The sequence below is a fragment of the Phyllobates terribilis genome, unplaced genomic scaffold, assembly GCF_046119375.1.
Source record: "Phyllobates terribilis strain yellow unplaced genomic scaffold, ASM4611937v1 Scaffold_4__5_contigs__length_816908805, whole genome shotgun sequence".
Classification (NCBI taxonomy): domain Eukaryota; kingdom Metazoa; phylum Chordata; class Amphibia; order Anura; family Dendrobatidae; genus Phyllobates; species Phyllobates terribilis.
The window spans coordinates 674661227-674917572 of NW_027362764.1; the positions used below are offsets into that span (position 1 = coordinate 674661227).

Here is a 256346-nt window from a genome sequence, read left to right on the forward strand (position 1 = left end):
AGTTGATAAGAAAACAAAGTCCATGGATGAAATGTAGCTTTAATATCTGTGCAGTGTCACCTGGACTTACGTTGGATCGTCTTTGGAATCTTCCGTGTGTCCGCACTGGTCTCGTGTCACTTTTGGAACAGATGTGACGTCTTTGGTCAGTAAAGCAAGGGTTAACTTGACACTTTCCTGCTTTATATAGCACCATAAACAGTACTCAGTCCTTTATATACAGGACACATATGCCAGGTATTACCTGTTCACCAGCTTTCATTGAAGCGTTGCAGGTGATAAGAAACCACTGGAACGTGATGAAACTTGAACACAACACAGTACATATAGGATCATTGTCCTCTGCCGTCCTGGTGATCAGTGGTGTGAATTGTATTGTATGTAATGGACACAGTCTATTATAACACTCAGCATTCACACCTGTTACCTTCTGAGACGTCCGGATATCAGTTGCTTCTTCTTGTAACTTTTGAGAATCTCTTTGATTTATAAAAATTAAAAGTCTTTATTAAGATAGAATTCATAATTGCGATGTCTTGATTGAAGTCTTCATTCCCTAATCTGATACCAAATCTGGCAGTTTTTTCTAACCTATAATATCACAGCGTACCATAGCAATCAGTAATATCCATCTAATTATTATCAAAATATTAAAATAAATTATGTTTGGAATAATAAACAATAATAGATAATAATTCATTATCAATCAAGTTCTCCATATGATAGAACATTTTTATGTCATAGGTGTAATTACCTTTTCCAACCCATAGGTGTCAGTGTATTTTGAAAAAACAAGTTTTTATATCTTTATTAAACCAATAATATCAAAGAATGTATACTCCTGAACCAAAATGATTAAATATATGAATGTATGAATGAATGAATGAATGAATAAATGAATGAATGAATTGTTGTGTTTACTCAGAAAATGTAAACATTTTTTTCCTTAGCAATATATATTTAATGAAGCAATACTCTTGTATTAGACATTACTTTATTAAATATTAATGTGTTTTCTCAATTGAGATATTGAACTCAAATAAAATCAAATGAGAATTAAAAAATGAAAAAATAGAAAAATAAGAAGTATAAAGTAAGAATAAAATTTTAAAAATGAAAAATAAAATTAAGAGTCTAAATAAGTATAAAAATAAAAATAAGGCCTTTAAATTTTAATGACAAATGCAGAGTAATTATATTCTCCATAAAAAATACCCTTATATCTCCATTATCTGGATGATTTCATATTTGTCATAAACTTGTACCACCAAAAAATATTAAATTATGCAACTTTGCATGTAATACCCTTCTTAATTATACCATAGTACCTTATTATTATTTCTTCTTTATTAAAATGTGTGGAAAATAAGTATTGATCAAAAGTGATTATGTAATCAGGATCAAAAACACATTTTCCCCCTTAATACCAAAAATATTATTTTATAAAATTTATGTATATATCAGAACCAAATTAAAAATAATTATTCTTCTAGAAATATTGTGCATAAATTTCATATCGATGAGTAGCATAGATTTGACTAAAGAGAGGTGTGTACCTATTTAGGTAACCATTAAAGTAATATTATAGTTATTCAAGAATATTATCATGTGGAAAATTATTCTAAATATAAATTTGCTTTGTAAACCATTTTGATGTGTGGTTGCCCTTATCCACTATTAGTTAAATCAAGAAATAATAATTTTTAAAGAAATATAGAAATATATATGTAGATAATACCTAATTATGTATTATAATTTCCTCAGAATTAAATATATTTTTGTACCTTCACATAAAGAAACAATTTTTTTTTTCAAACATACAAACATACGAGGCCTCTGTCACATCAATCACACTTAGCAGCTGCTGATTTACTCATCTGTCACCTTCACTCTGACATTCACAGATCTGTTCAACTCAAACATTCCACATATGAAGTTTTATATATATATATATTTATATATATATTTAACCCAAAATTGTTGTATCCCAATTTATTAATGCGCATTGCCATATCAATTGAATATCTTTATATTTCTTTGAATATTCCCCAAGTACATATTATATAATATGAGAGTAAGTCACTGGAATTTCAGACACTTGAAAAAACTCTTGTCTTAGATTCTTTTTTCACTGGCTGCCCGGTCTTAAGTTACATCAGTTGAAAATAGAATGAATGGGATCCTATACTATTAGCTCAAAGTTCAAAGGCCGCAGCTGTCACACGTCATGTGTGAATAAAGAAATAAATCCATTTTAGAGTTCTTTGATCAAATCCTGCATTGGAATGAAAACTCTAAGGAAATATAAGAAAATAAAATTAAATATCAAATTCATACAGAAACAGAATTATTTAAATATCTTATACATATATTGGTTGGTTCTAATGTAATTCAAAATATTGCTACTTAAATTTATATATATGAAGTTCTAATTTATTAATTAATATATATATATATATATTTTATAAACGTATATATAAATACAATTATGCGCAATCTCTACTTAGACAAGTGTATATATATATATATATATATATATATATGAACTATTAGAAACTATGTAACTACAATTTTACTGTATAAGATTATAAATAAATATTGAGACATTGTATTACATTTTGATACAACATTATAATTACAGTTTTTCCTTAGCCACTCCCTAAATCAATCTTCTGTCTCTCTCAAATATCTCCAGGAACGCCCTATTTAGGAAAGACATTTTTCTATCCTACAAAACCTCAGAGAACTGCCTGTTCTTCTGTCCACATTCCATGACGTCACTGTGAGTTGGTCGTCTCACCTGTCTCTGTCCATCAGTTTCAGCCATTTTCCTTTTTAGAGAATCACAGTTCTGACTGAGAATTAACTCATTCTGTGGAGAGATGGATCTTTGCACTGGCTAATATGGCTTATAACATATATGCAATCTTCGGCGTATTTGATAGAGTTCACTATGGGGATGACTCAGTCTAGGAGAGTTTGATATTGGCTTTTGGTAAGATTTTACCTTTCCTGGTTTTATAAATTTAGCTTGATTTATTTTCTTTTCACGATTCTCATGTTTTCTAACAAAATCCAGCATCTGCGCACATTCAAATAATGAATTTTTTTGTGATGCCATAACTTGGGAAACTGAATTTAGGAATTTGAATTTTTGTACAAACGTTGTTATCATATGTTGTACTTTTCCATTTTTGATGAGAGCTTTGTACAACCGCTCAAATATGGACATGAATGTATATGTACATTCCTTCCTACCAATCCTTAGTTTCTGCAGATCTTCTATGTTGGGAAAATCCTTTGTGACATAATAAACCAAATATCTTAATCTGTCCGAATCATTTTCCCATCCATTAGGAGAGTCATTTTCACAGGGCATTAAATGTAAACGTCTGGACAATGTCACAGGAATCCATATTTTAAATAATTGATTCCTCTCCTCATTGGATAAATCAAACTTATCAGAGAAGCTCTCAAATGTCTCTGAATTTCTACAGGCATGGATTTTGACATCATATTTTGGCATGATTTTGTATAATTTCAGCAAGTTTTTCCTCATTTTAATTTGGAGTTGAGCCTGGGTAATTCCAGAATTCTCTGATATTTTTAGTGGCTCTTGTACGTCCGTTCCTCCTACGTCACTCACGTCTCCTCCCACATCACCTAGTATGTCGGTTTCTCGTATGTCAGTCATGTCTCCTCCCATGTCAGGTTTCTGTATGTCCGTCTCTTGGTCAGACCCAAGGTCAACTTCAGTTACATATACGTGTCTTACTTCTTGTTCATTTTCCACATTACAGTCAGAATCAGTATCACCGTCTGACACTTCTACACTATTTTCCTGCTTAGAAATCTCTAACACAAGACTATGAAAAAAAATCTACCAAATGTAGAATATTTCTCAATTTCTGTTTGTCTCTATTTACCAATTTAGAAGTTAACTGTAAATTCTGCAATTCACATTCTTTGTATAAACTGAGCCACAAAACTTCTATGTCATCTACTACATTACCTTTGAAATTAATATTACTTTGTTTAGCAAAAGAAGAAATTATATCCATATTTTGCTTACCTTAAGATTCCTTGGCTTCTCTTTATCAGCACGTCCTGTCTTCAGTTTGTCTGATTCTTTTCCTGTGTGATTCTGTTCCTTGTTAGTACCTCTGCTTCCTGTCTTTCCTCAGTCTGTAGGTCCTTTCTGCTTCTCGTGACAAACTAGTGAATTTACTGACACGTGAACAACAGCTGTTCAGCTCGTCAGGACTCCCCCCTTGTTCACGGAAGAAATTCACTTACTTAATTTAAAAAACAAAAAAACAGGACTGGCTGGCTCACCATTGTAAAATAATACTCTTCCTGTATTATTTTTTTCTACTGAGGACTTCTCAAAGTATCAATATCACGATATTCTTATAAAAAAATGTATCTATTTATTCTTGGATTGTCCATTAAAAAGAATCAGATTGCAGCAGGTACATACAATAATTAGTTATAAAGTAATTGTCCATTTGTCCATAATTAGCTTATTTGTTGAGATTCACCCATCTTTCTTTGGATCCTGGCTGGTAAATCATGTCTTTGTCCAGCATGTGTCCAGGCCTACATGTCATCTGCTTCTCAGCATGAAGATTCTGTGTCTTGTGGGGTGGGCAGAGCAAGAGAGCCCCCCCTTTCTGTACCATGGGCTTTTATAGCCAGTCTTATGGACACCTGTTCTACATATGGTAGTGAACCAAAAATACACACACAAATAGCGCATGACAACTAGACACGATGGCTGAGGCATAGAACTCAGAAAAATGATTATCGATTAACATTCCAAATGAAATTCCAAAATTAACCATTTAACAGAGACCGCCTGGGAATGCCAGGTGCTGTAGGCTTTTGCTTTTTCCTTCCTTCCACCAGCAGGGGGCACTCTCTTCTATGCCTTTTTTCCATTCCCTTTCACAAGTGCACACATTCATTCTCTTTTCTTTTTTTCATTTGCTTTCTCTCTTGCGCTATTTCATCTCTGCAAAATACCAGCGTCCTTCTGATCACCGTGGGCCTCCAGCATTGTTGCTTATTTTCTTTTAATACTAGGCTCCTTTTCACCAGGACCAGCGTCTCCCGGGTGGCTGGAGGCAACCACCGGTAACCCCAAGCAGAAGACCTTTGCAGGCAACACGACCCTCCCCCCTGAAGAGCAGCTCAAAGTCACTGGCAACCATCTCACCCTCTTCCTTCATTTACCCCTGGACGTCTCGCTCCGCCCCCAAATTACGGGTCCAGCTTGCTCTTTCTGTCACATTACCGCGATGAAGGGTTTAGCCTGCAGGAGACCCTGCGCCGAGCGATTTTTGAAGACCCCTGATGCGGCGGGTGAATCACTGCTAAACAAACCACACCTGTAGGGACGGCACAGCCTTTGCATGGACCCTTCGGAGCCCGCCCCGTCACGGCCAGATTGCTCGCAATCAAGCGATCCTGAGAAAGGCTGGCCGGGCGATGGATCGAGCAGCGTCTACTGGCCATACCACCTTCGATACGCCCGATCTTGTCTGAACTCGGAAGCAAAGCAGGTCTGGGCTTGGACAGTACTTGAATGGGAGACCTCCTGGGAGCACCGGGTGCTGTAGACCAGGGTTCCCCAACTCCAGTCCTCAAGGCCCACCAACAAGTCATGTTTTCAGGATTTCCTTAGTATTGCACAGGTGATGTAACTATTGCCTGTGCTGATGATGGTATTATCACCTGTGCAATACTAAGGAAATCCTGAAAACATGACCTGTTGGTGGGCCTTGAGGACTGGAGTTGGGGAACCCTGCTGTAGACCATTTTGATGACGTTTTGCCCTACTGCCCAGCTCGCCTAGCATGGAACGGCGCCTTGACGGACACCGACCTTAAGTAACTTAGATGATGGAAGCCCCAAGGCCTCTGAGCCAGTTGGCAGCTAAGTACGCTACCCCGCCGGCCTTCACGCAGGCCTGACACCGAGCTCCTTGCCACGGCTAGGAGTGCTTATTGACTCCGCAGCTCGCCGTGTGGAAATGATGGCGTTAAAAGCACCCGGGGCCGTGAAGGGGCCAGGCTTTCAGCAGGTGCCCAGGGAAGGTTTTGGATGCCGGCCGCCTAGCGAGGGCCAGCAGAAGTAACATGGTTCTCTGCAAAGAAGCTTGTGTAACCAAGCCAGACGGCTGACAAAGAGCTAACCTCAGTGCAAGGAAGGCAAGGAAGGTGCGGAAGGAATTGGGGAGGGGGGGGTGTGATTCTTGCTAGGGCCCTGAAATCATAAAACAGGCAGGAGAGTCTGAGGCATGGTGACGGAGAGGTTGTAGGGGCAGATAGGGGTTGTTGTCACGTGCGAGCAAGTGTGCATGCTGGTTTGTGTTTGAGAGTGCGCTTCCTAGGTGTGGCGCGCTGCAGACAGTCAAAGGGATTGTTCCCTTTCATTAAAAGTTAATCCCCGGCTGCAGCCTATTAGAAAGCAACTAACTGCGCTCTACTCACCCTACCCGGGTCTACCGGTGAGTCTCGCCTCTGCTCCCGGCCTGTGGCATTGGCCGTGAAGCTGACGTTCCGTCGACAGCGCTGCAGCCGATCAGTGAGCTCAGCGGCTCTGAGTGGGGCGTTGAGTCTACAAGACCTTTTAAGGAAGCCAGCAAAAAAATTGAAGAGAAGGGAAAGCACAAAAGGACCTGGTCTTGCTGAGCACTGGAAAGGGCAGCCGGCAGCCAGACGTCAAAGTAGAAAAGCAGCAAGTGAGAGGCTTGTCTCTGCCTACGGCCACACCACCCTGAACACGCCCAATCTCATCTGATCTTGGAAGCTAAGCAGGGTTGGGAATGGTTAGTACTTGGATGGGAGACTGCCTGGGAAGATCAGGTGTTGTAGGCTTTTGCTTTTTCCTTCCCTCCACCAGCAGGGGGCACTCTCTTCTATGACTTATTTCCATTCCCTTTCACAAGTGCACACATTCATTCTCTTTTCTTTTTTTCATTTGCTTTCTCTCTTGCGCTATTTCATCTCTGCAAAATACCAGCATCCTTGTGATCACCGTGGGCCTCCAGCATTGTTGCTTCTTTACTTTTAATACTAGGCTCCTTTTCACCAGGACCAGCATCTCCCTCGTGGCTGGAGGCAACCACCGGTAACCCCAAGCAGAAGACCTTTGCAGGCAACACGACCCTCCCCCCTGAAGAGCAGCTCAAAGTCACTGGCAACCATCTCACCCTCTTCCTTCATTCACCCCTGGACGTCTCGCTCCGCCCCCAAGTTAAGGGTCCAGCTTGCTCTTTCTGTCACATTACCGCGATGAAGGGTTTAGCCTGCTGGAGACCCTGCACTGAGCCATTTTTGAAGACACCTCATGCGGTGGGTGAATCACTGCTAAACAAACCACACCTGTAGGGACGGCACAGCCTTTGCATGGACCTTTCGGAGCACGCCCCATCACGGCCAGATTGCTCGCCACCAAGCGATCCTGAGAAAGGCTGGCCGGGCGATGAATCGAGCAGCGTTTACTGGCCAAGCCACCTTGGATACGCCCGATCTCGTCTGATCTCGGAAGCTAAGCAGATTTGGGCCTGGTTAGTACTTGGATGGGAGACCTTCTGGAAACGCCGGGTGCTGTAGACCATTTTGATGACGTTTTGCCCTACTGCCCAGCTCGGCTAGCATGGAACGGCGCCTTGCCGGACACCGACCTTAAGTAACTTAGATGATGGAAGCCCCAAGGCCTCTGAGCCAGTTGGCAGCTAAGTACGCTACTTCGCCGCCCTTCACGCAGGCCTGACATCAAGCTCCTTGCCACGGCTAGGAGTGCCTATTGACACCGCAGCTCGCCGTGTGGAAATGATGGCGTTAAAAGCACCCGGGGCCGTGAAGGGGCCAGGCTTACAGCAGGTGCCCAGGGAAGGTTTTGGATGCCGGCCGCCTAGCGAGGGCCAGCAGAAGTGAGATGTTTCTCTGCAAAGAAGCTTGTGTAACCAAGGCAGACGGCTGACAAAGAGCTAACCTCAGTGCAAGGAAGGCAAGGAAGGCAAGGAAGGAATTGGGGGGGGGGGTGATTCCTGCTAGGGCCCTGAAATCATAAAACAGGCAGGAGGGTCTGACGCATGGTGACGTAGAGGTTGTAGGGGCAGATAGGGGGTGTTGTCATGTGCGAGCACGTGTGCATGCTGGCTTGTGTGTGAGAGTGCGCTTCCTAGGTGTGGCGCGCTGCAGACAGTCAAAGGGATTGTTTCCGTTCATTAAAAGTTAATCCCCGGCTGCAGGCTATTAGAAAGCAACTAACCGCGCTCTACTCACCCTACCTGGGTCTACCGGTGAATCTCGCCTCTGATCCCAGCCTGTGGCATTGGCCGTGAAGCTGACGTTCCGTCGACAGCGCTGCAGCCGATCAGTGAGCTCAGTGGCTCTGAGTGGGGCCTTCTGTCTACAAGACCTTTTAAGGAAGCCAGCAAAAAAATTGAAGAGAAGGGAAAGCACAAAAAGACCTGGTCTTGCTGAGCACTGGAAAGGGCAGCCGGCAGCCAGACTTCAAAGTAGAAAAGCAGCAAGTGAGAGGCTAGTCTCTGCCTACGGCCACACCACCCTGAACACACTCCATCTCGTCTGATCTCAGAAGATAAGCAGGGTTGGGCCTGGTTAAAACTTGGGTGGGAGACCGCCTGGGAATACCAGGTGCTGTAGCCTTTTGCTTTTTCCTTCCTTCCACCAGCAGGGGCACTCTCTTCTATGCCTTTTTTCCATTCCCTTTCACAGGTGCACACATTCATTCTCTTTTCTTTTTTTCATTTGCTTTCTCTCTTGCGCTATTTCATCTCTGCAAAATACCAGCATCTTTCTGATCACCGTGGGCCTCCAGCATTGTTGCTTATTTACTTTTAATACTAGGCTCCTTTTCACCAGGACCAGCGTCTCCCGGGTGGCTGGAGGCAAAAACCGGTAACCCCAAGCAGAAGACTTTTGCAGGCAACACGACCCTCCCCCCTGAAGAGCAGCTCAAAGTCACTGGCAACCATCTCACCCTCTTCCTTCATTCACCCCTGGACGTCTCGCTCCGCCCCCAAGTTACGGGTCTAGCTTGCTCTTTCTGTCACATTACCGCGATGAAGGGTTTAACCTGCAGGAGATCCTGCGCCGAGACATTTTTGAAGACACCTGATGCGGCGGGTGAATCACTGCTAAACAAACCACACCTGTAGGGACGGCACAGACTTTGCATGGACCCTTCGGAGCCCGCCCCGTCACGGCCAGATTGCTCGCCATCAAGCGATCCTGAGAAAGGCTGGCCGGGCGATGGATCAAGCAAAGTCTACTGGCCATGCCACTTTGGATACGCCCAATCTCTTCTGATTTCGGAAGCAAAGCAGGGCTGGGCTCGGACAGTACTTGGATGGGAGATCTCCTGGGAACACCTGGTGCTGTAGACCATTTTGATGACGTTTTGCCCTACTGCCCAGCTCGGCTAGCATGGAAAGGTGCTTTGCCGGACACCGACCTTAAGTAACTTAGATGATGGAAGCCTCAAGGCCTCTGAGCCAGTTGGCAGCTAAGTACGCTACCCCGCCGCCCTTCACGCAGACCTGACACCGAGCTCCTTGCCACGGCTAGGAGTGCTTATTGACTCCGCAGCTCGCCGTGTGGAAATGATGGCGTTAAAAGCACCCGGGGCCGTGAAGGGGCCAGGCTTTCAGCAGGTGCCCAGGGAAGGTTTTGGATGCCGGCCGCCTAGCGAGGGCCAGCAGAAGTAACATGTTTCTCTGCAAAGAAGCTTGTGTAACCAAGCCAGACGGCTGACAAAGAGCTAACCTCAGGGCAAGGAAGGTGCGGAAGGAATTGGGGAGGGGGGGGTGATTCCTGCTAGGGCCCTGAAATCATAAAACAGGCAGGAGAGTCTGACGCATGGTGACGGATAGGTTGTAGAGGCAGATAGGGGGTGTTGTCAGGTGCGAGCACGTGTGCATGCTGGCTTGTGTGTGAGAGTGCGCTTCCTAGGTGTGGCGCGCTGCAGACAGTCAAAGGGATTGTTCCCTTTCATTAAAAGTTAATCCCCGGCTGCAGCCTATTAGAAAGCAACTAACCACGCTCTACTCACCCTACCCGGGTCTACCGGTGAGTCTTGCCTCTGCTCCCGGCCTGTGGCATTGGCCGTGAAGCTGACGTTCCGTCGACAGCGCTGCAGCCGATCAGTGAGCTCAGCGGCTCTGAGTGGGGCTTTGTGTCTACAAGACCTTTTAAGGAAGCCAGCAAAAAAATTGAAGAGAAGGGAAAGCACAAAAGGACCTTGTCTTGCTGAGCACTGGAAGGGGCAGCCGGCAGCCAGACTTCAAAGTATAAAAGCAGCAAGTGAGAGGCTTGTCTCTGCCTACGGCCACACCACCCTGAACACGCCTGATCTCATCTGATCTCAGAAGCTAAGCAGGGTTGGGCCTGGTTAGTACTTGGATGGGAGACTGCCTAGGAATACCAGGTGCTGTAGGCTTTTGCCTTTTCTTTCCTTCCACCAGCAGGGGTCACTCCCTTCTGTGCCTTTTTTCCATTCCCTTTCACAAGTGCACACATTCATTCTTTTTTCTTTTTTTCATTTGCTTTCTCTCTTGCGCTATTTCATCTCTGCAAAATACCAGCATCCTTCTGATTAGTGTTGAGCCACCCCCGTAGTGTTCGATTTCGGTTCGGTTCGTCGAACACCCGTGTGTTCACCGAACTGTTCGTCGAACTGTTCGTCGAACACCTTCGAACACCGTTAAAACCAATGGCAGGCAAACAAAAACACATAGAAACACATAGAAACCACCTTCAAAGGTGTCCAAAAGCTGACAAACTGCTCAGAAGACATAACTAACACATGGAAAAGTGACAAGTACATATAGTCATGCGAAAATAAAAGAGGTGGAGGAGTAAAAGGAGGGGGAGACACAGATATAGGCATGTCATGCCCTTCTAAAATCCAAAAAGTGAGAAGCCGACACGGCCAGTCCGCTCCTGCCCGTGCCACCTCCGTGTCGCCGGGTTTTTGCCAGAGCCGCAGTGAACCCTGACGGCCAGCCCCCCTCTCCCAATACTGGTGCCTGTCCGCTGGTGGGTCGAGCGAGCCCCCCTGTGGTGGAGGCAGCTCTAAGCTTTTTAATTTAAATTGTCTCTCTAATTTGAATGAATACACTTTAAATCCATTTACAAGGATCTATTGGAGGGCAAGTCTCATGCCAGCAGCCGCGGTAATTCCAGCTCCAGTAGCGTCCACTAAAGCTGCTGCAGTTAAAAAGCTTTTATAAGGATCGAGCTCGGCTGTCCACCGCAAGGCATCCTACTGCCAGTCCCAGCCCCTATGCCTTGGGGTGCCTCCTGATGCTCTTCACTAAGTATCCCATGGTCCCGAAGCATTTCCTTTGAAAAAATTAAGTGTCTAAACTACAGGTGGTGTAGCTTGCTTAACATCTGGGATAATCCGCTGACTAGCAGACACTGCTACTAGGCACAAAGTATTTCCTGGGCTAGATGCAGTTAAAAATTTGTAATTAGATACTCTCGTTGGATGCTGAGAAAGCATTCCATAGAGTCTCCTGGCACGCCATATATGATTCTCTTAAAAAGCTTGGGGTAGGGGTCTAGGGGACCCTTTTATAGCCAAAATCACGGCCCTGTATCGCAATACGTCACCTAGGCTGAAGATAAATGGAACTGTAGCACCCTGAGGGCTCGGTTGCTACAGACGTATTGCACCTCACCCAGAGGTGTGATATCTCACTCTCAGGTAAGGATGGAGTGTGGATCAGGACCAGACACCTGCATGCATTACACCACATTGCCGTGGGGCAGGGCGACCAATATGCCCCTGAGATGGGCACGACAGTCCCTGTCCCTGGCTGGAGTGGGGGGAGGGAACACTGAGGAAGGGGAACCCTGTAGTGCAGGAGCAGGGAGGAAGCAGTTCCTGGGTGCATTGAGAAGGGAGTATAAAAGGTGGGCACCATCTTAGTTCAGTGCAGAGAAGTCTGAGCAGAAGTGACAGGGAGCAGGGGCTCTGCATGAGCTCTGCTCCGGAGGCGGGCCTAGTAACAGAGGCCCAGGCCTGGAAGAGGGAGAAGGAAGGAAGAGGAGCGGAGAAGGCTCCAGGAACGAGGAATGAAGGGATCCCAGGGGTGCGGACGGGCGAGTCGCCACCGCACGCCCGAATCCACCTGCGTGGAGGGGTCAGGCCAAAGGGGGAGACCGGTCCCTGAACTAGTGGAGGCAGGAAACGACCCTCAGCTAGAAACCGGAGGCTCTGACATTTTATGTGGCACAGCCCCTCGCTACACCCGCTAGGAAGGCACCACATAGGGTCAGGGAAACTGGCGCCAAGTTTACCAAGAGGAGGCCCGAGGCAGCCGGACAGAAGTGTTGGTAAGAAAGGCCAGACAAAGGACACACAAAGGGGGTCCTGTGAAGTGCTCCAAAGTTATCTGGGAGTTGTCTGAGCCCCTCACCTGGTGAGCACAGTACGACGTGGGCAGCCGTTACCTGCAGACGTGGTCTGGATAATAAGAACTGTGAGTAAAGGCCCTGGACTGCATCACTGACTCCGTGTCGTTACTGCTGCTGCCCTGCACCATCACCCCCATCCTCCGCATACACTGCCCTGAGGCTATACTCCTCCCGTGGGGAGTTATGCTACGCTCTGCTGCACCCACAACACCAGCCACAGCGGTCTGCCCTGTAGCGGCGGTTCACTCTGACCGCAATCCACGAGTGGCGTAGTCGGACATTTAAACATCAAAACCACATAAATAGTTCCGCCACTGGTTTGACCGCCCTGAGCCACGGAACCGGGTCGCCGCCACGAAGACTACAACCACCAGCATCCACCAAAAAGGGTCCGGCTCCGGGTGTCCCAAGGCCCAGGGGGTGCGTCAGAACATTTTCATCACCTTTCACAATCACCAATGGGACAAGGCAGGGATGTCCTCTGTCCCCTCTCTTATACATCCTAGTGACGGAGCACCTGCTCTCATCAATTCGCCATAACCCCAATATTAGGTGGATTGAGGTGGGAGGCACCGAGTACAAGTGCTCTCTATTTGCTGATGATGTCCTAGTATATATCACTCAATCACATATATCCATCCCTGCTGTTATGGCTGAAATAGATCACTTTGTTACATGGTAAAATTTTATAATCAATGCAGCGAAGTCTGAGGCCCTCGATGTCTCCTTCCCCAAATCCATATAGGATTCCATCCAGTCCAACTTTCCCTTTGCCTGGCCCTCACAGGGTATCAAATACTTAGGAATTCCTATTCATAGAGACCTCTCCCATCTATGTTATCTTAATTTTGGGCCCTTTATTGAACAATTCCATACAGACCACGGTTGGCAAGTTAGAACTGTAAGATTCACTACGTGAACCACTGGTGTTTTGTGGAAAAGCACATGTACACTGCGTTCCAAATTATTATGCAAAAAGTGTTTAGGAGTGATAAGGGAAGAATTTGTTTGTTTGTCAGTTAAACTCATTGATGGTGATGTGTGTCAGGGCTCTTTATATCACTGTAAGCAATTGCAGACACCTGTGCTAATTAGTTTGGCAGGTGTGTCCAATGAAAGGCAAGACTACTTAAGAAGGCTCTCTCACATTATTAAGCAGCCTACATTTTCTGCCAAAATGGGAAAGAAAAAGGATGTGTCGGCTGCTGAGAAGCAACAAATTGAGGAGTGTTTAGGTCAAGGCATGACTACAATCAACATTGTGCGATGATCAGGATGAAGTGTCTTGGCAATCAAGAAGTATGTAGCTGATTCACAGTACACACGTGTGCGTGCTGATAAGGGCAAATTGAGGACTCTTTCCTACAGGCAATTACGTCAGGTTGAAAGAGCAGCGGCAAAAAAGCCTTGTCATAGCAGCAGACAAGTTTTTGAAGCTGCTTGTGCCTCCAACGTCCCCCGAACAACAAGATGCAGGGTCCTTCAGAGGTTTGCAGCTGTGCATACGCCATCCTGTTGACCTACTCTATCCACTTCACACAAGCAGAAACGGCTCCAGTGGGCCAAACATTACATGAAGACTGATTTCAAAACTGTTTTGTTCACGGATGAGTGCCGTGCAGCGCTCGATGGTCCAGATGGATGGAGTGGAGGATGGCTGGTTGATGGACACCCCACGCAAACACGGCTACAGCGCCAACAAGGAGGAGGTGGAGTAATGTTTTGGGCTGGAATCATGGGGAGAGAGATTGTCGGCCCCTTTAGGATCCCTGAAGGCGCTAAAGATGAACTCCATAATGTATGTGGATTTTCTCAAACAGCACTTCCTGCCATGGTTCAAGAAGAAGAACCGTGTATTTCACAGCAAGATCATTTTTCTGCATGATAATGCACCATCTCATGCTGCACATAAAACATCTGCATCTCTGGCTGATATGGGCATAAAAGGGGACAAACTTATGGTGTGACCCCCATGCTCCCCTGACCTCTACCCCATTCAGAACCTTTGGAGCATCATTAAAAGGAGTGTCTATGATGGCGGGAGGCAGTTCACATCTAAGCAACAGCTCTGGGAGGGTATTCTGTCCTCATGCAAAACAATTGAAGCAGAAACCATCCAAAACCTGACAAATTCAATGGACGAGAGAGTTCAGAAGCTCCTTTCGAACAAGGGGTCCTATGTGAAAATGTAACATCACCTAGAATAAAGTTTTGAGTTGAAAACTGTTTGATTTCAGTTTCTAACAACCTGCTAATGCTTATAATTTCAAAAATGACCATTTTTTTGGTCTTTATTAAAATGAAAAGGTTGATCGAAAAGTTTGGGGGATCTAAGAGTGTGGCAACCCAGTAGTCATGATTACTTCGAATTCTGACAATATGAGGGTCATGCTGCAGGTAGTGCAGCAAGAAGGCACTTATGTGTCTTGCGCATCTCGGAGCCCCAAAATTATTTTCCGGGCTAGATGCAGCTAAAAATTATTTTTAATTTTAAATCTGGTGGAGTTTATTATAGATGGCCTAATAGGATCAGTGCTGCACACTGCTACAAAGCCCAAATTATTTTCCAGTCAAGATACAGATAAACATGATTAGTAATTTGAAAGCTTAAAACGGTTGGTAGGGTGATTTTAACCAATCATCAAGCTTTTACTCTCCCCAGGATGACACAGGGGTAGAAAAGTCGTTTCGGATTTATGATTTGTTCATCTTTATGAACGTGAGTCTGTCTACATTATCAGTGGAGAGCCGCGTGCGCTTATCTGTCAGCACACCACCAGCAGTGCTGAACACACGTTCAGACAGAACGCTGGCTGCGGGGCATGACAAGATCTACAAGGCGTAAGTGGCTAGCTCCGGCCATTTATCCAGATTGGAAGCCCAAAAAGAGCAAGGGTCCAGTGACACAGTCGTGGCTTCAATGTTTACTTGGAGATACTCCTGTACCATCGTCTCTAGGCGTTGACTATGTGTCAGACTTCTTGTCTCCTGTGGCCTTGCAAAGGATGGGCTAAAAAAGTGGTGAAATGATTCCGCAAAATTGATGTTACCAGCAGATACTGTGGTTCTGTTACGGTTTGAGTGCTGAACACTTGACGGTCCCACGGTTGGCAAGTTGGAACTGTGAGATTCACTACGTGCACCACTGGTGTTTTGTGGAAAAGCACATGTAAGATTCTGCAACAGTCTCTGCTGATACTCCTGCATGCGTGCATCCCTTTCTATGGCAGGAATAATTTCGGCAAATTTACTTTTGTACCAGGGATCTAACAGTGTGGCAACCCAGTAGTCAGGATTATTTCTAATTCTCACAATTCGAGGGTCATGTTGCAGGTAGTGCAGCAAGAAGGCACTCATGTGTGTTGCGCATCCAGGAGCACCAAGTCCCTGTTGTGTTGGTGGCGAGGTAACAATCATGCTTCCTTCCTCTGTCCTCTCCCCCCAACCTCGCACAACAGAAATGTGATCAAGGTCTCCCTCATCTGATGAGTCTTCCATCAGTTCGTCCTCCACTTCTTCCTGGGCTCCTGCACCTTCCTCACTAGTTTGGCTGCTACCATGCGCCCTGGTAAAACCATCTCCCCCACCCTCACATGCCTGCCACCTTGGTGCTGCCGACCGTATGGACCTTGCAGATGTTAGCCCTTCCGCATACAACTCCTCCTCCTCTACTTCCTCCACCTCCTCTTGTGCCACCACCTGACTCCGAATTCTGTTTAACATGTGCTCCAGCATGTAAATCACCGGAATAGTCATGCTGATAATGGCATCATCAGCACTAAACATCTTCGTCGCCATTTCAAAACTGTGCAGAAGTGTGCATAGGTCCCTGATCTGAGACCACTCCTCCAGCGTGATTTGCCCCACCTCTGGATCTCGTTGGCCCAGGCTATACGTCAGAACGTATTGCACCAGGGCTTGTCGGTGCTGCCACAGTCGCTGCAACATGTGCAGAGTTGAATTCCACCGGGTAGGCACATCGCATTTTAGCCGGTGAAGTGGCAGGCCCAACGACTTCTGTAGAGATGTAAGTCGCTGAGCTGCGGGGTGCGAACGGCGGAAGTGAGCACACAGCGACCGTGCCCTCTGCAGAAGGCCATCTAGTCTGGGATAGTGGGCTAAAAATTGCTGGACAACCAGGTTCAACACGTGAGCCATACAAGGCACGTGTGTGACATTGCCCCGGCGATGGGCCACACCCAGGTTTGCAGCATTGTCGCACACGGCCTTCCCTGGTTTCAGGTCCAGTGGAGTCAGCCATTCATGAAATTGGTTCTCCAGAGCTGACCACAACTCCTCAGCTGTGTGACTCACATTTCCCAGACATTTCAAAGTAAAAACCGCCTGATGACGTTGAGCCCTACTGCCAGCATAGTAAGGAGGTGTGCAGGATCCCTTCTGCGCAGTTAGAAAGCTTGTGGCATGACCAGACAGGCTTTGGGTGCAGGTGGAAGACCGAGAGGAGGTTGAGGAGGCAGAAGCAGTGGAGGAACTTTGACATAAAGAGGATTGACGCACAACTCGTGGGGACGGCAAGACTTGGACAGCAGCCCCTTGTCCTGCTGTCACCATAGTTACCCAGTGCCCAGTCAGCGACATGTAACGCCCCTGTCCATGCCTACTCGTCCAAGTGTCTGTGGTGAAATGCACCCTGTCACACACAGAGTTTCTCAAAGAAGCGGTGATGTTGTGTGCGACATGCTGGTGGAGCGCAGGCACACCTTTCCTTGAGAAGTAGTGCCGACTGGGCATCTGGTACTGGGGCACTGCGACGGACATAAGGTCTCGAAAATCCTCTGTGTCCACCAGGCGGAAAGGCAGCATTTCTGTAGCCAAGAGCTTGCAGATGGTGAAATTCAACCTCTTAGCTTTCTCATGGCTAGGAGGAAATGGTCTTTTACTTGTCCACATCTGAGGGACCGAGGGCTGGCTATTGTGCTTAGACGGGGTTGATAAGGGTGTCCCCGGCAAACTGCCGGTCTGTGAGGAAGATGCAGGCAGACATGTTAGGTTGCCTTGATCCAAAGGTGGTGCTATCGATGTCGGACAGCGCTCAACACCAGCTGGTGTTACCACCTCCAAAGAAAATGATGACCTGCCAATCACGCTGGCTGTTGCGGGTAAAGAGGTGGCAGGTCTGCGCCCCAAAACAGGTGTGACTGCTGTCCCCCCAGTCACAGAGGATGAAGAGGCCGTGGATGCACAAGATATGGCAGACGGTGGTTGGCCCGGCCGGCTAGGCCACATTGTAGCACACTGAGCTTCCCACTGCAACTTATGCTTCATGTCCATGTGCCGGTTCATGCATGAAGTACTCAAACTATGTATTTTTTGGCCTCTACTTAGCTTTTGCTGACAAATGATACAGATAACATGAGTTGGGTCATCTTTATCGATCTGAAAAAATGCCCAGGCTATGCAAGGCTTAGCACCCATGCGACCTGAAGAGCCACCACGACTTGTGGTGAGAGGCAGAGTTGTGTTTGAGTATGCAGTTGTTGACGTGCTTCCAGTACTACGTCTCTGTCCAGGAAGGCGCAACCTGACCTCGTCGTCACTAGCATCTTCCTCCACCTCCTCTGCTGACCTCATCTCTTGGCTGACTGTGGGTTGACAGTAAGTGGGATCTCCAACCTCATCATCATCACCCTGTGCGTTATCACACCCGTCGTCCTCAGAGCCAATCTGTTCCTGCCCTGACAAAAAACTAAAGTTGTCGCTCCAATCAGGTATTTGAGTCTTATCATCGTCTTCCTCATTGTCTCCACCAACAGGAGTTACAGTTTGGGAATGAGGGTCTACATTATGGTCAGAACCTTCTGCGTCTGGTCCTGGATCCGACTCATAAAGATTCTGGGCATCAGTGCAGATCATTTCCTCGTCTGGATTCACAGAAGCGCTGGAGTCGACCTCTGATTCCCAGGCTATAGTATGAGTAAACAGCTCTGCAGACTCAACCATCTGTTCTACCTCATACTCAGACGGGCAGCTGGAGATTTGGGAGCTGTGAGGAAGCAAGTGCGATTTGGGTGACACCTTTGAGGACTGGAGTATTTGTGATGTTGAAGTTGATGTGGAGGAGAGCCCACTTAAAGGAGCACTTGATATCCGTTGAAGCACCTGCTGTTTTTGTGCCTCATCTGGAATTTGTAGCGATTGGCGTGGCCGTAAGAAAGGGATCTTATCACATTGTCCGCTAAAAGAAGTAGACATTTTAGTTTGGCTGGAAGATGGTCTTTCTTCTGCAGATGTTACTGTTGCTTTAACACCTACCCCACGGACACAACCTTTTTTCCCCTTTCCAAAACGCCTATTCCCCTTTCCACCAGCAGCAGGCCTTTTTCCACTCATTTTGGTGGTTAACTAATTCACAACTCTGGAGTTGTTTGCACAAAAAAACAATGGATGGTAACCGAGCAGAGCTGAGTGGCCAAACTGTGGTATTAGGCCAAAACTATTGGCTGGGTTAGATGCAGAAAAAAATTATATTCAATTTGCAACCTGATGGAGGTCAGTATAGATGGACTAATACAACAAGTTCCACACACAGCTAGAAGCCCGATATTTTTTCAGAGGTAGATGCAGAAAAAAATATATTCAGTTTGCAACCTGATGGAGGTCAGTATAGATGGACTAATACAACAAGTCCCACACACAGCTAGAAGCCCAATATTTTTTCAGAGGTAGATGCAGAAAAAAATATATTCAGTTTGCAACCTGATGGAGGTCTGTATAGATGGATTAATAGAACAAGTCCCACACACAGCTAGAAGCCCAATATTTTTTCAGAGGTAGATGCAGAAAAAAATATATTCAGTTTGCAACCTGATGGAGGTCAGTATAGATGGACTAATACAACAAGTCCCACACACAGCTAGAAGCCCAATATTTTTTCAGAGGTAGATGCAGAAAAAAATTATATTCAGTTTGCAACCTGATGGAGGTCTGTATAGATGGATTAATAGAACAAGACCCACACACAGCTAGAAGCCCAATATTTTTTCAGAGGTAGATGCAGAAAAAAATATATTCAGTTTGCAACCTGATGGAGGTCAGTATAGATGGACTAATACAACAAGTCCCACACACAGCTAGAAGCCCAAATATTTTTTCAGAGGTACAGTAGATGCAGATAAAAATTATTTTTAATTTGCAACCTGATGGAGGTCAGTATAGATGGACTAATAGAGAAAGTCCGACACACTGCTAGAAGGCCAAATATTTTTTCAGAGCTAGATGCAGAAAAAAATTAGATTCAGTTTGCAACCTGATGGAGGTCAGTATAGATGGACTAACAGAGAAAGTCCCACACACTGCTAGAAGGCCAAATATTTTTTCAGAGCTAGATGCATACAAAAAATTATTTTGAATTTGCAACCTGATGGAGGTCAGTATAGATGGACTAATAGAACAAGTCCCACACACTGCTAGAAGGCCAAATATTTTTTCAGAGCTAGATGCAGAAAAAAATTATATTCAGTTTGCAACCTGATGGAGGTCTGTATAGATGGATTAATAGAATAAGACCCACACACAGCTAGAAGCCCAATATTTTTTCAAAGGTAGATGCAGAAAAAAATATATTCAGTTTGCAACCTGATGGAGGTCAGTATAGATGGACTAATACAACAAGTCCCACACACAGCTAGAAGCCCAAATATTTTTTCAGAGGTACTGTAGATGCAGATAAAAATTATTTTTAATTTGCAACCTGATGGAGGTCAGTATAGATGGACTAATAGAGAAAGTCCGACACACTACTAGAAGGCCAAATATTTTTTCAGAGCTGGATGCAGAAAAAAATTAGATTCAGTTTGCAACCTGATGGAGGTCAGTATAGATGGATTAATAGAACAAGACCCACACACAGCTAGAAGCCCAATATTTTTTCAGAGGTAGATGCAGAAAAAAATATATTCAGTTTGCAACCTGATGGAGGTCAGTATAGATGGACTAACAGAGAAAGTCCCACACACTACTAGAAGGCCAAATATTTTTTCAGAGCTAGATGCAGAAAAATATTATATTCAGTTTGCAACCTGATGGAGGTCAGTATAGATGGACTAATACAACAAGTCCCACACACAGCTAGAAGCCCAAATATTTTTTCAGAGGTACTGTAGATGCAGATAAAAATTATTTTTAATTTGCAACCTGATGGAGGTCAGTATAGATGGACTAATAGAGAAAGTCCGACACACTACTAGAAGGCCAAATATTTTTTCAGAGCTAGATGCAGAAAAAAATTATATTCAGTTTGCAACCTGATGGAGGTCAGTATAGATGGATTAATAGAACAAGACCCACACACAGCTAGAAGCCCAATATTTTTTCAGAGGTAGATGCAGAAAAAATTATTTTCAGTTTGCAACCTGATGGAGGTCAGTATAGATGGACTAACAGAGAAAGTCCCACACACTACTAGAAGGCCAAATATATTTTCAGAGCTAGATGCAGAAAAAAATTATATTTAGTTTGCAACCTGATGGAGGTCTGTATAGATGGATTAATAGAACAAGACCCACACACAGCTAGAAGCCCAATATTTTTTCAGAGGTAGATGCAGAAAAAAATATATTCAGCTTGCAACCTGATGGAGGTCAGTATAGATGGACTAATACAACAAGTCCCACACACTGCTAGAAGGCCAAATATTTTTTCAGAGCTAGATGCAGAAAAAAATTAGATTCAGTTTGCAACCTGATGGAGGTCTGTATAGATGGATTAATAGAACAAGACCCACACACAGCTAGAAGCCCAATATTTTTTCAGAGGTAGATGCAGAAAAAAATATATTCAGTTTGCAACCTGATGGAGGTCAGTATAGGTGGACTAATAGAGCAAGTCCCACACACTGCTAGAAGGCCAAATATTTTTTCAGAGCTAGATGCAGAAAAAAATTAGATTCAGTTTGCAACCTGATGGAGGTCAGTATAGATGGACTAATAGAATGATGCTATGCCCAAAAGATTTTACTTCACTAGGTGCAGTAAAAAAATTGGTATTCTATACACAGGTGGTATATCTTGCAACACAGATAGGCTACTCCACTGACTAACACACTCTGCAATAGGCCAAAAAGGATTAGCTTTGCTAGATTCAGCCAAATGCTGTGAAAAAAACTTGCACAGCACTGGCACAGACCTGCCTGGCAAAAACTGATAGGAACTGATGTAACCTAGTCCTGAAAAGGACTCCAATTACAATTAGTCTTTACTCCCACAACCTATCTATTTAAGAGCACAGACCTGCCTGATAAAAGTCGTAGGAAATGCTGTAACCTAGTCCTTAAAAGGACTGCAATCACAACTATTCCCTACTCCCAAGTAATCTGTATATTTGTGCGAAAATTGGCTTGAAATTAACAAGGTATAGCGCACAGAGCAACAGCGGTGCCGTCTAACACGCAGCTGCAGCAGTGAGAAAATGGTGGCGACGGGGAAAATGGCTTGGTCTTATAGGGCAAGGACATGTGACATACACTGCCAATGACACATGCACTTGCTTGTGTGAAAAAAAGCACTTCGCTCCGTGTGTGCGCTGCTGATAGGCTGACAGATTGCACCTCCCCACTGTAAATGCGGGAAAGAGAAAAAAAAATGGAGATCTTCATTGTTCCTGCAGAGATCCATCCCCTGCCCCTCCCCCCACCCCGCTGTACACTTAAACTGCATATTAACATTAATTTTCATCATTACTGAGAAAAAATCCAGTTATGATTTTGGTGCACGAACAATTATCGAACATAACCTCGAACAGCCGAATTTTTCTCAAATTGTTCGTGTTCGCCGAACGGCTCGAACACCGCCCAAAACAGCTCGAATTTGAGATTGGCGAACAGTTCGAGTAGAACAACGCTCATCTCTACTTCTGATCACCGTGGGCCTCCAGCATTGTTGCTTCTTTACTTTTAATACTAGGCTCCTTTTCACCAGGACCAGCGTCTCCCGCGTGGCTGGAGGCAACCACCGGTAACCCCAAGCAGAAGACCTTTGCAGGCAACACGACCCTCCCCCCTGAAGAGCAGCTCAAAGTCACTGGCAACCATCTCACCCTCTTCCTTCATTCACCCCTGGACGTCTCGATCCGCCCCCAAGTTACGGGTCCAGCTTGCTCTTTCAGTCACATTACCGCGATGAAGGGTTTAGCCTGCAGGAGACCCTGCGCCGAGACATTTTTGAAGACACCTGATGCAGCGGGTGAATCACTGCTAAACAAACCACACCTGTAGGGACGGCACAGCCTTTGCATGGACCCTTCGGAGCCCGCCCCGTCACGGCCAGATTGCTTGCCACCAAGCGATCCTGAGAAAGGCTGGCCGGGAGATGGATCGAGCAGAGTCTACTGGCCATACCACCTTGGATATACCCGATCTTGTCTGATCTCGGAAGCAAAGCAGGGCTGGGCTCGGACACTACTTGGATGGGATACCTCCTGGAAACACCGGGTGCTGTAGACCATTTTGATGACATTTTGCCCTACTGCCCAGCTCGTCTAGCATGGAACGGCGCCTTGCCGGACACCGACCTTAAGTAACTTAGATGATGGAAGCCCCAAGGACTCTGAGACAGTTGGCAGCTAAGTACGCTACCACGCAGGCCTGACACCGAGCTCCTTGCCACAGCTAGGAGTGCTTATTGACTCCGCAGCTCGCCGTGTGGAAATGATGGCGTTAAAAGCACCCGGGGCCGTGAAGGGGCCAGGCTTTCAGCAGGTGCCCAGGGAAGGTTTTGGATGCCGACCGCCTAGCGAGGGCCAGCAGAAGTAGCATGTTTCTCTGCAAAGAAGCTTGTGTAACCAAGCCAGACGGCTGACAAAGAGCTAACCTCAGTGCAAGGAAGGCAAGGAAGGAATTGGGGAGGGGGGTGTGATTCCTGCTAGGGCCCTGAAATCATAAAACAGGCAGGAGAGTCTGACGCATGGTGACGGAGAGGTTGTAGGGGCAGATAGGGGGTGTTGTCACGTGCGAGCACGTGTGCATGCTGGCTTGTGTGTGAGAGTGCGCTTCCTAAGTGTGGCGCGCTGCAGACAGTCAAAGGGATTGTTCCCTTTCATTAAAAGTTAATCCCCGGCTGCAGCCTATTAGAAAGCAACTAACTGCGCTCTACTCACCCTACCCGGGTCTACCGGTGAGTCTTGCCTCTGCTCTCGGCCTGTGGCATTGGCCGTGAAGCTGACGTTCCGTCGACAGCGCTGCAGCCGATCAGTGAGCTCAGCGGCTCTGAGTGGGGCGTTGTGTCTACAAGACCTTTTAAGGAAGCCAGCAAAAAAATTGAAGAGAAGGGAAAGCACAAAAGGACCTGGTCTTGCTGAGCACTGGAAAGGGCAGCCGGCAGCCAGACGTCAAAGTAGAAAAGCAGCAAGTGAGAGGCTTGTCTCTGCCTACGGCAACACCACCCTGAACATGCCCGATCTCATCTGATCTCGGAAGCTAAGCAGGGTCGGGCCTAGTTAGTATTTGGATGGGAGACTGTAAAATAATACTCTTCCTGTATTATATTTTTCTACTGAGGACTTCTCAAAGTATCAATATCACGATATTCTTATAAAAAAATGTATCTATTTATTCTTGGATTTTCCATTAAAAAGAATCAGATTGCAGCAGGTACATACAATAATTAGTTATAAAGTAATTGTCCATTTGTCCATAATTATCTTAATTGTTGAGATTCACCCATCTTTCCTTGGATCCTGGCTGGTAAATCATGTCTTTGTCCAGCATGTGTCCAGGCCTACATGTCATCTGCTTCTCAGCATGAAGATTCTGTGTCTTGTGGGGTGGGCAGAGCAAGAGAGCCCCCCCTTTCTGTACCATGGGCTTTTATAGCCAGTCGTATGGACACCTGTTCTACATATGGTAGTGAACCAAAAATACACACACAAATAGCACATGTCAACTAGACACGATGGCTGAGGCATAGAACTCAGAAAAATGATTATCGATTAACATTCCAAATGAATTTCCATAATTAACCATTTAACATTTCCCCCTTTTTGAGAATAAAAGGACTTTAACTGAAATTTCTCAAAAGAAGATACATTCATCAATCATTTTTTCTTTCCTTCTTCCTTGGCAATATCATTAAATTTCCATAATAATAATAAGAGCAATAATAGTATCAATATCGGATTATTGTTATATAATGATGTGAATTCATGTTATGGTAAGCCGTGACTAATATTCATTTAATATGTATAATTATACTTCCCTATATCTAAATTGAAGCAATCGCGGGTTCAATCGTCATCATCTGATGTCATCGGGTCGTCGTCTCGTCTTCTTCTTGGTTCTTTTATAACACAGTCTTTAGATGAAAACTCCTTTGAAATAAATTACAGCATGTAGATATTGTACAGTCCATAATTGTGTTCATTATTGTTCAGTCCATAAACTGTACTCTTTATTAGAAAGATCATGTGTGTCAGTTGATAAGAAAACAAAGTCCATGGATGAAATGTAGCTTTAATATCTGTGCAGTGTCACCTGGACTTACGTTGGATCGTCTTTGGAATCTTCCGTGTGTCCGCACTGGTCTCGTGTCACTTTTGGAACAGATGTGACGTCTTTGGTCAGTAAAGCAAGGGTTAACTTGACACTTTCCTGCTTTATATAGCACCATAAACAGTACTCAGTCCTTTATATACAGGACACATATGCCAGGTATTACCTGTTCACCAGCTTTCATTGAAGCGTTGCAGGTGATAAGAAACCACTGGAACGTGATGAAACTTGAACACAACACAGTACATATAGGATCATCGTCCTCTGCCATCCTGGTGATCAGTGGTGTGAATTGTATTGTATGTAATGGACACAGTCTATTATAACATTCAGCATTCACACCTGTTACCTTCCGAGACGTCCGGATATCAGTTGCTTCTTCTTGTAACTTTTGAGAATCTCTTTGATTTATAAAAATTAAAAGTCTTTATTAAGATAGAATTCATAATTGCGATGTCTTGATTGAAGTCTTCATTCCCTAATCTGATACCAAATCTGGCAGTTTTTCCTAACCTATAATATCACAGCGTACCATAGCAATCAGTAAAATCCATCTAATTATTATCAAAATATTAAAATAAATTATGTTTGGAATAATAAACAATAATAGATAATAATTCATTATCAATCAAGTTCTCCATATGATAGAACATTTTTATGTCATAGGTGTAATTACCTTTTCCAACCCATAGGTGTCAGTGTATTTTGAAAAAACAAGTTTTTATATCTTTATTAAACCAATAATATCAAAGAATGTATACTCCTGAACCAAAATGAATAAATATATGAATGTATGAATGAATGAATGAATGAATAAATGAATGAATGAATTGTTGTGTTTACTCAGAAAATGTAAACATTTTTTTCCTTAGCAATATATATTTAATGAAGCAATACTCTTGTATTAGACATTACTTTATTAAATATTAATGTGTTTTCTCAATTGAGATATTGAACTCAAATAAAATCAAATGAGAATTAAAAAATGAAAAAATAGAAAAATAAGAAGTATAAAGTAAGAATAAAATTTTAAAAATGAAAAATAAAATTAAGAGTAAAAATAAGAATAAAAATAAAAATAAGGCCATTAAATTTTAATGACAAATGCAGAGTAATTATATTCTCCCTAAATAATACCCTTATATCTCCATTATCTGGATGATTTCATATTTGTCATAACCTAGTACCACCAAAAAATATTAAATTATGCAACTTTGCATGTAATACCCTTCTTAATTATACCATAGTACCTTATTATTATTTCTTCTTTATTAAAATGTGTGGAAAATAAGTATTGATCAAAAGTGATTATGTAATCAGGATCAAAAACACATTTTCCCCCCTAATAATAAAAATATTATTTTGTAAAATTTATGTATATATCAGAACCCAATTAAAAATAATTATTCTTCTAGAAATATTGTGCATAAATTTCATATCGATGAGTAGCATAGATTTGACTAAAGAGAGGTGTGTACCTATTTAGGTAACCATTAAAAATAATATTATAGTTATTCAAGAATATTATCATGTGGAAAATTATTCTAAATATAAATTTGCTTTGTTAACCATTTTGATGTGTGGTTGCCCTTATCCACTATTAGTTAAATCAAGAAATAATAATTATTAAAGAAATATAGAAATATATATATATGTAGATAATACCTAATTATGTATTATAATTTCCTCAGAATTAAATATATTTTTGTACCTTCACATAAAGAAACCTTTTTGTTTTTTTTAAACATACAAACATACGAGGCCTCTGTCACATCAATCACACTTAGCAGCTGCTGATTTACTCATCTGTCACCTTCACTCTGACATTCACAGATATGTTCAACTCAAACATTCCACATATGAAGTTTTAGATATATATATATATATATTTAACCCAAAATTGTTGTATCCCAATTTATTAATGCGCATTGCCATATCAATTGAATATCTTTATATTTCTTTGAATATTCCCCAAGTACATATTATATAATATGAGAGTAAGTCACTGGAATTTCAGACACTTGAAAAAACTCTTGTCTTAGATTCTTTTTTCACTGGCTGCCCGGTCTTAAGTTACATCAGTTGAAAATAGAATGAATGGGATCCTATACTATTAGCTCAAAGTTCAAAGGCCGCAGCTGTCACACGTCATGTGTGAATAAAGAAATAAATCCATTTTAGAGTTCTTTGATCAAATCCTGCTTTGGAATGAAAACTCTAAGGAAATATAAGAAAATAAAATTAAATATCAAATTCATACAGAAACAGAATTATTTAAATATCTTATACATATATTGGTTGGTTCTAATGTAGTTCAAAATATTGCTACTTAAATTTATATATATGAAGTTCTAATTTATTAATTAATATATATATATATATATTTTATAAACGTATATATAAATACAATTATGCGCAATCTCTACTTAGACAAGTGTATATATATATATATATATATATATATATATATATATAAACTATTAGAAACTATGTAACTACAATTTTACTGTATAAGATTATAAATAAATATTGAGACATTGTATTACATTTTGATACAACATTATAATTGCAGTTTTTCCTTAGCCACTCCCTAAATCAAATCTTCTATCTCTCTCAAATATCTCCAGGAACGCCCTATTTAGGAAAGACATTTTTCTATCCTTCAAAACCTCAGAGAACTGCCTGTTCTTCTGTCCACATTCCATGACGTCACTGTGAGTTGGTCGTCTCACCTGTCTCTGTCCATCAGTTTCAGCCATTTTCCTTTTTAGAGAATCACAGTTCTGACTGAGAATTAACTCATTCTGTGGAGAGATGGATCTTTGCACTGGCTAATATGGCTTATAACATATATGAAATCTTCGGCGTATTTGATAGAGTTCACTATGGGGATGACTCAGTCTAGGAGAGTTTGATATTGGCTTTTGGTAAGATTTTACCTTTCCTGGTTTTATAAATTTAGCTTGATTTATTTTCTTTTCACGATTCTCATGTTTTCTAACAAAATCCAGCATCTGCGCACATTCAAATAATGAATTTTTTTGTGATGCCATAACTTAGGAAACTGAATTTAGGAATTTGAATTTTTGTACAAACGTTGTTATCATATGTTGTACTTTTCCATTTTTGATGAGAGCTTTGTACAACCGCTCAAATATGGACATGAATGTATATGTACATTCCTTCCTACCAATCCTTAGTTTCTGCAGATCTTCTATGTTGGGAAAATCCTTTGTGACACAATAAATCAAATATCTTAATCTGTCCGAATCATTTTCCCATCCATTAGGAGAGTCATTTTCACAGGGCATTAAATGTAAACGTCTGGACAATGTCACAGGAATCCATATTTTAAATAATTGATTCCTCTCCTCATTGGATAAATCAAACTTATCAGAGAAGCTCTCAAATGTCTCTGAATTTCTACAGGCATGGATTTTGACATCATATTTTGGCATGATTTTGTATAATTTCAGCAAATTTTTCCTCATTTTAATTTGGAGTTGAGCCTGGGTAATTCCTGAATTCTCTGATATTTTTAGTGGCTCTTGTACGTCCTTTCCTCCTACGTCACTCACGTCTCCTCCCACATCACCTAGTATGTCGGTTTCTCGTATGTCAGTCATGTCTCCTCCCATGTCAGGTTTCTGTATGTCCGTCTCTTGGTCAGACCCAAGGTCAACTTCAGTTACATACACGTGTCTTACTTCTTGTTCATTTTCCACATTACAGTCAGAATCAGTATCACCGTTTGACACTTCTACACTATTTTCCTGCTTAGAAATCTCTAACACAAGACTATGAAAAAAATCTACCAAATGTAGAATATTTCTCAATTTCTGTTTGTCTCTATTTACCAATTTAGAAGTTAACTGTAAATTCTGCAATTCACATTCTTTGTATAAACTGAGCCACAAAACTTCTATGTCATCTCCTACATTAACTTTGAAATTAATATTACTTTGTTTAACAAAAGAAGAAATTATATCCATATTTTGCTTACCTTAAGATTCCTTGGCTTCTCTTTATCAGCACGTCCTGTCTTCAGTTTGTCTGATTATTTTCCTGTGTGATTCTGTTACTTGTTAGTACCTCTGCTTCCTGTCTTTCCTCAGTCTGTAGGTCCTTTCTGCTTCTCGTGACAAACTAGTGAATTTACTGACACGTGAACAACAGCTGTTCAGCTCGTCAGGACTCCCCCCTTGTTCACGGAAGAAATTTACTTACTTAATTTAAAAAACAAAAAAACAGGACTGGCTGGCTCATCTTTGTAAAATAATACTCTTCCTGTATTATTTTTTTCTACTGAGGATTTCTCAAAGTATCAATATCACGATATTCTTATAAAAAAATGTATCTATTTATTCTTGGATTGTCCATTAAAAAGAATCAGATTGCAGCAGGTACATACAATAATTAGTTATAAAGTAATTGTCCATTTGTCCATAATTAGCTTAATTGTTGAGATTCACCCATCTTTCCTTGGATCCTGGCTGGTAAATCATGTCTTTGTCCAGCATGTGTCCAGGCCTACATGTCATCTGCTTCTCAGCATGAAGATTCTGTGTCTTGTGGTGTGGGCAGAGCAAGAGAGCCCCCCCTTTCTGTAACATGGGCTTTTATAGCCAGTCGTATGGACACCTGTTCTACATATGGTAGAGAACCAAAAATACACACACAAATAGCGCATGTCAACTAGACACGATGGATGAGGCATAGATCTCAGAAAAATGATTATCGATTAACATTCCAAATGAATTTCCATAATTAACCATTTAACAGAGACCGCCTGGGAATGCCAGGTGCTGTAGGCTTTTGCTTTTTCCTTCCTTCCACCAGCAGGGGGCACTCTCTTCTATGCCTTTTTTCCATTCCCTTTCACAAGTGCACACATTCATTCTCTTTTCTTTTTTTCATTTGCTTTCTCTCTTGCGCTATTTCATCTCTGCAAAATACCAGCATCCTTCTGATCACCGTGGGCCTCCAGCATTGTTGCTTATTTACTTTTAATGCTAGGCTCCTTTTCACCAGGACCAGCGTCTCCCGCGTGGCTGGAGGCAACCACCGGTAAACCCAAGCATAAGACCTTTGCAGGCAACACGACCCTCCCCCCTGAAGAGCAGCTCAAAGTCACTGGCAACCATCTCACCCTCTTCCTTCATTCACCCCTGGACGTCTCGCTCCGCCCCCAAGTTACGGGTCCAGCTTGCTCTTTCTGTCACATTACCGCGATGAAGGGTTTAGCCTGCAGGAGACCCTGCGCCGATACATTTTTGAAGACACCTGATGCGGCGGGTGAATCACTGCTAAACAAACCACACCTGTAGGGACGGCACAGCCTTTGTATGGACCCTTCAGAGTCCGCCCCGTCACGGCCAGATTGCTCGCCACCAAGCAATCCTGAGAAAGGCTGGCCGGGCGATGGATCGAGCAGCGTCTACTGGCTTTACCACCTTGGATACGCCCGATCTCGTCTGATCTCGGAAGCAAAGCAGGGCTGGGCTTGGACAGTACTTGGATGGGAGACCTCCTGGGAGCATCGGGTGCTGTAGACCATTTTGATGACTTTTTGCCCTACTGCCCAGCTCGGCTAGTATGGAACGGCACCTTGCCGGACACCGACCTTAAGTAACTTAGATGAAGGAAGCCCCAAGGCCTCTGAGCCAGTTGGCAGCTAAGTACACTACCCCGCCGCCTTCACGCAGGCCTGACACCGAGCTCTTTGCCACGGCTAGGAGTGCTTATTGACTCCGCAGCTCGCCGTGTGGAAATGATGGCGTTAAAAGCACCCGGGGCCGTGAAGGGGCCAGGCTTTCAGCAGGTGCCCAGGGAAGGTTTTGGATGCCGGCCGCCTAGCGAGGGCCAGCAGAAGTAACATGTTTCTCTGCAAAGAAGCTTGTGTAATCAAGCCAGACGGCTGACAAAAAGCTAACCTCAGTGCAAGGAAGGTGCGGAAGGAATTGCGGAGGGGGGGGTGATTCCTGCTAGGGCCCTAAAATCATAAAACAGGCAGGAGAGTCTGAGGCATGGTGACGGAGAGGTTGTAGGGGCAGATAGGGGGTGTTGTCACGTGCGAGCACGTGTCCATGCTGGCTTGTGTGTGAGAGTGCGCTTCCTAGGTGTGGCGCGCTGCAGACAGTCAAAGGGATTGTTCCCTTTCATTAAAAGTTAATCCCCGGCTGCAGGCTATTAGAAAGCAACTAACCACGCTCTGCTCACCCTACCCGGGTCTACCGGTGAGTCTCGCCTCTGCTCCCGGCCTGTGGCATTGGCCGTGAAGCTGACGTTCCGACGACAGAGCTGCAGCCGATCAGTGAGCTCAGCGGCTCTGAGTGGGGCCTTCTGTCTACAAGACCTTTTAAGGAAGCCAGCAAAAAAATTGGTTAGTACTTGGATGGGAGACCGCCTGGGAATACCAGGTGCTGTAGGCTTTTGCTTTTTCTTTCCTTCCACCAGCAGGGGGCACTCTCTTCTATGCCTTTTTTCCATTCCCTTTCACAAGTGCACACATTCATTCTCTTTTCTTTTTTTCATTTGCTTTCTCTCTTGCGCTATTTCATCTCTGCAAAATACCAGCATCCTTTTGATCACCGTGGGCCTCCAGCATTGTTGCTTCTTTACTTTTAATACTAGGCTCCTTTTCACCAGGACCAGCGTCTCCCGCGTGGCTGGAGGCAACCACCGGTAACCCCAAGCAGAAGACCTTTGCAGGCAACACGACCCTCCCCCATGAAGAGCAGCTCAAAGTCACTGGCAACCATCTCACCCTCTTCCTTCATTCACCCCTGGACGTCTCGCTCCGCCCCCAAGTTACGGGTCCAGCTTGCTCTTTCTGTCACATTACCGCGATGAAGGGTTTAGCCTGCAGGAGACCCTGCGCCGAGACATTTTTGAAGACACCTGATGCGGCGGGTGAATCACTGCTAAACAAACCACACCTGTAGGGACGGCACAGCCTTTGCATGGACCCTTCGGACCCGCCCCGTCACGGCCAGATTGCTCGCCACCAAGCGATCCTGAGAAAGGCTGGCCGGGCGATGGATCGAGCAGCGTCTACTGGCCATACCACCTTGGATACGCCTGATCTCGTCTGATCTCGGAAGCAAAGCAGGGCTGGGCTCGGACAGTACTTGGATGGGATACCTCCTGGGAACACCGGGTGCTGTAGACCATTTTAATGACGTTTTGCCCTACTGCCCAGCTCGGCTAGCATGGAACGGCGCCTTGCCGGACACTGACCTTAAGTAACTTAGATGATGGAAGCCCCAAGGCCTCTGAGATAGTTGGCAGCTAAGTACGCTACCCCGCCGCCCTTCACGCAGGCCTGACACCGAGCTCCTTGCCACGGCTAGGAGTGGTTATTGACTCCGCAGCTCGCCGTGTGGAAATGATGGCGTTAAAAGCACCCGGGGCCGTGAAGGGGCCAGGCTTTCAGCAGGTGCCCAGGGAAGGTTTTGGATGCCGGCCGTCTAGCGAGGGCCAGCAGAAGTAACATGTTTCTCTGCAAAGAAGCTTGTGTAACCAAGCCAGACGGCTGACAAAGAGCTAACCTTAGTGCAAGGAAGGCAAGGAAGGAATTGGGGAGGGGGGGGGGTGATTCCTGCTAGGGCCCTGAAATCATAAAACAGGCAGGAGAGTCTGACGCATGGTGACGGAGAGGTTGTAGGGGCAGATAGGGGGTGTTGTCACGTGCGAGCACGTGTGCATGCTGGCTTGTGTGTGAGAGTGCGCTTCCTAGGTGTGGCGCGCTGCAGACAGTCAAAGGGATTGTTCCCTTTCATTAAAAGTTAATCCCCGGCTGCAGGCTATTAGAAAGCAACTAACCACGCTCTACTCACCCTACCCGGGTCTACCGGTGAGTCTCGCCTCTGCTCCCAGCCTGTGGCATTGGCCGTGAAGCTGACGTTCCGTCGACAGCACTGCAGCCAATCAGTGAGCTCAGCGGCTCTGAGTGGGGCGTTGTGTCTACAAGACCTTTTAAGGAAGCCAGCAAAAAAATTGAAGAGAAGGGAAAGCACAAAAGGACCTGGTCTTGCTGAGCACTGGAAATGGCAGCCGGCAGCCAGACGTCAAAGTAGAAAAGCAGCAAGTGAGAGGCCTGTCTCTGCCTACGGCCACACCACCCTGAACACGCCCATTCTCATCTGATCTCAGAAACTAAGCAGGGTCGGGCCTGGTTAGTACTTGGATAGGAGACCGCCTGGGAATACCAGGTGCTGTAGGCTTTTGCTTTTTCCTTCCTTCCACCAGCAGGGGGCACTCTCTTCTATGCCTTTTTTCCATTCCCTTTCACAAGTGCACACATTCATTCTCTTTTCTTTTTTTCATTTGATTTCTCTCTTGCGCTATTTCATCTCTGCAAAATACCAGCATCCTTCTGATCACCGTGGGCCTCCAGCATTGTTGCTTCTTTATTTTTAATACTAGGACCAGCGTCTCCCGCGTGGCTGGAGGCAACCACCGGTAACCCCAAGCAGAAGACCTTTGCAGGCAACACGACCCTCCCCCCTGAAGAGCAGCTCAAAGTCACTAGCAACCATCTCACCCTCTTCCTTCATTCACCCCTGGACGTCTCGCTCCTCCCCCAAGTTAAGGGTCCAGCTTGCTCTTTCTGTCACATTACCGCGATGAAGGGTTTAGCCTGCAGGAGACCCTGCACTGAGCCATTTTTGAAGACACCTGATGCGGCGGGTGAATCACTGCTAAACAAACCACACCTGTAGGGACGGCACAGCCTTTGCATGGACCTTTCGGAGCACGCCCCGTCACGGCCAGATTGCTCGCCACCAAGCGATCCTGAGAAAGGCTGGCCGGGCGATGAATCGAGCAGCGTCTACTGGCCATACCACCTTGGATACGCCCGATCTCGTCTGATCTCGGAAGCAAAGCAGGGCTGGGCTCAGACAGTACTTGGATGGGAGACCTCCTGGGGACACCGGGTGCTGTAGACCATTTTGATAACGTTTTGCCCTACTGCCCAGCTCGGCTAGCATGGAACGGCGCCTTGCCGGACACCGACCTTAAGTAACTTAGATGATGGAAGCCCCAAGGCCTCTGAGCCAGTAGGCAGCTAAGTACGCTACCCCGCCGCCTTCACGCAGGCCTGACACCGAGCTCCTTGTCACAGCGAGGAGTGCTTATTGACTCCGCAGCTCGCCGTGTGGAAATGATGGCGTTAAAAGCACCCTGGGCCGTGAAGGGGCCAGGCTTTCAGCAGGTGCCCAGGGAAGGTTTTGGATGCCGGCCGCCTAGCGAGGGCCAGCAGAAGTAACATGTATCTATGCAAAGAAGCTTGTGTAACCAAGCCAGACGGCTGCCAAAGAGCTAACCTCAGTGCAAGGAAGGCAAGGAAGGTGCGGAAGGAATTGGGGAGGGAGGGTGATCCCTGCTAGGGCCCTGAAATCATAAAACAGTCAGGAGAGTCTGACGCATGGTGACGGAGAGGTTGTAGGGGCAGATAGGGGGTGTTGTCACGTGTGAGCACGTGTGCATGCTGACTTGTGTGTGAGAGTGCGCTTCCTAGGTGTGGTGCGCTGGAGACAGTCAAAGGGATTGTTCCCTTTCATTAAAAGTTAATCCCCGGCTGCAGCCTATTAGAAAGCAACTAACCGCGCTCTACTCACCCTACCCGGGTCTACCGGTGAGTCTCGCCTCTGCTCCCGGCCTGTGGCATTGGCTGTGAAGCTGACGTTCCGTCGACAGCGCTTCAGCCGATCAGTGAGCTCAGCGGCTCTGAGTGGGGCGTTGTGTCTACAAGACCTTTTAAGGAAGCCAGCAAAAAAATTGAAGAGAAGGGAAAGCACAAAAGGACCTGGTCTTGCTGAACACTGGAATGGGCATCCGGCAGCCAGCCTTCAAAGTAGAAAAGCAGCAAGTGAGAGTCTTGTCTGTGCCTATGGCTAAACCACCCTGAACACGCCCGATCTTGTCTGATCTTGGAAGATAAGCAGGGTTGGGCCTGGTTAGTACTTGGATGGGAGACCACCTGGGAATACCAGGTGCTGTAGGCTTTTGCTTTTTCCTTCCTTCCACCAGCAGGGGGCACTCTCTTCTATGCCTTTTTTCCATTCCCTTTCACAAGTGCACACATTCATTCTCTTTTCTTTTTTTCATTTGCTTTCTCTCTTGCGCTATTTCATCTCTGCAAAATACCAGCATCCTTCTGATCACCGTGGGCCTCCAGCATTGTTGCTTCTTTACTTTTAATACTAGGCTCCTTTTCACCAGGACAAGCGTCTCCCGTGTGGCTGGAGGCAACCACCGGTAACCCCAAGCAGAAGACCTTTGCAGGCAACACGACCCTCCCCCCTGAAGAGCAGCTCAAAGTCACTGGCAACCATCTCACCCTCTTCCTTCATTCACCCCTGGACGTCTCGCTCCGCCCCCAAGTTACGGGTCCAGCTTGCTCTTTCTGTCACATTACCGTGATGAAGGGTTTAGCCTGCAGGAGACCCTGCGCCGAGAAATTTTTGAAGACACCTGATGCGGCGGGTGAATCACTGCTAAACAAACCACACTTGTAGGGACGGCACAGACTTTGCATGGAGCCTTCGGAGCCCGCCCCGTTACGGCCAGATTGCTCGCCACCAAGCGATCCTGAGAAAGGCTGGCCGGGCGATGGATCGAGCAGCGTCTACTGGCTTTACCACCTTGGATACGCCCGATCTCGACATTTTGCCCTACTGCCCAGCTCGGCTAGCATGGAACGGCGCCTTGCCGGACACCGACCTTAAGTAACTTAGATCAGGGTTCCCCAACTCCAGTCCTCAAGGCCCACCAACAGGTCATGTTTTCAGGATTTCCTTAGTATTGCACAGGTGATGGAATTATTGCCTGTGCAGGTGATGCAATTATCACCTGTGTAATACTAAGGAAATCCTGAAAACATGACCTGTTGGTGGGCCTTGAGGACTGGAGTTGGGGAACCCTGACTTAGATGATGGAAGCCCCAAGGCCTCTGAGCAAGTTGGCAGCTAAGTACGCTACCCCGCCGCCTTCACGCAGGCCTGACACCGAGCTCCTTGTCACGGCTAGGAGTGCTTATTGACTCCGCAGCTCGCCGTGTGGAAATGATGGCGTTAAAAGCACCCGGGGCCTCAGTGCAAGGAAGGCAAGGAAGGTGCGGAAGGAATTGGGGAGGGGGAGGGGTCATTCCTGATAGGGCCCTGAAATCATAAAACAGGCAGGAGAGTCTGATGCATGTGACTCGCCCCCTGGGCCGTGGGGCACTCGGATCCGGGCAATAGGGAGACGATGGGGGTAGTAGTGCCGACCCGGTTCCGTGGCTCAGGGTGGTCAGGCCAATGGTAGTCTTCTACGTTCTGCTAATAATGTCCGACTACGCCACCCGTGGATTACGGTTATTAGGAACCGCTGCTGCATGCAGACCGCTGGGGCTGATGAGGTGTGCAGCTAGGATAGTGTGACTCCCCACGGGAAGAGTGCGGCCCCAGGGCAGTATAATGGATGGTGGGAGTGATGGTAGTGAGAATCCCAGTGCTGATAGTGCGGGAGGAGCAAGGAGCACACAGACAACAAGTTGCAGTCCAGGGTCTTTACTACAACAGGTAAACTGACCCATAAACAGTCCCGGCTAGGAGGGGACCTGGACGTCTGAGAGCAACGGGGAAATTGGCCCTGGTCAGGGTGAGGGTGTAGGCCTACCGTGCTTTCTGCGCTCCTTCTGGCTATCTCCTCCTGATAGGGTAACAGCCCACGTTTCCGAGCTTTCCGTGTATTCTCGCCTGTATGGCCTGCGACGTGGGTTCCTTTCTGCTCCCAGCCTTGTACGGCTTTACTGGTCCCTTCAGTTGTGGCAGGGCCTCCAGGCTTCTTAGGCCAAGGAATATACAGTCCCTTGCGGACTGGTTCTCTGCTGGGGGATGTGGAATCCTTCCAGCCTCAGACACCAAAGTCTGGTAAAATTAAGTCTTTTCTCTGCCAAGACAGGCTCTCTTCGCCTCTTGTCTCTGGCTTGTGGCTCTCCTCCTGCCACACTTCCTCTTAGGTGCAATCAACTTTCTGTCCCTGCTCCACTCTGGGACACGTCTCAGAGCTGAGACAGGCAATCCAGTTCTCTCTAACCCTGCCCACAGCACCAGCTTTTATAGGGGCAGCCTGCTCCCCCTACTGGCCTGAGACAGGAGGCATTGCCTGCTAATGTTCCCCTGACCAGAGAACCCCCCCTTGCTCTCAGACACAGCTTTAATACATTTTGTGGCATCCAGGCCAGGGTGACACATTCCCTCCTAGTGAAATTTAGTACTCCGGGATTAAACAATAAACAAAGACAATATGCATAACAATAAAACATTAATAGACAGACGACGCACAAATTGAGTATTTAAGGTCACAGTGTGGCCTGTGACCGGGTGTCCATATCACCAATACAACGGGAGCCTTAACCAGGTGGGGGTCTGTCCTACCCCAAGTCCTTCACAGTCTTAGTTCATTCCTGGGTTAGGCTCAGAATGCAGTCCATACAAGGTCCCGGTTATAAAAAGTCCATAACCTGTGAGTCCTTACGGTAGCTGCAAGAAACTGAAACACACTATTAATAAACATGCATTTAACTTGGCAAACATTTCAACATTTGGCAACAGGGTTATTTACAATCTTAGTACACTCTATATTCTCCAGCGAGTGGGTATCTGCCCCTTTGTGCTCCTGGCTGACCTCCTTAACCCACTGTCTGTTGGTGGACCAACCTGGCTTTCCCCACTAGCGTTAGGGGTACAGCTACCAGCTGGGTGTACAGGTAGGGCAGGCAGCTGTCTGCGGGTTCTTTGGCTTACCGCAGGCATGGCAGGCTCACTGTCAGCAGAGGGTTGACTCTCCTGGGCTGCTGGTACAGGCTCTTCTGCCTCTGGAACTGCTGGCTCCTCTTCACCTTCCGGCTCTGGTGTTGGTTGTTGCTGGGCCGGTTGCAGGAAATGCAGGACGGGTACCACTATGGCATCATTTATGCGAGTCCAGGACTGAGGGAACTCTCCGAGAATGGTGCTGATCATTTCTTCCTTGTCCTCTGCGGGTTCAAGGTCACTCTGATCCTCTTCTGCACTACGGAGTTGCTCGGGACACCTTTTGAGGTGGTCTCTGGAGACAACACTAGTGGTTTCTCCTCCGTCCTTGGTGATTACGCACACCTTTGGGTTGTCGTGGTCAGACTGCAGTACGGTGTAGGGTTCCCTTTCCCACTGGTCGTCCAACTTATGTAGCCTTCTTTTTCGCTTTAGGACTTGCTCACCAGGTTCTAGGGGACCAGCAGGGGCGTGTTGATTGAAGAGTCTTTCTTGCTTCTCTCTCACCTGGGCCAGGCTCTTCTCCACACTCTCCTGTACCTTGTTGTACTGCAGTTGCCTTTCCGTATCCCAGTCCGCATCCGGGGAGGTGTCCTCAGGTATTAGGACTCCCATCTCCAGGTCTACGGGCAGCTTACCCGGTCTGGCTCGCATCAGGTAAGCCGGGGTGCAGTTGGTAGCATTCACCGGGATATTGTTGTATAGGTCTATCAGGTCCGGCAGTTTTTCTGGCCACAGGCTGCGTTCCTCCAGGGGCAACGTCTTCAGGAGATCAATGACTATATTGTTCATCTTCTCACACATCCCGTTGGTTTGTGGATGGTAAGGCGTTGTCGGAATTTTCTTACAGCCAGAGAGGTTGCAGAACTCCTGGAAGATTTCAGCCTCGAATGCTGGACCCTGGTCTGTCAGGACCTGTTCCGGATACCCGTGTGGACGGCAGAAGTATTGCTGGAAGGCTCTGGCCGCTGTTTGGGCTGTCAAGTCCTTTACCGGGACCACCACTAGAAAACGGGAATAGTGGTCCACGATTGTCAGGGCATAGATGTATCCTGACCGGCTGGGAGCCAATTTGACATGGTCCAGAGCTACCAGCTCAAGAGGCTGCGTGGTGACGATGGGCCTCAAGGGTGTCTTCTGGCTGGTGCGGTCCTTCCTCCTCAGGTGACAAGGGCCACAGTCTCTGCACCATTTTTCTACAGCTCCTCTCATGCCGACCCAAAAGAACCTTCCTCTTAGTAGGAACTCCAGTTTCTTCCAACCGAAGTGTCCCGCTCTGTCATGGAAAGCCCCCAGGACCATAGCTGCATCTCGCCTTGGGACCACGACTTGCCAGGTCAGCTCGTGCGTCCGGTGGTTGACAATCCTTTTGCACAACTTGCCTTCGTAGAGGAACAGCTTGCTCTTCTCCTTCCATAGCTGCTTAGCTTCCTCTGGGGCATCTGGATCTAGGCGGGCGTCTTCCCGGGTCAGCAGATCTTTCACCAGGCGGACTGCAGGGTCACTATCTTGGGACTCGGCCCAGCTGTGGTGAGGTAGGGGATTCATCATCACAGTTGTTAGATCCTCCTCCTTCACGCGGTGAGAGTGTTGAGCGGCTCCATACCGGTGAAACGCGGGGAGTTCTACCTCCTCCAGCTCTTCTGGGTCTTCGTCACCTTCAGGTAAGTGAGGCATTCTTGATAGGGCGTCCGCGTTGGCGTTGGTTTTGCCTGCCCGGTACTTGATCACGAAGTCATAGTTGGAGAGACGGGCCATCCACCGCTGTTCCAGGGCACCCAGTCTTGCATTGTCCAGGTGTGTCAACGGGTTGTTGTCCGTGTACACGGTGAACTTTGCGGAGGCCAGGTAATGCTTGAAGTGTTCCATCACGGCCCACACCACCGCCAAGAATTCTAGCTTGAAGGAGCTGTAATTCTCCGTGTTCCTCTCGGTGGGCCTCAGCTTCCGACTGGCGTATGCGATCACCCGTTCTCTGCCCTGTTGGTTTTGGGACAGTACGGCTCCCAGTCCCACATTACTGGCATCTGTGTGGAGAATGAAAGGCTGGCCGTAATCAGGGTAAGCCAGGATCTCATCCCCCGTGAGGGCCATCTTTAGCTGGCGGAAGGACTCCTCTTCCGGTTTATCCCACTTGAAGGGTGGCTTTTGACTTCGGGACTTAGACTGTCCGATCAGGAGGTCCTGCATAGGAGCTGCCATCTTAGTGAACCCGGGGATGAACCTTCGGTAGTAGCCTACCAACCCGAGAAACTGTCTCACCTCTTTGATGTTCGAGGGGCTTGGCCAGCTCTTGATTGCCGTGACTTTGTCAGGGTCGGGGGCCACTCCTTCCGCGCTTACCACGTGCCCTAGGTACTGGACCTTTGGTTTCAGCAGGTGACACTTCCATGGTTTCACCTTCAGGCCATAGCCTGCCAGGGCTTCGAACACCTCGGCCAGGTGCTTTAGATGGTCCTCGTAGGTCTTCGAATAGACGATCACGTCGTCCAGGTAAAGGAGGACCGTCTCGAAGTTTCGGTGCCCTAGACAGCATTCCATCAGCCGCTGGAAGGTCCCTGGTGCGTTGCAGAGCCCGAAAGGCATACAGTTGAACTCGCTCAGTCCCATGGGGGTGGTGAAGGCGGTCTTCTCCTTGTCAGCCTCTGCCACAGGAACCTGCCAGTACCCGCTAGTAAGGTCCAAAGTAGAAAAGAAGTTAGCAGATTTTAGTGCGGCTAAAGACTCCTCTATTCTAGGCAGCGGGTATGCGTCTTTGTGGGTGATACGGTTGATTTGTCTATAGTCCACGCACATTCTCATGGTGCCGTCTTTCTTTTTAACCAGAACCAAGGGGGCTGCCCAGGGGCTACAGCTATCTCTAATGACCCCAGCTTCCTTCATCTCTCTTAGCATGCCCTTGGCGTTCTGATAATGTGCAGGGGGTACAGACCTGTGTCTCTCTTTTATTGGTGGGTGGCTCCCTGTCGGGATGTGGTGTTCTATCCCCTTTACTCTGCCGAAGTCCAGCGGGTGCTTACTAAACACTCTCTCGTACTCCTGTACCACCCGGTAGACTCCTTGTTTTTGGTGCAGGGGAGAGGAGTCAGCACCCACATGGAGTTTCTGGCACCAGTCCTCCTTTTGTTTCTGGGAGCCATTACCCTCCGCCTGAGGAGATGGAGGCAAGGGTTCCACGGCCCTGATAGCTTGGTGTTCGACAACAAACAGTTTGGCGAGTGTAGCATACCTGGGTAAGTGTACTTCCCTCTCCCCAATGTTGAGGATGCGGACGGGCACCCTCCCATGACGGACATCAACCACCCCCCGGGCTGTCAAAATGGTGGGCCTGCTGTCTGAGTACACGGGTCCTACCATGGCTTGGTAGTCTCTACCTCTCAACCCGATTGCAGTCCGACACCAGATCATCATTTCACTTTTGGGAGGCATGGAAATGGGGAATGGGTCACTCAGTCTTACGCTACCGATCTCACCACCAGACAGTTCTACCTGCTGCCGTCTCATCATGGCTTTTATCTCCTTGTTGAGGACCCTCTGTTGGCTGGAACTAGCATTCACCGCCACCTGTTGTAGAATTACAATTACCTCTGAAAGACAATTTTCAATTATGTTAGTACCCACAGTTATTTTAGGGTGACTTTCATGACGGTCAATGTCCACAATTATCACTCCCTGTGCCGGCAGTTCAACTTTACCAATTTTAATGGTCATCTCCTTGAACCCCATCTGCGGCACGGGTAAGCCATTACTGGCGATGATGCTCAAGTTACTGTCTGGATACCGTGTGATATCAGCATCAGTCCAATACTGCTTAAAAAATACATAAGGGATTGTGGTTACTTGCGACCCAGTATCCAGCAAGGCGCTCATGGGGATACCGTCCAGCACCACGGGTAAAACCGGGTGCCCCCCAACGTACTTATCACGCCAATTATAAGGGCCTGGTGATCTTATGCCTGGGGGTCGGCCCTCTGCCCCAGGTTGGACCCGTTTAAATTACAGTACCTGGAAATGTGTCCGGGCTGGTTGCATCGACGGCAAATGGGCTGTCCATCCTCTGCGTAGCGGTCTGTGGGCCTCCCTCGGAACGACGGGATCCTCCTCTGTCGACGCCACGGGACATCCTCCGGACTTGAAGCCAGCTCGATGGGTCTTGACGGGTCCACTTGCAACGCCTGGACAGTTCTGGTCAACGCCGCGACGCTCCTGGTTAGCTCCTGGACTTGGTGGTGCAGGCCTTTCGACGGGGCTTGGTTCAGGGCCTGTGCATCAGCCTCCACGGAGTCCATGGAGGAGGGCGCCGCCTCCTGGTGGTAGGTGATAGCAGGGCGCCGGGGGTTTATAGCGCCACTGGTTGCAGATTCACGGAGCACCCTTATGGCCCTGTCCATAAATTGGGCAAAGGTCAGGTCGGGGTTCTGAAAGAACATGAGGCGCAGTTGGGCCCTGTGGGCGCTAGACAGCAGACCTTCTATGAATTGTTCTGTTAGGAGCTTATCGGTTTCCTGCACACTGCCAGGGTCAGTTTGTTGAATAGCCCTCAAGGCTTCCTGCAGATTTAGGGCATAGTATCTGATGCTGTCCTGTGCCCGCTGCCTACATCCATAGAACCTCATTTTAATCTCAGCGGAGGTACGTGTATCAAAGGTACCCCGCAGCCGGGCAAGGATACCCTTCACAGTCCTTTTCTCCTCAGTGGGCCATGATTTTACCTCCCTTTGGGCTGCGCCAGTTAACTGCCCTGTCAATATGCTGACCTTCTGTTCCTCTGTCAGGGGGTAAACCTGGAACAAACTGTATAGCCTTTCCTTAAAGTCAGTTAGGGCATGGGGCTCCCCTGAGTATTTGGGCAGCCAGGCCGCTCCAGGGATGTAGGGCAGGGAAAAGGGCATCACTGCTGCTGCAGCTGCGTTGGTGGTAGTGGGCGCCTCTGTGTCTGACATCTTCCTCCCCCCTAGTTAAGCGTGGTCTACCTTCCGGCGATCCTCTTCTGTAGGCCGCGGCTCCGCTGCTGCTGCTATTGACGAGGACCTGGCGTCGCGTCCTGATGACGTCAGCGTCGCTCTCTCTCCCTTCCAGGACCTTGCGCAGCGTCGGAGCGTGGGGCGGAGCTTCGGATCTCGCGCGGTTTTGACGTCCACGCCCCTCTTCTTCCCGCGCGGCGTCCTGAAGATGGCGTCCGATGGCGGGAAGCAGCTGTGGATGGCGGGAAGAAGGCAGAAGACGGCGGGAAACGGTCCAAGATGGCGTCCGATGGCGGGAATCGGCTCCGGATGGCGGGAAACTTCGCCACAGGTAAGTTTACAAAAGTCTTTTTCAGGCACGCAGTACCCGGTGGTTGCAGGCACGAAATCCTGCCGACTACGCCAAAGCTGACTCGCCCCCTGGGCCGTGGGGCACTCGGATCCGGGCAATAGGGAGACGATGGGGGTAGTAGTGGCGACCCGGTTCCGTGGCTCAGGGTGGTCAGGCCAATGGTAGTCTGCTACGTTCTGCTGATAATGTCCGACTACGCCACCCGTGGATTGCGGTTATTAGGAACCGCCGCTGCATGCAGACCGCTGGGGCTGATGAGGTGTGCAGCTAGGGTAGTGTGACTCCCCACGGGAAGAGTGCGGCCCCAGGGCAGTATAATGGATGGTGGGAGTGATGGTAGTGAGAATCCCAGTGCTGATAGTGCGGGAGGAGCAAGGAGCACACAGACAACAAGTTGCAGTCCAGGGTCTTTACTACAACAGGTAAACTGACCCATAAACAGTCCCGGCTAGGAGGGGACCTGGACGTCTGAGAGCAACGGGGAAATTGGCCCTGGTCAGGGTGAGGGTGTAGGCCTACCGTGCTTTCTGCGCTCCTTCTGGCTATCTCCTCCTGATAGGGTAACAGCCCACGTTTCCAAGCTTTCCGTGTATTCTCGCCTGTATGGCCTGCGACGTGGGTTCCTTTCTGCTCCCAGCCTTGTACGGCTTTACTGGTCCCTTCGGTTGTGGCAGGGCCTCCAGGCCTCTTAGGCCAAGGAATGTACAGTCCCTTGCGAACTGGTTCTCTGCTGGGGGATGTGGAATCCTTCCAGCCTCAGACACCAAAGTCTGGTAAAATTAAGTCTTTTCTCTGCCAAGACAGGCTCTCTTCGCCTCTTGTCTCTGGCTTGTGGCTCTCCTCCTGCCACACTTCCTCTTAGGTGCAATCAACTTTCTGTCCCTGCTCCACTCTGGGACACGTCTCAGAGCTGAGACAGGCAATCCAGTTCTCTCTAACCCTGCCACCAGCACCAGCTTTTATAGGGGCAGCCTGCTCCCCCTACTGGCCTGAGACAGGAGGCACTGCATGCTAATGTTCCCCTGACAAGAGAACCTCCCCCTTGCTCTCAGACACAGCTTTAATACATTTTGTGGCATCCAGGCCAGGGTGACACACATGGTGACGGAGAGGTTGTAGGGGCAGATAGGGGGTGTTGTCACGTGCGAGCACGTGTGCATGCTGGCTTGTGTGTGAGAGTGCGCTTCCTAGGTGTGGCGCGCTGCAGACAGTCAAAGGGATTGTTCCCTTTCATTAAAAGTTAATCCCCGGCTGCAGCCTATTAGAAAGCAACTAACCGCGCTCTACTCACCCGACCCGGGTCTACCGGTGAGTCTCGCCTCTGCTCCCGGCCTGTGGCATTGGCCGTGAAGCTGACGTTCCGTCGACAGCGCTGCAGCCGATCAGTGAGCTCTGCGGCTCTGAGTGGAGTGTTGTGTCTACAAGACCTTTTAAGGAAGCCAGCAAAAAAATTGAAGAGAAGGGAAAGCACAAAAGGACCTGGTCTTGCTGAGCACTGGAAAGGGCAGCCGGCAGCCAGACGTCAAAGTAGAAAAGCAGCAAGTGAGAGGCTAGTCTCTGCCTACGGCCACACCACCCTGAACGCGCCCAATCTCGTCTGATCTTGAAAGCTAAGCAGGGTTGGGCCTGGTTAGTACTTGGATGGGAGACCACCTGGGAATACCAGGTGCTGTAGGCTTTTGCTTTGCTTTTTCCTTCCTTCCACCAGCAGGGGGCACTCTCTTCTATGCCTTTTTTCCATTCCCTTTCACAAGTGCACACATTCATTCTCTTTTCTTTTTTTCATTATCTTTCTCTCTTGCGCTATTTCATCTCTGCAAAATACCAGCATCCTTCTGATCACCGTGGGCCTCCAGCATTGTTGCTTCTTTACTTTTAATACTAGGCTCCTTTTCACCAGGACCAGCGTCTCCCCCGTGGCTGGAGGCAACCACCGGTAACCCCAAGCAGAAGACCTTTGCAGGCAACACGACCCTCCCCCCTGAAGAGCAGCTCAAAGTCACTGGCAACCATCTCACCCTCTTCCTTCATTCACCCCTGGACGTCTCGCTCCGCCCCCAAGTTACGGGTCCAGCTTGCTCTTTCTGTCACATTACCGCGATGAAGGGTTTAGCCTGCAGGAGACCCTGCGCCGAGCCATTTTTGAAGACACCTGATGCGGCGGGTGAATCACTGCTAAAGAAACCACACCTGTAGGGACGGCACAGACTTAGCATGGACCCTTCGGAGCCCGCCCCGTCACGGCCAGATTGCTCGCCACCAAGCGATCCTGAGAAAGGCTGGCCGGGCGATGGATCAAGCAGCTTCTACTGGCCATACCACCTTGGATACGCCTGATCTCATCTGATCTCGGAAGCAAAGCAGGGCTGGGCTCGGACAGTACTTGGATGGGAGACCTCCTGGGAATACCAGGTGCTGTAGACCATTTTGATGATGTTTTTACCTACTGTCCAGCTCGGCTAGCATGGAACGGCGCCTTGTCGGACACCGACCCAAAGTAACTTAGATGATGGAAGCTCCAAGGCCTCTGAGCCAGTTGGCAGCTAAGTACGCTACCCCGCCGCCTTCACACAGGCCTGACACCGAGCTCCTTGCCACGGCTAGGAGTGCTTATTGACTCCGCAGCTCGCCGTGTGGAAATGATGGCGTTAAAAGCAACCGGGGCCGTGAAGGGGCCAGGCTTTCAGCAGGTGCCCAGGGAAGGTTTTGGATGCCGGTCGCCTAGCGAGGGCCAGCAGAAGTAACATGTTTCTCTGCAAAGAAGCTTGTGTAACCAAGCCAGACGGCTGACAAAGAGCTAACCTCAGTGCAAGGAAGGCAAGGAAGGTGCGGAAGGAATTGGGGAGGGGGGGGTGATTCCTGCTAGGGCCCTGAAATCATAAAACAGGCAGGAGAGTCTGACGCATGGTGACGGAGAGGTTGTAGGGGCAGATAGGGGGTGTTGTCACGTGCGAGCACGTGTGCATGCTGGCTTGTGTGTGAGAGTGCGCTTCCTAGGTGTGGCGCGCTGCAGACAGTCAAAGGGATTGTTCCCTTTCATTAAAAGTTAATCCCCGGCTGCAGTATATTAGAAAGCAACTAACCGCGCTCTACTCACCCTACCCGGGTCTACCGGTGAGTCTCGCCTCTGCTCCGGGCCTGTGGCATTGGCCGTGAAGCTGACGTTCCGTCGACAGCGCTGCAGCCGATCAGTGAGCTCAGCGGCTCTGAGTGGGGCGTTGTGTCTACAAGACCTTTTAAGGAAGCCAGCAAAAAAATTGAAGAGAAGGGAAAGCACAAAAGGACCTGGTCTTGCTGAGCACTGGAAAGGGCAGCCGGCAGCCAGACGTCAAAGTAGAAAAGCAGCAAGTGAGAAGCTTGTCTCTGCCTACGGCCACACCACCCTGAACACGTCTGATCTCATCTGATCTTGGAAGCTAAGCAGGGTTGGGCCTGGTTAGTACTTGGATGGTAGACTGTAAAATAATACGCTTCCTGTATTATTTTTTTCTACTGAGGACTTCTCAAAGTATCAATATCACTATATTCTTATAAAAAAATGTATCTATTTATTCTTGGATTGATCATTAAAAAGAATCAGATTGCAGCAGGTACATACCATAATTAGTTATAAAGTAATTGTCCATTTGTCCATAATTATCTTAATTGTTGAGATTCACCCATCTTTCCTTGGATCCTGGCTGGTAAATCATGTCTTTGTCCAGCATGTGTCCAGGCCTACATGTCATCTGCTTCTCAGCATGAAGATTCTGTGTCTTGTGGGGTGGGCACAGCAAGAGAGCCCCCCCTTTCTGTACCATGGGCTTTTATAGCCAGTCGTATGGACACCTGTTCTACATATGGTAGTGAACCAAAAATACACACACAAATAGCGCATGTCAACTAGACACGATGGCTGAGGCATAGAACTCAGAAAAATGATTATCGATTAACATTCCAAATGAATTTCCATAATTAACCATTTAACATTTCCCCCTTTTTTGAGAATAAAAGGACTTTAACTGAAATTTCTCAAAAGAAGATACATTCATCAATCATTTTTTCTTTCCTTCTTCCTTGGCAATATCATTAAATTTCCATAATAATAATAGTAATAATAGTATCAATATCGGATTATTGTTATATAATAATGTGAATTCATGTTATGGTAAGCCGTGACTAATATTCATTTAATATGTATAATTATACTTCCCTATATCTAAATTGAAGCAATCGCGGGTTCAATCGTCATCATCTGATGTCATCGTGTCGTAGTCTCGTCTTCTTCTTGGTTCTTTTATAACACAGTCTTTAGATGAAAACTCCTTTGAAATAAATTACAGCATGTAGATATTGTACAGTCCATAATTGTGTTCATTATTGTTCAGTCCATAAACTGTACTCTTTATTAGAAAGATCATGTATGTCAGTTGATAAGAAAACAAAGTCCATGGATGAAATGTAGCTTTAATATCTGTGCAGTGTCACCTGGACTTACGTTGGATCGTCTTTGGAATCTTCCGTGTGTCCGCACTGGTCTCGTGTCACTTTTGGAACAGATGTGACGTCTTTGGTCAGTAAAGCAAGGGTTAACTTGACACTTTCCTGCTTTATATAGCACCATAACCAGTACTCAGTCCTTTATATACAGGACACATATGCCAGGTATTACCTGTTCACCAGCTTTCATTGAAGCGTTGCAGGTGATAAGAAACCACTGGAACGTGATGAAACTTAAACACAACACAGTACATATAGGATCATCGTCCTCTGCCGTCCTGGTGATCAGTGGTGTGAATTGTATTGTATGTAATGGACACAGTCTATTATAACACTTTATTAAGATAGAATTCATAATTGCGATGTCTTGATTGAAGTCTTCATTCCCTAATCTGATACCAAATCTGGCAGTTTTTCCTAACCTATAATATCACAGCGTACCATAGCAATCAGTAATATCCATCTAATTATTATCAAAATATTGAAATAAATTATGTTTGGAATAATAAACAATAATAGATAATAATTCATTATCAATCAAGTTCTCCATATGATAGAACATTTTTATGTCATAGGTGTAATTACCTTTTCCAACCCATAGGTGTCAGTGTATTTTGAAAAAACAAGTTTTTATATCTTTATTAAACCAATAATATCAAAGAATGTATACTCCTGAACCAAAATGAATAAATATATGAATGTATGAATGAATGAATGAATGAATGAATAAATGAATGAATGAATTGTTGTGTTTACTCAGAAAATGTAAACATTTTTTTCTTTAGCAATATATATTTAATGAAGCAATACTCTTGTATTAGACATTACTTTATTAAATATGAATGTGTTTTCTCAATTGAGATATTGAACTCAAATAAAATCAAATGAGAATTAAAAAATGAAAAAATAGAAAAATAAGAAGTATAAAGTAAGAATAAAATTTTAAAAATGAAAAATAAAATTAAGAGTAAAAATAAGAATATAAATAAAAATAAGGCCTTTAAATTTTAATGACAAATGCAGAGTAATTATATTCTCCATAAAAAATACCCTTATATCTCCATTATCTGGATGATTTCATATTTGTCATAACCTTGTACCACCAAAAAATATTAAATTATCCAACTTTGCATGTAATACCCTTCTTAATTATACCATAGTACCTTATTATTATTTCTTCTTTATTAAAATGTGTGGAAAATAAGTATTGATCAAAAGTGATTATGTAATCAGGATCAAAAACACATTTTCTCCCTTAATACCAAAAATATTATTTTATAAAATTTATGTATATATCAGAACCAAATTAAAAATAATTATTCTTCTAGAAATATTGTGCATAAATTTCATATCGATGAGTAGCATAGATTTGACTAAAGAGAGGTGTGTACCTATTTAGGTAACCATTAAAAATAATATTATAGTTATTCAAGAATATTATCATGTGGAAAATTATTCTAAATATAAATTTGCTTTGTAAACCATTTTGATGTGTGGTTGCCCTTATCCACTATTAGTTAAATCAAGAAATAATAATTATTAAAGAAATATAGAAATATATACATGTAGATACAGTGCCTACAAGTAGTATTCAACCCCCTGCAGATTTAGCTGGTTTGATAAGATGCAAATAAGTTAGAGCCTTCAAACTGCAAACGAGAGTAGGTTTTATGAACAGAAGCATAAATCTTACAAACCAAAAAGTTATGTTGCTCAGTTGAATTTTATTAAATTTTAAACATAAAAGTGTGGGTCAATTATTATTCAACCTCTATGTTTAATATTTTGTGGAATAACCCTTGTTTGCAATTACAGCTAATAATTGTCTTTTATAAGACCTGATCAGGCCGGCACAGGTCTGTGGAGTTATCTTGGCCCACTCCTCCATGCAGATCTTCTCCAAGTTATCTAGGTTCTTTGGGTGTCTCATGTGGACTTTATTCTTGAGCTCCTTCCACAAGTTTTCAATTGGGTTAAGGTCAGGAGACTGACTAGGCCACTCAAACACCTTGACTTTTTCCCTCTTGAACCAGGCCTTGGTTTTCTTGGCTGTGTGCTTTGGGTCGTTGTCTTGTTGGATGATGAAATTACGATCCATCTTAAGATCCTTGATGGAGGAGCGGAGGTTCTTGGCCAAAATCTCCAGGTAGGCCGTGCTATCCATCTTCCCATGGATGCGGACCAGATGGCCAGGCCCCTTGGCAGAGAAACAGCCCCACAGCATGATGCTGCCACCACCATGCTTGACTGTAGGGATGGTATTCTTGGGGTCGTATGCAGTGCCATCCAGTCTCCAAACGTCACGTGTGTGGTTGGCACCAAAGATCTCGATCTTGGTCTCATCAGACCATAGAACCTTGAACCAGTCTGTCTCAGAGTCCTCCAAGTGATCATGAGCAAACTGTAGACGAGCCTTGACATGACGCTTTGAAAGTAAAGGTACCTTACGGGCTCGTCTGGAACGGAGACCATTGCGGTGGAGTACGTTACTTATGGTATTGACTGAAACCAATGTCCCCACTGCCATGAGATCTTCCCGGAGCTCCTTCCTTGTTGTCCTTGGGTTAGCCTTGACTCTTCGGACAATCCTGGCCTCGGCACGGGAGGACACTTTCAAAGGCTGTCCAGGCCGTGGAAGGCTAACAGTAGTTCCATAAGCCTTCCACTTACGGATGATGCTCCCAACAGTGGAGACAGGTAGGCCCAACTCCTTGGAAAGGGTTTTGTACCCCTTGCCAGCCTTGTGACCCTCCACGATCTTGTCTCTGATGGCCTTGGAATGCTCTTTTGTCTTTCCCATGTTGACCATGTCTGAGTGCTGTTCACAAGTTTGGGGAGGGTCTTAAATAGTCAGAAAAGGCTGGCAAAAGAGATCTTTAATCCACACATGTGAAGCTCATTATTCTTGGTGCCTGAACTACTTCTTAATACTTTAGGGGGAACAAACAGAATTCTTGTGGTTTGAGGGGTTGAATAATAAATGACACTCTGAATTAACTTTTAACGTTTTAAAAAAACAAAAAAACAAAAAAAAAGTTGCTGCAGTGCATTTCCCACTTCCAGGCTGATCTACAGTACAAATGTCACAATGCCAAGTTAATTCCGCATGTGTCAACCACCTAAATCTGCAGGGGGTTGAATACTACTTGTAGGCACTGTAATACCTAATTATGTATTATAATTTCCTCAGAATTAAATATATTTTTGTACCTTCACATAAAGAAACATTTTTTTTTTCAAACATACAAACATACGAGGCCTCTGTCATATCAATCACACTTAGCAGCTGCTGATTTACTCATCTGTCACCTTCACTCTGACATTCACAGATCTGTTCAACTCAAACATTCCACATATGAAGTTTTAGATATATATATATATTTAACCCAAAATTGTTGTATCCCAATTTATTAATGCGCATTGCCATATCAATTGAATATCTTTATATTTATATACTGGATTTTGGCTGTTGGAGCTGAAAAGAGGACATCGGTAAACCAGGGGAGGAGTCCTGAGGAGATACTTTGCATATTCCCACTGCATTTTGGGGTAAGTGAAGAGTCTCCGCGAGCTCAAAGAACACTGGATTTTGGCTGTTGGAGCTGAAAAGAGGACATCGGTAAACCAGGGGAGGAGTCCTGAGGAGATAATTTGCATATTCCCACTGCATTTTGGGGTAAGTGAAGAGTCTCCGCGAGCTCAAAGAACACTGGATTTTGGCTGTTGGAGCTGAAAAAAGGACATCGGTAAACCAGGGGAGGAGTCCTGAGGAGATAATTTGCATATTCCCACTGCATTTTGGGGTAAGTGAAGAGTCTCCGCGAGCTCAAAGAACACTGGATTTTGGCTGTTGGAGCTGAAAAGAGGACATCGGTAAACCAGGGGAGGAGTCCTGAGGAGATAATTTGCATATTCCCACTGCATTTTGGGGTAAGTGAAGAGTCTCCGCGAGCTCAAAGAACACTGGATTTTGGCTGTTGGAGCTGAAAAGAGGACATCGGTAAAGCTTTTTTTTTAAGCTTTTTTCACTGTTTTCAGAACATTAACAATAAGAACATGGAAGAGTCCAGGAGCTATTTGGTGAGCTGCATATCCTGCTACATGTTCACAGACTTGCCAGTGGAAAAGCCAAACTTCACATGCCAGAAATGCAAGCTTGTGTCCCTGTTGGAGGAAAAGTTGCGAAATCTAGAAGAGAGGTTAACTACCTTGAAAATCATTAAGGAAGGTGAAGAGTTCTTAGACAGAGCAGAATTATCTCTTCATGATTCAGAAAGAGAAGAAATTCGAACTGCACCTGACGAAACAGAGGAATGGAAGCATGTGACCCACAGAAGCAGGAGGATCGAGAGGCAGTCAGCACAGATACTGCTCAGGAACCAGTACCAGGCTCTCACGCAGGAGAACCATGAAAAAATACAGCAAAATAAGACTTTGCCAGCAATGAATAACCTTGTAAGCCCTCAGAATCCTCCTGGATGGAAAAAGAAGAATGTTGTGAAGAAAAAACGGAGAGTGGTGGTCATGGGGGATTCCCTGTTAAGAGGAACAGAGGCCGCTATCTGCAGGCCAGACATAACCTCAAGAGAAATGTGCTGTCTTCCAGGAGCAAAAATTAAAGATGTGTCTGACAGGATATCAAGATTCTTCAGACCTACAGATCACTACCCATTCCTGCTACTACATGTGGGGACAAATGACACGGCAAGAAAGGACCTGTAAACCATCTGCAGTGACATTGAAGACGTAGGCAAGAAAGTGAAAGAATTGGGAGCGCAGGTGGTCTTCTCATCCATCCTCCCAGTGGAAGGCCATGGAACAATGAGGTGGAATAAGATTCTACAGGTGAACAACTGGCTACGTCGATGGTGCCGTCAACAAGGATTTGGATTTCTGGATCACGGAATGAATTACCTATACGATGGACTACTTGCTAGAGATGGGGTGCACCTTACGAAGACTGGAAAACATGTATTTGGAAGTCGCCTTGCTACACTCATCAGAAGAGCTTTAAACTAGAACAATGTGGGAAGGGAAGCAAAAGGCCAGAAAAAGCCATACAGCTGACAAATACTATTGAGATCTCTGCTACTGGAAGTGGAAAGGAAGAACAAAGACAAAACAATTTAAATAATAAAAATATGGGAGGAAGAGAAACCAATCACAAACTAAAATGTTTTTATACAAATGCACAAAGCATGCGCAACAAACAAGGAGAATTGGAACTACTAACGCAGGAAAAGGAATATGATGTCATTGGAATCACTGAAACTTGGTGGGACGATACACATGATTGGAATAAAAGGCTAAAAGGATACAACTTATTTGCAAGAAACAGACTTGATAAACGAGGAGGAGGTGTTGCATTGTATGTTAGAAAAGCGTATATCTGCACAGAGATTGAAGCTTCAGAGACTGGGAGTTCTGTGGAAACTGTTTGGGTAAGAATACAAGGAGAGAACAACGGAAAGGACACCATTGTAGGTATTTACTACAGGCCACCTGGGCAAGCTGAAGATATGGATGAACTCTTTATGTATCAAATGACCAAGTTCTCCAAAAAATATGACGTAGTGGTCATGGGAGATTTCAACTATCCAGACATTTGTTGGGAATCTCTGTCAAGTAAAACTAACAGGTCAAGCAAATTCTTATCCTCTCTTGCTGAAAACTTTATTTTGTAGGGGAGAAAACAAGTGGATCTGCTACTTTGGATCTAATCCTTATAAACAGGGAGGAAATGGTTGAGGAGGTAAAGGTGGCTGGGACCCTAGGAGGCAGCGATCATGCTATTATAGAATTTTGGATAACTAGAGGAGGAAGACATGTGAAGACTCAAACTTCAAGGTTAGATTTTAGAAAGGCAGATTTTAAGAGACTCAGAAAGAGAATAGGAGGGATCCAATGGCTGGATGTCCTTAAGGACAAAAATGTCCAGGAAGGATGGGAAATTTTTAAAAATGAGATTCTCAAAGCACAATCGTTAACAATCCCGAAAAGTAGGAAGAATGGGAAGCATTTAAGGAAACCAGGATGGATGAACACAGAACTTAAACACATGCTAAAAAGAAAGAAGGAAATGTTTATTAAATGGAAAGAAGGAGGCATATCTAAAGAAGATTATAATGCAGTCTGCAGATCCAGTAGGGCACGTATCAGGTTAGCTAAAGCTGACAATGAGTTAAGGCTTGTAAGAGATGTCAAAAGCAATAAAAAAGGATTTTGGGGGTATGTCAAAAGTAAAAGAAAAGTCAAAGATGCTATAGGATTTTTACAGGATGAAAATGGAGAAATGGTAAGAGAGGATGTTGAGAAGGCCGAACGTTTTGATTCTTATTTTGCATCTGTTTTCTCTCAGAAAGAAAATGTAACATCAACTGATCTCCACTGTCCTTTTAAAGGAATAGAGGAATCCAAGTTATCTGTAAACAGAAAGATTGTGAGGGAATATTTAGCTAACATAAATGAGTTCAAGTCTCCAGGTCCAGATGAATTACACCCCAGAGTACTGAAGGAGATCGTAGAAGAAATTTTAGAACCACTCTCCATAATCTTTGAAAATTCTTGGAGAACAGGAGAAGTCCCAGAAGACTGGAGAAGAGCAAATGTTGTTCCTATCTTCAAAAAGGGGAAGAAGGTGGACCCAGGGAACTATAGGCCGGTGAGTCTGACTTCTATACCAGGAAAGATCTTTGAACAAATTATTAAACAACATGTATGTAAGTACATGGATAAGAATGAAGTGATTAACCAGAGTCAGCATGGGTTTGTAACTAACAAGTCATGTCAGACTAACTTAATTTCCTTCTATGACAGAATCACTGACTGGGTGGATCAGGGAAATGCTGTAGATATAGTATATCTTGACTTCAGCAAAGCATTTGACAAAGTATCTCACACCATCCTTATTGAAAAAATGACCAAGTATGCAATGGACCAGGCAACTGTTAGGTGGATTCATAACTGGCTTAGTGATCGGACTCAAAGGGTGGTTGTAAATGGCTTCACATCCAGCTGGATGAATGTCTCAAGTGGGGTACCACAGGGCTCCGTCCTGGGACCTGTATTGTTCAACATCTTTATCAATGATTTAGATGAAGGAATTGAGGGTAAACTGATTAAATTTGCTGATGACACAAAGCTAGGAGGGATAGCTAATACTAGAGAAGAGAGAGAGAGGATTCAAAAAGACCTAAATAAACTGGAGCAGTGGGCAGCAACCAACAGAATGGTTTTTAACAGGGAAAAATGCAAAGTACTACATCTGGGCAATAAAAAATGAAAAAAGCATATACAGAATGGGAGGAATAGAGCTAAGCAACAGTACATGTGAAAAAGACTTAGGTATACTAATAGATCATACACTGAACATGAGTCAACAGTGTGATGCAGCAGCAAAAAAGGCAAATACAATTCTGGGATGTATTAACAGAAGCATACAGTCTAGATCACGTGAAGTCATTATCGGTCTTTACTCCTCTTTGGTCAGACCTCATCTGGAATAATGTGTACAGTTTTGGGCACCACATTTTAAAAAAGACATAGACAAACTGGAGCAAGTTCAGAGAAGAGCGACCAGAATGGTGACTGGTCTGCAAACCATGTCCTATGAGGAACGGTTGCAGGATTTGGGAATGTTTAGCTTGCAGAAAAGAAGACTGAGAGGAGACTTAATAGCTGTCTACAAATATGTCAAGGGCTGTCACATTGTAGAAGGATCATCTTTATTCTCATTTGCACAAGGAAAGACTAGAAGCAATGGGATGAAAGTAAAAGGGAGGAGACACAGATTAGATATTAGAAAAAGCTTTTTGACAGTTAGGGTGATTAATGAGTGGAACAGGCTGCCACGAGAGGTGGTGAGTTCCCCTTCAATGGACGTCTTCAAACAGAGGCTGGACAGACATCTGTCTGAGATGATCTAGTGAATCCTGCTTTGAGCAGGGGGTTGGACCAGATGACCAGGAGGTCCCTTCCAACTCTACCATTCTATGATTCTATGATTCTATTTCTTTGAATATTCCCCAAGTACATATTATATAATATGAGAGTAAGTCACTGGAATTTCAGACACTTGAAAAAACTCTTGTCTTAGATTCTTTTTTCACTGGCTGCCCGGTCTTAAGTTACATCAGTTGAAAATAGAATGAATGGGATCCTATACTATTAGCTCAAAGTTCAAAGGCCACAGCTGTCACACGTCATGCTGTAAAGATACTTTAATTTGCACAAACACTTCATGCACAGAAAATATTAGCAACACAAAAGAATTAATAAGTATTACATATATATTATAGTTCAACTAGATATATTGTTATTATTTTAAAATGTTATACACATAAAATCATGCAATTTTTTCACTTCCTGTGTGAATAAAGAAATAAATCCATTTTAGAGTTCTTTGATCAAATCCTGCTTTGGAATGAAAACTCTAAGGAAATATAAGAAAATAAAATTAAATATCAAATTCATACAGAAACAGAATTATTTAAATATCTTATACATATATTGGTTGGTTCTAATGTAATTCAAAATATTGCTACTTAAATTTATATATATGAAGTTGTAATTTATTAATTAATATATATATATATATTTTATAAACGTATATATAAATACAATTATACGCAATCTCTACTTAGACAAGTGTATATATATATATATATATATATATATATATATATATGAACTATTACAAACTATGTAACTACAATTTTACTGTATAAGATTATAAATAAATATTGAGACATTGTATTACATTTTGATACAACATTATAATTACAGTTTTTCCTTAGCCACTCCCTAAACCAAATCTTCTGTCTCTCTCAAATATCTCCAGGAACGCCCAATTTAGGAAAGACATTTTTCTATCCTTCAAAACCTCAGAGAACTGCCTGTTCTTCTGTCCACATTCCATGACGTCACTGTGAGTTGGTCGTCTCACCTGTCTCTGTCCATCAGTTTCAGCCATTTTCCTTTTTAGAGAATCACAGTTCTGACTGAGAATTAACTCATTCTGTGGAGAGATGGATCTTTGCACTGGCTGATATGGCTTATAACATATATGAAATCTTCTTCGTATTTGATAGAGTTCACTATGGGGATGACTCAGTCTAGGAGAGTTTGATATTGGCTTTTGGTAAGATTTTACCTTTCCTGGTTTTATAAATTTAGCTTGATTTATTTTCTTTTCACGATTCTCATGTTTTCTAACAAAATCCAGCATCTGCGCACATTCAAATAATGAATTTTTTTGTGATGCCATAACTTGGGAAACTGAATTTAGGAATTTGAATTTTTGTACAAAAGTTGTTATCATATGTTGTACTTTTCCATTTTTGATGAGAGCTTTGTACAACCGTTCAAATATGGACATGAATGTATATGTACATTCCTTCCTACCAATCCTTAGTTTCTGCAGATCTTCTATTTTGGGAAAATCCTTTGTGACACAATAAATCAAATATCTTAATCTGTCCGAATCATTTTCCCATCCATTAGGAGAGTCATTTTCACAGGGCATTAAATGTAAACGTCTGGACAATGTCACAGGAATCCATATTTTAAATAATTGATTCCTCTCCTCATTGGATAAATCAAACGTATCAGAGAAGCTCTCAAATGTCTCTGAATTTCTACAGGCATGGATTTTGACATCATATTTTGGCATGATTTTGTATAATTTCAGCAAATTTTTCCTCATTTTAATTTGGAGTTGAGCCTGGGTAATTCCAGAATTCTCTGATATTTTTAGTGGCTCTTGTACGTCCGTTCCTCCTACGTCACTCAAGTCTCCTCCCACATCACCTAGTATGTCGGTTTCTCGTATGTCAGTCATGTCTCCTCCCATGTCAGGTTTCTGTATGTCCGTCTCTTGGTCAGACCCAAGGTCACCTTCAGTTACAGACACGTGTCTTACTTCTTGTTCATTTTCCACATTACAGTCAGAATCAGTAACACCGTCTGACACTTCTACACTATTTTCCTGCTTAGAAATCTCTAACGCAAGACTATGAAAAAAATCTACCAAATGTAGAATATTTCTCAATTTCTGTTTGTCTCTATTTACCAATTTAGAAGTTAACTGTAAATTCTGCAATTCACATTCTTTGTATAAACTGAGCCACAAAACTTCTATGTCATCTCCTACATTAACTTTGAAATTAATATTACTTTGTTTAGCAAAAGAAGAAATTATATCCATATTTTGCTTACCTTAAGATTCCTTGGCTTCTCTTTATCAGCACGTCCTGTCTTCAGTTTGTCTGATTCTTTTCCTGTGTGATTCTGTTCCTTGTTAGTACCTCTTTTTCCTGTCTTTCCTCAGTCTGTAGGTCCTTTCTGCTTCTCGTGACAAACTAGTGAATTTACTGACACGTGAACAACAGCTGTTCAGCTCGTCAGGACTCCCCCCTTGTTCACGGAAGAAATTCACTTACTTAATTTAAAAAACAAAAAAACAGGACTGGCTGGCTCACCATTGTAAAATAATACTCTTCCTGTATTATTTTTTTCTACTGAGGACTTCTCAAAGTATCAATATCACGATATTCTTATAAAAAAGTGTATCTATTTATTCTTGGATTGTCCATTAAAAAGAATCAGATTGCAGCAGGTACATACAATAATTAGTTATAAAGTAATTGTCCATTTGTCCATAATTAGCTTAATTGTTGAGATTCACCCATCTTTCCTTGGATCCTGGCTGGTAAATCATGTCTTTGTCCAGCATGTCTCCAGACCTACATGTCATCTGCTTCTCAGCATGAAGATTCTGTGTCTTGTGGGGTGGGCAGAGCAAGAGAGCCCCCCCTTTCTGTACCATGGCCTTTTATAGCCAGTCGTATGGACACCTGTTCTACATATGGTAGTGAACCAAAAATACACACACAAATAGCGCATGTCAACTAGACACGATGGCTGAGGCATAGAACTCAGAAAAATGATTATCGATTAACATTCCAAATGAATTTCCATAATTAACCATTTAACAGAGACCGCCTGGGAATACCAGGTGCTGTAGGCTTTTGCTTTTTCCTTCCTTCCACCAGCAGGGGGCACTCTCTTCTATGCCTTTTTTCCATTCCCTTTCACAAGTGCACACATTCATTCTCTTTTCTTTTTTTCATTTGCTTTCTCTCTTGCGCTATTTCATCTCTGCAAAATAACAGCATCCTTCTGATCACCGTGGGCCTCCAGCATTGTTGCTTATTTACTTTTAATACTAGGCTCCTTTTCACCAGGACCAGCATCTCCCGGGTGGCTGGAGGCAACCACTGGTAACCCCAAGCAGAAGACCTTTGCAGGCAACATGACCCTCCCCCCTGAAGAGCAGCTCAAAGTCACTGGCAACCATCTCACCCTCTTCCTTCATTCACCCCTGGACGTCTCGCTCCACCCCCAAGTTACGGGGCCAGCTTGCTCTTTCTGTCACATTACCGCGATGAAGGGTTTAGCCTGCAGGAGACCCTGCGCCGAGCCATTTTTGAAGACACCTGATGCGGCGGGTGAATCACTGCTAAAGAAACCACACCTGTAGGGACGGCACAGCCTTTGCATGGACCCTTTGGAGCCCGCCCCGTCACCACCAGATTGCTCGCCATCAAGCGATCCTGAGAAAGGCTGGCCGGGCGATGGATCAAGCAGCGTCTACTGGCCATACCACCTTGGATACGCCTGATCTCGTCTGATCTCGGAAGCAAAGCAGGGCTGGGCTCGGACATTACTTGAATGTGAGACCTCCTGGGAACACCGGGTGCTGTAGACCATTTTGATAACGTTTTTGCCCTACTGCCCAGCTCGGCTAGCATGGAACGGCGCCTTGCCGGACACCGACCTTAATTAACTTAGATGATGGAAGCCCCAAGGCCTCTGAGCCAGTTGGCAGCTAAGTACGCTACCCCGCCGCCCTTCTCGCAGGCCTGACACCGAGCTCCTTACCACGGCTAGGAGTGCTTATTGACTCCGCAGCTCGCCGTGTGGAAATGATGGCGTTAAAAGCACCCGGGGCCGTGAAGGGGCAGGCTTTCAGCAGGTGCCCAGGGAAGGTTTTGGATGCCGGCCGCCTTGTGAGGGCCAGCAGAAGTAACATGTTTCTCTGCAAAGAAGCTTGTGTAACCAAGCCAGACGGCTGCCAAAGAGCTAACCTCAGTGCAAGGAAGGCAAGGAAGGTGCGGAAGGAATTGGGGAGGGGGGGGTGATTCCTGCTAGGGCCCTGAAATCATAAAACAGGCAGGAGAGTCTGACGCATGGTGACGTAGAGGTTGTAGGGGCAGATAGGGGGTGTTGTCACGTGCGAGCACGTGTGCATGCTGGCTTGTGTGTGAGAGTGCGCTTCCTAGGTGTGGCGCGCTGCAGACAGTCAAAGGGATTGTTCCCTTTCATTAAAAGTTAATCCCCGGCTGCAGGCTATTAGAAAGCAACTAACCGCGCTCTACTCACCCTACCCAGGTCTACCGGTGAGTCTCGCCTCTGCTCCCGGCCTGTGGCATTGGCTGTGAAGCTGACGTTCCGTCGACAGCGCTGCAGCCGATCAGTGAGCTCAGCGGCTCTGAGTGGGGCCTTCTGTCTACAAGACCTTTTAAGGAAGCCAGCAAAAAAATTGAAGAGAAGGGAAAGCACAAAAAGACCTGGTCTTGCTGAGCACTGGAAAGGGCAGCCGGCAGCCAGACTTCAAAGTAGAAAAGCAGCAAATGAGAGGCTTGTCTGTGCCTTCAAAGTAGAAAAGCAGCAAGTGAGAGGCTTGTCTGTGCCTTCAAAGTAGAAAAGCAGCAAGTGAGAGGCTTGTCTGTGCCTACGGCCAAACCACTCTGTACGTGCCTGATCTTGTCTAATCTTGGAAGCTAAGCAGGGTTGGGCCTGGTTAGTACTTGGATGAGAGACCACCAGGGAATACCAGGTGCTGTAGGCTTTTGCTTTTTCTTTCCTTCCACCAGCAGGGGGCACTCTCTTCTATGCCTTTTTTCCATTCCCTTTCACAAGTGCACACATTCATTCTCTTTTCTTTTTTTCATTTGCTTTCTCTCTTGCGCTATTTCATCTCTGCAAAATACCAGCATCCTTCTGATCACCGTGTGTCTCCAGCATTGTTGCTTCTTTACTTTTAATACTAGGCTCCTTTTCACCAGGACCAGCGTCTCCCAAGTGGCTGGAGGCAACCACCGGTAACCCCAAGCAGAAGACCTTTGCAGGCAACACGACCCTCCCCCCTGAAGAGCAGCTCAATGTCACTGGCAACCATCTCACCCTCTTCCTTCATTCACCCCTGGACGTCTCGCTCCGCCCCCAAGTTACGGGTCCAGCTTGCTCTTTCTGTCACATTACCGTGATGAAGGGTTTAGCCTGCAGGAGACCCTGCGCCGAGACATTTTTGAAGACACCTGATGCGGCGGGTGAATCACTGCTAAACAAACCACACCTGTAGGGACGGCACAGCCTTTGCATGGACCCTTCGGAGCCCGCCCCGTCACGGCCAGAATGCTCTCCACCAAGCTTGTTACAACTCTCCTGTTAGGTTTTTTTTAGTTTGCTGGTCACATGATCATTTTGCCTATTTAATCCGGCTCCGCCCTCCTGGCTTTGCTGGACTTCATTTGTATTTACTACTGTTGAGCTAGCTTGTTGCTCTGTTGCCGTTCTCTGTTAGTTTTGCTAGGTCTTCTGACCCCTATGCCTTTTTGTTGTGTGTTTGTCTTTGACTGCTACTATTTCTGCTAGGAGGTGTCCAACTTTTCCCAGTCCCTAGATCTTGTAGGGATCCCTCCCTCACATCTATATGTCTGCGTTCAGACTAGCCGAGGACTTTAGCGGTTCTGATCGCAGGATCAGGTTCCCCGTTACATCGTAGGGATCTAGTTTAGTTCTATTGTAGGGATAGATCTCCTTTCTTTCCTTAGTCTCTGTAGCAGATCATAACAGTAATTCCAGCCATAAAAAAAAAAAAAAAAAAAAAAAAATTCTCTAAGGAAAGACCTCCAGTTTTCCATCATGGTCTCGGTGCAAGATTTGGCTCAACGCTTGCAGGGACTCTCTCTGGAGGTGACCAAGCTCCAACAACACGTGAGTAGCTGTTCTGGAGCGCATTTTGTGGAACCTAAGGCACGTCTGCCTGATCTATTTTTTGGCAAACAACAAGATTTTTTTTCTTTTAAAAATGCTTGTCTATTATATTTTCGTTTGAGACCCGGATCCTCTGGTGATGAATCACAGCGCATAGGGATCATAATGTCACTTTTGCGCAAAGATCCTCAGGGATGGGCCTTCTCTCTCCAACCTAGCGATCCGTGCTTTAGATCAGTGGATAGTTTTTTTTCTGCTTTGGGTTTGTTGTACGATGATCCTGATCGTGTCTCATCTGCTGAGTCTGAATTAAGACGTTTGAGGCAGGGATCAGGTAATGTGGAAAAATATTGTTCTCACTTCTGTCGGTGGTCTGCCCAGGTGGGGTGGAACGATTCTGCTTTGAAAAGCTTGTTTCTTGCAGGGCTATGTGAAAGGGTAAAGGATTTATTGATTGCTTATCCCACACCTGGAAACTTGCAGGAGGCAATGCAATTAGCTATACGGGTGGACAGGAGACTGCGTGAAAGGGTTAATGAGAGCAAATCCTCTGCTATGTCAGCTTCGAGTCCTGAGAGGTTCTGTGCTGAGAATGGAGAGCCGATGGAAATTGGGGCGATGGCACCCCGCTCTCAGAAAAAAGACCGCCGACTTTCTGAAGGCTTGTGTTTCTATTGCGGAAATTCTGGTCATTTTATTAAGAGCTGTGTGCTTCGTAAGAAGAAAGAAAAAAAAATGGTCAGTCATGCTCGTATTGCCTGTTTAAATTCTAAGGGAGTATTCCTATCTGCCACTACTGCTGCTCAGGATGAATTAATTGAATTTCGGGTATTTGTGGATTGTGGATCTACTCTGAATGTGATTGATGGGGGATTCTTGGAAAAACTTAGATTAGAACCTAAAACTTTGTCATCCCCTATTGCTGTGGTTTCTGTCGATGGCTCTCCCTTGAAGAGTGTTACTCACAAGGTCTGTGAATTTCCCCTCACTATTAATGGTATTCATCAAGAGAATTTGGATTTGGTGGTATTGGATAATTTGCCTTCTCCAGTAATATTGGGGTTACCCTGGTTAAAATTGCACAATCCTGTACTGGATTGGTCTACCAATGAAATTAAGTCCTGGAGCCCTAAGTGTTATGACAAGTGTTGTAACGGGCGCATTGCTGCTGTGGCTAGAGGGGAATTGCCTGTACCTATTCAGGATTTTTGGAGAGTTTTTTCTGAGGAGGAGTCGCAGGTTTTGCCTCCCCATAGAGACTATGATTGTACCATTGAATTTGTCCCTGGCGCGACTCTTCCTAACAGTCGTTTATTTAATCTTACTATTCCTGAAAGAAAGGCTTTGGAAGAATACATACAGACAAGCTTGGCCGCCGGTCACATTAGGCCTTCCAAGTCTCCTGTGGCTGTTGGATTTTTTTTTGTAAAAAAAAAAGATGGCGGTTTACGTCCTTGTCTGGACTTTCGTGAGATTAATAAAATTACTGTACGCAATCCTTACCCACTGCCATTGATTCCTGATTTATTTAACCACTTAGTGGGGGCCAAGTGGTTTTCTAAAATTGATCTCCGGGGGGCATACAATTTGTTGCGCATGAAGGAGGGTGATGAATGGAAGACTGCTTTTAACACTCCTGTGGGTCATTTTGAGAATCTGGTTATGCCTTTTGGTCTCACCAATGCTCCAGCATTTTTTCAGAATCTTATTAATGATATCCTTAGACCTTTAATCGGCAAAAATGTGGTTGTGTATTTGGATGACATTTTGATTTATTCGCCGGATCTGGAGTCTCATTGGCGGAGCGTACGTGAGGTATTACAGTTATTAATGGACAATTCGCTTTTTGCTAAGCTGGAGAAATGTGAGTTCGCTGTACAGAGAATTAGTTTTTTGGGCTACATTATCTCCAGTGAAGGTTTTGAGATGGACCCGGTTAAAGTTCAAGCTGTGCAGGAATGGCCTAGGCCTATTGGTTTGAAATCGATACAGAGGTTTTTGGGTTTCGCCAATTATTACAGAAAATTCATAAAAAATGTTTCTATTATTGTCAAACCGCTGACCGATCTCACCAGGAAAGGTGCTAATGCGGTTCAGTGGACTTCTGAGGCCATTGAAGCTTTTGTGTTTCTAAAGGAGAGGTTCACCTCTGTTCCCATCCTTATGCAGCCTGATGTGACTAAGCCGTTTTTGGTTGAGGTTGATGCTTCTTCGGTGGGGGTTGGTGCGGTGTTGTCTCAGGAAAACAAGGATGGAGTACATCCCTGTGCCTTTTTTTCAAAAAAATTTTCCGAGACTGAACTTAATTACGATATTGATAATCGGGAATTGCTGGCGATTAAACTCGCATTTGAACACTGGCGTCATCTCTTGGAAGGTGCTGAATTTCCCATTCAGGTTTTCACTGATCATAAAAATCTGATCTATCTTGATGCTGCCAAGCGCTTGAATGCCCGTCAGGCTAGGTTGGCACTTTTTTTCTCGCGGTTTAATTTTTCCGTTACTTACATCCCGGGTACCAAGAATGTTAAAGCGGATGCTTTGTCTCGCAGCTTTTCTCCCATGGTCGGTGTTGAGGAGGAAGAGGAGACCATTTTACAAGAAGGTGTTGTGATTGCTGCTTTGGACTCCGTTTTGGAGGATGAGATTCTTAAAGCACAGGAGAATGCCCCATCTAACACTCCCCATGGGAGGTTGTTTGTGCCTAGGACCTTTAGGAGAGATTTGTTTGTTGAGTGTCATGAGTCTCGGTTGGCAGGTCATCCAGGAATTTCTGAGACCAAGAGACTTGTGGGTCGCAGTTTTTGGTGGCCTGGATTGCAGAAGGAAGTCATTAAGTGGGTGCGCCAATGTACTGTGTGTGCAAGATCCAAGTCTTCGCATGCTCCTGCTGCGGGGTTGCTTTGCCCTCTGGAGGTTCCTAGTGCACCTTGGACACATCTGGCTATGGACTTTATTACTGACCTTCCTCCCTCTGAAGGTTTCACGGTCATCTGGGTGGTCGTGGACCATTTTAGCAAGATCTGTCACTTGGTTCCCTTCATCAAACTGCCTTGCGCTAAGACACTCGCTAAGGCCTTTGTCAAGGAGATTGTCAGACTACATGGTGTTCCTACTGACATTATTTCTGATAGGGGACCTCAGTTCGTGGCTCGTTTTTGGCGTGCCTTTTGTGACAGGTTGGGAGTTCATTTGTCGTTTTCATCCGGATATCATCCTGAGTCTAATGGCCAGACAGAAAGGAAGAACCAGGATGTTGAGCAGTTCTTGCGTTGTTTTGTGGCAGACAATCAAGAGGGGTGGTCTGAGTTTCTGTCACTTGCTGAATTTGCTCTTAACAACCATACATCCTCTTCTGCTGGGTGTTCGCCTTTTTTTTGTTGTTCTGGGAGACATCCATCTTTTGGGTCATTTTCCAAATTGGTTTCGGCTGTGCCTGAGGAGGAGAGTTTTTCCGGTGATTTGGAGAGAGTTTGGACGGATGTGCGTGGTAATCTTCAGGAGGCTAACAAAAAATCTAAGAGGTACTTTGATAGGAAACGGCAAGAGATTTTGTTTGCGGTTGGTGACATGGTTTGGTTGTCCTCTAAGAATCTGCGATTGAGGATTCCTTCTAAAAAATTGGGTCCCAAGTTCGTAGGGCCCTTTAAGGTACTTCAGATAGTTAACCAATCTGCTGTTAGGCTGGAGGTTCATACGTCCTGGAGGATTAATCCGGTGTTTCATGTTTCTCTGTTGAAAAAAGCTGATGTGTCGGATGGTGACGCCTCTGCCACTGTTCCTCCGGTGGTGGAGGACGGGGTATATGAAATTTCCCGCATCCTAAATTCTAGACGGTATAGAGGGAGTTTGCAGTATCTCGTCGCTTGAAAGGGTTTCGGACCTGAGGATAACTCATGGGTGAGAGCGGATTATGTTTCTGCCCCCAGACTTGTCCGAGCGTTTCACAGGAGGTTTCCTGGTAAGCCTGGGCCTAGGGGATCCGGAGGATCCTCTTAGAAGAGGGGGTACTGTTACAACTCTCCTGTTAGTTTTTTTTTAGTTTGCTGGTCACATGACCATTTTGCCTATTTAATCCGGCTCCGCCCACCTGGCTTTGCTGGACTTCATTTGTATTTACTACTGTTGAGCTAGCTTGTTGCTCTGTTGCCGTTCTCTGTTAGTTTTGCTAGGTCTTCTGACCCCTATGCCTTTTTGTTGTATGTTTGTCTTTGACTGCTACTATTTCTGCTAGGAGGTGTCCAACTTTTCCCAGTCCCTAGATCTTGTAGGGATCCCTCCCTCACATCTATAGGTCTGCGTTCAGACTAGCCGAGGACTTTAGCGGGTCTGATCGCAGGATCAGGTTCCCCGTTACATCGTAGGGATCTAGCTTAGTTCTATAGTAGGGATAGATCTCCTTTCTTTCCTTAGTCTCTGTAGCAGATCATAACAAAGCGATCCTGACAAAGGCTGGCCGGGCGATGGATCGAGCAGCGTCTTTTGGCCATACCACCTTGGATGCGCCTGATCTCGTCTGATCTCAGAAGCAAAGCAGGGCTGGGCTCGAACAGTACTTGGATGGGATACCTCCTGGGAACACCGGGTGCTGTAGACCATTTTGATGACGTTTTGCCCTACTGTCCAGCTCGGCTAGCATGGAATGGCGCCTTGCCGGACACCGACCTTAAGTAACTTAGATGATGGAAGCCCCAAGGTCTCTGAGCCAGTTGGCAGCTAAGTACGCTACCCCGCCGCCCTTCACGCAGGCCTGACACCAAGCTCCTTGCCACGGCTAGGAGTGCTTATTGACTCCGCAGCTCGCCGTGTGGAAATGATGGCGTTAAAAGCACCCGGGGCCGTGAAGGGGCAGGCTTTCAGCAGGTGCCCAGGGAAGGTTTTGGATGCCGGCCGCCTAGCGAGGGCCAGCAGAAGTAACATGTTTCTCTGCAAAGAAGCTTGTGTAACCAAGCCAGACGGCTGACAAAGAGCTAACCTCAGTGCAAGGAAGGCAAGGAAGGTGCGGAAGGAATTGGGGAGGGGGGGTGATTCCTGCTAGGGCCCTGAAATCATAAAACAGGCAGGAGAGTCTGACGCATGGTGACGGAGAGGTTGTAGGGGCAGATAGGGGGTGTTGTCACGTGCGAGCACGTGTGCATGCTGGCTTGTGTGTGAGAGTGCACTTCCTAGGTGTTGCGCGCTGCAGACAGTCAGTTCCCTTTCATTAAAAGTTAATCCCCGGCTGCAGGCTATTAGAAAGCAACTAACCGCACTCTACTCACCCTACCCGGGTCTACCGGTGAGTCTCGCCTCTGCTCCCGGCCTGTGGCATTGGCCGTGAAGCTGACGTTCCGTCGACAGCGCTGCAGCCGATCAGTGAGCTCAGCGGCTCTGAGTGGGGCGTTCTGTCTTCAAGACCTTTTAAGGAAGCCAGCAAAAAAATTGAAGAGAAGGGAAAGCACAAAAGGACCTGGTCTTCCTGAACGCTGGAAAGGGCATCCGCCAGCCAGCATTCAAAGTAGAAAAGCAGAAAGTGAGAGGCTTGTCTCTGCCTACGGCCACACCACCCTGAACACGCCCGATCTCGTCTGATCTCAGAAGCTAAGCAGAGTTGGGCCTGGTTAGTATTTGGATGGGAGACAACCTGGGAATACCAGGTGCTGTAGGCTTTTGCTTTTTCCTTCTTTCCACCAGCAGGGGGCACTCTCTTCTATGCCTTTTTTCCATTCCCTTTCACAAGTGCACACATTCATTCTCTTTTCTTTCTTTCATTTGCTTTCTCTCTTGCGCTATTTCATCTCTGCAAAATACCAGCATCCTTCTGATCACCGTGGGCCTCCAGCATTGTTGCTTATTTATTTTTAATACTAGGCTCCTTTTCACCAGGACCAGCGTCTCCCGGGTGGCTGGAGGCAACAACCGGTAACCCCAAGCAGAAGACCTTTGCAGGCAACACGACCCTCCCCCCTGAAGAGCAGCTCAAAGTCACTGGCAACCATCTCACCCTCTTCCTTCATTCACCCCTGGACGTCTCGCTCTGCCCCCAAGTTACGGGTCCAGCTTGCTCTTTTTGTCACATTACCCCAATTAAGGGTTTAGCCTGCAGGAGACCCTGCGCCGAGCCATTTTTGAAGACACCTGATGCGGCGGGTGAATCACTGCTAAACAAACCACACCTGTAGGGACGGCACCGCCTTTGCATGGACCCTTCGGAGCCCGCCTCGTCACGGCCAGATTGCTCGCCACCAAGCGATCCTGAGAAAGGCTGGCCGGGCGATGGATCAAGCAGCGTCTACTGGCCATACCACCTTGGATACGCCTGATCTCGTCTGATCTTGGAAGCAAAGCAGGGCTGGGCTTGGACAGTACTTTGATGGGAGACCTCCTGGGAACACCAGGTGCTGTAGACCATTTTGATGACGTTTTGCCCTACTGCCCAGCTCGGCTAGCATGGAACGGCGCCTTGCCGGACACCGACCTTAAGTAACTTAGATGATGGAAGCCCCAAGGCCTCCGAGCCAGTTGGCAGCTAAGTACACTACCTCACCGCCTTCACGCAGGGCTGACACCGAGCTACTTGCCACGGCTAGGAGTGCTTATTGACTCCGCAGCTCGCCGTGTGGAAATGATGGCGTTAACACTAGAACTACTGATGGAGTCATTTTGACTCCTTTCGTTTTTTATTTCTCTTCTGTGACTACATTTTTCAGAATTCCGGCTTGAAACTTGGTGACTTTTCCTCAAATATGATGTGAAAAAAGATTTTGTGAGAATAAATAATTTTGGTGAAAAATTTGCGCGTTTTTTTCAAAATTTACCAAGAACTACTGAAGGGAGTCATTTTGACTCCCTACTATATTTTGAGGTCCTTTTGTCACTAAATGTTGCTATAAAGTTTTGTGCATAATTTTTTCACTCTGTCTTATTTACCCTGATGTTCATATAGATGTAGTTCAATTTACATGTCAACTTTTCACATTTTCCTTGTGTTTTACCTGCTTGTATTACTGTGTAATGCTGAACAAAATAGCTTGTTTACTCTAGGCTCTTATCTTATGCTAATGAAGGGTGGTGTTTTTCTAAGGTCCTAGCAGGAGACAGTATTCTGGATAGTAACTTTACTTTCAGTTCAGCTGAAGAGACAAAGAGAACAGACGCAGACATACGAGCTCTGAAGACTCATACAGGTATGAATTGTTATGAAATAGTTTAGCTGTCTGTCAACTGATTCAGCCCACCTACTTTTGAAGGTGGCAGAACAGTTATTATTTCTTTTAGTTTTCATTTCATTTCTATTTTTCAGCAGGGAACTATATAGAATTATGGAATTTGTGAGGAATATGGAGAGAAGACGTTTGATAAAGCCTCAGGATATTCTGGCTACTTTGCAATCCATACCGGAGGATGAATGGGAGTCTGAATTGCAGGAACATGTATTTGATTCTGACCGTGATGAAGATTTCATTCCTCAGAACATATCAAGTGAATCTGAAGACTCAGAAGGAACAAATCCAGAAGGTAAGTAGTTATGTGTATTTATTTGTTCTTCCACACACTGAGTTAGGGCCTGTGCACACTAGCAGAATTCTGGCTGAATAGCCATCTGGATATTCTTGCCGCAATACAGGCCGTACCTGCCCGCTCATGCCTGAAGCTCCGCTCCGAACCCCGGGCTGGAGCCGCTGTCAGGGACAGAGCAGCGCTTGCTTACGCGCGAGCACGGCTCCGTCCCAGACAGCGGCTCCAGCCCGGGGTTCGGAGCGGAGCTTCAGGTATGAAACTCCGCTCTGTACCTGAGCGGGCAGGTACGGGCCGGATTGTGGTGAGAATATCCGGTCGGATATTCCGCCGCTAATCCAGCCAGTGTGCACGGACCCTTACAAAACAAAAATTCTAAATATTCATCAACTTTTTTACAGATATTCCAAGCACATCAACTGGGGATCGGGCTCATGCAGTTATGTTGCCTCGTGACCATCCTCCTGGTCGTGGACAGAAAAAATCAGCAAAACGTCCCAGAAATGAAAGAACAACAGATAACGATGGCGGCGAAGGTAATGCAACAACAAACACCAGAGAAGGCGAATCTGAAGGAATACTAGTTTCAGCGGATGGTATTCAATGGAAACCTGTTGAAATTGGAGAACACTTGCCTGGTAGGCGTGACAGCCAAACTATTCTTCGAGAAGCACCTGGCCCTACAGGATACGCCAGAAGAAATATCATTATCGATAGTCCTTTGAGCGCATGGCGTTTATTTTTTGATTCATATATATTGACACATATAAAGAACTGTACGCTTGCAGAAGCATGCAGGAACAATAATTTACAGTTTACTCTATCTGATGAGGAGCTAGATGCATTCATTGCGATATTCTATGCTCGTGAAATATCTGGCACGAAACGTCACTCGATTAGCAGTATTTGGTGTAATGACTGGGGAATACCGTTTTGCAAAGCGACAATGTCTAGGGACCGCTTTGTTGAAATTATGAGGTTTCTCAGATTTGATGAGAAATCTACTCGATCAGAGAGACTGCAAACGGACAAGTTTGCTCTATTTTCTACTGTGTGGGACAGGTTTATTGAAAATTGTATTGCGTGTTACAAACCTGGCCCATACATAACGGTGGATGAGCAACTTTTCCCAAGCAAAACTAGGTGTCCATTCACGCAGTACATGCCTTCCAAACCAGATAAATATGGCCACAAATATTGGCTAGCTGTTGATAAGAGGAGCAAATATCTGGCAAATGGCTTCCCTTATCTAGGCAAAGATGACACACGCCGTGCTGAGGACCGTTTAGCTGACCATGTGGTAATGAAGTTATTGGACCCGTTTTTGAAAAAAGGTCGCAATGTTACAACCGATAATTATTTTACTTCAGTAAAATTAGCTAAACAGCTAAAAAGCAAAGGAACAACCATCGTGGGAACACTGAACAAGATAAGGCGAGAAGTGCCTAAAGAAATAAAATCCATGAAAGAGGAATTGTACAACACTAAAGTGTTTAGAAATGAAGACAATTTTACACTAACAGTATATCAAGGAAAGCCCAACAAAAATGTTGTCATTTTGAGTTCCGTCCATCCAGATGTTGTTGTTGCGTCTGATTCCGCTAAAAAAACTCCAGAAACGGTAAAGTTTTACAATGAAACAAAATATGGAGTAGATGTAGTGGATCAGATGGCACGAAAATATAGCACACGAACATGCACAAGGAGATGGCCTGTTCATGCATTTGAAAATGCCTTAGACTTTGCGGGTATAAATGCATGGATAATATTCAAGGAGATTACCCACCAAAAAATGTCACGCAAGGCATTTTTGCAAACGCTTGTGAGAGAGTTGAGTGGTCCTTATGTCACAGATAGGGCAAAGGGTTCCACGTCCCAAGTTTCTACATGCTCAGAAGTGATGGTTCAAACAAAATTTTGCCAGATCAAAGAAAAGTGCAAGAAAAATACATCTGTCGGAAATTGTAAGACTTGTGGTAAGTCTTTGTGTGGGCAATGTACTGCCATAAATCAAAGGCAATGCCTAAAATGTGAAACACCAAATGTTTAGAAGGTGAATTCTGCGCCATATTTTCATTTTTATGCTCCTCCACCTACATTTTCTCTGCTTTTTGTTCTTCAGTTGTTGTTTATATGTGTGCAACGTCTATTATAATTATTGTTATTTTCTGTAGAAAAATAAGAAAAGCAGAAAAAAAACAATCAAAAGCATTACTGTTGGATCTCACAATAATAATACATTACAAAAAATATAATTATTAATAAATAACCACAAATGAAACTCTAAAAATAAACGAAAACAAGCAAGGAGTCAAAATGACTCCTTTCAGTAGTTCTAGGCGGGGTCACGAGTCCAGTAGTCCTAGTGTTAAAAGCACCCGGGGCCGTAAAGGGGCCAGGCTTTCAGCAGGTGCCCAGGGAAGGTTTTGGATGCCGGCCATCTAGCGAGGTCCAGCAGAAGTAACATGTTTCTCTGCAAAGAAGCTTGTGTAACCAAGCCAGACGGCTGACAAAGAGCTAACCTCAGTGCAAGGAAGGCAAGGAAGGTGCGGAAGGAATTGGGGAGGGGGGGGGGTGATTCCTGCTAGGGCCCTGAAATCATAAAACAGGCAGGAGAGTCTGATGCATGGTGACGGAGAGGTTGTAGGGGCAGATAGTGGTTTTGTCACGTGCGAGCACGTGTGCATGCTGGCTTGTGTGTGAGAGTGTGCTTCCTAGGTGTTGCGCGCTGCAGACAGTCAAAGGGATTGTTCCCTTTCATTAAAAGTTAATCCCCGGCTGCAGCCTATTAGAATGCAACTAACTGCGCTCTACTCACCCTACCCAGGTCTACCGGTGAGTCTCGCCTCTGCTCCCGGCCTGTGGCATTGGCCGTGAAGCTGACGTTCCGTCGACAGCGCTGCAGCCGATCAGTGAGCTCAGCGGCTCTGAGTGGGGCGTTGAGTCTACAAGACCTTTTAAGGAAGCCAGCAAAAAAATTGAAGAAAAGGGAAAGCACAAAAGGACCTGGTCTTGCTGAGCACTGGAAAGGGCAACCGGCAGCCAGACTTCAAAGTAGAAAAGCAGCAAGTGAGAGGCTTATCTCTGCCTACGGCCACACCACCCTGAACACACTTGATCTTGTCTGATCTTGGAAGCTAAGCAGGGTTGGGCCTGGTTAGTACTTGGATGGGAGACCGCCTGGGAATACCAGGAGCTATAGGCTTTTGCTTTTTCCTTCTTTCCACCAGCAGGGGGCACTCTCTTCTATGCCTTTTTTCCATTCCCTTTCACAAGTGCACACATTCATTCTCTTTTCTTTTTTTCATTTGATTTCTCTCTTGCGCTATTTCATCTCTGTAAAATACCAACATCCTTCTGATCACCGTGGGCCTCCAGCATTGTTGCTTCTTTACTTTTAATACTAGGCTCCTTTTCACCAGGATCAGCGTTTCCCGCGTGGCTGGAGGCAACCACCGGTATCCCCAAGTAGAAGACCTTTGCAGGCAACACGACCCTCCCCCCTGAAGAGCAGCTCAAAGTCACTGGCAACCATCTCACCCTCTTCCTTCATTCACCCCTGGACGTCTCGCTCCGCCCCCAAGTTACGGGTCCAGCTTGCTCTTTCTGTCACATTACCGTGATGAAGGGTTTTGCCTGCAGGAGACCCTGCGCCGAGACATTTTTGAAGACACCTGATGCGGCGGGTGAATCACTGCTAAACAAACCACACCTGTAGGGACGGCACAGCCTTTGCATGGACCCTTCGGAGCCCGCCCCGTCACGGCCAGATTGCTCGCCACCAAGCGATCCTGAGAAAGGCTGGCCGGGCGATGGATCAAGCAGCGTCTACTGGCCATACCACCTTGGATACGCCCGATCTCGTCTGATCTCGGAAGCAAAGCAGGGCTGGGCTCAGACAGTACTTGGATGGGAGACCTCCTGGGAACACCGGGTGCTGTAGACCATTTTGATAACGTTTTGCCCTACTGCCCAGCTCGGCTAGCATGGAACGGCGCCTTGCCGGACACCGACCTTAAGTAACTTAGATGATGAAAGCCCCAAGGCCTCTGAGCCAGTTGGCAGCTAAGTACGCTACTCCGCCGCCTTCACGCAGGCCTGTCGCCGAGCTCCTTGCCACGGCTAGGAGTGCTTATTGACTCCGCAGCTCGCCGTGTGGAAATGATGGCGTTAAAAGCACCCGGGGCCGTGAAGGGGCCAGGCTTTCAGCAGGTGCCCAGGGAAGGTTTTGGATGCCGGCCGCCTAGCGAGGGCCAGCAGAAGTAACATGTTTCTCTGCAAAGAAGCTTGTGTAACCAAGCCAGACGGCTGACAAAGAGCTAACCTCAGTGCAAGGAAGGCAAGGAAGGTGCGGAAGGAATTGGGGAGGGGGGGGGTGATTCCTGCTAGGGCCCTGAAATCATAAAACAGGCAGGAGTGTCTGACGCATGGTGACGGAGAGGTTGTAGGGGCAGATAGGGGGTTTTGTGACGTGCGAGCACGTGTGCATGCTGGCTTGTGTGTGAGAGTGCGCTTCCTAGGTGTGGCGCGCTGCAGACAGTCAAAGGGATTGTTCCCTTTCATTAAAAGTTAATCCCCGGCTGCAGCCTATTAGAAAGCAACTAACCGCGCTCTACTCATCCTACCCGGTTCTACCGGTGAGTCTCGACTCTGCTCCCGGCCTGTGGCATTGGCCGTGAAGCTGACGTTCCGTCAACAGTGCTGCAGCCGATCAGTGAGCTCAGCGGCTCTGAGTGGGGCGTTGTGTCTACAAGACCTTTTAAGGAAGCCAGCAAAAAAATTGAAGAGAAGGGCAAGCACAAAAGGACCTGGTCTTGCTGAGCACTGGAAAGGGCAGCCGGCAGCCAGACGTCAAAGTAGAAAAGCAGCAAGTGAGAGGCTTGTCTCTGCCTATGGCTACACCACCCTGAACACGCCCGATCTCATCTGATCTCAGAAGCTAAGCAGGGTTGGGCCTGGTTGGTACTTGAATGGGAGACTGTAAAATAATACTCTTTTCCTGTATTACTTTTTTCTACTGAGGACTTCTCAAAGTATCAATATCACGATATTCTTATAAAAAAATGTATCTATTTATTCTTGGATTGTCCATTAAAAAGAATCAGATTGCAGCAGGTACATACAATAATTAGTTATAAAGTAATTGTCCATTTGTCCATAATTAGCTTAATTGTTTAATTGTTGAGATTCACCCATCTTTCCTTGGATCCTGGCTGGTAAATCATGTCTTTGTCCAGCATGTGTCCAGGCCTACATGTCATCTGCTTCTCAGCATGAAGATTCTGTGTCTTGTGGGGTGGGCAGAGCAAGAGAGCCCCCCCTTTCTGTACCATGGGCTTTTATAGCCAGTCGTATGGACACCTGTTCTACATATGGTAGTGAACCAAAAATACACACATAAATAGCGCATGTCAACTAGACACGATGGCTGAGGCATAGAACTCAGAAAAATGATTATCGATTAACATTCCAAATGAATTTCCATAATTAACCATTTAACATTTCCCGCTTTTTTGAGAATAAAAGGACTTTAACTGAAATTTCTCAAAAGAAGATACATTCATCAATCATTTTTTCTTTCCTTCTTCCTTGGCAATATCATTAAATTTCCATAATAATAATAATAGTAATAATAGTATCAATATCGGATTATTGTTATATAATGATGTGAATTCATGTTATGGTAAGCCGTGACTAATATTAATTTAATATGTATAATTATACTTCCCTATATCTAAATTGAAGCAATCGCGGGTTCAATCGTCATCATCTGATGTCATCGGGTCGTCGTCTCGTCTTCTTCTTGGTTCTTTTATAACACAGTCTTTAGATGAAAACTCTTTTGAAATAAATTACAGCATGTAGATATTGTACAGTCCATAATTGTGTTCATTATTGTTCAGTCCATAAACTGTACTCTTTATTAGAAAGATCATGTGTGTCAGTTGATAAGAAAACAAAGTCCATGGATGAAATGTAGCTTTAATATCTGTGCAGTGTCACCTGGACTTACGTTGGATCGTCTTTGGAATCTTCCGTGTGTCCGCACTGGTCTCGTGTCACTTTTGGAACAGATGTGACGTCTTTGGTCAGTAAAGCAAGGGTTAACTTGACACTTTCCTGCTTTATATAGCACCATAACCAGTACTCAGTCCTTTATATACAACACACATATGCCAGGTATTACCTGTTCACCAGCTTTCATTGAAGCGTTGCAGGTGATAAGAAACCACTGGAACGTGATGAAACTTGAACACAACACAGTACATATAGGATCATCGTCCTCTGCCGTCCTGGTGATCAGTGCTGTGAATTGTATTGTATGTAATGGACACAGTCTATTATAACACTCAGCATTCACACCTGTTACCTTCTGAGACGTCCGGATATCAGTTGCTTCTTCTTGTAACTTTTGAGAATCTCTTTGATTTATAAAAATTAAAAGTCTTTATTAATATAGAATTCATAATTGCGATGTCTTGATTGAAGTCTTCATTCCCTAATCTGATACCAAATCTGGCAGTTTTTCCTAACCTATAATATCACAGCGTACCATAGCAATCAGTAATATCCATCTAATTATTATCAAAATATTAAAATAAATTATGTTTGGAATAATAAACAATAATAGATAATAATTCATTATCAATCAAGTTCTCCATATGATAGAACATTTTTATGTCATAGGTGTATTTACCTTTTCCAACCCATAGGTGTCAGTGTATTTTGAAAAAACAAGTTTTTATATGTTTATTAAACCAATAATATCAAAGAATGTATACTCCTGAACCAAAATGAATAAATATATGAATGTATGAATTAATGAATAAATGAATGAATGAATTGTTGTGTTTACTCAGAAAATGTAAACATTTTTTTCCTTAGCAATATATATTTAATGAAGCAATACTCTTGTATTAGACATTACTTTATTAAATATTAATGTGTTTTCTCAATTGAGATATTGAACTCAAATAAAATCAAATGAGAAGTAAAAAATGAAAAAATAGAAAAATAAGAAGTATAAAGTAAGAATAAAATTTTAAAAATGAAAAATAAAATTAAGAGTAAAAATAAGAATAAAAATAAAAATAAGGCCTTTAAATTTTAATGACAAATGCAGAGTAATTATATTCTCCATAAAAAATACCCTTATATCTCCATTATCTGGATGATTTCATATTTGTCATAACCTTGTACCACCAAAAATTATTAAATTATGCAACTTTGCATGTAATACCCTTCTTAATTATACCATAGTACCTTATTATTATTTCTTCTTTATTAAAATGTGTGGAAAATAAGTATTGATCAAAAGTGATTATGTAATCAGGATCAAAAACACATTTTCCCCCTTAATACCAAAAATATTATTTTATAAAATTTATGAATATATCAGAACTAAATTAAAAATAATTATTCTTCTAGAAATATTGTGCATAAATTTCATATCGATGAGTAGCATAGATTTGACTAAAGAGAGGTGTGTACGTATTTAGGTAACCATTAAAAATAATATTATAGTTATTCAAGAATATTATCATGTGGAAAATTATTCTAAATATAAATTTGCTTTGTAAACCATTTTGATGTGTGGTTGCCCTTATCCACTATTAGTTAAATCAAGAAATAATAATTATTAAAGAAATATAGAAATATATATATGTAGATAATACCTAATTATGTATTATAATTTCCTCAGAATTAAATATATTTTTGTACCTTCACATAAAGAAACATTTTTTTTTTTCAAACATACAAACATACGAGGCCCCTGTCACATCAATCACACTTAGCAGCTACTGATTTACTCATCTGTCACCTTCACTCTGACATTCACAGATCTGTTCAACTCAAACATTCCACATATGAAGTTTTAGATATATATATATATATATATTTAACCCAAAATTGTTGTATCCCAATTTATTAATGCTCATTGCCATATCAATTGAATATCTTTATATTTCTTTGAATATTCCCCAAGTACATATTATATAATATGAGAGTAAGTCACTGGAATTTCAGACACTTGAAAAAACTCTTGTCTTAGATTCTTTTTTCACTGGCTGCCCGGTCTTAAGTTACATCAGTTGAAAATAGAATGAATGGGATCCTATACTATTAGCTCAAAGTTCAAAGGCCGCAGCTGTCACACGTCATGCTGTAAAGCTACTTTAATTTGCACGAACACTTCATGCACAGAAAATATTAGCAACACAAAAGAATTAATAAGTATTACATATATATTATAGTTCAACTAGATATATTGTTATTATTTTAAAATGTTATACACAAAAAAAAAATTCAATTTTTTCACTTCCTGTGTGAATAAAGAAATAAATCCATTTTAGAGTTCTTTGATCAAATCCTGTTTGGAATGAAAACTCTAAGGAAATATAAGAAAATAAAATTAAATATCAAATTCATACAGAAACAGAATTATTTAAATATCTTATACATATATTGGTTGGTTCTAATGTAATTCAAAATATTGCTACTTAAATTTATATATATGAAGTTCTAATTTATTAATTAATATATATATATATATTTTATAAACGTATATATAAATACAATTACATGCAATCTCTACTTAGACAAGTGTATATATATATATATATATATATATATATATATGAACTATTAGAAACTATGTAACTACAATTTTACTGTATAAGATTATAAATAAATATTGAGACATTGTATTACATTTTGATACAACATTATAATTGCAGTTTTTCCTTAGCCACTCCCTAAACCAAATCTTCTGTCTCTCTCAAATATCCCCATTAACGCCCTATTTAGTAAAGACATTTTTCTATCCTTCAAAACCTCAGAGAACTGCCTGTTCTTCTGTCCAGATTCCATGACGTCACTGTGAGTTGGTCGTCTCACCTGTCTCTGTCCATCAGTTTCAGACATTTTCCTTTTTAGAGAATCACAGTTCTGACTGAGAATTAACTCATTCTGTGGAGAGATGGATCTTTGCACTGGCTGATATGGCTTATAACATATATGAAATCTTCTGCGTATTTGATAGAGTTCACTATGGGGATGACTCAGTCTAGGAGAGTTTGATATTGGCTTTTGGTAAGATTTTACCTTTCCTGGTTTTATAAATTTAGCTTGATTTATTTTCTTTTCACGATTCTCATGTTTTCTAACAAAATCCAGCATCTGTGCACATTCAAATAATGAATTTTTTTGTGATGCCATAACTTGGGAAACTGAATTTAGGAATTTGAATTTTTGTACAAAAGTTGTTATCATATGTTGTACTTTTCCATTTTTGATGAGAGCTTTGTACAACCGTTCAAATATGGACATGAATGTATATGTACATTCCTTCCTACCAATCCTTAGTTTCTGCAGATCTTCTATGTTGGGAAAATCCTTTGTGACACAATAAATCAAATATCTTAATCTGTCCGAATCATTTTCCCATCCATTAGGAGAGTCATTTTCACAGGGCATTAAATGTAAACGTCTGGACAATGTCACAGGAATCCATATTTTAAATAATTGATTCCTCTCCTCATTGGATAAATCAAACTTATCAAAGAAGCTCTCAAATGTCTCTGAATTTCTACAGGCATGGATTTTGACATCATATTTTGGCATGATTTTGTATAATTTCAGCAAATTTTTCCTCATTTTAATTTGGAGTTGAGCCTGGGTAATTCCAAAATTCTCTGATATTTTTAGTGGCTCTTGTACGTCCGTTCCTCCTACGTCACTCACGTCTCCTCCCACATCACCTAGTATTTCGGTTTCTCGTATGTCAGTCATGTCTCCTCCCATGTCAGGTTTCTGTATGTCCGTCTCTTGGTCAGACCCAAGGTCACCTTCAGTTACAGACACGTGTCTTACTTCTTGTTCATTTTCCACATTACAGTCAGAATCAGTATCACCGTCTGACACTTCTACACTATTTTCCTGCTTAGAAATCTCTAACACAAGACTATGAAAAAAATCTACCAAATGTAGAATATTTCTCAATTTCTGTTTGTCTCTATTTACCAATTTAGAAGTTAACTGTAAATTCTGCAATTCACATTCTTTGTATAAACTGAGCCACAAAACTTCTATGTCATCTCCTACATTAACTTTGAAATTAATATTACTTTGTTTAGCAAAAGAAGAAATTATATCCATATTTTGCTTACCTTAAGATTCCTTGGCTTCTCTTTATCAGCACGTCCTGTCTTCAGTTCGTCTGATTCTTTTGCTGTGTGATTCTGTTCCTTGATAGTACCTCTGCTTCCTGTGTTTCCTCAGTCTGTAGGTCCTTTCTGCTTCTCGTGACAAACTAGTGAATTTACTGACACGTGAACAACAGCTGTTCAGCTCGTCAGGACTCCCCCCTTGTTCACGGAAGAAATTCACTTACTTAATTTAAAAAACAAAAAAACAGGACTGGCTGGCTCACCATTTTAAAATAATACTCTTCCTGTATTATTTTTTTCTACTGAGGACTTTTCAAAGTATCAATATCACGATATTCTTATAAAAAAATGTATCTATTTATTCTTGGATTGTCCATTAAAAAGAATCAGATTGCAGCAGGTACATACAATAATTAGTTATAAAGTAATTGTCCATTTGTCCATAATTAGCTTAATTGTTGAGATTCACCCATCTTTCCTTGGATCCTGGCTGGTAAATCATGTCTTTGTCCAGCATGTGTCCAGGCCTACATGTCATCTGCTTCTCAGCATGAAGATTCTGTGTCTTGTGGGGTGGGCAGAGCAAGAGAGCCCCCCCTTTCTGTACCATGGGCTTTTATAGCCAGTCGTATGGACACCTGTTCTACATATGGTAGTGAACCAAAAGTACACAAACAAATAGCGCATGTCAACTAGACACGATGGCTGAGGCATAGAACTCAGAAAAAAGATTATCGATTAACATTCCAAATGAATTTCCATAATTAACCATTTAACAGAGACCGCCTGGGAATGCCAGGTGCTGTAGGCTTTTGCTTTTTCCTTCCTTCCACCAGCAGGGGGCACTCTCTTTTATGCCTTTTTTCCATTCCCTTTCACAAGTGCACACATTTATTCTCTTTTCTTTTTTTCATTTGCTTTCTCTCTTGCGCTATTTCATCTCTGCAAAATACCAGCATCCTTCTGATCACCGTGGGCCTCCAGCATTGTTGCTTCTTTACTTTTAATACTAGGCTCCTTTTCACCAGGACCAGCGTCTCCCGGGTGGCTGGAGGCAACCACCGGTAACCCCAAGCAGAAGACCTTTGCAGGCAACACGACCCTCCAATCTGAAGAGCAGCTCAAAGTCACTGGCAACCATCTCACCCTCTTCCTTCATTCACCCCTGGACGTCTTGCTCCGCCCCCAAGTTACGGGTCCAGCTTGCTCTTTCTGTCACATTACCGCGATGAAGGGTTTAGCCTGCAGGTGACCGTGCGCCGAGACATTTTTGAAGACACCTGATGCGGAGGGTGAATCACTGCTAAACAAACCACACCTGTAGGGACAGCACAGCCTTTGCATGGACCCTTCAGAGCCCGCCCCATCACGGCCAGATTGCTCGCCACCAAGCGATCTTGAGAAAGGCTGGCCGGGCAATGGATCGAGCAGTGTCTACAGGCCATACCAACTTGGATACGCCTGATCTCGTCTGATCTCGGAAGCAAAGCAGGGCTGGGCTCGGACAGTACTTGGATGGGATACCTCCTGGGAACACTAGGTGCTGTAGACCATTTTGATGACGTTTTGCCCTACTGCCCAGCTCGGCTAGCATGGAACGGCGCCTTGCCGGACACCGACCTTAAGTAACTTAGATGATTGAAGCCCAAAGGCCTCTGAGCCAGTTGGCAGCTAAGTACGCTACCCCGCCGCCTTCACGCAGGCCTGACACCGAGCTCCTTGCCACGGCTAGGAGTGCTTATTGACTCCGCAGCTCGCCGTGTGGAAATGATGGCGTTAAAAGCACCCGGGGCTGTGAAGGGGCCAGGCTTTCAGCAGGTGCCCAGGGAAGGTTTTGGATGCCGGCCGCCTAGCGAGGGCCAGCAGAAGTAACAAGTTTCTCTGCAAAGAAGCTTGTGTAACCAAGCCAGACGGCTGACAAAGAGCTAACCTCAGGGCAAGGAAGGTAAGGAAGGTGCGGAAGGAATTGGGGAGGGGGTGGTGATTCCTGCTAGGCCCCTGAAATCATAAAACAGGCAGGAGAGTCTGACGCATGGTGACGGAGAGGTTGTAGGGGCAGATAGGGGGTGTTGTCACATGCGAGCACGTGTGCATGCTGGCTTGTGTGTGAGAGTGCGCTTCCTAGGTGTGGCGCACTGCAGACAGTCAAAGGGATTGTTCCCTTTCATTAAAAGTTAATCCCCGGCTGCAAGCTATTAGAAATCAACTAACCGCGCTCTACTCACCCTACCCGGGTCTACCGGTGAGTCTCGCCTCTGCTCCCGGCCTGTGGCATTGGCCGTGAAGCTGACGTTCCGTCGACAGCGCTGCAGCCGATCAGTGTCTACAAGACCTTTTAAGGAAGCCAGCAAAAAAATTGAAGAGAAGGGAAAGCACAAAAGGACCTGGTCTTGCTGAGCACTGGAAAGGGCAGCCGGCAGCCAGACGTCAAAGTAGAAAAGCAGCAAGTGAGAGGCTTGTCTCTGTCTATGGCCACACCACCCTGAACATGCTTGATCTCATCTGATCTCAGAAGCTAAGCAGGGTCGGGCCTGGTTATTACTTGGATGGGAGACTGTAAAATAATACTCTTCCTGTATTATTTTTTTCTACTGAGGACTTCTCAAAGTATCAATATCACGATATTCTTATAAAAAAATGTATCTATTTATTCTTGGATTGTCCATTAAAAAGAATCAGATTGCAGCAGGTACATACAATAATTAGTTATAAAGTAATTGTCCATTTGTCCATAATTAGCTTAATTGTTGAGATTCACCCATCTTTCCTTGGATCCTGGCTGGTAAATCATGTCTTTGTCCAGCATGTGTCCAGGCCTACATGTCATCTGCTTCTCAGCATGAAGATTCTGTGTCTTGTGGGGTGGGCAGAGCAAGAGAGCCCCCCCTTTCTGTACCATGGGCTTTTATAGCCAGTCGTATGGCACACCTGTTCTACATATGGTAGTTGATATGGAATAACGTCTCAGTCTCCCAAAGGATGAGTGCACACACTATCTCTGCAGATTAAAGAAAGTTTTATTGTAGCCACAAGAGCTCTGATCAATATTAGAACAGAACTGCCTCCATTGTATTGGGGCACAATTCTTATAGTATAAATTGTGGGTTGTACATAGTAGGTGGGACATAGGAAGATTATAACATAACCAATCATCTTACAATATAAACAACTAGCATCCAATCATTAGTAATCAGGCGATTACATAAAATGCTTACCTATGTACTTATATAATTACTTGATGCAATGTACCTGTTTTGTTGGTCAATGTGCTTTCCCTAGATCAACCTGACCTCAAAAGGGCATTTTGACTAAGATAAGCAACCCCTGCAAATTCCACAGTGGCTTGGGTAAACTTTACATCTTTGCTTAGAGATTATTGATTAATCTTATTATAATTTAGTTGTTTAAGCAGCATATTTTACTACATTGGTTTATAGGAGTGTTAAAGGGTTATATTAAAAGGGATTAATTGATATGGTATACTAATTTTCCCATCATTTTCCTCTCTCTGATAATAATATTATCACTTGTCACTTACACCTCTACATCAAAGTAATAGTATCTTCTGCCCTCTCTCCGAAAAGGAGGGGGAGGAGCAAGGAGAGGTATTTCAGAATTTTCATTTGCCGGAAGGAGATGAACGTTTAAGACGTTCTTGGGTCTTCGGATTTTGTTTATGGCCCACTTACATAATTTTATGAGCAATATGATGATGAAAGCAAACAGACAAATTTGTAGGAACATGTGACCTACACCGACAATCCATCCTCCTATACCTTTAAACCAGTTAGCAGGGTTCAACCATTGTAACCAACTGCTAAAAATGGTTTCATCATCATGGGAATGTTCTTCTCTGAATCTTTCTTTTAATTCCATGGCTTTGGCGATGTGTTTATCTACTCTGACTGAAAAATTGGCATCTACATAGTTGCAACAGGCAGGACCGATTATCTGACACATACCTCCTTGACTGGCCGTTAAATAGTCTAATACTATAGTATGTTGATTTAGTACTTTTGCATGAAACCGAGTTTGATTGTTTAGTATTAGAATGGCATCGAATACTTCATCTGTGACATTATCAAACAATTCTGCTAATTGTTCAATGTTATGAGAATTGTGGATAGCCAATCCTGTAATTGTGAGAGTGAGTCCAAACTTTGTGTACCATGGAGTGTGTATCAAAGGCTGGGTTTTAGCTCTTCTCTTCTGCATCATATGTCTTGGTATCTGATCAAGGTCTATCTCATCATGGGCGATGGTCCATGTAGCTAGGGTCAATCTTGCTAGGGTACATGTACCAACACCATCATAAGGTAGAAATTTGTAAGCAAAAGTTCCACAAACATAATACATATTTTCTGGAAGAATGATATGTTCTCCACCTAAATGGGATAGTAACCTATAAGAAATTTCAGATGCATACCATATGAGGGGTTGTAACCTCGGGGACGGGCACCAGGGGTGTCTTAGTATTCCTCTTACTGTTTGATTGCATGTATTCGTATCTTCATTATATCCTGAACTATTTATTAAATCATGCAACAAACCTGATGTTCCTTCGGTTAATTCGTATACTAGGCCCCCGAATAGAGTAGATCCTTCATTATTTTCTGATGTATAGGGGACATGACTTGGTAGAAATATAAACTGTAATGATTCTAGATTAACAGGTATGGATCCCAACTCATTATTTGTAATATTAATTCTATTACATCGTATGCTGGAAGATCCTGGACCACATACAGCTATGCTGTGGGGTGTAATGAGGGATAGATCTCGAATCGCTACCCACCATGGTGGAGCTGTCCATCCTGCTATTGGAAGGGACACACGAGTGTTGTTATATCGTGAAGCACTTAGATTTGTGGGGAATGTGAAAGTTTCTTCCAATGACAGGATAAGTTCCTCCATTGGTACAGGAGTAGCTAAGAAAGGCATAGATTTTGAGGATATTGGTGAATGAGTGTGTAACGGGTCTGGGAGGCGGAACCTCTGAGCTACTATACAAGGGGGCGGTCCTTGTAAGGGAGCGGGTGGCGACCAGGGTAGACGGGCAGGCAGTCACAGCAGGTGACTGGGACAGTCTCTGAATGAACGGACAGGAGGTCACGGCAAGTGACCGGGGCAGTCTCTGGATGAACGGGCAGGAGGTCACGGCAAGTGACCGGGGCAGTCTCTGGATGAACGGGCAGGAGGTCACGGCAAGTGACCGGGGCAGTCTCTGGATGAACGGGCAGGAGGTCACGGCAAGTGACCGGGGCAGTCTCTGGGTAAAGGATTGGTACGACCTGTGGCGGCAGATGATAGACGTGAGCTCCCAGGTGAGCAGGCGAGAGTCTCTGGATAATCGGGTGGTCACAGCATGTGACGGCGGAGCCTCCAGGAAGACCAACAGACAGGTAGCAGATGAGCGCTCCCAGGTGAGCGGGCAGGAGTCTCTGGACAGGCGGGTGGTCACAGCATGTGACGGCAGAGCCTCCTGATAGGCTAGCAGACAGGCAGCAGATGAACGCTCCCAGGTGAGCGGGCAAGCTGGTCCTTAGACAGACTGACAGGAGTTGGAAGGCAGACCGTCGGACCTCAGGCTAGCAGGCAGGTAGCAGGATAACAGGCAGGAATTAGACAGCAGACTGGAAGGAATCTGGCAGGTATCTGGCAGGTAACTGGAAACGGGACCTGAGGGCTGAAGCAGAGTAGTGAACAGTGCTACAACATTGCTCGGGCACCTCCATTTTGGAGGAGGTGCCTTTTATATGGGAGGTCCTCCGGCAATTGGCCGGGGACTCCTTAGGACGGCGCGCGCGGTCCCTTTAAGAGAGGTGGAGCGCGCGCGCGCCCTAAGCACACTGCCGGGGAAGGAGCGCGTGCCGGAAGCAGCGGGGAGAGAAGCCCTGGAGGACGCCGCGCCAGGAGCGGGGAGGTGAGAGGGACGGCGTCTCTGCCTAGACCGGGGCAGTGACGCCGATGCTACAGTACCCCCCCCTTTAGGCCCCCTCTTTTTTTGGTCAGAAAGAAATTTCTCAAGGAGAAGCGGGGCGTTGATGTTCTCCCTGGGTTCCCAAGTTCTCTCCTCAGGACCAAACCCCTTCCAATCTACCAGAAAAAAGGTTTTTCCTCTTACCCTCTTGGAGGCCAGAATACTCTCTACCTCAAGGATGTCATCAGCGGAAACCGGAGCAGGAGGGGCACCTGGATTTTTGGAATAAAAGTTAAAGACAACGGGTTTGAGGAGAGATACGTGGAAGGAGTTGGGGATCCGTAGGGTGGCCGGGAGTTTTAATTTGTAGGCCACAGGGTTAATTTGCCTGAGGACTTCGAAGGGGCCGATGAATCGAGGACCCAACTTGTAGGAGGGTACTTTGAGCCGCACATGTTTGGATGAGAGCCAAACCTTGTCTCCCGGACGGAATTGGGGCGGATCCAGACGTCTCTTATCAGCATATCTCTTCATCCGCTCAGAGGAGAGAAGAAGAGCGGACCTGGTGCTCTCCCAAATAGTAGAAAATTCGCTGACAAAAGACTCCGCAGCAGGGTTGTCCACAGAAACGGAGACAGGAAGTGGAATCCGGGGATGTTGGCCACCGACTATAAAGAACGGGGATTTGGAAGAGGACTCGCTCTCATGGTTGTTATAAGAGAACTCGGCCCATGGTAGGAGATCCACCCAGTCCGAGTGGTGAGCATCAACGAAGTGCCGGAGGTAGCTGGACAAGATCTGATTGATCCGCTCCACTTGACCATTGGACTGAGGGTGGTAAGCGGAGGAGAAATCCAGGGTAATGTCCAGCAGCTTACATGTGGCTCTCCAGAAGCGAGAGGTGAACTGAACCCCACGATGCGACACGATGTGGAGGGGCAGACCATGGAGACGGAAGATGTGGCGGATAAAGTCTTTAGCCAGCTCGGGTGCAGATGGAAGACCAGGCAGGGGAATGAAGTGGGCCATCTTAGAAAAACGGTCAGCGACAACCCAAATGACAGTACAACCGGCAGAAACTGGAAGGTCGGTGATAAAGTCCATAGCGATGTGTTGCCAAGGAGCAGCAGGTAGGGGAAGGGGCAGGAGATGGCCGGCAGGTAGATGTCGGGGAACTTTGTTACGGGCACAGGATGAACAGGCCGCGACGAAGTCTACCACGTCCTTACGCAGGGTAGGCCACCAGTAATGCCGGGTAATAAGTTGGAAGGTCTTCTTTTGGCCAGCATGGCCAGCTAGTTTAGAAGAATGTCCCCAGCGAAGAACCCTCTCCCGATCTGGCACAGCTACGAACGTCTTGCCGGGTGGAAGACGAGTCAGATCCAAGGGGGCCACATTCATCACCTTGGAGGAGTCGATGATGTGCGTAGGTTCCTCCTCTTGATCGGAGGACAGGAAGGACCGGGACAAGGCATCAGCTTTGACGTTCTTGTCCGCAGGACGGAAATGAAGAATGAAGTCGAAGCGGGCAAAAAACAACGACCACCGGACCTGGCGAGGATTGAGTCTCTGGGCATTTTGGAGATATGCCAGGTTTTTGTGATCCGTGTAGATAATTACCGGGTAGAGAGCCCCTTCAAGCAGATAGCGCCACTCTCCCAGTGCCAATTTTATGGCTAGCAATTCCCGGTCTCCAATGGAGTAGTTGCGCTCCGACGAGGAGAAGATTTTGGAGAAGAAGCCGCACGTTACCATTCTCCCGGTAGAAGACTTCTGGGTGAGCACCGCTCCGGCTCCGGAGGAGGAGGCATCAACCTCCAGGTAGAATTGTTTATTACAGTCCGGACGGTGCAGGACGGGAGCAGAGGCGAAGGCTTTCTTTAGGGAAAGGAAGGCCTCCTCGGCTTCAGGCGACCATGTCCTGGGGTTAGCCCCCTTACGGGTAAGTGCAGATATGGGAGCAGTCCGAGACGAGAAGTGTGGGATGAAAAGACGATAATAATTAGCGAAGCCCAGGAATCGCTGTATCGCCTTCAAACCTTCAGGACGAGGCCATTTTAGAACGGAAGAGAGCTTCTCGGGATCCATTTGCAGACCTGTTTGGGAGATGACATAGCCCAAGAACGGAAGGGAGGTCTGATCGAAGAGGCACTTCTCGTATTTGGCGTAAAGGTGGTTCTGCCGAAGCCTAAGCAGGACCTGACGAACATCCCTCCTGTGTGTGGGGAGATCCGGAGAGAAGACCAAGATATCGTCCAGGTATACCACTACGCAGGAGTACAGGAGGTCACGGAAGATGTCGTTGACTAGTTCCTGAAAGACCGCGGGAGCATTACAGAGACCGAAGGGCATCACAAGGTACTCGTAGTGACCGTCCCGGGTATTGAATGCCGTGTTCCACTCGTCTCCTTGATGGATACGGACCAGATTATACGCTCCTCGTAGATCCAGCTTGGAGAAGATCCTGGCACCCTTGAGACGGTCAAACAATTCGGAGATGAGTGGCAGGGGATATTTGTTTTTTACCGTGATGAGATTGAGTCCTCTGTAGTCAATACAGGGACGTAGCGAGCCGTCTTTCTTTTTGACAAAGAAGAATCCGGCTCCAGCCGGGGAGGTAGATTTTCGGAAAAATCCCCTAGCCAGATTCTCTTCAATGTACTCAGACATGGCTCGGGTCTCGGCTGCAGACAACGGGTAGATACGCCCACGGGGAGGAGTGGTGCCAGGTACCAGGTCGATCGGGCAATCGTATGGCCTATGGGGTGGCAACGTCTCAGCTTCCTTCTTACCGAAGACGTCCGCATAGGGCCAGTAGGGAGCCGGGAGACCAGGTAAGTTAGCTGGAGTAGGCTGAGGGCGAAGTAGACGGACCGGGACCAGGCAGGTCCTATGGCAGTCAGGACCCCATCGGAGTACTTCACCGGACCGCCAGTTCAATACGAGTTCATGTGTCTGGAGCCAAGGTAGACCTAGCAACAGGGAGTGAGAAAGTCCGGACAGCACATGGAATGAGATCTCCTCAGAGTGCAGCATTCCCACCTGCAGGGTTATGGGTTCGGTAACGAGCAGGATGGTCTCCGAGAGAAGTCTTCCATCCACGGAGGCGACTGACAATGGTTCAGCCAGGGACTTGGTGGGAATATGGTATCTCTCTACCAGAGACTGGGAGATGAGGTTTCCAGCAGCTCCAGAATCCAGATGGGCGAGTTCAAAGAGACGGTTTTCTCCCCAAGCAATAGAGACTGGTAAGGTCAGAGACGGAGAGGGCTTACTTTTGTCTAGGACGACCTCTCCGAGTGGTCCTAGACACTGGCGTTTCCCGGCATTTCCGGGCAGGAACGGATGAAGTGCTTCATACTGCCACAATAGAAACAGCTTCCCTCGGCTCGGCGAGATTCTTGGCGAGAACCGACCATCTTGGTCTGGTCGACCTGCATAGGCTCAGGAGAGTGTAGCTGAGGAGAGACGGAGGGAGTGACGGGTTTCTGAAAAGTAGGAGCTAGACGTGGAAACCTCCTCTCACGGGTGACCTCTTTGGCACGCTCCTGGAACCGCAGGTCAATCTGGATGGCAAGAGTTATTAGGTCATCGAGAGTGGTAGGAATGTCCCGACCGGCAAGTTCATCTTTAATACGGCCGGACAGACCCTCCCAGAAGACGGAAACCAGAGCGTCATTATCCCAGGCCAGCTCCGAGGCAAGGGTACGGAACCGTATGGCATATTGGCCCACGGTGAGACTTCCCTGACGGAGGCGTAGCAGAGATGATGCGGATGAGGTCTTCCGTCCGGGTTCGTCGAAGACTTTCCGGAAAGCCGTGAGAAAGGCAGGCAAGTCGGACACCAGGGGGTCTCCTCTCTCCCATAGAGGATTTAGCCAGGCCAGGGCCTCTCCGGTGAGATGGGACATGATGAAGGCAATTTTGGCCCGGTCAGAGTTAAACTGGTGAGACAGGAGTTCAAAGTGCAGGGTGCACTGATTTATGAAGCCCCGAGCCTGGGCGGAGACGCCTCCGAAACGAGGAGGTGCAGAAAGCCGGGGTCCGGGGTAGGATACCATGTTATTAGTGGGCAGTGGAGCTGCCGGATTGCGAGTCATGGCACTGGCGGTGGTTGCAGGCAGAGCAGTCAGAGTGTCCAGGCGAGAATTGACATTCCGCAGGTGACCCAGGATGGACTCCTGTTGGGACCTCTGACGGGACAGTTCATGACACAGGTCCGAGAGCGAGGGAGCTTGGGTGCCACCGGGTTCCGGTGCCCAAGCAAACTGTAACGGGTCTGGGAGGCGGAACCTCTGAGTTACTATACAAGGGGGCGGTCCTTGTAAGGGAGCGGGTGGCGACCAGGGTAGACGGGCAGGCAGTCACAGCAGGTGACTGGGACAGTCTCTGAATGAACGGACAGGAGGTCACGGCAAGTGACCGGGGCAGTCTCTGGAAGAACGGGCAGGAGGTCACGGCAAGTGACCGGGGCAGTCTCTGGATGAACGGGCAGGAGGTCACAGCAAGTGACCGGGGCAGTCTCTGGATGAACGGGCAGGAGGTCACGGCAAGTGACCGGGGCAGTCTCTGGGTAAAGGATTGGTACGACCTGTGGCGGCAGATGATAGACGTGAGCTCCCAGGTGAGCAGGCGAGAGTCTCTGGATAATCGGGTGGTCACAGCATGTGACGGCGGAGCCTCCAGGAAGACCAACAGACAGGTAGCAGATGAGCGCTCCCAGGTGAGCGGGCAGGAGTCTCTGGACAGGCGGGTGGTCACAGCACGTGACGGCAGAGCCTCCTGGTAGGCTAGCAGACAGGCAGTAGATGAGCGCTCCCAGGTGAGCGGGCAAGCTGGTCCTTAGACAGACTGACAGGAGTTGGAAGGCAGACCGTCGGACCTCAGGCTAGCAGGCAGGTAGCAGGATAACAGGCAGGAATTAGACAGCAGACTGGCAGGAATCTGGCAGGTATCTGGCAGGTAACTGGAAACGGGACCTGAGGGCTGAAGCAGAGTAGTGAACAGTGCTACAACATTGCTTGGGCACCTCCATTTTGGAGGAGGTGCCTTTTATATGGGAGGTCCTCCGGCAATTGGCCGGGGACTCCTTAGGACGGCGCGCGCGGTCCCTTTAAGAGAGGGGGAGCGCGCGCGCGCGCGCCCTAAGCACACTGCCGGGGAAGGAGCGCATGCCGGAAGCAGCGGGGAGAGAAGCGCTGGAGGACGCCGCGCCAGGAGCGGGGAGGTGAGAGGGACGGCGTCTCTGCCTAGAGCGGGGCAGAGACGCCGATGCTACAGAGTGCATATCCAACAATCTTTAGTTCCTGTGTGCTTGGCTATAGTGTCATGCATATTTAACAATTTATTGTCCCAGGGCTCTTGTAGGTGTTCATGTAACTCCCGTTTACCTCGAAGGAATTCTCTATCATCAAAACACCAAACTATGCACCGGGCTTCATAACCATTAGGTTTACAATAGTACTCTATACAGTCATGAACATCTGGGATACCTCTTTTCTTCCTCCCTCCCAAGAATGGATCTAGTGGTATTATTGGATTATCAGTATCTGTGGACGTAGAACATTCACTTAAACTGTGTAAACACACCATTATCACCAAAAGACTAGATAGGCCTATCACCGCTCCCCAGAGTCTTTTGCTCGCATGTGGTCCATATAACTGCTCATAGAGTGACATCTTCTTCTTTGTTTTATCCTCTTCACGCGATGGAAGAACAGCGCTGGAATTATCTTCAGCTGTTACAGCAGCGACTTAGGTGGCAGCCTGAGAGAAGCGTATTTCTGCTTTGTCTCAGACCACAAAAACTTACTTAGGGGTGCAGCTCAGGGTGTGTGGTACAGATGATGTCAGCTGGATCTTCTTTATCTGGCGCAGATGAAGATGTCGTCTCGGCAGTGGGTTGCACTCTTTTGCAGTGAGATGCGTGGATCCACGTCCCTCTTCCTTCTACCTTAACGCTGATAGGGGTTGTCAACAGGACTTGGTATGGACCTTCCCACCGTTCTGTAAGGGAACCAGATCTCAAGAATTTACGTACCAACACGTAGTCTCCTGGCTGCACCTTGTGACAGGACAAAGTGACTTGTGGTTGCTGTAGATGTACACTCTGGGCAATGTCTTTTAGTTGTTTTTGCAAGCGTAAGACGTAGTCCACATTCAAGGTATTCTGAGCAGCCTGGGCAGTTTCTGGGGGTGAAAGTGGGTAATTAGGTATCTTGCCATACAGAATCTCAAAAGGTGATAACTGTAAAAGACCTCGTGGTGTTATTCTGATATCCATTAATACCAAAGGTAGGGCATCTGGCCACTTCATACCTGTTTCTTTACAACATTTTGCTAGTTTCTCTTTTATGGTTCGGTTATACCTTTCCACTTTCCCACTAGCTTGTCGGTGATAAGGAGTATGCAATTGTTGTTTTACTCCTATCATTGAACATACTTTTTGGAACACTTTACCTGTAAATGCAGGACCTTGATCACTAGATATTATCTGTGGAATACCATATCTACACACAAATTCCTTACATATCTTTGAAGCAGTTATTTTTGCTGTCTGTGAGGCTGTTGGATAAGCCTCTACCCACCCTGAGAATTGATCAACACATACCAAGACATATTGCAATCTACCAACTTTAGGTAGTTGAATGTAATCAATCTGCAGAATTTGGAAAGGACCCGTGGTTGATGGGAGGTGAGAAGGTGGGGCTTTCACAGCTCCTCCAGCATTTTGCTGGAGACATGTTTGACAAGACAAACATTTTCTTTTTGCAATAACTGTGAAACCTGGTGCACACCAGTACGTATATACCAAATTTCGCATCGCGGTTTTACCTCCATGGGTTTAACCATGTGCAGCATCTGCTAACGCTGTCAGCAGAGATTTTGGGGCCACTGGTTTACCTTCACCGTTTCTCCAGAGGCCTTCTGAATCCTCGGTGCATCCTATGTCCTTCCATCGGGCCTTTTCCTGAGGAGAACAATTATTTTGCATTGTTTGCAGTTTTTCCCAATTTGGGATTTCAATCAGATTCATCATATGGGTGTTTAAAACTTTGCTTGCTGCAGTTTTTGCAGCTGCATCAGCTCTGTTGTTTCCTTTTGCTACTGGATCTTGTCCAGTGGTATGAGCCTGACACTTGATGACAGCAATCTCCTTTGGGAGATTCACTGCATCAAGTAACTGAGCAATTTCTCCTGAGTGGCTTATTGGAGAACCATTAGCAGTGAGAAAATTTCTCATTTTCCATATAGTACCAAAATCATATATTACACCAAATGCGTACCTTGAGTCTGAATAAATGTTAACACGTTGTCCTTCTGCTAGCTGGCATGCTTTTGTGAGTGCAATTAGTTCTGCTCTTTGTGCTGAGTGTGGTGTTCCTAATGCTTCAGCATGGACCACATTGTGGTCATCCACTTCTGTAAACCCAGAATTCAATTCTCCTGTGTCTGTTTGCCTGTGGCAACTTCCATCAACGTAAAACACCAGATCTGGGTTTTGCAGCGGTTCTTCTTGTAAATCTGCCCTAGGCAGTGTCAATGTTTGCGTGTGAAGTACACAATCATGTTCATCAGGGCATGCCATTCTGTCAAACTCACTGTCTGTGTCAAATTCACCAGTCTCACCATTCACTCCCTCTCTCTGAGACAAGAGTGTCTCATATGGTAGTAAAGTAGCAGGGTTCAACTGGGAACATCTGCGTAAAGTGATGTGACTTGGCTGTAAGAGTGTCACTTCCCATCTGGTAAGTCTGGCCTGGGTGACATGCTTGGTCCTCTGGCAGTTGAGCAGTGCATACACAGAGTGGGGGACCCATACAATCAAGGAGTGCATGAGAACCAGGTCTGCAGATTTCTCCACAGAAAATGCTGCTGCTGCAACGGCCTTAAGACAAGCATGCATTCCTCGTGCAACCGGGTCTAGTTCTGAGCTGTAGTAGGCAATTGGTCTGTTAGCATCATTATGACGTTGAGTCAATACAGCTTGAGCATGCCCTTGTACTTCATGGCAAAAAAGACGAAAAGGGAGAGCATAATTGGGTAAACCAAGAGCAGGGGCAGAGATCAAGGCTTCCTTCAGTTCTACAAAAGCAGTTTGAACTTCCTCTGTATGCTCAAAAGGTTCTGGGACAGTATCTTTGGTAAGGGCATACAGTGGTGTGGAATATAAAGAAAAACAAGGAATCCACTGTCTACAGTATCCAACCATCCCTAAAAACTGTCTCCTCTGTTTCTTGTTATAGGGAATGGTCATATGTTTAATGGCCATTACTCTTTCTGTCAAGAGATGTCTTAGTCCTTTTGTCAAACAGTGTCCAATGTATACTACCTTAGTCTGGCACAGTTGCAACTTGGCAAGTGCTGCTTTGTGTCCGTTTTCTGCTAGAAAGCACAGAAGGGCTTCTGCATCTTCCAGACTCTCATCTTTTGAAACAGAACACAGCAACAGGTCATCCACATACTAATCAAGATGGATCCGCATGGGAGCACTAGATCTGCCAGGTTGTTACTGAGTGCTTGACTGAAGATGGTAGGTGAGTTTAGAAAACCTTGTGGCAACCGAGTCCATGTATACTGCTGTCCTCTGTAAGTAAAGGCAAAAAGGTACTGGGAGTCAGGGTGAATGGGGATGGAGAAGAAAGCGGAACACAGATCTATGACAGAAAAATAAGAACTATTTGCTGGGATCTGCATTAAGATAGTAGCTGGATTTGGAACGACTGGGTGTAATGGTACAACCACTTCATTTATGGTCCTTAGATCTTGAACCATCCTCCACTGTCCCTTACTACCAGGTTTCTTGATGGGGAAAATAGGACTGTTACATGGACTCTGAATTTTCTTCAACACACCTTGTATCAAGAGTGATTTAATAGTTGGGGCTATGCCAACTTCAGCTTCTGGTTTTAATGGGTATTGAGGTTTACAGGGGAGGATACAGTGAGGTTTTAAGTCAATTTGTACAGGTTGGACATGATTCATGTTACCAACCTCAGTAGAATCAGTATTCCACAATTTAGGTGGGACCTTTGTCAACATTGATTCTACCGCCGGATCCAATATTTTGGAGACCAATATGGTATCTGGACTCATGTACAATAAATTCACTGCATCCTCCATATGACCCTTGGGTACCTGTAAATGTACTCCATCCGGGGTACAAAATATGGTACAATTCAGTTTACATAGCAGGTCCCGTCCCAGGAGGCTTATCGGGGCATCTGCTGACAACAGAAAAGAATGTTCAGTTGTAATGGGACCTATAGTAACCCTAGTTGGATCTGAAATAGAAAGAAAATTAGGTTTTCCTGTGACTCCAACCATTTTCAATTTTTCTCCTGTTTTGGGAAGGAATGAGTTATCATTAATTAGAGACACTGAAGCACCTGTGTCAATAAGAAAAGGTACAGTTTCTCCTGCCACTTCACAGTGTAAAACTGGTTCTCTAGAGGAAAAGGAAGAAGTGTTTAAAGGCATTAAAGGGTTAACCATATATTGCACAGTTTCACTATCATCTAGTCAACTCTGTTTATCTTCTTCCTGCTTTTGTTGTTTCTTTGGTTTCTTGCAATACCTGGCAATGTGACCCTTCCCATTGCAATTGAAACACCTAAAATCCTTCCCTTTTGAGTTGTCATCCTTGTTAGCAGTGCCTGTGGTTTTCAGAGTTCTCTCTGTAGCAGATATTTTTAACTGCATTAATCTTTCTTCCTTTTTCTTTTGTGCCCCCTCTAGATTTTTCTCGTGATATAAATCAGCTAACACACTATCCATAGTTAAAGTTTTCCAATGAGGCATCTGAGTGGTTAATCTGCTTTTTAACACCTTAGTTAACCTATCAACAAATGTTTGGATAAGAATTATAGCTACTTCAGGAACTTCAAATAGACTTTTTTCACCACTCTGATCTTTCACCAACTGACTGAATCTGTGATAATTCTCTCTTACTGATTCAGTTGACCCTTGTTGTATATTGCTTATAGTATTCCAATCAGGGGTTTGCTTAAACATTTCCTTATAATTGTGACGAATTTTATCCCACTGATTTTGTACGTCATCAATTTTGAACTCTGGATTAGGTCCAGTATATTGAGTTTTCTTAAGTAATTCTACAACCTCTGCAGGTGTAAATACAGTATGCAAGATTTGTAGAATATCTTGACCATATAGTTGATGTGTATGAAAGATCTTATCTAACATTTCCCAAGATCTTCTGGGATTTTTCCTATATTCACCCACTTGCTTATTTATCTCAAACAAATCAGTGCAAGTGTAAGGTTTTCTCATCTTCCATGACTGGTTACCTGGGCCTGTGATTTCTTGCATGGGGTACATTTGAGCAGGGGGATTGTTTTGTAGGCGCCTTCTACCTTCAGTTATAATGTTATCTGTGCTTACATTGGTATAATTTTTATCTATTATTGGTGTTTTGTCAGAATATTCTTCCAATTCCCTATTTGGGTATAATTCTTCTCTTACTACAGTGGTCCTAGCAAGTGTTCCTTCATGCACCTTCTCATCTATACTAGCACCAGATGATGATGGGCTTGTTTTTATAAAACCAGTATCTGTGATCATGGATAAAGGTGCATCGGGACCTATTGGGGCAGAAGCTTGCAATGGGGAAGGTGTGGTTACGGATGCATAAGGCTGAGCTGCTTGTGCAACTCTGGCAGCCCGGGCTTGGTCTATCAGGCTCTGGGCCATGCAGGCTATCATTTGTTCATCATCACAATCCATCATATTTAATAATTTTGGTTTACTAGAATAATATGATGGTGGGGCACGAGGCATAAGAGGAGTCACGGATACTAGATTAGTGGTAGATGCAGCTACTTCTAACCAAGAACAGTACATTTTCTGTTCTTCCTCACTGATACAGCAAGGTGATATAGTCTTTAATAGAGTAATATCTAATGTGCCTTCGATTGGTAGATCAGGCAAAACAGATCTCCATCTAGTCCATATATTGAATGCTGGTTGCCCATATGTATCAATCATATAAATCATCGGACTCCCTTCTGAGTATTGAACACATTTAATTTCCTTCTGTGGGGTTTTGCCGGGTTTAGCACAATTGCTATGGACATTCCCCATTTCCTCTTTGGAGTTATTTTATTACAGGAAATAAATGTGGGTCTCGTCAGACCAATTTATGAGTTAACAATATTCAGTGTAAATATATATATATATGAATGATACTAAGTTTCTTATCACTTTTCAAACTTATTTTTCTAAACTAAGTTATTAGTTCAAACAATTAATGACAATAACCGTATGTCTATTTGTAATTTTTATCTGGTTATTCCAATATGTTTGCTCAGAGTGCTGTGCAATATTAATACCACTGTCCCGTCTCATTAGCTTGTGCTTGTGAAACGTTCACTGAACAGGAGAAACTGGCAGTGAGTGTGAGTGATATATTGATTAGGTAAACAATAGTAACAATAGTATATTACACAGCTCTCTCAGGAAACAGACCAGAAATATCAGCAATATTTACATGACAGTAAAACTTTATAACATTGAAATAAACTCTAATACCTTACGTACATTTACTATATACCCTTTGGGAGAGTGGATAAAATAAAGGCTAAAATAAATACCTCAGACGCTACTGGACAGGAACAAGAAGTTACTGACAGGCCAAAGTGGATGACCACCCAAACAACAGGGAATTCTCACCTGCAGCGCACTTTTGTAGTAGTGATCCACCTGTCCAGCCAGCATACAGCTTGCAATTCTCCCGTCCAAAGTAGCGGCGTGAGGTCCCGGGTTTCGGCACCAACTGATATGGAATAACGTCTCAGTCTCCCAAAGGATGAGTGCACACACTATCTCTGCAGATTAAAGAAAGTTTTATTGTAGCCACAAGAGCTCTGATCAATATTAGAACAGAACTGCCTCCATTGTATTGGGGCACAATTCTTATAGTATAAATTGTGGGTTGTACATAGTAGGTGGGACATAGGAAGATTATAACATAACCAATCATCTTACAATATAAACAACTAGCATCCAATCATTAGTAATCAGGCGATTACATAAAATACTTACCTATGTACTTATATAATTACTTGATGCAATGTACCTGTTTTGTTGGTCAATGTGCTTTCCCTAGATCAACCTGACCTCAAAAGGGCATTTTGACTAAGATAAGCAACCCCTGCAAATTCTACAGTGGCTTGGGTAAACTTTACATCTTTGCTTAGAGATTATTGATTAATCTTATTATAATTTAGTTGTTTAAGCAGCATATTTTACTACATTGGTTTATAGGAGTGTTAAAGGGTTATACTAAAAGGGATTAATTGATATGGTATACTAATTTTCCTATCAGTAGTGAACCAAAAATACACACACAACTAGCGCATGTCAACTAGACACGATGGCTGAGGCATAGAACTCAGAAAAATGATTATCGATTAACATTCCAAATGAATTTCCCTAATTAACCATTTAACATTTCCCCCTTTTTTGAGAATAAAAGGACTTTAACTGAAAAATCTCAAAAGAAGATACATTCATCAATCATTTTTTCTTTCCTTCTTCCTTGGCAATATCATTAAATTTCCATAATAATAATAATAGTAATAATAGTATCAATATCGGATTATTGTTATATAATGATGTGAATTCATGTTATGGTAAGCCGCGACTAATATTCATTTAATATGTATAATTATACTTCCCTATATCTAAATTGAAGCAATCGCGGGTTCAATCGTCATCATCTGATGTCATCGGGTCGTCGTCTCGTCTTCTTCTTGGTTCTTTTATAACACAGTCTTTAGATGAAAACTCCTTTGAAATAAATTACAGCATGTAGATATTGTACAGTCCATAATTGTGTTCATTATTGTTCAGTCCATAAACTGTACTCTTTATTAGAAAGATCATGTGTGTCAGTTGATAAGAAAACAAAGTCCATGGATGAAATGTAGCTTTAATATCTGTGCAGTGTCACCTGGACTTACGTTGGATCGTCTTTGGAATCTTCCGTGTGTCCGCACTGGTCTCGTGTCACTTTTGGAACAGATGTGAAGTCTTTGGTCAGTAAAGCAAGGGTTAACTTGACACTTTTCTGCTTTATATAGCACCATAACCAGTACTCAGTCCTTTATATACAGGACACATATGCCAGGTATTACCTGTTCACCAGCTTTCATTGAAGCGTTGCAGGTGATAAGAAACCAGTGGAACGTGATGAAACTTGAACACAACACAGTACATATAGGATCATCGTCCTCTGCCGTCCTGGTGATCAGTGGTGTGAATTGTATTGTATGTAATGGACACAGTCTATTATAACACTCAGCATTCACACCTGTTACCTTCTGAGACGTCCGGATATCAGTTGCTTCTTCTTGTAACTTTTGAGAATCTCTTTGATTTATAAAAATTTAAAGTCTTTATTAAGATAGAATTCATAATTGCGATGTCTTGATTGAAGTCTTCATTCCCTAATCTGATACCAAATCTGGCAGTTTTTCCTAACCTATAATATCACAGCGTACCATAGCAATCAGTAATATCCATCTAATTATTATCAAAATATTAAAATAAATTATGTTTGGAATAATAAACAATAATAGATAATAATTCATTATCAATCAAGTTCTCCATATGATAGAACATTTTTATGTCATAGGTGTAATTACCTTTTCCAACCCATAGGTGTCAGTGTATTTTGAAAAAACAAGTTTTTATATCTTTATTAAACCAATAATATCAAAGAATGTATACTCCTGAACCAAAATGAATAAATATATGAATGTATGAATGAATGAATGAATGAATAAATGAATGAATGAATTGTTGTGTTTACTCAGAAAATGTAAACATTTTTTTCCTTAGCAATATATATTTAATGAAGCAATACTCTTGTATTAGACATTACTTTATTAAATATTAATGTGTTTTCTCAATTGAGATATTGAACTCAAATAAAATCAAATGAGAATTAGAAAATGAAAAAATAGAAAAATAAGAAGTATAAAGTAAGAATAAAATTTTAAAAATGAAAAATAAAATTAAGAGTAAAAATAAGAATAAAAATAAAAATAAGGCCTTTAAATTTTAATGACAAATGCAGAGTAATTATATTCTCCATAAAAAATACCCTTATATCTCCATTATCTGGATGATTTCATATTTGTCATAACCTTGTACCACCAAAAAATATTAAATTATGCAACTTTGCATGTAATACCCTTCTTAATTATACCATAGTACCTTATTATTATTTCTTCTTTATTAAAATGTGTGGAAAATAAGTATTGATCAAAAGTGATTATGTAATCAGGATCAAAAACACATTTTCCCCCTTAATACCAAAAATATTATTTTATAAAATTTATGTATATATCAGAACCAAATTAAAAATAATTATTCTTCTAGAAATATTGTGCATAAATTTCATATCGATGAGTAGCATAGATTTGACTAAAGAGAGGTGTGTACCTATTTAGGTAACCATTAAAAATAATATTATAGTTATTCAAGAATATTATCATGTGGAAAATTATTCTAAATATAAATTTGCTTTGTAAACCATTTTGATGTGTGGTTGCCCTTATCCACTATTAGTTAAATCAAGAAATAATAATTATTAAAGAAATATAGAAATATACATATGTAGATAATACCTAATTATGTATTATAATTTCCTCAGAATTAAATATATTTTTGTACCTTCACATAAAGAAACATTTTTTTTTTTCAAACATACAAACATACGAGGCCTCTGTCACATCAATCACACTTAGCAGCTGCTGATTTACTCATCTGTCACCTTCACTCTGACATTCACAGATCTGTTCAACTCAAACATTCCACATATGAAGTTTTAGATATATATATATATATTTTACCCAAAATTGTTGTATCCCAATTTATTAATGCGCATTGCCATATCAATTGAATATCTTTATATTTCTTTTAATATTCCCCAAGTACATATTATATAATATGAGAGTAAGTCACTGGAATTTCAGACACTTGAAAAAACTCTTGTCTTAGATTCTTTTTTCACTGGCTGCCCGGTCTTAAGTTACATCAGTTGAAAATAGAATGAATGGGATCCTATACTATTAGCTCAAAGTTCAAAGGCCGCAGCTGTCACACGTCATGCTGTAAAGCTACTTTAATTTGCACGAACACTTCATGCACAGAAAATATTAGCAACACAAAAGAATTAATAAGTATTACATATATATTATAGTTCAACTAGATATATTGTTATTATTTTAAAATGTTATACACATAAAATCATGCAATTTTTTCACTTCCTGTGTGAATAAAGAAATAAATCAATTTTAGAGTTCTTTGATCAAATCCTGCTTTGGAATGAAAACTCTAAGGAAATATAAGAAAATAAAATTAAATATCAAATTCATACAGAAACAGAATTATTTAAATATCTTATACATATATTGGTTGGTTCTAATGTAATTCAAAATATTGCTACTTAAATTTATATATATGAAGTTCTAATTTATTAATTAGTATATGTATATATATATTTTATAAACGTATATATAAATACAATTATACGCAATCTCTACTTAGACAAGTGTATATATATATATATATATATATATATATGAACTATTAGAAACTATGTAACTACAATTTTACTGTATGAGATTATAAATAAATATTGAGACATTGTATTACATTTTGATACAACATTATAATTACAGTTTTTCCTTAGCCACTCCCTAAACCAAATCTTCTGTCTCTCTCAAATATCTCCAGGAACGCCCTATTTAGGAAAGACATTTTTCTATCCTTCAAAACCTCAGAGAACTGCCTGTTCTTCTGTCCACATTACATTACGTCACAGTGAGTTGGTCGTCTCACCTGTCTCTATCCATCAGTTTCAGCCATTTTCCTTTTTAGAGAATCACAGTTCTGACTGAGAATTAACTCATTCTGTGGAGAGATGGATCTTTGCACTGGCTGATATGGCTTATAACATATATGAAATCTTCTGCGTATTTGATAGAGTTCACTATGGGTATGACTCAGTCTAGGAGAGTTTGATATTGGCTTTTGGTAAGATTTTACCTTTCCTGGTTTTATAAATTTAGCTTGATTTATTTTCTTTTCACGATTCTCATGTTTTCTAACAAAATCCAGCATCTGCGTACATTCAAATAATGAATTTTTTTGTGATGCCATATCTTGGGAAACTGAATTTAGGAATTTGAATTTTTGTACAAAAGTTGTTATCATATGTTGTACTTTTTCATTTTTGATGAGAGCTTTGTACAACCGTTCAAATATGGACATGCATGTATATGTACATTCCTTCCTACCAATCCTTAGTTTCTGCAGATCTTCTATGTTGGGAAAATCCTTTGTGACACAATAAATCAAATATCTTAATCTGTCCGAATCATTTTCCCATCCATTAGGAGAGTCATTTTCACAGGGCATTAAATGTAAACGTCTGGACAATGTCACAGGAATCCATATTTTAAATAATTGATTCCTCTCCTCATTGGATAAATCAAACTTATCAGAGAAGCTCTCAAATGTCTCTGAATTTCTACAGGCATGGATTTTGACATCATATTTTGGCATGATTTTGTATAATTTCAGCAAATTTTTCCTCATTTTAATTTGGAGTTGAGACTGGGTAATTCCAGAACTCTCTGATATTTTTAGTGGCTCTTGTACGTCCGTTCCTCCTACGTCACTCACGTCTCCTCCCACATCACCTAGTATGTCGGTTTCTCGTATGTCAGTCATGTCTCCTCCCATGTCAGGTTTCTGTATGTCCGTCTCTTGGTCAGACCCAAGGTCACCTTCAGTTACAGACACGTGTCTTACTTCTTGTTCATTTTCCACATTACAGTCAGAATCAGTATCACCGTCTGACACTTCTACACTATTTTCCTGCTTAGAAATCTCTAACACAAGACTATGAAAAAAATCTACCAAATGTAGAATATTTCTCAATTTCTGTTTGTCTCTATTTACCAATTTAGAAGTTAACTGTAAATTCTGCAATTCACATTCTTTGTATAAACTGAGCCACAAAACTTCTATGTCATCTCCTACATTAACTTTGAAATTAATATTACTTTGTTTAGCAAAAGAAGAAATTATATCCATATTTTGCTTACCTTAAGATTCCTTGGCTTCTCTTTATCAGCACGTCCTGTCTTCAGTTCGTCTGATTCTTTTCCTGTGTGATTCTGTTACTTGTTAGTACCTCTGCTTCCTGTCTTTCCTCAGTCTGTAGGTCCTTTCTGCTTCTCGTGACAAACTAGTGAATTTACTGACACGTGAACAACAGCTGTTCAGCTCGTCAGGACTCCCCCCTTGTTCACGGAAGAAATTCACTTACTTAATTTAAAAAACAAAAAAACAGGACTGGCTGGCTCACCATTGTAAAATAATACTCTTCCTGTATTATTTTATTCTACTGAGGACTTCTCAAAGTATCAATATCACGATATTCTTATAAAAAAATGTATCTATTTATGCTTGGATTGTCCATTAAAAAGAATCAGATTGCAGCAGGTACATACAATAATTAGTTATAAAGTAATTGTCCATTTGTCCATAATTAGCTTAATTGTTGAGATTCACCCATCTTTCCTTGGATCCTGGCTGGTAAATCATGTCTTTGTCCAGCATGTGTCCAGGCCTACATGTCATCTGCTTCTCAGCATGAAGATTCTGTGTCTTGTGGGGTGGGCAGAGCAAGAGAGCCCCCCCTTTCTGTACCATGGGCTTTTATAGCCAGTCGTATGGACACCTGTTCTACATATGGTAGTGAACCAAAAATACACACACAAATAGCGCATGTCAACTAGACACGATGGCTGAGGCATAGAACTCAGAAAAATGATTATCGATTAACATTCCAAATTAATTTCCATAGTTAACCATTTAACAGAGACCGCCTGGGAATGCCAGGTGCTGTAGGCTTTTGCTTTTTCCTTCCTTCCACCAGCAGGGGGCACTCTCTTCTATACCTTTTTTCCATTCCCTTTCACAAGTGCACACATTCATTCTCTTTTCTTTTTTTCATTTGCTTTCTCTCTTGCGCTATTTCATCTCTGCAAAATACCAGCATCCTTCTGATCACCGTGGGCCTCCAGCATTGTTGCTTCTTTACTTTTAATACTAGCCTCCTTTTCACCAGGACCAGCGTCTCCTGGGTGGCTGGAGGCAACCACCGGTAACCCCAAGCAGAAGGCCTTTGCAGGCAACACGACCCTCCCCCCTGAAGAGCAGCTCAAAGTCACTGGCAACCATCTCACCCTCTTCCTTCATTCACCCCTGGACGTCTCGCTCAGCCCCCAAGTTACAGGTCCAGCTTGCTCTTTCTGTCACATTACCGCGATGAAGGGTTTAGCCTGCAGGAGACCCTGCACCGAGCCATTTTTGAAGACACCTGATGCGGCGGGTGAATCACTGCTAAATAAACCACACCTGTAGGGACGGCACAGCCTTTGCATGGACCCTTCGGAGCCCGCCCCGTCACGGCCAGATTGGTCGCCACCAAGCGATCCTGACAAAGGCTGGCCGGGTGATGGATCAAGCAGCGTCTACTGGCCATACCACCTTGGATACGCCTGATCTCGTCTGATCTCGGAAGCAAAGCATGGCTGGGCTCGGACAGTTCTTGGATGGGATACCTCCTGGGAACACCGGGTGCTGTAGACCATTTTGATGACGTTTTGCCCTACTGCCCAGCTCGGCTAGCATGGAACGGTGCCTTACCGGACACCGACCTTAAGTAACTTAGATGATGGAAGCCCCAAGGCCTCTGAGCCAGTTGGCAGCTAAGTACGCTACCCCGCCGCCTTCACGCAGGCCTGACACTGAGCTCCTTGCCACGGCTAGGAGTGCTTATTGACTCCGCAGCTCGCCGTGTGGAAATGATGGCGTTAAAAGCACCCGGTGCCTTGAAGGGGCCAGGCTTTCAGCAGGTGCCCAGGGAAGGCTTTGGATGCCGGCCGCCTAGCAAGGGCCAGCAGAAGTAACATGTTTCTCTGCAAAGAAGCTTGTGTAACCAAGCCAGACGGCTGACAAAGAGCTAACCTCAGTTCAAGGAAGGCAAGAAAGGTGTTGAAGGAATTGGGGAGGGGGGGGTGATTCCTGCTAGGGCCCTGAAATCATAAAACAGGCAGGAGAGTCTGACGCATGGTGACGGAGAGGTTGTAGGGGCAGATAGGTGGTGTTGTCACGTGCGAGCACGTGTGCATGCTGGCTTGTGTGTGAGAGTGCGCATCCTAGGTGTGGCGCGCTGCAGACAGTCAAAGGGATTGTTCCCTTTCATTAAAAGTTAATCCCCGGCTGCAGGCTATTAGAAAGCAACTAACCGCGCTCTACTCACCCTACCCGGGTCTACCGGTGAGTCTCGCCTCTGCTCCCGACCTGTGGCATTGGCCGTGAAGCTGACGTTCCGTCGACAGCGCTGCAGCCGATCAGTGAGCTCAGCGGCTCTGAGTGGGGCGTTGTGTCTACAAGACCTTTTAAGGAAGCCATCAAAAAAATTGAAGAGAAGGGAAAGCACAAAAGGACCTGGTGTTGCTGAGCACTGGAAAGGGCAGCCGGCAGCCAGACTTCAAAGTAGAAAAGCAGCAAGTGAGAGGCTTGTCTCTGCCTATGGCCACACTACCCTGAACATGCCTGATCTTGTCTGATCTCAGAAGCTAAGCAGAGTTGGGACTGGTTAGCACTAAGATGAGGAGACCGCCTGGGAATACCAGGTGCTGCAGGCTTTTGCTTTTTCCTTCCTTCCTTCCACCAGCAGGGGGCACTCTCTTCTATGCCTTTTTTCCATTCCGTTTCACAAGTGCACACATTCATTCTCTTTTCTTTTTTTCATTTGCTTTCGCTCTTGCGCTATTTCATCTCTGCAAAATACCAGCATCCTTCTGATCACCGTGGGCCTCCAGCATTGTTGCTTCTTTACTTTTAATACTAGGACCAGCGTCTCAAGCGTGGCTGGAGGCAACCACCGGTAACCCCAAGCAGAAGACCTTTGCAGGCAACACGACCCTCCCCCCTGAAGAGCAGCTCAAAGTTACTGGCAACCATCTCACCCTCTTCCTTCATTCACCCCTGGACGTCTCGCTCCGCCCCCAAGTTACGGGTCCAGCTTGCTCTTTCTGTCACATTACCGCGATGAAGGGTTTAGCCTGCAGGAGACCCTGCGCCGAGACATTTTTGAAGACACCTGATGCGGCGGGTGAATCACTGCTAAACAAGCCACACCTGTAGGGACGGCACAGCCTTTGCATGGACCCTTCGGAGTCCGCCCCGTCACGGCCAGATTGCTCGCCACCAAGCGATACTGAGAAAGGCTGGCCGGGCGATGGATCGAGCAGCCTCTACTGGCCATACCACCTTGGATACGCCCGATCTCATCTGATCTCGGAAGCAAAGCAGGGCTGGGCTCAGACAGTACTTGGATGGGAGACCTCCTGGGAACACCGGGTGCTATAGACCATTTTGATGAAGTTTTGCCCTACTGCCCAGCTCGGCTAGCATGGAACGGCGCCTTGCCGGACACCGACCTTAAGTAACTTAGATGATGGAAGCCCCAAGGCCTCTGAGCCAGTTGGCAGCTAAATATGCTACCCCGCCGCCTTCACGCAGGCCTGACACCGAGCTCCTTGCCACGGCTAGGAGTGCTTATTGACTCCGCAGCTCGCCGTGTGGAAATGATGGCGTTAAAAGCACCCGGGGCCGTGAAGGGGCCAGGCTTTCAGCAGGTGCCCAGGGAAGGTTTTGGATGCCGGCCGCCTAGCGAGGGCCAGCAGAAGTAACATGTTTCTCTGCAAAGAAGCTTGTGTAACCAAGCCAGACGGCTGACAAAGAGCTAACCTCAGTGCAAGGAAGGCAAGGAAGGTGCAGAAGGAATTGGGGAGGGGGGGGGTGATTCCTGCTAGGGCCCTGAAATCATAAAACAGGCAGGAGAGTCTGACGCATGGTGACGGAGAGGTTGTAGAGGCAGATAGGGGGTGTTGTCACGTGCGAGCACGTGTGCATGCTGGCTTGTGTGTGAGAGTGCGCTTCCTAGGTGTGGCGCGCTGCAGACAGTCAAAGGGATTGTTCCCTTTCATTAAAAGTTAATCCCCGGCTGCAGGCTCTTAGTAAGCAACTAACCGCGCTCTACTCACCCTACCCGCGTCTACCGGTGAGTCTCGCCTCTGCTCCCGGCCTGTGGCATTGGCCGTGAAGCTGACGTTCCGTCGACAGCGCTGCAGCTGATCAGTGAGCTCAGCGGCTCTGAGTGGAGTGTTGTGTCTACAAGACCTTTTAAGGAAGCCAGCAAAAAAGTTGAAGAGAAGGGAAAGCACAAAAGAACCTGGTCTTGCTGAACACTGGAAAGGGCAGCAGGCAGCCAGACGTCAAAGTAGAAAAGCAGCAAGTGAGAGGCTTGTCTCTGCCTACGGCCACACCACCCTGAACACACGCAATCTTGTCTGATCTCAGAAGCTAAGCAGGGTCAGCCCTGTTTAGTACTTGGATGGGAGACCACCTGGGAATACCAGGTGCTGTAGGCTTTTGCTTTTTCCTTCCTTCCACCAGCAGGGGCACTCTCTTCTATGCCTTTTTTCCATTCCCTTTCACAAGTGCACACATTCATTCTCTTTTCTTTTTTTCATTTGCTTTCTCTCTTGCGCTATTTCATCTCTGCAAAATACCAGCATCCTTCTGATCACCGTGGGCCTCCAGCATTGTTGCTTCTTTACTTTTAATACTAAGCTCCTTTTCACCAGGACTAGCGTCTCCCGCGTGGCTGGAGGCAACCACCGGTAACCCCAAGCAGAAGACCTTTGCAGGCAACACGACCCTCCCCCCTGAAGAACAGCTCAAAGTCACTGGCAACCATCTCACCCTCTTCCTTCATTCACCCCTGGACGTCTCGCTGCGCCCCCAAATTACGGGTCCAGCTTGCTCTTTCTGTCACATTACCGCGATGAAGGGTTTAGCCTGCAGGAGACCCTGCGCCAAGACATTTTTGAAGACACCTGATGCGGCGGGTGAATCACTGCTAAACAAACCACACCTGTAGGGACGGCACAGCCTTTGCAATGACCCTTCGGAGCCCGCCCCATCACGGCCAGATTGCTCGCCACCAAGCGATCCTGAGGAAGACTGGCCGGACGATGGATCAAGCAGCGGCTACTGGCCATACCACCTTGGATGCGCCCGATCTTGTCTGATCTTGAAAGCAAAGCAAAGCAGGGCTGGGCTCAGACAGTACTTGGATGGGAGACCTCCTGGGAACACCAGGTGCTGTAGACCATTTTGATGAAGTTTTGCCCTACTGCCCAGCTCGGTTAGCATGGAACGGCGCTCTGCCGGACACCGACCTTAAGTAACTTAGATGATGGAAGCCCCAAGGCCTCTGAGCCAGTTGGCAGCTAAGTACGCTACCACGCAGGCCTGACACCGAGCTCCTTGCCACGGCTAGGAGTGCTTATTGACTCCGCAGCTCGCCGTGTGGAAATGATGGCGTTAAAAGCACCCGGGGCCGTGAAGGGTCCAGGCTTTCAGCAGGTGCCCAGGGAAGGTTTTGGATGACGGCCGCCTAGCGAGGTCCAGCAGAAGTAACATGTTTCTCTGCAAAGAAACTTGTGTAACCAAGCCAGACGGCTGACAAAGAGCTAACCTCAGTGCAAGGAAGGCAAGGAAGTTGCGGAAGGAATTGGGGAGGGGGGGGTGATTCCTGCTAGGGCCCTCAAATCATAAAACAGGCAGGAGAGTCTGACGCATGGTGACGGAGAGGTTGTAGGGGCAGATAGGGGGTGTTGTCACGTGCGAGCACGTGTGCATGCTGGCTTGTGTGTGAGAGTGCGCTTCCTAGGTATGGCGCGCTGCAGACAGTCAAAGGGATTGTTCCCTTTCATTAAAAGTTAATCCCCGGCTGCAGCCTTTTAGAAAGCAACTAACCGCGCTCTACTCACCCTACCCGGGTCTACCGGTGAGTCTCGCCTCTGCTCCCGGCCTGTGGCATTGGCCGTGAAGCTGACGTTCCGTCTACAGCGCTGTAGCCGATCAGTGAGCTCGGCGGCTCTGAGTGGGGCGTTGTGTCTACAAGACCTTTTAAGGAGCCAGCAAAAAAATTGAAGAGAAGGGAAAGCACAAGAGGACCTGGTCTTGCTGAGCACTGGAAAGGGCAGCCGGCAGCCAGACTTCAAAGTAGAAAAGCAGCAAGTGAGAGGCTTGTCTCTGCCTACGGCCACACGACCCTGAGCACGCCTGATCTCGTCTAATCTCAGAAGCTAAGCAGAGTTGGGCCTGGTTAGTACTTGGATGGGAGACCGCTTGGGAATACCAGGTGCTGTAGGCTTTTGCTTTTTCCTTCTTTCCACCAGCAGGGGGCACTCTCTTCTATGCCTTTTTTCCATTCCCTTTCACAAGTGCACACATTCATTCTCTTTTTTTTTTTCATTTGCTTTCTCTCTTGCGCTATTTCATCTCTGCAAAATTCCAGCATCCTTCTGATCACTGTGGGCCTCCAGCATTGTTGCTTATTTACTTTTAATACTAGGCTCCTTTTCACCAGGACCAGCGTCTCCCGGGTGGCTGGAGGCAACCACCGGTAACCCCAAGCAGAAGACCTTTGCAGGCAACACGACCCTCCCCCCTGAAGAGCAACTCAAAGTCACTGGCAACCATCTCACCCTCTTCCTTCATTCACTCCTGGACATCTCGCTCCGCCCCCAAGTTACGGGTCCAGCTTGCTCTTTCTGTCACATTACCGCGATGAAGGGTTTAGCCTGCAGGAGACCCTGCGCTGAGACATTTTTGAAGACACCTGATGCGGCGGGTGAATCACTGCTAAACAAACCACACCTGTAGGGACGGCACAGACTTTGCATGGACCCTTCGGAGCCCGCACCGTCACGGCCAGATTGCTCGCCATCAAGCGTTCCTGAGAAAGGCTGGCCGGGCGATGGATCGAGCAGCGTCTACTGGCCATACCACCTTGGATACGCCCGATCTCGTCTGATCTCGGAAGCAAAGCAGGGCTGGGCTCAGACAGTACTTGGATGGGGGAACAAAGGGTGCTGTAGACCATTTTGATGACGTTTTGCCCTACTGCCCAGCTCGGCTAGCATGGAACGGCGCCTTGCCAGACACCGACCTTAAGTAACTTAGATGATGGAAGCCCCAAGGTCTCTGAGCCAGTTGGCAGCTAAGTACGCTACCACGCAGGCCTGACACCGAGCTCCTTGTCACGGCTAGGAGTGCTTATTGACTCCGCAGCTCGCCGTGGGGAAATGATGGCGTTAAAAGCACCCGGGGCCGTGAAGGGGCCAGGCTTTCAGCAGGTGCCCAGGGAAGGTTTTGGATGCCGGCCGCCTAGCGAGGGCCAGCAGAAGCAACATGTATCTCTGCAAAGAAGCTTGTGTAACGAAGCCAGACGGCTGCCAAAGAGCTAACCTCAGTGCAAGGAAGGCAAGGAAGGTGCGGAAGGAATTGGGGAGGGGAGGGGTGGTGATTCCTGATAGGGCCCTGAAATCATAAAACAGGCAGGAGAGTCTGATGCATGGTGACGGAGAGGTTGTAGGGGCAGATAGGGGGTGTTGTCACGTGCGAGCACGTGTGCATGCTGGCTTGTTTGTCAGAGTGCGCTTCCTAGGTGTGGCGCGCTGCAGACAGTCAAAGGGATTGTTCCCTTTCATTAAAAGTTAATCCCCGGCTGCAGGCTATTAGAAAGCAACTAACCGCGCTCTACTCACCCTACCCGGGTCTACCGGTGAGTCTCGCCTCTGCTCCCGGCCTGTGGCATTGGCCGTGAAGCTGACGTTGCGTCGACAGCGCTGCAGCCGATCAGTGAGCTCAGCGGCTCTGAGTGGGGCGTTGTGTCTACAAGACCTTTTAAGGAAGCCAGCAAGAAAACTGAAGAGAAGGGAAAGCACAAAAGGACCTGGTCTTGCTGAGCACTGGAAAGGGCAGCCGACAGCCAGACGTCAAAGTAGAAAAGCAGCAAGTGAGAGGCTAGGTTCTGCCTATTACCACACCACCCTGAACACGCCCGATCTCATCTGATCTCGGAAGCTAAGCAGGGTCGGACCTGGTTAGTACTTGGATGGGAGACTGTAAAATAATACTATTCCTGTATTATTTTTTTCTACTGAGGACTTCTCAAAGTATCAATATCATGATATTCTTATAAAAAAATGTATCTATTTATTCTTGGATTGTCCATTAAAAAGAATCAGATTGCAGCAGGTACATACAATAATTAGTTATAAAGTAATTGTCTATTTGTCCATAATTAGCTTAATTGTTGAGATTCACCCATCTTTCCTTGGATCCTGGCTGGTAAATCATGTCTTTGTCCAGCATGTGTCCAGGCCTACATGTCATCTGCTTCTCAGCATGAAGATTCTGTGTCTTGTGGGATGGGCAGAGCAAGAGAGCCCCCCCTTTCTGTACCATGGGCTTTTATAGCCAGTCGTATGGCACACCTGTTCTACATATGGTAGTTGACCAAAAATACACACACAACTAGCGCATGTCAACTAGACACGATGGCTGAGGCATAGAACTCAGAAAAATGATTATCGATTAACATTCCAAATGAATTTCCATAATTAACCATATAACATTTCCCCCTTTTTTGAGAATAAAAGGACTTTAACTGAAATTTCTCAAAAGAGGATACATTCATCAATCATTTTTTCTTTCCTTCTTCCTTGGCAATATCATTAAATTTCCATAATAATAAAAATAGTAATAATAGTATCAATATCGGATTATTGTTTTATAATGATGTGAATTCATGTTATGGTAAGCCGCGACTAATATTCATTTAATATGTATAATTATACTTCCCTATATCTAAATTGAAGCAATCTCGGGTTCAATCGTCATCATCTGATGTCATCGGGTCGTCGTCTCGTCTTCTTCTTGGTTCTTTTATAACACAGTCTTTAGATGAAAACTCCTTTGAAATAAATTACAGCATGTAGATATTGTACAGTCCACAATTGTGTTCATTATTGTTCAGTCCATAAACTGTACTCTTTATTAGAAAGATCATGTGTGTCAGTTGATAAGAAAACAAAGTCCATGGATGAAATGTAGCTTTAATATCTGTGCAGTGTCACCTGGACTTACGTTGGATCGTCTTTGGAATCTTCCGTGTGTCCGCACTGGTCTCGTGTCACTTTTGGAACAGATGTGACGTCTTTGGTCAGTAAAGCAAGGGTTAATTTGACACTTTCCTGCTTTATATAGCACCATAACCAGTACTCAGTCCTTTATATACATGACACATATGCCAGGTATTACCTGTTCACCAGCTTTCATTGAAGCGTTGCAGGTGATAAGAAACCAGTAGAACGTGATGAAACTTGAACACAACACAGTACATATAGGATCATCGTCCTCTGTCGTCTTGGTGATCAGTGGTGTGAATTGTATTGTATGTAATGGACACAGTCTATTATAACACTCAGCATTCACACCTGTTACCTTCTGAGACGTCCGGATATCAGTTGCTTCTTCTTGTAACTTTTGAGAATCTCTTTGATTTATAAAAGTTTAAAGTCTTTATTAAGATAGAATTCATAATTGCGATGTCTTGATTGAAGTCTTCATTCCCTAATCTGATACCAAATCTGGCAGTTTTTCCTAACCTATAATATCACAGCGTACCATAGCAATCAGTAATATCCATCTAATTATTATCAAAATATTAAAATAAATTATATTTGGAATAATAAACAATAATAGATAATAATTCATTATCAATCAAGTTCTCCATATGATAGAACATTTTTATGTCATAGGTGTAATTACCTTTTCCAACCCATAGGTGTCAGTGTATTTTGAAAAAACAAGTTTTTATATCTTTATTAAACCAATAATATCAAAGAATGTATACTCCTGAACCAAAATGAATAAATATATGAATGTAGGAATGAATGAATGAATGAATTAATAAATGAATGAATGAATTGTTGTGTTTACTCAGAAAATGTAAACATTTTTTTCCTTAGCAATATATATTTAATGAAGCAATACTCTTGTATTAGACATTACTTTATTAAATATTAATGTGTTTTCTCAATTGAGATATTGAACTCAAATAAAATCAAATGAGAATTAAAAAATGAAAAAATAGAAAAATAAGAAGTATAAAGTAAGTGTGAATAAAGAAATAAATCTATTTTAGAGTTCTTTGATCAAATCCTGCTTTGGAATGAAAACTCTAAGGAAATATAAGAAAATAAAATTAAATATCAAATTCATACAGAAACAGAATTATTTAAATATCTTATACATACAGTGCCTACAAGTAGTATTCAACCCCCTGCAGATTTAGCTGGTTTGATAAGATGCAAATAAGTTAGAGCCTTCAAACTGCAAACGAGAGTAGGTTTTATGAACAGAAGCATAAAACTTACAAACCAAAAAGTTATGTTGCTCAGTTGAATTTTATTAAATTTTAAACATAAAAGTGTGGGTCAATTATTATTCAGCCCCTATGTTTAATATTTTGTGGAATAACCCTTGTTTGCAATTACAGCTAATAATCGTCTTTTATAAGACCTGATCAGGCCGGCACAGGTCTGTGGAGTTATCTTGGCCCACTCCTCCATGCAGATCTTCTCCAAGTTATCTAGGTTCTTTGGGTGTCTCATGTGGACTTTATTCTTGAGCTCCTTTCACAAGTTTTCAATTGGGTTAAGGTCAGGAGACTGACTAGGCCACTCCAACACCTTGACTTTTTCCCTCTTGAACCAGGCCTTGGTTTTCTTGGCTGTGTGCTTTGGGTCGTTGTCTTGTTGGAAGATGAAATTACGACCCATCTTAAGATCCTTGATGGAGGAGCGGAGGTTCTTGGCCAAAATCTCCAGGTAGGCCGTGCTATCCATCTTCCCATGGATGCGGACCAGATGGCCAGGCCCCTTGGCAGAGAAACAGCCCCCACAGCATGATGCTGCCACCACCATGCTTGACTGTAGGGATGGTATTCTTGGGGTCGTATGCAGTGCCATCCAGTCTCCAAACGTCACGTGTGTGGTTGGCACCAAAGATCTCGATCTTGGTCTCATCAGACCATAGAACCTTGAACCAGTCTGTCTCAGAGTCCTCCAAGTGATCATGAGCAAACTGTAGACGAGCCTTGACATGACGCTTTGAAAGTAAAGGTACCTTACGGGCTCGTCTGGAACGGAAACCATTGCGGTGGAGTACGTTACTTATGGTATTGACTGAAACCAATGTCCCCACTGCCATGAGATCTTCCCGGAGCTCCTTCCTTGTTGTCCTTGGGTTAGCCTTGACTCTTCGGACAAGCCTGGCCTCGGCACGGGAGGACACTTTCAAAGGCTGTCCAGGCCGTGGAAGGCTAACAGTAGTTCCATAAGCCTTCCACTTACGGATGATGCTCCCAACAGTGGAGACAGGTAGGCCCAACTCCTTGGAAAGGGTTTTGTACCCCTTGCCAGCCTTGTGACCCTCCACGATCTTGTCTCTGATGGCCTTGGAATGCTCTTTTGTCTTTCCCATGTTGACCATGTCTGAGTGCTGTTCACAAGTTTGGGGAGGGTCTTAAATAGTCAGAAAAGGCTGGCAAAAGAGATCTTTAATCGACACATGTGAAGCTCATTATTCTTGGTGCCTGAACTACTTTTTAATACTTTAGGGGGACCAAACAGAATTCTTGTGGTTTGAGGGGTTGAATAATAAATGACACTCTGAATTAACTTTTAACGTTTTAAAAAAACAAAAAAACAAAAAAAAAGTTGCTGCAGTGCATTTCCCACTTCCAGGCTGATCTACAGTACAAATGTCACAATGCCAAGTTAATTCCGCATGTGTCAACCACCTAAATCTGCAGGGGGTTGAATACTACTTGTAGGCACTGTATATTGGTTGGTTCTAATGTAATTCAAAATATTGCTACTTAAATTTATATATATGAAGTTCTAATTTATTAATTAATATATATATATATATTTTATAAACGTATATATAAATACAATTATACGCAATCTCTACTTAGACAAGTGTATATATATATATATATATATATATATATGAACTATTAGAAACTATGTAACTACAATTTTACTGTATAAGATTATAAATAAATATTGAGACATTGTATTACATTTTGATACAACATTATAATTACAGTTTTTCCTTAGCCACTCCCTAAACCAAATCTTCTGTCTCTCTCAAATATCTCCAGGAACGCCCTATTTAGGAAAGACATCTTTCTATCCTTCAAAACCTCAGAGAACTGCCTGTTCTTCTGTCCACATTCCATGACGTCACTGTGAGTTGGTCGTCTCACCTGTCTCTGTCCATCAGTTTCAGCCATTTTCCTTTTTAGAGAATCACAGTTCTGACTGAGAATTAACTCATTCTGTGGAGAGATGGATCTTTGCACTGGCTGATATGGCTTATAACATATATGAAATCTTCTGCGTATTTGATAGAGTTCACTATAGGGATCACTCAGTCTAGAAGAGTTTGATAATGGCTTTTGGTAAGATTTTACCTTTCCTGGTTTTATAAATTTAGCTTGATTTATTTTCTTTTCACGATTCTCATGTTTTCTAACAAAATCCAGCATCTGCGCACATTCAAATAATGAATTTTTTTGTGATGCCATAACTTGGGAAACTGAATTTAGGAATTTGAATTTTTGTACAAAAGTTGTTATCATATGTTGTACTTTTCCATTTTTGATGAGAGCTTTGTACAACCGTTCAAATATGGACATGAATGTATATGTACATTCCTTCCTACCAATCCTTAGTTTCTGCAGATCTTCTATGTTGGGAAAATCCTTTGTGACACAATAAATCAAATATCTTAATCTGTCCAAATCATTTTCCCATCCATTAGGAGAGTCATTTTCACAGGGCATTAAATGTAAACGTCTGGACAATGTCACAGGAATCCATATTTTAAATAATTGATTCCTCTCCTCATTGGATAAATCAAACTTATCAGAGAAGCTCTCAAATTGTAACGGGTCTGGGAGGCGGAACCTCTGAGCTACTATACAAGGGGGCGGTCCTTGTAAGGGAGCGGGTGGCGACCAGGGTAGACGGGCAGGCAGTCACAGCAGGTGACTGGGACAGTCTCTGAATGAACGGACAGGAGGTCACGGCAAGTGACCGGGGCAGTCTCTGGGTAGATAGGCAGGTGGTCACGGCAAGTGACCGGGGCAGTCTCTGGATGAACGGGCAGGAGGTCACGGCAAGTGACCGGGGCAGTCTCTGGATGAACGGGCAGGAGGTCACGGCAAGTGACCGGGGCAGTCTCTGGATGAACGGGCAGGAGGTCTCTGGAATAGCAGGTGGTCACAGCACGTGACGGCAGAGCCTCCAGGAAGGCTAGCAGGCAGGTAGCAGATGTGCGCTCCCAGGTGAGCGGCCAAGCTGGTCCATAGACAGATTGACAGGAGTAGGAAGGCAGACCGTCGGACCTCAGGCTAGCAAGCAGGTAGCAGGAATATCAGGCAGGAAACAGACAGCAAACTGGCAGGACTCTGGCAGGAATCAGGCAGGTAACTGGCAACGGGACCTGAGGGCTGAAGCAGAGTAGTGAACAGTGCAACAACATAGCTCGGGCACCTCCATTTTGGAGGAGGTGCCTTATAAATGGGAGGTCCTCCGGCAATTGGCCGGGGACTCCTTAGGACGGCGCGCGCGGTCCCTTTAAGAGCGGGGGAGCGCGCGCGCGCGTGCCCTAAGCACACTGCCGGGGAAGGAGCGCGTGCCGGAAGCAGCGGGGAGAGAAGCGCTGGAGGACGCCGCGCCAGGAGTGGGGAGGTGAGAGGGACGGCGTCTCTGCCTAGCACGGGGCAGATGCCGATGCTACACAAATGTCTCTGAATTTCTACAGGCGTGGATTTTGACATCATATTTTGGCATGATTTTGTATAATTTCAGCAAATTTTTCCTAATTTTAATTTGGAGTTGAGCCTGGGTAATTCCAGAATTCTCTGATATTTTTAGTGGCTCTTGTACGTCCGTTCCTCCTACGTCACTCACGTCTCCTCCCACATCACCTAGTATGTCGGTTTCTCGTATGTCAGTCATGTCTCCTCCCATGTCAGGTTTCTGTATGTCCGTCTCTTGGTCAGACCCAAGGTCACCTTCAGTTACAGACACGTGTCTTACTTCTTGTTCATTTTCCACATTACAGTCAGAATCAGTATCACCGTCTGACACTTCTACACTATTTTTCTGCTTAGAAATCTCTAACACAAGACTATGAAAAAAATCTACCAAATGTAGAATATTTCTCAATTTCTGTTTGTCTCTATTTACCAATTTAGAAGTTAACTGTAAATTCTGCAATTCACATTCTTTGTATAAACTGAGCCACAAAACTTCTATGTCATCTCCTACATTAACTTTGAAATTAATATTACTTTGTTTAGCAAAAGAAGAAATTATATCCATATTTTGCTTACCTTAAGATTCCTTGGCTTCTCTTTATCAGCACGTCCTGTCTTCAGTTCATCTGATTCTTTTCCTGTGTGATTCTGTTCCTTGTTAGTACCTCTGCTTCCTGTCTTTCCTCAGTCTGTAGGTCCTTTCTGCTTCTCGTGACAAACTAGTGAATTTACTGACACGTGAACAACAGCTGTTCAGCTCGTCAGGACTCCCCCCTTGTTCACGGAAGAAATTCACTTACTTAATTTAAAAAACAAAAAAACAGGACAGGCTGGCTCACCATTGTAAAATAATACTCTTCCTGTATTATTTTTTTCTACTGAGGACTTCTCAAAGTATCAATATCACGATATTCTTATAAAAAATGTATCTATTTATTCTTGGATTGTCCATTAAAAAGAATCAGATTGCAGCAGGTACATACAATAATTAGTTATAAAGTAATTGTCCATTTGTCCATAATTAGCTTAATTGTTGAGATTCACCCATTTTCCTTGGATCCTGGCTGGTAAATCATGTCTTTGTCCAGCATGTGTCCAGGCCTACATGTCATCTGCTTCTCAGCATGAAGATTCTGTGTCTTGTGGGGTGGGCAGAGCAAGAGAGCCCCCCCTTTCTGTACCATGGGCTTTTATAGCCAGTCGTATGGACACCTGTTCTACATATGGTAGTGAACCAAAAATACACACACAAATAGCGCATGTCAACTAGACACGATGACTGAGGCATAGAACTCAGAAAAATGATTATCGATTAACATTCCAAATGAATTTCCATAATTGACCATTTAACAGAGACCGCCTGGGAATGCCAGGTGCTGTAGGCTTTTGCTTTTTCCTTCCTTCCACCAGCAGGGGGCACTCTCTTCTATGCCTTTTTTCCATTCCCTTTCACAAGTGCACACATTCATTCTCTTTTCTTTTTTTCATTTGCTTTCTCTCTTGCGCTATTTCATCTCTGCAAAATACCAGCATCCTTCTGATCACCGTGGGCCTCCAGCATTGTTGCTTCTTTACTTTTAATACTAGGCTCCTTTTCACCAGGACCAGCGTCTCCCACGTGGCTGGAGGCAACCACCGGTAACCCCAAGCAGAAGACCTTTGCAGGCAACACGACCCTCCCCCCTGAAGAGCAGCTCAAAGTCACTGGCAACCATCTCACCCTCTTCCTTCATTCACCCCTGGACGTCTCGCTCCGCCCCCAAGTTACGGGTCCAGCTTGCTCTTTCTGTCACATTACCGCGATGAAGGGTTTAGCCTGCAGGAGACCCTGCGCCGAGACATTTTTGAAGACACCTGATGCGGCGGGTGAATCACTGCTAAACAAACCACACCTGTAGGGACGGCACAGCCTTTGCATGGACCCTTCGGAGCCCGCCCCGTCACGGCCAGATTGCTCGCCACCAAGCGATCCTGAGAAAGGCTGGCCGGGCGATGGATCAAGCAGTGTCTACTGGCCATACCACCTTGGATACGCCCGATCTCGTCTGATCTCAGAAGCAAAGCAGGGCTGGGCTTGGACAGTTCTTGGATGGGAGACCTCCTTGGAACACCAGGTGCTGTAGACCATTTTGATGACGTTTTGCCCTACTGCCCAACTCGGCTAGCATGGAACGGCGCCTTGCCGGACACCGACCTTAAGTAACTTAGATGATGGAAGCCCCAAGGCCTCTGAGCCAGTTGGCAGCTAAGTACGCTACCCCGCCGCCTTCACGCAGGCCTGACACCGAGCTCCTTGTCACGGCTAGGAGTGCTCATTGACTCCGCAGCTCGCCGTGTGGAAATGATGGCATTAAAAGCACCCGGGGCCATGAAGGGGCCAGGCTTTCAGCAGGTGCCCAGGGAAGGTTTTGGATGCCGACCGCCTGGCGAGGGCCAGCAGAAGTACCATATTTCTCTGCAAAGAAGCTTGTGTAACCAAGCCAGACGGCTGACAAAGAGCTAACCTCAGTGCAAGGAAGGCAAGGAAGGTGCGGAAGGAATTGGGGAGGGAGGGGTGATTCCTGCTAGGGCCCTGAAATCATAAAGCAGGCAGGAGAGTCTGACGCATGGTGACGGAGAGGTTGTAGGGGCAGATAGGGGGTGTTGTCACGTGCGAGCACGTGTGCATGCTGGCTTGTGTGTGAGAGTGCGCTTCCTAGGTGTGGCGCGCTGCAGACAGTTAAAGGGATTGTTCCCTTTCATTAAAAGTTAATCCCCGGCTGCAGCCTATTAGAAAGCAACTAACCGCGCTCTACTCACCCGACCCGGGTCTACCGGTGAGTCTCGCCTCTGCTCCCGGCCTGTGGCCTTGGCCGTGAAGCTGACGTTCCGTCGACAGCGCTGCAGCCGACCAGTGAGCTCAGCGGCTCTGAGTGGGGCGTTGTGTCTACAAGACCTTTTAAGGAAGCCAGCAAAAAAATTGAAGAGAAGGGAAAGCACAAAAGGACCTGGTCTTGCTGAGCACTGGAAAGGGCATCCGGCAGCCAGACGTCAAAGTAGAAAAGCAGCAAGTGAGAGGCTTGTCTCTGCCTATGGCCACACCACCCTGAACACGCCTGATCTCGTCTGATCTGGGAAGCTAAGCAGGTTCAGGCCTGGTTAGTACTTTGATGGGAGACCGCCTGGGAATACCAAGTGCTGTAGGCTTTTGCTTTTTCTTTCCTTCCACCAGCAGGGGCACTCTCTTCTATGCCTTTTTTCCATTCCCTTTCACAAGTGCACACATTCATTCTCTTTTCTTATTTTCATTTGCTTTCTCTCTTGCGCTATTTCATCTCTGCAAAATACCAGCATCCTTCTGATCACCGTGGGCCTCCAGCATTGTTGCTTCTTTACTTTTAATACTAGGCTCCTTTTCACCAGGACCAGCGTCTCCCGCGTGGCTGGAGGTAACCACCGGTAACCCCAAGCAGAAGATCTTTGCAGGCAACACGACCCTCCCCTCTGAAGAGCAGCTCAAAGTCACTGGCAACCATCTCACCCTCTTCCTTCATTCACCCCTGGACGTCTCGCTCTGCCCCCAAGTTACGGGTCCAGCTTGCTCTTTCTTTCACATTACCGTGATGAAGGGTTTAGCCTGCAGGAGACCCTGCGCCGAGACATTTTTGAAGACACCTGATGCGGCCGGTGAATCACTGCTAAACAAACCACACCTGTAGGGATGGCACAGACTTTGCATGGACCCATCGGAGCCCGCCCCGTCACGGCCAGATTGCTCGCCACCAAGCGATCCTGAGAAAGGCTGGCCGGGCAATGGATCGAGCAGCTTCTACTGGCCATACCACCTTGGATAAGCCCGATCTCATCTGATCTCGGAAGCAAAGCAGGGCTGGGCTCGGACAGTACTTGGATGGAGACCTCCTGGGAATACCGGGTGCTGTAGACCATTTTGATAACGTTTTTACCTACTGCCCAGCTCGGCTAGCATGGAACGGCGCCTTGCCGGACACCGACCCAAAGTAACTTAGATGATGGAAGCCCCAAAGCCTCTGAGCCAGTTGGCAGCTAAGTATGCTACCCCGCCGCCTTCACGCATGCCTGACACCGAGCTCCTTGCCACGGCTAAGAGTGCTTATTGACTCCGCAGCTCGCCGTGTGGAAATGATGGCGTTAAAAGCATCCGGGGCCGTGAAGGGGCCAGGCTTTCAGCAGGTGCCCAGAGAAGGTTTTGGATGCCGGTCGCCTAGCGAGGGCAAGCAGAAGTAACATGTTTCTCTGCAAAGAAGCTTGTGTAACCAAGCCAGACGGCTGACAAAGAGCTAATCTCAGTGCAAGGAAGGCAAGGAAGATGCGGAAGGAATTGGGGAGGGGGGGGGTGATTCCTGCTAGGGCCCTGAAATCATAAAACAGGCAGGAGAGTCTGACGCATGATGACGGAGAGGTTGTAGGGGCAGATAGGGGGTGTTGTTACGTGCGAGCACGTGTGCATGCTGGCATGTGTGTGAGAGTGCGCTTCCTAGGTGTGGCGCGCTGCAGACAGTCAAAGGGATTGTTCCCTTTCATTAAAAGTTAATCCCCGGCTGCAGCCTATTAGAAAGCAACTAACCGCTCTCTACTCACCCTACCCGGGTCTACCTGTGAGTCTCGCCTCTGCTCCCGGCCTGTGGCATTGGCCGTGAAGCTGACGTTCCGTCGACAGCGCTGCAGCCGATCAGTGAGCTCAGCGGCTCTGAGTGGGGCGTTGTGTCTACAAGACCTTTTAAGGAAGCCAGCAAAAAAATTGAAGAGAAGGGAAAGCACAAAAGGACCTGGTCTTGCTGAGCACTGGAAAGGGCAGCCGGCAGCCAAACGTCAAAGTAGAAAAGCAGCTTCCTAGATCTCATCTGATCTAGGAAGCTAAGCAGGGTTGGGCCTCGTTAGTACTTGGATGGGAGACTGTAAAATAATACTCTTCCTTTATTATTTTTTTCTACTGAGGACTTCTCAAAGTATCAATATCACGATATTCTTATAAAAAAATGTATCTATTTATTCTTGGATTGTCCATTAAAAAGAATCAGATTGCAGCAGGTACATACAATAATTAGTTATAAAGTAATTGTCCATTTGTCCATAATTAGCTTAATTGTTGAGATTCACCCATCTTTCCTTGGATCCTGGCTGGTAAATCATGTCTTTGTCCAGCATGTGTCCAGGCCTACATGTCATCTGCTTCTCAGCATGAAGATTCTGTGTCTTGTGGGGTGGGCAGAGCAAGAGAGCCCCCCCTTTCTGTACCATGGGCTTTTATAGCCAGTCGTATGTACACCTGTTCTACATATGGTAGTGAACCAAAAATACACACACAAATAGCGCATGTCAACTAGACACGATGGCTGAGGCATAGAACTCAGAAAAATGATTATCGATTAACATTCCAAATGAATTTCCATAATTGACCATTTAACATTTCCCCCTTTTTTGAGAATAAAAGGACTTTAACTGAAAAATCTCAAAAGAAGATACATTCATCAATCATTTTTTCTTTCCTTCTTCCTTGGCAATATCATTAAATTTCCATAATAATAATAATAGTAATAATAGTATCAATATCGGATTATTATTATATAATGATGTGAATTCATGTTATGGTAAGCCGTGACTAATATTCATTTAATATGTATAATTATACTTCCCTATATCTAAATTGAAGCAATCGCGGGTTCAATCGTCATCATCTGATGTCATCGGGTCGTCGTCTCGTCTTCTTCTTGGTTCTTTTATAACACAGTCTTTAGATGAAAACTCCTTTGAAATAAATTACAGCATGTAGATATTGTACAGTCCATAATTGTGTTCGTTATTGTTCAGTCCATAAACTGTACTCTTTATTAGAAAGATCATGTATGTCAGTTGATAAGAAAACAAAGTCCATGGATGAAATGTAGCTTTAATATCTGTGCAGTGTCACCTGGACTTACGTTGGATCGTCTTTGGAATCTTCCGTGTGTCCGCACTGGTCTCGTGTCACTTTTGGAACAGATGTGACGTCTTTGGTCAGTAAAGCAAGGGTTAACTTGACACTTTCCTGCTTGATATAGCACCATAACCAGTACTCAGTCCTTTATATACAGGACACATATGCCAGGTATTACCTGTTCACCAGCTTTCATTGAAGCGTTGCAGGTGATAAGAAACCACTGGAACGTGATGAAACTTAAACACAACACAGTACATATAGGATCATCGTCCTCTGCCGTCCTGGTGATCAGTGGTGTGAATTGTATTGTATGTAATGGACACAGTCTATTATAACACTCAGCATTCACACCTGTTACCTTCTGAGACGTCCGGATATCAGTTGCTTCTTCTTGTAACTTTTGAGAATCTCTTTGATTTATAAAAATTAAAAGTCTTTATTAAGATAGAATTCATAATTGCGATGTCTTGATTGAAGTCTTCATTCCCTAATCTGATACCAAATCTGGCAGTTTTTCCTAACCTATAATATCACAGCGTACCATAGCAATCAGTAATATCCATCTAATTATTATCAAAATATTAAAATAAATTATGTTTGGAATAATAAACAATAATAGATAATAATTCATTATCAATCAAGTTCTCCATATGATAGAACATTTTTATGTCATAGGTGTAATTACCTTTTCCAACCCATAGGTGTCAGTGTATTTTGAAAAAACAAGTTTTTATATCTTTATTAAACCAATAATATCAAAGAATGTATACTCCTGAACCAAAATGAATAAATATATGAATGTATGAATGAATGAATGAATGAATAAATGAATGAATGAATTGTTGTGTTTACTCAGAAAATGTAAACATTTTTTTCCTTAGCAATATATATTTAATGAAGCAATACTCTTGTATTAGACATTACTTTATTAAATATTAATGTGTTTTCTCAATTGAGATATTGAACTCAAATAAAATCAAATGAGAATTAAAAAATGAAAAAATAGAAAAATAAGAAGTATAAAGTAAGAATAAAATTTTAAAAATGAAAAATAAAATTAAGAGTAAAAATAAGAATAAAAATAAAAATAAGGCCTTTAAATTTTAATGACAAATGCAGAGTAATTATATTCTCCATAAAAAATACCCTTATATCTCCATTATCTGGATGATTTCATATTTGTCATAACCTTGTACCACCAAAAAATATTAAATTATGCAACTTTGCATGTAATACCCTTCTTAATTATACCATAGTACCTTATTATTATTTCTTCTTTATTAAAATGTGTGGAAAATAAGTATTGATCAAAAGTGATTATGTAATCAGGATCAAAAACACATTTTCCCCCTTAATACCAGAAATATTATTTTATAAAATTTATGTATATATCAGAACCAAATTAAAAATAATTATTCTTCTAGAAATATTGTGCATAAATTTCATATCGATGAGTAGCATAGATTTGACTAAAGAGAGGTGTGTACCTATTTAGGTAACCATTAAAAATAATATTATAGTTATTCAAGAATATTATCATGTGGAAAATTATTCTAAATATAAATTTGCTTTGTAAACCATTTTGATGTGTGGTTGCCCTTATCCACTATTAGTTAAATCAAGAAATAATAATTATTATAGAAATATAGAAATATATATATGTAGATACAGTAATACCTAATTATGTATTATAATTTCCTCAGAATTAAATATATTTTTGTACCTTCACATAAAGAAACATTTTTTTTTTTCAAACATACAAACATACGAGGCCTCTGTCACATCAATCACACTTAGCAGCTGCTGATTTACTCATCTGTCACCTTCACTCTGACATTCACAGATCTGTTCAACTCAAACATTCCACATATGAAGTTTTATATATATATATATATATATTTAACCCAAAATTGTTGTATCCCAATTTATTAATGTGCATTGCCATATCAATTGAATATCTTTATATTTATATACTGGATTTTGGCTGTTGGAGCTGAAAAGAGGACATCGGTAAACCAGGGGAGGAGTCCTGAGGAGATAATTTGCATATTCCCACTGCATTTTGGGGTAAGTGAAGAGTCTCCGCGAGCTCAAAGAACACTGGATTTTGGCTGTTGGAGCTGAAAAGAGGACATCGGTAAACCAGGGGAGGAGTCGTGAGAAGATAATTTGCATATTCCCACTGCATTTTGGGTAAGTGAAGAGTCTCCGCGAGCTCAAAGAACACTGGATTTTGGCTGTTGGAGCTGAAAAGAGGACATCGGTAAACCAGGGGAGGAGTCCTGAGGAGATAATTTGCATATTCCCACTGCATTTTGGGGTAAGTGAAGAGTCTCCGCGAGCTCAAAGAACACTGGATTTTGGCTGTTGGAGCTGAAAAGAGGACATCGGTAAACCAGGGGAGGAGTCCTGAGGAGATAATTTGCATATTCCCACTGCATTTTGGGGTAAGTGAAGAGTCTCCGCGAGCTCAAAGAACACTGGATTTTGGCTGTTGGAGCTGAAAAGAGGACATCGGTAAACCATGGGAGGAGTCCTGAGGAGATAATTTGCATATTCCCACTGCATTTTGGGGTAAGTGAAGAGTCTCCGCGAGCTCAAAGAACACTGGATTTTGGCTGTTGGAGCTGAAAAGAGGACATCGGTAAACCAGGGGAGGAGTCCTGAGGAGATAATTTGCATATTCCCACTGCATTTTGAGCTAAGTGAAGAGTTTCCGTGAGCTCAAAGAACACTGGATTTTGGCTGTTGGAGCTGAAAAGAGGACATCGGTAAACCAGGGGAGTAATCCTGAGGAGATAATTTGCATATTCCCACTGCATTTTGGGGTAAGTGAAGAGTCTCCGCGAGCTCAAAGAACGCTGGATTTTGGCTGTTGGAGCTGAAAAGAGGACATCCTGCTACATGTTCACAGACTTGCCAGTGGAAAAGCCAAACTTCACATGCCAGAAATGCAAGCTTGTGTCCCTGTTGGAGGTAAAGTTGCGAAATCTAGAAGAGAGGTTAACTACCTTGAAAATCATTAAGGAAGGTGAAGAGTTCTTAGACAGAGCAGAATTATCTCTTCATGATTCAGAAAGAGAAGAAATTTGAACTGCACCTGACGAAACAGAGGAATGGAAGCATGTGACCCACAGAAGCAGGAGGATCGAGAGGCAGTCAGCACCCATACTGCTCAGGAACCAGTACCAGGCTCTCACGCAGGAGAACCATGAAGAAATACAGCAAAATAAGACTTTGCCAGCAATGAGTAACCTTGTAAGCCCTCAGAATCCTCCTGGATGGAAAAAGAAGAATGTTGTGAAGAAAAAACGGAGAGTGGTGGTCATGGGGGATTCCCTGTTAAGAGGAAAAGAGGCCGCTATCTGCAGACCAGACATAACCTCAAGAGAAATGTGCTGTCTTCCAGGAGCAAAAATTAAAGATGTGTCTGACAGGATATCAAGACTCTTCAGACCTACAGATCACTACCCATTCCTGCTAATACATGTGGGGACAAATGACACCGCAAGATAGGACCTGGAAACCATCTGCAGTGACTTTGAAGACTTAGGCAAGAAAGTGAAAGAATTGGGAGCGCAGGTGGTCTTCTCATCCATCCTCCCAGTGGATGGCCATGGAACAATGAGGTGGAATAAGATTCTACAGGTGAACAACTGGCTACGTCGATGGTGCCGTCAACAAGGATTTGGATTTCTGGATCACGGAATGAATTACCTATACGATGGACTACTTGCTAGAGATGGGGTGCACCTTACGAAGACTGGAAAACATGTATTTGGAAGTCGCCTTGCTACACTCATCAGAAGAGATTTAAACTAGAACAATGTGGGAAGGGAAGCAAAAGGCCAGAAAAAGCCATACAGCTGACAAATACTATTGAGATCTCTGCTACTGGAAGTGGAAAGGAAGAACAAAGACAAAACAATTTAAATAATAAAAATATGGGAGGAAGAGAAACCAATCACAAACTAAAATGTTTTTATACAAATGCACAAAGCATGGGCAACAAACAAGGAGAATTGGAACTACTAACGCAGGAAAAGGAATATGACGTCATTGGAATCACTGAAAGTTGGTGGGACGATACACATGATTGGAATAAAAGGCTAAAAGGATACAACTTATTTGCAAGAAACAGACTTGATAATCGAGGAGGAGGTGTTGCATTGTATGTTAGAAAAGCGTATATCTGCACAGAGATTGAAGCTTCAGAGACTGGGAGTTCTGTGGAAACTGTTTGGGTAAGAATACAAGGAGAGAACAACGGAAAGGACACCATTGTAGGCATTTACTACAGGCCACCTGGGCAAGCTGAAGATATGGATGAACTCTTTATGTATCAAATGACCAAGTTCTCCAAAAAATATGACGTAGTGGTCATGGGAGATTTCAACTATCCAGACATTTGTTGGGAATCTCTCTCAAGTAAAACTAACAGGTCAAGCAAATTCTTATCCTCTCTTGCTGACTTTATCTTCCAAAAGGTAGGGGAGAAAACAAGGGGATCTGCTACTTTGGATCTAATCCTTATAAACAGGGAGGAAATGGTTGAGGAGGTAAAGGTGGCTGGGACCCTAGGAGGCAGCGATCATGCTATTATAGAATTTTGGATAACTAGAGGAGGAAGACATGTGAAGACTCAAACTTCAAGGTTAGATTTTAGAAAGGCAGATTTTAAGAGACTCAGAAAGAGAATAGGAGGGATCCAATGGCTGGATGTCCTTAAGGACAAAAATGTCCAGGAAGGATGGAAAATTTTTAAAAATGAGATTCTCAAAGCACAATCGTTAACAATCTCGAAAAGTAGGAAGAATGGGAAGCATTTAAGGAAACCAGGATGGATGAACACAGAACTTAAACACATGCTAAAAAGAAAGAAAGAAATGTTTATTAAATGGAAAGAGGGAGGCATATCTAAAGAAGATTATAATGCAGTCTGCAGATCCTGTAGGGCACGTACAGGTTAGCTAAAGCTGACAATGAATTAAGGCTTGCAAGAGATGTCAAAAGCAATAAAAAAGGATTTTGGGGGTATGTCAAAAGTAAAAGAAAAGTCAAAGATGCTATAGGATTTTTACAGGATGAAAATGGAGAAATGGTAAGAGAGGATGTTGAGAAGGCCGAACGTTTTAATTCTTATTTTGCATCTGTTTTCTCTCAGAAAGAAAATGTAACATCAACTGATCTCCACTGTCCTTTTAAAGGAATAGAGGATTCCAAGTTATCTGTAAACAGAAAGATTGTGAGGGAATATTTAGCTAACATAAATGAGTTCAAGTCTCCAGGTCCAGATGAATTACACCCCAGAGTACTGAAGGAGATCATAGAAGAAATTTTAGAACCACTCTCCATAATCTTTGAAAATTCTTGAAGAACAGGCGAAGTCCCAGAAGACTGGAGAAGAGCAAATGTTGTTCCTATCTTCAAAAAGGGGAAGAAGGTGGACCCAGGGAACTATAGGCCGGTGAGTCTGACTTCTATACCAGGAAAGATCTTTGAACAAATTATTAAACAACATGTATGTAAGTACATGGATAAGAATGAAGTGATTAACCAGAGTCAGCATGGGTTTGTAACTAACAAGTCATGTCAGACTAACTTAATTTCCTTCTATGACAGAATCACTGACTGGGTGGATCAGAGAAATGCTGTAGATATAGTATATCTTGACTTCAGCAAAGCATTTGACAAAGTATCTCACACCATCCTTATTGAAAAAATGACCAAGTATGCAATGGACCAGGCAACTGTTAGGTGGATTCATAACTGGCTTAGTGATCGGACTCAAAGGGTGGTTGTAAATGGCTTCACATCCAGCTGGATGAATGTCTCAAGTGGGGTACCACAGGGCTCCGTCCTGGGACCTGTATTGTTCAACATCTTTATCAATGATTTAGATGAAGGAATTGAGGGTAAACTGATTAAATTTGCTGATGACACAAAGCTAGGAGGGATAGCTAATACTAGAGAAGAGATAGAGAGGATTCAAAAAGACCTAAATAAACTGGAGCAGTGGGCAGCAACCAACAGAATGGTTTTTAACAGGGAAAAATGCAAAGTACTACATCTGGGCAATAAAAATGAAAAAGCATATACAGAATGGGAGGAATAGAGCTAAGCAACAGTACATGTGAAAAAGACTTAGGTATACTAATAGATCATAGACTGAACATGAGTCAACAGTGTGATGCAGCAGCAAAAAAGGCAAATACAATTCTGGGATGTATTAACAGAAGCATACAGTCTAGATCACGTGAAGTCATTATCGGTCTTTACTCCTCTTTGGTCAGACCTCATCTGGAATAAGGTGTACAGTTTTGGGCACCACATTTTAAAAAAGACATAGACAAACTGGAGCAAGTTCAGAGAAGAGCGACCAGAATGGTGACTGGTCTGCAAACCATGTCCTATGAGGAACGGTTGCAGGATTTGGGAATGTTTAGCTTGCAAAAAAGAAGACTGAGAGGAGACTTAATAGCTGTCTACAAATATGTCAAGGGCTGTCACATTGTAGAAGGATGATCTTTATTCTCATTTGCACAAGGAAAGACTAGAAGCAATGGGATGAAACTAAATGGGAGGAGACACAGATTAGATATTAGAAAAAACTTTTTGACAGTTAGGGTGATTAATGAGTGGAACAGGCTGCCACGAGAGGTGGTGAGTTCCCCTTCAATGGACGTTTTCAAACAGAGGCTGGACAGACATCTGTCTGAGATGATCTAGTGAATCCTGCTTTGAGCAGGGGGTTGGACCAGATGACCCAGGAGGTCCCTTCAAACTCTACCATTCTATGATTCTGTAGCGCTGGCGTCCCTGCCCTCTGCTAGGCAGGGACGCTGCTCCCCTCACCGCTCTGCTCCGTGCCCGGCATCCTCTCCCCGCTCTGCTGTCAGCGCGCGCTCCTTCCCGGCGTCCTCCTCCCGCTCTGCTCTCAGCGCGCGCTCCTTCCCGGCCCCTGTGCTTAGGGCGCGAGCGCGCGCGCTCCCCTCCTCTTAAAGGGGCCGCGCGCGCCGCCCTAAGGAGTCCCCGGCCAATGGCCGGAGGACTTCATCATATATAAGGCACCTCCTCCAAAATGGAGGTGCCCGAGCAATGTTGTTTGCACCTGTGTCTCACCTGTGCTTCAGCCCTCAGGTCCCGTTGCCAGTTACCTGCCAGTTACCTGCCAGTTTCCTGCCAGTTACCTGCCTGATTCCTGCCTGAATACTTGTTACCTGTCTGCCAGTCTGAGGTCCGACGGTCTGCCTTACTACTCCTGTCAGTCTGTCTAAAGGACCAGCCTGCCCGCTCACCTGGGAGCGCACATCAGCTACCTGCCTACTTTCCTGAGGTCCGACGGTCTGCCTTACAACTCCGGTCAGTCTGTCTATGGACCAGCTTGCCCGCTCACCTGGGAGCGCTTCTCCGTTACCTGCCTGCTTGCCAGCCCGGAGGCTCCGTTGTCACGTGCTGTGACCATCAGCTACTTCAGACTCTTGTCCGCTCACCTGGGAGCGCTTCTCCGTTACCTGCCTGCTTGCCAGCCCGGAGGCTCCGTTGTCACGTGCTGTGACCATCAGCTACTTCAGAGACTCTTGCCCGCTCACCTGGGAGCGCTTCTCCGTTACCTGCCTGCTTGCCAGCCCGGAGGTTCCGCCGTCACGTGCCGTGACCACCTGTTATTCCAGAGACTCTCGCTTGCTCACCTGGGAGCACACATCTACCATCTGCCTGCTAGCCTACCCGGAGGCTCTGCCATCACAGGTCGTACCTACCCTTTACCCAGAGACTGCCCTGATCACTTGCCGTATCTCACTGTCCGTTCATCCAGAGACTGCCACCCGCTCCCTTACAAGGGCTGCCCCCTTGTATAGTAGCTCAGAGGTTCCGCCTCCCAGACCCGTTACAGTTTGCTCGGGCCATGGAACCCGGTGGCACCCAAGCTCCCTCGCTCTCGGACCTCTGTCTTGAACTGTCCCGTCAGAGGTCCCAACAGGAGTCCATCCTGGGTCACCTGCGGAATGTTAATACTCGCCTGATCACTCTGTCTGATCCACCAACAACCTCCGCCAGTGCCATATCTTGCAATCCGGCAGCTCCGCTGCCCACTAATACCATGGTATCCCACCCCGGACCCCGGCTTTCTGCACCTCCTCGCTTCGGAGGCGACTCCGTCCAGGCTCGGGGCTTCTTAAATCAGTGCACCCTGCATTTTGAACTTTTGTCCTACCAGTTTAACTCCGACCGGGCCAAAATTGCCTTCATCATGTCCCATCTCACCGGGGAGGCCCTGGCCTGGCTAAATCCTCTATGGGAGAGAGGAGACCCCCTGGTGTCCAACTTGCCTGCTTTTCTCACGGCTTTCCGGAAAGTCTTCGACGAACCCGGACGGAAGACCTCATCTGCATCATCGTTGCTACGCCTCCGTCAGGGGAGTCTCACCGTGGGCCAATATGCCATACGGTTCCGTACCCTTGCCTCGGAGCTGACCTGGGATAACGACGCTCTGGTTTCCGTCTTCTGGGAGGGTCTGTCCGGCCGTATTAAAGATGAACTTGCCGGTCGGGACACTCCTACCACTCTCGATGACTTAATAACTCTTGCCACCCGGATTGACCTACGGTTCCAGGAGCGTGCCAGAGAGGTCACCCGTGAGAGGAGGTTACCACGTCTAGCTCCTACTTTTCAGAAACCCGTCACTCCTTCTGTCTCTAACCAGGTACACCCTCCTGAGCCTATGCAGGTCGACCAGACCAAGATGGTCAAGACCCGTCAGGACTTACGCCATGCCGAGGGGACCTGCTTCTACTGTGGCAGTAAGGAGCACCAGATCCGTGCCTGCCCGGAAAGGTCGGGAAACGCCTGTGTCTAGGTTCGCTCAGAGAGGTCCACCTAGACAAGAATAAATCCTCTCCATCCCTGCTGTTGTCAGTTTCAATCGTCTACGGGGAGAACCGTTATTTCGAACTAGCCCAACTGGACTCTGGAGCAGCCGGGAATCTTATTTCACAGTCCCTGGTAGAGAAATACCGCATCCCCACCAAACCTCTGGCTGTACCCTTGTCTGTGGCTGCCGTGGATGGGGGGCTCTTACCACGCCCCATCCAACTCATCACCGAATCCATTACTCTGCAGGTGGGAATGCTGCATTCTGAGAGTATCTCCTTTCATGTTCTGCCTGGACTCTCTCACGCCCTCTTGCTAGGTCTGCCTTGGCTCCAGAGACATGCACCCGTGCTTGACTGGCAAACCGGAAAAGTCCTTCGCTGGGGACAAGACTGTCATAAGACCTGCCTGGTTCCCGTCCATCCCGTCCGTCCCTCTCCTACCCCAGCTAATCTACCTGGACTTCCAATTCCTTATTGGTCTTATGCTGATGTCTTTAATAAAAAGGAGGCAGAGACATTACCCCCTCATAGACCATACGACTGTCCCATCGACCTGTTACCCGGTACTACTCCTCCCCGTGGGCGTATTTATCCTTTATCCGCTGCTGAGACCCGGTCGATGTCCGAATATATTGAGGAGAATCTGGCCAGGGGATTCATCCGGAAATCTACCTCCCCGGCGGGAGCAGGCTTCTTTTTCGTTAAAAAGAAGGACGGCTCTCTCCGTCCCTGTATAGACTATAGAGGCCTAAACCAGATCACGGTGAAGAATAAGTACCCCCTTCCGCTCATTCCAGAATTATTTGATTGTCTGAGGGGGGCTAGAATCTTCACCAAACTAGACCTCCGTGGGGCGTACAACCTGGTTCGTATCCGTCAAGGGGATGAATGGAAGACGGCATTCAACACCCGGGACGGCCACTATGAATACCTGGTAATGCCCTTTGGTCTCTGTAACGCTCCTGCCGTTTTTCAAGAGTTGGTCAATGACATCTTCCGGGACCTTCTCTACTCCTGCGTAGTGGTGTACCTGGACGACATCTTGGTCTTCTCTCCGGATCTCCAGACTCACCGGAGGGACGTTCGTCAGGTCCTGCTCAGGCTCAGGCAGAATCACCTCTTCGCTAAATACGAGAAGTGCCTCTTTGAGCAGACCTCGCTTCCGTTTTTGGGCTACATTATTTCTCAGACCGGCCTACGAATGGATCCAGAGAAACTGTCTGCCATCGAGAAATGGCCTCGACCGGAGGGGCTGAAGGCCATTCAGCGGTTCCTGGGCTTCGCCAACTACTACCGCCTCTTCATACCACACTTCTCTTCCCGGACTACCCCAATTTCCGCGCTCACCCGTAAGGGTACTAATCCCAAAGAGTGGCCGCCCGAAGCAGAAGAAGCCTTTCTTTCCTTAAAACAGGCCTTCTCTTCCGCCCCGGTGCTGCATCGCCTGGACGGCAACAAGCAGTTCTTCCTGGAAGTGGACGCCTCCTCCTCTGGAGCTGGAGCGGTACTTACTCAAAAATCTTCTTCCGGGAGGATGGTAACTTGCGGCTTCTTCTCTAAACTCTTCTCCTCCTCAGAGCGCAATTATTCCATAGGAGATCGAGAGTTATTGGCCATCAAACTGGCATTGGAGGAGTGGCGTTACCTGCTTGAGGGGGCTCTTCACCCGGTAATAATTTACACTGACCACAAGAACTTGGCTTATCTCCAGCATGCCCAGAGACTTAACCCGCGCCAAGCCCGGTGGTCCTTGTTTTTTGCTCGTTTTGATTTTGTCCTTCATTTTCGCCCGGCTGACAAAAACGTCAAGGCGGACGCCTTGTCTCGATCCTTTCTGGTATCTGATCTCGAGGAAGATCCGAAACACATCATCGATCCCGCCAGAGTAATGCAGGTGGCTCCCGTGAGTCTAAATCGTCTTCCTCCCGGAAAGACGTTCGTATCAGTACCTGATCGGGAGAAGATCCTTCACTGGGGTCACTCGTCTAAACTGGCTGGCCACGCTGGTCAGAAGAAGACCCTCCAGCTTATTTCCCGGCACTACTGGTGGCCTACCCTGCACAAGGATGTAATAGACTTTGTTTCTGCCTGTGTGTCCTGCGCCCGCAACAAGGTTCCGAGACATCTGCCAGCCGGTCGCCTCCTTCCGCTCCCAGTACCTGCTGCCCCCTGGCAGCATATTGCAATGGACTTCATAACTGACCTCCCACTCTCTGCCGGTTGTACGGTCATTTGGGTGGTCGCTGACCGCTTCTCCAAGATGGCTCATTTCGTTCCCCTGCCAGGCCTCCCGTCTGCACCCGAGCTAGCTAGAGACTTTATTCGTCACATCTTCCGTTTTCATGGCCTGCCCCTCCACATCGTGTCGGATCGTGGGGTGCAGTTCACCTCACGCTTCTGGAGAGCCACTTGTAAACTACTAGACGTCTCCCTGGACTTCTCTTCCGCTTACCACCCACAGTCCAATGGTCAAGTGGAGCGGATCAATCAGAACCTGACCAGTTACCTCTGGCACTTCGTTAATGCCCACCATTCTGACTGGGTGGATCTCCTACCATGGGCCGAGTTCTCTTACAATAATCACGAGAGCGAATCCTCCTCCAAATCCCCGTTTTTTGTAGTCTTTGGTCAGCATCCTCGGATTCCTTTTCCTGTCTCCACCTCGGTGGACAACCCGGCTGCGGAATCTCTCGTTAGCAAATTTTCCTCCATTTGGGAGAGTACCCGATCCGCACTCCTTCAGACTTCCGAGCGTATGAAAAGACACGCTGACAAAAAACGTCTGGACCCTCCTCAATTCCGTCCTGGGGATAAAGTCTGGCTCTCGTCCAAATATGTCCGGCTCAAGATCCCTTCCTATAAGTTAGGGCCTCGGTTCATCGGCCCACTGGAGGTCATCAGTCAGATCAACCCGGTGGCCTATAAATTGAAACTCCCGGCCAACTTACGGATCCCTAACTCCTTCCATGTATCTCTCCTCAAACCTGTGGTACTTAACTCTTTTTCCAAGTCTACAGGTACGCCTCCTGCTCCGGTTTCTGCTGAGGACGAGTTTGAGGTAGAGAACATTCTTGCCACCAAAAGGGTCCTGAGGAGAGAACGTGGGAGCCCCGGGAGAACATCCATGCCCCTCTCATCCTAGCTAAATTTCTGTCTGGCCTAAAAAAGGGGGGGCCTAAAGGGGGGGTACTGTAGCGCTGGCGTCCCTGCCCTCTGCTAGGCAGGGACGCTGCTCCCCTCACCGCTCTGCTCCGTGCCCGGCGTCCTGTCCCCGCTCTGCTGTCAGCGCGCGCTCCTTCCCGGCGTCCTCCTCCCGCTCTGCTCTCAGCGCGCGCTCTTTCCCGGCCCCTGTGCTTAGGGCGCGCGCGCGCGCTCCCCTCCTCTTAAAGGGGCCGCGCGCGCCGCCCTAAGGAGTCCCCGGCCAATGGCCGGAGGACTTCATCATATATAAGGCACCTCCTCCAAAATGGAGGTGCCCGAGCAATGTTGTTTGCACCTGTGTCTCACCTGTGCTTCAGCCCTCAGGTCCCGTTGCCAGTTACCTGCCAGTTACCTGCCAGTTTCCTGCCAGTTACCTGCCTGATTCCTGCCTGAATACTTGTTACCTGTCTGCCAGTCTGAGGTCCGACGGTCTGCCTTACTACTCCTGTCAGTCTGTCTAAAGGACCAGCCTGCCCGCTCACCTGGGAGCGCACATCAGCTACCTGCCTACTTTCCTGAGGTCCGACGGTCTGCCTTACAACTCCGGTCAGTCTGTCTATGGACCAGCTTGCCCGCTCACCTGGGAGCGCTTCTCCGTTACCTGCCTGCTTGCCAGCCCGGAGGCTCCGTTGTCACGTGCTGTGACCATCAGCTACTTCAGACTCTTGTCCGCTCACCTGGGAGCGCTTCTCCGTTACCTGCCTGCTTGCCAGCCCGGAGGCTCCGTTGTCACGTGCTGTGACCATCAGCTACTTCAGAGACTCTTGCCCGCTCACCTGGGAGCGCTTCTCCGTTACCTGCCTGCTTGCCAGCCCGGAGGTTCCGCCGTCACGTGCCGTGACCACCTGTTATTCCAGAGACTCTCGCTTGCTCACCTGGGAGCACACATCTACCATCTGCCTGCTAGCCTACCCGGAGGCTCTGCCATCACAGGTCTTACCTACCCTTTACCCAGAGACTGCCCTGATCACTTGCCGTATCTCCCTGTCCGTTCATCCAGAGACTGCCACCCGCTCCCTTACAAGGGCTGCCCCCTTGTATAGTAGCTCAGAGGTTCCGCCTCCCAGACCCGTTACAGATTCTATGATTCTATGAAGGCAAGGAAGGAATTGGGGAGGGGGGAGGTGATTCCTGCTAGGGCCCTGAAATCATAAAACAGGCAGGAGAGTCTCAGGCATGGTGACGGAGAGGTTGTAGGGGCAGATAGGGGGTGTTGTCACGTGCGAGCACGTGTGCATGCTGGCTTGTGTGTGAGAGTGCGCTTCCTAGGTGTGGTGCGCTGCAGACAGTCAAAGGGATTGTTCCCTTTCATTAAAAGTTAATCCCCGGCTGCAGGCTATTAGAAAGCAACTAACCGCGGTCTACTCACCCTACCCGGGTCTACCGGTGAGTCTTGCCTCTGCTCCCGGCCTGTGGCATTGGCCGTGAAGCTGACGTTCCGTCGACAGCGCTGCAGCCGATCAGTGAGCTCAGCGGCTCTGAGTGGGGCCTTCTGTCTACAAGACCTTTTAAGGAAGCTAGCAAAAAAATTGAAGAGAAGGGAAAGCACAAAAGGACCTGGTCTTGCTGAACACTGGAAAGGGCATCCGGCAGCCAGCCTTCAAAGTAGAAAAGCAGCAAGTGAGAGGCTTGTCTGTGCCTTCAAAGTAGAAAAGCAGCAAGTGAGAGGCTTGTCTGTGCCTACGGCCAAACCTCTCTGTACACGCCCGATCTTGTCTAATCTTGGAATCTAAGCAGGGTTGGGCCTGGTTATAACTTGGATGGGAGACCACCTGGGAATACTAGGTGCTGTAGGATTTTGCTTTTTCTTTCCTTCCACCAGCAGGGGGTACTCTCTTCTATGCCTTTTTTCCATTCCCTTTCACAAGTGCACACATTCATTCTCTTTTCTTTTTTTCATTTGCTTTCTCTCTTGCGCTATTTCATCTCTGCAAAATACCAGCATCCTTCTGATCACCGTGGGCCTCCAGCATTGTTGCTTCTTTACTTTTAATACTAGGCTCCTTTTCACCAGGACCAGCGTCTCCCGCGTGGCTGGAGGCAACCACCGGTAACCCCAAGCAGAAGACCTTTGCAGGCAACACGACCCTTCCCCCTGAAGAGCAGCTCAAAGTCACTGGCAACCATCTCACCCTCTTCCTTCATTCACCCCTGGACGTCTCGCTCTGCCCCCAAGTTACGGGTCCAGCTTGCTCTTTCTGTCACATTACCGCGATGAAGGGTTTAGCCTGCAGGAGACCCTGCGCCGAGCCATTTTTGAAGACACCTGATGCGGCGGGTGAATCACTGCTAAACAAACCACACCTGTAGGGACGGCACAGCCTTTGCATGGACCCTTCGGAGCCCGCCCCATCACGGCCAGATTGCTCGCCACCAAGCGATCCTGAGAAAGGCTGGCCGGGCGATGGATCGAGCAGCGTCTACTGGCCATACCACCTTGGATTCGCCCGATCTCGTCTGATCTCGGAAGCAAAGCAGGGCTGGGCTCAGACAGTACTTGGATGGGAGACCTCCTGGGTACACCGGGTGCTGTAGACCATTTTGATGACGTTTTGCCCTACTGCCCAGCTCGGCTAGCATGGAACGGCGCCTTGCCGGATACCGACCTTAAGTAACTTAGATGATGGAAGCCCCAAGGCCTCTGAGCCAGTTGGCAGCTAAGTACGCTACCCCGCCGCCTTCACGCAGGCCTGACACCGAGCTCCTTGCCACGGCTAGGAGTGCTTATTGACTCCGCAGCTCACCGTGTGGTAATGATGGCGTTAAAAGCACCCGGGGCCGTGAAGGGGCCAGGCTTTCAGCAGGTGCCCAGGGAAGGTTTTGGATGCCGGCCGCCTAGCGAGGGCCAGCAGAAGTAACATGTTTCTCTGCAAAGAAGCTTGTGTAACCAAGCCAGATGGCTGACAAAGAGCTAACCTCAGTGCAAGGAAGGCAAGGAAGGTGCGGAAGGATTTGTGGAGGGGGGGGGTGATTCCTGCTAGGGCCCTGAAATCATAAAACAGGCAGGAGAGTCTGACGCATGGTGACGGAGAGGTTGTAGGGGCAGATAGGGGGTGTTGTCACGTGCGAGCACGTGTGCATGCTGGCTTGTGTGTGAGAGTGCACTTCCTAGGTGTGTCGCGTTGCAGACAGTCAAAGGGATTGTTCCCTTTCATTAAAAGTTAATCCCCGGCTGCAGGCTATTGGAAAGCAACTAACCGCGCTCTACTCACCCTACCCGGGTCTACCGGTGAGTCTCGCCTCTGCTCCCGGCCTGTGGCATTGGCCGTGAAGCTGACGTTCCGTCGAGAGCGCTGCAGCCGATCAGTGAGCTCAGCGGCTCTGAGTGGGGCGTTGTGTCTACAAGATCTTTTAAGGAAGCCAGCAAAAAAATTGAAGAGAAGGGAAAGCACAAAAGGACCTGGTCTTGCTGAGCACTGGAAAGGGCAGCCGGCAGCCAGACGTCAAAGTAGAAAAGCAGCAAGTGAGATGCTTGTCTCTGCCTACGGCCACACCACCATGAACACGCCTGATCTCATCTGATCTCGGATGCTAAGCAGGGTCGGGCCTGGTTAGTACTTGGATGGGAGACTGTAAAATAATACTCTTCCTGTATTATTTTTATCTACTGAGGACTTCTCAAAGTATCAATATCACGATATTCTTATAAAAAAATGTATCTATTTATTGTTGGATTGTCCATTAAAAAGAATCAGATTGCAGCAGGTACATACAATAATTAGTTAGAAAGTAATTGTACATTTGTCCATAATTAGCTTAATTGTTGAGATTCACCCATCTTTCCTTGGATCCTGGCTGGTAAATCATGTCTTTGTCCAGCATGTGTCCAGGCCTACATGTCATCTGCTTCTCAGCATGAAGATTCTGTGTCTTGTGGGGTAGGCAGAGCAAGAGAGCCCCCCATTTCTGTACCATGGGCTTTTATAGCCAGTCGTATGGACACCTGTTCTACATATGGTAGTGAACCAAAAATACACACACAAATAGCGCATGTCAACTAGACACGATGACTGAGGCATAGAACTCAGAAAAATGATTATCGATTAACATTCCAAATGAATTTCCATATTTAACCATTTAACATTTCCCCCTTTTTTGAGAATAAAAGGACTTTAACTGAAAAATCTCAAAAGAAGATACATTCATCAATCATTTTTTCTTTCCTTCTTCCTTGGCAATATCATTAAATTTCCATAATAATAATAATAGTAATAATAGTATCAATATCGGATTATTGCTATATAATGATGTGAATTCATGTTATGGTAAGCTGTGACTAATATTCATTTAATATGTATAAATATACTTCCCTATATCTAAATTGAAGCAATCGCGGGTTCAATCGTCATCATCTGATGTCATCGGGTCGTCGTCTCGTCTTCTTCTTGGTTCTTTTATAACACAGTCTTTAGATGAAAACTCCTTTGAAATAAATTACAGCATGTAGATATTGTACAGTCCATAATTGTGTTCATTATTGTTCAGTCCATAAACTGTACTCTTTATTAGAAAGATCATGTGTGTCAGTTGATAAGAAAACAAAGTCCATGGATGAAATGTAGCTTTAATATCTGTGCAGTGTCACCTGGACTTACGTTGGATCGTCTTTGGAATCTTCCGTGTGTCCGCACTGGTCTCGTGTCACTTTTGGAACAGATGTGACGTCTTTGGTCAGTAAAGCAAGGGTTAACTTGACACTTTCCTGCTTGATATAGCACCATAACCAGTACTCAGTCCTTTATATACAGGACACATATGCCAGGTATTACCTGTTCACCAGCTTTCATTGAAGCGTTGCAGGTGATAAGAAACCACTGGAATGTGATGAAACTTTAACACAACACAGTACATATAGGATCATCGTCCTCTGCCGTCCTGGTGATCAGTGGTGTGAATTGTATTGTATGTAATGGACACAGTCTATTATAACACTCAGCATTCACACCTGTTACCTTCTGAGACGTCCGGATATCAGTTGCTTCTTCTTGTAACTTTTGAGAATCTCTTTGATTTATAAAAATTAAAAGTCTTTATTAAGATAGAATTCATAATTGCGATGTCTTGATTGAAGTCTTCATTCCCTAATCTGATACCAAATCTGGCAGTTTTTCCTAACCTGTAATATCACAGCGTAACATAGCAATCAGTAATATCCATCTAATTATTATCAAAATATTAAAATAAATTATGTTTGTAATAATAAACAATAATAGATAATAATTCATTATCAATCAAGTTCTCCATATGATAGAACATTTTTATGTCATAGGTGTAATTACCTTTTCCAACCCATAGGTGTCAGTGTATTTTGAAAAAACAAGTTTTTATATCTTTATTAAACCAATAATATCAAAGAATGTATACTCCTGAACCAAAATGAATAAATATATGAATGTATGAATGAATGAATGAATGAATGAATAAATGAATGAATGAATTGTTGTGTTTACTCAGAAAATGTAAACATTTTTTTCCTTAGCAATATATATTTAATGAAGCAATACTCTTGTATTAGACATTACTTTATTAAATATTAATGTGTTTTCTCAATTGAGATATTGAACTGAAATAAAATCAAATGAGAATTAAAAAATGAAAAAATAGAAAAATAAGAAGTAAAAGTAAGAATAAAATTTTAAAAATGAAAAATAAAATTAAGAGTAAAAATAAGAATAAAAATAAAAATAAGGCCTTTAAATTTTAATGACAAATGCAGAGTAATTATATTCTCCATAAAAAATACCCTTATAGCTCCATTATCTGGATGATTTCATATTTGTCATAACCTTGTACCACCAAAAAATATTAAATTATGCAACTTTGCATGTAATAGCCTTCTTAATTATACCATAGTAACTTATTATTATTTCTTCTTTATTAAAATGTGTGGAAAATAAGTATTGATCAAAAGTGATTATGTAATCAGGATCAAAAACACATTTTCCCCCTTAATACCAAAAATATTATTTTATAAAATTTATGTATATATCAGAACCAAATTAAAAATAATTATTCTTCTAGAAATATTGTGCATAAATTTCATATCGATGAGTAGCATAGATTTGACTAAAGAGAGGTGTGTACCTATTTAGGTAACCATTAAAAATAATATTATAGTTATTCAAGAATATTATCATGTGGAAAATTATTCTAAATATAAATTTGCTTTGTAAACCATTTTGATGTGTGGTTGCCCTTATCCACTATTAGTTAAATCAAGAAATAATAATTATTAAAGAAATATAGAAATATATATATGTAGATAAGACCTAATTATGTATTATAATTTCCTCAGAATTAAATATATTTTTGTACCTTCACATAAAGAAACATTTTTTTTTTTTCAAACATACAAACATACGAGGCCTCTGTCACATCAATCACACTTAGCAGCTGCTGATTTACTCATCTGTCACCTTCACTCTGACATTCACAGATCTGTTCAACTCAAACATTCCACATATGAAGTTTTAGATATATATATATATATTTAACCCAAAATTGTTGTATCCCAATTTATTAATGCGCATTGCCATATCAATTGAATATCTTTATATTTCTTTGAATATTCCCCAAGTACATATTATATAATATGAGAGTAAGTCACTGGAATTTCAGACACTTGAAAAAACTCTTGTCTTAGATTCTTTTTTCACTGGCTGCCCGGTCATAAGTTACATCAGTTGAACATAGAATGAATGGGATCCTATACTATTAGCTCAAAGTTCAAAGGCCGCAGCTGTCACACGTCATGTTGTAAAGCTACTTTAATTTGCACGAACACTTCATGCACAGAAAATATTAGCAACACAAAAGAATTAATAAGTATTACATATATATTATAGTTCAACTAGATATATTGTTATTATTTTAAAATGTTATACACATAAAATCATGCAATTTTTTCACTTCCTGTGTGAATAAAGAAATAAATCCATTTTAGAGTTCTTTGATCAAATCCTGCTTTGGAATGAAAACTCTAAGGAAATATAAGAAAATAAAATTAAATATCAAATTCATACAGAAACAGAATTATTTAAATATCTTATACATATATTGGTTGGTTCTAATGTAATTCAAAATATTGCTACTTAAATTTATATATATGAAGTTCTAATTTATTAATTAATATATATATATATATTTTATAAACGTATATAGAAATACAATTATACGCAATCTCTACTTAGACAAGTATATATATATATATATATATATATATGAACTATTAGAAACTATGTAACTACAATTTTACTGTATAAGATTATAAATAAATATTGAGACATTGTATTACATTTTGATACAACATTATAATTACAGTTTTTCCTTAGCCACTCCCTAAACCAAATCTTCTGTCTCTCTCAAATATCTCCAGGAACGCCCTATTTAGGAAAAACAGTTTTCTATCCTTCAAAACCTCAGAGAACTGCCTGTTCTTCTGTCCACATTCCATGACGTCACTGTGAGTTGGTCGTCTCACCTGTCTCTGTCCATCAGTTTCAGCCATTTTCCTTTTTAGAGAATCACAGTTCTGACTGAGAATTAACTCATTCTGTGGAGAGATGGATCTTTGCACTGGCTGATATGGCTTATAACATATATGAAATCTTCTGCGTATTTGATAGAGTTCACTATGGGGATGACTCAGTCTAGGAGAGTTTGATATTGGCTTTTGGTAAGATTTTACCTTTCCTGGTTTTATAAATTTAGCTTGATTTATTTTCACGATTCTCATGTTTTCTAACAAAATCCAGCATCTGCGCACATTCAAATAATGAATTTTTTTGTGATGCCATAACTTGGGAAACTGAATTTAGGAATTTGAATTTTTGTACAAAAGTTGTTATCATATGTTGTACTTTTCCATTTTTGATGAGAGCTTTGTACAACCGTTCAAATATGGACATGAATGTATATGTACATTCCTTCCTACCAATCCTTAGTTTCTGCAGATCTTCTATGTTGGGAAAATCCTTTGTGACACAATAAATCAAATATCTTAATCTGTCTGAATCATTTTCCCATCCATTAGGAGAGTCATTTTCACAGGGCATTAAATGTAAACGTCTGGACAATGTCACAGGAATCCATATTTTAAATAATTGATTCCTCTCCTCATTGGATAAATCAAACTTATCAGAGAAGCTCTCAAATGTCTCTGAATTTCTACAGGCATGGATTTTGACATCATATTTTGGCATGATTTTTGTATAATTTCAGCAAATTTTTCTTCATTTAGTTTGGAGTTGAGCCTGGGTAATTCCAGAATTCTCTAATATTTTTAGTGGCTCTTGTACGTCCGTTCCTCCTACGTCACTCACGTCTCCTCCCACATCACCTAGTATATCGGTTTCTCGTATGTCAGTCATGTCTCCTCCCATGTCAGGTTTCTGTATGTCCGTCTCTTGGTCAGACCCAAGGTCACCTTCAGTTACAGACACGTGTCTTACTTCTTGTTCATTTTCCACATTACAGTCAGAATCAGTATCACCGTCTGACACTTCTACACTATTTTCCTGCTTAGAAATCTCTAACACAAGACTATGAAAAAAATCTACCAAATGTAGAATATTTCTCAATTTCTGTTTGTCTCTATTTACCAATTTAGAAGTTAACTGTAAATTCTGCAATTCACATTCTTTGTATAAACTGAGCCACAAAACTTCTATGTCATCTACTACATTAACTTTGAAATTAATATTCCTTTGTTTAGCAAAAGAAGAAATTATATCCATATCTTGCTTACCTTAAGATTCCTTGGCTTCTCTTTATCAGCACGTCCTGTCTTCAGTTCGTCTGATTCTTTTCCTGTGTGATTCTGTTCCTTGTTAGTACCTCTGCTTCCTGTCTTTCCTCAGTCTGTAGGTCCTTTCTGCTTCCCGTGACAAACTAGTGAATTTACTGACACGTGAACAACAGCTGTTCAGCTCGTCAGGACTCCCTCCTTGTTCACGGAAGAAATTCACTTACTTAATTTAAAAAACAAAAAAACAGGACTGGCTGGCTCACCATTGTAAAATAATACTCTTCCTGTATTATTTTTTTCTACTGAGGACTTCTCAAAGTATCAATATCACGATATTCTTATAAAAAATGTATCTCTTTATTCTTGGATTGTCCATTAAAAAGAATCAGATTGCAGCAGGTACATACAATAATTAGTTATAAAGTAATTGTCCATTTGTCCATAATTACCTTAATTGTTGAGATTCACCCATCTTTCCTTGGATCCTGGCTGGTAAATCATGTCTTTGTCCAGCATGTGTCCAGGCCTACATGTCATCTGCTTCTCAGCATGAAGATTCTGTGTCCTGTGGGGTGGGCAGAGCAAGAGAGCCCCCCCTTTCTGTACCATGGGCTTTTATAGCCAGTCGTATGGACACCTGTTCTACATATGGTAGTGAACCAAAAATACACACACAAATAGCGCATGTCAACTAGACACAATGGCTGAGGCATAGAACTCAGAAAAATGATTATCGATTAACATTCCAAATGAATTTCCATAATTAACCATTTAACAGAGACCGCCTGGGAATGCCAGGTGCTGTAGGCTTTTGCTTTTTCCTTCCTTCCACCAGCAGGGGGCACTCTCTTCTATGCCTTTTTTCCATTCCCTTTCACAAGTGCACACATTCATTCTCTTTTCTTTTTTTCATTTGATTTCTCTCTTGCGCTATTTCATCTCTGCAAAATACCAGCATCCTTCTGATCACCGTGGGCCTCCAGCATTGTTGCTTATTTAGTTTTAATACTAGGCTCCTTTTCACCAGGACCAGCGTCTCCCGGGTGGCTGGAGGCAACAACCGGTAACCCCAAGCAGAAGACTTTTGCAGGCAACACGACCCTCCCCCTGAAGAGCAGCTCAAAGTCACTGGCAACTATCTCACCCTCTTCCTTCATTCACCCCTGGACGTCTCGCTCCACCCCCAAGTTACGGGTCCAGCTTGCTCTTTCTGTCACATTACCGCAATGAAGGGTTTAGCCTGCAGGAGACCCTGCGCCGAGACATTTTTGAAGACACCTGATGCGGCGGGTGAATCACTGCTAAACAAACCACACCTGTAGGGATGGCACAGACTTTGCATGGACCCTTTGGAGCCCGCCCCGTCACGGCCAGATTGCTCGCCACCAAGCGATCCTGAGAAAGGCTGGCCGGGCGATGGATCAAGCAGTGTCTACTGGCCATACCACTTTGAATATGCTTGATCTCGTCTGACCTCGGAAGCAAAGCATAGCTGGGCTTGGACAGTACTTGCATGGGAGACCTCCTGGGAACACCGGGTGCTGTAGACCATTTTGATGACGTTTTGCCCTACTGCCCAGCTCGGCTAGCATGGAATTTCGCCTTGCCGGACACCGACCTTAAGTAACTTAGATGATGGAAGCCCCAAGGCCTCTGAGCCAGTTGGCAGCTTAGTACGCTACCCCGCCGCCCTTCACGCAGGCCTGACACCGAGCTCCTTGCCACGGCTAAGAGTGCTTATTGACTCCGCAGCTCGCCGTGGGGAAATGATGGCGTTAAATGCACCCGTGGCCGTGAAGGGCCAGGCTTTCAGCAGGTGCCCAGGGAAGGTTTTGGATGCCAGCCGCCTAGCGAGGACCAGCAGAAGTAACATGTTTCTCTGCAAAGAAGCTTGTGCAACCAAGCCAGACGGCTGACAAAGAGCTAACCTCAGTGCAAGGTAGGCAAAGAAGTTGCGGAAAAAATTGGGGAGGGGGGGTGATTCCTGCTAGGGCCCTGAAATCATAAAACAGGCAGGAGAGTCTGACGCATGGTGACGGAGAGGTTGTAGGGGCAGATAGGGGGTGTTGTCACGTGCGAGCACGTGTGCATGCTGGCTTGTGTGTGAGAGTGCGCTTCCTAGGTGTGGCACGCTGCAGACAGTCAAAGGGATTGTTCCCTTTCATTAAAAGTTAATCCCCGGCTGAAGGCTATTAGAAAGCAACTAACCGCGCTCTACTCACCCTACCCTGGTCTACCGGTGAGCCTCGCCTCTGCTCCCGGCCTGTGGCATTGTCCGTGAAGCTGACGTTCCGTCGACAGCGCTGCAGCCGATCAGTGAGCTCAGTGGCTCTGAGTGGGGCATTCTGTCTACAAGACCTTTTAAGGAAGCCAGCAAAAAAATTGAAGAGAAGGGAAAGCACAAAAGGACCTGGTCTTGCTGAGCACTGGAAAGGGCATCCGGCAGCCAGCCTTCAAAGTTGAAAAGCAGCAAGTGAGAGGCTTGTCTGTGCCTATGGCCAAACCACCCTGAACACACCCAATCTTGTCTGATCTTGGAAGCTAAGCAGGGTTGGACCTGGTTAGTACTTGGGTGGGAGACCACCTGGGAATACCAGGTGCTGTAGGCTTTTGCTTTTTCCTTCCTTCCACCAGCAGGGGGCACTCTCTTCTATGCCTTTTTTCATTCCCTTTCACAAGTGCACACATTCATTTTCTTTTCTTTTCTTTTTTTCATTTGCTTTCTCTCTTGCGCTATTTCGTCTCTGCAAAATACCAGCATCCTTCTGATCACCGTGGGCCTCCAGCATTGTTGCTTATTTACTTTTAATACTAGGCTCCTTTTCACCAGGACCAGCGTCTCCTGGGTGGCTGGAGGCAACCACCGGTAACCCCAAGCAGAAGACCTTTGCAGGCAACACGTCCCTCCCCCCTGAAGAGCAGCTCAAAGTCACTGGCAACCATCTCACCCTCTTCCTTCATTCACCCCCGGACGACTCGCTCCGCCCCCAAGTTACGGGTCCAGCTTGCTCTTTCTGTCACATTACCGCGATGAAGGGTTTAGCCTGCAGGAGACCCTGCGCCGAGACATTTTTGAAGACACCTGATGCGGCGGGTGAATCACTGCTAAACAAACCACACCTGTTGGGATGGCACAGCCTTTGCATGGACCCTTCGGAGCCCGCCCCGTCACGGCCAGATTGCTCGCCACCAAGCGATCCTGAGAAAGGCTGGCCGGGCGATGGATCAAGCAGCGTCTACTGGCCATACCACCTTGGATACACCTGATCTCGTCTGATCTCGGAAGCAAAGCAGGGCTGGGCTCAGACAGTACTTGGATGGGAGACCTCCTGGGAACACCGGGTGCTGTAGACCATTTTGATGACGTTTTGCCCTACTGCCCAGCTCGGCTAGCATGGAACGGCGCCTTGCCGGACACCGACCTTAAGTAACTTAGATGATGGAAGCCCCAAGGCCTCTGAGCCAGTTGGCAGCTAAGTATGCTACCCAGCCGCCTTCACACAGGCCTGACACCGAGCTCCTTGCCACGGCTAGGAGTGCTTATTGACTCCGCAGCTCGCCGTGTGGAAATGATGGCGTTAAATGCACAGGGGCCGTGAAGGGGCCAGGCTTTCAGCAGGTGCCCAGGGAAGGTTTTGGATGCCGGTCGCCTAGCGAGGGCCAGCAGAAGTAACATGTTTCTCTGCAAATAAGCTTGTGTAACCAAGACAGACGGCTGACAAAGAGCTAACCTCAGTGCAAGGAAGGAAAGGAAGGGGCGGAAGGAATTTTGGAGGGGGGGGGTGATTCCTGCTAGGGCCCTGAAATCATAAAACAGGCAGGAGAGTCTGACGCATGGTGACGGAGAGGTTGTAGGGGCAGATAGGGGGTGTTGTCACGTGCAAGCACGTGTGCATGCTGGCTTGTGTGTGAGAGTGCGCTTCCTAGGTGTGGCGCACTGCAGACAGTCAAAAGGATTGTTCCCTTTCATTAAAAGTTAATCCCCGGCTGCAGCCTATTAGAAAGCAACTAACCGCGCTCTACTCACCCTACCCGGGTCTACCGGTGAGTCTCGCCTCTGCTCCCGGCCTGTGGCATTGGCCGTGAAGCTGACGTTCCGTCGACAGCGCTGCAGCCGATCAGTGAGCTCAGCGGCTCTGAGTGGGGCATTGTGTCTACAAGACCTTTTAAGGAAGCCAGCAAAAAAATTGAAGAGAAGGGAAAGCACAAAAGGACCTGGTCTTGCTGAGCACTGGAAAGGGCAGCCGGCAGCCAGACGTCAAAGTAGAAAAGCAGCAAGTGAGAGGCTTGTCTCTGCCTACGGCCACACCACCCTGAACACCCCCGATCTCATTTGATCTCGGAAGCTAAGCACGGTCGGGCCTGGTTAGTACTTGGATGGGAGACTGTAAAATAATATTCTTCCTGTATTATTTTTTTCTACTGAGGACTTCTCAAAGTATCAATATCACGATATTCTTATAAAAAAATGTATCTATTTATTCTTGGATTGTCCATTAAAAAGAATCAGATTGCAGCAGGTACATACAATAATTAGTTATAAAGTAATTGTCCATTTGTCCATAATTAGCTTAATTGTTGAGATTCACCCATCTTTCCTTGGATCCTGGCTGGTAAATCATGTTTTTGTCCAGCATGTGTCCAGGCCTACATGTCATCTGCTTCTCAGCATGAAGATTCTGTGTCTTGTGGGGTGGGCAGAGCAAGAGAGCCCCCCTTTTCTGTACCATGGGCTTTTATAGCCAGTCGTATGGACACGTGTTCTACATATGGTAGTGAACCAAAAATACACACACAAATAGCGCATGTCAACTAGACACGATGGCTGAGGCATAGAACTCAGAAAAATGAATATCGATTAACATTCCAAATGAATTTCCATAATTAACCATTTAACATTTCCCCCTTTTTTGAGAATAAAAGGACTTTAACTGAAATTTCTCAAAAGAAGATACATTCATCAATCATTTTTTCTTTCCTTCTTCCTTGGAAATATCATTAAATTTCTATAATAATAATAATAGTAATAATAGTATCAATATCGGATTATTGTTATATAATGATGTGAATTCACGTTATGGTAAGCCGTGACTAATATTCATTTAATATGTATAATTATACTTCCCTATATCTAAATTGAAGCAATCGCGGGTTCAATCGTCATCATCTGATGTCATCGGGTCATCGTCTCGTCTTCCTCTTGGTTCTTTTATAACACAGTCTTTAGATGAAAACTCCTTTGAAATAAATTACAGCATGTAGATATTGTACAGTCCATAATTGTGTTCATTATTGTTCAGTCCTTAAACTGTACTCTTTATTAGAAAGATCATGTGTGTCAGTTGATAAGAAAACAAAGTCCATGGATGAAATGTAGCTTTAATATCTGTGCAGTGTCACCTGGACTTACGTTGGATCGTCTTTGGAATCTTCCGTGTGTCCGCACTGGTCTCGTGTCACTTTTGGAACAGATGTGACGTCTTTGGTCAGTAAAGCAAGGGTTAACTTGACACTTTCCTGCTTTATATAGCACCATAACCAGTACTCAGTCCTTTATATACAGGACACATATGCCAGGTATTACCTGTTCACCAGCTTTCATTGAAGCGTTGCAGGTGATAAGAAACCACTGGAACGTGATGAAACTTAAACACAACACAGTACATATAGGATCATCGTCCTCTGCCGTCCTGGTGATCAGTGGTGTGAATTGTATTGTATGTAATGGACACAGTCTATTATAACACTCAGCATTCACACCTGTTACCTTCTGAGACGTCCGGATATCAGTTGCTTCTTCTTGTAACTTTTGAGAATCTCTTTGATTTATAAAAATTAATAGTCTTTATTAAGATAGAATTCATAATTGCGATGTCTTGATTGAAGTCTTCATTCCCTAATCTGATACCAAATATGGCAGTTTTTCCTAACCTATAATATCACAGCGTAACATAGCAATCAGTAATATCCATCTAATTATTATCAAAATATTTAAATAAATTATGTTTGGAATAATAAACAATAATAGATAATAATTCATTATCAATCAAGTTCTCCATATGATAGAACATTTTTATGTCATAGGTGTAATTACCTTTTCCAACCCATAGGTGTCAGTGTATTTTGAAAAAACAAGTTTTTATATCTTTATTAAACCAATAATATCAAAGAATGTATACTCCTGAACCAAAATGAATAAATATATGAATGTATGAATGAATGAATGAATGAATAAATGAATGAATGAATTGTTGTGTTTACTCAGAAAATGTAAACATTTTTTTCCTTAGCAATATATATTTAATGAAGCAATACTCTTGTATTAGACATTACTTTATTAAATATTAATGTGTTTTCTCAATTGAGATATTGAACTGAAATAAAATCAAATGAGAATTAAAAAATGAAAAAATAGAAAAATAAGAAGTATAAAGTAAGAATAAAATTTAAAAAATGAAAAATAAAATTAAGAGTAAAAATAAGAACAAAAATAAAAATAAGGCCTTTAAATTTTAATGACAAATGCAGAGTAATTATATTCTTCATAAAAAATACCCTTATATCTCCATTATCTGGATGATTTCATATTTGTCATAACCTTGTACCACCAAAAAATATTAAATTATGCAACTTTGCATGTAATACCCTTCTTAATTATTCCATAGTACCTTATTATTATTTCTTCTTTATTAAAATGTGTGGAAAATAAGTATTGATCAAAAGTGATTATGTAATCAGGATCAAAAACACATTTTCCCCCTTAATACCAAAAATATTATTTTATAAAATGTATGTATATATCAGAACCAAATTAAAAATAATTATTCTTCTAGAAATATTGTGCATAAATTTCATATCGATGAGTAGCATAGATTTGACTAAAGAGAGGTGTGTACCTATTTAGGTAACCATTAAAAATAATATTATAGTTATTCAAGAATATTATCATGTGGAAAATTATTCTAAATATAAATTTGCTTAGTAAACCATTTTGATGTGTGGTTGCCCTTATCCACTATTAGTTAAATCAAGAAATAATAATTATTAAAGAAATATATAAATATATATATGTAGATACAGTAATACCTAATTATGTATTATAATTTCCTCAGAATTAAATATATTTTTGTACCTTCACATAAAGAAACATTTTTTTTTTCAAACATACGAGGCCTCTGTCACATCAATCACACTTAGCAGCTGCTGATTTACTCATCTGTCACCTTCACTCTGACATTCACAGATCTGTTCAACTCAAACATTCCACATATGAAGTTTTAGATATATATATATTTAACCCAAAATTGTTGTATCCCAATTTATTAATGCGCATTGCCATATCAATTGAATATCTTTATATTTCTTTGAATATTCCCCAAGTACATATTATATAATATGAGAGTAAGTCACTGGAATTTCAGACACTTGAAAAAACTCTTGTCTTAGATTCTTTTTTCACTGGCTGCCCGGTCTTAAGTTACATCAGTTGAAAATAGAATGAATGGGATCCTATACTATTAGCTCAAAGTTCAAAGGCCGCAGCTGTCACACGTCATGCTGTAAAGCTACTTTAATTTGCACGAACACTTCATGCACAGAAAATATTAGCAACACAAAAGAATTAATAAGTATTACATATATATTATAGTTCAACTAGATATATTGTTATTATTTTAAAATGTTATACACATAAAATCTTGCAATTTTTTCACTTCCTGTGTGAATAAAGAAATAAATCCATTTTAGAGTTCTTTGATCAAATCCTGCTTTGGAATGAAAACTCTAAGGAAATATAAGAAAATAAAATTAAATATCAAATTCATACAGAAACAGAATTATTTAAATATCTTATACATATATTGGTTGGTTCTAATGTAATTCAAAATATTGCTACTTAAATTTATATATATGAAGTTCTAATTTAATAATTAATATATATATATATTTTATAAACGTATATATAAATACAATTATACGCAATCTCTACTTAGACAAGTGTATATATATATATATATATATGAACTATTAGAAACTATGTAACTACAATTTGCTGTATAAGATTATAAATAAATATTGAGACATTGTATTACATTTTGATACAACATTATAATTACAGTTTTTCCTTAGCCACTCCCTAAACCAAATCTTCTGTCTCTCTCAAATATCTCCAGGAACGCCCTATTTAGGAAAGACATTTTTCTATCCTTCAACACCTCAGAGAACTGCCTGTTCTTCTGTCCACATTCCATGACGTCACTGTGAGTTGGTCGTCTCACCTGTCTCTGTCCATCTGTTTCAGCCATTTTCCTTTTTAGAGAATCAAAGTTCTGACTGAGAATTAACTCATTCTGTGGAGAGATGGATCTTTGCACTGGCTGATATGGCTTATAACATATATGAAATCTTCTGCGTATTTGATAGAGTTCACTATGGGGATGACTCAGTCTAGGAGAGTTTGATATTGGTTTTTGGTAAGATTTTACCTTTCCTGGTTTTATAAATTTAGCTTGATTTATTTTCTTTTCACGATTCTCATGTTTTCTAACAGAATCCAGCATCTGCGCACATTCAAATAATGAATTTTTTTGTGATGCCATAACTTGGGAAACTGAATTTAGGAATTTGAATTTTTGTACAAAAGTTGTTATCATATGTTGTACTTTTCCATTTTTGATGAGAGCTTTGTACAACCGTTCAAATATGGACATGAATGTATATGTACATTCCTTCCTACCAATCCTTAGTTTCTGCAGATCTTCTATGTTGGGAAAATCCTTTGTGACACAATAAATCAAATATCTTAATCTGTCCGAATCATTTTCCCATCCATTAGGAGAGTGATTTTCACAGGGCATTAAATGTAAACGTCTGGACAATGTCACAGGAATCCATATTTTAAATAATTGATTCCTCTCCTCAATGGATAAATCAAACTTATCAGAGAATTTATCAAATGTCTCTGAATTTCTACAGGCATGGATTTTGACATCATATTTTGGCATGATTTTGTATAATTTCAGAAAATTTTTCCTCATTTTAATTTGGAGTTGAGCCTGGGTAATTCCAGAATTCTCTGATATTTTTAGTGGCTCTTGTACATCCGTTCCTCCTACGTCACTCACGTCTCCTCCCACATCACCTAGTATGTCGGTTTCTCGTATGTCAGTCATGTCTCCTCCCATGTCAGGTTTCTGTATGTCCGTCTCTTGGTCAGACCCAAGGTCACCTTCAGTTACAGACACGTGTCTTACTTCTTGTTCATTTTCCACATTACAGTCAGAATCAGTATCACCGTCTGACACTTCTACACTATTTTCCTGCTTAGAAATCTCTAACACAAGACTATGAAAAAAATCTACCAAATGTAGAATATTTCTCAATTTCTGTTTGTCTCTATTTACCAATTTAGAAGTTAACTGTAAATTCTGCAATTCACATTCTTTGTATAAACTGAGCCACAAAACTTCTATGTCATCTCGTACATTAACTTTGAAATTAATATTACTTTGTTTAGCAAAAGAAGAAATTATATCCATATTTTGCTTACCTTAAGATTCCTTGGCTTCTCTTTATCAGCACGTCCTGTCTTCAGTTCGTCTGATTCTTTTCCTGTGTGATTCTGTTCCTTGTTAGTACCTCTGCTTCCTGTCTTTCCTCAGTCTGTAGGTCCTTTCTGCTTCTCGTGACAAACTAGTGAATTTACTGACACGTGAACAACAGCTGTTCAGCTCGTCAGGACTCCCCCTTGTTCACGGAAGAAATTCACTTACTTAATTTAAAAAACAAAAAAACAGGACTGGCTGGCTCACCATTGTAAAATAATACTCTTCCTGTATTATTTTTTTCTACTGAGGACTTCTCAAAGTATCAATATCACGATATTCTTATAAAAAAATGTATCTATTTATGCTTGGATTGTCCATTAAAAAGAATCAGATTGCAGCAGGTACATACAATAATTAGTTATAAAGTAATTGTCCATTTGTCCATAATTAGCTTAATTGTTGAGATTCACCCATCTTTCCTTGGATCCTGGCTGGTAAATCATGTCTTTGTCCAGCATGTGTCCAGGCCTACATGTCATCTGCTTCTCAGCATGAAGATTCTGTGTCTTGTGGGGTGGGCAGAGCAAGAGAGCCCCCCCTTTCTGTACCATGGGCTTTTATAGCCAGTCGTATGGACACCTGTTCTGCATATGGTAGTGAACCAAAAATACACACACAAATAGCGCATGTCAACTAGACACGATGGCTGAGGCATAGAACTCAGAAAAATGATTATCGATTAACATTCCAAATGCATTTCCATAACTAACCATTTAACAGAGACCGCCTGGGAATGTCAGGTGCTGTAGGCTTTTGCTTTTTCCTTCCTTCCACCAGCAGGGGCACTCTCTTCTATGCCTTTTTTCCATTCCCTTTCACAAGTGCACACATTCATTCTCTTTTCTTTTTTTCATTTGCTTTCTCTCTTGCGCTATTTCATCTCTGCAAAATACCAGCATCCTTCTGATCACCGTAGGCCTCCAGCATTGTTGCTTATTTACTTTTAATACTAGGCTCCTTTTCACCAGGACCAGCGTCTCCCGGGTGACTGGAGGCAACAACTGGTAACCCCAAGCAGAAGACTTTTGCAGGCAACACGACCCTCCCCCTGAAGAGCAGCTCAAAGTCACTGGCAACCATCTCACCCTCTTCCTTCATTCACCCCTGGACGTCTCGCTCCGCCCCCAAGTTACGGGTCCAGCTTGCTCTTTCTGTCACATTACCGCGATGAAGGGTTTAGCCTGCAGGAGACCCTGCGCCCAGACATTTTTGAAGACACCTGATGCGGCGGGTGAATCACTGCTAAACAAACCACACCTGTAGGGACAGCACAGCCTTTGCATGGACCCTTCGGCCCCTGCCCCGTCACGGCCAGATTGCTCGCCACCAAGCGATCCTGAGAAAGGCTGGCCGGGCGATGGATCAAGCAGCGTCTACTGGCCATACCACCTTGGATACGCCCCATCTCTTCTTATCTCGGAAGCAAAGCAGGGCTGGGCTTGGACAGTACTTGGATGAGAGACCACCTGGGAACACCGGGTGCTGTAGACCATTTTGATGACGTTTTGTCCTACTGCCCAGCTCGGCTAGCATGGAACGGAGCCTTGCCGGACACCGACCTTAAGTAACTTAGATGATGGAAGCCCCAAGGCCTCTGAGCCAGTTGGCAGCTAAGTACACTACCCCGCCACCTTAACGCAGGCCTGACACCGAGCTCCTTGCCACGGCTAGGAGTGCTTATTGACTCCGCAGATCGCCGTGTGGAAATGATGGCGTTAAAAGCACCTGTTGCCGTAAAGGGGCCAGGCTTTCAGCAGGTGCCCAGGGAAGGTTTTGTATGCCGGCCGCCTAGCAAGGGCCAGCAGAAGTAACATGTATCTCTGCAAAGAAGCTTGTGTAACCAAGCCAGACGGCTGCCAAAGAGCTAACCTCAGTGCAAGGAAGGCAAGGAAGGTGTGGAAGGAATTGGGGAGGGGGGGGGTTGATTCCTGCTAGGGCCCTGAAATCATAAAACAGGCAGTAGAGTCTGATGCATGGTGACGGAGAGGTTGTAGGGGCAGATAGGGGGTGTTGTCATGTGCGAGCACGTGTGCATGCTGGCTTGTGTGTGAGAGTGCACTTCCTAGGTGTGGCGCGCTGCAGACAGTCAAAGGGATTGTTCCCTTTCATTAAAAGTTAATCCCCGGCTGCAGGCTATTAGAAAGCAACTAACCGCGCTCTACTCACCCTACCCGGGTCTACCGGTGAGTCTCGCCTCTGCTCCCGGCCTGTGGTATTGGCCGTGAAGCTGACGTTCCGTCGACAGCGCTGCAGCCGATCAGTGAGCTCAGCGGCTCTGAGTGGGGCGTTGTGTCTAGAGATGAGCGTTGTTCTACTCGAACTGTTCGCCAATCTCAAATTCGAGCTGTTTTGGGCGGTGTTCGAGCCGTTCGGCGAACACGAACAATTTGAGAAAAATTCGGCAGTTCGAGGTTATATTCGATAACTGTTCGTGCACCAAAATCATAACTGGATTTTTTCTCAGTAATGATGAAAATGAATGTTAATACGCAGTTTGTGTGTACAGCGGGGTGGGGGGAGGGGCAGGGGATGGATCTCTGCAGTAACAAAGAAGATCTCCATTTTTTTTTCTCTTTCCCGCATTTGCAGTGGGGAGGTGCAATCTGTCAGCCTATCAGCAGCGCACACACGGAGCGAAGTGCTTTTTTTCACACAAGCAAGGGCATGTGTCATTGGCAGTGTATGTCACATGTCCTTGCCCTATAAGACCAAGCCATTTTCCCCGTCGCCACCATTTTCTCACTGCTGCAGCTGCGTGTTAGACGGCACCGCTGTTGCTGTGTGCGCTATACCTTGTTAATTTCAAGCCAATTTTCGCACAAATATACAGATAGCTTGGGAGTAGGGAATAGTTGTGATTGCAGTCCTTTTAAGGACTAGGTTACAGCATTTCCTACGACTTTTATCAGGCAGGTCTGTGCTCTTAAATAGATAGATTGTGGGAGTAAAGACTAATTGTAATTGGAGTCCTTTTCAAGACTAGGTTACATCAGTTCCTATCAGTTTTTGCCAGGCAGGTCTGTGCCAGTGCTGTGCAAGTTTTTTTCACAGCATTTGGCTGAATCTAGCAAAGCTAATCCTTTTTGGCCTATTGCAGAGTGTGTTAGTCAGTGGAGTAGCCTATCTGTGTTGCAAGATATACCACCTGTGTATAGAATACCAATTTTTTTACTGCACCTAGTGAAGTAAAATCTTTTGGGCATAGCATCATTCTATTAGTCCATCTATACTGACCTCCATCAGGTTGCAAATTAAATATAATTTTTTTCTGCATCTAGCTCTGAAAAAATATTGGGCTTCTAGCTGTGTGTGGGACTTGTTCTATTAATCCATCTATACAGACCTCCATCAGGTTGCAAACTGAATATATTTTTTTCTGCATCTACCTCTGAAAAAATATTGGGCTTCTAGCTGTGTGTGGGACTTGTTCTATTAATCCATCTATACAGACCTCCATCAGGTTGCAAACTGAATATATTTTTTTCTGCATCTACCTCTGAAAAAATATTGGGCTTCTAGCTGTGTGTGGGACTTGTTCTATTAATCCATCTATACAGACCTCCATCAGGTTGCAAACTGAATATATTTTTTTCTGCATCTACCTCTGAAAAAATATTGGGCTTCTAGCTGTGTGTGGGACTTGTTGTATTAGTCCATCTATACTGACCTCCATCAGGTTGCAAACTGAATATAATTTTTTTCTGCATCTACCTCTGAAAAAATATTTGGGCTTCTAGCTGTGTGTGGGACTTGTTCTATTAGTCCATCTATACTGACCTCCATAAGGTTGCAAACTGAATATAATTTTTTTCTGCATCTACCTCTGAAAAAATATTTGGCCTTCTAGCTGTGTGTGGGACTTGTTCTATTAGTCCATCTATACTGACCTCCATCAGGTTGCAAATTGAATATAATATTTTTCTGCATCTAGCTCTGAAAAAATGTTTGGCCTTCTAGCAGTGTGTGGGACTTGTTCTATTAGTCCATCTATACCGACCTCCATCAGGTTGCAAACTGAATATATTTTTTTCTGCATCTACCTCTGAAAAAATATTGGGCTTCTAGCTGTGTGTGGGACTTGTTCTATTAATCCATCTATACAGACCTCCATCAGGTTGCAAATTGAATATAATATTTTTCTGCATCTAGCTCTGAAAAAATGTTTGGCCTTCTAGCAGTGTGTGGGACTTGTTCTATTAGTCCATCTATACTGACCTCCATCAGGTTGCAAACTGAATATAATTTTTTTCTGCATCTACCTCTGAAAAATATTTGGCCTTCTAGCTGTGTGTGGGACTTGTTCTATTAGTCCATCTATACTGACCTCCATCAGGTTGCAAACTGAATATATTTTTTTCTGCATCTACCTCTGAAAAAATATTGGGCTTCTAGCTGTGTGTGGGACTTGTTCTATTAATTCATCTATACAGACCTCCATCAGGTTGCAAATTGAATATAATTTTTTTCTGCATCTAGCTCTGAAAAAATGTTTGGCCTTCTAGCAGTGTGTGGGACTTGTTCTATTAGTCCATCTATACTGACCTCCATAAGGTTGCAAACTGAATATAATTTTTTTCTGCATCTACCTCTGAAAAAATATTTGGCCTTCTAGCTGTGTGTGGGACTTGTTCTATTAGTCCATCTATACTGACCTCCATCAGGTTGCAAACTGAATATATTTTTTTCTGCATCTACCTCTGAAAAAATATTAGGCTTCTAGCTGTGTGTGGGACTTGTTCTATTAATCCATCTATACAGACCTCCATCAGGTTGCAAACTGAATATATTTTTTTCTGCATCTACCTCTGAAAAAATATTGGGCTTCTAGCTGTGTGTGGGACTTGTTCTATTAATCCATCTATACAGACCTCCATCAGGTTGCAAACTGAATATATTTTTTTCTGCATCTACCTCTGAAAAAATATTGGGCTTCTAGCTGTGTGTGGGACTTGTTCTATTAATCCATCTATACAGACCTCCATCAGGTTGCAAACTGAATATAATTTTTTTCTGCATCTACCTCTGAAAAAATATTTGGGCTTCTAGCTGTGTGTGGGACTTGTTCTATTAGTCCATATATACTGACCTCCATAAGGTTGCAAACTGAATATAATTTTTTTCTGCATCTAGCACTGAAAAAATATTTGGCCTTCTAGCAGTGTGTGGGACTTGTTCTATTAGTCATCTATACTGACCTCCATCAGGTTGCAAATTCAAAATAATTTTTTGTCTGCATCTACCTCTGAAAAAATATTTGGCCTTCTAGCAGTGTGTGGGACTTGTTCTATTAGTCCATCTATACTGACCTCCATCAGGTTGCAAACTGAATATAATTTTTTTCTGCATCTAACTCTGAAAAAATATTTGGCCTTCTAGCAGTGTGTGGGTCTCATTGTATTAGGCCATCTATACCAAGCTCCACCAGCTTTTCAATTAATAATAATTTTTCGCTGCATCTAGCCCTGAAAATAATTTTTCTTCCCAATAGTGGTAGCAATAGAAATATGGGGCGCGCTCCTGGCTTACAAAAATATACGCTTCATAACAAAAAACACCAGCTTAGCGCACTGCATTAATAAGATGGCATCATCGTCTCTCCCAGTGCTAGGCCTACTACCCAGGCTAGCATTCCTGTGCCTAAAACACAATGTATGGGTCCGCGCTAGCCACTATGCTGAGGGGTCTAAAGCTGCTGCTAACGCTTTAAAACAATTCAATTGGCAGATTTTCACAGAGCTCTTCCACAATGCCCACCCATCGGGACAACAGTTGCCCACCTTCCCTATGGGATCTAGTGGCGAATAGTTGATGCCATTAATCAGAGCGTCAGTTGCCCCGTCGACGTGGCAAGCATACGGTAAGGCATGGGAAGAGTGGACACGACTAGTAGCAGGCAGACGGGTTGACCAATGTGAACAAGCCAGATCACAAGTCACCATAGAATTTCTCCACCAGCTAATGATGAGGGGCATATCAGGGGCGTCAGCGCAGCGGTGTCTGACCGGAGTAGCATTTCACTTCCAACTACTGAATTGGGGAGATGTGACAAAGATTCATCATCAGACAATCCATAAAAGGGTGGAAAAGGGGTCAGCCAAGTCAGGAGTGTAGACGTCCCGTCCCGTGTCACTAAAACTGATTTCTCACATCATATCCCTAACACCATTAACATGACACTCACAATTTGAAGCAACACTACTGTCTACTGCATTTGTGATCGCCTTCTTCGGGGCGCTATGCATAAGCGAATTAGTCCCTCAATCCAAAATTAGCACCAGTGGAGGCTTATTACACCAGGACGTAGTCATAGGCAATAATGCAATACGTCTACGCATACACAAATCGAAAATGGTTCCAGCGGGCAGGGGCACTTGGGTACTTCTACAACCCACAAACGGTACACTGAGTCGGGTAACAATAGTAAAACCATATCTAACCATCAGATCACAAAGTAATTTGTTCCTATCACACATTGATGGGACGCCATTATCAAGATACCAGTTCCAAGCTATATTTAATAAATGCATAACATCAGCAGGGAACCACCCCAAAGATTACGGGACACACTCATTCCGCATAGGCGCGGCCACAGAAGCAGCAAGAGCAGGACTGTCAGAAACGGAAGTTCAGAGGATAGAGAGATGGTGATCCACGTGTTTGGCAAGGTACATAAGACCGGACTTGTTATCCTAACGTGGTTTGTTTCTTTTACAGGTGATGCTAAGCCAACAGTGTGGGTGATAGGCCACTCGTATATATATTGGGCAGATTAAAGGGCGAAAGTCCGCCCAGGCGGGAGGAAATTAGAGTTTCATAACACATATTTCAACTGGAGAGGTATTAGAGGCCTGCTATGTCCACAGGTACTAATGGAGGTAATCAAGGTAGGGAGAGAGGCAAGATGTCTGGTCATCTTAGTTATACAGGCCGGGGGAAACAACCTAGGTCATCACAAGAGCGCATAACTAATGGCAATAATGAAACTAGACACTGAGCGCTTCAGAGAATTTTTCACAAAACTAGCTATAGTATGGTCAGAGATTGTGCCGATAGCGGTATGGCAAGGTGCGCGAGACATCACGGCCATCGAACGGACAAGGCGGGTAATAAATATTCGGATGGCAAAATTTAGAAGAGACAGAGGCGGTGTAGTGGTACGACACCGACAACTGGAAGGAGATAAAGCAGGCCTCATACGGCCCGACGGTGTTCAATTAATGGATATTGGACTGGACATATTCCTGTCAGGACTTCAGGACGGAGTGGAACAAGCGTTAAGAGTGATGGGTGGGGGTCAGAGTCCTGCATACGAGTACGCAGGATCCTCCGTGGCCTGGAAATAGAAAGGACATGTTGGAGAGTTACACTTGTTGGCCAAGTTGCCGGAGTGGAGACCCAGGGCATGCTGCAACAAGCTGAATTATTTTAGAAATAAAATGTCTTTCTAATGGAATGAGTATAAAGAGTTAATAAAGCTGTGACCGATCCTCACCCATCCAGTTGTAAGAGTTACATTATTGTATTGTCAAGGAAAGGGGGGCGGTAGGGGGGCTGAGCGTCTGGGTTTGGTTGGGGGTCCCCACAGTCTGCCTAGGCTAGATGCATTTAAAAATTCTTATTAGATATACAGGCGGTGCAGCTTGCTTCGCAGCTGGGCTACTACGCCCAAAGTATTGCCTAGGCTAGATGTAGTTAAAAATTCTACGCTGACTAGCAGACACTGAAGATTTGGAGTAGACCTCTGAGTAAACAGCTCTTCAGACTCAATCATCTGTGTTACCCCAAGCCATAGTGTATGTAGTTTCTTACAGTTAAAAGGGGGGGGAGCGACCCAACCCACCTGGAATTGACGATGCCAACGTCACGTAAGACACAGCAAGGGGACTCCAAAAAGAGTTTCCATTTTTTCCCAAAATTGTGGCACAGACACCACTTAACCCTAGAACGCATACCTGGGGCCTCGCAGTCCCGCCCTGTTAATTGTTTTCTATTTTCTGCAAGATTACTTTAGTTAGAATTTTGAAACTCTAGGTATTCTTCATGTATATAGTTGTTTGTCATTTGAGTTTGAGTTATTCAATGTTATTTGCACACGGGCCTAAAAGGCCCCAGGTATATGAAAGTGTAGATTTTTATGGTCATGCGTTCCAGGGTTAAGTGGCATCAATTGCCCCACAGTTGCTTAAAACGGTTGGTGAGGTGATATTACCAAATCCTCAAGCTTTTAGCCTCCCAAGGATAACACAGGATTAGAAAAGTCCTTGCGAATCCATGATTTGTTCATCTTTATGAACGTGAGTCTGTCTACATTCTCAGTGGACAGCCGCGTGCGCTTATCTGTCAGCACACCATCAGCAGCGCTGAACACACGTTCAGAGAGAACACTGGCTGCAGGGCATGACAAGATCTCCAAGGCGTGAGCGGCGAGCTCTGGCCATTTTTCCAGATTGGAATACCAAAATGAGCAAGGGTCCAGTGACACAGTCATGGCATCGATGTTCACTTGGAGATACTCCTGCACCATCCTCTCTAGGCATTGACTATGTGTCAGACTTCTTGTCTCCTGTGGCCTTGCAAAGGATGGTCTAAAAAAGTGGTGAAACGATTTCACAAAATTGCTGTTACCAGCAGATACTGTGTTACTGTTACGGTTTGAGTGATGAAGACTCGACAGTCCCGCGGTTGGCAAGTTAGAACTGTGAGATTCACTTCGTGCACCACTGGTGTTTTGTGGAAAAGCACATGTAAGATTCTGCAACAGCGTCTGCAGATACTCCTGCATGCGTCAATCCCTTTTTATGGCAGGAATTATTTCGGCAAATTTACTTTTGTACCGGGGATCTAAGAGTGTGGCAACCCAGTAGTCGAGATTACTTCGAATTCTGCAATCTGAGGGTCATGTTGCAGGTAGTGCAGCAAGAAGGCACTCATTTGTCTTGCGCATCCAGGAGGACCAAGTCCTTGTTGTGTTGGTAGCGAGGTAAGAATCATGCTTCTTTCCTCTGCCCTCTCCCCCCAACCTCGCACAACAGAAATGTGATCAAGGTCTCCCTCATCTGATGAGTCTTCCATGCCCATCGCCAGTTCATCCTCCACTTCTTCCTCGGCTCCTGCACCTTCCTCAACAGTTTAGCTGCTACCATGCGCCCTGCTTAATCCCTCTCCCCCACCCTCCCATGCCTGCCTCCTTGGTGCTGCCAACCTTCTGGACCTTGGAGATGTTATCCCTTCCGCATTCGACTCCTCCTCTACTTCCTCCACCTCCTCTTGTCCGACCACCTGACTCTGAATTCTGTTTAATGTGTGCTCCAGCATGTAAATCACCGGAATAGTTATGCTGATAATGGCATCGTCGTCAGCACTAAACATCTTCGTCGCCATTTCAAAACTGTGCAGAAAGGTGTGTGGCGCCCCTGAGGGTGCAGTCACCACAGAGTTACTGCATCTCACCCAGAGGTGTGGTATCTCACCCTCAGGTAAGGAAGGCGTATGGCTCGGGACCCTAACACCTGCATCCAACACATACCCGCAGTGGGGTTAGGGCGAGATTGCTCCTAAGGGAGCGCACAGTCCCAGGTCCCTAGCTGGTGGGAGGATCCTATGTAGTGGGTGCTTAGGGGAGCAGCTTAGGGGAGCACATGACAGGGAGAGTATAAACAGGAAGCCATCTTAGAAAGAGCAAGCCAGTCAGAGGAGGAAAAGTGACAGGAGCAGAGGCTCGACATGAGCTCTGCTCCGGAGGCGGGCCTAGCCTGGGAGGCCCAGGACTGAAGGAGAGAAGAGAGGAGTGGGAGCAGGAAGGCTCCAGGAACCGAAGGGACCCTAGGGCTACGGGCCGTGCAGAAGGCCACCTGTACTCCCGCTGCTACCAGGATGTAGAGGGGTCAGGCCAGATAAGGGGAACCGGTCCCTCAACTAGAGGAGAAACAGCAAGGCTCAACTAGAAACCGGAGGCTGCAGCATTTCATGTACTGCAGGCAAAAGTCCACACCAGTCTCACTAAGAAGGTAGCCACATAGGACCCAGGGGATGGAACACAAGTCGCCCGCCAAGGCCCGAGGATACCGGATAGAAGTGTCACTGGGTGTGAGGTGCAGGGAGAAGGCCAGAGAAAGGACACACAGAAGGGGGTCCTGCTAAGTACTCCGGAGCTATCTGGGGGTGGACTGAGCCCCTCACTGAGTACGCACAGCACGACGGGTGAGATAGCTCTGGTACCTGTAATCTGGACTGCAACAACTGTGAGTAAAGATCTTGGGACTGCATCACACGGACTCTGTGTTCATTACTGACTCCCTGCACTACAACCACCATCATCCACCCACACTGCCCTGAAGCTACACTCTTCCTGTGGTGAGTAATAATACCATTGCAGCAAAACCACCAGCTTCAGAGGACTGTTCCGCCCCTTTGGCCGCACTCCACAGGTGGCGTAGTCGGACATTATAAAATCCATATATACAAATTACCGTTGGATTGACCGCCCTGGGTCACAGACCGGGTCACCGCCACAGTGACTACAACCCCCAGCGTCTACCGGCCCGGCTCCGGATACCCCACGGCCCAGGGGGCGCGTCAACTTCATAGGTCCCTGATCTGAGACCACTCCTGCTGTGTGATTTGCCCCACCTCTGGATCTCGTTGGCCCAGGCTATACGTCAGAAACTATTGCACCAGGGCTTGTCGGTGCTGCCACAGTCGCTGCAACATGTGCAGAGTTGAATTCCACCGTGTCGGCACATCGCATTTCAGCCGGTGAACTGGCAGGCCCAACGACTTCTGTAGAGATGTAAGTCGTTGAGCTGCGGGATGCGAACGGCGGAAGTGAGCACACAGCGACCGTGCCCTCTGCAGAAGGCCATCTAGTCCGGGATAGTGGGCTAAAAATTTATGGACAACCAGGTTCAACACGTGAGCCATACAAGGCACGTGTGTAACATTGCCCCGGCGAAGGGCCGCACCCAGGTTTGCAGCATTGTCGCACACGGCCTTCCCTGGTTGCAGGTCCAGTGGAGACAACCATTCATGAAACTGGGTCTCCAGAGCTGACCACAAGTCCTCAGCTGTGTGACTCACATTTCCCAGACATTTCAAAGTAAACACTGATGCCGTTGAGCCCTGCTGCCAGCATAGTAAGGAGGTGCGCAGTTAGAAAGCAGGTGGCATTACCAGACAGGCTTTGGGTGCAGGTGGAGGACCGAGAGGAGGTTGAGGAGGCAGAAGCAGTGGAGGAACTTCTAGATAAAGAGGATTGACGTACAACTCGCGGGGACGGCAAGACTTGGACAGCAGCCCCTTGTCCTGCTGTCACCATAGTTACCCAGTGCCCTGTCAGCGACATGTAACGCCCCTGTCCATGCCTACTCGTCCAAGTGTCTGTGGTGAAATGCACCCTGTCACACACAGAGTTTCTCAAAGAAGCGGTGATGTTGTGTGCGACATGCTGGTGGAGCGCAGGCACACCTTTCTTTGAGAAGTAGTGCCGACTGGGCATCTGGTACTGGGGCACTGCGACGGACATAAGGTCTCAAAAATCCACTGTGTCCTCCAGGCGGAAAGGCAGCATTTCTGTAGCCAACAGCTTGCAGATGATGAAATTCAACCTCTTAGCTTTCTCATGGCTAGGAGGAAATGGTCTTTTACTTGTCCACATCTGAGGGACCGAGGGCTGGCTGTTGTGCTTTGACGGGGTTGAGTAGGGTGTCCCTGGCAAACTGCCGGTCTGTGAGGAAGATGCAGGCGGACATGTTAGGTTGCCTTGATCCAAAGGTGGTGCTCTCGATGTCAGAGAGCTCTCAAGACCAGCAGGTGTTTCCACTTCCCAATGAACTGATGATCTGCCAATCACACTGGCTGTTGCAGGTAAAGAGGTGGCAGGTCTGCGTCCAAAAACATGTGTGACTGCTGTCCCCCCAGTCACAGAGGATGAAGAGGCCGCGGATGCACAAGATGGGGCAGACGGTGGTTGGCCCAGCCTGCTAGGCCGCATTGTAGCACAGTGAGCTTCCCACTGCAACTTATGCTTCATATCCATGTGACGGTACATGCATGAAGTACTCAAACTAATGATTTTTTGGCCTCTACTTAGCTTTTGGTGACAAATATTACAGATAACACGAGTTGGGTCATCCTTATCGATCTGAATAAATGCCCAGGCTATGCAAGGCTTAGAGCCCATGCGACCTGAAGAGCCACTACGACTTGTGGTCAGAGGCGGAGTTGTGGTTGAGGATGCAGTTGTTGACGTGCTTCCAGTACTCCGTCTCTGTCCAGGAAGGCGCAACCTAACCTCGTCATCAATAGCATCTGTGACGCCCCGCTGCGCTTGGTATCACAGATCCTAGAAGAGTGTATTGATGGAATCCTCCACAAGAGGCCCCATAAACATTCACACATCTCCACCTTCCACCTCAGACCAGCAGAGGGAGCCCGTTAGGGATATAAATAGGGAAGGTGGAGCTAGGCAGTTCAGTTCCTCTGAAGAGTTCCTGCAGTAGAGAAGCCTAAGAGAGGTCAGTCTGCAGTGGAGCTCAGTCTAGTCTAGAGAACTCAGTTAATAGTTCAGCAGTGGAGCACGAGGCTCCTGCTAGCTAGATTCAGGGAGCCCAGATAGAGCTTAAGGTGTGCCGGCGTCATAAGATCGGTGAAGCGCGGCAAGCTGCCGTTAGTGTGTATAGCCTGTTGAGGGCCCGAGTAGGCCGAAGGCGAGTGGCGAGTTAGTACATAAGGGGCAGAGGAGCTTAACAAGCTCACCCCGAAGCATTTACCGGACACCGGATCCGAGCTTACCGGGATCTCTATGACCCAGTAAGGCATAACCGGAATCCCTGGAGAACTACAAGTCCCAGGATCGCTAAGGTACTGATACGTAACAGAGCCAGGAGACGCTTAGGCCCCGCATACTGGGAGCGTGAACTTCAAGAGAAGGCCCTACCACAAGGTCAGCCAGCGCAGGACAGAGACAAAGTTAGGCCTAGCTCCAGGCAGGTCAGAAACTTACTGCGCAGAGGCAAGAAACAGGAGGCCCTACACCCGCTCATTGGGGAGGATCCTGATATGCACCCTTCACCCTACAGTGCTCCAGGATGTGCCTGAATTTCCTCCAGTAAAAGGTACTGGAGTGACTACCGTGTCCGTTTCCGTTCTTGCACTGACCCAGCTGGGTCTCGCCTGTCCTGCATTCCCCCTGCATACGCTGACCTGAGACCTAGCTCCACCTGTGGGGAGCTATACCATCGAGCTGCCTTATCACGGGCCTCAGTGGACTGCTGCAGCGCTGGTGCTTCTCACCAGATACCACAGGTGGTGTCACAAACTCTTATAAAATTAACAATTATCCACCCTTTTAAAGAGTGACCACAGGGTACGGGCCAGGGAGCCGACCACCGCGACATCCCAAAGGCCAGGCAAAGGCCCGGGTGACCTCATCGACTGGCTGACTGTGGGTTGACAGTAAGTGGGATCTCCAACCTTGTCATCATCACCCTGTGTGTTATCACACCCGTCGTCCTCAAAGCCAACCTCTTCCTGCCCTGACCGAAAAGTCAAGTTGTCGCTCCAATCAGGTATTTGAGTCTCATCATCGTCTTCATCATTGTCTCCACCAACAGGAGTTACAGTTTGGGAACAATGGTCTACATTATGCTCAGAACCTTCTTCATCTGGTCCTGGATCCGACTTATAAAGATTCTGGGCATCAGTGCAGATCATTTCCTCGTCTGGATTAACAGAAGCTCTGGAGCAGACCTCTGTTTCCCAGGCTATAGTATGAGTAAACAGCTGTGCAGACTCAACCATCTGTGTTACCCCATACTCAGACCGGCAGCTGGAGACTTGGGAGCTGTGAGGAAGCAAGTGCGATTGGGGTGACACCTCTGAGGACTGGAGTATTTGTGATGTTGAAGTTGAGGTGGAGGAGAGCCCACTTGAAGGAGCACTTGATATCCGCTGAAGCACCTGCTGTTTTTGTGCCTCATCTGGAATTTGTAGCGATGGGCGTGTCCGTAACAAAGGGATCGTATCACATTGTCCACGAAAAGAAGTCGACATGTTAGTTTGGCTGGAAGATGGTCTTTCTTCTGCAGATGTTACTCCCCCCCCACCGCGGGGGGCTCGACCCACCAGCGGACAGGCACCAGTATTAGGAGAGGGGGGCTGGCCGTCAGGGTCTACCGCGGCTCTGGCACAAACCCGGCGACACGGAGGTGGCACGGGCAGGAACGGACTGGCCATGTCGGCTTCTCACTTTTTGGATTTTAGAAGGGCATGACATGCCTATATCTGTGTCTCCCCCTCCTTTTACTCCTCCACCTCTTTTATTTTCGCATGACTATATGTACTTGTCACTTTTCCATGTGTTAGTTATGTCTTCTGAGCAGTTTGTCAGCTTTTGGACACCTTTGAATGTGTTTTCTATGTGTTTCTATGTGTTTTTGTTTGCCTGCCATTGGTTTTAACGGTGTTCGAAGGTGTTCGACGAACAGTTCGATGAACAGTTCGGCGAACACACGGGTGTTCGACGAACCGAACCGAACTCGAACACTACGGGGGTGGCTCAACACTAGTTGTGTCTACAAGACCTTTTATAGAAGCCAGCAAAAAAATTGAAGAGAAGGGAAAGCACAAAAGGACCTGGTCTTGCTGAGCACTGGAAAGGGCAGCCGGCAGCCAGACGTCAAAGTAGAAAAGCAGCAAGTGAGAGGCTTGTCTCTGCCTACAGCCACACCACCCTGAACATGCCTGATCTTGTCTGATCTTGGAAGCTAAGCAGTGTCAGGCCTGGTTAGTACTTGGATGTGAGACAGCCTGGGACTACCAGGTGCTGTAGGCTTTTGCTTTTTCTTTCCTTCCACCAGCAGGGGGCACTCTCTTCTGTGCCTTTTTTCTATTCCCTTTCACAAGTGCACACATTCATTCTCTTTTCTTTTTTTCATTTGCTTTCTCCCTTGCGCTATTTCATCTCTGCAAAATACCAGCATCCTTCTAATCACCGTGGGCCTCCAGCATTGTTGCTTCTTTAATTTTAATACTAGGACCAGTGTCTCCCGCGTGGCTGGAGGCAACCACCGGTAACCCCAAGCAGAAGACCTTTACAGGCAACAAGACCCTCCACCCTGAAGAGCAGCTCAAAGTCACTGGCAACCATCTCACCCTCTTCCTTCATTCACCCCTGGACGTCTCGCTCCGCCCCCAAGTTACGGGTCCAGCTTGCTCTTTCTGTCACATTACCGCGATGAAGGGTTTAGCCTGCAGGAGACCCTGCGCCGAGCCATTTTTGAAGACACCTGATGCGGCGGGTGAATCACTGCTAAACAAACCACACCTGTAGGGACGGCACAGCCTTTGCATGGACCCTTCGGAGCCCACCCCGTCACGGCCAGATTGCTCGCCACCAAGCGATCCTGAGAAAGGCTGGCCGGGCGATGGATTGAGCAGCGTCTACTGGCCATACCACCTTGGATACGCCTGATCTTGTCTGATCTTGAAAGCAAAGCAGGGCTGGGCTCAGACAGTACTTTAATGGGAGACCTCCTGGGAACACCGGGTGCTGTAGACCATTTTGATGACGTTTTGCCCTACTGCCCAGCTCGGCTAGCATGGAACGGTGCCTTGCCGGACACCGACCTTAAGTAACTTAGATGATGGAAGCCCCAAGGCCTCTGAGCCAGTTGGCAGCTAAGTACGCTACAACGCCGCCTTCACGCAGGCCTGACACCGAGCTACTTGCCACGGCTACAAGTGCTTATTGACTCCGCAGCTCGCCGTGTGGAAATGATGGCGTTAAAAGCACACGGGGCTGTGAAGGGGCCAGGCTTTCAGCAGGTGCCCAGGGAAGGTTTTGGATGCCAGCCACCTAGAGAGGGCCAGCAGAAGTAACATGTTTCTCTGCAAAGAAGCTTGTGTAACCAAGCCAGATGGCTGACAAAGAGCTAACCTCAGTGCAAGGAAGGCAAGGAAGGTGCGGAAGGAATTGGGGTGGTGGGGGGGGGTGATTCCTGCTAGGGCCCTGAAATCATAAAACAGGCAGGAGAATCTGACGCATGGTGATGGAGAGGTTGTAGAGGCAGATAGGGGGTGTTGTCACGTGCGAGCACGTGTGCATGCTGACTTGTGTGTGAGAGTGCGCTTCCTAGGTGTGGCGCGCTGCAGACAGTCAAAGGGATTGTTCCCTTTCATTAAAAGTTAATCCCCGGCTGCAGGCTATTAGAAAGCAAGTAACCGTGCTCTACTCACCCTACCCGGGGCTACCGGTGAGTCTCGCCTCTGCTCCCGGCCTGTGGCATTGGCCGTGAAGCTGACGTTCCATCGACAGCGCTGCAGCCGATCAGTGAGCTCAGCGGCTCTGAGTGGGGCCTTCTGTCTACAAGACCTTTTAAGGAAGCCAGCAAAAAAATTGAAGAGAAGGGAAAGCACAAAAGGACCTGGTCTTGCTGAGCACTGGAAAGGGCAGCCGGCAGCCAGACGTCAAAGTAGAAAAGCAGCAAGTGAGAGGCTTGTCTCCGTCTACGGCCACACCATCCTGAACACACCTGATCTCGGAAGCTAAGCAGGGTCGGGCCTGGTTAGTACTTGGATAGGAGACTGCCTGGGAATACCAGGTGCTGTAGGCTTTTGCTTTTTCCTTCTTTCCACCAGCAGGGGGCACTCTCTTCTATGCCTTTTTTCCATTCCCTTTCACAAGTGCACACATTCATTCTCTTTTCTTTTTTTCATTTGCTTTCTCTCTTGCGCTATTTCATCTCTGCAAAATACCAGCATCCTTCTGATCACCGTGGGCCTCCAGCATTGTTGCTTCTTTACTTTTAATACTAGAACCAGCGTCTCCCGCGTGGCTGGAGGCAACCACCGGTAACCCCAAGCAGAAGACCTTTGCAGGCAACACGACCCTCCCCCCTGAAGAACAGCTCAAAGTCACTGGCAACCATCTCACCCTCTTCCTTCATTCACCCCTGGACGTCTTGCTCCGCCCCCAAGTTACGGGTCCAGCTTGCTCTTTCTGTCACATTAACGCGATGAAGGGTTTAGCCTGCAGGAGACCCTGCGCCGAGACATTTTTGAAGACACCTGATGCGGCGGGTGAATCACTGCTAAACAAACCACACCTGTAGGGACGGCACAGCCTTTGCATGGACCCTTCGGAGCCCGCCCCGTCACGGCCAGATTGCTCGCCACCAAGCGATCCTGAGAAAGGCTGGCCGGGCGATGGATCGAGCAGCGTCTACTGGCCATACCACCTTGGATACGCCCGATCTCGTCTGATCTCAGAAGCAAAGCAGGGCTGGGCTCGGACAATACTTGGATTGGAGACCTCCTGGGAACACTGAGTGCTGTAGACCATTTTGATGAAGTTTTGCCCTACTGCCCAGCTCAACTATCATGGAAAGATGCCTTGCCGGACACCGACTTTAAGTAACTTAGATGATGGAAGCCCCAAGGCCTCTGAGCCAGTTGGCCGCTAAGTACGCAACCCCGCCGCCCTTCACGCAGACCTGACACCGAGCTCCTTGCCACGGCTAGGAGTGCTTATTGACTCCGCAGCTCGCCGTGTGGAAATGATGGCGTTAAAAGCACCTGGGGCCGTGAAGGGGCCATGCTTTCAGAAGGTGCCCAGGGAAGGTTTTGGATGCCGGCCGCCTAGCGAGGGCCAGCAGAAGTAGCATGGTTCTCTGCAAAGAAGCTTGTGTAACCAAGCCAGACGGCTGCCAAAGAGCTAACCTCAGTGCAAGGAAGGCAAGGAAGGTGCGGAAGGAATTGGGGAGGGGGGGGTGATTCCTGCTAGGGCCCTGAAATCATAAAACAGGCAGGAGAGTCTGACGCATGGTGACGGAGAGGTTGTAGGGGCAGATAGGGGGTGTTGTCACGTGCGAGCACGTGTGCATGCTGGCTTGTGTGTGAGAGTGCGCTTCCTAGGTGTGGCGTGCTGCAGACAGTCAAAGGGATTGTTCCCTTTCATTAAAAGTTAATCCCCGGCTGCAGCCTATTAGAAAGCAACTAACCACGCTCTACTCACCCTACCCGGGTCTACCGGTGAGTCTCGCCTCTGCTCCCGGCCTGTGGCATTGGCCGTGAAGCTGACGTTCCGTCGACAGCGCTGCAGCCGATAAGTGAGCTCAGCGGCTCTGAGTGTGTCGTTGAGTCTACAAGACCTTTTAAAGAAGCCAGCAAAAAAATTGAAGAAAATGGAAAGCACAAAAGGACCTGGTCTTGTTGAGCACTGGAAAGGGCAGCCGGCAGCCAGACGTCAAAGTAGAAAATCAGCAAGTGAAAGGCTTGTCTCTGCCTATGGCCACACCACCATGAACACGCCTGATCTCGTCTGATCTTGGAAGCTAAGCAGGGTTGGGCCTGGTTAGTACTTGGATGGGAGACCACCTGGGAATACCAGGTGCTGTAGGCTTTTGCTTTTTCCTTCCTTCCACCAGCAGGGGACACTGTCTTCTATGCCTTTTTTCCATTCCTTTTCACAAGTGCACACATTCATTCTCTTTTCTTTTTTTCATTTGCTTTCTCTCTTGCACTATTTCATCTCTGCAAAATACCAGCATCCTTCTGATCACCGTGGGCCTCCAGCATTGTTGCTTCTTTACTTTTAATACTAGGCTCCTTTTCACCAGGACCAGCGTCTCCCGCGTGGCTGGAGGCAACCACCGGTAACCCCAAGCAGAAGACCTTTGCAGGCAACACGACCCTCCCCCCTGAAGAGCAGCTCAAAGTCACTGGCAACCATTTCACAGTCTTCCTTCATTCACCCATGGACGTCTCGCTCCGCCCCCAAGTTACGGGTCCAGCTTGCTCTTTCTGTCACATTACCGCGATGAAGGGTTTAGCCTGCAGGAGACCCTGCGCCGAGACATTTTTGAAGACACCTGATGTGGCGGGTGAATCACTGCTAAACAAACCACACCTGTAGGGACGGCACAGACTTTGCATGGACCCTTCGGAGCCCGCCCCGTCACGGCCAGATTGCTCGCTTTTATGCACACGCCCGGACTGACTGGCGTGTGCGGGAGTAGTGGTTCCACTGGACCATGAACCGGAGAGTGCCTGGAGGGGCGTGACTAAGTATCTGGCCGATCCGACCAAGGTGGCACGACGGCATACGACGCCAGTGCACCAAGGAGAAACCGGGCAGAGGGACCAGGTGCTACTCCAGGTCAAACTCCGGACACGGGGATTGACCCACACAGGGATTACTGGAACAGGCAGGTTAGGCTGGCACAGACTGGTGGATATAAGCGAACACGGCAGGTATGCAGACGGGTAGATACAGGCGAGTATGCAGGCGGGGAGGTACTGGCCGAAAGGTCGGGCTGGAGCACAGAGAGGACAAGACCCAGTACAGACTGGGTCACAGAAACAGAACCGCAGATGCGGTAGCCAAACACAGCAGAGAGGGAATGCCCGAAGCGGTGGGCAAGAGCAGAGCAGGACGGGACTGCCGGAGCAGCGAGCGCAAGCAGAGCAGGACAGGACTGCCGGAGCAGCGAGCAGATGCAGAGCAGGACGGAACTGCCGGAGCAGCGAGCAGAAGCAGAGCAGGACAGGACTGCCGGAGCAGCGAGCAGATGCAGAGCAGAAACCGCAGGAGTGGCAAGCAAGGCAAGAGCAGAGTGGAAACTGCAAGAGCGGCAAGCTAAGCAGGAGCAGAGCGGAAACCGCAGAGCGGTAAACAAGGCAGGAGCAGAGCGGAAACCGCAGAGCGGTAAACAAGGCAGGAGCAGAGCGGAAACCGCAGAGCGATAAACAAGGCAGGAGCAGAGCGGAAACCGCAGAGCGGCTAAGTAGGCAGGAACAGAGAGGAAACCGCAGAGCGGCAAACAAGGCAGGAGCAGAGCAGAAACCGCAGAGCGGCAAACAAGGCAGGAGCAGAGCAGAAACCGCAGGAGCGGCAAGCAAGGCAAGAGCAGGGCAGAAACCGTAAGAGAGGCAAGCTAAGCAGGAGCAGAACGGAAACCGCAGAGCGGTAAACAAGGCAGGAGCAGAGCGGAAACCGCAGAGCGGTAAACAAGGAAGGAGCAGAGCGGAAACCGCAGAGCGGTAAACAAGGCAGGAGCAGAGCGGAAACCGCAGAGCGGCAAACAAAGCAGAGCAGGGGGGACAGGGCTCTGTTCACACGGAACAGACAGGAAGAGAAAGGCAGAGCCAGATACCCACAGGGTACTTGCAGTGAAGTAGCGAGTGGACCACAAACTCACAAACGGGAGTACAGAGACAACAAGCAGGAGTTAGGTACGAGTTCAGACTCTGCAGAAAAAGGAAGGGAACGGACATAGAGGCAAAACAGGTAAAGGATAGGAGAGAGTTCAGACTGGAACTGAGTGTACGGAGGAGACCGACACTGCAGCGGGATACAGGAGCGGGTCTGGGAATACGGCCCCCAGAGAGGCGGGACGAACAGGCAAGGAGCATGTTCAGACAGGACAGACAAGATACAGGAGCGGGTCTAGGTAATCGGCCCCTAGAAGGCGGGAGGAACAGGCTAGGAGCGTGTTCAGACAGGACTGGAAATACAGCCTCCAGGAGAGGCAGCAGGCAAGAGTACACAGACAGGACTCAGTTCAGACACGGGAACTGATACCGCAAGGCAGGAGACATAGACAGGACTCAGTTCAGACACGGGAACTGATACCGCAAGGCAGGAGACAAAGACAGGACTCAGTTCAGACACGGAAACTGATACCGCAAGGCAGGAGACATAGACAGGACTCAGTTCAGACACGGGAACTGATACCGCAAGGCAGGAGACAAAGAACGGGACCTGGCACCTTCAGAGTGCAAGCACACACTGAATGAAACACTATGCTCAGGCAGGGATAGATGGGAGCAGCTGAGCTATATACCAGGTGACAGACAGCAATAGGCTGAGGACGCACAAGGGGTGTGACCCACAGCAGGTACAAAAAGCAGGAAGTGATCGGGCGCCGCCCTTAAGCAGCAGAAACAGACACAAACAGACAGCATGGAGGGAAGCCAGAGAGACATTCTGGACAGGAGATCAAGTGCGCGCTCTTGCACAGTGGGAGATGGACCACTATGCAAGGACGCCGCCAGGTATGTTACAGTACCCCCCCCCTTACGCCCCCTCTTCTTCAGGCCTGCCAGAATCTCCCGCAGGGAATTTGAGGGCCAATTCTTCCCTTCGAAGAGATCACTTCCACTGTCCACCGGAAAAACTGGTCTCCTCTGGGTAGCTAGGATGCTACCTCCCATCCAGCCACCCTTAGCAACAGACGAAATGGGTGGAGTACCAGAAACAGCACACAAGGAAGTCTCACTCCACATACTTTCAGGTGGCATCCCAGAGGGTACAGGAGACAACTGGAAGTCCTCCACCGGGTTGGAGGGGGACAGAGACTTGGGGGTAATCTCTGCTTCGAGGTACATCTTGTCAAGCTCACAGGAAGAAATAGACGGGTTATCAGGTACAGGATGAGGAAAAGTCACTGCCTCTTTGTTATCTGGTGGTACCCCGGATGATTCAGGAAACAACTGGAGGTCCTCCGCCGGGTCAGAAGAGTGCAGAGGCTCAGAGAAAACATCTGCTTCAGAGTACACAAGGTCGGACTCACTGGACGAAGCAGGCGAGGTATCGGGTACCGAGTATAGGAAAGTCTCTGTCCATTCACCACCAGGTGGCACCCCGAAGGGTTCTGGAGACAACTGGCCGTCCTCCGCCTGGTCAGAGGGGTGTAGAGACTCACGGGTAACCTCTGCTTCAGAGTACACTAGGTCGGACTCACTGGACGAAGCAAGCGAGGTATCAGATCCAGGATAAAGGAAAGTCTCTGTCCATTCACCACCAGGTGGCACCCCGAATGGTTCTGGAGACAACTGGAGGTCCTCCACCTGGTCAGAGGGGTGTAGAGACTCATGGTTAACCTCTGCTTCGGAGTACACTAGGTTGGACTCACTGGACGAAGCAAGCGAGGTATCAGGTACAGAGTATAGGAGAGTCTCTGTCCTTTCGCTACCAGGTAGCACCCCGAAGGGTTCAGGGGACAACTGGAGGTCCTCCACCTGGTCGGAGGGGTGTAGAGACTCGGGGGTAACTACCACTTTGGGGTACCCATTGTCAGGCTCACAGGACGAAGCAGACAAAGTATCGAGTACCGGGTGTAGAGAAGTCTATCTCCATTTGTTATCGAGTGGTATCCCGGAGGATTCAGGAGGCAACAGGGGGACCTCCACCAGGTAGTAGAGGTGCACAGACTCTGAGGTAACCACAGCTTTGGAGCATCCTTGGACATGCACACCGGTTAAAGTGGGTGAAGCATCTGATGCCGGGTGCAGGAAGTTCTCCTGTGTGGAGTCTGGATGGGCAGAAGTCTCTTCGGGCAGGAGAACTGGTGCACTACCCACGCACATTACCCGTTGGGGCTTCTCCGGGATACAGGGAGATGAAGCTTCAGTAGGGACTTCAAGGTTGGGGTCAGGAGGTCTCAGGGAGGACAGACCCTGGCGTGACGGCTTGCCTCTACGTCTAGCACGTCTGGACTGCCTCTTGAGGTTGGGAGAAGTATTCCGGAAAGCATAGTCACCCTGTGAGGATTCTGGGTGGGCAGTAGTCTCATTGGGCTGGAGGACTATTGCGCTACCCACACACATTACCCATCGGGGCTGCTCCGGGATATTGGGAAGTGAAGCTTCAGCAGGGGCTTCAGGGTTAGGGTCCTCGAAGACCACACGAAAGGCCACCAGGAAGGCCTGCAGGTCAAGGACGACAGGATCCCATGCTTCCCATAGGGGGGTGACCCATTTCAAGGCATCACCCGCTAGGTAGTCAATCATAAAGGCCACTTTAGCCCAATCGGAAGGAAAATAGAGAGGGTAGGCCTTAAAGTGTAGCATGCATTGCTCCACAAATGCACGACACTGTCTTGGATCCCCATAGTAACGTGACGGATCCGCAGGAACGAGAGCTGATAGATCCATCTGGACGGTGCGTAATTCGCCTGGAACTCAGCTAAGGGAAAAAAAAATTTATCTATTTATTTTTAATGCATGTACTCACTAGAAAACGTCTCAGAGAGCGAAGGCCGTGGGGCTCAACGGGAACCATGGCCTGAGCATGCTGTTATGCACACGCCCGGACTCACTGGCGTGTGCGGGAGTAGTGGTTCCACTGGACCATGAACCGGAGAGTGCCTAGAGGGGCGTGACTAAGTATCTGGCCGATCCGACCAAGGTGGCACGACGGCATACGACGCCAGTGCACCAAGGAGAAACCGGGCAGAGGGACCAGGTGCTACTCCAGGTCAAACTCAGGACACGGGGGTTGACCCACACAGGGATTACTGGAACAGGCAGGTTAGGCTGGCACAGACTGGTGGATATAAGCGAACAGGGCAGGTATGCAGACGGGTGGATACAGGCGAGTATGCAGGCGGGGAGGTACTGGCAGAAAGGATGGGCTGGAGCACAGAGAGGACAAGACCCAGTACAGACTGGGTCACAGAAACAGAACCGCAGATGCAGTAGCCAAACACAGCAGAGAGGGAATGCCCGAAGCGGTGGGCAAGAGCAGAGCAGGACGGGAATGCCGGAGCAGCGAGCGCAAGCAGAGCAGGACAGGACTGCCGGAGCAGCGAGCAGATGCAGAGCAGGACGGGACTGCCGGAGCAGCGAGCAGAAGCAGAGAAGGACAGGACTGCCGGAGCAGTGAGCAGATGCAGAGCAGAAACCGCAGGAGCGGCATGCAAGGCAAGAGCAGAGTGGAAACCGCAAGAGCGGCAAGCTAAGCAGGAGCAGAGCGGAAACCGCAGAGCGGTAAACAAGGCAGGAGCAGAGCGGAAACCGCAGAGCGTTAAACAAGGCAGGAGCAGAGCGGAAACCGCAGAGCGGTAAACAAGGCAGGAGCAGAGCGGAAACCGCAGAGCGGCTAAGTAGGCAGGAGCAGAGCGGAAACCGCAGAGCGGCAAACAAGGCAGGAGCAGAGCGGAAACCGCAGAGCGGCTAAGTAGGCAGGAGCAGAGCGGAAACCGCAGAGCGGCTAAGTAGGCAGGAGCAGAGCGGAAACCGCAGAGCGGCAAACAAGGCAGGAGCAGAGCAGAAATCGCAGGAGCGGCAAGCAAGGCAAGAGCAGGGCAGAAACCGCAAGAGCGGCAAGCTAAGCAGGAGCAGAGCGGAAACCGTAGAGCGGTAAACAAGGCAGGAGCAGAGCGGAAACCGCAGAGCGGTAAACAAGGAAGGAGCAGAGCGGAAACCGCAGAGCGGTAAACAAGGCAGGAGCAGAGCGGAAACCGCAGAGCGGCAAACAAAGCAGAGCAGGGGGGACAGGGCTCTGTTCACATGGAACAGACAGGAAGAGAAAGGCAGAGCCAGATACCCACAGGGTACTTGCAGTGAAGTAGCGAGTGGACCACAAACTCACAAACGGGAGTACAGAGACAACAAGCAGGAGTTAGGTACGAGTTCAGACTCTGCAGAAAAAGGAAGGGAACGGACATAGAGGCAAAACAGGTAAAGGATAGGAGAGAGTTCAGACTGGAACTGAGTGTACGGAGGAGACCGACACTGCAGCAGGATACAGGAGCGGGTCTGGGAATACGGCCCCCAGAGAGGCGGGACGAACAGGCAAGGAGCGTGTTCAGACAGGACAGACAAGATACAGGAGCGGGTCTAGGTAATCTGCCCCTAGAAGGTGGGAGGAACAGGTTAGGAGCATGTTCAGACAGGACTGGAAATACAGCCTCCAGGAGAGGCAGCAGGCAAGAGTACACGGACAGGACTCAGTTCAGACACGGGAACTGATACCGCAAGGCAGGAGACATAGACAGGACTCAGTTCAGACACGGGAACTGATACCGCAAGGCAGGAGACAAAGACAGGACTCAGTTCAGACACGGGAACTGATACCGCAAGGCAGGAGACATAGACAGGACTCAGTTCAGACACGGGAACTGATACCACAAGGCAGGAGACAAAGAACGGGACCTGGCACCTTCAGAGTGCAAGCACACACTGAATGAAACACTATGCTCAGGCAGGGATAGATGGGAGCAGCTGAGCTATATACCAGGTGACAGACAGCAATAGGCTGAGGACGCACAAGGGGTGTGACCTACAGTAGGTACAAAAAGCAGGAAGTGATCGGGCGCCGCCCTTAAGCAGCAGAAACAGACACAAACAGACAGCATGGAGGGAAGCCAGAGAGACATTCTGGACAGGAGATCAAGTGCGCGCTCTTGCACAGTGGGAGATGGACCACTATGCAAGGACGCCGCCAGGTATGTTACACTCGCCACCAAGTGATCCTGAGAAAGGCTGGCCGGGCGATGGATCAAGCAGCGTCTACTGGCAATACCACCTTGGATACGCCCATTCTCGTCTGATCTCGGAAGCAAAGTAGGGCTGGGCTCAGACAGTACTTGGATGGGAGACCTCCTGGGAACACCGGGTGCCGTAGACCATTTTGATGACGTTTTGCCCTACTGCCCAGCTCGGCTAGCATGGAACGGCGCCTTGCCGGACACCGACCTTAAGTAACTTAGATGATGGAAGCCCCAAGGCCTCTGAGCCAGTTGGCAGCTAAGTACGCTATCCCGCCGCCTTCACGCAGGCCTGACACCGAGCTCCTTGCCACGGCTAGGAGTGCTTATTGACTCCGCAGCTCGCCGGGTGGAAATGATGGCGTTAAAAGCAACCGGGGCCGTGAAGGGGCCAGGCATTCATCAGGTGCCCAGGGAAGGTTTTGGATGCCGGCCGCCTAGGGAGAGCCAGCAGAAGTAACATGTTTCTCTGCAAAGAAGCTTGTGTAACCAAGCCAGACGGCTGACAAAGAGCTAACCTCAGTGCAAGGAAGGCAAGGAAGGCAAAGAAGGAATTGGGGAGAGGGGGGGTGATTCCTGCTAGGGCCCTGAAATCATAAAACAGGCAGGAGAGTCTGACGCATGGTGACGGAGAGGTTGTAGGGGCAGATAGGGGGTGTTGTCACGTGCGAGCACGTGTGCATGCTGGCTTGTGTGTGAGAGTGCGCTTCCTAGGTGTGGCGCGCTGCAGACAGTCAAAGGGATTGTTCCCTTTCATTAAAAGTTAATCCCCGGCTGCAGCCTATTAGAAAGCAACTAACCGCGCTCTACTCACCCTACCCGGGTCTACCGGTGAGTCTCGCCTCTGCTCCCGGCCTGTGGCATTGGCCGTGAAGCTGACATTCCGTCGACAGCGCTGCAGCCGATCAGTGAGCTCAGCGGCTCTGAGTGGGGCGTTGTGTCTACAAGACCTTTTAAGGAAGCCAGCAAAAAAATTGAAGTGAAGGGAAAGCACAAAAGGACCTGGTCTTGCTGAGCACTGGAAAGGGCAGCCGGCAGCCAGACGTCAAAGTAGAAAAGCAGCAAGTGAGAGGCTTGTCTCTGCCTATGGCCACACCACCCTGAACACGCCCGATCTCATCTGATCTCGGAAGCTAAGCAGGGTCAGGCCTGGTTAGTATTTGGATGGGAGACTGTAAAATAATACTCTTCCTGTATTATTTTTTTCTACTGAGGACTTCTCAAAGTATCAATATCACGATATTATTATAAAAAAATGTATCTATTTATTCTGGGATTGTCCATTAAAAAGAATCAGATTGCAGCAGGTACATACAATAATTAGTTATAAAGTAATTGTCCATATGTGTATAATTAGCTTAATTGTTGAGATTCACCCATCTTTCCTTGGATCCTGGCTGGTAAATCATGTTTTTGTCCAGCATGTGTCCAGGCCTACATGTCATCTGCTTCTCAGCATGAAGATTCTGTGTCTTGTGGGGTGGGCAGAGCAAGAGAGCCCCCCCCTTTCTGTACCATCGGCTTTTATAGCCAGTCGTATGGACACCTGTTCTACATATGGTAGTGAACCAAAAATACACACACAAATAGCGCATGTCAACTAGACACGATGGCTGAGGCATAGAACTCAGAAAAATGATTATCGATTAACATTCCAAATGAATTTCCATAATTAACCATTTAACATTTCCCCCTTTTTTGAGAATAAAAGGACTTTAACTGAAATTTCTCAAAAGAAGATACATTCATCAATCATTTTCTCTTTCCTTCTTCCTTGGCAATATCATTAAATTTCCATAATAATAATAATAGTAATAATAGTATCAATATCGGATTATTGTTATATAATGATGTGAATTCATGTTATGGTAAGCCGTGACTAATATTCATTTAATATGTATAATTATACTTCCCTATATCTAAATTGAAGCAATCGCGGGTTCAATCGTCATCATCTGATGTCATCGTGTCGTCGTCTCGTCTTCTTCTTGTTTCTTTTATAACACAGTCTTTAGATGAAAACTCCTTTGAAATAAATTACAGCATGTAGATATTGTACAGTCCACAATTGTGTTCATTATTGTTCAGTCCATAAACTGTACTCTTTATTAGAAAGATCATGTGTGTCAGTTGATAAGAAAACAAAGTCCATGGATGAAATGTAGCTTTAATATCTGTGCAGTGTCACCTGGACTTACGTTGGATCGTCTTTGGAATCTTCCGTGTGTCCGCACTGGTCTCGTGTCACTTTTGGAACAGATGTGACGTCTTTGGTCAGTAAAGCAAGGGTTAACTTGACACTTTCCTGCTTTATATAGCACCATAACCAGTACTCAGTCCTTTATATACAGGACACATATGCCAGGTATTACCTGTTCACCAGCTTTCATTGAAGCGTTGCAGGTGATAAGAAACCACTGGAACGTGATGAAACTTGAACACAACACAGTACATACAGGATCATCGTCCTCTGCCGTCCTGGTGATCAGTGGTGTGAATTGTATTGTATGTAATGGACACAGTCTATTATAACACTCAGCATTCACACCTGTTACCTTCTGAGACGTCCGGATATCAGTTGCTTCTTCTTGTAACTTTTGAGAATCTCTTTGATTTATAAAAATTAAAAGTCTTTATTAAGATAGAATTCATAATTGCGATGTCTTGATTGAAGTCTTCATTCCCTAATCTGATACCAAATCTGGCAGTTTTTCCTAACCTATAATATCACAGCGTACCATAGCAATCAGTAATATCCATCTAATTATTATCAAAATATTAAAATAAATTATGTTTGGAATAATAAACAATAATAGATAATAATTCATTATCAATCAAGTTCTCCATATGATAGAACATTTTTATGTCATAGGTGTAATTACCTTTGCCAACCCATAGGTGTCAGTGTATTTTGAAAAAACAAGTTTTTATATCTTTATTAAACCAATAATATCAAAGAATGTATACTCCTGAACCAAAATGAATAAATATATGAATGTATGAATGAATGAATGAATGAATGAATAAATGAATGAATGAATTGTTGTGTTTACTCAGAAAATGTAAACATTTTTTTCCTTAGCAATATATATTTAATGAAGCAATACTCTTGTATTAGACATTACTTTATTAAATATTAATGTGTTTTCTCAATTGAGATATTGAACTGAAATAAAATCAAATGAGAATTAAAAAATGAAAAAATAGAAAAATAAGAAGTATAAAGTAAGAATAAAATTTTAAAAATGAAAAATAAAATTAAGAGTAAAAATAAGAATAAAAATAAAAATAAGGCCTTTAAATTTTAATGACAAATGCAGAGTAATTATATTCTCCATAAAAAATACCCTTATATCTCCATTATCTGGATGATTTCATATTTGTCATAACCTTGTACCACCAAAAAATATTAAATTATGCAACTTTGCATGTAATACCCTTCTTAATTATACCATAGTACCTTATTATTATTTCTTCTTTCTTAAAATGTGTGGAAAATAAGTATTGATCAAAAGTGATTATGTAATCAGGATCAAAAACACATTTTCCCCCTTAATACCAAAAATATTATTTTATAAAATTTATGTATATATCAGAACCAAATTAAAAATAATTATTCTTCTAGAAATATTGTGCATAAATTTCATATCAATGAGTAGCATAGATTTGACTAAAGAGAGGTGTGTACCTATTTAGGTAACCATTAAAAATAATATTATAGTTATTCAAGAATATTATCATGTGGAAAATTATTCTAAATATAAATTTGCTTTGTAAACCATTTTGATGTGTAGTTGCCCTTATCCACTATTAGTTAAATCAAGAAATAATAATTATTAAAGAAATATAGAAATATACATATGTAGATAATACCTAATTATGTATTATAATTTCCTCAGAATTAAATAGAATTTTGTACCTTCACATAAAGAAACATTTTTTTTTTCAAACATACAAACATACGAGGCCTCTGTCACATCAATCACACTTAGCAGCTGCTGATTTACTCATCTGTCACCTTCACTCTGACATTCACAGATCTGTTCAACTCAAACATTCCACATATGAAGTTTTAGATATATATATATATATATATTTAACCCAAAATTGTTGTATCCCAATTTATTAATGCGCATTGCCATATCAATTGAATATCTTTATATTTCTTTGAATATTCCCCAAGTACATATTATATAATATGGGAGTAAGTCACTGGAATTTCAGACACTTGAAAAAACTCTTGTCTTAGATTCTTTTTTCACTGGCTGCCCGGTCTTAAGTTACATCAGTTGAAAATAGAATGAATGGGATCCTATACTATTAGCTCAAAGTTCAAAGGCCGCAGCTGTCACACGTCATGCTGTAAAGCTACTTTAATTTGCACGAACACTTCATGCACAGAAAATATTAGCAACACAAAAGAATTAATAAGTATTACATATATATTATAGTTCAACTAGATATATTGTTATTATTTTAAAATGTTATACACATAAAATCATGCAATTTTTTCACTTCCTGTGTGAATAAAGAAATAAATCCATTTTAGAGTTCTTTGATCAAATCCTGCTTTGGAATGAAAACTCTAAGGAAATATAAGAAAATAAAATTAAATATCAAATTCATACAGAAACAGAATTATTTAAATATCTTATACATATATTGGTTGGTTCTAATGTAATTCAAAATATTGCTACTTAAATTTATATATATGAAGTTCTAATTTATTAATTAATATATATATATATTTTATAAACGTATATATAAATACAATTATACGCAATCTCTACTTAGACAAGTGTATATATATATATATATATATATATATATGAACTATTAGAAACTATGTAACTACAATTTTACTGTATAAGATTATAAATAAATATTGAAACATTGTATTACATTTTGATACAACATTATAATTACAGTTTTTCCTTAGCCACTCCCTAAACCAAATCTTCTGTCTCTCTCAAATATCTCCAGGAACGCCCTATTTAGGAAAGACATTTTTCTATCCTTCAAAACCTCAGAGAACTGCCTGTTCTTCTGTCCACATTCCATGACGTCACTGTGAGTTGGTCGTCTCACCTGTCTCTGTCCATCAGTTTCAGCCATTTTCCTTTTTAGAGAATCACAGTTCTGACTGAGAATTAACTCATTCTGTGGAGAGATGGATCTTTGCACTGGCTGATATGGCTTATAACATATATGAAATCTTCTGCGTATTTGATAGAGTTCACTATGGGGATGACTCAGTCTAGAAGAGTTTGATATTGGCTTTTGGTAAGATTTTACCTTTCCTGGTTTTATAAATTTAGCTTGATTTATTTTCTTTTCACGATTCTCATGTTTTCTAACAAAATCCAGCATCTGCGCACATTCAAATAATGAATTTTTTTGTGATGCCATAACTTGGGAAACTGAATTTAGGAATTTGAATTTTTGTACAAAAGTTGTTATCATATGTTGTACTTTTCCATTTTTGATGAGAGCTTTGTACAACCGTTCAAATATGGACATGAATGTATATGTACATTCGTTCCTACCAATCCTTAGTTTCTGCAGATCTTCTATGTTGGGAAAATCCTTTGTGACACAATAAATCAAATATCTTAATCTGTCCAAATCATTTTCCCATCTATTAGGAGAGTCATTTTCACAGGGCATTAAATGTAAACGTCTGGACAATGTCACAGGAATTCATATTTTAAATAATTGATTCCTCTCCTCATTGGATAAATCAAACTTATCAGAGAAGCTCTCAAATGTCTCTGAATTTCTACAGGCATGGATTTTGACATCATATTTTGGCATGATTTTGTATAATTTCAGCAAATTTTTCCTCATTTTAATTTGGAGTTGAGCCTGGGTAATTCCAGAATTCTCTGATATTTTTAGTGGCTCTTGTACGTCCGTTCCTCCTACGTCACTCAAGTCTCCTCCCACATCACCTAGTATGTCGGTTTCTCGTATGTCAGTCATGTCTCCTCCCATGTCAGGTTTCTGTATGTCCGTCTCTTGGTCAGACCCAAGGTCACCTTCAGTTACAGACACGTGTCTTACTTCTTGTTCATTTTCCACATTACAGTCAGAATCAGTATCACCGTCTGACACTTCTACACTATTTTCCTGCTTAGAAATCTCTAACACAAGACTATGAAAAAAATCTACCAAATGTAGAATATTTCTCAATTTCTGTTTGTCTCTATTTACCAATTTAGAAGTTAACAGTAAATTCTGCAATTCACATTCTTTGTATAAACTGAGCCACAAAACTTCTATGTCATCTCCTACATTAACTTTGAAATTAATATTACTTTGTTTAGCAAAAGAAGAAATTATATCCATATTTTGCTTACCTTAAGATTTCTTGGCTTCTCTTTATCAGCACGTCCTGTCTTCAGTTCGTCTGATTCTTTTCCTGTGTGATTCTGTTCCTTGTTAGTACCTCTGCTTCCTGTCTTTCCTCAGTCTGTAGGTCCTTTCTGCTTCTCGTGACAAACTAGTGAATTTACTGACACGTGAACAACAGCTGTTCAGCTCGTCAGGACTCCCCCCTTGTTCACGGAAGAAATTCACTTACTTAATTTAAAAAACAAAAAAACAGGACTGGCTGGCTCACCATTGTAAAATAATACTCTTCCTGTATTATTTTTTTCTACTGAGGACTTCTCAAAGTATCAATATCACGATATTCTTATAAAAAAATGTATCTATTTATTCTTGGATTGTCCTTTAAAAAGAATCAGATTGCAGCAGGTACATACAATAATTAGTTATAAAGTAATTGTCCATTTGTCCATAATTAGCTTAATTGTTGAGATTCACCCATCTTTCCTTGGATCCTGGCTGGTAAATCATGTCTTTGTCCAGCATGTGTCCAGGCCTACATGTCATCTGCTTCTCAGCATGAAGATTCTGTGTCTTGTGGGGTGGGCAGAGCAAGAGAGCCCCCCCTTTCTGTACCATGGGCTTTTATAGCCAGTCGTATGGACACCTGTTCTACATATGGTAGTGAACCAAAAATACACACACAAATAGCGCATGTCAACTAGACACGATGGCTGAGGCATAGAACTCAGAAAAATGATTATCGATTAACATTCCAAATGAATTTCCATAATTAACCATTTAACAGAGACCGCCTGGGAATGCCAGGTGCTGTAGGCTTTTGCTTTTTCCTTCCTTCCACCAGCAGGGGGCACTCTCTTCTATGCCTTTTTTCCATTCCCTTTCACAAGTGCACACATTCATTCTCTTTTCTTTTTTTCATTTGCTTTCTCTCTTGCGCTATTTCATCTCTGCAAAATACCAGCATCCTTCTGATCACCGTGGGCCTCCAGCATTGTTGCTTCTTTACTTTTAATACTAGGCTCCTTTTCACCAGGACCAGCGTCTCCCAGGTGGCTGGAGGCAACCACCGGTAACCCCAAGCAGAAGGCCTTTGCAGGCAACACGACCCTCCCCCCTGAAGAGCAGCTCAAAGTCACTGGCAACCATCTCACCCTCTTCCTTCATTCACCCCTGGACGTCTCGCTCAGCCCCCAAGTTACGGGTCCAGCTTGCTCTTTCTGTCACATTACCGCGATGAAGGGTTTAGCCTGCAGGAGACCCTGCGCCGAGCCATTTTTGAAGACACCTGATGCGTCGGGTGAATCACTGCTAAACAAACCACACCTGTAGGGACGGCACAGACTTTGCATGGACCCTTCGGAGCCCACCCCGTCACGGCCAGATTGCTTGCCACCAAGCGTGTTACAACTCTCCTGTTAGATTTTTTTTAGTTTGCTGGTCACATGACCATTTTGCCTATTTAATCCGGCTCCGCCCTCCTGGCTTTGCTGGACTTCATTTGTATTTACTACTGGTGAGCTAGCTTGTTGCTCTGTTGCCGTTCTCTGTTAGTTTTGCTAGGTCTTCTGACCCCTATGCCTTTTTGTTGTGTGTTTGTCTTTGACTGCTACTATTTCTGCTAGGAGGTGTCCAACTTTTCCGAGTCCCTAGATCTTGTAGGGATCCCTCCCTCACATCTATAGGTCTGCGTTCAGACTAGCCGAGGACTTTAGCCGGTCTGATCGCAGGATCAGGTTCCCCGTTACATCGTAGGGATCTAGTTTAGTTCTATTGTAGGGATAGATCTCCTTTCTTTCCTTAGTCTCTGTAGCAGATCATAGCAGTAATTCCAGCCATAAAAAAAAAAAAAAAAAAAAAATTTCTCTAAGGAAAGATCTCCAGTTTTCCATCATGGTCTCGGTGCAAGATTTGGCTCAACGCTTGCAGGGACTCTCTCTGGAGGTGACCAAGCTCCAACAACACGTGAGTAGCTGATCTGGAGCGCATTTTGTGGAACCTAAGGTACGTCTGCCTGATCTATTTTTTGGCAAACAACAAGATTTTTTTTCTTTTAAAAATGCTTGTCTATTATATTTTCGTTTGAGACCCGGATCCTCTGGTGATGAATCACAGCGCATAGGGATCATAATGTCACTTTTGCGCAAAGATCCTCAGGGATGGGCCTTCTCTCTCCAACCTAGTGATCCGTGCTTTAGATCAGTGGATAGTTTTTTTTCTGCTTTGGGTTTGTTGTACGATGATCCTGATCGTGTCTCATCTGCTGAGTCTGAATTAAGACGTTTGAGGCAGGGATCAGGTAATGTGGAAAAATATTGTTCTCACTTCCGTCGGTGGTCTGCCCAGGTGGGGTGGAACGATTCTACTTTGAAAAGCTTGTTTCTTGCAGGGCTATGTGAAAGGGTAAAGGATTTACTGATTGCTTATCCCACACCTGGAAACTTGCAGGAGGCAATGCAATTAGCTATACGGGTGGACAGGAGACTGCGTGAAAGGGTTAATGAGAGCAAATCCTCTGCTATGTCAGCTTCGAGTCCTGAGAGGTTCTGTGCTGACAATGGAGAGCCGATGGAAATTGGGGCGATGGCACCCCGCTCTCAGGAAAAAGACCGCCGACTTTCTGAAGGCTTGTGTTTCTATTGCGGAAATTCTGGTCATTTTATTAAGAGCTGTGTGCTTCGTAAGAAGAAAGAAAAAAAAATGGTCAGTCATGCTCGTATTGCCTGTTTAAATTCTAAGGGAGTATTCCTATCTGCCACTACTGCTGCTCAGGATGAATTAATTGAATTTCGGGTATTTGTGGATTATGGATCTACTCTGAATGTGATTGATGGGGGATTCTTGGAAAAACTTAGATTAGAACCTAAAACTTTGTCATCCCCTATTGCTGTGGTTTCTGTCGATGGCTCTCCCTTGAAGAGTGTTACTCACAAGGTCTGTGAACTTCCCCTCACTATTAATGGTATTCATCAAGAGAATTTGGATTTGGTGGTATTGGATAATTTGCCTTCTCCAGTAATATTGGGGTTACCCTGGTTAAAATTGCACAATCCTGTACTGGATTGGTCTACCAATGAAATTAAGTCCTGGAGCCCTAAGTGTTATGACAAGTGTTGTAATGGGCGCATTGCTGCTGTGGATAGAGGGGAATTGCCTGTACCTATTCAGGATTTTTGGAGAGTTTTTTCTGAGGAGGAGTCGCAGGTTTTGCCTCCCCATAGAGACTATGATTGTACCATTGAATTTGTCCCTGGCGCGACTCTTCCTAAGAGTCGTTTATTTAATCTTACTATTCCTGAAAGAAAGGCTTTGGAAGAATACATACAGACAAGCTTGGCCGCTGGTCACATTAGGCCTTCCAAGTCTCCTGTGGCTGTTGGATTTTTTTTTGTAAAAAAAAAAGATGGCGGTTTACCTCCTTGTCTGGACTTTCGTGAGATTAATAAAATTACTGTACGCAATCCTTACCCACTGCCATTGATTCCTGATTTATTTAACCAGTTAGTGGGGGCCAAGTGGTTCTCTAAAATTGATCTCCGGGGGGCATACAATTTGTTGCGCATGAAGGAGGGTGATGAATGGAAGACTGCTTTTAACACTCCTGTGGGTCATTTTGAGAATCTGGTTATGCCTTTTGGTCTCACCAATGCTCCAGCATTTTTTCAGAATCTTATTAATGATATCCTTAGACGTTTAATCGGCAAAAATGTTGTTGTGTATTTGGATGACATTTTGATTTATTCGCCGGATCTGGAGTCTCATTGGCAGAGCGTACGTGAGGTATTACAGTTATTAATGGACAATTTGCTTTTTGCTAAGCTGGAGAAATGTGAGTTCGCTGTACAGAGAATTAGTTTTTTGGGCTACATTATCTCCAGTGAAGGTTTTGAGATGGACCCGGTTAAAGTTCAAGCTGTGCAGGAATGGCCTAGGCCTATTGGTTTGAAATCGATACAGAGGTTTTTGGGTTTCGCCAATTATTACAGAAAATTCATAAAAAAATTTTCTATTATTGTCAAACCGCTGACCGATCTCACCAGGAAAGGTGCTAATGCGGTTCAGTGGACTTCTGAGGCCATTGAAGCTTTTGTGTTTCTAAAGGAGAGGTTCACCTCTGCTCCCATCCTTATGCAGCCTGATGTGACTAAGCCATTTTTGGTTGAGGTTGATGCTTCTTCGGTGGGGGTTGGTGCGGTGTTGTCTCAGGAAAACAAGGATGGAGTACATCCCTGTGCCTTTTTTTCAAAAAAATTTTCCGAGACTGAACTTAATTACAATATTGGTAATCGGGAATTGCTGGCGATTAAACTCGCATTTGAACACTGGCGTCATCTCTTGGAAGGTGCTGAATTTCCCATTCAGGTTTTCACTGATCATAAAAATCTGATCTATCTTGATGCTGCCAAGCGCTTGAATGCCCGTCAGGCTAGGTGGGCACTTTTTTTCTCGCGGTTTAATTTTTCCGTTACTTACATCCTGGGTACCAAGAATGTTAAAGCGGATGCTTTGTCTCGCAGCTTTTCTCCCATGGTCGGTGTTGAGGAGGAAGAGGAGACCATTTTACAAGAAGGTGTTGTGATTGCTGCTTTGGACTCCGTTTTGGAGGATGAGATTCTTAAAGCACAGGAGAATGCCCCATCTAACACTCCCCATGGGAGGTTGTTTGTGCCTAGGACCTTTAGGAGAGATTTGTTTGTTGAGTGTCATGAGTCTCGGTTGGCAGGTCATCCAGGAATTTCTGAGACCAAGAGACTTGTGGGTCGCAGTTTTTGGTGGCCTGGATGGCAGAAGGAAGTCATTAAGTGGGTGCGCCAATGTACTGTGTGTGCAAGATCCAAGTCTTCGCATGCTCCTGCTGCGGGGTTGCTTTGCCCTCTGGAGGTTCCTAGTGCACCTTGGACACATCTGGCTATGGACTTTATTACTGACCTTCCTCCCTCTGAAGGTTTCACGGTCATCTGGGTGGTCGTGGACCGTTTTAGCAAGATGTGTCACTTGGTTCCCTTCATCAAACTGCCTTGCGCTAAGACACTCGCTAAGGCCTTTGTCAAGGAGATTGTCAGACTACATGGTGTTCCTACTGACATTGTTTCTGATAGGGGACCTCAGTTCGTGGCTCGTTTTTGGCGTGCCTTTTGTGACAGGTTGGGAGTTCATTTGTCGTTTTCATCCGGATATCATCCTGAGTCTAATGGCCAGACAGAAAGGAAGAACCAGGATGTTGAGCAGTTCTTGCGTTGTTTTGTGGCAGACAATCAAGAGGGGTGGTCTGAGTTTCTGCCACTTGCTGAATTTGCTCTTAACAACCATACATCCTCTTCTGCTGGGTGTTCGCCTTTTTTTTGTTGTTCTGGGAGACATCCGTCTTTTGGGTCATTTTCCAAATTGGTTTCGGCTGTGCCTGAGGAGGAGAGTTTTTCTGGTGATTTGGAGAGAGTTTGGACGGATGTGCATGGTAATCTTCAGGAGGCTAACAAAAAATCTAAGAGGTAATTTGATAGGAAACGGCAAGAGGTTTTGTTTGCGGTTGGTGACATGGTTTGGTTGTCCTCTAAGAATCTGCGATTGAGAATTCCTTCTAAAAAATTGGGTCCCAAGTTCGTAGGGCCCTTTAAGGTACTTCAAATAGTTAACCAATCTGCTGTTAGGCTGGAGGTTCCTACGTCCTGGAGGATTAATCCGGTGTTTCATGTTTCTCTGTTGAAAAAAGCTGATATGTCGGATGGTGACGCCTCTGCCACTGTTCCTCCGGTGGTGGAGGACGGGGAATATGAAATTTCCCGCATCCTAAATTCTAGACGGTATAGAGGGAGTTTGCAGTATCTCGTCGCTTGGAAGGGTTTCGGACCTGAGGATAACTCATGGGTGAGAGCGGATTATGTTTCTGCCCCCAGACTTGTCCGAGCGTTTCACAGGAGGTTTCCTGGTAAGCCTGGGCATAGGGGATCCGGAGGATCCTCTTAGAAGAGGGGGTACTGTTACAACTCTTCTGTTAGGTTTTTTTTAGTTTGCTGGTCACATGACCATTTTGCCTATTTAATCCGGCTCCGCCCTCCTGGCTTTGCTGGACTTCATTTGTATTTACTACTGTTGAGCTAGCTTGTTGCTCTGTTGCCGTTCTCTGTTAGTTTTGCTAGGTCTTCTGACCCCTATGCCTTTTTGTTGTGTGTTTGTCTTTGACTGCTACTATTTCTGCTAGGAGGTGTCCAACTTTTCCCAGTCCCTAGATCTTGTAGGGATCCCTCCCTCACATTTATAGGTCTGCGTTCAGACTAGCCGAGGACTTTAGCGGGTCTGATTGCAGGATCAGGTTCCCCGTTACATCTTAGGGATCTAGTTTAGTTCTATTGTAGGGATAGATCTCCTTTCTTTCCATACTCTCTGAAGCAGATCATAACAAAGCGATCCTGAGAAAGGCTGGCCGGGCGATGGATCAAGCAGCGTCTACTGGCCATACCACCTTGGATACGCCTGATCTCGCCTGATTTCAAAAACAAAGCAGGGCTGGGCTCGGACAGTACTTGGATGGGAGACCTCCTGGGAACACCGGGTGCTGTCGACCATTTTGATGACATTTTTCCCTACTGCCCAGCTCGTCTAGCATGGAACGGCGCCTTGCCGGACACCGACCTTAAGTAACTTAGATGATGGAAGCCCCAAGGCCTCTGAGCCAGTTGGCAGCTAAGTACGCTACCCCGCCGCCTTCACGCAGGCCTGACACCGAGCTCCTTGCCACGGCTAGGAGTGCTTACTGACTCCGCAGCTCGCCGTGTGGAAATGATGGCGTTAAAATCACCCGGGGCCGTGAAGGGGCCAGGCTTTCAGCAGGTGCCCAGGGAAGGTTTTGGATGCCGGCCGCCTAGCGAGGGCCAGCAGAAGTAACATGTTTCTCTGCAAAGAAGCTTGTGTAACCAAGCCAGACGGCTGACAAAGAGCTAACCTCAGTGCAAGGAAGGCAAGGAATTAATTGGGGAGGGGGGGGTGATTCCTGCTAGGGCCCTGAAATCATAAAACAGGCAGGAGAGTCTGATGCATGGTGACGGAGAGGTTGTAGGGGCAGATAGGGGGTGTTGTCACGTGCGAGCACGTGTGCATGCTGGCTTGTGTGTGAGAGTGCTCTTCCTAGGTGTGGCGTGCTGCAGACAGTCAAAGGGATTGTTCCTTTTCATTAAAAGTTAATCCCCGGCTGCAGGCTATTAGAAAGCAACTAACCACGCTCTGCTCACCCTACCCGGGTCTACCGGTGAGTATCGCCTCTGCTCCTGGCCTGTGGTATTGGCCGTGAAGCTGACGTTCCGTCGACAGCGCTGCAGCCGATCAGTGAGCTCGGAGGCTCTGAGTGGGACGTTGTGTCTACAAGACCTTTTAAGGAAGCCAGCAAAGAAATTGAAGAGAAGGGAAAGCACAAAAGGACCTGGTCTTGCTGAGCACTGGAAAGGGCAGCCGGCAGCCAGACGTCAAAGTAGAAAAGCAGCAAGTGAGAGGTTTGTCTCTGCCTACGGCCACACCACCCTGAACACACCCGATCTTGTTTGATCTCAGAAGCTAAGCAGGGTCAGGCCTGGTTAGTACTTGGATGGGAGACCGCCTGGAAATACCAGGTGCTGTAGGCTTTTGCTTTTTCCTTCCTTCCACCAGCAGGGGGCACTCTCTTCTATGCCTTTTTTCCATTCCCTTTCACAAGTGCACACATTCATTCTCTTTTCTTTTTTTCATTTGCTTTCTCTCTTGCGCTATTTCATCTCTGCAAAATACCAGCATCCTTCTGATCACCGTGGGCCTCCAGCATTGTTGCTTCTTTACTTTTTATACTAGGCTCCTTTTCACCAGGAACAGCGTCTCCCGCGTGGCTGGAGGCAACCACCGGTAACCCCAAGCAGAAGACCTTTGCAGGCAACACGACCCTCCCCCCTGAAGAACAGCTCAATGTCTCTGGCAACCATCTCACCCTCTTCCTTCATTCACCCCTGAACGTCTCGCTCCGCCCCCAAGTTACGGGTCCAGCTTGCTCTTTCTGTCACATTACCGCGATGAAGGGTTTAGCCTGCAAGAGACCATGCGCCGAGACATTTTGAAGACACCTGATGCGGCGGGTGAATCACTGCTAAACAAACCACACCTGTAGGGACGGCACAGCCTTTGCATGGACCCTTCGGAGCCCGCCCCGTCACGGCCAGATTGCTCGCCACCAAGCGATCCTGAGAAAGGCTGGCCGGGCGATGGATCAAGCAGCGTCTACTGGCCATACCACCTTGGATACACCCGATCTCGACTGATCTCAGAAGCAAAGCAGGGCTTGGCTCAGACAGTTTTTAATGGGAGACCTCCTGGGAACACCGGGTGCTGTATACCAGGGTTCCCCAACTTCAGTCCTCAAGGCCCACCAACAGGTCATGTTTTCAGGATTTCCTTAGTATTGCACATGTGATGCAATTATTGCCTGTGCAGGTGATGGAATTATCACCTGTGTAATACTAAGGAAATCCTGAAAACATGACCTGTTGGTGGGCCTTGAGGACTGGAGTTGGGGAACCCTGCTGTAGACCATTTTGATGACGTTTTGCTCTACTGCCCAGCTCGGCTAGCATGGAACGGCGCCTTGCCGGACACTGACCTTAAGTAACTTAGATGATGGAAGCCCCAAGGCCTCTGAGCCAGTTGGCAGCTAAGTACGCTACCCCGCAGCCTTCACGCAGGCCTGACACCGAGCTCCTTGCCACGGCTAGGAGTGTTTATTGACTCCGCAGCTTGCCGTGTGGAAATGATGGCGTTAAAAGCACCCGGGGCCGTGAAGGGGCCAGGCTTTCAGCAGGTGCCCAGGGAAGGTTTTGGATGCCGGCCGCCTAGCGAGGGCCAGCAGAAGTAACATGTTTCTCTGTAAAGAAGCTTGTGTAACCAAGCCAGACGGCTAACAAAGAGCTAACCTCAGTGCAAGGAAGGCAAGGAAGGTGCGGAAGGAATTGGGGAGGGGGGGGTGATTCCTGCTAGGGCCCTGAAATCATAAAACAGGCAGGAGAGTCTGACGCATGGTGACGGAGAGGTTGCAGAGGCAGATAGGGGGTGTTGTCACGTGCGAGCACGTGTGCATGCTGGCTTGTGTGTGAGAGTGCGCTTCCTAGGTGTGGCGCGCTGCAGACAGTCAAAGGGATTGTTCCCTTTCATTAAAAGTTAATTCCCGGCTGCAGGCTATTAGAAAGCAACTAAACGGGCTCTACTCACTCTACCCGGGTCTACCGGTGAGTCTCGCCTCTGCTCCCGGCCTGTGGCATTGGCCGTGAAGCTGACGTTCCGTCGACAGCGCTGCAGCCGATAAGTGAGCTCAGCGGCTCTGAGTGGAGCGTTTTGTCTACAAGACCTTTTAAGGAAGCCAGCAAAAAAATTGAAGAGAAGGGAAAGCACAAAACCAGGGGAAGAGTCCTGAGGAGATAATTTGCATATTCCCACTGCATTTTGGGGTAAGTGAAGAGTCTCCGCGAGCTCAAAGAACACTGGATTTTGGCTGTTGGAGCTGAAAAGAGGACATCGGTAAACCAGGGGAGGAGTCCTGAGGAGATAATTTGCATATTCCCACTGCATTTTGGGGTAAGTGAAGAGTCTCCGCGAGCTCAAAGAACACTGGATTTTGGCTGTTGCAGCTGAAAAGAGGACATCGGTAAACCAGGGGAGGAGTCTTGAGGAGATAATTTGCATATTCCCACTGCATTTTGGGGTAAGTGAAGAGTCTCCGTGAGCTCAAAGAACACTGGATTTTGGCTGTTGGAGCTGAAAAGATTACATTGGTAAACCAGGGGAGGAGTCCTGAGGAGATAATTTGCATATTCCCACTGCATTTTGGGGTAAGTGAAGAGTCTCCGTGAGCTCAAAGAACACTGGATTTTGGCTGTTGGAGCTGAAAAGAGGACATCGGTAAACCAGGGGAGGAGTCCTGAGGAGATAATTTGCATATTCCCACTGCATTTTGGGGTAAGTGAAGAGTCTCCGCGAGCTCAAAGAACACTGGATTTTGGCTGTTGGAGCCGAAAAGAGGACATCGGTAAACCAGGGGAGGAGTCCTGAGGAGATAATTTGCATATTCCCACTGCATTTTGGGGTAAGTGAAGAGTCTCCGCGAGCTCAAAGAACACTGGATTTTGGCTGTTGGAGCTAAAAAGAGGACATCAGTAAACCAGGGGAGGAGTCCTGAGGAGATAATTTGCATATTCCCACTGCATTTTGGGGTAAGTGAAGAGTCTCCGTGAGCTCAAAGAACACTGGATTTTGGCTGTTGGAGCTGAAAAGAGGACATCGGTAAACCAGGGGAGGAGTTCTGAGGAGATAATTTGCATATTCCCACTGCAATTTGGGGTAAGCGAAGAGTCTCCGCGAGCTCAAAGAACACTGGATTTTGGCTGTTGGAGCTGAAAAGAGGACATCGGTAAACCGCGCGTCGGTAGGGGCGCGCATTTTGAAGCTTTTTTTTTAAGCTTTTTTCACTGTTTTCAGAAAATTAACAATAAGAACATGGAAGAGTCCTGGAGCCATTTGGTGAGCTGCATATCCTGCTACATGTTCACAGACTTGCCAGTGGAAAAGCCAAACTTCACATGCCAGAAATGCAAGCTTGTGTCCCTGTTGGAGGAAAAGTTGCGAAATCTAGAAGAGAGGTTAACTACCTTGAAAATCATTAAGGAAGGTGAAGAGTTCTTAGACAGAGCAGAATTATCTCTTCATGATTCAGAAAGAGAAGAAATTCGAACTGCACCTGACGAAACAGAGAAATGGAAGCATGTGAACCACAGAAGCAGGAGGATCGAGAGGCAGTCAGCACCCATACTGCTCAGGAACCAGTACCAGGCTCTCACGCAGGAGAACCATGAAGAAATACAGCAAAATAAGACTTTGCCAGCAATGAATAACCTTGTAAGCCCTCAGAATCCTCCTGGATGGAGAAAGAAGAATGTTGTGAAGAAAAAACGGAGAGTGGTGGTCATGGGGGATTCCCTGTTAAGAGGAACAGAGGCCGCTATCTGCAGACCAGACATAACCTCAAGAGAAATGTGCTGTCTTCCAGGAGCAAAAATTAAAGATGTGTCTGACAGGATATCAAGACTCTTCAGACCTACAGATCACTACCCATTCCTGCTAATACATGTGGGGACAAATGACACCGCAAGAAAGGACCTGGAAACCATCTGCAGTGACTTTGAAGACTTAGGCAAGAAAGTGAAAGAATTGGGAGCGCAGGTGGTCTTCTCATCCATCCTCCCAGTGGATGGCCATGGAACAATGAGGTGGAATAAGATTCTACAGGTGAACAACTGGCTACGTCGATGGTGCCGTCAACAAGGATTTGGATTTCTGGATCACGGAATGAATTACCTATACGATGGACTACTTGCTAGAGATGGGGTGCACCTTACGAAGACTGGAAAACATGTATTTGGAAGTCGCCTTGCTACACTCATCAGAAGAGCTTTAAACTAGAACAATGTGGGAAGGGAAGCAAAAGGCCAGAAAAAGCCATACAGCTGACAAATACTATTGAGATCTCTGCTACTGGAAGTGGAAAGGAAGAACAAAGACAAAACAATTTAAATAATAAAAATATGGGAGGAAGAGAAACCAATCACAAACTAAAATGTTTTTATACAAATGCACAAAGCATGGGCAACAAACAAGGAGAATTGGAACTACTAATGCAGGAAAAGGAATATGATGTCATTGGAATCACTGAAACTTGGTGGGATGATACACATGATTGGAATAAAAGGCTAAAAGGATACAACTTATTTGCAAGAAACAGACTTGATAAACGAGGAGGAGGTGTTGCATTGTATGTTAGAAAAGTGTATATCTGCACAGAGATTGAAGCTTCAGAAAATGGGAGTTCTGTGGAAACTGTTTGGGTAAGAATACAAGGAGAGAACAACGGAAAGGACACCATTGTAGGCATTAACTACAGGCCACCTGGGCAAGCTGAAGATATGGATGAACTCTTTATGTATCAAATGACCAAGTTCTCCAAAAATATGACGTAGTGGTCATGGGAGATTTCAACTATCCAGACATTTGTTGGGAATCTCTCTCAAGTAAAACTAACAGGTCGAGCAAATTCTTATCCTCTCTTGCTGACAACTTTATCTTCCAAAAGGTAGGGGAGAAAACAAGGGGATCTGCTACTTTGGATCTAATCCTTATAAACAGGGAGGAAATGGTTGAGGAGGTAAAGGTGGCTGGGACCCTAGGAGGCAGCGATCATGCTATTATAGAATTTTGGATAACTAGAGGAGGAAGACATGTGAATACTCAAACTTCAAGGTTAGATTTTAGAAAGACAGATTTTAAGAGACTCAGAAAGAGAATAGGAAGGATCCAATGGCTAGATGTCCTTAAGGACAAAAATGTCCAGGAAGGATGGGAAATTTTTAAAAATGAGATTCTCAAAGCACAATCGTTAACAATCCCGAAAAGTAGGAAGAATGGGAAGCATTTAAGGAAACCAGGATGGATGAACACAGAACTTAAACACATGCTAAAAAGAAAGAAAGAAATGTTTATTAAATGGAAAGAGGGAGGCATATCTAAAGAAGATTATAATGCAGTCTGCAGATCCTGCAGGGCACGTATCAGGTTAGCTAAAGTTGACAATGAATTAAGGCTTGCAAGAGATGTCAAAAGCAATAAAAAAGGATTTTGGGGGTATGTCAAAAGTAAAAGAAAAGTCAAAGATGCTATAGGATTTTTACAGGATGAAAATGGAGAAATGGTAAGAGAGGATGTTGAGAAGGCCGAACTTTTTAATTCCTATTTTGCATCTGTTTTCTCTCAGAAAGAAAATGTAACATCAGCTGATCTTCACTGTCCTTTTAAAGGAATAGAGGAATCCAAGTTATCTGTAAACAGAAAGATTGTGAGGGAATATTTAGCTAACATAAATGAGTTCAAGTCTCCAGGTCCAGATGAATTACACCCCAGAGTACTGAAGGAGATCGTAGAAGAAATTTTAGAACCACTCTCCATAATCTTTGAAAATTCTTGGAGAACAGGAGAAGTCCCAGAAGACTGGAGAAGAGGAAATGTTGTTCCTATCTTCAAAAAGGGGAAGAAGGTGGACCCAGGGAACTATAGGTCGGTGAGTCTGACTTCTATACCAGGAAAGATCTTTGAACAAATTATTAAACAACATGTATGTAAGTACATGGATAAGAATGAAGTGATTAACCAGAGTCAGCATGGGTTTGTAACTAACAAGTCATGTCAGACTAACTTAATTTCCTTCTATGACAGAATCACTGACTGGGTGGATCAGGGAAATGCTGTAGATATAGTATATCTTGACTTCAGCAAAGCATTTGACAAAGTATCTCACACCATCCTTATTGAAAAAATGACCAAGTATGCAATGGACCAGGCAACTGTTAGGTGGATTCATAACTGGCTTAGTGATCGGACTCAAAGGGTGGTTGTAAATGGCTTCACATCCAGCTGGATGAATGTCTCAAGTGGGGTACCACAGGGCTCCGTCCTGGGACCTGTATTGTTCAACATCTTTATCAATGATTTAGATGAAGGAATTGAGGGTAAACTGATTAAATTTGCTGATGACACAAAGCTAGGAGGGATAGCTAATACTAGAGAAGAGAGAGAGAGGATTCAAAAAGACCTAAATAAACTGGAGCAGTGGGCAGCAACCAACAGAATGGTTTTTAACAGGGAAAAATGCAAAGTACTACATCTGGGCAATAAAAATGAAAAAAGCATATACAGAATGGGAGGAATAGAGCTAAGCAACAGTACATGTGAAAAAGACTTAGGTATACTAATAGATCATAGACTGAACATGAGTGAACAGTGTGATGCAGCAGCAAAAAAGGCAAATACAATTCTGGGATGTATTAACAGAAGCATATAGTCTAGATCACGTGAAGTCATTATCGGTCTTTACTCCTCTTTGGTCAGACCTCATCTGGAATACTGTGTACAGTTTTGGGCACCACATTTTAAAAAAGACATAGACAAACTGGAGCAAGTTCAGAGAAGAGCGACCAGAATGGTGACTGGTCTGCAAACCATGTCCTATGAGGAACGGTTGCAGGATTTAGGAATGTTTAGCTTGCAAAAAAGAAGACTGAGAGGAGACTTAATAGCTGTCTACAAATATGTCAAGGGCTGTCACATTGTAGAAGGATGATCTTTATTCTCATTTGCACAAGGAAAGACTAGAAGCAATGGGATGAAACTAAATGGGAGGAGACACAGATTAGATATTAGAAAAAACTTTTTGACAGTTAGGGTGATTAATGAGTGGAACAGGCTGCCACGAGAGGTGGTGAGTTCCCCTTCAATGGACGTCTTCAAACAGAGGCTGGACAGACATCTGTCTGAGATGATCTAGTGAATCCTGCTTTGAGCAGGGGGTTGGACCAGATGACCCAGGAGGGCCCTTCCAACTCTACCATTCTATGATTCTATGATTCTATGATTCTATGAAGGCAAGGAAGGAATTGGGGAGGGGGGGGGTGATTCCTGCTAGGGCCCTGAAATCATAAAACAGGCAGGAGAGTCTGACGCATGGTGACGGAGAGGTTGTAGGGGCAGATAGGGGGTGTTGTCACGTGCGAGCACGTGTGCATGCTGGCTTGTGTGTGAGAGTGCGCTTCCTAGGTGTGGCGCGCTGCAGACAGTCAAAGGGATTGTTCAATTTCATTAAAAGTTAATCCCCGGCTGCAGGCGATTAGAAAGCAACTAACCGCGCTCTACTCACCCTACCCGGGTCTACCGGTGAGTCTCGCCTCTGCTTTCGGCCTGTGGCATTGGCCGTGAAGCTGACGTTCCGTCGACAGCGCTGCAGCCGATCAGTGAGCTCAGCGGTTCTGAGTGGGGCGTTGTGTCTTCAAGACCTTTTAAGGAAGCCAGCAAAAAAATTGAAGAGAAGGGAAAGCACAAAAGGACCTGGTCTTGCTGAACACTGGAAAGGGCATCCGGCAGCCAGACTTCAAAGTAGAAAAGCAGCAAGTGAGAGGCTTGTCTCTGTCTACGGTCACACCACCCTGAACATGCCAGATCTTGTCTGATTGCAGAAGCTAAGCAGGGTTGGGCCTGGTTAGTACTTGGATGGGAGACTGCCTAGGAATACCAGGTGCTGTAGGCTTTTGACTTTTCTTTCCTTCCACCAGCAGGGGGCACTCTCTTCTGTGCCTTTTTTCCATTCCCTTTCACAAGTGCACACATTCATTCTTTTTTCTTTTTTTCATTTGCTTTCTCTCTTGCGCTATTTCATCTCTGCAAAATACCAGCATCCTTCTGATCACCGTGGGCCTCCAGCATTGTTGCTTCTTTACTTTTAATACTAGGCTCCTTTTCACCAGGACCGGCGTCTCCCTCGTGGCTGGAGGCAACCACCGGTAACCCCAAGCAGAAGACCTTTGCAGGCAACACGACCCTCCCCCCTGAAGAACAGCTCAAAGTCACTGGCAACCATCTCACCCTCTTCCTTCATTCACCCCTGGACGTCTCGCTGTGCCCCCAAGTTACGGGTCCAGCTTGCTCTTTCTGTCACATTACTGCGATGAAGGGTTTAGCCTGCAGGAGACCCTGTGCCGAGACATTTTTGAAGACACCTGATGTGGCGGGTGAATCACTGCTAAACAAACCACACCTGTAGGGACGGCACAGCCTTTGCATGGACCCTTCGGAGCCCGCCCCGTCACGGCCAGATTGCTCGCCACTAAGCGATCCTGAGAATGGCTGGCCGGGCGATGGATCAAGCAGCGTCTACTGGCCATACCACCTTGGATACGCCCGATCTCATCTGATCTCAGAAGCAAAGCAGGGCTGGACTCGGACAGTACTTGGATGGGAGACATCCTGGGAACACCGGGTGCTGTAGACCATTTTGATAACGTTTTTACCTACTGCCCAGCTCGGCTAGCATGGAACGGCGCCTTGCTGGACACCGACCTTAAGTAACTTAGATGATGGAAGCCCCAAGGCCTCTGAGCCAGTTGGCAGCTAAGTACGCTACCCCGCCGCCTTCACGCAGGCCTGACACCGAGCTCCTTGCCACGGCTAGGAGTGCTTATTGACTCCGCAGCTCGCCGTGTGGAAATGATGGTGTTAAAAGCACCCGGGGCCGTGAAGGGGCCAGGCTTTCAGCAGGTGACCAGGGAAGGTTTTGGATGCCGGCCGCCTAGCGAGGGCCAGCAGAAGTAACATGTTTCTCTGCAAAGAAGCTTGTGTAACCAAGCCAGACGGCTGACAAAGAGCTAACCTCAGTGCAAGGAAGGCAAGGAAGGTGCGGAAGGAATTGAGGAGGGGGGGGGGTGATTCCTGCTAGGGCCCTGAAATCATAAAACAGGCAGGAGAGTCTGACGCATGGTGACGGAGAGGTTGTAGGGGCAGATAGGGGGTGTTTTCACGTGCGGGCACGTGTGCATGCTGGCTTGTGTGTGAGATTGCGCTTTCTAGGTGTGTCGCGCTGCAGACAGTCAAAGGGATTGTTCCCTTTCATTAAAAGTTAATCCCCGGCTGCAGTGCTGAGCACTGGAAAGGGCAGCCTACATCTCTGCCTACAGCCACACCACCCTGAACACGCCCCATCTCATCTGATCTTGGAAGCTAAGCAGGGTCAGGCCTGGTTAGTACTTGGATGGGAGACTGTAAAATAATACTCTTCCTGTGTTTTTTTTTCTACTGAGGACTTCTCAAAGTATCAATATCACGATATTCTTATAAAAAAATGTATCTATTTATTCTTGGATTGTCCTTTAAAAAGAATCAGATTGCAGCAGGTACATACAATAATTAGTTATAAAGTAATTGTCCATTTGTCCATAATTAGCTTAATTGTTTAATTGTTGAGATTCACCCATCTTTCCTTGGATCCTGGCTGGTAAATCATGTCTTTGTCCAGCAGGTGTCCAGGCCTACATGTCATCTGCTTCTCAGCATGAAGATTCTGTGTCTTTTGGGGTGGGCAGAGCAAGAGAGCCCCCCCTTTCTGTACCATGGGCTTTTATAGCCAGTCGTATGGACACCTGTTCTACATATGGTAGTGAACCAAAAATACACACACAAATAGCGCATGTCAACTAGACACGATGGCTGAGGCATAGAACTCAGAAAAATGATTATCGATTAACATTCCAAATGAATTTCCATAATTAACCATTTAACATTTCCCTCTTTTTGAGAATAAAAGGACTTTAACTGAAATTTCTCAAAAGAAGATACATTCATCAATCATTTTTTCTTTCCTTCTTCCTTGGCAATATCATTAAATTTCCATAATAATAATAATAGTAATAATAGTATCAATATCGGATTATTGTTATATAATGATGTGAATTCATGTTATGGTAAGCCGTGACTAATATTCATTTAATATGTATAATTATACTTCCCTATATCTAAATTGAAGCAATCGCGGGTTCAATCATCATCATCTGATGTCATCGCGTCGTCGTCTCGTCTTCTTCTTGGTTCTTTTATAACACAGTCTTTAGATGAAAACTCCTTTGAAATAAATTACAGCATGTAGATATTGTACAGTCCATAATTGTGCTCATTATTGTTCAGTCCATAAACTGTACTCTTTATTAGAAAGATCATGTGTGTCAGTTGATAAGAAAACAAAGTCCATGGATGAAATGTAGCTTTAATATCTGTGCAGTGTCACCTGGACTTACGTTGGATCGTCTTTGGAATCTTCCGTGTGTCCGCACTGATCTCGTGTCACTTTTGGAACAGATGTGACGTCTTTGGTCAGTAAAGCAAGGGTTAACTTGACACTTTCCTGCTTTATATAGCACCATAACCAGTACTCAGTCCTTTATATAAAGGACACATATGCCAGGTATTACCTGTTCACCAGCTTTCATTGAAGCGTTGCAGGTGATAAGAAACCACTGGAACGTGATGAAACTTGAACACAACACAGTACATATAGGATCATCGTCCTTTGCCGTCCTGGTGATCAGTGGTGTGAATTGTATTGTATGTAATGGACACAGTCTATTATAACACTCAGCATTCACACCTGTTACCTTCTGAGACGTCCGGATATCAGTTGCTTCTTCTTGTAACTTTTGAGAATCTCTTTAATTTATAAAAATTAAAAGTCTTTATTAAGATAGAATTCATAATTGCGATGTCTTGATTGAAGTCTTCATTCCCTAATCTGATACCAAATCTGGCAGTTTTTCCTAACCTATAATATCACAGCGTACCATAGCAATCAGTAATATCCATCTAATTATTATCAAAATATTAAAATAAATTATGTTTGGAATAATAAACAATAATAGATAATAATTCATTATCAATCAAGTTCTCCATATGATAGAACATTTTTATGTCATAGGTGTAATTACCTTTTCCAACCCATAGGTGTCAGTGTATTTTGAAAAAACAAGTTTTTATATCTTTATTAAACCAATAATATCAAAGAATGTATACTCCTGAACCAAAATGAATAAATATATGAATGTATGAATGAATGAATGAATAAATGAATGAATGAATTGTTGTGTTTACTCAGAAAATGTAAACATTTTTTTCCTTAGCAATATATATTTAATGAAGCAATACTCTTGTATTAGACATTACTTTATTAAATATTAATGTGTTTTCTCAATTGAGATATTGAACTCAAATAAAATCAAATGAGAATTAAAAAATGAAAAAATAGAAAAATAAGAAATATAAAGTAAGAATAAAATTTTAAAAATGAAAAATAAAATTAAGAGTAAAAATAAGAATAAAAATAAAAATAAGGCCTTTAAATTTTAATAACAAATGCAGAGTAATTATATTCTCCATAAAAAATACCCTTATATCTCCATTATTTGGATAATTTCATATTTGTCATAACCTTGTAACACCAAAAAATATTAAATTATGCAACTTTGCCTGTAATACCCTTCTTAATTATACCATAGTACCTTATTATTATTTCTTCTTTATTAAAATGTGTGGAAAATAAGTATTGATCAAAAGTGATTATGCAATCAGGATCAAAAACACATTTTCCCCCTTAATACCAAAAATATTATTTTATAAAATTTATGTATATATCAGAACCAAATTAAAAATAATTATTCTTCTAGAAATATTGTGCATAAATTTCATATCGATGAGTAGCATAGATTTGACTAAAGAGAGGTGTGTACCTATTTAGGTAACCATTAAAAATAATATTATAGTTATTCAAGAATATTATCATGTGGAAAATTATTCTAAATATAAATTTGCTTTGTAAACCATTTTGATGTGTGGTTGCCCTTATCCACTATTAGTTAAATCAAGAAATAATAATTATTAAAGAAATATAGAAATATATATATGTAGATAATACCTAATTATGTATTATAATTTCCTCAGAATTAAATATATTTTTGTACCTTCACATAAAGAAACATTTTTTTTTTCAAACATACAAACATACGAGGCCTCTGTCACATCAATCACACTTAGCAGCTGCTGATTTACTCATCTGTCACCTTCACTCTGACATTCACAGATCTGTTCAACTCAAACATTCCACATATGAAGTTTTAGATATATATATATATATTTAACCCAAAATTGTTGTATCCCAATTTATTAATGCGCATTGCCATATCAATTGAATATCTTTATATTTCTTTGACTATTCCCCAAGTACATATTATATAATATGAGAGTAAGTCACTGGAATTTCAGACACTTGAAAAAACTCTTGTCTTAGATTCTTTTTTCACTGGCTGCCCGGTCTTAAGTTACATCAGTTGAAAATAGAATGAATGGGATCCTATACTATTAGCTCAAAGTTCAAAGGCCGCAGCTGTCACACGTCATGCTGTAAAGCTACTTTAATTTGCACGAACACTTCATGCACAGAAAATATTAGCAACACAAAAGAATTAATAAGTATTACATATATATTATAGTTCAACTAGATATATTGTTACTATTTTAAAATGTTATACACATGAAATCATGCAATTTTTTCACTTCCTGTGTGAATAAAGAAATAAATCCATTTTAGAGTTCTTTGATCAAATCCTGCTTTGGAATGAAAACTCTAAGGAAATATAAGAAAATAAAATTAAATAACAAATTCATACAGAAACAGAATTATTTAAATATCTTATACATATATTGGTTGGTTCTAATGTAATTCAAAATATTGCTACTTAAATTTATATATATGTAGTTCTAATTTATTAATTAATATATATATATATCTTATAAACGTATATATAAATACAATTATACGCAATCTCTACTTAGACAAGTGTATATATATATATATATATATATATATATATATATATATATGAACTATTTAAAACTATGTAACTACAATTTTACTGTATAAGATTATAAATAAATATTGAGACATTTTATTACATTTTGATACAACATTATAATTACAGTTTTTCCTTAGCCACTCCCAAAACCAAATCTTCTGTCTCTCTCAAATATCTCCAGGAACGCCCTATTTAGGAAAGACATTTTTCTATCCTTCAAAACCTCAGAGAACTGCCTGTTCTTCTGTCCACATTCAGTGACGTCGCTGTGAGTTGGTCGTCTCACCTGTCTCTGTACATCAGTTTCAGCCATTTTCCTTTTTAGAGAATCACAGTTCTGACTGAGAATTAACTCATTCTGTGGAGAGATGGATCTTTGCACTGGCTGATATGGCTTATAACATATATGTAATCTTCTGCGTATTTGATAGAGTTCACTATGGGGATGACTCAGTCTAGGAGAGTTTGATATTGGCTTTTGGTAAGATTTTACCTTTCCTGGTTTTATAAATTTAGCTTGATTTATTTTCTTTTCACGATTCTCATGTTTTCTAACAAAATCCAGCATCTGCGCACATTCAAATAATGAATTTTTTTGTGATGCCATAACTTGGGAAACTGAATTTAGGAATATGAATTTTTGTACAAAAGTTGTTATCATATGTTGTACTTTTCCATTTTTGATGAGAGCTTTGTACAACCGTTCAAATATGGACATGAATGTATATGTACATTCCTTCCTACCAATCCTTAGTTTCTGCAGATCTTCTATGTTGGGAAAATCCTTTGTGACACAATAAAACAAATATCTTAATCTGTCCGAATCATTTTCCCATCCATTAGGAGAGTCATTTTCACAGGGCATTAAATGTAAACGTCTGGACAATGTCACAGGAATCCATATTTTAAATAATTGATTCCTCTCCTCATTGGATTAATCAAACTTATCAGAGAAGCTCTCAAATGTCTCTGAATTTCTACAGGCATGGATTTTGACATCATATTTTGCATGATTTTGTATAATTTCAGCAAATTTTTCCTCATTTTAATTTGGAGTTGAGCCTGGGTAATTCCAGAATTCTCTGATATTTTTAGTGGCTCTTGTACGTCCGTTCCTCCTATGTCACTCACGTCTCCTCCCACATCACCTAGTATGTCGGTTTCTCGTATGTCAGTCATGTCTCCTCCCATTTCAGGTTTCTGTATGTCCGTCTCTTGGTCAGACCCAAGGTCACCTTCAGTTACAGACACGTGTCTTGCTTCTTGTTCATTTTCCACATTACAGTCTGAATCAGTATCACCGTCTGACACTTCTACACTATTTTCCTGCTTAGAAATCTCTAACACAAGACTATGAAAAAAATATACCAAATGTAGAATATTTCTCAATTTCTGTTTGTCTCTATTTACCAATTTAGAAGTTAACTGTAAATTCTGCAATTCACATTCTTTGTATAAACTGAGCCACAAAACTTCTATGTCATCTCCTACATTAACTTTGAAATTAATATTACTTTGTTTAGCAAAAGAAGAAATTATATCCATATTTTGCTTACCTTAAGATTCCTTGGCTTCTCTTTATCAGCACGTCCTGTCTTCAGTTCGTCTGATTCTTTTCCTGTGTGATTCTGTTCCTTGTTAGTACCTCTGCTTCCTGTCTTTCCTCAGTCTGTAGGTCCTTTCTGCTTCTCGTGACAAAATAGTGAATTTACTGACACGTGAACAACAGCTGTTCAGCTCGTCAGGACTCCCACCTTGTTCACGGAAGAAATTCACTTACTTAATTTAAAAAACAAAAAAACAGGACTGGCTGGCTCGCCATTGTAAAATAATACTCTTCCTGTATTATTTTTTTCTACTGAGGACTTCTCAAAGTATCAATATCACGATATTCTTATAAAAAATGTATCTATTTATTCTTGGATTGTCCATTAAAAAGAATCAGATTGCAGCAGGTACATACAATAATTAGTTATAAAGTAATTGTCCATTTGTCCATAATTACCTTAATTGTTGAGATTCACCCATCTTTCCTTGGATCCTGGCTGGTAAATCATGTCTTTGTCCAGCATGTGTCCAGGCCTACATGTCATCTGCTTCTCAGCATGAAGATTCTGTGTCTTGTGGGGTGGGCAGAGCAAGAGAGCCCCCCCTTTCTGTAGCATGGGCTTTTATAGCCAGTCGTATGGACACCTGTTCTACATATGGTAGTGAACAAAAAATACACACACAAATAGCGCATGTCAACTAGACACGATGGCTGAGGCATAGATCTCAAAGAAAAATGATTATCGATTAACATTCCAAATGAATTTCCATAATTAACCATTTAACAGAGACCGCCTGGGAATGCCAGGTGCTGTAGGCTTTTGCTTTTTCCTTCCTTCCACCAGCAGGGGGCACTCTCTTCTATGCATTTTTTCCATTCCCTTTCACAAGTGCACACATTCATTCTCTTTTCTTTTTTTCATTTGCTTTCTCTCTTGCGCTATTTCATCTCTGCAAAATACCAGCATCCTTCTTATCACCGTGGGCCTCCAGCATTGTTGCTTATTTACTTTTAATACTAGGCTCCTTTTCACCAGGACCAGCGTCTCCCGGGTGGCTGGAGGCAACCACCGGTAACCCCAAGCAGAAGACCTTTGCAGGCAACATGACCCTCCCCCCTGAAGAGCAGCTCAAAGTCACTGGCAACCATCTCACCCTCTTCCTTCATTCACCCTTGGACGTCTCGCTCCGCCCCCAAGTTACGGGTCCAGCTTGCTCTTTCTGTCACATTACCGCGATGAAGGGTTTAGCCTGCAGGAGACCCTGCGCCGAGCCATTTTTGAAGACACCTGATGCGGCGGGTGAACCACTGCTAAACAAACCACACCTGTAGGGATGGCACAGCCTTTGCATGGATCCTTCGGAGCCCGCCCCGTCACAGCCAGATTGCTCGGCACCAAGCGATCCTGAGAAAGGCTGGCCGGGCAATGGATCGAGCAGCGTCTACTGGCCATACCACCTTGGATACGCCCGATCTCGTCTGATCTCGGAAGCAAAGCAGGGCTGGGCTCAGACAGTACTTGGATGGGATACCTCCTGGGAACACCGGGTGCTGTAGACCATTTTGATGACGTTTTGCCCTACTGCCCAGCTCGGCTAGCATGAAACGGCGCCTTGCCGGACACCGACCTTAAGTAACTTAGATGATGGAAGCCCCAAGGCCTCAGAGCCAGTTGGCAGCTAAGTACGCTACCCCGCCGCCTTCACGCAGGCCTGACACCGAGATCCTTGCCACGGCTAGGAGTGCTTATTGACTCCGCAGCTCTCCGTGGGGAAAGGATGGTGTTAAAAGCACCCGGGGCCGTGAAGGGGCCAGGCTTTCAGCAGGTGCCCAGGGAAGGTTTTGGATGTCGGCTGCATAGCAAGGGCCAGCAGAAGTAACATGTTTCTCTGCAAAGAAGCTTGTGTAACCAAGCCAGACGGCTGACAAAGAGCTAACCTCAGTGCAAGGAAGGCAAGGAAGGTGCGGAAGGAATTGGGGAGGGGGGGGTGATTCCTGCTTGGGCCCTGAAATCATAAAACAGGCAGGAGAGTCTGACGCATGGTGACGGAGAGCTTGTAGAGGCAGATAGGGGGTGTTGTCACGTGCGAGCACGTGTGCATGCTGGCTTGTGTGTGATAGTGCGCTTCCTAGGTGTGGCGCGCTGCAGACAGGCAAAGGGATTGTTCCCTTTCATTAAAAGTTAATCCCCGGCTGCAGGCTATTAGAAAGCAACTAACCACTCTCTACTCACCCTACCCGGGTCTACCGGTGAGTCTCGCCTCTGCTCCCGGCCTGTGGCGTTGGCCGTGAAGCTGACGTTCCGTCGACAGCGCTGCAGCCGATCAGTGAGCTCAGCGGCTCTGAGGGGGACATTGTGTCTACAAGACCTTTTAAGGAATCCAGCAAAAAAATTGAAGAGAAGGGAAAGCACAAAATGACCTGGTCTTGCTGAGCAGTGGAAAGGGCAGCTGGCAGCCAGACTTCAAAGTAGAAAAGCAGCAAGCGAGAGCCTTGTCTCCGCCTACGGCCACACCACACTGAACACGCCTGATCTCGTCTGATTTCAGAAGCTAAGCAGGGTTAGGCCTGGTTAGTATTTGGATGGGAAACCAGCTGGGAATACCAGGTTCTGTAGGCTTTTGCTTTTTTTTCCTTCCACCAACAGGTGGCACTCTCTTCTATGCCTTTTTTCCATTCCCTTTCACAAGTGCACACATTCATTCTCTTTTCTTTTTTTCATTTGCTTTCTCTCTTGCGCTATTTCATCTCTGCAAAATACCAGCATCCTTTTGATCACCGTGGGCCTCCAGCATTGTTGCTTCTTTACTTTTAATACTAGGCTCCTTTTCACCAGGACCAGCGTCTCCCACGTGTCTGGAGGCAACCACTGGTAACCTCAAGCAGAAGACCTTTGCAGGCAACACGACCCTCCCCTCTGAAGAGCAGCTCAAAGTCACTGGCAACCATCTCACCAGCTTCCTTCATTCACCCCTGGACGTCTTGCTCCGCCCCCAAGTTACGGGTCCAGCTTGCTCTTTCAGTCACATTAACGCGATAAAGGGTTTAGCCTGCAGGAGACCCTGCGCCGAGCTATTTTTGAAGACACCTGATGCGGCGGGTGAATCACTGCTAAACAAACCACACCTGTAGGAACGGCACATCCTTTGCATGGACCCTTCGGAGCCCGGCCCGTCACGGCCAGATTGCTCGCCACCAAGCGATCCTGAGAAAGGCTGGCCGGGCGATGGATCAAGCAGCATCTACTGGCCATATCACCTTGGATATGCATGATCTCGTCTGATCTCGGAAACAAAGCAGGGCTGGGCTTGGACAGTAATTGGATGGGAGACCTCCTGGGAACACCGGGTGCTGTAGACTATTTTGATGACGTTTTGCCCTACTGCCCAGCTCGGCTAGCATGGAACGGCGCCTTGCCGGACACCGACCTTAAGTAACTTAGATGATGGAATCCCCAAGGCCTCTGAGCCAGTTGGCAGCTAAGTACGCTACCCCGCCGCCCTTTACGCAGGCCTGACACCGAGCTCCTTACCACGGCTAGGAGTGCTTATTGACTCCGCAGCTCGCCTTGTGGAAATGATGGCGTTAAAAGCACCCGGGGCCGTGAAGGGGCCAGGCTTTCAGCAGGTGCCCAGGGAAGGTTTTGGATGCCGGCCGCCTAGCGAGGGCCAGCAGAAGTAACATGTATCTCTGCTAAGAAGCTTGTGTAACCAAGCCAGACGGCTGCCAAAGAGCTAACCTCAGTGCAAGGAAGGCAAGAAAGGTGCGGAAGGAATTGGGGTGGAGGGGGGGTGATTCCTGATAGGGCCCTGAAATCATAAAACAGGCAGGAGAGTCTGATGCATGGTGACGGAGAGGTTGTAGGGGCAGATAGGGGGTGTTTTTTCTCGTGCGAGCACGTGTGCATGCTGGCTTGTGTGTGAGAGTGCGCTTCCTAGGTGTGGCGCACTGCAGACAGTCAAAGGGATTGTTCCCTTTCATTAAAAGTTAATCCCCGGCTGCAGCCTATAAGAAAGCAACTAACCGCGCTCTACTCACCCTACCCGGGTCTACCGGTGAGTCTCGCCTCTGCTCCCGGCCTGTGGCATTGGCCGTGAAGCTGACGTTCCGTCGACAGCGCTGCAGCCGATCAGTGAGCTCAGCGGCTCTGAGTGGGGCGTTGTGTCTACAAGACCTTTTAAGGAAGCCAGCAAGAAAATTGAAGAGAAGGGAAAGCACAAAAGGACCTGGTCTTGCTGAGCATTGGAAAGGGCAGCCGCCAGCCAGACGTCAAAGTAGAAAAGCAGCAAGTGAGAGGCTAGTCTCTGCCTACTGCCACACGACCCTGAACCCGCCCAATCTTGTCTGATCTCAAAAGCTAAGCAGGTTTGGGCCTCGTTAGTACTTGGATGGGAGACCACCTGGGAATACCAGGTGCTGTAGGCTTTTGCTTTTTCCTTCCTTCCACCAGCAGAGGGCACTCCCTTCTATGCCTTTTTTCCATTCCCTTTCACAAGTGCACACATTCATTCTCTTTTCTTTTTTTCATTTGCTTTCTCTCTTGCGCTATTTCATCTCTGCAAAATACCAGCATCCTTCTGATCACCGTGGGCCTCCAGCATTGTTGCTTCTTTACTTTTAATACTAGGCTCCTTTTCACCAGGACCAGCGTCTCCCGCGTGGCTGGAGGCAACCACCGGTAACCCCAAGCAGAAGACCTTTGCAGGCAACACGACCCTCCCCCCTGAAGAGCAGCTCAAAGTCACTGGCAACCATCTCACCCTCTTCCTTCATTCACCCCTGGACGTCTCGCTCCGCCCCCAAGTTACGGGTCCAGCTTGCTCTTTCTGTCACATTACCACGATGAAGGGTTTAGCCTGCAGGAGACCCTGCGCCGAGCCATTTTTGAAGACACCTGATGCGGCGGGTGAATCACTGCTAAACAAACCACACCTGTAGGGACGGCACAGACTTTGCATGGACCCTTCGGAGCCCACCCCGTCACGGCCAGATTGCTCGCCACCAAGCGATCCTGAGAAAGGCTGGCCGGGCGATGGATCCAGCAGCTTCTACTGGCCATACCACCTTGGATACGCCCGATCTCATCTGATAATATCACAGCGTACCATAGCAATCAGTAATATCCATCTAATTATTATCAAAATATTAAAATAAATTATGTTTGGAATAATAAACAATAATAGATAATAATTCATTATCAATCAAGTTCTCCATATGATAGAACATTTTTATGTCATAGGTGTAATTACCTTTTCCAACCCATAGGTGTCAGTGTATTTTGAAAAAACAAGTTTTTATATCTTTATTAAACCAATAATATCAAAGAATGTATACTCCTGAACCAAAATGAATAAATATATGAATGTATGAATGAATGAATGAATGAATGAATAAATGAATGAATGAATTGTTGTGTTTACTCAGAAAATGTAAACATTTTTTTCCTTAGCAATATATATTTAATGAAGCAATACTCTTGTATTAGACATTACTTTATTAAATATTAATGTGTTTTCTCAATTGAGAAATTGAACTCAAATAAAATCAAATGAGAATTAAAAAATTTAAAAATAGAAAAATAAGAAGTATAAAGTAAGAATAAAATTTTTAAAATGAAAAATAAAATTAAGAGTAAAAATAAGAATAAAAATAAAAATAAGGCCTTTAAATTTTAATGACAAATGCAGAGTAATTATATTCTCCATAAAAAATACCCTTATATCTCCATTATCTGGATGATTTCATATTTGTCATAACCTTGTACCACCAAAAAATATTAAATTATGCAACTTTGCATGTAATACCCTTCTTAATTATACCATAGTACCTTATTATTATTTCTTCTTTATTAAAATGTGTGGAAAATAAGTATTGATCAAAAATTGATTATGTAATCAGGATCAAAAACACATTTTCACCCTTAATACCAAAAATATTATTTTATAAAATTTATGTATATATCAGAACCAAATTAAAAATAATTATTCTTCTAGAAATATTGTGCATAAATTTCATATCGATGAGTAGCATAGATTTGACTAAAGAGAGGTGTGTACCTATTTAGGTAACCATTAAAAATAATATTATAGTTATTCAAGAATATTATCATGTGGAAAATTATTCTAAATATAAATTTGCTTTGTAAACCATTTTGATGTGTGGTTGCCCTTATTCACTATTAGTTAAATCAAGAAATAATAATTATTAAAGAAATATAGAAATATATATATGTAGATTTCTTTTATTTCTTACTTTATACTTCTTATTGTTCTATTTTTTAATTTTTTAATTCTCATTTGATTTTATTTGCGTTCAATTTCTCAATTGAGAAAACACATTAATATTTAATAAAGTAATGTCTAATACAAGAGTATTGCTTCATTAAATATATATTGCTAAGGAAAAAAATGTTTACATTTTCTGAGTAAACACAACAATTCATTCATTCATTTATTCATTCATTCATTCATTCATTCATTCATTCATTCATACATTCATATATTTATTCATTTTGGTTCAGGAGTATACATTCTTTGATATTATTGGTTTAATAAAGATATATAAACTTGTTTTTTCAAAATACACTGACACCTATGGGTTGGAAAAGGTAATTACACCTATGACATAAAAATGTTCTATCATATGGAGAACTTGATTGATAATGAATTATTATCTATTATTGTTTATTATTCCAAACATAATTTATTTTAATATTTTGATAATAATTAGATGGATATTACTGATTGCTATGGTACGCTGTGATATTATCAGATGAGATCGGGCGTATCCAAGGTGGTATGGCCAGTAGACGCTCCTCGATCCATCGCCCGGCCAGCCTTTCTCAGGATCGCTTGATGGCGAGCAATCTGGCCGTGAAGGGGCGGGCTCCGAAGGGTCCATGCAAAGGCTGTGCCGTCCCTACAGGTGTGGTTTGTTTAGCAGTGATTCACTCGCCGCATCAGGTGTCTTCAAAAATGTCTCGGCGCAGGGTCTCCTGCAGGCTAAACCCTTCATCGCGGTAATGTGACAGAAAGAGCAAGCTGGACCCGTAACTTGGGGGCGGAGCGAGACGTCTAGGGGTGAATGAAGGAAGAGGGTGAGATGGTTGCCAGTGACTTTGAGCTGCTCTTCAGGGGGGAGGGTCGTGTTGCCTGCGAAGGTTTTCTGCTTGGGGTTACCGGTTGTTGCCTCCAGCCACACGGGAGACGCTGGTCCTGGTGAAAAGGAGCCTAGTATTAAAAGTAAAGAAGCAACAATGCTGGAGGCCCACGGTGATCAGAAGGATGCTGGTATTTTGCAGAGATGAAATAGCGCAAGAGAGAAAGCAAATGAAAAAAAGAAAAGAGAATGAATGTGTGCACTTGTGAAAGGGAATGGAAAAAAGGCATAGAAGAGAGTGCCCCCTGCTGGTGGAAGGAAGGAAAAAGCAAAAGCCTACAGCACCTTGTATTCCCAGGTGGTCTCCCATCCAAGTACTAACCAGGCCCAAACCTGCTTAGCTTCCAAGATCAGACAAGATCGGGCGTGTTCAGGGTGGTGTGACCCCAGGCAGAGACAAGCCTCTCACTTGCAGCTTTTCTACTTTGACGTCTGGCTGCCGGCTGCCCTTTCCAGTGCTCAGCAAGACCAGGTCCTTTTGTGCTTTCCCTTCTCTTCAATTTTTTTGCTGGCTTCCTTAAAAGGTCTTGTAGACACAACGCCCCACTCAGAGCCGCTGAGCTCACTGATCGGCTGCAGCGCTGTCGACGGAACGTCGGCTTCACGGCCAATGCCACAGGCCGGGAGCAGAGGCGAGACTCACCGGTAGACCCGGGTAGGGTGAGTAGAGCACGGTTAGTTGCTTTCTAATAGCCTGCAGCCGGGGATTAACTTTTAATGAAAGGGAACAATCCCTTTGACTGTCTGCAGCGCGCCACACCTAGGAAGCGCACTCTCACACACAAGTCAGCAAGCACACGTGCTCGCACGTGACAACACCCCCTATCTTCCCATACAACCTCTCCGTCACCATGCGTCAGACTCTCCTGCCTGTTTTATGATTTCAGGGCCCTAGCAGGAATCACCCCCCCATCCCCAATTCATTCCGCACCTTCCTTGCACTGAGGTTAGCTCTTTGTCAGCCGTCTGGCTTGGTTACAAAAGCTTCTTTGCAGAGAAACATGTTACTTCTGCTGGCCCTCGCTAGGCGGCCAGCATCCAAAACCTTCCCTGGGCACCTGCTGAAAGCCTGGCCGGTTCACGGCCCCGGGTGCTTTTAACGCCATCATTTCCACACGGCGAGCTGCGGAGTCAATAAGCACTCCTAGCCGTGGCAAGGAGCTCGGTGTCAGGCCTGCGTGGTAGCGTACTTAGCTGCCAACTGACTCAGAGGCCTTGGGGCTTCCATCATCTAAGTTACTTAAGGTCGGTGTCCGGCAAGGCGCCATTCCATGCTAGCCGAGCTGGGCAGTAGGGCAAAACGTCATCAAAATGGTCTACAGCACCCGGTGTTCTCAGGAGGTCTCGCATCCAAGTACTAACCAGTCCTGACCCTGCATAGCTTCCAAGTTCAGACGAGATCGGGCGTGTTCAGGGTGGTGTGGCCGTAGGCAGAGACAAGCCTCTCACTTGCTGCTTTTCTACTTTGACGTCTGGCTGCCGGCTGCCCTTTCCAGTGCTCAGCAAGACCAGGTCCTTTTGTGCTTTCCCTTCTCTTCAATTTTTTTGCTGGCTTCCTTAAAAGGTCTTGTAGACAAAACGCCCCACTCAGAGCCGCTGAGCTCACTGATCGGCTGCAGCGCTGTCGACGGAACGTCATCTTCACGGCCAATGCCACAGGCTGGGAGCAGAGGCGAGACTCACCGGTAGACCCGGGTAGGGTGAGTAGAGCACGGTTAGTTGCTTTCTAATAGCCTGCTGCCGGGGATTAACTTTTAATGAAAGGGAACAATCCCTTTGACTGTCTGCAGCGCGCCACACCTAGGAAGCGCACTCTCACACACAAGCCAGCATACACACGTGCTCGCACGTGACAACACCCCCTATCTGCCCCTACAACCTCTCCGTCACCATGCGTCAGACTCTCCTGCCTGTTTTATGATTTCAAGGACCTAGCAGAAATCACCCCCCCCCTCCCCAATGCCTTCCTTGCCTTCCTTGTTCTGAGGTTAGCTCTTTGTCAGCCGTCTGGCTTGGTTACACAAGCTTCTTTGCAGAGATACATGTTACTTCTGCTGGCCCTCGCTAGGCGGCCGGCATCCAAAACCTTCCCTGGGCACCTGCTGAAAGCCTGGCCCCTTCATGGCCCCGGGTGCTTTTAATGCCATCATTTCCACACGGCGAGCTGCGGAGTCAATAAGCACTCCTAGCCGTGACAAGGAGCTCGGTGTCAGGCCTGCGTGAAGGCGGCGGGGTAGCGTACTTAGCTGCCAATTGGCTCAGAGGCCTTGGGGCTTCCATCATCTAAGTTTCTTAAGGTCGGTGTCCGGCAAGGCGCCGTTCCATGCTAGCCGAGCTGGGCAGTAGGGCAAAACGTTATCAAAATGGTCTACGGCACCCGGTGTTCCCAGGAGGTCTCCCATCCAAGTACTGTCTGAGCCCAGCCCTGCTTTGCTTCCGAGATCAGACGAGAATGGCCGTATCCAAGGTGGTATTGCCAGTAGACGCTGCTTGATCCATCGCCTGGCCAGCCTTTCTCAGGATCGCTTGGTTGCGAGTGTAACATACCTGGCGGCGTCCTTGCATAGTGGTCCATCTCCCACTGTGCAAGAGCGCGCACTTGATCTCCTGTCCAGAATGTCTCTCTGGCTTCCCTCCATGCTGTCTGTTTGTGTCTGTTTCTGCTGCTTAAGGGCGGCGCCCGATCACTTCCTGCTTTTTGTACCTGCTGTGGGTCACACCCCTTGTGCGTCCTCAGCCTATTGCTGTCTATCACCTGGTATATAGCTCAGCTGCTCCCATCTATCCCTGCCTGAGCATAGTGTTTCATTCAGTGTGTGCTTGCACTCTGAAGGTGCCAGGTCCCGTTCTTTGTCTCCTGCCTTGCGGTATCAGTTCCCGTGTCTGAACTGAGTCCTGTCTATGTCTCCTGCCTTGCGGTATCAGTTCCCGTGTCTGAACTGAGTCCTGTCTTTGTCTCCTGCCTTGCGGTATCAGTTCCCGTGTCTGAACTGAGTCCTGTCTATGTCTCCTGCCTTGCGGTATCAGTTCCCGTGTCTGAACTGAGTCCTGTCTGTGTACTCTTGCCTGCTGCCTCTCCTGGAGGCTGTATTTCCAGTCCTGTCTGAACACGCTCCTAGCCTGTTCCTCCCGCCTTCTAGGGGCCGATTACCTAGACCCGCTCCTGTATCTTGTCTGTCCTGTCTGAACACGCTCCTTGCCTGTTCGTCCCGCCTCTCTGGGGGCCGTATTCCCAGACCCGCTCCTGTATCCCGCTGCAGTGTCGGTCTCCTCCGTACACTCAGTTCCAGTCTGAACTCTCTCCTATCCTTTACCTGTTTTGCCTCTATGTCCGTTCCCTTCCTTTTTCTGCAGAGTCTGAACTCGTACCTAACTCCTGCTTGTTGTCTCTGTACTCACGTTTGTGAGTTTGTGGTCCACTCGCTACTTCACTGCAAGTACCCTGTGGGTATCTGGCTCTGCCTTTCTCTTCCTGTCTGTTCCGTGTGAACAGAGCCCTGTCCCCCCTGCTCTGCTTTGTTTGCCGCTCTGCGGTTTCCGCTCTGCTCCTGCCTTGTTTACCGCTCTGCGGTTTCCACTCTGCTCCTTCCTTGTTTACCGCTCTGCGGTTTCCGCTCTGCTCCTGCCTTGTTTACCGCTCTGCGGTTTCCGCTCTGCTCCTGCTTAGCTTGCCGCTCTTGCGGTTTCTGCCCTGCTCTTGCCTTGCTTGCCGCTCCTGCGGTTTCTGCTCTGCTCCTGCCTTGTTTGCCGCTCTGCGGTTTCCGCTCTGCTCCTGCCTACTTAGCCGCTCTGCGGTTTCCGCTCTGCTCCTGCCTACTTAGCCGCTCTGCGGTTTCCGCTCTGCTCCTGCCTTGTTTACCGCTCTGCGGTTTCCGCTCTGCTCCTGCCTTGTTTGCCGCTCTGCGGTTTCCGCTCTGCTCCTGCCTACTTAGCCGCTCTGCGGTTTCCGCTCTGCTCCTGCCTTGTTTACCGCTCTGCAGTTTCCGCTCTGCTCCTGCCTTGTTTACCGCTCTGCTCCTGCCTTGTTTACCGCTCTGCGGTTTCCGCTCTGCTCCTGCTTAGCTTGCCGCTCTTACGTTTTCCACTCTTCTCTTGCCTTGCTTGCCGCTCCTGCGGTTTCTGCTCTGCATCTGCTCGCTGCTCCGGCAGTCCTGTCCTGCTCTGCTTCTGCTCGCTGCTCCGGCAGTCCCGTCGTGCTCTGCATCTGCTCGCTGCTCCGGCAGTCCTGTCCTGCTCTGCTTGCGCTCACTGCTCCGGCAGTCCCGTCCTGCTCTGCTCTTGCCCACCGCTTCGGGCATTCCCTCTCTGCTGTGTTTGGCTACCGCATCTGCGGTTCTGTTTCTGTGACCCAGTCTGTACTGGGTCTTGTCCTCTCTGTGCTCCAGCCCGTCCTTTCGGCCAGTACCTCCCCGCCTGCATACTCGCCTGTATCCACCCGTCTGCATACCTGCCGTGTTCGCTTATATCCACCTGTCTGTGCCAGCCTAACCTGCCTGTTCCAGTAATCCCTGTGTGGGTCAACCCCCGTGTCCGGAGTTTGACCTGGAGTAGCACCTGGTCCCTCTGCCCGGTTTCTCCTTGGTGCACTGGCGTCGTATGCCGTCGTGCCACCTTGGTCGGATCGGCCAGATACTTAGTCACGCCCCTCCAGGCACTCTCCGGTTCATGGTCCAGTGGAACCACTACTCCCTCACACGCCAGTCAGTCCGGGCGTGTGCATAACAGCATGCTCAGGCCATGGTTCCCGTTGAGCCCCACGGCCTTCGCTCTCTGAGACGTTTTCTAGTGAATACATGCATTAAAAATAAATAGATACATTTTTTTTTCCCTTAGCTGAGTTCCAGGCGAATTACGCACCGTCCAGATGGATCTATCAGCTCTCGTTCCTGCGGATCCGCCACGTTACTATGGGGATTCAAGACAGTGTCGTGCATTTGTGGAACAATGCATGCTACACTTTAAGGCCTACCCTCTCTATTTTCCTTCCGATTGGGCTAAAGTGGCCTTTATGATTGACTACCTAGCGGGTGATGCCTTGAAATGGGTCACCCCCCTATGGGAAGCATGGGATCCTGTCGTCCTTGACCTGCAGGCCTTCCTGGTGGCCTTTCGTGTGGTCTTCGAGGACCCTAACCCTGAAGCCCCTGCTGAAGCTTCACTTCCCAATATCCCGGAGCAGCCCCGACGGGTAATGTGTGTGGGTAGCGCAATAGTCCTCCAGCCCAATGAGACTACTGTCCACCCAGAATCCTCACAGGGTGACTACGCTTTCCGGAATACTTCTCCCAACCTCAAGAGGCAGTCCAGACGTGCTAGACGTAGAGGCAAGCCGTCACGCCAGGGTCTGTCCTCCCTGAGACCACCTGACCCCAACCTTGAAGTCCCTACTGAAGCTTCATCTCCCTGTATCCCGGAGAAGCCCCAACGGGTAATGTGCGTGGGTAGTGCACCAGTTCTCCTGCCCGAAGAGACTTCTGCCCATCCAGACTCCACACAGGAGAACTTCCTGCACCCGGCATCAGATGCTTCACCCACTTTAACCGGTGTGCATGTCCAAGGATGCTCCAAAGCTGTGGTTACCTCAGAGTCTGTGCACCTCTACTACCTGGTGGAGGACCCCCTGTTGCCTCCTGAATCCTCCGGGATACCACTCGATGACAAATGGAGAGAGACTTCTCTACACCCGGTACTCGATACTTTGTCCGCTTCGTCCTGTGAGCCTGACAATGGGTACCCCAAAGTGGTAGTTACCCCCGAGTCTCTACACCCCTCCGACCAGGCGGAGGACCTCCAGTTGTCTCCTGAACCCTTCGGGGTGCTACCTGGTAGCGAAAGGACAGAGACTCTCCTATACTCTGTACCTGATACCTCGCTCGCTTCGTCCAGTGAGTCCAACCTAGTGTACTCCGAAGCAGAGGTTAACCAGGAGTCTCTACACCCCTCTGACCAGGCGGAGGACCTCCAGTTGTCTCCAGAACCATTCGTGGTGCCACCTGGTGGTGAATCGACAGAGACTTTCCTATATCCTGGATCTGATACCTCGCTTGCTTCGTCCAGTGAGTCCGACCTAGTGTACTCTGAAGCAGAGGTTACCCGTGAGTCTCTACACCCCTCTGACCAGGCGGAGGACGGCCAGTTGTCTCCAGAACCCTTCGGGGTGCCACCTGGTGGTGAATGGACAGAGACTTTCCTATACTCGGTACCCGATACCTCGCCTGCTTCGTCCAGTGAGTCCGACCTTGTGAACTCTGAAGCAGATGTTTTCTCTGAGCCTCTGCACTCTTCTGACCCGGCGGAGGACCTCCAGTTGTTTCCTGAATCCTCCGGGGTACCACCAGATAACAAAGAGGCAGTGACTTTTCCTCATCCTGTACCTGATAACCCGTCTATTTCTTCCTGTGAGCTTGACAAGATGTACCTCGAAGCAGAGATTACCCCCAAGTCTCTGTCCCCCTCCAACCCGGTGGAGGACTTCCAGTTGTCTCCTGTACCCTCTGGGATGCCACCTGAAAGTATGTGGAGTGAGACTTCCTTGTGTGCTGTTCCTGGTACTCCACCCATTTCGTCTGTTGCTAAGGGTGGCTGGATGGGAGGTAGCATCCTAGCTACCCAGAGGAGACCAGTTTTTCCGGTGGACAGTGGAAGTGATCTCTTCGAAGGGAAGAATTGGCCCTCAAATTCCCTGCAGGAGATTCTGGCAGGCCTGAAGAAGAGGAGTCGTAAGGGGAGGGGTACTGTAACATACCTGGCGGAGTCCTTGCATAGTGGTCCGTCTCCCACTGTGCAAGAGCGCGCACTTGATCTCCTGTCCAGAATGTCTCTCTGGCTTCCCTCCATGCTGTCTGTTTGTGTCTGTTTCTGCTGCTTAAGGGCGGCGCCCGATCACTTCCTGCTTTTTGTACCTGCTGTGGGTCACACCCCTTGTGCGTCCTCAGCCTATTGCTGTCTGTCACCTGGTATATAGCTCAGCTGCTCCCATCTATCCCTGCCTGAGCATAGTGTTTCATTCAGTGTGTGCTTGCACTCTGAAGGTGCCAGGTCCCGTTCTTTGTCTCCTGCCTTGCGGTATCAGTTCCCGTGTCTGAACTGAGTCCTGTCTATGTCTCCTGCCTTGCGGTATCAGTTCCCGTGTCTGAACTGAGTCCTGTCTTTGTCTCCTGCCTTGCGGTATCAGTTCCCGTGTCTGAACTGAGTCCTGTCTATGTCTCCTGCCTTGCGGTATCAGTTCCCGTGTCTGAACTGAGTCCTGTCTGTGTACTCTTGCCTGCTGCCTCTCCTGGAGGCTGTATTTCCAGTCCTGTCTGAACACGCTCCTAGCCTGTTCCTCCCGCCTTCTAGGGGCCGATTACCTAGACCCGCTCCTGTATCTTGTCTGTCCTGTCTGAACACGCTCCTTGCCTGTTCGTCCTGCCTCTCTGGGGGCCGTATTCCCAGACCCGCTCCTGTATCCCGCTGCAGTGTCGGTCTCCTCCGTACACTCAGTTCCAGTCTGAACTCTCTCCTATCCTTTATCTGTTTTGCCTCTATGTCCGTTCCCTTCCTTTTTCTGCAGAGTCTGAACTCGTACCTAACTCCTGCTTGTTGTCTCTGTACTCACGTTTGTGAGTTTGTGGTCCACTCGCTACTTCACTGCAAGTACCCTGTGGGTATCTGGCTCTGCCTTTCTCTTCCTGTCTGTTCCGTGTGAACAGAGCCCTGTCCCCCCTGCTCTGCTTTGTTTGCCGCTCTGCGGTTTCCGCTCTGCTCCTGCCTTGTTTACCGCTCTGCGGTTTCCACTCTGCTCCTTCCTTGTTTACCGCTCTGCGGTTTCCGCTCTGCTCCTGCCTTGTTTACCGCTCTGCGGTTTCCGCTCTGCTCCTGCTTAGCTTGCCGCTCTTGCGGTTTCTGCCCTGCTCTTGCCTTGCTTGCCGCTCCTGCGGTTTCTGCTCTGCTCCTGCCTTGTTTGCCGCTCTGCGGTTTCCGCTCTGCTCCTGCTTAGATTGCCTCTCTTGCGGTTTCTGCTCTGCTCCTGCCTTGTTTGCCGCTCTGCGGTTTCTGCTCTGCTCCTGCCTTGTTTGCCGCTCTACGGTTTCTGCTCTGCTCCTACCTTGTTTGCCGCTCTGCGGTTTCCGCTCTGCTCCTGCCTACTTAGCCGCTCTGCGGTTTCCGCTCTGCTCCTGCCTTGTTTACTGCTCTGCGGTTTCCGCTCTGCTCCTGCCTTGTTTACCGCTCTGCGGTTTCCGCTCTGCTCATGCCTTGTTTACCTCTCTGCGGTTTCCGCTCTGCTCCTGCTTAGCTTGCCGCTCTTGCGGTTTCCACTCTGCTCTTGCCTTGCTTGCCGCTCCTGCGGTTTCTGCTCTGCATCTGCTCGCTGCTCCGGCAGTCCTGTACTGCTCTGCTTCTGCTCGCTGCTCCGGCAGTCCCGTCCTGCTCTGCATCTGCTCGCTGCTCCCGCAGTCCTGTCCTGCTCTGCTTGCGCTCGCTGCTCCGGCAGTCCCGTCCTGCTCTGCTCTTGCCCACCGCTTCGGGTATTCCCTCTCTGCTGTGTTTGGCTACCGCATCTGCGGTTCTGTTTCTGTGACCCAGTCTGTACTGGGTCTTGTCCTCTCTGTGCTCCAGCCCGTCCTTTCGGCCAGTACCTCCCCGCCTGCATACTCGCCTGTATCCACCCGTCTGCATACCTGCCGTGTTCGCTTATATCCACCAGTCTGTGCCAACCTAACCTGCCTGTTCCAGTAATCCCTGTGTGGGTCAACCCCCGTGTCCGGAGTTTGACCTGGAGTAGCACCTGGTCCCTCTGCCCGGTTTCTCCTTGGTGCACTGGCATCGTATGCCGTCGTGCCACCTTGGTCGGATCGGCCAGATACTTAGTCACGCCCCTCCAGGCACTCTCCGGTTCATGGTCCAGTGGAACCACTACTCCCGCACACGCCAGTCAGTCCGGGCGTGTGCATAAAGCGAGCAATCTGGCCGTGACGGGGCGGGCTCCGAAGGGTCCATGCAAAGTCTGTGCCGTCCCTACAGGTGTGGTTTGTTTAGCAGTGATTCACCCGCCACATCAGGTGTCTTCAAAAATGTCTCGGCGCAGGGTCTCCTGCAGGCTAAACCCTTCATCGCGGTAATGTGACAGAAAGAGCAAGCTGGACCCGTAACTTGGGGGCGGAGCGAGACGTCCAGGGGTGAATGAAGGAAGAGGGTGAGATGGTTGCCAGTGACTTTGAGCTGCTCTTCAGGGGGGAGGGTCGTGTTGCCTGCAAAGGTCTTCTGCTTGGGGTTACCGGTGGTTGCCTCCAGCCACGCGGGAGACGCTGGTCCTGGTGAAAAGGAGCCTAGTATTAAAAGTAAAGAAGCAACAATGCTGGAGGCCCACGGTGATCAGAAGGATGATGGTATTTTGCAGAGATGAAATAGTGCAAGAGAGAAAGCAAATGAAAAAAAGAAAAGAGAATGAATGTGTGCACTTGTGAAAGGGAATGGAAAAAAGGCATAGAAGAGAGTGCCCCCTGCTGGTGGAAGGAAGGAAAAAGCAAAAGCCTACAGCACCTGGTATTCCCAAGCGGTCTCCCATCCACATACTAACCAGGCCCAACCCTGCTTAGCTTCCGAAATCAGATGAGAGCAAGCGTGTTCAGGGTGGTGTGGCCGTAGGCAGAGACAAACCTCTCACTTGCTGCTTTTCTACTTTGACGTCTGGCTGCCGGCTGCCCTTTCCAGTGCTCAGCAAGACCAGGTCCTTTTGTGCTTTCCCTTCTCTTCAATTTTTTTGCTGGCTTCCTTAAAAGGTCTTGTAGACACAACGCCCCACTCAGAGCCGCTGAGCTCACTGATCGGCTGCAGCGCTGTCGACGGAGCGTCAGCTTCACGGCCAATGCCACAGGCAGGGAGCAGAGGCGAGACTCACCGGTAGACCCGGGTAGGGTGAGTACAGCGCGGTTAGTTGCTTTCTAATAGCCTGCAGCCGGGGATTAACTTTTAATGAAAGGGAACAATCCCTTTGACTGTCTGCAGCGCGCCACACCTAGGAACCGCACTCTCACACACAAGCCAGCATGCACACGTGCTCGCACGTGACAACACCCCCTATCTGCCCCTACAACCTCTCCGTCACCATGCATCAGACTCTCCTGCCTGTTTTATGATTTCAGGGCCCTAGCAGGAATCACCCCCCCCCCTCCCCAATTCCTTCCACACTTTCCTTGCCTTCCTTGCCCTAAGGTTAGCTCTTTGTCAGCCGTCTGGCTTCGTTACACAAGCTTCTTTGCAGAGAACCATGTTACTTCTGCTGGCCCTCGCTAGGCGGCCGGCATCCAAAACCTTCCCTGGGCACCTTCTGAAAGCTTGGCCCCTTCATGGCCCCGGGTGCTTTTAACGCCATCATTTCCACACGGCGAGCTGCGGTGTCAGTAGGCATTCCTAGCCGTGGCAAGGAGCTCGATGTCAGGCCTGCGTGGTAGCGTACTTAGCTGCCAACTGGCTCAGAGGCCTTGGGGCTTCCATCATCTAAGTTACTTAAGGTCGGTGTCCGGCAAGGCGCCGTTCCATGCTAGCCGAGCTGGGCAGTTGGTAAAAACGTCATCAAAATGGTCTACAGCACCCGGAGTTCCCAGGAGGTCTCCCATCCAAGTACTGTCCGAGCCCAGCCCTGCTTTGCTTCCGAGATCAGATGAGATCGGGCGTATCCAAGGTGGTATGGCCAGTAGAAGCTGCTCGATCCATCGCCCGGCCAGCCTTTCTCAGGATCGCTTGGTGGCGAGCAATCTGGCCGTGACGGGGCGGGCTCCGAAGGGTCCATGCAAAGTCTGTGCCGTCCCTACAGGTGTGGTTTGTTTAGCAGTGATTCACCCGCCGCATCAGGTGTCTTCAAAAATGGCTCGGCGCAGGTTCTCCTGCAGGCTAAACACTTCATTGCGGTAATGTGACAGAAAGAGCAAGCTGGACCCGTAACTTGGGGGCGGAGCGAGACGTCCAGGGGTGAATAAAGAAAGAGGGTGAGATGGTTGCCAGTGACTTTGAGCTGCTCTTCAGGGGGGAGGGTCGTGTTGCCTGCAAAGGTCTTCTGCTTGGGGTTACCGGTGGTTGCCTCCAGCCACGCGGGAGACGCTGGTCCTGGTGAAAAGGAGCCTAGTATTAAAAGTAAAGAGGCAACAATGCTGGAGGCCCACAGTGATCAGAAGGATGCTGGTATTTTGCAGAGATGAAATAGCGCAAGAGAGAAAGCAAATGAAAAAAAGAAAAGAGAATGAATGTGTGCACTTGTGAAAGGGAATGGAAAAAAGGCATGGAAGAGAGTGCCCCCTGCTGGTGGAAGGAAGGAAAAAGCAAAAGCCTACAGCACCTGGTATTCCCAGGCGGTCTCTCATCCAAGTACTAACCAGGCCCAACCCTGCTTAGCTTCTGAGATCAGATGAGATCGGGCAGGTTCAGGGTGGTGTGGCCGTAGGCAGAGACAAGCCTCTCACTTGCTGCTTTTCTACTTTGAAGTCTGGCTGCCGGCTGCCCTTTCCAGTGCTCAGCAAGACCAGGTCCTTTTGTGCTTTCCCTTCTCTTCAATTTTTTTGCTGGCTTCCTTAAAAGGTCTTGTAGACAGAAGGCCCCACTCAGAGCCGCTGAGCTCACTGATCGGCTGCAGCGCTGTCGATGGAACGTCAGCTTCGCGGCCAATGACACAGGCCGGGAGCAGAGGCGAGACTCACAGGTAGACCCGGGTAGGGTGAGTACAGCGTTGTTAGTTGCTTTCTATTACCCTGCAGCCGGGGATTAACTTTTAATGAAAGGGAACAATCCCTTTCACTGTCTGCAGCGCGCCACACCTAGGAAGCGCACTCTCACACACAAGCCAGCATGTACACGTGCTCGCACGTGACAACACCCCCTATCTGCCTCTACAACCTCTCCGTCACCATGCTTCAGACTCTCCTGCCTGTTTTATGATTTCAGGGCCCTAGCAGGAATCACCCCCCCCCCCTCCCCAATTCCTTCCTTGCCTTCCTTGCACTGAGGTTAGCTCTTTGTCAGCCGTCTGGCTTGGTTACACAAGCTTCTTTGCAGAGAAACATGTTACTTCTGCTGGCCCTCGCTAGGCGGCCGGCATCCAAAACCTTCCCTGGGCACCTGCTGAAAGCCTGGCACCTGCTGAAAGCCTGGCCCCTTCACGGCCTGGGTGCTTTTAACGCCATCATTTCAACACGGCGAGCTGCGGAGTCAATAAGCACTCCTAGCCGTGGCAAGGAGCTCGGTGTCAGGCCTGCATGAAGGCGGCGGGGTAGCGTACTTAGCTGCCAACTGGCTCAGAGGCCTTAGGGCTTCCATCATCTAAGTTACTTAAGGTCGGTGTCCGGCAAGGCGCCGTTCCATGCTAGCCGAGCTGGGCAGTAGGGCAAAACGTCATCAAAATGGTCTACAGCACCCGGTGTTCCCAGGAGGTCTCCCATCCAAGTACTGTCCGAGCCCAGCCCTGCTTTGCTTCTGAGATCATACAAGATCAGGCGTATCCAAGGTGGTATGGCCAGTAGACGCTGCTTGATCCATCGCCCGGCCAGCCTTTCTCAGGATCGCTTGGAGGCGAGCAATCTGGCCGTGACGGGGCGGGCCCCGAAGGGTCCATGCAAAGGCTGTGCCGTCCCTACAGGTGTGGTTTGTTTAGCAGTGATTCACCCGCCGCATCAGGTGTCTTCAAAAATGTCTCGGCGCAGGGTCTCCTGCAGGCTAAACCCTTCATCACGGTAATGTGACAGAAAGAGCAAGCTGGACCCGTAACTTGGGGGCGGAGCGAGACGTCCAGGGGTGAATGAAGGAAGAGGGTGAGATGGTTGCCAGTGACTTTGAGCTGCTCTTCAGGGGGGAGGGTCGTGTTGCCTGCAAAGGTCTTCTGCTTGGGTTTACCGGTGGTTGCCTCCAGCCACGCGGGAGACGCTGGTCCTGGTGAAAAGGAGCCTAGTATTAAAAGTAAAGAAGCAACAATGCTGGAGGCCCACGGTGATCAGAAGGATGCTGGTATTTTGCAGAGATGAAATAGCGCAAGAGAGAAAGCAAATGAAAAAAAGAAAAGAGAATGAATGTGTGCACTTGTGAAAGGGAATGGAAAAAAGGCATGGAAGAGAGTGCCCCCTGCTGGTGGAAGGAAGGAAAAAGCAAAAGCCTACAGCACCTGGTATTCCCAGGCAGTCTCTCATCCAAGTACTAACCAGGCCCAACCCTGCTTAGCTTCTGAGATCAGATGAGATCGGGCAGGTTCAGGGTGGTGTGGCCGTAGGCAGAGACAAGCCTCTCACTTGCTGCTTTTCTACTTTGAAGTCTGGCTGTCGGCTGCCCTTTCCAGTGCTCAGCAAGACCAGGTCCTTTTGTGCTTTCCCTTCTCTTCAATTTTTTTGCTGGCTTCCTTAAAAGGTCTTGTAGACACAACTAGTGTTGAGCCACCCCCGTAGTGTTCGAGTTCGGTTCGGTTCGTCGAACACCCGTGTGTTCGCCGAACTGTTCATCGAACTGTTCGTCGAACACCTTCGAGCACCGTTAAAACCAATGGCAGGCAAACAAAAACACATAGAAACACATAGAAAACACCTTCAAAGGTGTCCAAAAGCTGACAAACTGCTCAGAAGACATAACTAACACATGGAAAAGTGACAAGTACATATAGTCATGCGAAAATAAAAGAGGTGGAGGAGTAAAAGGAGGGGGAGACACAGATATAGGCATGTCATGCCCTTCTAAAATCCAAAAAGTGAGAAGCCGACATGGCCAGTCCGTTCCTGCCCGTGCCACCTCCGTGTCGCCGGGTTTGTGCCAGAGCCGCGGTGGACCCTGACGGCCAGCCCCCCTCTCCTAATACTGGTGCCTGTCCGCTGGTGGGTTGAGCCCCCCGCGGTGGGGGGGGAGTAACATCTGCAGAAGAAAGACCATCTTCCAGCCAAACTAACATGTCGACTTCTTTTCGTGGACAATGTGATGCGATCCCTTTGTTACGGACACGCCCATCGCTACAAATTCCAGATGAGGCACAAAAACAGCAGGTGCTTCAGCGGATATCAAGTGCTCCTTCAAGTGGGCTCTCCTCCACCTCAACTTCAACATCACAAATACTCCAGTCCTCAGAGGTGTCACCCCAATCGCACTTGCTTCCTCACAGCTCCCAAGTCTCCAGCTGCCCGTCTGAGTATGGGGTAACACAGATGGTTGAGTCTGCACAGCTGTTTACTCATACTATAGCCTGGGAAACGGAGGTCTGCTCCAGAGCTTCTGTTAATCCAGACGAGGAAATGATCTGCACTGATGCCCAGAATCTTTATAAGTCGGATCCAGGACCAGATGAAGAAGGTTCTGAGCATAATGTAGACCCTCGTTCCCAAACTGTAACTCCTGTTGGTGGAGACAATGATGAAGACGATGATGAGACTCAAATACCTGATTGGAGCGACAACTTGACTTTTCGGTCAGGGCAGGAAGAGGTTGGCTTTGAGGACGACGAGTGTGATAACACACAGGGTGATGATGACAAGGTTGGAGATCCCACTTACTGTGAACCCACAGTCAGCCAGTCGATGAGGTCACCCGGGCCTTTGCCTGGCCTTTGGGATGTCGCGGTGGTCGGCTCCCTGGCCCGTACCCTGGGGTCACTCTTTAAAAGGGTGGATAATTGTTAATTTTATAAGAGTTTGTGACACCACCCGTGGTATCTGGTGAGAAGCACCAGCGCTGCAGCAGTCCACTGAGGCCCGTGATAAGGCAGCTCGATGGTATAGCTCCCCACAGGTGGAGCTAGGTCTCAGGGCAGCGTATGCAGGGGGAATGCAGGACAGGCGAGACCCAGCTGGGTCAGAGCAAGAACGGAAACGGACACGGTAGTCACTTCAGTACCTTTTACTGGAGGAAATTCAGGCACATCCTGGAGCACTGTAGGGTGAAGGGTGCATATCAGGATCCTCCCCAATGAGCGGGTGTAGGGCCTCCTGTTTCTTGCCTCTGCGCAGTAAGTTTCTGACCTGCCTGGAGCTAGGCCTAACTTTGTCTCTGTCCTGCGCTGGCTGACCTTGTGGTAGGGCCTTCTCTTGAAGTTCACGCTCCCAGTATGCGGGGCCTAAGCGTCTCCTGGCTCTGTTACGTATCAGCACCTTAGCGATCCTGGGACTTGTAGTTCTCCAGGGATTCCGGTTATGCCTTACTGGGTCATAGAGATCCCGGTAAGCTCGGATCCGGTGTCCGGTAAATGCTTCGGGGTGAGCTGGTTAAGCTCCTCTGCCCCTTATGTACTAACTCGCCACTCGCCTTCGGCCTACTCGGGCCCTCAATAGGCTATACACACTAACGGCAGCTTGCCGCGCTTCACCGATCTTATGACGCCGGCACACCTTAAGCTCTATCTGGGCTCCCTGAATCTAGCTAGCAGGAGCCTCGTGCTCCACTGCTGAACTATTAACTGAGTTCTCTAGACTAGACTGAGCTCCACTGCAGACTGACCTCTCTTAGGCTTCTCTACTGCAGGAACTCTTCAGAGGAACTGAACTGCCTAGCTCCACCTTCCCTATTTATATCCCTAACGGGCTCCCTCTGCTGGTCTGAGGTGGAAGGTGGAGATGTGTGAATGTTTATGGGGGCCTCTTGTGGAGGATTCCATCAATACACTCTTCTAGGATCTGTGATACCAAGCGCAGCGGGGCGTCACAGATGCTATTGACGACGAGGTTAGGTTGCACCTTCCTGGACAGAGACGGAGTACTGGAAGCACGTCAACAACTGCATCCTCAACCACAACTCCGCCTCTGACCACAAGTCATAGTGGCTCTTCAGGTCGCATGGGCTCTAAGCCTTGCATAGCCTGGGCATTTATTCAGATCGATAAGGATGACCCAACTCGTGTTATCTGTAATATTTGTCACCAAAAGCTAAGTAGAGGCCAAAAAATCCATAGTTTGAGTACTTCATGCATGTACCGTCACATGGATATGAAGCATAAGTTGCAGTGGGAAGCTCACTGTGCTACAATGCGGCCTAGCAGGCTGGGCCAACCACCGTCTGCCCCATCTTGTGCATTCGCGGCCTCTTCATCCTCTGTGACTGGGGGGACAGTAGTCACACATGTTTTTGGACGCAGACCTGCCACCTCTTTACCTGCAACAGCCAGTGTGATTGGCAGGTCGTCAGTTCATTGGGAAGTGGAAACACCTGCTGGTGTTGAGAGCTCTCTGACATCGAGAGCAAAACCTTTGGATCAAGGCAACCTAACATGTCCGCCTGCATCTTCCTCACAGACCGGCAGTTTGCCAGGGACACCCTACTCAACCCCGTCAAAGCACAACAGCCAGCCCTCGGTCCCTCAGATGTGGACAAGTAAAAGACCATTTCCTCCTAGCCATGAGAAAGCTAAGAGGTTGAATTTCACCATCTGCAAGCTGTTGGCTACAGAAATGCTGCCTTTCCGCCTGGAGGACACAGTGGATTTTTGAGACCTTATGTCCGTCGCAGTGCCCCAGTGTAGCATCGGCGTCTCTGCCCCGTTCTAGGCAGAGACGCCGTCCCTCTCACCTCCCCGCTCCTGGCGCGGCGTCCTCCAGCGCTGCTCTCCCCGCTGCTTCCGGCACGCGCTCCTTCCCCGGCAGTGTGCTCAGGGCGCGCGCGCTCCCCCTCTCTTAAAGGGACCGCGCGCGCCGTCCTAAGGAGTCCCCGGCCAATTGCCGGAGGACCTCCCATATAAAAGGCACCTGCTCCAAAATGGAGGTGCCCGAGCAATGTTGTAGCACTGTTCACTACTCTGCTTCAGCCCTCAGGTCCCGTTGCCAGTTACCTGCCAGATACCTGCCAGATTCCTGCCAGTCTGCTGTCTAATTCCTGCCTGATATCCTGCTACCTGCCTGCTAGCCTGAGGTCCGACGGTCTGCCTTACTACTCCTGTCAGTCTGTCTAAGGACCAGCTTGCCCGCTCACCTGGGAGCGCACATCAACTACCTGCCTGCTTGCCTGAGGTCCGACGGTCTGCCTTCCAACTCTTGTCAGTCTGTCTATGGACCAGCTTGCCCGCTCACCTGGGAGCGCACATCTGCTACCTGTCTGCTAGCCTACCTGGAGACTGTCCCGGTCACCTGCTGTGACTGCCTGCCTGGTCGCCACCCGCTCCATTACAAGGACCGCCCCCTTGTATAGTAGCCCAGAGGTTCCGCCTCCCAGACCCGTTACAGTTTGCTCGGGCCATGGAACCCGGTGGCCCCCAAGATCCCTCGCTCTCGGACCTGTGTCATGAACTGTCCCGTCAGAGGTCCCAACAGGAGTCCATCCTGGGTCACCTGCGGAATGTCAATTCTCGCCTGGACACTCTGACTGCTCTGCCTGCAACCACCGCCAGTGCCATGACTCGCAATCCGGCAGCTCCACTGCCCACTAATAACAACGTATCCTACCCCGGACCCCGGCTTTCTGCACCTCCTCGTTTCGGAGGCGACTCCGCCCAGGCTCGGGGCTTCATAAATCAGTGCACCCTGCACTTTGAACTCCTGTCTCACCAGTTTAACTCCGACAGGGCCAAAATTGCCTTCATCATGTCCCATCTCACCGGAGAGGCCCTGGCCTGGCTAAATCCTCTATGGGAGAGAGGAGACCCCCTGGTGTCCGACTTGCCTGCCTTTCTCACGGCTTTCCGGAAAGTCTTCGACGAACCCGGACGGAAGACCTCATCCGCATCATCTCTGCTACGCCTCCGTCAGGGAAGTCTCACCGTGGGCCAATATGCCATACGGTTCCGTACCCTTGCCTCGGAGCTGGCCTGGGATAATGACGCTCTGGTTTCCGTCTTCTGGGAGGGTCTGTCCGGCCATATAAAAGATGAACTTGCCGGTCGGGATATTCCTACCACTCTCGATGACCTAATAACTCTTGCCACCCGGATTGACCTGCGGTTCCAGGAGCGTGCCAAAGAGGTCACCCGTGAGAGGAGGTTTCCACGTCTAGCTCCTACTTTTCAGAAACCCGTCACTCCCTCCGTCTCTCCTCAGCTACACTCTCCTGAGCCTATGCAGGTCGACCAGACCAAGATGGTCGGTTCTCGCCAAGAATCTCGCCGAGCCGAGGGAAGCTGTTTCTATTGTGGCAGTATGAAGCACTTCATCCGTTCCTGCCCGGAAAAGCCGGGAAACGCCAGTGTCTAGGACCACTCGGAGAGGTCGTCCTAGACAAAAGTAAGCCCTCTCCGTCTCTGACCTTACCGGTCTCTATTGCTTGGGGAGAAAACCGTCTCTTTGAACTCGCCCATCTGGATTCTGGAGCTGCTGGAAACCTCATCTCCCAGTCTCTGGTAGAGAGATACCATATTCCCACCAAGTCCCTGGCTGAACCATTGTCAGCCGCCTCCGTGGATGGAAGACTTCTCTCGGAGACCATCCTGCTCGTCACCGAACCCATAACCCTGCAGGTGGGAATGCTGCACTCTGAGGAGATCTCATTCCATGTGCTGTCCGGACTTTCTCACTCCCTGTTGCTAGGTCTACCTTGGCTCCAGACACATGAACCCGTATTGAACTGGCGGTCCGGTGAAGTACTCCGATGGGGTCCTGATTGCCATAGGACCTGCCTGGTCCCGGTCCGTCCACTTCGCCCTCAGCCTACTCCAGCTAACTTACCTGGTCTCCCGGCTCCCTACTGGCCCTATGCGGACGTCTTCGGTAAGAAGGAAGCTGAGACGTTGCCACCCCATAGGCCATACGATTGCCCGATCGACCTGGTACCTGGCACCACTCCTCCCCGTGGGCGTATCTACCTGTTGTCTGCAGCCGAGACCCGAGCCATGTCTGAGTACATTGAAGAGAATCTGGCTAGGGGATTTATCCCAAAATCTACCTCCCCGGCTGGAGTCGGATTCTTCTTTGTCAAAAAGAAAGACGGCTCACTACGTCCCTGTATTGACTACAGAGGACTCAATCTCATCACGGTAAAAAACAAATATCCCCTGCCACTCATCTCCGAATTGTTTGACCGTCTCAAGGGCGCCAGGATCTTCTCCAAGCTGGATCTACGAGGAGCGTATAATCTGGTCCGTATCCGTCAAGGAGACGAGTGGAAGACGGCATTCAATACCCGGGACGGTCACTACGAGTACCTTGTGATGCCCTTCGGTCTCTGTAATGCTCCCGCGGTCTTTCAGGAACTAGTCAACGACATCTTCCGTGACCTCCTGTACTCCTGCGTAGTGATATACCTGGACGATATCTTGGTCTTCTCTCCGGATCTCCCCACACACCGGAGGGATGTTCGTCAGGTCCTGCTTAGGCTTCGGCAGAACCACCTCTACGCCAAATACGAGAAGTGCCTCTTCGATCAGACCTCCCTTCCGTTCTTGGGCTATGTCAGCTCCCAAACAGGTCTGCAAATGGATCCCGAGAAGCTCTCTTCTGTTCTAAAATGGCCTCGTCCTGAAGGTTTGAAGGCGATACAGCGATTCCTGGGCTTCGCTAATTATTATCGTCTTTTCATCCCACACTTCTCGTCTCGGACTGCTCCCATGTCTGCACTTACCAGTAAGGGGGCTAACCCCAGAACATGGTTGCCTGAAGCCGAGGAGGCCTTCCTTTCCCTAAAGAAAGCCTTCGCCTCTGCTCCCGTCCTGCACCGTCCGGACTGTAATAAACAATTCTACCTGGAGGTTGATGCCTCCTCTTCCGGAGCCGGAGCGGTGCTCACCCAGAAGTCTTCTACTGGGAGAATGGTAACGTGCAGCTTCTTCTCCAAAATCTTCTCCTCGTCGGAGCACAACTACTCCATTGGAGACTGGGAATTGCTAGCCATCAAATTGGCACTGGGAGAGTGGCGCTATCTGCTTGAAGGGGCTCTCTACCCGGTAATTATCTACACGGATCACAAAAACCTGGCATATCTCCAAAATGCCCAGAGACTCAATCCTCGCCAGGCCCATTTGTCGTTGTTTTTTGCCCGCTTCGACTTCATTCTTCATTTCCGTCCGGCGGACAAGAACGTCAAAGCTGATGCCTTGTCCCGGTCCTTCCTGTCCTCCGATCAAGAGGAGGAACCTACGCACATCATCGACTCCTCCAAGGTCATGAATGTGGCCCCCTTGTATCTGACTCGTCTTCCACCCGGTAAGACGTTCGTGGCTGTGCCAGATCGGGAGAGGGTTCTTCGCTGGGGACATTCTTCTAAACTAGCTGGCCATGCTGGCCAAAAGAAGACCTTCCAACTTATTACCCGGCATTACTGGTGGCCTACCCTGCGTAAGGACGTGGTAGACTTCGTCACGGCCTGTTCATCCTGTGCCCGTAACAAAGTTCCCCGACATCTACCTGCCGGCCATCTCCTGCCCCTTCCCGTACTTGCTGCTCCTTGGCAACACATCGCTATGGACTTTATCACCGACCTTCCAGTTTCTGCCGGTTGCACTGTCATTTGGGTTGTCGCTGACCGTTTTTCTAAGATGGCCCACTTCATTCCCCTGCCTGGTCTTCCGTCTGCACCCGAGCTGGCTAAAGACTTTATCCGCCACATCTTCCGTCTCCATGGTCTGCCCCTCCACATCGTGTCGGATCGTGGGGTTCAGTTCACCTCTCGCTTCTGGAGAGCCACATGTAAGCTGCTGGACATTACCCTGGATTTCTCCTCCGCTTACCACCCTCAGTCCAATGGTCAAGTGGAGCGGATCAATCAGATCTAGTCCAGCTACCTCCGGCACTTCGTTGATGCTCACCACTCGGACTGGGTGGATCTCCTACCATGGGCCGAGTCCTCTTCCAAATCCCTGTTCTTTATAGTCGGTGGCCAACATCCCGGATTCCACTTCCTGTCTCCGTTTCTGTGGACAACCCTGCTGCGGAGTCTCTTGTCAGTGAATTTTCTACTATTTGGGAGAGCACCAGGTCCGCTCTTCTTCTCTCCTCTGAGCGGATGAAGAGATATGCTGATAAGAGACGTCTGGATCTGCCCCAATTCCATCCGGGAGACAAGGTTTGGCTCTCATCCAAACATGTGCGGCTCAAAGTACCCTCCTACAAGTTGGGTCCTCGATTCATCGGCCCCTTCGAAGTCCTCAGGCAAATTAACCCTGTGGCCTACAAATTATAACTCCCGGCCACCCTACGGATCCCCAACTCCTTCCATGTATCTCTCCTCAAACCCGTTGTCTTTAACTTTTTTTCCAAAAATCCAGGTGCCCCTCCTGCTCCGGTTTCCGCTGATGACATCTTTGAGGTAGAGAGTATTCTGGCCTCCAAGAGGGTAAGAGGAAAAACCTTTTTTCTGGTAGATTGGAAGGGGTTTGGTCCTGAGGAGAGAACTTGGGAACCCAGGGAGAACATCAACGCCCCGCTTCTCCTTGAGAAATTTCTTTCTGGCCAAAAAAAGAGGGGGCCTAAAGGGGGGGGTACTGTAGCATCGGCGTCTCTGCCCCGTTCTAGGCAGAGACGCCGTCCCTCTCACCTCCCCGCTCCTGGCGTGGCGTCCTCCAGCGCTGCTCTCCCCGCTGCTTCCGGCACGCGCTCCTTCCCCGGCAGTGTGCTTAGGGCGCGCGCACGCTCCCCCTCTCTTAAAGGGACCACGCGCGCCGTCCTAAGGAGTCCCCGGCCAATTGCCGGAGGACCTCCCATATAAAAGGCACCTGCTCCAAAATGGAGGTGCCCGAGCAATGTTGTAGCACTGTTCACTACTCTGCTTCAGCCCTCAGGTCCCGTTGCCAGTTACCTGCCAGATACCTGCCAGATTCCTGCCAGTCTGCTGTCTAATTCCTGCCTGATATCCTGCTACCTGCCTGCTAGCCTGAGGTCCGACGGTCTGCCTTACTACTCCTGTCAGTCTGTCTAAGGACCAGCTTGCCCGCTCACCTGGGAGTGCACATCAACTACCTGCCTGCTTGCCTGAGGTCCGACGGTCTGCCTTCCAACTCTTGTCAGTCTGTCTATGGACCAGCTTGCCCGCTCACCTGGGAGCGCACATCTGCTACCTGTCTGCTAGCCTACCTGGAGGCTCTGCCGTCACGTGCTGTGACCACCTGCCTGTCCAGTGACTCCTGCCCGCTCACCTGGGAGCGCTCATCTGCCGCCTGTCTGTTGGTCTTCCTGGAGGCTCCGCCGTCACATGCTGTGACCACCCGTTTATCCAGAGACTCTCGCCTGCTCACCTGGGAGCTCACGTCTACCATCAGCCGCCACAGGTCGTACCAACCCTTTACCCAGAGACTGCCCCGGTCACTTGCCGTGACCATCTGCCCGTTCACCCAGAGACTGCCCCGGTCACTTGCCGTGACCATCTGCCCGTTCACCCAGAGACTGCCCCGGTCACTTGCCATGACCATCTGCCCGTTCATCCAGAGACTGCCCCGGTCACTTGCCGTGACCTCCTGCCCGTTCTTCTAGAGACTGTCCCGGTCACCTGCTGTGACTGCCTGCCTGGTCGCCACCCGCTCCCTTACAAGGACCGCCCCCTTGTATAGTAGCCCAGAGGTTCCGCCTCCCAGACCCGTTACACCCAGTACCAGATGCCCAGTCGGCACTACTTCTCAAAGAAAGGTGTGCCTGCGCTCCACCAGCATGTCGCACACAACATCACCGCTTCTTTGAGAAACTCTGTGTGTGACAGGGTGCATTTCACCACAGACACTTGGATGAGTAGGCATGGACAGGGGCGTTACATGTCGCTGACAGGGCACTGGGTAACTATGGTGACAGCAGGACAAGGGGCTGCTGTCCAAGTCTTGCCGTCCCCGCGAGTTGTACGTCAATCCTCTTTATCTAGAAGTTCCTCCACTGCTTCTGCCTCCTCAACCTCCTCTCGGTCCTCCACCTGCACCCAAAGCCTGTCTGGTAATGCCACCTGCTTTCTAACTGCGCACCTCCTTACTATGCTGGCAGCAGGGCTCAACGGCGTCAGTGTTTACTTTGAAATGTCTGGGAAATGTGAGTCACACAGCTGAGGACTTGTGGTCAGCTCTGGAGACCCAGTTTCATGAATGGTTGTCTCCACTGGACCTGCAACCAGGGAAGGCCGTGTGCGACAATGCTGCAAACCTGGGTGCGGCCCTTCGCCGGGGCAATGTTACACACGTGCCTTGTATGGCTCACGTGTTGAACCTGGTTGTCCATAAATTTTTAGCCCACTATCCCGGACTAGATGGCCTTCTGCAGAGGGCACAGTCGCTGAGTGCTCACTTCCGCCGTTCGCATCCCGCAGCTCAACGACTTACATCTCTACAGAAGTCGTTGGGCCTGCCAGTTCACCGGCTGAAATGCGATGTTCCGACACGGTGGAATTCAACTCTGCACATGTTGCAGCGACTGTGGCAGCACCGACAAGCCCTGATGCAATAGTTTCTGACGTATAGCCTGGGCCAACGAGATCCAGAGGTGGGGCAAATCACACAGCAGGAGTGGTCTCAGATCAGGGACCTATGAAGTTGACGCGCCCCCTGGGCCGTGGGGTACCCGGAGCCGGGCCGGTAGACTCTGGGGTTTGTAGTCACTGTGGCGGTGACCCGGTCCGTGACCCAGGGCGGTCAATCCAACGGTAATTTGTATATATGGATTTTATAATCTCCGACTACGCCACCTGTGGAGTGCGGCCAAAGGGGCCGCCGCTGCGGAACAGTCCTCTGAAGCTGGTGGTTTTGCTGCAATGGTATTATTACTCACCACAGGAAGAGTGTAGCTTCAGGGCAGTGTGGGTGGATGATGGTGGTTGTAGTGCAGGGAGTCAGTAATGAACACAGAGTCCGTGTGATGCAGTCCCAAGATCTTTACTCACAGTTGTTGCAGTCCAGATTACAGGTACCAGAGCTATCTCACCCGTCGTGCTGTGCGTACTCAGTGAGGGGCTCAGTCCACCCCCAGATAGCTCCGGAGTAGAGATGAGCGTTGTTCTACTTGAACTGTTCGCCAATCTCAAATTCGAGCTGTTTTGGGCGGTGTTCGAGCCGGTCGGCGAACACGAACAATTTGAGAAAAATTCGGCTGTTCGAGGTTATGTTCGATAACTGTTCGTGCACCAAAATCATAACTGGATTTTTTCTCAGTAATGATGAAAATTAATGTTAATACGCAGTTTGAGTGTACAGCGGGGCGGGGGGAGGGGCAGGGGATGGATCTCTGCAGAAACAATGAAGATCTCCATTTTTTTTTCTCTTTCCCGCATTTGCAGTGGGGAGGTGCAATCTGTCAGCCTATCAGCAGCGCACACACGGAGCGAAGTGCTTTTTTTCACACAAGCAAGGGCATGTGTGATTGGCAGTGTATGTCACATGTCCTTGCCCTATAAGACCAAGCCATTTTCCCCGTCGCCACCATTTTCTCACTGCTGCAGCTGCGTGTTAGACGGCACCGCTGTTGCTGTGTGCGCTATACCTTGTTAATTTCAAGCCAATTTTCGCACAAATATACAGATAGCTTGGGAGTAGGGAATAGTTGTGATTGCAGTCCTTTTAAGGACTAGGTTACAGCATTTCCTACGACTTTTATCAGGCAGGTCTGTGCTCTTAAATAGATAGATTGTGGGAGTAAAGACTAATTGTAATTGGAGTCCTTTTCAGGACTAGGTTACATCAGTTCCTATCAGTTTTTGCCAGGCAGGTCTGTGCCAGTGCTGTGCAAGTTTTTTTCACAGCATTTGGCTGAATCTAGCAAAGCTAATCCTTTTTGGCCTATTGCAGAGTGTGTTAGTCAGTGGAGTAGCCTATCTGTGTTGCAAGATATACCACCTGTGTATAGAATACCAATTTTTTTACTGCACCTAGTGAAGTAAAATCTTTTGGGCATAGCATCATTCTATTAGTCCATCTATACTGACCTCCATCAGGTTGCAAACTGAATAAAATTTTTTTCTGCATCTAGCTCTGAAAAAATATTTGGGCTTCTAGCGGTGTGTGGGACTTGGTCTATTAGTCCATCTATACTGACCTCCATCAGGTTGCAAATTAAAAATAATTTTTTTCTGCATCTAGCTCTGAAAAAATATTTGGGCTTCTAGCAGCGTGTGGGACTTGTTCTATTAGTCCATCTATACTGACCTCCATCAGGTTGCAAATTAAAAATAATTTTTTTCTGCATCTAGCTCTGAAAAAATATTTGGGCTTCTAGCAGTGTGTGGGACTTGGTCTATTAGTCCATCTATACTGACCTCCATCAGGTTGCAAATTAAAAATAATTTTTTTCTGCATCTAGCTCTGAAAAAATATTTGGGCTTCTAGCAGTGTGTGGGACTTGGTCTATTAGTCCATCTATACTGACCTCCATCAGGTTGCAAATTGAATAAAAAAAAATTCTGCATCTAGCTCTGAAAAAATATTTGGGCTTCTAGCGGTGTGTGGGACTTGGTCTATTAGTCCATCTATACTGACCTCCATCAGGTTGCAAATTAAAAATAATTTTTTTCTGCATCTAGCTCTGAAAAAATATTTGGGCTTCTAGCAGTGTGTGGGACTTGGTCTATTAGTCCATCTATACTGACCTCCATCAGGTTGCAAATTAAAAATAATTTTTTTCTGCATCTAGCTCTGAAAAAATATTTGGGCTTCTAGCAGTGTGTGGGACTTGGTCTATTAGTCCATCTATACTGACCTCCATCAGGTTGCAAATTAAAAATAATTTTTTTCTTCATTTATCTCTGAAAAAATATTTGGGCTTCTAGCAGCGTGTGGGACTTGTTCTATTAGTCCATCTATACTGACCTCCATCAGGTTGCAAATTAAAAATAATTTTTTTCTGCATCTAGCTCTGAAAAAATATTTGGGCTTCTAGCAGTGTGTGGGACTTGGTCTATTAGTCCATCTATACTGACCTCCATCAGGTTGCAAATTAAAAATAATTTTTTTCTGCATCTAGCTCTGAAAAAATATTTGGGCTTCTAGCAGTGTGTGGGACTTGGTCTATTAGTCCATCTATACTGACCTCCATCAGGTTGCAAATTAAAAATAATTTTTTTCTGCATCTAGCTCTGAAAAAATATTTGGGCTTCTAGCGGTGTGTGGGACTTGGTCTATTAGTCCATCTATACTGACCTCCATCAGGTTGCAAATTAAAAATAATTTTTTTCTGCATCTAGCTCTGAAAAAATATTTGGGCTTCTAGCAGTGTGTGGGACTTGGTCTATTAGTCCATCTATACTGACCTCCATCAGGTTGCAAATTAAAAATAATTTTTTTCTGCATCTAGCCCAGCCAATAGTTTTGGCCTAATACCACAGTTTGGCCACTCAGCTCTGCTCGGTTACCATCCATTGTTTTTTTGTGCAAACAACTCCAGAGTTGTGAATTAGTTAACCACCAAAATGAGTGGAAAAAGGCCTGCTGCTGGTGGAAAGGGGAATAGGCGTGTTGGGAAGGGGAAAAAAGGTTGTGTCCGTGGGGTAGGTGCAGAAGAAAGACCATCTTCCAGCCAAACTAAAATGTCTACTTCTTTTAGCGGACAATGTGATAAGATCCCTTTCTTATGGCCACGCCAATCGCTACAAATTCCAGATGAGGCACAAAAACAGCAGGTGCTTCAACGGATATCAAGTGCTCCTTTAAGTGGGCTCTCCTCCACATCAACTTCAACATCACAAATACTCCAGTCCTCAAAGGTGTCACCCAAATCGCACTTGCTTCCTCACAGCTCCCAAATCTCCAGCTGCCCGTCTGAGTATGAGGTAGAACAGATGGTTGAGTCTGCAGAGCTGTTTACTCATACTATAGCCTGGGAATCAGAGGTCGACTCCAGCGCTTCTGTGAATCCAGACGAGGAAATGATCTGCACTGATGCCCAGAATCTTTATGAGTCGGATCCAGGACCAGACGCAGAAGGTTCTGACCATAATGAAGACCCTCATTCCCAAACTGTAACTCCTGTTGGTGGAGACAATGAGGAAGACGATGATAAGACTCAAATACCTGATTGGAGCGACAACTTTAGTTTTTTGTCAGGGCAGGAACAGGTTGGCTCTGAGGACGACGGGTGTGATAACGCACAGGGTGATGATGATGAGGTCGGAGATCCCACTTACTGTCAACCCACAGTCAGCCAAGAGATGAGGTCAGCAGAGGAGGTGGAGGAAGATGCTAGTGACGACGAGGTCAGGTTGCGCCTTCCTGGACAGAGACGTAGTACTGGAAGCACGTCAACAACTGCATCCTCAAACACAACTCTGCCTCTCACCACAAGTCGTGGTGGCTCTTCAGGTCGCATGGGTGCTAAGCCTTGCATAGCCTGGGCATTTTTTCAGATCGATAAAGATGACCCAACTCGTGTTATCTGTAACATTTGTCAGCAAAAGCTAAGTAGAGGCCAAAAAATACATAGTTTGAAAACTTCATGCATGAACCGGCACATGGACATGAAGCATAAGTTGCAGTGGGAAGCTCAGTGTGCTACAATGCGGCCTAGCCGGCCGGGCCAATCACCGTCTGCCATATCTTGTGCATCCGCGGCCTCTTCATCCTCTGTGACTGGGGGGACAGCAGTCACACCTGTTTTGGGGCGCAGACCTGCCACCTCTTTACCCGCAACAGCCAGCGTGATTGGCAGGTCATCATTTTCTTTGGAGGTGGTAACACCAGCTGGTGTTGAGCGCTGTCCGACATCGATAGCACCACCTTTGGATCAAGGCAACCTAACATGTCCGCCTGCATCTTCCTCACAGACCGGCAGTTTGCCGGGGACACCCTTATCAACCCCGTCTAAGCACAATAGCCAGCCCTCGGTCCCTCAGATGTGGACAAGTAAAAGACCATTTCCTCCTAGCCATGAGATAGCTAAGAGGTTGAATTTCACCATCTGCAAGCTCTTGGCTACAGAAATGCTGCCTTTCCGCCTGGTGGACACAGAGGATTTTCGAGACCTTATGTCCGTCGCAGTGCCCCAGTACCAGATGCCCAGTCGGCACTACTTCTCAAAGAAAGGTGTGCCTGCGCTCCACCAGCATGTCGCACACAACATCACCGCTTCTTTGAGAAACTCTGTGTGTGACAGGGTGCATTTCACCACAGACACTTGGACGAGTAGGCATGGACAGGGGCGTTACATGTCGCTGACTGGGCACTGGGTAACTATGGTGACAGCAGGACAAGGGGCTGCTGTCCAAGTCTTGCCGTCCCCACGAGTTGTGCGTCAATCCTCTTTATGTCAAAGTTCCTCCACTGCTTCTGCCTCCTCAACCTCCTCTCGGTCTTCCACCTGCACCCAAAGCCTGTCTGGTCATGCCACAAGCTTTCTAACTGCGCAGAAGGGATCCTGCACACCTCCTTACTATGCTGGCAGTAGGGCTCAACGTCATCAGGCGGTTTTTACATTGAAATGTCTGGGAAATGTGAGTCACACAGCTGAGGAGTTGTGGTCAGCTCTGGAGAACCAATTTCATGAATGGTTGTCTCCACTGGACCTGAAACCAGGGAAGGCCGTGTGCGACAATGCTGCAAACCTGGGTGCGGCCCTTCGCCGGGGCAATGTCACACACGTGCCTTGTATGGCTCACGTGTTGAACCTGGTTGTCCAGCAATTTTTAGCCCACTATCCCAGACTAGATGGCCTTCTGCAGAGGGCACGGTCGCTGTGTGCTCACTTCCGCCGTTCGCATCCCGCAGCTCAGCGACTTACATCTCTATAGAAGTCGTTGGGCCTGCCACTTCACCGGCTAAAATGCGATGTGCCTACCCGGTGGAATTCAACTCTGCACATGTTGCAGCGACTGTGGCAGCACCGACAAGCCCTGGTGCAATACGTTCTGACGTATAGCCTGGGCCAACGAGATTCAGAGGTGGGGCAAATCACGCTGGAGGAGTGGTCTCAGATCAGGAACCTATGCACCCTTCTGCACAGTTTTGAAATGGCGACGAAGATGTTTAGTGCTGACGATGCCATTATCAGCATGACTATTCTGGTGATTTACATGCTGGAGCACATGTTAAACAGAATTCGGAGTCAGGTGGTGGCACAAGAGGAGGTGGAGGAAGTAGAGGAGGAGGAGTTGTATGCGGAAGGGCTAACATCTGCAAGGTCCAGACGGTCGGCAGCACCAAGGCGGCAGGCATGTGAGGGTGGGGGAGATGGTTTTACCAGGGCGCATGGTAGCAGCCAAACTAGTGAGGAAGGTGCAGGAGCACAGGAAGAAGTGGAGGACGAACTGATGGAAGACTCATCAGATGAGGGAGACCTTGATCACATTTCTGTTGTGCGAGGTTGGGGGGAGAGGACAGAGGAAGGAAGCATGATTGTTACCTCGCCACCAACACAACAGGGACTTGGTGCTCCTGGATGCGCAACACACATGAGTGCCTTCTTGCTGCACTACCTGCAACATGACCCTCGAATTGTGAGAATTAGAAATAATCCTGACTACTGGGTTGCCACACTGTTAGATCCCCGGTACAAAAGTAAATTTGCAGAAATTATTCCTGCCATAGAAAGGGATGCACGCATGCAGGAGTATCAGCAGAGACTGTTGCAGAATCTTACATGTGCTTTTCCACAAAATACCAGTGGTGCACGTAGAGAATCTCACAGTTCCAACTTGCCAACCGTGGGACTGTCAAGTGTTCAGCACTCAAACCGTAACAGAACCACAGTATCTGCTGGTAACATCAATTTTGCGGAATCATTTCACCACTTTTTTAGCCCATCCTTTGCAAGGCCACAGGAGACAAGAAGTCTGACACATAGTCAACGCCTAGAGACGATGGTACAGGAGTATCTCCAAGTAAACATTGAAGCCACGACTGTGTCACTGGACCCTTGCTCTTTTTGGGCTTCCAATCTGGATAAATGGCCGGAGCTAGCCACTTACGCCTTGGAGATCTTGTCATGCCCCGCAGCCAGCGTTCTGTCTGAACGTGTGTTCAGCGCTGCTGGTGGTGTGCTGACAGATAAGCGCACGCGGCTCTCCACTGATAATGTAGACAGACTCACGTTCATAAAGATGAACAAATCATGGATCCGAAACGACTTTTCTACCCCTGTGTCATCCTGGGGAGAGTAAAAGCTTGATGATTGGTTAAAATCACCCTACCAACCGTTTTAAGCTTTCAAATTACTAATCATGTTTATCTGTATCTTGACTGGAAAATAATTTGGGCTTTGTAGCAGTGTGCAGCACTGATCCTATTAGGCCATCTATAATAAGCTTCACCAGATTTAAAATTAAAAATAATTTTTAGCTGCATCTAGCCCGGAAAATAATTTTGGGGCTCCGAGATGCGCAAGACACATAAGTGCCTTCTTGCTGCACTACCTGCAGCATGACCCTCATATTGTCAGAATTCGAAGTAATCATGACTACTGGGTTGCCACACTCTTAGATCCCCCAAACTTTTCGATCAACCTTTTCATTTTAATAAAGACCAAAAAAATGGTCATTTTTGAAATTATAAGCATTAGCAGGTTGTTAGAAACTGAAATCAAACAGTTTTCAACTCAAAACTTTATTCTAGGTGATGTTACATTTTCACATAGGACCCCTTGTTCGAAAGGAGCTTCTGAACTCTCTCGTCCATTGAATTTGTCAGGTTTTGGATGGTTTCTGCTTCAATTGTTTTGCATGAGGACAGAATACCCTCCCAGAGCTGTTGCTTAGATGTGAACTGCCTCCCGCCATCATAGACACTCCTTTTAATGATGCTCCAAAGGTTCTGAATGGGGTAGAGGTCAGGGGAGCATGGGGGTCACACCATAAGTTTGTCCCCTTTTATGCCCATATCAGCCAGAGATGCAGATGTTTTATGTGCAGCATGAGATGGTGCATTATCATGCAGAAAAATGATCTTGCTGTGAAATACACGGTTCTTCTTCTTGAACCATGGCAGGAAGTGCTGTTTGAGAAAATCCACATACATTATGGAGTTCATCTTTAGCGCCTTCAGGGATCCTAAAGGGGCCGACAATCTCTCTCCCCATGATTCCAGCCCAAAACATTACTCCACCTCCTCCTTGTTGGCGCTGTAGCCGTGTTTGCGTGGGGTGTCCATCAACCAGCCATCCTCCACTCCATTCATCTGGACCATCGAGCGCTGCACGGCACTCATCCGTGAACAAAACAGTTTTGAAATCAGTCTTCATGTAATGTTTGGCCCACTGGAGCCGTTTCTGCTTGTGTGAAGTGGATAGAGGAGGTCGACAGGATGGCATATGCACAGCTGCAAACCTCTGAAGGACCCTGCATCTTGTTGTTCGGGGGACGTTGGAGGCACGAGCAGCTTCAAAAACTTGTCTGCTGCTATGACAAGGCTTTTTTGCCGCTGCTGTTTCAACCTGACGTAATTGCCTGTAGGAAAGAGTCCTCAATTTGCCCTTATCAGCACGCACACGTGTGTACTGTGAATCAGCTACATACTTCTTGATTGCCAAGACACTTCATCCTGATCATCGCACAATGTTGATTGTAGTCATGCCTTGACCTAAACACTCCACAATTTGTTGCTTCTCAGCAGCCGACACATCCTTTTTCTTTCCCATTTTGGCAGAAAATGTAGGCTGCTTAATAATGTGAGAGAGCCTTCTTAAGTAGTCTTGCCTTTCATTGGACACACCTGCCAAACTAATTAGCACAGGTGTCTGCAATTGCTTACAGTGATATAAAGAGCCCTGACACACATCACCATCAATGAGTTTAACTGACAAACAAACAAATTCTTCCCTTATCACTCCTAAACACTTTTTGCATAATAATTTGGAACGCGGTGTACATGTGCTTTTCCACAAAACACCAGTGGTTCACGTAGTGAATCTTACAGTTCTAACTTGCCAACCGTGGTCTGTATGGAATTGTTCAATAAAGGGCCCAAAATTAAGATAACATAGATGGGAGAGGTCTCTATGAATAGGAATTCCTAAGTATTTGATACCCTGTGAGGGCCAGGCAAAGGGAAAGTTGGACTGGATGGAATCCTATATGGATTTAGGGAGGGAGACATCGAGGGCCTCAGACTTCGCTGCATTGATTTTAAAATTTTACCATGTAACAAAGTGATCTATTTCAGCCATAACAGCAGGGATGGATATATGTGATTGAGTGATATATACTAGGACATCATCAGCAAATAGAGAGCACTTGTACTCGGTGCCTCCCACCTCAATCCACCTAATATTGGGGTTATGGCGAATTGATGAGAGCAGGTGCTCCGTCACTAGGATGTATAAGAGAGGGGACAGAGGACATCCCTGCCTTGTCCCATTGGTGATTGTGAAAGGTGATGAAAATGTTCTGACGCACCCCCTGGGCCTTGGGACACCCGGAGCCGGACACTTTTTGGTGGATGCTGGTGGTTGTAGTCTTCGTGGCGGCGATCCGGTTCCGTGGCTCAGGGCGGTCAAACCAGTGGCGGAACTATTTATGTGGTTTTGATGTTTAAATGTCCGACTAAGCCACCCGTGGACTGCGGTCAGAGTGAACCGCCGCTACAGGGCAGACCGCTAAGGCTGGTGTTGTGGGTGCAGCAGAGCGTAGCATAACTCCCCACGGGAGGAGTATAGCCTCAGGGCAGTGTATGCGGAGGATGGGGGTGATGGTGCAGGGCAGCAGCAGTAACGACACGGAGTCAGTGATGCAGTTCAGGGCCTTTACTCACAGTTCTTATTATCCAGACCACGTCTGCAGGTAACGGTTGCCCACGTCGTACTGTGCTCACCAGGTGAGGGGCTCAGACAACTCCCAGATAACTTTGGAGCGCTTCACAGGACCCCCTTTGTGTGTCCTTTGTCTGGCCTTTCTTACCAACACTTCTGTCCGGCTGCCTCGGGCCTCCTCTTGGTAAACTTGGCGCCAGTTTCCCTGACCCTATGTGGTGCCTTCCTAGCGGGTGGAGCAAGGGGCTGCGCCACATAAAATCTCCGAGCCTCCGGTTTCTAGCTGAGGGTCGTTTCCTGCCTCCACTAGTTCGGGGACCGGTCTCCCCCTTTGGCCTGACCCCTCCACGCAGGTGGATTCGGGCGTGCGGTGGCGACTCGCCCGTCCGCACCCCTGGGATCCCTTCATTCCTCGTTCCTGGAGCCTTCTCCGCTCCTCTTCCTTCCTTCTCCCTCTTGCAGGCCTGGGCCTCTGTTACTAGGCCCGCCTCCGGAGCAGAGCTCATGCAGAGTCCCTGCTCCCTGCCACTTCTGCTCAGACTTCTCTGCACTGAACTAAGATGGTGCCCACCTTTTATACTCCCTTCTCAATGCACCCAGGAACTGCTTCCTCCCTGCTCCTGCACTGCAGGGTTCCCCTTCCTCAGTGTTCCCTCCCCCCACTCCAGCCAGGGACAGGGACTGTCGTGCCCATCTCAGGGGCATATTGGTCGCCCTGCCCCACGGCAATGTGGTGTAATGCATGCAGGTGTCGGGTCCTGATCCACACTCCATCCTTATCTGAGAGTGAGATATCACACCTCTGGGTGAGGTGCAATACGTCTGTAGCAACCGAGCCCTCGGTGCTACAGTTCCATTTATCTTCAGCCTAGGTGACGTATTGTGATACAGGGCTGTGATTTTGGCTATAAAAGGGTCCCCTAGACCCCTACCCCAAGCTTTTTAAGAGAATCATATATGGCGTGCCAGGAGACTCTATGGAATGCTTTCTCAGCATCCAACGAGAGTATCTACTTACAAATTTTTAACTGCATCTAGCCCAGGAAATACTTTGTGCCTAGTAGCAGTGTCTGCTAGTCAGCGGATTATCCCGGCTGTTAAGCAAGCTACACCACCTGTAGTTTGGACACTTAATTTTTTCAAAGGAAATGCTTCGGGACCACGGGATACTTAGTGAAGAGCATCAGGAGGCACCCCAAGGCATAGGGGCTGGGACTGGCACTAGGATGCCTTGCGGTGGACAGCCGAGCTCGATCCTTATAAAAGCTTTTTAACTGCAGCAGCTTTAGTGGACGCTACTGGAGCTGGAATTACGCGGCTGCTGGCATGAGACTTGCCCTCCAATAGATCCTTGTAAATGGATTTAAAGTGTATTCATTCAAATTAGAGGGACAATTTAAATTAAAAAGCTTAGAGCTGCCTCCACCACAGGGGGGCTCTCTCGACCCACCAGCGGACAGGCACCAGTATTGGGAGAGGGGGGCTGGCCGTCAGGGTTCACCGCGGCTCTGGCACAAACCCGGCGACACGGAGGTGGCACGGGCAGGAGCGGACTGGCCGTCTCGGCTTCTCACTTTTTGGATTTTAGAAGGGCATGACATGCCTATATCTGTGTCTCCCCCTCCTTTTACTCCTCCACCTCTTTTCTTTTCGCATGACTATATGTACTTGTCACTTTTCCATGTGTTAGTTGTGTCTTCTGAGCAGTTTGTCAGCTTTTGGACACCTTTGAAGGTGTTTTCTATGTGTTTCTATGTGTTTTTGTTTGCCTGCCATTGGTTTTAACGGTGTTCGAAGGTGTTCGACGAACAGTTCGACGAACAGTTCGGCGAACACACGGGTGTTCGACGAACCGAACCGAACTCGAACACTACGGGGGTGGCTCAACACTACTCCGGAGTACTTAGCAGGACCCCCTTCTGTGTGTCCTTTCTCTGGCCTTCTCCCTGCACCTCACACCCAGTGACACTTCTATCCGGTATCCTCGGGCCTTGGCGGGCGACTTGTGTTCCGTCCCCTGGGTCCTATGTGGCTACCTTCTTAGTGAGACTGGTGTGGACTTTTGCCTGCAGTACATGAAATGCTGCAGCCTCCGGTTTCTAGTTGAGCCTTGCTGTTTCTCCTCTAGTTGAGGGACCGGTTCCCCTTATCTGGCCTGACCCCTCTACCTCCTGGTAGCAGCGGGAGTACAGGTGGCCTTCTGCACGGCCCGTAGCCCTAGGGTCCCTTCGGTTCCTGGAGCCTTCCTGCTCCCACTCCTCTCTTCTCTCCTTCAGTCCTGGGCCTCCCAGGCTAGGCCCGCCTCCGGAGCAGAGCTCATGCCGAGCCTCTGCTCCTGTCACTTTTCCTCCTCTGACTGGCTTGCTCTTTCTAAGATGGCTTTCAATTTATACTCTCCCTGTCATGTGCTCCCCTAAGCTGCTCCCCTAAGCACCCACTACATAGGATCCTCCCACCAGCTAGGGACCTGGAACTGTGCTCTCCCTTAGGAGCAATCTCGCCCTAACCCCACTGCGGGTATGTGTTGGATGCAGGTGTTGGATGTTAGGTGTTAGCCATACGCCTTCCTTACCTGAGGGTGAGATACCACACCTCTGGGTGAGATGCAGTAACTCTGTGGTGACTGCACCCTCAGGGGCGCCACACACTTTTCTGCACAGTTTTGAAATGGCGACGAAGATGTTTAGTGCTGACGACGATGCCATTATCAGCATAACTATTCCGGTGATTTACATGCTGGAGCACACATTAAACAGAATTCAGAGTCAGGTGGTCGGACAAGAGGAGGTGGAGGAAGTAGAGGAGGAGTCGTACGCGGAAGGGATAACATCTCCAATGTCCAGACGGTTGGCAGCACCAAGGAGGCAGGCATGGGAGGGTGGGGGAGAGGGATTAAACAGGGCGCATGGTAGCAGCCAAACTGTTGAGGAAGGTGCAGGAGCCGAGGAAGAAGTGGAGGATGAACTGGCGATGGGCATGGAAGACTCATCAGATGAGGGAGACCTTGATCACATTTCTGTTGTGCGAGGTTGGGGGGAGAGGGCAGAGGAAAGAAGCATGATTCTTACCTCGCTACCAACACAACAAGGACTTGGTCCTCCTGGATGCGCAAGACACATGAGTGCCTTCTTGCTGCACTACCTGCAACATGACCCTCAGATTGCAGAATTCGAAGTAATCTCGACTACTGGGTTGCCACACTCTTAGATCCCCGGTACAAAAGTAAATTTGCCGAAATAATTCCTGCCATAAAAAGGGATTGACGCATGCAGGAGTATCTGCAGACGCTGTTGCAGAATCTTACATGTGCTTTTCCACAAAACACCAGTGGTGCACGAAGTGAATCTCACAGTTCTAACTTGCCAACGGCGGCACTGTCGAGTCTTCATCACTCAAACCGTAACAGTAACACAGTATCTGCTGGTAACAGCAATTTTGTGAAATCGCTTCACCACTTTTTTAGACCATCCTTTGCAAGGCCACAGGAGACAAGAAGTCTGACACATAGTCAATGCCTAGAGAGGATGGTGCAGGAGTATCTCCAAGTGAACATCGAAGCCATGACTGTGTCACTGGACCCTTGCTCATTTTGGTATTCCAATCTGGAAAAATGGCCGGAGCTCGCCACTCACGCCTTGGAGATCTTGTCATGCCCTGCAGCCAGTGTTCTCTCTGAACGTGTGTTCAGCGCTGCTGATGGTGTGCTGACAGATAAGCGCACGCGGCTGTCCACTGAGAATGTAGACAGACTCACGTTCATAAAGATGAACAAATCATGGATTCGCAAGGACTTTTCTAATCCTGTGTTATCCTTGGGAGGCTAAAAGCTTGAGGATTTGGTAATATCACCTCACCAACCGTTTTAAGCAACTGTGGGGCAATTGATGCCACTTAACCCTAGAACGCATGACCATAAAAATCTACACTTTCATATACCTGGGGCCTTTTAGGCCCGTGTGCAAATAACATTGAATAACTCAAACTCAAATGACAAACAACTATATACATGAAGAATACCTAGAGTTTCAAAATTCTAACTAAAGTAATCTTGCAGAAAATAGAAAACAATTAACAGGGCGGGACTGCGCAGCCCCAGGTATGCGTTCTAGGGTTAAGTGGTGTCTGTGCCACAATTTTGGGAAAAAATGGAAACTCTTTTTGGAGTCCCCTTGCTGTGTCTTACGTGACGTTGGCATCGTCAATTCCAGGTGGGTTGGGTCGCTCCCCCCCCCTTTTAACTGTAAGAAACTACATACACTATGGCTTGGGGTAACACAGATGATTGAGTCTGAAGAGCTGTTTACTCAGAGGTCTGCTCCAAATCTTCAGTGTCTGCTAGTCAGCGTAGAATTTTTAACTACATCTAGCCTAGGCAATACTTTGGGCGTAGTAGCCCAGCTGCGAAGCAAGCTGCACCGCCTGTGTATCTAATAAGAATTTTTAAATGCATCTAGCCTAGGCAGACTGTGGGGACCCCCAACCAAACCCAGACGCTCAGCCCCCCTACCGCCCCCCTTTCCTTGACAATACAATAATGTAACTCTTACAACTGGATGGGTGAGGATCGGTCACAGCTTTATTAACTCTTTATACTCATTCCATTAGAAAGACATTTTATTTCTAAAATAATTCAGCTTGTTGCAGCATGCCCTGGGTCTCCACTCCGGCAACTTGGCCAACAAGTGTAACTCTCCAACATGTCCTTTCTATTTCCAGGCCACGGAGGATCCTGCGTACTCGTATGCAGGACTCTGACCCCCACCCATCACTCTTAACGCTTGTTCCACTCCGTCCTGGAGTCCTGACAGGAATATGTCCAGTCCAATATCCATTAAGTGAACACCGTCGGGCCGTATGAGGCCTGCTTTATCTCCTTCCAGTTGTCGGTGTCGTACCACTACACCGCCTCTGTCTCTTCTAAATTTTGCCATCCGAATATTTATTACCCGCCTTGTCCGTTCGATGGCCGTGATGTCTCGCGCACCTTGCCATACCGCTATCGGCACAATCTCTGACCATACTATAGCTAGTTTTGTGAAAAATTCTCTGAAGCGCTCAGTGTCTAGTTTCATTATTGCCATTAGTTATGCGCTCTTGTGATGACCTAGGTTGTTTCCCCCGGCCTGTATAACTAAGGTGACCAGACATCTTGCCTCTCTCCCTACCTTGATTACCTCCATTAGTACCTGTGGCCATAGCAGGCCTCTAATACCTCTCCAGTTGAAATATGTGTTATGAAACTCTAATTTCCTCCCGCCTGGGCGGACTTTCGCCCTTTAATCTGCCCAATATATATACGAGTGGCCTATCACCCACACTGTTGGCTTAGCGTCACCTGTAAAAGAAACAAACCACGATAGGATAACAAGTCCGGTCTTATGTATCTTGCCAAACACGTGGATCACCATCTCTCTATCCTCTGAACTTCCGTTTCTGACAGTCCTGCTCTTGCTGCTTCTGTGGCCTATGCAGAATGAGTGTGTCCCGTAATCTTTGGGGTGGTTCCCTGCCGATGTTATGCATTTATTAAATATAGCTTGGAACTGGTATCTTGATAATGGCGTCCCATCAATGTGTGATAGGAACAAATTACTTTGTGATCTGATGGTTAGATATGGTTTTACTATTGTTACCCGACTCAGTGTACCGTTTGTGGGTTGTAGAAGTACCCAAGTGCCCCTGCCCACTGGAACCATTTTCGATTTGTGTATGCATAGACGTATTGCATTATTGCCTATGACTACGTCATGGTGTAATAAGCCTCCACTGGTGCTAATTTTGGATTGAGGGACTAATTCGCTTATGCATAGCGCCCCGAAGAAGGCGATCACAAATGCAGTAGACAGTAGTGTTGCTTCAAATTGTGAGTGTCATGTTAATGGTGTTAGGGGTATGATGTGAGAAATCAGTTTTAGTGACACGGGACGGGACGTCTACACTCCTGACTTGGCTGACCCCTTTTCCACCCTTTTATGGATTGTCTGATGATGAATCTTTGTCACATCTCCCCAATTCAGTAGTTGGAAGTGAAATGCTACTCCGGTCAGACACCGCTGCGCTGACGCCCCTGATATGCCCCTCATCATTAGCTGGTGGAGAAATTCTATGGTGACTTGTGATCTGGCTTGTTCACATTGGTCAACCGGTCTGCCTGCTACTAGTCGTGTCCACTCTTCCCATGCCTTACCATATGCTTGCCACGTCGACGGGGCAACTGACGTTCTGATTAATGGCATCAACTATTCGCCACTAGATCCCATAGGGAAGGTGGGCAACTGTTGTCCCGATGGGTGGGCATTGTGGAAGAGCTCTGTGAAAATCTGCCAATTGAATTGTTATAAAGCGTTAGCAGCAGCTTTAGACCACTCAGCATAGTGGCTAGCGCGGACCCATACATTGTGTTTTAGGCACAGGAATGCTAGCCTGGGTAGTAGGCCTAGCACTGGGAGAGACAATGATGCCATCTTATTAATGCAGTGCGCTAAGCTGGTGTTTTTTGTTATTAAGCGTATATTTTTGTAAGCCAGGAGCGCGCCCCATATTTCTATTGCTACCACTATTGGGAAGAAAAATTATTTTCAGGGCTAGATGCAGCGAAAAATTATTATTAATTGAAAAGCTGGTGGAGCTTGGTATAGATGGCCTAATACAATGAGACCCACACACTGCTAGAAGGCCAAATATTTTTTCAGAGTTAGATGCAGAAAAAAATTATATTCAGTTTGCAACCTGATGGAGGTCAGTATAGATGGACTAATAGAACAAGTCCCACACACTGCTAGAAGGCCAAATATTTTTTCAGAGGTAGATGCAGACAAAAAATTATTTTGAATTTGCAACCTGATGGAGGTCAGTATAGATGACTAATAGAACAAGTCCCACACACTGCTAGAAGGCCAAATATTTTTTCAGTGCTAGATGCAGAAAAAAATTATATTCAGTTTGCAACCTGATGGAGGTCAGTATAGATGGACTAATAGAACAAGTCCCACACAGAGCTAGAAGCCCAATATTTTTTCAGAGGTAGATGCAGAAAAAAATTATATTCAGTTTGCAACCTGATGGAGGTCTGTATAGATGGATTAATAGAACAAGTCCCACACACAGCTAGAAGCCCAATAATTTTTCAGAGGTAGATGCAGAAAAAAATATATTCAGTTTACAACCTGATGGAGGTCTGTATAGATGGATTAATAGAACAAGTCCCACACACAGCTAGAAGCCCAATATTTTTTCAGAGGTAGATGCAGAAAAAAATATATTCAGTTTGCAACCTGATTGAGGTCTGCATAGATGGATTAATAGAACAAGTCCCACACACAGCTAGAAGCCCAATATTTTTTCAGAGGTAGATGCAGAAAAATATTATATTCAGTTTGCAACCTGATGGAGGTCAGTATAGATGGACTAATAGAACAAGTCCCACACACTGCTAGAAGGCTAAACATTTTTTCAGAGCTAGATGCAGAAAAATATCATATTCAATTTGCAACCTGATGGAGGTCAGTATAGATGGACTAATAGAACAAGTCCCACACACAGCTAGAAGGCCAAATATTTTTTCAGAGGTAGATGCAGAAAAAAATTATATTCAGTTTGCAACCTTATGGAGGTCAGTATAGATGGACTAATAGAACAAGACCCACACACAGCTAGAAGCCCAAATATTTTTTCAGAGGTAGATGCAGAAAAAAATTATATTCAGTTTGCAACCTGATGGAGGTCAGTATAGATGGACTAATAGAACAAGTCCCACACACTGCTAGAAGGCCAAACATTTTTTCAGAGCTAGATGCAGAAAAATATTATATTCAATTTGCAACCTGATGGAGGTCAGTATAGATGGACTAATAGAACAAGACCCACACACTGCTAGAAGGCCAAATATTTTTTCAGAGGTAGATGCAGACAAAAAATTATTTTGAATTTGCAACCTGATGGAGGTCAGTATAGATGACTAATAGAACAAGTCCCACACACTGCTAGAAGGCCAAAAATTTTTTCAGTGCTAGATGCAGAAAAAAATTATATTCAGTTTGCAACCTTATGGAGGTCAGTATAGATGGACTAATAGAACAAGTCCCACACACAGCTAGAAACCCAAATATTTTTTCAGAGGTAGATGCAGAAAAAAATTATATTCAGTTTGCAACCTTATGGAGGTCAGTATAGATGGACTAATAGAACAAGTCCCACACACAGCTAGAAGCCCAAATATTTTTTCAGAGGTAGATGCAGAAAAAAATTAAATTCAGTTTGCAACCTGATGGAGGTCTGTATAGATGGATTAATAGAACAAGTCCCACACACAGCTAGAAGCCCAATATTTTTTCAGAGGTAGATGCAGAAAAAAATATATTCAGTTTGCAACCTGATGGAGGTCTGTATAGATGGATTAATAGAACAAGTCCCACACACAGCTAGAAGCCCAATATTTTTTCAGAGGTAGATGCAGAAAAAAATATATTCAGTTTGCAACCTGATGGAGGTCAGTATAGATGGACTAATAGAACAAGTCCCACACACTGCTAGAAGGCCAAACATTTTTTCAGAGCTAGATGCAGAAAAATATTATATTCAATTTGCAACCTGATGGAGGTCAGTATAGATGGACTAATAGAACAAGTCCCACACACAGCTAGAAGGCCAAATATTTTTTCAGAGGTAGATGCAGAAAAAAATTATATTCAGTTTGCAACCTTATGGAGGTCAGTATAGATGGACTAATAGAACAAGTCCCACACACAGCTAGAAGCCCAAATATTTTTTCAGAGGTAGATGCAGAAAAAAATTATATTCAGTTTGCAACCTGATGGAGGTCAGTATAGATGGACTATTAGAACAAGTCCCACACACTGCTAGAAGGCCAAATATTTTTTCAGAGCTAGATGCAGGAAAATATTATATTCAATTTGCAACCTGATGGAGGTCTGTATAGATGGATTAATAGAACAAGTCCCACACACAGCTAGAAGCCCAATATTTTTTCAGAGGTAGATGCAGAAAAAAATATATTCAGTTTGCAACCTGATGGAGGTCAGTATAGATGGACTAATAGAACAAGTCCCACACACTGCTAGAAGGCCAAACATTTTTTCAGAGCTAGATGCAGAAAAATATTATATTCAATTTGCAACCTGATGGAGGTCAGTATAGATGGACTAATAGAACAAGTCCCACACACAGCTAGAAGGCCAAATATTTTTTCAGAGGTAGATGCAGAAAAAAATTATATTCAGTTTGCAACCTTATGGAGGTCAGTATAGATGGACTAATAGAACAAGTCCCACACACAGCTAGAAGCCCAAATATTTTTTCAGCGGTAGATGCAGAAAAAAATTATATTCAGTTTGCAACCTGATGGAGGTCAGTATAGATGGACTAATAGAACAAGTCCCACACACTGCTAGAAGCCCAAGCATTTTTTCAGAGCTAGATGCAGAAAAATATTATATTCAATTTGCAACCTGATGGAGGTCAGTATAGATGGACTAATAGAACAAGTCCCACACACAGCTAGAAGGCCAAATATTTTTTCAGAGGTAGATGCAGAAAAAAATTATATACAGTTTGCAACCTTATGGAGGTCAGTATAGATGGACTAATAGAACAAGTCCCACACACATTTAGAAGCCCAAATATTTTTTCAGAGGTAGATGCAGAAAAAAATTATATTCAGTTTGCAACCTGATGGAGGTCTGTATAGATGGATTAATAGATCAAGTCCCACACACAGCTAGAAGCCCAATATTTTTTCAGAGGTAGATGCAGAAAAAAATATATTCAGTTTGCAACCTGATGGAGGTCTGTATAGATGGATTAATAGAACAAGTCCCACACACAGCTAGAAGCCCAATATTTTTTCAGAGGTAGATGCAGAAAAAAATATATTCAGTTTGCAACCTGATGGAGGTCTGTATAGATGGATTAATAGAACAAGTCCCACACACAGCTAGAAGCCCAATATTTTTTCAGAGGTAGATGCAGAAAAAAATATATTCAGTTTGCAACCCGATGGAGGTCAGTATAGATGGACTAATACAACAAGTCCCACACACAGCTAGAAGCCCAATATTTTTTCAGAGGTAAATGCAGAAAAAAATATATTCAGTTTGCAACCTGATGGAGGTCTGTATAGATGGATTAATAGAACAAGTCCCACACACAGCTAGAAGCCCAATATTTTTTCAGAGGTAGATGCAGAAAAAAATATATTCAGTTTGCAACCTGATGGAGGTCTGTATAGATGGATTAATAGAACAAGTCCCACACACAGCTAGAAGCCCAATATTTTTTCAGAGCTAGATGCAGAAAAAAATTATATTCAATTTGCAACCTGATGGAGGTCAGTATAGATGGACTAATAGAATGATGCTATGCCCAAAAGATTTTACTTCACTAGGTGCAGTAAAAAAATTGGTATTCTATACACAGGTGGTATATCTTGCATCACAGATAGGCTACTCCACTGACTAACACACTCTGCAATAGGCCAAAAAGGATTAGCTTTGCTAGATTCAGCCAAATGCTGTGAAAAAAACTTGCACAGCACTGGCACAGACCTGCCTGGCAAAAACTGATAGGAACTGATGTAACCTAGTCCTGAAAAGGACTCCAATTACAATTAGTCTTTACTCCCACAATCTATCTATTTAAGAGCACAGACCTGCCTGATAAAAGTCGTAGGAAATGCTGTAATCTAGTCCTTAAAAGGACTGCAATCACAACTATTCCCTACTCCCAAGCTATCTGTAGATTTGTGCGAAAATTGGCTTGAAATTAACAAGGTATAGCGCACACAGCAACAGCGGTGCCGTCTAACACGCAGCTGCAGCAGTGAGAA

General features: G+C 45.8%; 13 non-coding genes and 46 pseudogenes across 13 annotated transcripts; 51 read left to right on the plus strand and 8 right to left on the minus strand.

The window, feature by feature from the left end:
- The first annotated feature begins 5504 nt into the window (after window positions 1–5504).
- Window positions 5505–5624, plus strand: LOC141269048 (5S ribosomal RNA; annotated as a pseudogene).
- A 1138-nt stretch (window positions 5625–6762) lies between these two features.
- Window positions 6763–6881, plus strand: LOC141267364 (5S ribosomal RNA; annotated as a pseudogene).
- A 621-nt stretch (window positions 6882–7502) lies between these two features.
- On the plus strand, window positions 7503–7622 carry LOC141268935 (5S ribosomal RNA; annotated as a pseudogene).
- Window positions 7623–8562: 940 nt separating this feature from the next.
- Window positions 8563–8681, plus strand: LOC141269155 (5S ribosomal RNA; annotated as a pseudogene).
- Window positions 8682–9301: 620 nt separating this feature from the next.
- Window positions 9302–9421, plus strand: LOC141269529 (5S ribosomal RNA; annotated as a pseudogene).
- A 933-nt stretch (window positions 9422–10354) lies between these two features.
- Window positions 10355–10473, plus strand: LOC141268473 (5S ribosomal RNA). The gene has a single exon (XR_012321409.1). It is a non-coding gene; the product is annotated as a 5S ribosomal RNA (ribosomal RNA).
- A 12324-nt stretch (window positions 10474–22797) lies between these two features.
- LOC141269195 (5S ribosomal RNA) lies at window positions 22798–22917 on the plus strand (annotated as a pseudogene).
- Window positions 22918–30395: 7478 nt separating this feature from the next.
- LOC141267834 (5S ribosomal RNA) lies at window positions 30396–30515 on the plus strand (annotated as a pseudogene).
- A 1496-nt stretch (window positions 30516–32011) lies between these two features.
- On the plus strand, window positions 32012–32131 carry LOC141267426 (5S ribosomal RNA; annotated as a pseudogene).
- A 935-nt stretch (window positions 32132–33066) lies between these two features.
- On the plus strand, window positions 33067–33185 carry LOC141268025 (5S ribosomal RNA; annotated as a pseudogene).
- Window positions 33186–33791: 606 nt separating this feature from the next.
- LOC141268050 (5S ribosomal RNA) lies at window positions 33792–33911 on the plus strand (annotated as a pseudogene).
- A 940-nt stretch (window positions 33912–34851) lies between these two features.
- Window positions 34852–34970, plus strand: LOC141266479 (5S ribosomal RNA). Its single transcript, XR_012320516.1, has one exon. It is a non-coding gene; the product is annotated as a 5S ribosomal RNA (ribosomal RNA).
- A 9665-nt stretch (window positions 34971–44635) lies between these two features.
- On the plus strand, window positions 44636–44754 carry LOC141267935 (5S ribosomal RNA). The gene has a single exon (XR_012321355.1). It is a non-coding gene; the product is annotated as a 5S ribosomal RNA (ribosomal RNA).
- A 626-nt stretch (window positions 44755–45380) lies between these two features.
- On the plus strand, window positions 45381–45500 carry LOC141267077 (5S ribosomal RNA). Its single transcript, XR_012321093.1, has one exon. It is a non-coding gene; the product is annotated as a 5S ribosomal RNA (ribosomal RNA).
- Window positions 45501–59202: 13702 nt separating this feature from the next.
- LOC141269202 (5S ribosomal RNA) lies at window positions 59203–59322 on the plus strand (annotated as a pseudogene).
- A 1024-nt stretch (window positions 59323–60346) lies between these two features.
- LOC141268668 (5S ribosomal RNA) lies at window positions 60347–60465 on the plus strand (annotated as a pseudogene).
- Window positions 60466–66091: 5626 nt separating this feature from the next.
- On the plus strand, window positions 66092–66210 carry LOC141268048 (5S ribosomal RNA; annotated as a pseudogene).
- A 932-nt stretch (window positions 66211–67142) lies between these two features.
- Window positions 67143–67261, plus strand: LOC141267242 (5S ribosomal RNA). Its single transcript, XR_012321252.1, has one exon. It is a non-coding gene; the product is annotated as a 5S ribosomal RNA (ribosomal RNA).
- A 621-nt stretch (window positions 67262–67882) lies between these two features.
- Window positions 67883–68002, plus strand: LOC141267478 (5S ribosomal RNA; annotated as a pseudogene).
- Window positions 68003–72196: 4194 nt separating this feature from the next.
- On the plus strand, window positions 72197–72315 carry LOC141267161 (5S ribosomal RNA). The gene has a single exon (XR_012321175.1). It is a non-coding gene; the product is annotated as a 5S ribosomal RNA (ribosomal RNA).
- Window positions 72316–72936: 621 nt separating this feature from the next.
- Window positions 72937–73056, plus strand: LOC141267326 (5S ribosomal RNA; annotated as a pseudogene).
- Window positions 73057–80711: 7655 nt separating this feature from the next.
- Window positions 80712–80831, plus strand: LOC141268360 (5S ribosomal RNA; annotated as a pseudogene).
- A 22938-nt stretch (window positions 80832–103769) lies between these two features.
- Window positions 103770–103889, plus strand: LOC141268334 (5S ribosomal RNA; annotated as a pseudogene).
- A 941-nt stretch (window positions 103890–104830) lies between these two features.
- LOC141270333 (5S ribosomal RNA) lies at window positions 104831–104950 on the plus strand (annotated as a pseudogene).
- Window positions 104951–105561: 611 nt separating this feature from the next.
- Window positions 105562–105679, plus strand: LOC141268299 (5S ribosomal RNA; annotated as a pseudogene).
- Window positions 105680–106622: 943 nt separating this feature from the next.
- On the plus strand, window positions 106623–106741 carry LOC141268897 (5S ribosomal RNA; annotated as a pseudogene).
- Window positions 106742–107361: 620 nt separating this feature from the next.
- LOC141270175 (5S ribosomal RNA) lies at window positions 107362–107486 on the plus strand (annotated as a pseudogene).
- A 929-nt stretch (window positions 107487–108415) lies between these two features.
- LOC141267225 (5S ribosomal RNA) lies at window positions 108416–108534 on the plus strand. The gene has a single exon (XR_012321235.1). It is a non-coding gene; the product is annotated as a 5S ribosomal RNA (ribosomal RNA).
- Window positions 108535–118070: 9536 nt separating this feature from the next.
- On the plus strand, window positions 118071–118190 carry LOC141268326 (5S ribosomal RNA; annotated as a pseudogene).
- Window positions 118191–119131: 941 nt separating this feature from the next.
- Window positions 119132–119250, plus strand: LOC141268729 (5S ribosomal RNA; annotated as a pseudogene).
- Window positions 119251–119870: 620 nt separating this feature from the next.
- Window positions 119871–119989, plus strand: LOC141268645 (5S ribosomal RNA; annotated as a pseudogene).
- Window positions 119990–135754: 15765 nt separating this feature from the next.
- LOC141270277 (5S ribosomal RNA) lies at window positions 135755–135873 on the plus strand (annotated as a pseudogene).
- Window positions 135874–136494: 621 nt separating this feature from the next.
- LOC141268319 (5S ribosomal RNA) lies at window positions 136495–136614 on the plus strand (annotated as a pseudogene).
- A 7638-nt stretch (window positions 136615–144252) lies between these two features.
- Window positions 144253–144372, plus strand: LOC141268648 (5S ribosomal RNA; annotated as a pseudogene).
- A 940-nt stretch (window positions 144373–145312) lies between these two features.
- On the plus strand, window positions 145313–145431 carry LOC141266168 (5S ribosomal RNA). Its single transcript, XR_012320222.1, has one exon. It is a non-coding gene; the product is annotated as a 5S ribosomal RNA (ribosomal RNA).
- Window positions 145432–146056: 625 nt separating this feature from the next.
- Window positions 146057–146176, plus strand: LOC141267434 (5S ribosomal RNA; annotated as a pseudogene).
- Window positions 146177–153798: 7622 nt separating this feature from the next.
- On the plus strand, window positions 153799–153918 carry LOC141270024 (5S ribosomal RNA; annotated as a pseudogene).
- Window positions 153919–167138: 13220 nt separating this feature from the next.
- On the plus strand, window positions 167139–167257 carry LOC141270306 (5S ribosomal RNA; annotated as a pseudogene).
- Window positions 167258–167863: 606 nt separating this feature from the next.
- LOC141269872 (5S ribosomal RNA) lies at window positions 167864–167983 on the plus strand (annotated as a pseudogene).
- Window positions 167984–168928: 945 nt separating this feature from the next.
- On the plus strand, window positions 168929–169037 carry LOC141268108 (5S ribosomal RNA; annotated as a pseudogene).
- A 606-nt stretch (window positions 169038–169643) lies between these two features.
- On the plus strand, window positions 169644–169763 carry LOC141269424 (5S ribosomal RNA; annotated as a pseudogene).
- Window positions 169764–170705: 942 nt separating this feature from the next.
- LOC141266405 (5S ribosomal RNA) lies at window positions 170706–170824 on the plus strand. Its single transcript, XR_012320443.1, has one exon. It is a non-coding gene; the product is annotated as a 5S ribosomal RNA (ribosomal RNA).
- Window positions 170825–177715: 6891 nt separating this feature from the next.
- Window positions 177716–177835, plus strand: LOC141269737 (5S ribosomal RNA; annotated as a pseudogene).
- Window positions 177836–190488: 12653 nt separating this feature from the next.
- Window positions 190489–190608, plus strand: LOC141269790 (5S ribosomal RNA; annotated as a pseudogene).
- A 932-nt stretch (window positions 190609–191540) lies between these two features.
- On the plus strand, window positions 191541–191659 carry LOC141267138 (5S ribosomal RNA). The gene has a single exon (XR_012321152.1). It is a non-coding gene; the product is annotated as a 5S ribosomal RNA (ribosomal RNA).
- A 7398-nt stretch (window positions 191660–199057) lies between these two features.
- On the plus strand, window positions 199058–199176 carry LOC141268907 (5S ribosomal RNA; annotated as a pseudogene).
- Window positions 199177–199797: 621 nt separating this feature from the next.
- Window positions 199798–199917, plus strand: LOC141268681 (5S ribosomal RNA; annotated as a pseudogene).
- A 7388-nt stretch (window positions 199918–207305) lies between these two features.
- Window positions 207306–207425, plus strand: LOC141267641 (5S ribosomal RNA; annotated as a pseudogene).
- A 941-nt stretch (window positions 207426–208366) lies between these two features.
- Window positions 208367–208485, plus strand: LOC141268385 (5S ribosomal RNA; annotated as a pseudogene).
- A 620-nt stretch (window positions 208486–209105) lies between these two features.
- Window positions 209106–209225, plus strand: LOC141269838 (5S ribosomal RNA; annotated as a pseudogene).
- Window positions 209226–210171: 946 nt separating this feature from the next.
- LOC141270221 (5S ribosomal RNA) lies at window positions 210172–210290 on the plus strand (annotated as a pseudogene).
- A 3006-nt stretch (window positions 210291–213296) lies between these two features.
- LOC141268232 (5S ribosomal RNA) lies at window positions 213297–213415 on the minus strand (annotated as a pseudogene).
- Window positions 213416–214336: 921 nt separating this feature from the next.
- On the minus strand, window positions 214337–214455 carry LOC141269284 (5S ribosomal RNA; annotated as a pseudogene).
- Window positions 214456–215388: 933 nt separating this feature from the next.
- On the minus strand, window positions 215389–215508 carry LOC141269943 (5S ribosomal RNA; annotated as a pseudogene).
- Window positions 215509–222533: 7025 nt separating this feature from the next.
- LOC141267658 (5S ribosomal RNA) lies at window positions 222534–222652 on the minus strand (annotated as a pseudogene).
- Window positions 222653–223584: 932 nt separating this feature from the next.
- On the minus strand, window positions 223585–223704 carry LOC141267002 (5S ribosomal RNA). The gene has a single exon (XR_012321021.1). It is a non-coding gene; the product is annotated as a 5S ribosomal RNA (ribosomal RNA).
- A 621-nt stretch (window positions 223705–224325) lies between these two features.
- Window positions 224326–224444, minus strand: LOC141266586 (5S ribosomal RNA). Its single transcript, XR_012320618.1, has one exon. It is a non-coding gene; the product is annotated as a 5S ribosomal RNA (ribosomal RNA).
- Window positions 224445–225396: 952 nt separating this feature from the next.
- Window positions 225397–225516, minus strand: LOC141267737 (5S ribosomal RNA; annotated as a pseudogene).
- A 621-nt stretch (window positions 225517–226137) lies between these two features.
- Window positions 226138–226256, minus strand: LOC141266925 (5S ribosomal RNA). The gene has a single exon (XR_012320944.1). It is a non-coding gene; the product is annotated as a 5S ribosomal RNA (ribosomal RNA).
- Between the last annotated feature and the right edge of the window lie 30090 nt (window positions 226257–256346).